Genomic DNA, 203,546 nt, shown 5'->3' on the forward strand with positions numbered 1-203,546 from the left:
AAGGCTGTGGCCCAAAGAAACCCTTCTGAGGAATGTGAAGTCGGAGGATTTCATGGCCAGCATCCGTAGTCTTATGTGGGTTTTTTGGGGCTCTGTGGCCATGTTCTAGAAGAGTTTCTTCCTGACGTTTCGCCAGCATCTGTGGATGGCAGCTTCAGAGAAGGCTGGCATGGAAGAGAGTAGGGTGTGTGTGTATATATATATATGTGTATATATATATAGAGAGAGAGAGAGAGAGAGAGAGAGAGAGAGAGAGAACATGGCCACAGAGCCCAAAACCCCCACAAAACCCCATATGAAGACGCCTGTGCCAAGAAAACATCCATGATAGGTTTGCCTTTTAGGTTGTTCATTGCTTGGAAAGGGCTTGGTGGCACTCTCTCAGCCTCAGGGGAAGGCCAGGGCAAACTCCCTTGTGAAGAGACTTGCGCCAAGCAAACATTTGTGTGAGGTTCACCATAGAGTTGGAAAGGGCTTGAAGGCAGCCACTTGGGCAAGTTGTGCTCTCTCAACCTCAGGGGAAGGCCAGGACAAAGCTCCCTGTTCCCCCTTTGAAGAAGGTTGTGCCAAAAAAAGCTTTGCCTTAAGGTAGTTAGAAGTCAGAAACGGTTTGAAGGAGAGTTCCTGCATGGCAGGATGGGGTTGGACTGGATGGCCCTTGGGGTCTCTTCCCACTCTAGGATTCTTTAACAATACAAAGCAATACAAGCAGCTTCAGGTGAGTCACACTCTCTCAGCCTCAGAGGACGGCCATGGCAAACCCCCCTCTGAAGAAACTTGTGCCAAGAAAAACGCCCAAGGTCTTAAAGTGGCCATAGAGTGGGAAGGACATGAAGGCGCACAACAGCCCAGCAGTATAAGCGAAAGCTTTCCATTGTGCTCTTTTCCCAGTGTCCGCAGCCCTCCCTCTCTCATGCACTTGGGACCCTTGTCGCAGCCTGGAAAGATTTTCACTGTGCCACTAGTTAGCTTCCAGGGAAAGAGCCAAAGCCATGTGCCTTGAAACAATTCAAGGACATGTTAGTCTGTGGTTGTAGAGAGAGCTTTTGTAGCACCTTTCAAGCCTAACTGAAAGAAAGAAGTTGGCAGCATGAGCTTTCTTAGGCTTAAGTCTGCTTCCTCGGATGTATTTGGGGAAGTAGACTTTAATCTATGAAAGGTCATGCTGCCAACTTCTTCCTTTGAGTTCGTCTCGAAGCTGCTACAAGATCTCACTGCAAACAAAGTGTGTTTCTAGTCCTCACAAAGATTGGTGTTAAAGCTTGATCATGGATGCGTCTTCGTTTGTATAAAAGCCTCCTGAGCAAAAAAGCAAAGAGTTAGAAAAAACCCCAAGTGAAAACACTTTCTTGTGGCTTTATTTGAATTCAGGCTCAGTCAAAAGAGAGGATGTGCTAGCCTTAACCTTCCCTAGTTTTTCTCCTTCCCTCTCCTCCTTTGGTATTCTTTCTTTTCTGGTTATCTACAAGCCGCAGCTCTGTTTGCTGAACTATGGCATTATCATGTCCAGCCAACATGGACAAGTTGGGGTTGGGCTGTTACTAAATGGCAAGGCGTTACTTCAAACTGCAGCCCTCCTTTGAAGGTCCACGTGTCCCTCTGGGTTGAAAGAAAAGTCCACATCCATTTCCAGGCTTAATTTGATATCAAATGGATGATTAAAAATGCAGATTGATCAAGTAAGCAGGGTTTGTGCGTCTCTTTAGAGCCTGGTGTGCTTGTGGTGAAGCAGACAAAGGGAGCTTCCGGGTTAGTAGTCCCTTTTCTCTCTTGAGCAATTTCCTTCTGGAAGCTTCAGGGCTCTTCTTTGTCTGCTGGAATGTCTTCCTGCTGCAATGCCTCCTCCAGCTCCTACTCCCCCTTTCATCCTGTTCCCAGTTTCAGTGGGCAGCCTCTGTTGGGAAAAGATTGCTAGGCAGCAGGTGATAGGAAAGGTCCTTCACCACTGGCAATAGAGAAAGGGCCTTCACTATTGGCGCTGTATTTGGATTTATTTGATTTATATCTGGTGGCCTTCCAAAAACGGGTTGAATGGAGCAGGCAAAAAGATTTTTAAAAAGCAGATGCAAATCAAAATGCAAAAATTACAATATTAAACACATATAACCAAATTCTAAAACAAATAAAAAAGGGTTTTAAAGTGTGGCTATTAAAAAAGTGCATCTGCCCACCTTTTTAAAGTTGGTTCCTGTTAAAGGTTCACTGTTAAAAGTCTTTTCAGAGACGAAAATATCCTTGCCTGCCAATAAAAGGCTGAGGGCTCCAGCCTAACCTTCCTTGGAAGGGGAAGCCCTTGGGAGTAGCTACACAAAGGCAGTCACTTGCATCACATGTGTCCCTGAAGATGGCAGGGTGGAAAACAAGGATCTCTAAGAGTCATATGGAGAGTATGGTTGTTTAGGGTAGAAAATGCTGAACTACATGGACAAATAATGTGGCCTCTTACAAGGCAACTTCTGACATTCCTAAAAGTAATGGGAAGGGCAATAAAGGGTAGTGGAGGGTTGGACGTGTGGTCACTCCCAACTCTTTGATTCTATGATACAGAACAACTCATGCAAGAGAGTATTTCCTCCCTTTAGTTACATTGACTTTCTGCTATTTCCCAGTGAGTTGAAGACTTGGTTCCTCTCCTCAGCAGAAAAAACTGGCCCCAGGTGACCATGTCTCAGTGAAAACCTGAACCTTGTATGTTGCAGTCCAACACTTGCATTGTCTATCTCCTTTTCAGAATTATTTCACTTCTTCCACAGCTGGGCTTCCTTGTGTCCACACTGCCATTTCCCAATTGCTCATGGCACTGAAGGCAGAAACTCCCCTCCTGGACTACATAGAGGTCTCGTCCTCTGTTTTACGTTACAAGGAGAAGGAGAAAGCGGACGCAGGTGCTGTGGTGCCTGACTGTACCCGGGTCAAACGTGATGGAGCCAGTTCAAACGCCACGGGCAAAGGTAGGGTGCACATCCCCAAATAATGGTGTAATAGCAAACTGAGACACTCATCAGAATGGATCCCATAGCCACATGCCTCCAGGCATCTTTCTTGATATTAACAAACAAGTTCTAGATTTTGAATCTGCCAGGAGCAGGTCTTTTAGAAATATGATGGGTCTTAACTGCTCATTCAAGCCAATCCTAAATACTCTGCATTACAACAAAGTTACTTCACTGAAATGCTGTTTTTGAGAAGCCTGCCTTCCCTCCCAGGAATAATGTGGGGATTGTGGCTAATTTCAAAGGGAGCAGGGAAGCCTTGGGGGGTTGACACGGCTTCATCCTTTTAAACCAAAAAAAAGATTCACTTTTACACTGCGAGCCTTCGTGCCACCGCATCATTGGCCACAGTGTTTTTGGAAGCTTTGGAAAGAGCATGATCAGTTCAATAGCAGATGATCAAAATTGCCCCTGAAATTAAATGTGGGCGGAAGTCTGCTCCTGATTTTGGAAAATGAGTAATTTTTGAATGCTGGAGGACTCTTTAAAAGGTGAGTTGACACTCTTGGCACTCTTAAGAAGAAATAGCTCATATCCCTCTTTTTGGACAGAAAAGGGGGAATTTGGAGAGGTCATGGGCCACAAATATAGCAGTGCTGCAGTTTACCTATCCTGGGTTAAATACTGAAGAGCATCAATGGGGAACCTAGATATCCACCCTCAGCACAAGCAGACACGGTGCCCTTATTACTGCAGGGGAGCAGCTGGTTCCAAGTGTGGTGCCAGGGAGTGGACAGGAAGAAGCGGGAAGCTCCTGGAGACAGGAGTACCTGATAGCCGAAAGCCATGGCCGGCCAGTTTGTATGGTGTGTGGTAGTGTCCTGAGCTCATCAGGCCCTGCAGCGGCCCGCAAGCACATCCTACAACAGCACGCCCACTCACTCGACTTCAACCTAGAAGAGAAGCACAACATCTTGGAGGCCTGGAGCGAGGGAGCTGTCCTGCCAACGGTAGAGCCCCAACCCTCGCTGGAAGGTAAAGTCCCCTTTCCCTGGGCTTGGCAAAGTTACTTTTTTTGGACTACATTTCTGCCCTTTACCCATACTGGCTGGGGGATGCTTTGAGCTGTCGTTCAAAAAATGTTTGTTTTCCAAGCCCCATTTTTAAAATTGCACACACTCTAGTGGTGTTTGCAGATGGCTTCCAAAGGAGCGTCTTTAGGAAAATATCTGCCAAGGGAATGCTTGAAGCCAGTCTGGCTATGCTGGCTTGAGGGGGTGATGGGTAATACATACAGAAAGTGACAGGTTGGGATGACTGGCTTAAAATGTCCTTTTGATAGAAACACCACATCTTCCATTGGTTATGCTTTCCTCTTCATCATATGTCTGCTTAAGCGTCTTTTGTGTGATGGGAAAGTTTCATTGTGACATAAAGAAGCTTGATGTGTTCAGGGCTGTGTTCAGACAAGGGCTCTGGATCAGAGCCACGCCGAAAGTGGATGAGGATCTAATGACAAATCTCATCCGTTATTAATAATTGATTGGTAAATTTTGCTATGGTTGACATTGTGTTAATTTAGCCATCTACAAACTGATGACCAGATGGGACTGCAGCCCGCATCATCCTGCACTGTTGCCCAAACATCTGGAGGGCATCAGATTGTGACTTAGACAGTAGCCTCAGTGTTAAATCACTTCTATCATATAAATAGGAATTGCTTATCTTTTAGGCTAGCGTTTAGAGGTTTGAGTTCTGAATTGTTGCAGCCTGTCTATGTGAGTCTTCCCAGTGTGTTACATGGAGTATATTCACACTGCCCTTTGAGCCACCATTTAGTTATGACCTTTCCCGCCCCTATTTCATACCTGGTTCAAGGGCTCAAATAGACCCTCCAAGTTCGAGGTGTGCCTGTCTTTGTCCTAGAGGCACAGAACAAACAGAAAACTAAAGGTTAAAATGAATGCGTTGAATATACTAACATAGGCTGAACTATACAGCCACGTGTATATGTTCATAGAAAAAGTCTGCAAGTCTGATAGTTATTGGGGAAGCAAACTGTTGGAAGGCTCTGGAGGATTGTCGCTGACGACTGCAAACTCTCTCTCAGCTCCAGCTTCCACAATTCTGCACATGCTTTGAATGTGAAGTTCCATCCATAAGGGCTAGAAACTTGCCTCTTATGTGGTGCGATCATAGAATAAACACAGGTGCAGGTTTTGATTCCATTTCTAAAACTTCCTACGCCAGGCAGTTTCGGTGGGAGCAAGCAGCAAGCTGAAATTGAAGTTCTCCTCGATTCAGAGGAGCAGCCATCGGGTCGGAAACGTGGGCACCTGAAAGCACGCTGTGGTGAGTGGTGGTAGCCGCTTCGGCTATCAGTCTCACCCCTAGAACTGTCTCTTAATCCCAGTTGACAGCTGAAACCGTTTCTACTGTTTTATCTATGTATGGTGGCCTGCCTTTGTCTTTCTCAGACCTAATGCTGAGAAGAACAACAGGAGATCTACACCTTGGCCTCCAGATGATTTGGCCTACAGCTCCCACAGTTGTTGGCCACAGCTCCCTCACTATGGGCTTTGCTGGCTAGGGCTTCTGGGAGTGTAGAAGGACTCTCTCTATACATATAGTTTGTCCAGTAGGGTTGAGAGAAGCCACCACTTGATGAATCTCATTCTTCACAGTTTTCAAAGCTCTCCAAGAGTCTCTCCCCTGTTCTTGTCCACATCTCACCACTCTGCTGTTGTCACTTTTCTTTCTCTTTTAACCTTCACATAAAAAACATTTTAGTTTGAGAGACAAAACTCCCAGCTGATCCACTAGTCTAACCCATGGGCTCCTGATCCTGTGGTCTTCTTTTTCTTTGGCAGAGTTGTTACACTTAGACCCTGAGCGACGAGCACAAGGTCGGCCGAGGCGGCACAACTCAGACAGTGCCAAAGACGTGAGGAGCAAACAATCCAGCAAGGTGGCAGGTAGTGCCAAGCTACATGGCACGTGTGCTCAGGGCCGATTCTTGATAGTGTTTCTCAGTCCATGGGAGCATCATCCCTTCAAGTCCCTTCTTTTCCCTCCTTCCCACCCAGCCTTGCAAGCCAGGCAGTCACTGTTTGTTTGCATGTGTGAATGCTGTGGTTCCATGGAAGCATCTGAAAGCTACTGAATTTAGACTTGAGTCATCCTGGTTCAGGTCCTCTCCGAACCATGAAACTCTCAAGTAACCATGGGTGAATTGCATACAATCTCAGGCTCTGGAGGCTGATATGAGGATAGGTGGATGAAAAGGGGACTCATATGATGCCTTGAACTTGTTGGAAGAAAAGTGAATTACCAGTGTGTAATGTATAATAAAATACCCTAAGTGTATATTACCTGTCTGCCTTGCACCCTTTCAAATCAAGTTTCTAGCACTTGCAATTGCCAAGAGAGACTTGAAGACATACAGTGAGAGTATGATGGCACTTCAAGCATAAACTGTTGCATAAGGGCTGCTATCACATAAGGGTGTTTTCAGTCATCAGGAGACCCTTCCGTAACTGGTTTGCTCCTTCCACATAACAGGCAGAAGAAGTCTTGCAGACTGGGTTGTGCAAAAGGAGGCGGTATGCAGATTGGTTTGATCTACATAACCCAAAGATCACAGAATGTAGCTTCGCTTGGTGTCTTGTTTTTCAGGCTGTTAATGTGTTTGTCTGTCTCATGTCCATTGGGCAGCTCTCGAATCCTTAAGGCTCTGGATGAAACCGAGAAAATATAAGGGCAAAATCTGACTGAGGTTCAGGAAAGTCCCCCTCCCTACCCCTGCCGACATCAGTTTTGCTGTTGCAGAGTTTTTTCCCATTGACACTTGTTATTTGGGTTGGTACTGAATTCTAGATTATTACATGAGTAGTCAAGGGATGCTATAGTTTTCTTGCATTGGGAGTTGGAGTAGATGACTATTGAGGTATCTTACAGTTTGTGACTTCTGGATTTGGGGGTTCAGCATTTTTATGCTTAGTTTCTTATGATTATTTTGCATTGCAGGGAAGGAGTGGCTCTCAGAGTGTGGTGTCCCAGGTTCGGCACCTGCTGAAATCCGGATCTTCACTGATGGCACCTTCCCGGCTGGATTCACCTTAAAACTGTATTGCCGGACTCAGCCAGGTGTGTAGTGATCTGGAGAAGTGGTAATGGTGGAAGGTGTGATGGTGTGTTGATTTTTTAAGATTTTGCATCTTTACCATTAAGTTTTCAAAGCCATGTACAACACTTCAAGATACAGAACTTTGTCTCAACCAGAACTGGGGATCTTATGACCATCAGGCCTGGCCACTGTTGACGAATCATAGCACTAGTTGTTCATCGGTGTTTGGAATTGAACAGCCAGTCTCATCTGTTCCTACCCACACCAATATGTTTAGCCCTCAGAATGGGATGTAATTCTGCTGTAGCTCACACCTCGCAACTTTTGTATAACCTGTTGTCATCTTGTCAATGGTTGCAAATGCCTGTCACTACACACTCAGCTGCAAAGCCACATGCCCAAATATACACTAATTGCATGTATCCAAAAAAATCAGTCTTTAGGTATTGCCTTTCAGGAGTTTTCTGGAAGCTGCCATTCCCCCAAAGGTAGGAGATTCATTAAGAGCTTGGAGCTTGGATTGAAGGCAAGGAATTGGAACATTTTGTCAATGCATTTTGTTCAGCGATGACCCAAAAATGGTTTTGTTTGTTGGTTTTAAATTACAGAACCACCTCAAGACTCTGGAGTTAAGACGGATACAAGGAAGAAGAAAACAGTGGGTAAGTCTACATTACAAATTCTCTCTCTCTCTCTCTCTCTCTCTCTCTCTGTCTATGTTAGAAAGAGGTTTATATCTTCTTAACAAGGTAGTTGATAGCTGGTAGGCAGTTGTTAGTCTCATAGAGACATCTTTCAGTACCCAAGAGAGAGCTGTGTTTCATTCCACAGCAAGATCATGCCACTGGCTTCTATTTTCCTCCCCATTCCAATAGTAATTTCATTTGTCTGTTGGGTTAAGGAGTCCTGGGACAAGGGGCTTTTCATACTACAGTGAAGGTTTGTATTCTGTGCATATGCTAGTCAAAGCAATATTTAAACATTGACACAAACACATAATGAGAATCTGTGGCTGCATTTTGTATAAAAAACACAGAATTTCTAGCCCTCCTTTTAAGAAAATATTTATACAGAAAGTGGGAGTGTTTGTATATAATGATAAAGCATGGTTTGCTGGTATGAGAAAAGAGAAAAGAGCCAAAGGAAAGTGCAGTTTTTTTGGTTTCCTCCCTTCCCTGCCTATACTGTGAGGAAAGAAATAAACCAGCACTCACTCGCACTTTGTCTGATTCCTAGCCAGTCATTCCATGTGAGCCAGGAATCGTGGATTAAAATGAACAGATTCCCATCTTGGCCATGAAACCCACTGGGTGACCTTGGGCAAGTCACATTTCCTCATCCTCAGGGGAAGGCAATGGCAAACCTCCTCTGAACAAATCTTGCCAAGATAAATTCACTTTAGGGGTGCCATAAGTCAGGAATGACTTAAAGGCCCATCACCACCACAATGAAAATATTTAATAATATATGCAGGGGTAGGCAACCTGCGGCCCGCGGGCCGGATGCGGCCCGGGAAGGTCTTGGGACCGGCCCCCAGCCTGGTCCTGCCACCGATTGCCGCTGGGGCCTTTGGGGGGCATTTGTCTATAGAAGCCTCAGAAACATGCATTTATATTAACATTTTTTTTAAATCAGCAATTTTTTTTTCGCGTGTCCTCCATTTTTTTAAAAAAAAGTGTCTTCCATTTGAAAAATTTGTCCTACATTTGTCCTGGTTTATTTATATATTTAATTTTTTTAAAAAATTATTTAATTATTTATTTTTTGGCTTCGGCCCCCCCAGTTGTCTGAAGGACAGCAACCCGGCCCCCAGCTCAAAAAGGTTGCCTACCCCTGATATATGTTTCCCTTAAGGTTGCCAGAAGGCACACAGTAGCAACAGTGACAAGGCAGGGGTCTTTCCACCACCATTTAACTGTAATACTTCTAAGGGACCTAGAGACTGCTACTGTGGAAAAGTGAATAGCAGATAGTCTGACCTGGGTTTCTTTCTTAAGGCAGTCATTCATAACCTTGAGACCTGAGATATCAGTGACTGCAACTCCCACTGTCTGTGGCCAGATGTTTTGGGGAATGCAGCCCAAAAAAAATATTATCTGGATACCAAGGGTGGAGAGCCGATATCCTAGCAGTTTTATTATCCACCAACTTTCCTGTTCTCTCTTCTGCACGTCATCTCCAGATCGAAACTGTTCTGTGTCTCTGCTGAGGCTTCACTCCACCGATTCTCCCCACCACCTCTGCTCAAGCCAAGGTGCCACCTCTCGCCCTCTGACCAGCTCTGCTGGTAGCAATGCCAAAGACTGTGGTACCAGAGCTGGCCAGCGAGAAGCCTCAGCGGGCAAGGAGGATGCTGCCCTCCTGGCCAAGGGCTTCAACCCCATCTGGCGAGCCCGCTTCCTCATGGACTTTGATACTGCCGCCGGTCACCTGGTGTGCATGGTTTGTGAGTACCCACTGAGGCGCGTGTGCCTGGCCACTGTCAAGCGGCATATCCTCCAGTGCCATGCCGAGACCCTCAACCTGCCCCGTGAGGTCCGCCGCACCATCCGTGAAGTCTGGGAGAGCCGGAACCAGTCTTCCCCTCCAGCCCCGAAGAAGTGAAGGGCTGGCTGGTCTCCGTCACACCACAGTACTCTTGGATCAGCCTCCTCCTGACCTAGTGCTCTCCACTTTGGTTGGACTAGAGCTCCTACAGTCCCCCAGCTGGGCATAGCTATGCTGGCTAGGGGTGTTGAGAGGTTCTAGTCCAGCCTATTGGGAGGGGTCACCAGTTTGGGGAAAGCTGCACTGTGAGAAATGAGGGAAAGTTAATCATTCCATGGATACCGTAGTTGTGGGGTGGGTGATTATGGCAGTCAGTGCCAAAGTGAATTCTCTGCCCCACAGGATGATACATTCTGTTGTTGATTTTGCTTCTAAAGAGTGATAGAAAGTAGCCAAGGCTTCTCCTTCTTCCATCTTCTCACCCCTTCTTTCCATGCCAGCTCCTGCTATTCACTGCAAGTGGAGAGAGGCAGACGGGGTGAAAGTGGGAGCAGGCACAGTAAAACCAGCAAGAGAAGTTATTGCTGCCTCTCCTCCCCCTTTATATGGATACTTTTTTGTTTAAAATAAGACTCAGGGCAGAACCTTCAAGCTGCCACCAGCTCCTTTCCCTTGTTCACAAAGCTTTGCTTCTCCATTGTCCCCAGAGATCCTGGGAAGGGGGCAGAAGCACTGCTCTGGATCAGCCTGTTGGATTGTTTGTTGTAATGAATCAGTTTCAACATTCCCAGAACAGTGAAAACAAAACAAAAAACAAGATGCTTCTGGTTGGTAAGAGTATACATCCTTTCCTCCTCTCCTGATACTAGAACAAGGAGCACACTCTACTTGTACCCATGGTAGGGTGCTGAGCATTTATGCCTGGCTGTGGTTTTCCCAGACACTCACCCAGAGAGGGAGAGAGTGGAGCTGTCATTAGGTAGGACATTCACATGGCAATTCATTATATGAAGAGACAATAAATTATTTTTTATGATATACCCCTACTTTCTGAGGGCTTTTTTAAGTTTGTGCTTACAGCACTATTCTTTCTCTTTCAAAAACAGCACTACCTTAGAATGGATCAGACGTTTGTCCACTTGGCCCAGAATAAGGGAACGAACGAGTGGTCTAGGACCCACAGATGGGCCTCAGCCTCATTTCAAAACTCTTATGCTTTGCAAATGGCCTGCTTTCAACAGCACCAATTTTCAACTGAGGTGACAGTGGATCTTAACAGGAAACATTTCCTACATCTGATGTCTAATCACACATGACCAACTGTCAGCAGCTCTCCAGCAGGGAAGAATTGTGTTGCTTGCTACCCAGTCCTTTTAACCAAGAGTGGTTTGAGTGTTGGGTTCAGTTCCCAGCTCAGGCCACTGGGTGACCTTGGAAAAGTCACATCCTCTCAGCCTCAGAGAAGGGCAATGGCAACCCCTCTCTGAACAAATCATAGAGTTGGAAGAGATCACAAGTGCCATCCAGTCCAATCCCCTGACATGCAGGAACTCACAATCAAAGCACCCCGACAGATGGCCATCCAGCCTCTGTTTAAAGAAATCCAAGAAGGGGACTCTACCACTCTCTGCAGGAGTGTGTTCCACTGTCGAACAGCTCTTAGTGTCAGGACGTTCCTCCTAATGAGGGTGCTGTAGCTTTCATCCATTGGTCTGAGTCTTAGTCTCTGGAGCAGCAGAAAACAAGCTTGCTCCATCTTGATCATGACACCCTTTCAAATATTTAAACAAGGCTATCATATCACCTCTTAACCTTCTCTAGGCTACCTAGCTCCCCAAGTCTCTCCTCATAGGGCATGGGTTCCAGACCCTTCACCGTTTTGGTGGTCCTTCTCTGGACACACCCCAGAGAAAACCCCATGATAGGGTTGCCATAAGTTGGAAATGACTTGAAGGCACACAACAACAAACCTGATGCATGGCTGCCAGATTTAGTTTTGTCTTTCACTAGACTTGTGTGGTCCACCAACTAGAACTCAGGTAGAAAACGGTGGCTTATAATAGCAGGAGAAAGTGGCAACTCGTCTTCTGTCTTGGTGTGTTCTGGAGAAGACCACTACTCCTTCATTGGTTTGGGAGGTGGAGGGAAATGATAAATGATAAATTGATGGGCAGGAGCGCTTGCTGTGGGGCAATGGTCCAAGTACAGACTTCCATTTATTGGACTACAACTCCTACCAGCTCTGAGCAGCATAGCCAGTGGTATTAGGAGATCTAGTCCAACATCTGGTTTCCCAACATTCACCATGTTGGGTGAACTTCTAGTACCTGTCTGAAAGTTACCCATTGTGCTGAAGCTAAATTACAGTACATTCTGATCTTAATGACAAGTACTCATGAGATAGCAACATGTATTATTTTACTTCCTTAAAAATGTGGTTTACAGTAGACCTGCTGCATTTGAGTAACTGCTCGTTCTGCTGAAAGGGCCCTGGACAGTACCTTGAAGTCCCACTCTCATGATGCCACAGGATGAGTACCTTTGAGTTTGGAGACTGAGTGTCTAGTTCTGCAGCCATGTCATTGTGTCCTTATTTATCACTGACAGATTTCTATCTTGCCCATCTGGGCCAGAAAGGGGAATGCCAGGAGTTGCAACCATTGGGCAAAACAGTAAAGGCTGCAGTAGAATTCTCACTGGCTGCCGCTAGAGAGCACCCTTTGCCCTCGGGTGTCTGAGCATGCCGGGATGTATGCAGAAATCGAAGGAAGTATAACATTTTAGCTTGAGGATGGGGCTGTTCCAGATCTACCCACCTGATGGAGCCCATGACGTTCTCCCTTCTGCCTCCAGGTTTCTTCTACTGTTACTTACATCAATAATTAGTGAAAAGGCTATTTCATGCCATTGTGGTGCTGCTGTGATTTTACTGAAAATACCAACCCTCATATTGGTTCAAGTACGGTGAATATAGTGGTGGTTGCTTCAGTGAAGCATCAGTAACTCCAAGTCAATACTATACTCTTTGGCAAATTGTTCCAGTCCTTGTAGTGCTACTATTCCACTGTGCAGCTTTGGTCCGCCTATGAAAAGTGGACATTTGTCTTGAAGGTTTGTGCAGATGTGGTTGGCTCTTTTGGCCACAGATAGGAACATGCCAATTACATCAGTGGTTCCCAATTTTGGATCTCCCACCATTGCCACTTCAAGGTTAGGAAGTCTGCTGCCCTCCAGATGTTAACTGCAACTCCCAGTATGCCAGTTGCTGGGAACTGGAGTCCTGTGATATCTGGAGGGCAACATAATCCCCATCTCTGGACTAAGGCCTTAATCCTGACAATTCCAACTAAAATAGACCTATATAATTGAAATTTGCTTAAATGTTGGCTTTTAACCAAATGCATCTTGACCAAATGCATCTGAGAAAGTCGTTTTAAGTCTAGGAAAGCTCATGCTGCCAACTTCTTTCTTTCAGTTAGTCTCAAGGGTACTACAAGATCCCTTTGCATACTGATTCAACAGACTAATATGGCTGTATCTTTGAATTCTGTTGGCTTATAAGTAAAGGACTACCAACCAGATTCAGAATCTAAAGACCCATTGTCTTCACCCAGCATGACCAATGGCAAGAAATTTTGGGAGCTGTATTCAAAAGTCAATGGAAACCACTAGAATGCACCAGATATATTTGTTAAGGGCTACAATGTTGGTGGTCTTCTGCAGAATCCTACTTCCATAAGGAATCCTTACAGCTCCAGGATTAGGTGTACTCTTGGTGAGTCAGTGTCTCCATTTCCCTCCCTCTCCTTCCCAAAGCCTAAAGAGAGAGGACTCTGGTTACAAAAGAGAAAGATCACGTTTAATAAATTACAGCAGGGGCCATTTGTTTGAGCCCAATAAATAACAAATACAAGATCCAAAGAGAAACAGCAGGGAAAAGAGGAAATTCTATTGCAGGCTCCCCTCGTGTCCTTCGGATGGGTTGGACTGCAACTCCAGTAACCCGCAGCCAGCAAAAGTGGGTGCTTATGGGCAGTGTAGTCCAACACATCTGGAGGGTGCCGGCTGGGAGGGAAGTTGCCTTATCAGATCTAACCATATCTGTTTCCTGCCTAGTTTTAGTGGGGGGGATCACTTTTTAAGTACAAAAATGTTCAAAGGGAGAGGAGACATTGCACTACTAGTCACCAGGAGATCAGGGCAGGCGGAAGAAGACAGTGCATCGTCGCAGCTAAAGCTGTTCAACTGTGGGACAATATCACTTCTCAGCAGAGGCCAAACAAGAGGTTGCAGAGATGCTGGAGCTGGGGAGATGTGTGGACACAGATCACCTGCCAATGTCAACCATCTTGAATTGGGGAGCTCCTTTTCTCAATGATGACAGAACTTCGTTTTTCATTTTTAGCGTGGTTTCTCCCTACAGCCTAAGTTCCAATAGTGAGAAATAAAACTGGCCTGGAACTGCAGTGTCCGATTTCAAGCCAGTTCGAAATGCTTGGAAGAACAACAATAGCATTTACATTTCTATACCGCTTAATAGTGAACTCAGCACACTCTAAACGGTTTACAAATGCTTGCAGGAAACAAGGCGTACCACCTTTTAGGGAGAAAGATTTTTTTAAAAAGGAAAACCCAACCTTTCTTTTTATGTCATTTAGAGTATGTGCATTTGTGTATGCTAAAAACACCTTACCTTAACCATTCTGTTGGGTTGTTGTGATTTCTAGCTGGCACTAAGTCATGCCAGTTAGAACCCGGGAGGCATTTGGAGATAGGAAGGATTTAGGAAATGACCCTCATGAAAACAATGCAGAGCTGATCCAACTCTACAATGTGAGGAAGGATCCTTGCCCACCATCATTTGTTTGGAGGGCTCCAATGACAACTTTTTGCATGTTCAGCAAGTTCATTGAGGAAGAGGAAAGAGAAAGCAGTGCCTGCTGACCATTCTCCATCATGTGCCTTCAAACCATCACTGAAGCCTCATTGATGCCTCTGTCAGCACTCCCGTGACAGACCTTGATGCAGATGAGCTCAAACTTTGGTTCTGCAGCTGTTTTGGACTTCCAACTCCCAGAAACCCAACAGTCAAGAATTCTGGGACCTGAAGTCCAGCACATCTGGAGGGTCAAAGTTTGGGAACCACTGCTCTAGAGGGGAAAACCATGACTGCCTTGGAAGACCATGGAACAAAGGAACCCACCAACATGTGGCACCTTGCCTCCCCTACACTTGGCAGAAGGGAAAACGGGGAGAGGAGAGGAAGGAGACACTTTAAAAGCAACCAACCACAACAAAAAATATGTGTATATATTGCATTTCAAGATAAATAAGCGGTGTGGAAGAGAAACCACACACCCCAGATTTCTATTGTCTCTGGGAAACCCCAAAGCAAACCTTAGGAGAGGTAGTGTTCCTGAACACAGCCTTTGAGTGTGTTGGACTATAATTCCCATGTCTCCCAGATTGTATAGACTGTGATACTTGCTGGGGCTCATGCAAACTGTGGTCCAACACAAGTTGGGGAAGGCTAACCTATAATTCTTTTCTGTTCCTTCCCCTTAAAAGGATTCACCACCACTCCTCCCCATCATCTTAAATATAACCTCCATCCTGGAAGACAATTCCAGTGGTATCTACCCTGAGAAGGGGAAATGCCTCAACTGTGTTTGATGGAGGAGTGTGAAAGAGACAGTCATTGTCTCCCTCCAAATCACACTTATCATTTTTAAGAGCCAGTCTTTGTAAAAAGAGAGAAGCCAAGCAGCAGTAGAGTTCAAATAAATAAATAGATAGTGGCACAGGTTGCCCGGTCTCCCCGCCAGCAGCAGCAAAAACAGGAAGGAATTGTAAATTGCCCTGGCCCTATCCTTCCATCCACCCCAAAAATGTCTACCGAGAAGAGATCTATAATCCTGAGCATTAAAATCTGATAACTGTGGAAGGAAGGTGTCTCACCCACAATGTCATCTCCTCCCACTATCACACGCATACCCTCACGCGTGTGTTAGTAAATGGTTGAAACACCCAACCCACCACTTCTAAAGATGCTCTCCATCCTGGTTGAAAGGGAAGCAAAGTCTGAACCAAGAAGAAGACAGACAGAGGGAAAGGGCGCCCTTTCCCTCCAAATTTTCACACCTACACGCTCCCCATCCCCAATAAATTAAGCCCAATGAGATCTCACACACACACCCATCCCAGATTCCTTTCAAATCTTACTGTGGCATTGATGCCAAAAGAAGAAAGTTCTACCTAGATGTAGAAATAAGATGTTCCCCAAATTTGGTTGGCAGCAGTGGCAGCTACAGTGCTGGAGGTTTCGTCAGTGCTTGCTGGTTGGCAAGAGTAGAAAAGCATTCCCCACCCCCACCCCAAAAAGATCCCCGATCCACCTGTTCTGTTGTTGCAGCAAGTGCTTTTACATGGCCAAGAAGCTGCCCAACCAATGCACACACACCACCCTGGCTCACGGCTTCAGTTGCCCAGTTGTCCAGTGCCACACAGTTTGTCGGTCCCTTATTGCACACACACACACACACACGCCCCACACACATCTTCCTAGCCCTGAGATTGCCAGAGGTCACCCTTGCCCACCCACCCACCCCCAAATCTTGCTCACACTTCAGTCTCCACTCCGGCCAGTTTGGGGGTGAGGATGCGGGGCGTGACGCCAGCATTGAGATCTGTTTCAAATTCCAGCAGTTGTCCCATGAAGTTGAGGTTGGGCGAGATGATGGGCCGCCGACCCTTAACATATTTGTAAGCGTCGCCCATGGTCATGAGCGTGTGCTTCATCAAGTAGGCGATGACAATGGTGGCGGAGCGTGAAACGCCTGCCTGGCAGTGGATGAGGACCCCTTTGCCGCTCTGGTGGGCCTCCTCTGGAACAGGGAGAAGGAGAAGCAGAACATGAACATGAGAGACACATGCGAGTGCTTCCAAGTCAGTGACTCATTCAGATTCATTTCTTTATTTAGAGTATTATACTCTGCTTTGCAGCCACAAAGGCTCTCAAAATTAAGAATTACTTCCATTCCATATACGCACATCTACTCGCACGTTTGCCTAGGAGGAGTCGAAACTTGGCTCCAAGTGAATGACTCCAAGTGAAGAGGGACTAATGCTTCAAAGAAGGTATTAGTTTATTCTTTTTAAAACTAAAGCTGTTCAAAACATGCCAGAGGCTGGACAGCTTTGGGTTCAGGACTATTTCCTTCGACATTGAATTATTTTGCACATCTGGACAAAAGCAGCAGGCAACTCATGGAATATAGCCATACTCTGCACATTCCCAAGCAGTCAACATCCTGAAAAATGGGAGGTTGACCCAAATACATATCTTTTAAAAGGAAGCCAATTCAGGAAGCACAGGATAAGGGCTGGATTAACAATAGCATTTATATTGCTATACCACTTATATGTGAACTCAGCACTCTCTAAGTGGTCTACAACTGTAAGCCAACAAACTGGGTACTCATTTTACCAACCTACCAAAGGACGGAAGGCTCACTCAACCTGGAGCCTTGTAGGAATCAAACTCACAATGTTGTGGCTGTAGTACTGGCATTTAACCACTGTGCCACCAGGGCTGGATTAGTTCCACTGGCGGCCAGTTAATATTATGTATACGTTAATATAAACAGAATTAATGCATGTGATTTCATGTTCTAATCTCAAACTGGGCAGCAGTGAGATGTATCACAGATAGTTCAATGAAGGGCCACATGCATTGCAAGCAAAGGCCCCAGGTTCAAACTCTGATTTCTCTAGCTGGAAGGCACGGGGGATAGAAAAGGCCCTTTTCTCCCTGAGACTGTGGAAGGCCACTGCCAGGCAATGAAAGCAGTATTTGGTCCCACAGACCAATGATATAGCATCCTACTCTTATACACTTCTGTTGGAAAGTCCCATCTTCCATATAGATATTTGGAGGGGGAAATCCAACACTCCCTCCAAAAGTATCCCTTCCAGATTGACTCTCTGAACATGTTGGATTACAGCTCCCATCGTTCCCCAAGATGGGGTGGTGGGAGTTGTAGTCCAACACAATTGGAAGGTAGCAAGTCCAGGGGAAGCAAGCCTGCAACTTCTTGTACCTGTACTTGCTTCTCCTGCCCACTTTTGTTCTTTTTCTTAAAACACACTGCGTGTCCGCTAGGGCACTTAAAATGGGCACCGTTTGGGCACCAATATTGGAATACAATATTCCAAGCAGTTCCCAGTTTTCTTCCCAGCAGTAATCCTTCTGGTCCTTGCCCCACAACCCCCCAAGCGAATGTCCCCTACCGATAAATTCAAAAGCCTCCTCGAAGTATTGCCGCAGGTCCTGGCGGTTGTTGTCGGTGGCAGGCAGGCGCTTGTAGCGGAGGCGCCCGCTGTCGGCATGGTAGAGAGGCAGGTGGGTGGTGACATTGAGGACGTGGCCCACGTTGAGGCTCAGCATCCGTTCAAGGTCCTGAGCATCTTTTTCGTTACCCAGAAAAAGGAAGGGGAGGATAGGACTCAATTCGGCATTCTCCAAATCGGGTGTCAGCGGAGCTCCCAAGTCGTCAGGGCTGTCTGCAACTTCTGACCCGGTCAAGCCTGTGATCCAAATGCAGAGCAAAAAGGGTCAATCTATGGGTCAGTGAATTATTCGCATGCCGTCATTCAAGCCAATGGTGCTTGAATATAGGAGAATTTCCATTTTTGCAGGGGGTCCAGAACGGATCCCCAGCGACAACGGAAGGGTGACTGTTTGTGTGTATGTACATATATATATTTATTCCAAAAATATGATGACTTCGTCCCAGTTGGGGGTGTGTGTGTATGTATATCTACCTACCTACCTACCTACCTACCTATATGGGCCAACTCTAATTGGGGAAGTTTTCTTTCCAGCCTTTATGTTTATACAGTAGTAAAGAAGAGGGAGGTGCAATGGTGTTGGCAGAGAGAGATTCCTGGTTTGGTTCTTTTTAAATCCTACTCTGAAACATCTGCTAAGTAAAATGACACCACCAACCCTCTGTGGGGAAGGGCAAGGGAGTTGGCGCATGGGACTATAAAGGTCAGAGACATGATGTCATGTTACCAGCTGGGCAGAGTTCATCCCAGTTTAATAGGCCGGGAGCAGGTGCAAAACAGAAGGGTGTGCTGGACTCTGAGCATAAAGGTAGACACCCTTCGTATGACTGTGCCATTGTCCTAAACCCTACCTTTGGCATCTTGCCATCTGGGTGCCCAACTGGGATAAATTCACCAAACGTTAGGGAGGGAAGTACTGTATATATGTATGTCTAGAAATTTTAGTCCAAAAAGTGACCAAAAATCCTGAGTTGACTTACCCATGGGACAATGTAAACACTGTATTTTAACTCTTAACAACAAAAAAAGGAACCTTCTCCTGGCAAGAGGCAAGAATGTAATCCGTCCAGAAATCACTGACACCTTCTACTCTCTCATTCCTCCAGCCTTTTGTGTGAACGCAAATAGTTATGACTGCTGGAATTTTGTATGTTCTTCAGCATTGTTTTCCTTTTCTTCATCCTTTAGATCCTTTGTTGCATACCCCTAGGTTTTACCCTTAACTTATATTGTACTTTGTATTTGTCATTGCAATTTTTTACTTGTACACCGCTATGATCAACGCGGAATAGCGGTCTATAAATAAAACTTATTATTATTATTATTACATGGGTCTTATCAAGATCCATAATTTTCCCTCCAAACTCTGTCCTCGGTTTATACATGAGGCGGACTTATAGTCGAGTATAAACAACATGTGCCCCCAATTTCCTCAGCCTTTAAAATTGCAAACCAGTATTGGCACTGAAGTAGAGATTGGAAATTAATACACACACATATGGAAACATTGCTGTATTGGGCTATATCTCCCAGAACTGCCCAGCTAACACAGCAACTGAAAAGGCTTTAAGAAGGCTGCATCCGCATTGCAGAATTAATGCAATTGGACATGACTCTAAGTGCCATGGCTCTATGCTATGCAGTTTGGGGAACTGTAGTTTGTTGTGGCACTGGAGCTCTCTGCCACAGAAGGTTAAATGTCTCAGAAAACTACAGTTCCCAGAATTAAATAGCATTGAAACATGGCAGAGCTGGGGCATCCTGGATATTGCATTCCCAAGGTGGCAGCGTTCCCAAGTGCCAACCACAACCGGGCACTCACCTCTCTTGCCCAGCCCTTCCGGCCCGTCTTTGTCGAGCAGATCCAGCATGAGATGCAGGCTTTGCGAAGGCTGGGTTTTGCGTGGCTGAGGAGGGCTGGCCAGTGGAGGCTCCTTGGACCAGAGGCGCTGGAGCGAAGAGTCCCTGCAGTCGCAGCTTCCTCCTCGAGAGGAAATGAAATCAAGGACGGCCAACTTGCCTTGCTGAAGCCGTCGCCGGCCTGCTGCCTCGGCCACCCCAAACCTCATAGCCCCTTGCAGCTGGCTCTTTGTGTATTCCACCAAGTTGCGACAGTCCAGGATCAAGGGGGACGTCTGGTGGTGCGAGGCCACCGGTTGGTGGTTCTGCTGTTGTTGTTGCACCCGGGACTTGGTCATCTTCTTGGCCAACTCGTCCGGCCAGATGGTACGGACACTGTAGTCGTCGTCGTCGTCTCCGCCATAGCAGCTGGGGGCCGGGGAAGAGCCCACCTGGGGGTCATAAGCCACAATGGGGTCGCTGCTGCAGAAGCTGCAGGAAGAACTGGCTGACTTGACCGAAGGGTTGCAAGCCAGGCAGGCCAAAGATCGGAGGGCGGCTGGTGCACAAGGCAAGCAGCCAAGCTTTTTAAGTGAAGGAGGGCTGCAGCTGGAGCAGGTCAGAGAACGGAGGCTGGATCGGCAGGAGAAGCAACCCAAGGAGCGCAATCCTGATTTAGGATTAGCCTCGTCGCAGCGCATGAGACGCCAGCAGCCTCGACAGCCGCATTTCAGAGGATGCATGGTGTTGACCGGGCTGGAAAGACAGGAGGAACTGGCTGACGGATCTGGCACTGGTTTGGAGTTCTCTTTGAAGCACCGCTTCTTGAGCTTGGCTTGGGGCAAGAAGACCTTCAGCTGGGGGCCCAGCCCTCCTTTCTTCTCGCCCTGCTTCAGGTCCAGCTGCAAGGAGAGGTTGCGTTCTTGTGGGATCCGGACCTGGGCACCCCCCACCGTTAGCTTGATGTCGATGGTGTGAGAATGGTTGGGCTGGAGGATGCCACTCCGGCGAGCTTCGTCGCCCGTGGGCTTTGTCACCTGGCTGGAGGCTTTGCAGATTGGGAAAGAAGAAGGAGGAGGAGGAGGAGGAAGAGATGGAGGCGGCTGCTTCTCGATGCCACCGTTCTGGGCAAAGCTGTGGTTGAGGCGCAAGGCCAATGTCTTGGGTCTCTGCAGCACGCCGATCCTTTCTTCCAGTGGCGAGGGAGGCATTGGGAAAGGTGAGCTGGAGGCCAAGGAAAGGACAGAGAGAAAGAGAAAATTCATAACAGGGTGACCAGACATCCTCCTATTCCAGGACATGTCCTACCTTTCAACCTTATGTCCAGGAGGAATTCCAGAATTCTCTCCCTTCGGAGCATGACTAAGAAACCTGGATTTATATTTATAGTAGCGTTTTGATCTTTAGTTTGGTCATGTCTTACATTTTTCTTGAATATAAAGAGGCCTTGTAGCACCTTTGAGACTGAATGAAAGAAGGTGGCAGCATGTGCTTTCCTAGACTTAAGTCTATGTCCTCAGATGCATCTACAAAGTCTACAAAAAAGACTACAAAAGTATCTGAGGAAGTAGACTTGAGTCTAGGAAAGCTCATGCTGCCCACTTCCTGTTACTTTCAAAGATGGTACCAGTTCTCTACATAGTGATTTTATGAACTAACATGGCTATACCTTTGAATTTTTCTTGAATTTCCTACATTTTTGCAGTGCCTTGTCCCTTTTTGCGGTTAGGACAGTCTACCATGTAGACAAGCAGATTTTTGCTCAGCTCCCAAACCCCTCAATTCCACCCCAATCCCAATTCGAGGGTCAAAGCCCATGTTTTAAAAAGATGGCTCGTCCTAAAAACAGTAAAATTGAAGGTTTTTTTTTTAATGCCTTAAAGTCTTGGCATCAGTATTTTCACTTCACAACAAGAGGAATGTATGGACTGTATGTTCCAAAAGGACTCAGATTTAGGAAAGGGTGCATTATTTGGCCCATGTAGATTCAGCTTTACTGTGTTTCTCCTCACCAAACAATAAAGTCAGGATGCTATTGCGACCCTGTTTTACAGATGGGGAAAACTGAGAAGTGGTCACTACTTAGTAGGACTTCAGCTCTTTAGGACTATGCTGGCACTTCTATAGGCCTTCTGTGTAAGTATGCATGTTGTTTTATATGCCACCCTCTGCTTAGAAAACATGGAATTTTCTCATGGCTCATTACAATGAAACGAAACGATGCCATCCAGTTTTGAGGGTGGTGCAAAAATACCCACAAAATGTTCAAATCCATAAGCGCTAAGTGATGACTACCCTCCCCGGTTTTTCATCTCCCTCTTCCTTTCAAAGACATCTTTCGGAAAAAAGATTCTGGGGAGAAATTGGGTCATGTTTTGCAAAAGAGCGTTTTACGACAGAAGACAAACGTATCGGGGTGTTTCCCCCCCCTTCCACCCTCAGATCCATTTGCAGCATAGTGTGCATCACCAGAGGAGGATGGGAAAGTTCGAGATTGGCCTACTGCTTCCCCGACCGCCCCCCTCCGTCGCTTCCGCCCCCAGTTTTCGGCTTTCTTGACGCATTTCTCCTCTGTCCCCATTAAATATGTGTTCTCAAGAAAAATGCAATCCCTCTCCCCATTTCCCTGCAGGGTCTTGGAGGAAGATTCAAAGGCATGCCTTTCTTATTCAGCTAGGTGCCAAGGAGAGATTAAAACAATCCTTTTCCAAAACTGCATCCCTCCCTCCCTCCCTCCCCAAAAGCAAAATGCACATGAGAAAGCCATCCTAATCTTTATCTTTTCTCCATTTTTGGCTCTGCTGGAGTAGAGGGCTTGAAAGGAGGCTCAGAAGGACAAGAAGCCAGTCAGAGGTTATGTGTGGCAGACACGCAGTCAAGCAACCCAGCAGGTTAAAAATACATCTGTGCGTCGGGGGGGGGGGGGATATGCTAAACGAAAGCATAAATACAAACATGGGGAATTCAATCCAGAGGCCTCAGATGTACACTAATTTTGGACAGACCACTTTGCTGAAAGAGTTTCCCTTCCCACCCTTGATCATCCTTTTGACCCAGTTCCTTAAAATCCAGACTGAAGAGGCCATCTGTCTAGCTCCATACGGTTTGCTCTGATAGACAGGACCTCTCCAGGTCCAAGGTATAGAAAGGTCTTTCCCATGACTTGCTATCCAACTACTATTCATTTCTATGTAGCCGGACGGTGAAGAAAGCTGGTAGGAAGAAAATCAACTCTTTTGCAATGTGGTGCTGGAGAAGAGTTCTGCGGAAACCGTGGAGTGTGGACAAGACAAATCAATGGGTCCTAGAGCAAATCAGGCCTGAACTTTCCCTAGAAGCAAAGATAACTAAATTGAGACTGTCGTACTTTGGCCACATCATGAGAAAAGTCAGTAATGCTTGACAAGGTAGAAGGCAATAGGAAAAGAGGAAGACTGCATTCCAGATGGATGGATTCAGTGCAGGAAGCAGCAGCCCTGAGTCTGCAAGACCTGAGCAGTTGACGATAAGGTGACTTGGAGATCTCTTATTCTTGGGGTCTAAATCAATGTGACAACAGTTAGCAACTACATCCTCTCTGAAGCATGAAAAACTTTAGCTGCTCCAAAGGGTTGCAGCCAGATTGTGAAATGGGGCTGACTAACAACTCCCTCACCCGCAAGAGATCCACTGGGCCCTTGGTATCCGCTGGAGTTTGGTTCCAGGACCCCTCATGGATACCACAATCCATGGATGCTCATTAAATGCAATGGTGTGGGGAAATTATGTCCCTCATATAAAATAGCAATATCTTTTTGGAATTTATATCTTTGTAGACTATGTTCCAGATGGATGGTTGAATCGGTGGATGTGGAGGGCTGACTGTACTTCCAAATGAAGGGCAGGGCTGCCCCAAACTGGAGATCTGGGTAACCTCAAGGAGATGCTGGACTCCAGTTCCCATCAGTCCTGTCCACTGGCATAGGTAGGAGTAGCCTTTCATTATCATGGATATCCCCCTCACAATTCTCTTTCTCATGGAACAGGAGACACTGTCTTTCCTCAGTTTCTTCACCTCTCTTTGCCAGCCCACCCTTCAACCCCGTTCCTCATGAACAGCTCTTTGCAACCAGGATTTCTCCATCCAATGCTCCACGTTGCTTGCCTTGATTCCTGATTCCCCTTTAATAATAATTCCAATCTTTTCTCCCCATCCCTACACACACAAATAAGGGGGAAAGAGCACCCACCTCCTTCCCGTTCTCCCCAGGGGGTTTTTCTGCTAAGGAACGACATTCAGCCCTGGCCCCCTGACACTAATGTGTAGCGACAGCACTGTTATTCCCATCAAGTGTGTGTACAGCAAGGAAGGGGGGATTGGGTGTGACAGCAACCACAGCACTTGGGAGGAGAGGACAGAAACACTCCCACCATCGCACACACATATAAAGGGCATTACATCAGTGCTGATCTCGACATCTCCTTGCCCCAGTTGTAGAGCCATAGCTGGCGGCCTGCAACTGGACTCTTTGGGGATGCGTCAGGCACTCTTTCTGGGATTTCAAGTCAAATGTGGTTCCTCTGGCCCTTGGATATATACACAATGTATGCAGGCAGGATCCATTCCAAGCACAATAGAAGTTAACCTGAAACACTTCACAACCTGAAACCTGCATCTGAAGAAGGTAGACCAAGTCCACGAAAGCTTGCATTACAACCTCTTCAGTATCTCACCTTGGAGATACTGGGGTTTAGGATTGGAATGGATCACTGAGATAACTGATTTGATCTCCATCATGTTTGCAAGGTTTCCCATGCTTAAGAATGAGATCTGAGTTTAGAATCATAGATTCTGACTCAGATCTCGTCCCTAAGCAACAGAAAACTTGCAAACATGATGGAGATCCAATCAATTGTCTCAGCGATCCATCAGTTCTGAACTCCGATCTCATCCCTAAGCATAAGAAACCTTGCAAACATAGTGGAGATTATTTCTCTCAGCGATCCATCGATTCTGAACTCAGTTCTCGTCCCTAAGCATAAGAAACCTTTCAAACACGATGGAGATCAAATCAATCATCTCAGCAATCCATCAATTCTGAACTCAGATCTTGTCCTTAAGCAATTCTCTCACTGATCCATTACAAACAATGGAAGCTAACAACCTGAAATACAGTACTAACAACCAGAAACCTGCATCTGAGGAAGTAGACCAAGGCTACGAAAGCTTGTGCTACAACGTCTTTTGCACAGTTAGTCTCAAAGGTCGCACCTGATCCCCTTGGAGACACGGATTTAGGACTGGAATGGATCATTGAGATAACTGATTTGATCTCCGTTATGTTTGCAAGGTTTCTCATGCTTAGGGGTGAGATCTGAGTTGGTTGCTGCAAAGATTTGCTTCCAACATGGAACTGACAGGCAAACGCCTTGGAATCAGTCTAGAGTCAGTCTGGATATTCAGTATGCAAAGGGAACTTGTAGCATTCCTTTGCATACTGAATTTCTAGACTAACTCAACTCTAACCTGAAATACGTTCCAGAGTACCAAAATGTTCTGCCATTGACCTATACCAGCAACTGAGATTCCTGGGATTCCTTAGCCAGGGCAGTTAAAGCAGTCTCAAACCAGATTATTTCTGCAGTTTGTTTTGGACCAGTAAATGCAGTCATGGTAAGATTAATATTAATAAATGCGTAAGTATGGTGCATGCAGAGCTATAAAAGATGGCACTCTCTTGTGTAAAGCAGTGCATGCCTGCATTTGTGCACACCTTCTTCTCCTTCCCTGTCTCACTAGCATTTGTTGAGTTATATATTTACATGAAGTGTGCTGGGTACATTTACACATTTGTGCCTTGCCTTTGCACAAACGTGCCTGATCTTTTTCCTCCTTAGACCTAGCTACACAAAACTACACTGATATCTGGTGGAGAAAACCTATGAGTCCATTAGATCTTTAAGATCTTCTGGATGGATAGCCCCTTCTCTATGGCCCACTACCTTCTCAAGGGAGACAGGGCCTTCTTGGTGGTTGCTCTCCCTTTTGTTTGCAATTGAAAACATTCTTGTGCCACCAAGCTTTTGGGAAACGAATGAAGTGGGCCTTGAAGGATGTGCTGTGATTTTAAAAAACATTTCATGGCCTATTTAATCTTTAATGTTTTTAATGTTTATAACCTGTTGTTGTTGTTGTTGTGTGCCTTCAAGCCACTTCCAGCTTATGGCAACTCCAAGGCGAACCGAACCTATCATGGGGTTCTCTTGGCTTGTTTCTTCAGAGGAGGGTTGCCATTGCCATCCTCTGAGGCTGAGAGAGTGTGACTTGCTCGAGCTCACCCATTGCATTTACATGGCCGAACGAGGAATCGAACCCTGGTCTCCGGAGCCACAGTCCAACACTCAAACCTCTACACCACACTGACTCTTTTGTAGCACTCTTATGCTTTGGGTTTACATGGCCAAGCCGGGATTTGAACCCTGGACTCTCAGTGTCCAATGCTCAAGCCACTACATCACACTGGCTCTCACAAACCTGACAATTTTGCATTTTATGTAACTTTATATTTCTGCATTTATCAAATGTTTTGTATGGTTTTTGATCTGCATTGTTTTAGCTCTGTTGTTACCCGCCTCGAGTCCAGCTGTTGCAAGGAAGGCAGGATATAAATGAATAAAATAAAGATAATAATAATACACAGACGAACCCTCATGTTTGCATACACGCAGCACTGCGTCGCTTGGAAAAGGTCTCCCCGTTCCCACACTTTTCCAAGCTGAAACCAGTGCCTAATTCTAAAATGCAAAAGGGATTTCGGAATAAGATTCCCACCCACCTTTTCCTCTCGAAGACTCACCCAGACACATGCTGCAGCCCACCTAGTTTCCCTTTGGGCTGCGGTTCTGCCGTTCCCTTCCCCAAGTGAAGTCATGCAGTGCCTCTAAAAATACCACCTTGAGCTCATAGCCTGGCAGTACCCAAGGAGGGCATCTGTCTCCTCGGGTTTCACCCCATCATGAGCTCACCACTTGGCCCTGGAAATGCTGTGCAGTTTGCTGATGGAGGTGGAGAGGAAGAATCAGAGAGGCCAGGGGAGTTGGGTTCCAAAGACCCAAGGCCTTAGGATTTGGAGGGTTTCTTTTTTGTGGGTTTTTGGACTATGTGTCCATATTCTGGAAGGGTTTATTCCTGACGTTTCGCCAGCATCTGTGGCTGGCATCAGAGAATGCTGGCATGGAAGAGAGTTGGGTGTGTGTGTGTGTGTGTATATACACACACACTGTGTGACCCTGGGTAGGGAAGAGTGATTTCCATGTTAATCTGTGTATTCTTCTGTTGTTGATGCCAAGGCCTATATACCCCACTGTCTTCCATGCCAGCATTCTCTGAAGATGCCAGCCACAGATGCTGGCGAAACGTCAGGAAGAAACTCTTCTAGAACATGGCCACAGAGCCCAAAAAACCCACAAAAAACTACAGATGCCGGCCGTGAAAGCCTTCGACTTCACAGCGGTGAGCATTTTTGTGGCTGCTATATATTTTTTTTTATCATCCAGATTAACAAATGTATTACTACGTTTTCATAGTGTGCAAAATCTTAGACTGAAAAAAGTAATACCGTGGTCCCTTGATATCCGCTGGGGGTTTGGTTCCAGGATCTCTTGTGGATACCAAAATGTGGATGCTCAAGCCCCATTATGTACAATGGATTAGTGAAATGGCATCCCTTCTATAAAATGGCAAAAGCAAAGTTTGCTTTTTGGAAAGGCTGCAAGCTTCATTCACTTCTGGTGTTCCATGTAAATTGTTCAATTCAGAAGTCTTTAAATTTGCCACGAAAACCTTTGCTTTAGGGTCCCCATAAGTCAGAAGCGACTTGAAGGCACACAATAACAACAACCAGAAGCAGGATGATGGGGCCCTTGCAGAGCTCCCATTTATAGGGTTGCCCTAAATCGAAGTCCGCTTGATGGCAAATAGGAACAACAACTATAAACAGAAGCAGGCGTAGAAAACAGAAAGCTGTGTTGTTTTCATGTGTATAGTTTTTAAGGGCTTTTGTCTTTTTAATTGTCTTCTATTTTTAAACAATGGATCCGTTTTAATTTGGCCGCAGTTTGATTCCGTTTTGACCGTCACTTTTGTAAGTTTTTAACTAAGTTTTTAGAGGGTAAGCCGCTTCGGGTCCCAATTTGGGGAGAAAAAGCGGGATGCAAATTAATAGAATAATAACGAATAAATAAGCATATCTATGTTTCCTGATATTGCATATATGTCTGACTTGGTGATGCCAGAATCTGTTTATACCACTCTTTTCTTCTGTATTCCTGTGCTACTGTATAGTACTGTTGCTGTTTGCAGGGCAGCTACAAGTCCCTCTGCAAAGTGCCACAGGATCCTGGTCTCCAGAATCTGAAAGCTTTTGTTTTGTTTGGGGGAGGATAGGAGGGCCCATGTCACACTCTCTCAGCCTCAGAGGATCGCAGTGGCAAAACACCTTCAAACAAATCTTGCCACACCGTAAGTTGGAAATGACTTAAAAGCACACAAAAAAGTATTATATTTTTAAAGGAAAGAAAAAAGATTCACCTTTCCTGACTCTGCGGCAAGGACATCTGCTCACTCCTTTTCCAGGACATGTCCTCCATCCCCACCTTCTGTCCGGGAGGCATTTCCAAAGTGTCCTCCATTATGACCCCAACTAAGACGCATGCACTTCTGTTTCTATTGCAGGTTGCATGTAAGGAACTTGTTACTGGCCCATTTCTAGGCCTCCCCGTGTTTGTTTTTGCACACATGTGTTTCGTAGAAAAGTGCGCCGGCTTTTGTGCGCACATGCAAGGAAGCCTTGGTGTGGGAGCCTTGGCACAGATGTGAATGCGTGGCGACATTTCGGCCACAGTTTACCTCCGTCGTCCCTATCTAAAACCCATCGGCTGGTGTCCCCGGCACTGCCATGGCATCACCGTCTTAAAAATAACCCCAAATGTCATCCTGCTATTCGGGACAAGTAAAGGTACCTGTAAGGGGAGAACGCCGGTGCTCTCCTCTTTCAGCCTCTGGCAGCGAAATGGGAGAAACAGATTCCCCAAATCCACCCCTTTGCACCCATCCTGCCCCCCCAAATCCTCTCCAAAGCCCTTGGCAAAAGCTCCTCCTCGCCTGGGTCCTCCTACGCACCCCGAAAAAGGATAACCTGTCACAACAAAGCCAGGCGACAGCCGACACAAACAAACACCCACACTTCAGGGAGACCTTCGGGGGAAGAAAGGAGGACGATTCCATCTCTCTCTTCCTCTCTTCCCTGCCCTCCTTTGGCAGATTCCCCCTAAACCCAAGCCACAGAATCGTAGGGCTTTATCACACGGGGAAAATTGGAAGGTTAATCCGGGGTAATCTAAGGTATTTCACGTAATTTTGCAAAAGATTTTCAAACGACGTCGCGCGCAAACGGAAGGCAGTCCAAACGCAATCGTGAGACACCCCAGGAATAGCTGAATGCGGAAAAATATCAAATTTATAAATCCCTTTCTACTGCGGATTCGCAGTCAATTTGCATTTGCGTTAGTATGAAATGCATCTCCAGTTGGGCCACGGGATTCCTGTCGGCCATGGGATCTGGTCCTTCCTGCGCATGTGCAAACATGCTCATTCGAAATCAAGAAGTCAATGGGTATGTACTCATGTGATGAGTTCATTCACATTCGCACGGCTTTCTCTTTCGGATGGACGCTGTGTTCATCTGAGCGTGTGAAAAGTCACTACGTAATTTCTTGCATTTTCGGATTGCCGCCCCTTTCTGCTTTTGGGACGGTGATACATTCCTCCGTATGAAAAAGTCTTATAGAGTTGCAAGAAACCTCAAGGGACATCCATTCCAACCCCTTGCTGCCATGCAGGAACTCTCTTTTAAAAACCTCCAAAGACTTCCTTTTGCAAGCCACCTTTGACGCTGTTGTTGTCGTTGTAGTTCCCTGCCCTAGTCGATCCGGACGCATGGCAACCCTGCGGATGAGACATCCTCCTTTTCCAAGGTGTGTCCTCCATTCCCACCTTCTGTCCAGGAGGGCATTCCCAAATGTCCTCCATTCCGACCCCAACTAAGAAGCATGGATTTATAACTATAGGAATGCTTCCAGGTTTTGTTTTGGTATGTCCTCCCTTTTCCTCCAACATCCTCCATTTGGTGGTGTCATGTCCTTCTTTGTGGCGAGGACATCTGCTCACCTTGGACGCCCTCCTTTTCCAGGATGTGTCCTCCATCCCCACTTTCTGTCCAGGAGGGCATTCCCAAATGTCCTCCATTCTGACCCCAACTACGAAGCATGCATTTCTATTTCTGTGAGTGTTTTCAGCTTTGGTTGTGTCATGTCCTCCCTTTTCCTTGGGCATCCTCCATTTGGCGGTGCCTTGTCCTCCTTTGCGGTGAAGCCATCAGGTCACCAGGGACATCCTCCTTTTCCAGGACAGGTCCTCCATTCCCTCCTTCGGTCCAGGAGGAGTTTCCAAAATGTCCTCCATTCTGTCCCCAACTACGAACCGTGCATTTCTATTTCTATGCATGTTTTCAGCTTCTGTTTAGGAATGTCCTCCATTTGGTGGTGTCCTTGTCCTCCATCCTGACCCAAACTAAGAAGCATGCATTCCTATTTCTATGAGTGCCTATAGCTTTTGTTTTGCAATGTCCTCCTTTTAACATCCAACTAAGAAGCATGCAATTCTAGTTCTGGGCATGCTTTCAGCTTTTGTTTTGCAATGTCCTCCCTTTTCCTTGAGCGTCCTCCATTTGCTGGTGCCCTTTGCCTCCTTTGTTTGAGGACAGCTGCTCACCCTGCCTTCCTAACAGGATCCATGCCTCTAGCATTGCTCTCTTTCAACATCCCTCTGCCTTTCCTAGCCTTATTGTCTATATACAGTACACACCATTATTGACTACATCGGATGCCCTTCAAATCCACATGGAGTGCTTTAAAAACACCTCCAAATGGGCCACTCTGACACACAAATGCACACAAATACACACACAGGCGTCTCTTTTTCTTCCCTCCCCAGACACCAAAATAAACAACACCATGCCCAGCAATGGGATCTCCTCTTTGGAAACCTCTCATCTCCCCTTTGAAACTGCAAAACCCTGCCAGGAAAGACCCACAACACAAAGTCACCTTTCCAAATGCACACGAGAGAATGAAAATGAAATAGATGCAAAGAGACCCCCCCCCTTTCAACTGGAAAGCCCCACTCACCTGCATCACACCCTCAAGCTGAAATCCATGGGTTTCTCCCCCTTTTTAGGGGTACCTTTGGGGTGAGATGGGGTTAAAAACCCAAGACCTGGTGCCTGCTGACACTTAGCTGGACTCCGGCTGTGGCTTCTTTCGCCCCTCCTTTCAAGCCCCCCGGGTCTTTGTCCGCTTAGCCCTCTTTGGGTCCGGTCCTGGGTTCGAGTGCTGCCCCGCAGCTGGGCTTCAGGGCTTTAGAAGCGCTTCGGAGCGGAGAGGGAGGGGGCCGCTGAGAGGAGGAGGCCAGGCTTGGAGGGTGACATCATCGCCAGCCAATCAGGAGCTGCCCGGCTTTCTCTTGGGGAAAGGTGACGTAATCGGGGAGCACGTGACCCCCAGCCCAGCTGCTCCCATTCATTGTCCACACTCTGCATCCATCCACACGCTGCAGGGAACAACCCGCATTCATACCGCTTTAACTGCCCTGGCTCAGTGCTGGGGAATCCTGGGAACTGTAGTTTGATCTGGAGACTATACTTGTATTGATGCAGCCAACTTTGGCCAGAGCTCACCTGGAAAACTGTGTCTGGCGCATAAATTTTCAAGCATTAAAACAGTTAAAAACAGTACAGTCAAACCATTACAAGATACAATATTCTGATCCTGATCTCATTGTATTTAATGGGACTTGAGCATCAGCGGATTTTGGGATCTGCAGAAGGGTCCTGGACCCAAACCGAACATACTGTATCTAAAAACTATTGTATATCTACCCGACTATAAGTTATATATGAGGTCAACTTATATACTGTAGAAGTCGAAGGCAGGTTTGGGGGCCAAAATAATGGGTTTTGATACGAATCATGGATAAGTCGAGGGTAAAACGTAAGGAGCATGTAATGAAGGATGTAAAGGATGGAGCAAAGGAAGACAGTGCCAAAGAGATTACAAAATCCCTTCAAACAACTACAGTATATATGTGCTCGGACTAAAGGCTGGATGGATCAGAAAGTGCTTCCAGGGCAGATTGCTTTTCACCATATATATGGGTTACGAAATTAATTCGTTCCGCGGCCGCTTTCGTAACCCGAAAAGCCTTCGTAAGCCGAAATGCCATAGGCGCTAATGGGGAAAAGCCGCGATTTCGTGCGAAAAAGCCGAAAAAAGCACCAAAATTTTTTTCGTAACCCGAAAAAACATTCGTAACCCGGAACAATTATTTCCTATGGGATTTTTTCGTATCCCGGAAATTTCGTAACGTGGGTATTTCGTATCCCGAGGTACCACTGTATATATGTAGAGTGTTGTCCCGTGCAGCATTTTGACAAACCCTTCTTTTGTCTGGGTGACTTTGACTTTGCTCATGCGCCAGACCTCCCTTGTGTGACTCAACAGGCCGGCGCCTCTGGAGCCACCCACAACAGGATGAGGGCATCCATGTTGGTCATCGGGTCATTTGTGTCATCCCAGGTGTGTGTCATTGTGTAACGGTTGTACTTCCCTTTCGGTCGGACTGGCACATGTCTGTTCATCCTGGACGGCTTCTAGCCAAGGCCCAGGAACAGGAGAGGATCTAGGTTACTTGCCATGGGCTCCGTGGAGTTATAGCTAGTTAAAAATGTACAGTATTTGCCATTTAAACAACCATTTCACATTGTTATTTTCATTGCGGAACATGGACAGTGTTACTTTCAACGATCAGCGGTTCTTGCTATTTTGATTTGTTGTTAGCCATTTTAGTAATTGTAAACTATTGCAATTAATTCATTTTAATAACGAATTAATGAATTCATTGTAATTACTTGTAGCACCTTTGAGACTAATTTCTCACATACCAATATATCTGTTTTCATGCCACTCTATGCATCTGAGGAAGTAGACTGAAATCTGTGAAAGCAAAGAGCTAGTCTCAAAGGCGCTGCAAGATCTCTCTCTATACTGATTCTACAGACTAACACGGCTATACCTTTGCATTGTAATTACTTGTAATTGTATTAAATATTTTACATGTTGTTGTTGTTGTGTGCCTTCAAGTCGATTCCGACTTATGGCGACCCTAAGGCAAACCTATCATAGGATTTTCTTGGCAAGATTTCTTCAGAGGAGGATTCCCATTGCCATCCTCTGAGGCTGAGAGAGTGTGACTTGCCCAAGGTCAGCCAGTGGGTTTCATGGCCAAACTGGGACTTGAACCCTGGTCTCCAGAGTCATAGTCTAACATTCAAACCACTACGTCACACTTGCTCAACATATTATTGCATTGTACGTTGTTATTATTATTATGCCTTAACATAATATTGTACATATTATTACAATGGATTATATTATATTCTTAAATTTCCACAGGATTGGATCGTTGGCAAATTATGTTTTCTTCGACAAGACTGCTAAGACTTTGGCACTATTACTAAACCTTTCCAGAGTTCTGACATCTCTTCCTTTGAAATATGGTAAGTCAGTCCTACTACTGTATTTGGGGTCCTGGGCATCTACTCCAAAGACCTCCTACTCTCATGGCACCGCTAGCTAGGAATAAACCCTTGCTTTTCCTTCCTCAAAGGGAGTCTGCTGGGTAAGGCTTAATGTCCATCCAATCTAGGAGCCACAAAGCAACAACTTGCTGCCATTTTGATACCCCTGGCGGGACATGACAAAAACAACAGTCCCCATCCATAGTAATTCCCCAGTAGATGTTACTTAGAGTTACAGTGGGCCCTTCTTATACACGGATCTTTTTATACACGGACTCAAGCATCCACGCTTTGAAAATGTTCAAAAAAAGTATAAATTTCAAATATCAAACCTTGATTTTGCCATTTTTATAAGGGACACCATTTTGCTATGTCATTGTATTTAATGGGACTTGAGCATACAGGGATTTTGTTATCCACGGAGGATCTTGGAACCAAACCCCAGTGGATAACAAGGGTCCATGTACAATACCTCCTGGCCTAGGTGTTTGTAGAATCATAGAATTATAGCGTTGGAAGAGACCTCAAAGGCCATCCAACCCAACCCAGCCCCATTCTGCCATGCAGGAAGAGACCATCAAAACATCCCCAATAGATGGCCATCCAACCTCTGTTTAAAACCTCCAAAGGAGTAGAGCCCACCGCTCTTCAAGGCAGTATGTTCCACTGTTGAACAGCTCTTACCATCAGGAGGTTCTTCCGAATATTTAAATGGAATCTCTTTTCCTGTAGCTTGCATCCATTGCTCCATGCCCTGTTCTCTGGAGCAGCAGAAAACAAGCTTGCTCCATCCTTAATATGACATGCCTTCAGATATTTAAACAGGGCTATCATATCACCTCTTAACTATCTCTTCTCCAGGCTAAACATCCCCGGTTCTTTAAGCCGCTCCTGAGGCTGAGAGATTGTGACTTGCCCAGGGTCATAGGTTTCATAGCCAAGTGGGGATTCAAACCCTGTTCTCCAGAGTTGTAGTCCAACGCTCAAACTGGTACACTGGCTTGGGTCACTATAAATTGGAAAGGCACACAACGAGGACAACAAAGCTACATCTCTCCATTCTCTCTCATACACTGAGCATCATTTAATCATTCTCTGTTGTGTCTATTGCCTTGTTCATTTTTCCTCTTTGCACAGAGTTGGCAGGGGATGGTTTTGCATGTTCTCTGCTCCTTCTCTTGCTCTGTTATCCCTTCAGATTCGCAGCAAGGAGAACTGCAGACTTCACTCCCAAATGTGGCGGCCCCATAGAATTGCATATGAGCATACTGATATTAGAAGTTTTCCTTTTGAAGACCTCTTGCCTAATAATCTCTGCTAGTGAAGTTTGCCTTGCAAGTACTCAGACACACATACAGATCACATATAGAAAAGAGAAAAATCCCCCTTTGCTCATTCTGGATTGTCCCAGGGATTTCCTGCTTCCAAGCTGAATGAGGAGGGTGAGTAAAGGGAAAATCCAGCTTCAGTCCCTTCCCAGCACTATTCCCAAATCTCTGCCAAATCCTAGCTCAGTCTCAACTTGCAGAAAATATGACTGTACCAAGTTTCAGCTTTTTATAGCAGCCAGACGTACAGGATGAAAGCGGGTGTTTTAAAACAATAATAGTGTATTTTGTATTCTTGGCCTTCTTTTAACCTTGATCTACAGTGAGCCTTTGGTATCCACTGGGATTTGGTTCCAGGAACTCTGTGGATACTGAAATCTATGGATGCTCAAGTCCCATTATAAGAATATTTTCCAGCCATGGGTGGTTGAATCTGTGGCTAAGAGATCGGTGGATACAGAGGCCTGACTCTATAAGCCTTACGGAAAATATCAATTGAGTGGTATGTATATTGAATAAATCACATTGAAACTCTTTCTTTCATTTGTACACAGAAACACACACTCACTCACTCACATTCCATCGCCATAAAATCAACTGCAGTTGTTTTTTCTCCATGAGGTATTTCCTAGGTCTGGATAAACTGGTTTAGCTAAAAATAAGGGTGTCAACCCAATGACTGTTGTCTGTGTGTCATACACACATCACTCTGAAACAGAATTTAGAAAATGCGCATGCTGGCGGAGAGATACTGGGATTTATAGTCCACAAAGGAACCTTTCCAGGTTCTTCTCTGTCAAATCCCAAGAAGAAGGCTTATTTGGCTGGATCCAGGAGGCAGATCTGAAAAGCAGGGGTGGTTCTAGCATTGGGCAGAGGGGGGCAATGGCCTCAGGCAGCAGCTGCTAAGGAGTGTCAGTGATGTCCTCCAAGACGTTGGGGCAGAACTGGGTGTGCCATGTGGCGTGCCATCTCCCTCATGCCCAGCTGCTAGCAATGCCAGATTAAGGAACAAACTAAGCAAAATACCATTTAGAGCCTCTGATTATGAGGACCTTTTAAAAAATGCCTGTTTTAAAGAGAGTGGGACCTTGGTATCCACTGGGACAGAGAGGCAGTACAAACTGACACTTTGTGCCAGCCTGAATGCATACTAGGGGTAAAGAAGGGCTGAGCATTTACACGCTCCAAGCCCTTCTTCCTCCACCGGGACGTCATCTTGGCACGCACCCATTTACACAAGGTGCACCATGATGATGTCCCTCATGCGCAGCACCCAAACAGCGCTGCTCACAAGGGGTTTATGGCACCCTTTCTATGATACAAAAAGAAGGTCCTTTTTGGGGCTTTTTTTGCTCCGTGCGCAGGTCGCAGCATCTGGTTGCTGTGCCTTGCTTTTGGGGCTAAAAGGAACAGCGTTGAGCCGCCCGTCTGTCGAGCCCCTTAATTCCAGGACTACCATCCCCTTGTGGATACCAAAATCCATGGATGCTCAAGTTCCGTTAAATACAATGGCGTAGTAAAATGGTGTTCCTCTACAAATGGCGTCCCTTATATAAAATGGCAAAATCACACCTTGCTTTTTGGAATGTATGTATTTTCAAATTATCTTCAAACCGTGGATATGTGAATCCATGGATATGTGAATCCATGGATATGCAGGGCTGACTCCATAATGGCTGCTTGACTTTCCCTTGTAGCATTGTGGGCAAACTAAATGCCCTAAAGCTTCCAGATCCTGCCTGATCTTGGAAGCTAAGCAGGGTCAGCCTACCAGGAGCTGTAGGCTATATTTCAGAGGAAGGAACTGGCAGAACCATCTCTAACTATCCCTTGCCTAAGAAACTCTGATGATAGTCACTCATGGGATCACCGTAAGTCAACATTTGACGTGAAGGCACACACACAGGAGAGTTTAAGATCTCAGATCACGAATGATCTCTCAGTTAAGGGAGGGAGGGATGCAAAAAATGTAGGATTTAAACAATAGAATAGGGCACTGCATGTCAACCTTTTTTCCTTCTGCATTTTTGGACTTCCAAAAACTCTAGCAAGCATGGCCAGTAGTTCAGGTTTGTGGAAGCTGTAGTTTAAAACACTTGGAAGACCAGAGACTGGGAACCACTGGTAGTGTGTGCGTGTTGTGTGCCTTCAAGTCATTTCCAACTTATGATGACCCTAAGGCCATGGGGTTTTCTCGGCAAGATTTGTTCAGAGGAGGTTTGCCATTGCCTTCTCCTGAGGCTGAGAGCATGTGACTTGCCCAAGCTCACCCAGTGGGTTCCATGGCAAAGAGAGGGCTTTCTAAATTGTTGACACACATCACTTCGGGGTTTGTCTTAATCCCAGCTTTCTGCCCTCAACTCCAGTGGATAGCACTGTTCCATCACCAGCATTGGAGAAAGGGTCAACTCCCAGTCCAGTTCACTTTGGAATCAAGTGGAAATGCCCTATCATCCTTTAATCCAAATTCAGAATGGTCTATGGCGCTGTATTTCCAGTTTCTATGAATGGTTGTGAAAGGTGGAAAGTGAAGAAAGTGGATAGGGAGAGAATCAATTGAGTTGAGATGTGGTGCTAGTGTGGTGCAGAGGTACGGGTGTTGGACTGTGACTCTGGAGACCAGGGTTTGATTCCCTGCTTGGCCATGAAACCAACTGTGTGAGCTTGGGCAAGTCACACTCTCTCAGCCTCAGGGGAAGGGCCATGGCCAACCTCCTTTGAACAAATCTGGCCAAGAAAACCCCAGGATAGTTTCGCCTTAGTGTAGCCATAAATCGGGAAACAACTTGAAGGTACACAACACACACAATGGTTTGAGATGCATTGTGAAGCAGTGGTTTGAGCGTGGGACTACGACTGGGGACCAGGGTTCAAATCCAAGTTCGGCCATGTAAAAACCCACTGGTTGACTTTGGGCAAGTCACACTCTCTCAGCCTCAGGGGAAGGACCATGGCCAACCTCCTCTGAACGAATCTTGCCAAGAAAATCCCAGGATAGGTTTGCTTTAGCATCGCCATAAGTCAGAAATTACTCAAAGGCATACAACAACAACACAACTTGCATCTGCTGACTTGCAATAACTAATGACATTAACAAATTATTATTATTATTATTATTATTATTATTATTATTGATTACAAATCCCCAAAAAGAGGGTTTTTTTCTAGCTGTCATTCATATTAAGGGTTGGCTTAATGCCATGCCCTAGCACTGGCCATTGTTATTATTATCGGTATTATTTATTATGCTCTCCGTATAATTTTTGTACTATAAAAACACCATCAGAGCAATGTGGACAATAAAAACTGTGTTACAATGATCTGACCATTGCAACTAGCAATTGTTTCCAACAGCGGCAAGGGTTGAATGCGACCGTTTCATGTGGTTTGCACATATTGCATTTGGTTGCGTTGTTTTAAAATTGCAATGATGGCAAATATATTTACATGGTTCCGGGTGCCCAGAGACTGCCACCTCAAAAACCAGAGAACAAAGACCCATGGGAGGGCTGTGTGTGTGTGTTTGTGTCTCCCTAGGTAATTCCATCTCTTGCTGGCCTTCTGTGCAAAGACACAATAAAGAGGGCCCCTTCTCTCCCAAGGACTTAAACCGTGATGTCATTGCCAGCCAATTGCAATGCGTCGCTCTTGCTCCAAGTTGTAAATCTTTGCATTTCATGTATTTATTCTGGTCCAAGAGTAGCGGAGGAGGAGTCTTGAGAGCAAACGCCGCGATCGAAAAATCGCATCGCCAATTTCAAGATAATAATAGATTTCGTTTCGGTGGAGTGCAAGGGGAGGATCAGGCCGTTGTGCACAAACGCATGTACTTTTGTTGCGAGGACTTTGGGCTCCTGGTCTTTCGTTGGCGGGGAGGGAGCACAAAAGAGTTATAGAAAAGAGGTTTAAAAATGAATGGCACATGGAACGAAGAAGCGTATGAAGGCAAACCCCAAATTCTAGAAAGCTAGGTGGAATAACAACAACAGTATTTACTTATAACACTCTGTCCACCAAAGGGCAACACATCAAACAATATATAATCAAAAACTGACACTAAAACACAGCACTAGAAAATGCTAGAATACTAAAATAATATGCTAACGGACTAAAACAAATCCCCTATCAAGCTGGAATAAGAGAAACTGGGAAGAATAAATCAGAACGATATTCCAGTCGATAATATCCTAATCGAACTGCTACAATCCACACCGCCAGAACCAACTCTGGTATGAACTAAAATACGACAGCAAATATGGAATACAAAATGCTGGCCAACAGACTGGAAACGTTCAATCGATATGGCCATCCACAAAGAAAGGAGGCACAAAAAACTGCAGCAACCATAGGACTGTAGCATTAATGTCCCATGTTCTGACCATATCATGAGAAGACATGACTCGCGAGAAAAGGCAATAATGCTTGGCGAGGAAGAAGGCAATAGGAACAGAGGAAAACCACATTCCAGATGGGTGGACTCCACCAAAGAAGCCACGGTTGTCCCGAGTCTGCAAGACCTGAACAGGGATATGGAGGATAAGATGGTTTGGAGGTCTCCATTCATGGGGTCACCATACGTTGAAGTCAACAATGCACTCCAGAGATCAACATTTTTCTCCCCAAAAATGAGCTCTAGAAGGTATGGAGGGCATTTCTCCCTGGTTTTGCCTCCAAATGCCCTCTGGGGATCTAGGAAAGTGCCAAAACATGCCCCCACATCCCCTAGAAGACATATGCAAGCAAAAAAAGTTTTGGGTTTTTCTTTTTTGTGGAGTAAGTCCACCAAGGTGTAGAGGCTTGAAAGGTGGATTAGGACCCTGGAAGACCAGAACTCGAATCCCCTCTCATCCATGGAAACTGACTAGGTGACATTGGACTAGTCACACTCGCTCAGATTTAGAGGAATGGAAGGGGAAAACCCCTCTGAAAAGATTCTGCCAAGAAAACCTCATGGGCCTTAGGGTCACCATAGATCAGAAATGACTTGAAGGCACTCAGCCACAGGTGTGGCCAGAGATGTGACCATCCAAGGTATCCTGGAGGGCTTGTCTTCCATTGTTGCCCAAACCTGATTTAAGATAGTGAACACTAGAATTTTACTTGAACTTTGTGGCTCAGCAGTTGACCATATGCTTTGGCGGGAGAAGGTCACAGGTTTAATCTTTGGTACGAACACGTTTGGCTGAGGAAGACCCTTCTTGAAGGCCATGGATATTTGCTGCCAGCCAGTGTTGACCAGGGACAACTCAAGACAATTTCCTACCTGAAGCAAAGGATAAAAGTAGCATCCCTTCAGTTCCATCTAAAGAAGTCCTACTCAGGTCTTGCAAATGCAGATCCTCATCGAGTCTAACCATCTGGCATGGGGTCTTCCTCTCTTTCTACTACAGTCTACCTTCCCTAGCATCATTGTCTTTTAGGATCATAGAATCATAGAGTTGGAGGAGACCACCAGGACCATCCATTCAAACCTTCTGCCATAAGAATATATCCAGCCTCTGCTTAAAAACCTCCAAAGAAGGAGACTCCATCATTCTCTGAGGCAACGTATCCCACTGTTGAACAGATCTTATCATCAGGAAGTTCTTCCTAATGTTTAGGTGGAATCTCTTCTCCTATCATCACAGAATAGTAGAGTTGGAAGAGATCTCATGGGCCACTCTGTAGTTTGAATCCATTGCTCCGTATCCTATTCTCTGGAGCAGCAGAAAACAAGCTTGCTCCGTCCTCAACATGACATCCCTTCCAATATTTGAACATGGCTATCATGTCATCTCTTAAGTTTCTCTTGCCCAGGCTAAACATACTCGGCTCCCTAATAGTTTCCCAGACATTTCAAAATTTTGGTCGCCCTCCTCTTGAGACAGAATTAGTTTGGTCTAGCACAGAGATCCCCAAACTTTGGTTCTCCAGGTATTTTGGACTTTGAGTCCCAGAAGCCCCAGCCACCATGGCTAATGTTGAGGAATCCTGGGAGCTGAAGTCCGAAACATCTGGAGGATAAGCGTTTGGGAATCACTGGTAGCAAATGGACTTAGGCCTTGCTGTACAAAATTGATTTGAACTATGCAGAACCATGGTGTCCTCCAGTCGTAGATGGATTGTAACTCTGGGCAGCATATCTCACAGGTGTGAAATGCTGGGAGTTGCAGTCCAACCACATCTGGAGGGCTGCATGATTTCAATCCCTTGCAAAGTGGGACACAGCATTCCTTGCTGTAAGAAGAGGGGTATCATTTTCACATACTCAGGTGCCCCAGTTTTTCACTTGCTAAATCCAGCCAGACACTGAGAACAGCAATACAGAAAACAAGCCGTGACAGTTTACCATTTGAAGAGCCTTCAGTGCCGCAGTGAGCTGCAGCAGAGTTGGTTTTGATATTTAAAAAATAGAATAAAATTAACTGTCCTTAAAAAACATAGGTCTCTGCCCTAAGCAGCTTACAGAAGACACTTACAGGACATGACCCAGGAGCAAATGGAGATATAGTATTTCCTTGGGCGTTGTTTTTGTTGGGGAAAGGGTTAAGCTTACGGATAAAGGAAAGTGCATTTGGCATGGATATTGCCACAGTTACTCATGCTCTGGTTTACATTCAGATTAGACTACTGCAGTGCGCTGTTTGTGGGACGGCTTTTGAAGATGACTTGAAGCTGCGGTTGATGGATAATGCAACATTCTGGATGTTTATTTGGACTATAAACGCCAGCTCTGCTTGGACTGGCACAAACCTTTATAGCCCTAAACATTTGGGACAAGTTACCCTTGGACAAGTCACTCTCTCTCAGCCCGAGGAGGAAGGCGATGACAACAAACCTCTTCTGAACAAATCTTGCTAAGAAAGCCCCACAATAGCTTGCCTTCCGCCATAAGTTGGAAACAATTTGAAGGCATGCAACAGCAGCAATAAAGGTGACAAAACGTGGCAACACCTCCATTTTCTGCTGATGCCATCCTCTCCCTGTCTCTTGTACAAAGACCATTGATGGGTTGGAGGTTTGCTGCATCAGAGAAAAGCACAAAAGGCTTGTCACAGAGCCGGCCACTCAGTCGATGTCTGACGCCACCGATCTTGGTGCAGCCGTGTCAGGCCTCAGAGGAAAATCTATACGGTGCCCCGGGATGTCCGCCCAAGCCGAGGCTGGATTCCCAGGGTGCTTATGGCAACACTGTGATTTTAATGAAATCCCTTCCATTTTGCTTTTTGCAGAGGGGCATTTGGGCAAGTCACACACCCTCGGCCTCCGAGGATGGCAACGTCAAACCCCTCCGAATAAATCTTGCTAGGAAAACCCTATGATAGTTTCGCCTTAGGGTCCCCATAAGTTGGAAATGACTTTGACACACAACATCAAGGCTCATATATACACTCTAGCTCTCCATCTGTATCTGTCTAGTCGTAGTTAGAGCCAGCACCAACTTTTAATATACTAATTATTGAATGCAAAGCTAATACTAAAGCTACCTTACTAACCAGACCTATTTTGATGGCCAAGTGGATATCTCAGTTTCTCTGGACGTTTCACTTTCTAACTTCATTTCCTAACTTGTTCATTTTGTGGTCAATGATATGAATTTGGCCTTTCCTTTTTGATATGCAGTCGTACACTGTGCACAGTTTAGTTACAATATGATGATGATGATGATGATGATGATATTTATTTATATCCTGCTTCTCCAAAAAGATCAACGAGGCTAACAATAAAACATCCATAAAATACATAAAATGCTCAACCATGTGGCACCATAACCCTTGTCAAGGAGGAAGAGAAAGTGTCTCATTTTGGGAGTATAAGTGTCTTTGGTTAATAAAATGGACAACTTTCCAAAGCTACTGTTGGGGAGATGCACTAAAGATTTCCATGCAATTTCTAAAGACATGTCAAGGATGCTATTGCTGAACCCCAAGAATAGCAAATTCTAGCATTGAACCAAAGTTCCTGAATTTCATTCTCTTGCACTCAGTTTTTCTTTCAAAGTTCAACTTTATTCCTCTCCAAACTTGGAGATATTTCTAAATGTTGGTCAATCTTTTTGAAATAAAAGAATATTAAATTCTCTCCTATTTGCATTGGCCACATTCAATATGAGCAGCTATTTCAAGCCTGGAAATCTTATACAGTCCCTGCCTACCTGCCCTATAAAGATGAGAGTTAAAGACGAGGAGCCTTTCAGGGGAGAAAGTTGGCAGCCTTAATACAACACTAAAAAGTCTGAGTATTCAGAGATTCAAAGCCAGACATTAACTTTAGCTCTCTAAGCCTTGGGTGGACAAAGCTATCCATTTCCATTCCTTCTGTATTTTTAAAAAATAAATCTATTTTATCCATTCAAAGCACTTCAAGCCTTGGGTAAATAAATCTATTATTATTATTATTATTATTATTATTAGTAACCTGCTCTTTTCCCAGAACTGGGACTCAGAGCGGCTATTTCCATTCCCATTTCTTCTGTATTTTTCTTTAAAATCTCACTTTTAGCCCCCTCCCAAGTATGAAAAAAAATGTGGTTTGGGGCAAATTCTTCTAAACAAACTGACACATAAAATTGTGCCCCATTGCCATGGTTCCTTATATCATTCCTGACCATCATCATCACCTTCACCACCAATTCTTGTTTCTCGAATCTTTGGCCCACTTCTTCCCGCTTCATCTCCTTATCCTTGCAGCAAGTGGCAAACGTACCCTACCTTGCATTCTTGCGTCGGAGGCACATGGATATATATTTTTTCACAAAAGGACTGGCAATGGTGCCCAGACTGGTGCCCAGCCGACGTGCCTGGAAGGCGGTTGTGTCTGTGCGCAGCCAAAATAGACCTCCTCCTGCTTCCCACGCCTGGCTTTGCTTCAGGTGGCCAACATGGACCGGCCAGAAGAAGTCCTGCTACGGCCAGCCGCCACTGTTGTCTTTGCCACCCTGTCCTCTAATGGGTATCGACAGGCCGAGAGAGAGGGAGCCCAGCCAAGCGAACGGCCACCTGACCCTGGCGGGGGGAGAGTCTCTCTCTGCCTGGCTTTCTGGCTCAGTCCATTAGCAAAAGGCTATTCTGGTTGCCAGAGAGAGCTGGGCGACATGGAGCAGGGCAGAGAGACCACCAAAGTACGACAGCCTTAGTTCAGGATTCAAAGATATAGCCGTGTTAGTCTGTAGAATCAGTACCTAGAGAGATCTTGCAGCACCTTTGAGACTCGCTGAAAGAAAGAAGTTGGCAGCAGGAGCTTTCCTAGACTTCACTCTACTTCCTAAATGCACCTGAGGGAATAGAGTGAAGTCTAGGAAAGCTCATGCTGCCAACTTCTTTACTTCATTTAGTCTCAAAAGTTATACAAGATCTGTCTACAGCCTTAGTTTAGTTCTCTTGGCTTCCAGAGAGATTTCTGGTTCAATCTGTATTAATCTGTTCTAGGACCTATTTGTTTGACTTCTTGCTTTCCATGGAATCCTCAGCACTTGAATCTTTGGCTCAATTCCTTCCCAGTTCTACTCCTTAGCCTTGCAGCAAGTGGCAACTATACCCTCCCTTGCATTCTTGCATCGGAGGCACATGGATTTTTTAGTGTTTCTTTTTAAATGAAAGGACCGGCAATGGTGCCCAGATTGATGCCCAGCCAATATGCCTGGAAGGTGGTTGTGTACATGTGCAGACTAAATTGACCTCCTTCTGTGCAAGAGGGCAGAGAGACCGCCAAAGTATGACAGTCTTATTTCAGTCATCTGGGTTTCCAGAGAGATTTCTGGCTTGATCTGTTTGAGGGCCCATTTCTTTGTCTTTTTGGCCGCCCGCCATATCTGAAGCACTTGTCTCCAGCACCACATCTCCAATGACTTGATTTTCTTCCTATCCGCTTTCTTCGTTGTCCAGCTCTCGCATCCGTACGTGGGAATACGATGGCTTGTATGAGTTTAACTTTCATGCTCAATTGTGTATCTTTACATTTTAGAAGGCACGACGCATTCGAAAAAACAATAATGCTAGAAAAAGTGAAGCGGAAAGAGAGGACGGCTGCATGCTAGATGGATGGATTATATAAAAGAGTATGAATTTGTGGGACCTGAGCAGAGCGGTGGAGGACGGGGAGTCTTGGAGATGTCTCATCCACAGGGTTGCCATGGGTTGAGATCAACAACAAAAGAGAGACAGTACTATCCTGTGCATGGGTAAGTAGCTTTGTGGGACAAGCACTGTCACTTGTTGTTTTTAGCTGCTTTCAAGTTGATCTCGACTCATGGTGACCCTATGAATGAGATGTCTCTAAGCCTCATTGTCCTCTAACTCTCTGCTCAGGTCTTGCAGGTCTAGACCCATGATCTCCCTGAGTAACTCTATCCATCTGGCATGCCATTTTCCTTCTACGTCCCTCTAATTTCTCCAACGTCCTTGTCTTTTCTAATGAGTCCTGCCTTTTCATGATGTGGCCAAAGTACGACAGACTCAGTTTGACCATCTTGGCTGCCAAGGAGACTTCAGGCTTGATCTGTTCAAGGGCCCATTTGTTTGTCTTCTTTGCTGTCCATGGTATCCTCAGCGCTCAGGGTCAAAAATCCTGGGTTTTGATATGACCCGTGGATAAGACGAGGGTAAAACTTAGGGGGCTATAAGGAAGGATGGAAAGGGGGAAAACACCACTTCTGTCCCTCCTCCTTCTCCGTCTCTGGACCTCTCCCGGCCGATTCTCAGGTGCTGGAGGAGAGGTTTTAACATCAGATTGAGAAGGGAAACAAGTGGATTTAAATGGAGAGGGTTTTCCCCCCATTGGAAGTAAGGTCTTGCAAAACGGACCAGAGAGAGAAGCGAGTGGATTTAAATGAAGAGTGGTTTCCATGGAAAGCCAGATTTTGCAAAACAGACTAGAGAGATGGTTTTAAATGGAGAGTTGTTTCCATAAAAAGCCAGGCCTTGCAAAACGGACTGGAGAGATGCTTTTAAATGGGAAGATTTTTCTAAAGGAAGCAGAGAGAAGGAAATGTTTTTAAATGGGGAGTTTGTCCAATAGGAAGCAAGGTCTTGCAAAACAGACTGAAAAGGGAAGGAATTGGTGTTAAATGGCGGTTGGGGCCTCAGTCTTGCTTGCTTTAGGACCTTTCTAAGGACTACTGGTGTATTGACCCATATATAAGTCTACCCAGAATTTTAGGGTCAACAGCGTTGATCGGTGCTCTTTTATAATCAGTCTGCCACCTGGTGGAGACAAAGTGGAGTTTCAGACCCATCACCATCATCATCATCATCTTGTGCTTGAAGAATGACAGTTTTATCACGGCCCAAGCTTTCACACCTCTCTGTTGGTTTTGCTGTAATGGTGCTAATATGGCTGCTCCTCGTGGAAATCCTATAGCCTTTTTGCCTGAGCGTTGATGAACGTACGACAATGTAAAACAGACATTTTAAAACATGCACACCAACACTCAGACCAACAACAAATGCGTGGAGATTACAAAGGAGTAGCCATGCTTTGATTGTGTATTCCTGCATGGCAGAATGGGGTTGGACCGGGTGGCCCTTGGGGGTCTCTTGAAGAGTAGGTTAGGAGGTCATATGATGGAGAAGAGAAGATTAAGGGGTGACATGATGGCCCCAAATGGAGAAGGGTCTGGAAACTGTGCCTTGTGAGGAGCGACTTAGGGAGCTGGGGATGTTTAGCCTGGAGAAGAGAAGGTTAAGAGGTGATATGATAGCCCTGTTTAAATACTTGAAGGGATGTCATATTGAGGATGGAGCAAGCTTGTTTTCTGCTGCTTCAGAGAATAGGACCCGGAACAATGGATGCAAGCTCCAGGAAAAGAGATTCCACCTCAACATTTGGAAGAATGTCCTGACAGTAAGGGCTGTTTGATAGTGGAATATTCTGCATTGGAGAGTGGTGGAATCTCCTTCTTTGAAGGTCTTTAAGCAGAGGCTGGATGGCCATCTGTCAGGGATGCTTTGATGGAGAGTTCCTGCATGGCAGAATGGAGTTAGACTGGATGGCCCTTGGGGTCTCTTCCAACTCTATGTTTCTATGATTCTATGGTTGAGAAATGATGATGATGATGTTTGCCATATTTTTAGACTCACATATTTGAAGGGATGTCATGGAGCAAGCTTGTTTTCTGCTGCTCCAGAGACTATGACCAGGAGCAATGGATGCAAGCTGCAGGAAAAAGGATCCCAGCTCAACATTCCTGAGAGTATTAAGAGCTGTTCGAGAGTAAAATACACTCCCTCTGAGGGTGGCGGAGTCTCCTTCTTTGGAGGTCTTTGAACAGAGGCTGGATGGCCATCTGCCCCAGGGGGTGCTTTGATGGTGAGTTCCTGCATGGCAGAATGGGGTTGAATTGGATGGCCTTTGGGTTCTCTATGATTCTATGAACTGCAGTGCCACTCATTTCCCACCAGGGGGCAGTGCATAGCTGACTATTTCGCCTATCCTCAGTTCATGCACCAGAATAAAGCCATTTTTAGGAGCAGAGGGAGCACCTTGTTCTAGTCTCTGGCACTTCCATTTTTCACTGCATTAATTTCCCAGGCACCTTGTTAGCAGCTTTGAGGTGAGAGTTCCTATCTGCAGGAACAGAGGAAACCTGTTCAGGTGTGTGGATCTCAGGGCCAGGAAAAGGCCAGGGAAGGGTTATCCAAGTGCGATTTCTGCATTTCAATCTCCCGGCCTCAGCTCCTTTGGTGGAATTTCTCACACCTTGATTTTCCTTGTTCCTCCCAGGTGAGAATGAATCAAAGGAGAGGAGCGCAAGGCACACAAGTCTGGATTGAAGCCTCCTGGGAAAGAAGACGGACCAGAGGCTGGATGGCCATCTGTCAAGGATGCTTTGATTGAGAGTTCCTGCATGGCAGAATGGGGTTGGATGGCCCTTGGGGTCTCTTCCAACTCTACGATTCTTTTGTGAATTGTTTGTTTTCATGGAATCGTAGGGTTGGAAGAGACCCCAAGGGCCATCCAGTCCAACCCCATTCTGCCATGCAGGAACTCACAGTCAAGGAACCCCTACAAACAGCCATCGAGCCTCTGTTTAAAGGCCTCCAAAGGAGGAGACTCCATGACACTCCAAGGGAGCGTCTTCCACTGTCAAACATCTCTTACTGTCAAGAATGTCCATCTAAAGTTTAGGTGGAATCTCTTTCCCTGTATCTTGCATGCACTAATTTGTGTCATATTCACTGGAGCAGCAGAAAACAAGCTTGCTCCCTCTTCAATGTGACCACCCTCCAAATACTTAAACAGGGCTGTCATATCACCTCTTAACCTTCTCTTCTCCAGGCTAAATATCCCCAGCTCCCTAGGTTGCTCCTCATAGGACTTGATGGTTTCCAGACCCTTCACCATTTTGGTTGCCCTCCTTTGGACGCAAACCCTGGTGTCTAAAGCCATAGTCTGACATTCAAACCATTAAGCAACACTGGCCCTTGTATACCAACTGTGTAAAGTAGGGACATTTCCTAGGGTCACAGCAGAAGGATACAAGTGAAGAGGGCATAAAGTTGCTTAAAGTCGGGAACCAGGGTGGTATAGCATTGGACCAGGACTCCGGAGACCAGGGTTCGAATCCTAGGTCGGCCATAGCGATGTGGTGGCTGAACACCTGTCCCCTTGTTGGGGGATAAAAGCTGACTAAAGGTCCCCAAAGTGGTAGAATGGAAAGATATAGCCATGTTAGTCTATAGACTCAATATACAGAGAGATCTTGTCCCACGGTTGAGACTCACTGAAAGAAAGAAGTTGGAAGCAGGAGCTTTCGTAGACGTCAGATGCATTTGAGACTAATAGAAAGAAAGAAAGAAAGAAAGAAAGAAAGAAAGAAAGAAAGAGAAGCTGGCAGCGTGATCTTTCCTAGACTACATCCTGAGACACATTCATGTTTAAGGCTAGTCCAAATGCATCTGTAAAAGTAGATTGAAGTCTAGGAAAGATGCTACAAAATCTCTCTATATAAAGGGCCCAAACGCACTGCAGAAACAATCCACTTTGAGACCGCTTTAACTGCCTTGGTTCAGTGCTAGGGAATTCTGGGAACTGTAGTTTTTGGTCAGTGCCACCATAAACTACAGTTCCCAGGATTCTCTAGCACTGAGCCTTGGAGGTTAAATGGGTCTCAAACTGGGTTATTTCTGCAATGTGGATGCAGCCTTAGAGGCAAATACTGTATGTTTTTTCTTATGCCTAGAAAACTCCTTTGGCTTTTTCCCTATATAGAAAGCCGAACGCGTTCGGCTGTTTCCGGCAATTTCCGGATTGTTGCCATTCTTCCATAGAAAGCATCAGCTCCGTCCGCCCCGCCCCTTTCCCCCCTTTCGACCAATCAAATTGCCCGTGGCCTCTTCTTGCCTTCCCGTCTTTCTGCCTTCGGCTATTTCCGGCAGTTTCCGGATTGTTCGGGTTTCCGGAAGTCGCCATCCTTCCACTTCTCTCTACCGCTAAAACCATAGAAAGCATTAGCTCCATCCGCTCCGCCCCCTTTTTTCCCCTGTCGACCAATCAAATCGTCTGTAGCCGCTTCGGCTGTTTCCGTACTCTCCTTCGTGTCTTTCCGCCTCCTTGGACAGTGCTGGAGGCCAGGAGGCGTTCGGGTGTTTCCGGAAACGCGGCGGAACTTACCGAAGCCCGGCGGCGGCGGCCATGTTGGGAGCCGCCGCTGCTGCTGCTGTGGAAAAGTGAGGGGAGGCGAAGGGAGTCCCGACGCCGGGAAAACGGGGTCCGAGGCGGGCCCTGGAGGCGAGGCGGAGGTCGGCGGCCCGACACTGAGTCCGGCTCCAAAGAATTTCCCCATTGGGCGCTTGGTGACCCGTGCGGCCTAGCTTTTGAGCCTCATCTCCGGCCTCGCGTGATCCTCAAGACGGGCCATCCTTCACCCTCGGCCGGGGAGGCGGTGGTGAAGGCACCACCTTCTACCTTCTTAGTTCTGGTCTCCACTGAAGCCCCTTCCCCCCCCCATGCTGGTGGCTTGGCCGCCCCCCTCGCCCTGAGGAGGAGGAGGAGGAGGAAGGGAAGAGGAAGAGGTCTCCTTCTTCTTCCAGCTGGGCAGGAAGCAGAGAAAGAGGAAGGCGGCAGAGAGAGAGAGAGAGAAAGGGAGAGAGAGAAGCAGCCGCAGCCGCAGCCATGTCCAACAGCGGACGCAGCCCCCTGCCCACCCTCAACGAAAACACCGAGCAGGTAGGAAGAATTGTATGTCTGTCTGTCTGTGTTATTATGGGAGGGCTCTCTGCTCCTTCAAAGGTGGTTGTGTGCTTTCAGGTCGTTTTGGATTCCTGGCGACCCTTCGGTGTGAAGCTGGGTAGAGGGTCCTCTTGGGGAAGCCCTGAAACCAATGCAGCAGCACTTGCCCAGAAGGATATTTGCCCATAGGAGTCATTGGGGAATGCTTGCCCTAGGGAAACAGCTCTGGGCAAGCCTTCCCCATGAATCTCAGGGCTAGAGATTTCTGGGAAATGTCACTTTCTGAGGCATTGAGTCCCTTCTCTGTCAGAGAGCTCTGGTGCCAGAGGAAACTACAGCTCCCAGGATTCCCTAGTCCTGAGCCAGGGCAGTTCAAGTGGTCCCAAACTGGATTATTTCTGCAGTGTGTTTTGGACCCAAGACGCAACAGCTTGGCAGCACGCTGGTCCAAAGGCCTATGGAAGAAGCAAGCCATCATTTGAATCCAAGACAGCTGAGTAAAGGCGAATACTGACCCAGATGTCAACAGGCTGCTCTTTCCCTCTTCAGTTGTTTCCGACTCAGAACAACCCTCAGTCGAATCTGTCATGGGGTTTTCTTGGCACGTTTCTTCAGAGGAGGTTTGCCATTGCCATCCCCAGAGGCTGAGAAAGTGTGACTTGACCAAGGTCACCCAGTGGGTTTCATGGTTGAACCAGGATTCGTACCTTGGTCTCCAGAGTTGTAGTCCAACACTCAAACCACACTGGCCCCTTATATAAAGGGGATTGTCATATAGGAATATCAAGGGAGAGCTGTATTTTCCTTGGCACCCATCTATGCATGTCTGCATGGGAGTTTTCCCTCCTGTGGTTTTTAAACAGCATCCCAACTCATGTAGAGCGTTAAGCAGAGGGAACCTCTTTCGCTTCTTCCTTCTCTTTCTTTCTTTCCCCTCCTGAAAAGGGATCTTGTAGCACTCTTGAGACTCATGTACAATGCTCATGCTGCCAATTTTCTTTCAGGGAATGGCCGGGAGAAATAAGGAGACAGAGCGGTAAGTCTGTAAAATCAATATGCAAAGATGTCTGTCTTGTAGCACCTTTGAGACTAACTGAAAGAAAGAAGTTGGCAGACTAGAGCCTCCTTCCTCAGATGCATGTTTGGAGTGGAGAGTCCAGAAACAGACCTGTATAAACCGATTGTGTGTGGCCTCATCTCCAGATCCACCAGGTTTTTAATTTGAATTGACATTCTTGTGCACAACCAGCTTATTATATGGGCCTTTCTCTGGCCTCTCTGTTCCAAATGTCCATCTGAGGAAGGAGGCTCAAGTCTATGGAAGCTCACGCAACCTGCTTCTTTCTTTCAGTTGGTCTCAAAGCTGCTGCCAGATCCCTTTGCATGCTGATTTTCCCAACTGACACGGCTATGCCTTTTTATTTTTTCCTGTCCTAGTGATAGAACGGAGTGGAAAATTGTTCCCACCGCGTCCTGCTGTTTAAAAGGCAGAGGCTGGAGTCGAGCCAAGTTTTGGTTTTTAAAAAAGAAAACGGCAACCCACAACAACACACAGGTGGCAACTGTGCCTGGCAAGGCAGCAGGATCCTGTCTCTTTAAGACTTGCCAGGAAAGGAGGCTCTAGCTAGGCAGATATGATTCTCTCCTCCCAGTTCTCTCCCCCCATCTCTGCAGCACTATGATGGGAGAAACACAGAATTGCAACCACTCTTTTTGTTAACTGTTTCTACTCCATTGCCTTCGGGCAAACAGATAGTGCTTGGCTTATTCTGCTACATTTGTACAGTATGTGATTTTTTTATTCAGGTACAGTGAAAGACACAACCTTTCCCATCAGAATGGTTCAAAGACTGGGAGGCAGGGAGGGAAAACAGTTTGCGGTGCCATTCTACAGCTGTTCCCATGAAATGTGGCTGTCCTCTGCTTCCCTTCCCTCCCTTGTCCTGCTCCTTTTACTGGCAAGCTGCTGGGTCACGAAAAAGAAAGCATTCCCTTCAAAAAATTCTGTTTGGATCACGTTCTTAATTTTAAAGGCATAGAATTGGGGCTGATAGAAGAATCAAAAGCGACATCCTGAATTGCATCTGAGGAAGTAGAGTTTAGTCTAGGAAAACTCATGCTGCCAATTTCTTTCTTTCCGTTAGTTTCAAAGGTGCTACAAGATCTGTCTGCAGCTGATTCTCCAGACTAGCATGGCTATATCTTTGAAACCTTAATTAGTAAGTAAGTAAGTATGTAAGTAATAACTTTATTTTTAAAAGCTAAAAGCCCTCACAGTTTAATACATGTCAAGCCACAGAATACAAGAACCTTAATTGTGAGTTTGTGACCAGGCTTCCACACATTGGGGAAGCCTGGCAGGGAATCCTTTTGAGCCACCTTTCTCCCTGAAAGGCAGATGCCTGGGCATTTGGATGGTAATACTGAACAAGTTGGAGTTTCAGGTAACAAGATGATGCTTGGAGGTGTGGAGGAAACACCAGAATTGGGAAAGAAGGTGCTGTTCGGGACATCTTCTTCAGTACTCGCCTTTTAGGATGGGACCTTGTTTGAACGGATGCTTGAGGAAGTTAACAACTAGGCCTAAGGTGAAGGAAGAAAATATACAAGGTAATATAAGATGCAGTTGAGAGCAGTAGGAAATCTCTCTTTCCTGTGCTTTCTTTCTCTAGAACCAAAACAAGTTGGAAGGGAAGACGTACTTGGAGAGCAGAGATTGAGCCAGATGTTTAGGCTAAAACTGCTGTAATCCCTTACTGTGGGTCATTCTGGTTGAGGTTTTTGATAGTTGAGGTTCACATCCTTTGGCGTGCCAAAGATTCTCTAAAAATGTGCTAAAGGATGGAGCAGGCACTGTAAGGAGCCTTATTCGTGTGAGAACTCTTTTGCTTCCCCTTCAAGGCATGTATTTTGAGGGCAGGAGAGGTGTTGCTGGATTGCTTACTGAAATGGAAAGAGTAGCTGGGGAACAAATGGACCAAAGAGGAGGGTAGGTAGTGAATTGAAGAATGGAGCCTGTATGTGTATCTTGTATTGTGTGCTGCAATTTAGTCTTTTCCATTTTTTGTGGTGGTGGGGAGTGATGCTCTGGGCCAAGAAGGTTTGTCAGTGGGGCTGTGGGCTTATCACTGGCACATTTTCTAGCAAGGAGATCAACTACATTTACTGAGCACTGAGTGTGTTCTCTCACGCAGTTACTACATCTTGGCTGGAAAACCCAATTGTGAGGGCTACACTCCGGGAGACCTTTTGGTATGTGCTTCTGTGGGGATTGTCTCCGAAAGTCTGGAAGACTGCATTGGCCAGATGTTGTGAATGAAGTGCAGTGAAAAGTGTCGTCATCTCTGTGGAAGTGTTCCTGTGCATATGTGGGGCATATCTTTTCACCAGGTTGTATGCGCTTAGGAAGCTTTGTCTTATAGTCAAAGGGTCATCCTCCTTCTGCTTAAGCTGATACTGTAGTTCCTTAGGGATTTCACTTGTTGAGGCAGCTCTTGTTTGGTTAACTTTTGAGTTCTGTCCTCATCCATTTGTAGTGATTATAAGGCCCACTTGTAAGAAATGCGTCTCTTCTTGAATGGACTTCACTTAAAATTACCTTGATCATTATTGACCCATTAGATAGTATCCTTACTGCTGTTTTGTAATTGTAGGACAGAGGCTGAGAAAGAGCTTGTGAATGAGATGTATTTTGATCCAAGGAATTTCAGTCAGTACACTCAGTGATGTGTGTGCACGCATGTGTGCATGCCTTCAGGTGGTCTGTTGTCTTATGGCAACTCCATGAATTTCATAGAGTTTCATAGAAACTGGTGGTTTGCCAGTTCCTCTCTCTGAAATACAGCTGACAGCAGCTGGTGTTTGTCGGTGGTCTTCCATCAAAGTCCTAACCAAGGCTGACCCTGAAAGATAAGACAGGATCTGGTGTCTTTAGGGTATTTAGGCACCATATGGTATACCTATAAAATATTGATTAAGTTCTGTATCCTGCTCTTATTTCAGAGTGGCCCTCGACACATTGTATTTCCATGGGGAAATCCAGTCTAGGTACTAACCAAATCTGGAGCTGCTTAACTTTAGGAAGATTGCTCTAAGACAGTGGTCCCCAAACTGTGCTGTTTAAGGGATTTTAGACTTCAGCTCCCAGAATCCCAGACTATTGGCCAATATGGCTGAGGCTTCTGGGAGGTGAAGTCCAACATCTCTTAAAAGGATCATGTTCTTAGACTTGGTATGACCCCTGTGTAAAAGTATATTTCTACATTCCTCCGAATCTGGATGCACCTTTATATCAACTGTGAATTGGCTGTATAAAAAAGAGTAACCATTTAGTTTAAGAGGGCCTGCATCTGCCATGCTCAGCATTATGCCCCTGCAGATAAGCATACTTATGTAATAGATGTGGAAGGATCTCTCCTTAGAAAGTCATTGCCAGACATTGTAGATAAGAGTTTGAAGGCTTTTCTGGGTTTTATATGTGGTTTGGGTGCTGTTCCAACCATTCCTAACCATTGGCTGTGCTGTCTAGGAGCTGAAGGAAGCTGTGATCCTACAAACTTACAAGAAGATTGTCTTTATGATGACTTCCTAGTACAGTTGGTTCTCCATATCCACAAATTCTACAGCCATGGATCCAGTCATCCATGGCTTGAATATATATCAACAACCGAAAAGCAAACCTTGATTCTGCCATTTTATGCTACTGTATATAATGGGACTTGAGCATCCATGGATTTTGGAATCGACAAGGACATCCTGTAACCAAACCCCAGTGGATACCAAAGACCACTTATCCAGTATAAGAAAAGCAATTGAAATGATCTTAAAATTGGATGTTGATTACTTAAATTGGAGTGTCATCCAGACTCGAAAAGCTATCATAGCTGGGCCCCTAGGCATTGTACTCCAGTCGATACTAAGGGCCAACTGTAGTCAAAAACACCTGGAGTGTTCCATGTTTGCTATGCCTTATTTCCCCCCCCTTGCCTCAACTCTCCCACACAGTGTATTCAATGTCTCTGTGCATGTAATGCCTTGAGTAAATCAAAAACGTTTGGAGTACGTCTGCATGGGACCCAAAGGTAGGCATAGGCTGCATTTGAACTACAGACACAATCTAATATATACCATAGAACTGCCATGGCTCAATGCTGTGGAATTCTGGGAATTGTAGTTTTGCAAGACATTTAGCCTTCTCTTCAAGAAGTGCGTTGTCACAACAAACTACATTTTTCAGAATTCTATAGCATTGAGCCATGGCAGTTAGAGTGGTATCAAACTGGATTATTTTTGCATGCGAATGCACCCGTAAGTGCATCAGATAATGGTCATAAATAAAGCTCAGATATAACTGGCTCTTCCCTAGGTATGCAGAACTACAGTTCACGAGGCCCTTGGCTGCTGGGGTGTGTGTGTGTGTGTAAAAATGATTTTTTTTGTTTTGTTCTGTGGTTTAATCTATTGCTTTTAGGCTGCCATCAGAACTGTTTAAAGGGTGTAGTACAGTATTAACATTTGTCATGTATATTGACTGTTTGCTTATGACGATGGTCTATAAATTGTTTCTTCCTAATGTTTTATTATAGATTGTGGTCCAGTTGCTGTGTGTGGAATTTTTGTGCATTATTCTGAGCAGCATGCTGAGGTGGTAAAGCTGAATATACAAGAGCCTATTAGATGGAGTGGATGAAATGTTGTACTGGAGCTCAGTGATGAGACATTGCAGTATCATGAGCTCCATGGGAGACATGGGACCAGTCAAATAAACAGAGCCTGCCTCATAGGGCTGTTGTGAGAATACATTTTGGGGGGAAACCATGTACAGTGATCCCTCCACATTCACTGAGGTTAAGGGTGAAGGACCCCCATGAATGTTTTCTCTAGGAACATCTAAGTCCTCCAGCCCAACTCTGTGGTCAATTTCTACCAGAGTTGCCCTGGAGAACCTTGAGATTCCTAGAGAGAACAAATCCACAAATAATCACATCTGCCAAAGTCAAAGCTGCAAATGTGGAGGGCCAACTGTATATCATTGCAAGCTTCTTGGAGGAAAGGTGAGTAGCAAATATGACAATATATATATACCTCCCATCACCTTACAAAGACCAACGGTGACTGGGGAGGATGTGGTTATATTCCAGCCCATTTGGAGGATGCCAGACTAGGGAAAGCTGGAATGATCAAACAGGTCTGAGAAAGAAAATGTGCTCCATTTTCAAAAAAGAAATCTTTATTGAGAGAGAGAGAGAAATTAGGAACTGGTATTTCTTTGCTTTCTGTAGCTTCCTCTCATTACTGTATATGGGGAAAGATCATATGTACGCACTCTCGCCTTCTTCGTACTTATGTGTTGCTTGACCACCCACGGAACCGGCACTCAGAACTAGGAAGACAAAACCCCTGCTTCCCACCCTTTTGTCTCATCCATCCCTGGTATGTCCCTCTCTTTCTCTCTTCAGCTTCATCAGCTTCCTGCTCTTGTGGGTTGCTCTTTGCAGCTTCCGCAGTCTCTTAATTGCGTTGGTGGGTAACTTATTCTTTGAGTGGATTTGGGGGGGGGGGGGGAGGGCAGAGATGGTGGGCTGTAGCCGGAAGCTAAAAATTACCTCTCTACTGAGAAAGCTGTATGGTATGCTTTGCTTATGGCCCAAGGCATAGGCCTGACAGGAGGCATGGCTTTTGTGCACTCTTAAGAGGGCAACCAGCTAGGAGACAGAGGTTGACTTTGGGGGCTCTCACACTTACTTTTTTGTCCCAAGGAGATCTGCAGTGATGCAATACTGGATTGGTGTTCCCACTACGTTTTCTACTAGGGCCTCCAGTGCCACTCTATGGTCAACGTCGGTCAGAAGTTGATCATAGAATCATGCTGGAGGACCTACAAATGCCTTTTCTCTAGGAACTTCTAGGTCCTCCAGCACAACTCTGTGGTCAGCTTCCAGTAAAACTGCGCTGGAGGACTTGGAGATTCCTAGAGAGAACATAGTAATCAAAACCTCAAATAATCAAATCTGGAAAAGATTTAATTGATGAAAGGAATAAAGGGCTCCTTTGGATCTTACACCTGGAGGAACAGGATTTTGACTGGAGGAGCTGCTGAGGGCAAACCTTTGCTGGGCTGAGCTTTACCTGACTCTCTGTCAGGGCTGGTTTTTTAAAAATGATTGAGAACGGGGGGGAGGCTCTTGCTTTTCGAGATGGTTGAAGGGTGGGGCAAGGCAGGGTGCAGGCGTTCCGGTTCTGCAAAGGCTCTTGTGACGTGCTTAAGAGATTACAGGGGAAAGGTAGCCGGGATAGAGAGGGTTGGTTCCTTGAAACAACAGCTGCTGGAGACAGGCCTGGCAGGCCCTGAATTCCCTCTTGATGAGCCTCCACCCTCTGGCTTTGCTGTCTTCTCCTTTGGTGAGTCTTCTCAGATCCTGCAGGTCAACAGCGTTGTCTGCTCCTTGGGGTTGCCTCCAGCCAGTGGCCATCTACACTTGTTTCCCCTTCTGTGGAAGAGAGGTCACCATCCCAAAGCACTCCAAAGCAGCAAAGCCACTACTAACGTGGGCTGCCTTCTTCCTTTCTGTGTGAGCTCATACATGTGTCTTAGCAACAAGGCCCAAAAAGGACAGCTAGCATGGAAATAACGGTGGACTAAATATATCTTGAGCACCCCTTATGCTAGGGTTGGGACAAGAAAGTGAGCAACACACACACACACACAGAGAGAGAGAGAGAGCTCTTTTTCTTCTGAACTCTCCTTTTTCCTTTTAAAGCATGTATAGGTTGAGCAAGGTATACTTCAGTTTGGTCTGTAAAGCAACATTACTGTGGGTCCTTGTTATTTGCTGGGGTTTGGTTCCAGGATACCTGTAGATAACAAAATGCACAGATGCTCTTTAAAAACAATGGCATAGCAAAATGGTGTCCCTTATCTAAAATAGAAAATCAAGGTTTGCTATTTGGAATTTATACTTTTTCTGAATATTTTCAAGCCGTGGATGCTTGAATCCGTAGATAAAAAAATCTGTGGATAAGAAGGGCTGACTGTACTGTTTTAATTTCATTCATTGGTCTTAATGGGTTCTTGTTTGGCAGACATTTAAGGTCCAAAGGCCTATGGAAGAAGCAAGCCATAATTTGAAGCTAGCGTCCAAAACACACTGCAGAAATAATCCACTATGGGACCGCTTGACCTGCCTTGACTCAGTGCTAGGGAATCCTGGGAATTGTATTTTATTGTGACACCAGAGATTTCTCACAGAGAAGGATACATGTCTCTCAAAACTACAGTTCCCAGAATTCCCTGGGATTCTGGGGCAGTTAAAGCAGTCTCAAACTGGATTATTAATGCAGTGTATTTGGGGCCTTAGCCATGACTGATACAGAATAGTTTTCCCCGCTTTGTCCTTCTCTAGTTTATATTAGTTGATGAGAATCACCTAGACTTAAGACGCAGATGTTCTAGGCATCGAAGTCAGCTAAAATTCTGATTTCCTTTTTGCTTTTTGTTGAGTGTGAGTCCCTACCAATCCATCATTGTGCACACAATAAGCTGTAACTTGCACTAGATGCATGTTGGTCTTTTCTCTAGTTTTATGCTTATTATACCTTGATATCACTGTTTTGTATTGAGAGCCAGCATGGAATAGTGGTTTGAGCGTTGGACGATGACTCTGGAGACCAGGGTTTGATTCCTGGCTCAGCCATGAAATCCACTGGGCAACCTTGGGTGAGTCGCATGCTCTCAGCCTCACGGGAAGGGAATGGCAAACTTCCTCTGAACAAACCTTGGCAAGAAAACCCTATGAAAGGTTTGCCTTAGGGTCGCCTTAAGTCAGAAGTGACTTGAAAGCACATAGCAGCACTGAGGAATAATGGTTTGGTCCAACACCCAGACCATTGAGGAGTCAGGTGCCAAGTGGGAGGGAAGACTTATTCCTTGGTTGTGCTTGAATAGCATGCTTGTGTACATGCAGCTTAAACCCTGTTATTATGTAATATAATCATACAAAATTCCTTTTTTATTGGAAACCCTGTCCCCAAGGGAGAATTGGCCCACTCATTCTGTTACTCTAATGCTTTTGATGTATCTGAAACAGTTTGAATAAGCAGGGCTGCATACTGCCTTGCTTGCCTTGTCAGTGAAACGTTGCAACGGTGGGGGGGGGGGGGGGGCTGCGCATGCTCCCTTTTTTCCTCTACTGACCCCCTGTTTTGGGGTTTGGGCCGGCAGTTTCTGGTGTCACACCTTGGTCCAGCAGTTTTGAAGCTGTGGAAAGGAGTATAGACGCACACATGTCTGGCATTTCCGTTCCATCTTTTGTTCCAGGGGTCAAAGCAAACGCAGAAAAGGGTTTCAATGGCCGTGCTTCTGTTTGGATCTGGGTTTCACAAGGGATTGTGCTGAGATAACCAGCTCAGGAGCTGAATGCCGAAATGATTGACAAGGCCAAAGGGGGTCATGAACTGCTTGGGGACAAAGGGGGGATTCGCAGCCTTCCATGTACATTGCAAAGTAGGATGTTGCGCTTCATATGTCTCCGGTTTCCATGGTTTGGGTTCTTGCTTCTCTTCCTCCTTTTGCAAGATATATATTTTTTGGAGAGGGGCTGGTCTTTTGCTCTCTCTTCCCTCTCTTCGCTCTCTTTCACCTGCTGTTCCTGACACTTCCTATGAGAGATGTGTGAGAGAAGATCCAAATGGGGCTGACTTATGAATTACAACTAGCTGTTCCTATGTCTCCCAGCAGCCCCCTCCGTCCAGTTTTTATTCCTGCGTATTGTGAAGGGTTGTGTAACTGTGGTCACTGAGCTGCAGCAGTTGAATATCACACACAATTTTTCCTTGCATGCCTTTTACTTGTATGAGGAGAGTGTTTAACCCACCCTTTGCTTTTCATCGGAGGGTGGAGAATGAGGAGAGTAAGATTTCTTCCTTGCTAAACTGGTTGGGCCAGTTCTGATAATGATTCCTGTTTGTTCCCCCCTTTTCTTGGGCCATAACACTGTGGAAAAGGGTGAGAATGTTGTTGTTGGCGGGGATGGTTAAGGAAACAACAACCCTGAAGGTCCAACTTGGAAGCTATTCTTGATAGATGGGGAACTTTCTGTAACAAGTGGCGAGTACAGTAAATACTCAGTGTTGGAAAGGTGAGTTGTGATTATATAGCAGATAAACCTTGTCTTTCTACCACCCAGTATTTCAGGAACGTGGTGCTTTGCAAATCTGAGAGCCCCGCCAATTTGGGAATCTGTTAGCCGGTAGAAGCATCTCTTGATCCATATCCATGGTGTGATATGTTCTGCACAATTTTTATCAGATTTATTTGTTGCTATTGATTTGTAGGTCCCAGAGTACCTTAAAGGCACCAGATCCCTTCTGATCTTGGAAGCTAAGTAGGGCCAGCTCTGGTTAGCACTTGGATTGGAGACAGCCAACGAATACCGGGTGCTGTATGCTGCGTGTATTTCAGAGGAGGCAAAACAACCTCTGAGGATTCCTTGCCTATGAAACCCCTATGAAAACCATGGGGTTGCCATAAATCAACAGGTGACTTGAAGGTGTACATGCGCGCGCGCGCACACACACACACACACACGATTCCCATAATCTCCAGACTGACAATTGTGATAGATTTAGAGAGTGGTTGTCCTGTAAAACAACTTGCCCATGCTTGGGGTGGTACTGTCTTTCTGCCCTATGGAATTTGAGGGGATCACTTTTTGGGAAGCAATTGTAGACTTCAACTCATGACGACCCTGTGAATGAGACACCTCCAAGACCCTTTATCCTCAACTGGTCTGTTCAGATCCTACAGTCCCAGGGTTGTGGCTTCCCTGACCTGAGTCAATCCATCTGGTGTGCAGTCTTCCTCTCCTTCTACTGCCTTCCACCTTTCCTAGCATTATTGTCCGTTCTAGTGAGCTATGCCTTCTCATAAAGTGTCCCAAGTACAACAGTTTATGTAGAGTGTTGTGCTGTTAGGTCTTAGCGTTCTTACTCTTACCTAGAATGCATTGTGATTTCCAACTAAGAATGGTTAATACATTTGTGATTTGCTATCAATAATGGGTTATCAGATAAGTAAACAATGCCAATATTGTTGCAGATAAACTAGAAATTATGGCCTAAAATAATGATGATTTTAAAAGTTTAAAGGGAGCTCCTCAAATCTATTACAGAGCAGTTATACAGCTTCAGTAAATAAATGGTTGGCTTTTGTAGCAGTCCCCTAGAATTAATTTTAAATCCTGACTCCTTGTGTGGACCTGTAAGCCAGGAATCTGGTAGAGTGAAACTGAGCCTTGGTTTAATCCTCTTACCTGTTACAGAGGCAGAGGAAGCATGTGACTCTGAGGCTTCATTGCGTTGCTCCTGCTAATGTTAAGCCATTGCTTTGTTTTACGTGTGAACCAGCATTCAGGGCCTGTCTTACCTCTACTCGTTTTTGGTGTCTTCAGAGACATTGGTTCTGAAGCACTCTAATAGCAAGAAGCTGCCAAAGAGACTGCTGAAGAGCACAGGTGGGCATTATGTGCCATAGCTTATATATGATCTCCCCATTTGTTTTTGTAACTCCTGGAGGCTTCCCCCCTTAATTAGAACAATCTAAAGGATGGATAGGAGCCAACGTAGTGTAGTACAGTGGTACCCCGGGATACGAAATACCCACGTTACGAAATTTCCGGGATACGAAAAAATCCCATAGGAAATAACTGTTCCGGGTTACGAACGTTTTTTCGGGTTACGAATAAAATTTTGGTGCTTTTCGGCGCTATTTCACACAAAATCGCGGCTTTTCCCCATTAGCGCCTATGGCATTTCGGCTTGCGAAGGCTTTTCGGGTTATGAAAGCGGTGGCGGAACGAATTAATTTCGTAACCCGAGGTACCACTGTAGTTTGAGTGTTGGACAAGAACTTGGGAGACATTGAATCACCCGCTTGGCCATGAAAACCACTGAATGATTTTGGACAAGTCATGCTCTCTCATCCTCAGAGGATGGCAGTGGCAAACCCCCTCTGAAGAAACTTGCCAAGCAAACCTGATGGTAGGTTTACTGCCTTTTGTTGTTGTTATTAGCTGCCATCAAGTTGACTCTGACTCATGGCGACCCTATGGATGAGACACCTCCAAGACTCTCTATCTTCCACTGCTCTGCTCAGGCCCTGCAAACCTATACTTGTGACCCTCCTGAGATGGGTCCATCCATCTGGCATGCACTTTTCCCTTCTTTCTTCTACCATCTACCTTTCCTAGCATTATTGTTTTCTCTAGTGATCCATGCCTTCTCATTATGTGGCAAAGTAGAAACGACTCGAAGGAAGGCTTCATTCTCCGATTGAAGGCACATAGCTGCACCTGCTTCATTTCAATCTAAGAAGATTCTCTAAATTGAAATCTTTTTGAAACTAGAAACAGTTTGTGGTTACTTCATCTGACTTCCTATTCCTATGTTGCCAGAGGGAGGGAATTGGCCCTTGACTCAAACAGAGCGGCCTGCCTCTGCTCTAGTGCATCCTTCTCAGTTTCTTGAGGTGAAAGCACGGTAGCATGTACTCCGCAACATCTGCAGGGTGCGTTGTTGTTGTTGTTGGGTGCCTTCAAGTCATTTCTGACTTGTGGCAACTCTAAGGTGAACCTATCATGGGGTTTTCTTGGCAAGTATTTTCAGAGAGGGTTTGCCTTGTGCCTTCCACTGTGGCTGAGAGAGTGTAGCTTGCCCAAGGTGGGTTTCGTGGCTGAGCAGGGAATCGAATCCTGAGTCACTGTCCAAAGTCATTGTCCAATGCTCAAACTACTACACCACGAGTGCCTTCAGCACATTTCTGACTCTCTTATCGATCCCTCCCTGACATTTTGATGTGCGTTCAGTGGGTAGAGCTACCACATCTGGCTCACATGTACCACCTGGTTCCCAGCTGGCATCTTTAAAGGTTGAAGTGCTGTTGGATTTGTAGGCTCTGGTTGTGCAGGGAATTTGTGATTTCCGTGTCACTACCCCTTTGATGTAACCTGTTGACTTCACAGCGTTCAGAAGATGGCTTTCAGTAGTAGTGTTTTCATAGCTAAGCTGCAGTAAATGGAGATGGAGGAGGGGGATTAGATCTGGAACCTTCAAATTCTTATACTTGCAGGTAAGTACCTTTACATTTACAGGAAGAACAGCACCCATTCTAGAGTACCGTTCTTACAGACACACGACCCAGAAACATAAAACGTCAGAGAAGATAGATTGAGCAGACTGGGACTTACGTTGGGGGAAAATGTACCCCCTGGGTATAAATCTGCTTTAATTAAACCTCTGAATGGGAGACTTGAATGTTCTCACTGTACTTTTTTCCCTACAAAATCTCCCCTGTACATTATCCATCTTAAGGTTCAGCCAAGGTACGCAGTGTGCCGTTACAGTTTCAGTTCAGCAAACCCATTTTGCCCAGATACCAGCTTTGTGCCGCGATCCATCTGTGTAGATTCAGGTGCCTTTCAGGTCGGAGGGAATTCTGTAGACTCAGTTGCTGTCTCGGACTGACAGGAAGAAATTGAAATTCAGTTCCTCTCTTTGCAATGTGAGAATTAATTCTTGCCCAGAGATATACTTTCCAGTTACAGGTTCTGCTTCATACTAATGGCCACGCCTAAAAGCTAAAGTGGGTTGGTGTCTTGTCAGCTAGACTGTTGAAGGAGCCAGAAACTGCAGTCGCCGGCATAATTTGGCCTGTTGTTCCACAATAAGATTTTAGTAATTATTAGAGATCTCTGTTAAGCCATGTTGATCCTACATAGCAGCTCCAGGTCAAATAAAATACAGTGCTCTTTCCACATTCATTGGGTTTACCGTGAATGTAGTAAAGAATTGGAAATTAAAAAAATACTGTTCTTATTACCTGAAAGGACACCTCTCTAGGAATCTTCTGGTCCTCCAGTGCAACTCTGTGGTCAACATCTTCCAGCGGTTGATCATGGAATCATTCTGGAGGACCTACAAATACCCAGGAAAGTGTTTTCTCTAGGAATTTTGGGGTTCTCCAGCACAACTCTATGGTCAGCATCCGGCAGAATTGTGCTGAAGGACCTAGAGATTCCTAGAGAGAATATATTAATCAAAACTAAATAATCAGATCCGCATAGCTTCAAAAAATGGAGGTTTTCCCTCCTTCGACCTAAACATTCAGACACCTGGAATGACTTCAGAGATGAATGAATTGGGAAGGAGTCTTCTGCACCTTATCGTTTCTTCTTGTTTACACCTGGAAAAGTAGAATCCAGGTGTATGTTGCATCTTTGTCTCCTTGTGGTGAGTAATTTAGCATTCACACAGTACCTTTTGAGTGCAGCTAGCATCAACCATGCATTCCTAGCTTGCTTAGGCAGTTGCTAGGGCACACCTGTGCTGGTGTTTGCTCAGGGGTTGGGCAACTACCATTTTTAAACTGACCACAGCACACAACAGTGGCATTGCGTCAGTTCCTCCAGGGCACTGTGGGAAATGTAAAGCTCTGAGCAAACGACTGTCATGATCCTTGTAAAGAGCATTGTGAGGTAGTACAATTTTATTAACGCGTTTTAATCATAGGAATGCATTTGAGATGCTTGGGGGAAAATAGATGGCCTAAGGCCACTGTTCCTGGTTTGAACTTTTAGCCACTTTGCTACTTTGGCTCTCAATGGTCATGTGAATTGTGGGTTACTGGTTCAGTTCTTCTTTCTTCTTTTTGTATCCATGGTATAGGGTTGTTGTTGTATGCTTTCAGATCATTTCTGACTTACAGCGACACTAAGGTAAGCCTTTCATTGTGTTTTCTTGGCAGAATTTGTTCAGAAAGGGCTTGCCGTTGCCTTCCTCTGCGGAAGAGAGAGTGTGACTTGCCCAAAACCCAGTGGGTTTTGAAGCCTGAGTCGGGATTTGAAGAATCCTGGTCTCTCGAGTCATAGTCTGGCACTCAGGTCATTACACCAGGCTAGCATATGTTTGAACAAGATTTATTCTAGGGTGAAACTGTGGCCTGTCAAGATCTATTCCTTGTCTCTTGTTTGATCTTTCCCTCACTTTGAAGCCCAGTGCTCACATCCAAAATGATGCAAAGTGGGTCTGACATCTACCCTATTTGCCAGATACTGGGCACAGCCTCTATTTTCATCTTGGTATATATTTTTATGTGAAGAATAAATTCTTTTCTCTTCCGGAAGGTGAGGAAGAATTAGAATTGTTTTGGAGGGTCTTGTTTGTTTGCTTTATTCATTCTTTCGTTATTTAAGGCCTTTATGTATCCTCTCTCTGTCCACAGCAGCTCCCAAGGCAATTCACAGCAGATACAAATCTAGATAAAAACTTTAAAAACAAACTCAGAAGTTTCGTTAAGTTTTAAAGCAGACATTTAAAACAGCAAAACAAACATCTTATATCCAGAATTTCCTTTTGACTATAAATTCTCGTAGCGTAATACCTCAGATCCCATCTGGATGTCAGGATCAAAGTTGGGACATGCCATGTTTAATTGCTATGTTTGGGCATCTGTGTGTTAATGGGGGACGATGGGTTATGCTGTCCTATTGGTGATGATGGGAAAGGAAAAAATCTGGGGTAACCTGGGAAAATGAGCAGATAGAGGTGCTTCACATTCTGTTGTCTAGCTTTTAACCATTTGGGTGACTAGCCAACTCTACATCCCCTCTCTTTCATTGAAACCTACTAGGTAACCTTCAGCAAGTCACGCTCTCTCAGCCTCAGAAGATGACAAAACAAACCACATCTGAACAAATCCTGGCAGGATAAGTCTTGATAGGTTTGCCTTCGGGTTGGCCATAAGTCGGAACCTAACTGAAGGCGCACCGCCATCATGAATGAGAGATCTCCAACTCACTTTATCATCAGCTGCTCTGCTCAGGTCTTGCAGACTCAGGGATATGGCCTGTCTAGTTCCTTGAAAGCTGTGCCCTTCCAAGTCCTTGTCTTCTTCTGATTTCTTGACTGCAGTCTCCATTCCAATTAGTGATAGGGAGAATTGTGAACTATTTCAAGGTCCTTGTTGCCTTTTTTAAAGTTACATAACCCATCTGTGGTCATTTTTTAAAATGTTCACCCTAAGCCTGCCTTTGTACTTTCCTCCCTGACTTTCTTCCGTAGTCGTTCCAAGTCTTTGCTGTTTTCTGCTAGTGGTATGGTGTCCTCTGCGTATCTTAAATATTTGATGTTCCTTCTTCTAATATTCATGCCTCCTTCTTCCAAGTCTAAACCTGCTTTAAGTGTCATATGTTCAGCATACAAGAGAAACAGGTGAGGTGATAAAGTGTGGCTTTGCTTGACACATGGGTCTGACATGGGAAGATCCTGCCGTCAGTATCATAGGAGTATGCAATCCCATCATACAGAAAGTTAGTGCTATTGTTGGGATTTATATCCTATGTTGTTTTAACTGTATTTATGTTTTAATTCTGAGCCTTAAACAGCCTCCAGTGGTATATATAAAACAAGCAAATAATTTGCATGAGCTATCTGGAGGATGTCAGATGTTTCCAGTGACTGTGTGTATTTCTTGGTCTCACCTGGAGCGTTAGTAAAGTTGTCCAAATCTGCAAGAATCGGATGCTTCTAGCTGGGGAGCAACAGTTCACACTGTTTTGTTCGTTCTTTTTTTATTGTTCCACTTAACCTCAGATTGGCAAATGCAAGCAGGGATGACTCAGTCTTTCTCATCCACTTTCCGTTTCCTCTTCTGGTCATCTCACACTACTTCATTTTTAAATATTTCTTTGCCCATTTAGGCTCGTGGTGCTCTTGGAAGCGCTAGTCATGCTCACAGTAATTTCAGATCCGTCGTAGAATTAAGTTGTAAACCGTCAAAGCTTTTTTTCTTAAGCTCTGGTTCTCTGGTAATGTGGAGCATCAAATCCACAGGGATTTGTAGTTTGGTGGGGAACTAGAGTCCTAAGGCTGAGAACTGTAAATACTGACTATAATGCAAGTTCTATAGGATATTGCCATGGCTGTTGCTTGTGCTATAACTGTATATAGCTTGAAAGAGCAGATAGTTCAAAAAAAGCAGTTGCTCCCCACTCTCTTCTACTCATGTGGCCTTAGCCCTAAATATAGAGGTCTTCCCAGCATAGGAAAAGGCTTGTAAATACGTGAAACCATAGAAGACCGCTCTTACATACAGACAAACCAGCAGGCGTATGTATTCTCCTTGTGAAGTGATATCAAAGCTTCATATGTCATCACACATGCAGAGCAGGGACTCATTTATGTCCGTATCTTCTAACATGAGATGAGCCAGCAGCGCCTTTCTGTCCTCCTGGGTTTCTCTTTTCATGTGTGCCAAATCCGTACTTTTTCTATGCAGAAGAAGAAAACCTGACACAAATCTAACTTTTAAACAAATGTGCGGAGGCCAGAAAGGGGGTTTCTCAAATCTCCTTGAACGTTTTCCACTGCGGAGTTGAAAGTCGCTGTCGACCAGCAAAGGTGTCTTCCGAAAGAAAGGCTCTGGTGCCAAACTGTTGCGCTGAAACTGATAAATGCTATTGCATTTGGGTTTACTGGAAAGTAAGTTTTCCATCTTTGATTACTGATGTAATCCAGCCTAGTGCTTCCAGATGTTTTGGGCTGCAGCACATATCAGCCAAAGACAATACTGCATCAAAGATGATCAGAATTGTGGTCTAGAACATCTAGAGCAGCCTTTTTCAGTCTTTTTACTCTGGAGGAACCCTTGAAATAATTTTCAGGTCTCAAGGGAGCCCAGCATAGAAATTATAGGTCTCGGGGAATCCCTATATAAAACAACGAGAAATCCCTGCGTAAAACTTAATATAGCCATAGCTAACATAAACGAACCATAATCTCTTGCAGAATCCTTACCTTACCCAGAATCATCCTGTTGACTAGGGGCTTCTGGGAGGCGCAGTCTAAAAGCATAACATTCCCAAGCTGTGAGCCAAAGTCATACAGTCATCTCCTCCTTGTGTCCCATGTGGAGACTGAAGTGGCTTAAGGAACCCTAGGGTTCCAGGAAACCTAGTACATAGAAAAAACTGATCTAGAAAGTGCAAGATTGGGGAGGTTTGGTGCACACTATTAAATTGTTATTTTTAGTATTGATCAGGGCTTTCACTGCTGAAATTCAAAACCAACAGCTCTTTGTGGATGCAGGAATTGGCTAGAGGACCCTCCTGAACCACAATTGGTGTCAGTTTCAACAGCAAGTGCAAGGTGGCAGAGTCTTTAAAAGAAAACACCACAGTTTCATATAGCAAGATGTAAGAACACCAAATATGGGTAACAATAGGCCAGAAGGAGAAGTTGTACACTGACAAAGGCATTGCACAAGACGGTTCAGGAACTTGCGCATGGTATTTTGATATTACTTTACCATTTGTTTGTTTTAGCCTGCATGCGTGGGAGCTTTTGATGTAATTTCTGTTTAAAAATTAGGTGAAATGCTATTTGTATTCTGTAGTTTCTACATATTCACCTGTTGTTACAGCGTTCATTCTTTTCATCAACTTGTTTGCACTAAATCCTTCTAGGTTATGCCTGGGTCACATCCTGAAATGAACTTCAATATGTTCTTCATCTCACTGATTCCTTTGTATGTTGGTTACTTCTTACTTCTGTAGGTCAGATGCCTCAGACAAATAACCGTGCATTGTTTTGGCTTTTGGGGCAACAGATTATGGCTGCAATTTTGTATGGCTATGTTACCTATGTTATATGTATACCTATGTTAGGCTGAGCCATATACAGTGGGTCTTTGGTATCTGCTGGGATTTGGTTCTAGGACCCTCCCCTTGGATTCCCAAATCCCATCCATCCATCCATCCATCCATCCATCCATCCATCCATTTATATTTGAATATTCTCAAATCGTGGATGGTTGAATTTGTGGATAAAGAATCCGTGGATACAGAGGCCCAACTGTACAGTACTAGCTTCCCAACTTAGTGTAAAGCCCTTCAAGCCATGATGTGTAGCACAGTATGGATGTGCAGGGTGGTTTCAGGGGCTTTTCAGAAAGTTGGCAGTGTGGGCTTTGGGCATTGCAAAGCCAAGGAGGGAATAGCAACAGCTGTAGTGCAAAAAATTACATCCACACATGTAAAGGAAATGTATGCATGCAGCTATCCCTAGAAAGATGCCAGTGGCTATGTTTCTAGCCAAGCTTTTGGGGCTTCCCTGACAAAACCAACTCTGACCCTAGAACTCTGTGTCTGTGTCTGTTTTAGCTGGGTACAGTCTAGTGCTGACAAGAACAGACCGTTCCATCTTTCACATGTAGAATAAGATGTAATGGACTTAAAACATTTGGTCCACTTCAGAGAAATGCAGGAACATGCAATGTGTCGGTCCATGCTACCCGATTGCTGCCACTTGTAGCTGGAGTGATTAAAGCACACTATTGATTCAGCCTTTGGTTTGTTGAGAGAGAAACAAACCAGAGAGAAAATTGCGCTCATGTTTGGACAATACACAAAATAAGACCATTGAGAAGAGGTACTGTTGCTCCCAGTGTAGGCGGGAGCGATTGGACACTGTGTACCAACTGGTAGTTACTGGTTGTAACTAATAATCCAGAATTCCCACACATCCTTGGCTCAGATGCTATCTGACCTAGCCTCCACACATTTGATGATAAAATCCTTTTTAGGTGGCTTTGAACATTTCATTGCCTTAATTATGTCTAGAACAAGTATAATGTAATAGACAGAGCATTGAACTATTACTTGGATGATCCAGGTACAAATCAGGACTAAGCCACAAAACGTAATGAGTGATCATGGACTAGTCCTTCTTTCAGTCTAACCAGCCTCCCAGTTTACTGAGGATAGACTGAGGACAAGAAGAACTGTGCATGATGCCTTGAGCTCACTGGAGGAAAAGTGAGATAGATAGAAATGTAGCAGATAAATAATTTTTTATATGAATGAAGAGTGGCTGGGATCTGAAGGGTGAATATGTTCTTAATAGTCATTGCAAACAGGTTAGTCTATAGCAGCAGAAGCATAGGTCCTTGGTGCCTTCAACTCTTCTAGAAGAGCTAGTTTCCCTTCCCTTTCACTCCGCATCTTTCTTTAGAAGCTGTAAGAAGAGTAGAACTGTTGTGAACTTCACTGGAAAATTGCTTGCACAAAGAATAATAGGCCTACAAGCACATATTTTGTCCTCATCTTAAGTACTATACTTAAGGGCTATACAGTGCAAAAAGTAGAACCTTGAACTAGCCCTAGAAGTGAGTTTGCAACCAGCTCAGTTCTGATCAGAGTCTGAAGACGTTCCTCTCTGCCAGCATTGAACAAGAGGTTGAGAATAGTGTGTAACCCTAGTTGAAGCCACATATTGTTAGGTTCACAAGTTGAGCCTTTCTCTCTCTCTTCATTGATGGAGAATCCTACTTGGGTATATTTCAGATATTTCCTGATATCTGAGCATTGTGGTATTAATTACCCAAACAAAACAGGTCTAACCCAAACCAGCCATTGCCAACAGAAATCTGCCGGGCTCCTCTTTCCTAGTTCTTCACTGTGATTCCTTGGGAACTCGCTGTTCTCCTTTCCTGCAGTTTTCTCTACCTTTGGTTCCTACGTCCTGCGTCACTCCTGGCCTGCCTTCCGCACCTTTTTCTTTTCTCTGCTTCCAATACCTAGCTCCACTTCCTGCCTCCTTCATTCCTTTTGTAACCTGTGCACAGCACTCTTGCCTTTCTTTTTCCAGTTGCCTGCTGGTTTTGGGAAGTGGGCCAAGACAGTTTCTGTGGATAGGGTCCCTTCCAGTTGCCTGTTTCCAATCCCTGGAACTTTCACTATTGCAAGTTGCTGGTTGAGAGGCAATATTTTGAAAAAGGAGGCAGGCTAGGCACTGCTGTGTAGCTTTGGAAAGTGCCGAGCATCAAATTGGGAGTGATGGTTAGCTCCAGTGACACAGCATGCTCCGTTACATAACCGTAATCGCTTCTTTGAACTTGCTGCCTGCTACTAGCACTATGCTTTTTTTCAACTGCTTGCTTGCTACTATTTGTTGTGTGTGTGTGTGCTTTCACATGCTCATTGTTGAGGATGACCCATTAAACGTTGCCGTATTCTGTCGGACACATAAGCCAGGTTGGTTCTCTGCACAGACGCTTTTACTCCATCGTAAAACCTGTGGAAAGGGAACATGTTGCTGAGCTATTTTTTGCTAACGCCTCCTTTAAGTGATTCTGTCTCTTCGTGTTTCAGTACAGCATGAATTCCCTGGGAGAAGGTGGAGGGAGGTTGGGGGAAATCTTTACCTTAATTACCCTGATCATGCCCTCCAAGAGAGATGGCTGCTAATTGATTTGGTGCTAGGCTGGCTGCTTTTCAGCAAATAGGCCAGGGAAACCCCTCGTGGTCCTTTGCTTCACTGGATGGCTCTTCTAATAATGCGTCCCCTGTCATTTCCCCCCCCCCCCCCCTCTGGTTACTGCAGAAAGCAGTTTTGCTTCACACTTGTTCCTGGGTAAGGTTGAAACCATCTGATGAGCTCTGTCTTTCCTTTGTTGCTACAGCAGTGTGTTGGAGCGGTGTGTGTGTGTGTGTTGGCATGGAGGTCTCTCTTGCTTGACAAGCAGGACTCCTTTTAAAAACTCAACCTGCTTCGAAACGGAATGGCTTTTCAGAAGCAGCAACACTGTGTTGCTTTCGTGTGAAGATATAGCAGTGCGTCCCATCATTTTAGACAATTACAGTGGTCCCTCCACATTCGCTGTGGTTAGGGGTGAAGGACCCCCCTGAATGTGGCAAAAAACCACACATAAAAAAACCCCAGCATTCTTTTTACCTAATACAAGACCTCTCTAGGAATCTCCAAGTCCTCCAGTGCAACTCTGTAGTTAATACAGTGGACCCTTGTTATATGCTGGGTTTGGTTCCAAGATCCCCCGTGGATAACAAAATCTGTGTATACTCAAGTCCCGTTAAATACAATGGCATAGCACAGTGGTGCCCCTTATATAAAATGGAAAAATCAAGGTTTGATACTTGGAATTTATACTGAATCCGTGTATAAAAAAATCTGTATATAAGAAGGGCCGACTTTATCTATCAGAAGTTGATCACTGAATCATGCTGGAGGACCTACAAATGCCTAGAGAAGTATTTTCTCTAAGAACTTCTAGGTTCTCCAGCACAACTCTGTGGTCAACTTCTGGCAAAGTTGTGCTGGAGGACCTAGAGATTCCTAGAGAGAAAATATTAATCGAAACCACAAATAATCAAATCCACAAAAGTCAAACCTGTAGATGTGGAGGGTCTGCTGTAGTCTGCCGTTTTCCTTGTTCTGGTGCCTGAAATGCTTTTTACTGAAGACTTTAGCAGTTGAACGTAGGCAACTCATGCACACTGACCATATGCTCTACAACTGAGTTTGGGATGCATTTTTTATGTGGAAAGGCTGTGATCTCTTTCCTGTTGTGATATTCCATACAGTACCAGCTGTTGGGCTCAAAATTGCTTCAATCTAAAGTATATGTCTTTTGCAGTAGATTCAGTTTGGCCTTAGATTCTTGTCCAAAACCCAAGTATTTCCTGCAAGTCCGGAATCACTGAGTTGGGTTTTGTTGCAACTGGAAGCTTGGACATGACTAAACAGTAGAGTCCTGGCCTCAGGGAAGCTGGTCAGTTACCTTATTATGTTCCACAATATTTGCAGCAGCGGTGGACAAAGTACAGTCCATGGGTTGCATGCATCCCCCTCCATTTTTATGCTCACACTCCAAACCTCCGGTGGGGTCCATCCATCCTCACTGCTGACTTTCCAGTAGTTGCAGCAAAGGTGAGTTCCTTTAGTGTGTTGGCTTATTACTTCAAAACAAGGCTTCTGTGGTGCACACCATGTTTTGGAGACAAAGAGCCCTCCTGGAAGCATTACAAGGTGAGTACTCCTTGAATGCGTTGCATCTGATCAAATTATAGTTTTTGGGATTGCTGTGAGCTTCAAGAACAAGCCACGCAAGCCCTGTTTTGAAGTATAAAGCAGATTAAAAAGGTTAGTTTTTGCAGCTGCCACCTTGAATTCAAGCAGTAATCAAAGAAGATTTGGCCATCCTGTCCACCAAAGTTGCTTAACCCATTTTTAAGGAGCATGATTTGGGTGTGTTGCATTCAATCCCCCTTGCACATTTTGCAGATCTTTTTGGACCTGCAAAGACTGCTTAGGATCAAAGTGTCCTGTTGCAGGAGCAACAGTAAATATTATAGATGGCTACTTTCTGGGAGAAGTACCCCTTCACCAAGGCTGTTCCCCCTCAAATCCATCCCATAGGAATCCTGCCACTCACCCTGTCCTTGTTCCCCAATTCTTTCCTTTCTGGATTGGGTTACTGGACCTCAGAGTACATATGTGGACTTGTGGTTGTGTTGTTGTGTGGCTCCTTTAGTTTGGTGTGCATGGCCTAACTCCAATTCAGGCTTGACAGCCAGCCAGAGACAGGTTTAAACCAACAAGAAGAATAGGTTTACTAACCATAGTGTAAGAATATTCTATTTCTTAGGTTCCCCAATATCATAGGCAGTTCCCTCTCCTTCCTCACATCCAAAACTGTGTCTGTCAGCTCAACACCTTGTCAGTGCCATCTTCAAACCCTGTCTCAGATCTAAGCCCTGCTTCAAATCCAACCCCTGTCTGCCTGAAATCCAAAACGTGTCTGAGTCTCCACCAGTCTGTCTTTTGATAGATTCTGTTCTCCTGGTGTTCCCCATCATTGCTCCAAAACACACTGGAGAAATAATCCAGTTTGAGACCACTTTAACTGCCCTGGCTCAATGCTAAGGAATTCTTGGAACTGTGGTTTTGTGAGATATTTAGCTTTCTCTGTCAGACAGTTCTGGTGCCACAATAAACTACGGCTCCAGGGATTCCCTAGCAGTGAGCCAGGGCAGCTAAAGCTTCTCAAACTGGACTATTTCTACAGTGTGTTTTGAATCATAGCCTCCCTGACCTTGGATTAGCTGCCTTGAAGCCATATTTGCTTAGCCCCTTCTTCACAGGTGCCCTCTGGAAGAGGTGTCGTGATATTTCTTGTTGAGGTTGGTGCACTTCTTTGGGGCAAGAACTTCATACCTTTTGTGCAGATGGCTTTGGCAATTGGGTGACACTGCTTCGGTCTGTGTTTACAGGTGGCAACCTCTTCATTGAAGGCTAGTAAAAGAGAGACTGGAATTAAAATCCTTTTAACTGTGTTCATGGAAGCTGAAGCATCTGGGTTGGATAACAGATGGGTTTTCAAAGTGTGTGTGGCTTCTTGGAGCTTAGCTGGAATAGTCCTTGGAGCTCAGGGTTAAAGCTGCAATGGGAGGACGAGAACGCTTGTGTTGTCTGCTTACCAGTGTCTGGCTCTGCTTCTTGCTGCAATTTTAGATCAGTCATGATGCAGCATATGCTCTGGAAGCAGGAGGTCCCAGGATCAATCTTTACCATCTCCACAAAGGGAGAGGGAAGAGCTCTTGTCAGAAGAACCCTGCAGAAATATTGCCGACTCTGAACTGTCTGAATTGATATAACGCAACTTCATATGCTTTGAATTTTCCACAGAACAGCTGAGGGTCAGAGGACTACAACTCCCATGGCTGCAGTGGCTGGCAATTGTGGGAATTAGGGTCCACAACTAACTTTTCCAAGCTCAGCTTGAGTTTCCCGAAAGCTTTATGACCTAGGGTCTGTATGACTTTATACCTGTCTGGAGGAATAGCCATACAGTGAGTCTTGTTATCGGCTGGGGTTTAGTTCTAGGACCCCCATGGGTAACAAAATCTGTGGATGCCAAAATGGTGCCTCTTATATAAAATGGAAAATCAAATTTTGCTATTTGGAATTTATGCTTTTTCTGAATATTTTCAAGCCGTGGATGCTTGAATCCATGGGTAAAAATATCCAGGGATAAGAAGGACCAACTATTAGTTTTATGCTTCCAAACTTGTACTTTTAAGTGTTGATTTTAAAAAATAAATAAATGACAGTGCCAGAAAGTGCTATTTGTTAGTTTCTAAACCTCTCCTTCTCCTCTTCTTCCCTATGCATGCGCGCGCACACACATACGCACACACTATTATCGTATTATATGATATTATTACATTATTGAAAGATGCAAGGCCTATCTCTTCCTATTGTGTTTCTTTAGTATAGAGTGGCGAACAAAACCTGAAAATGAGTTTGTCTGATTCTCCTGGAATACTGCACTACACCCCCATTGAGCAGAATCATAGAATCATAGAATTGGAAGAGAACCCAAGGACCATCCAGTTCAATCCCCTGCCATGCAGGAAATCACAATCAAAGCATCCCTGACAGATAGCCATCCAGCCTCTGCTTAAAGACCTCCAGAGAAGGAGACTCTACCACACTCCAAGGCAGTGTCTTCCACTGTCAAACATCTCTTACCATCAGGAAGTTCTTTCTAATGCTGAGGTGGAATTTCTTGCATTTCTTGCATCCATGGCCCCAGGTCTTATTCTCTGGAGCAGCAGAAAATAAGCTTGCTCCATCCTCAGTATGACACTCCTTTAAACATTTAAACAGGGCCATCAGATCAATTCTCAACCTTCTTTTCTCCAGGCTAAACCTACCTAGCTCCTCAAGTCTCTCATCGTAGGGCATGGTTTCCAGATCCTTCACCATTTTGGTCACCTTCCTCTCGACACGCTCCAGCTCCTCAACATCCTTTTTGAATTGTGGTGCCCAGAACTGGAGACAATATTATTCCAAGTGAGGCCTGACCAAAGCAGAATAGAGTGGCACTATTACTTCCCTTGATCTAGACACTATACTTCTGTTTATGCAGCCTAGAATCCCATTGGCCTTTTTAGCTTACTTTCAGCTGTATAATCTGTGACTTAGCGGCATATAGTATATAACACAGGCATGTTTTAGCTTTTATACTTCTGTGCCTCCTGTATTTTCAGCAGCTTATATTTGGGTGGTCATAGTGTTTTGTTTTCATCCCGGTTATATTTTCACAGTATGCTGGAAACCAAAGCTCACGTCAAATAGAGCAGCAAACTCTTTCGGTCCTGCTTGGGCCGACTCCATTGTGCATCAGACAGTGGGACATTGTAGTGGAACTGACTAAGCAACAACAGAAAAGTGAGGGTGGGGGTAGAAAGAGATGCTTGAAAGAACTGCCAGTTCAGAGTGAGTATCTACAAAACAATCATTTTAGGTTTGACTCACTTGCCTGGTACAAAATAGGGTAAGGGCTTGACCAGCTGACTTGTTCAATATAGTAAACTCTTTAAATGATTAATTTTGCAGGACTGTAGTAGAGACTTGTGTGTGTTTCCATATGTGGTATAAACTATGAAATGAAGAAATTAAATCCTTCAAGCTAGAAATGGCCAATAATCCTGCTAATATCACAGAATCAGGTGAACATTTACCAAATGTAGCCCCCCAAAAATAAATAAAAATAGAAGGGAGAACCACAATGACGATTCAGTAATAATGGCAAAGGAATAATGAGTTCTAAAATATTAAGTATGACAATCAATCAAACTATAGTGCGCCCGCACCATGCGCAGATGCATTTTACACTGCTTTAAGCTTATGGGGAAGCCGCTTGGGAAGGGAAAACAATAGTGCGTGTGCCTGCGGCGCTCGCACGCTGCTCCACCACATGCACGAGCCCCATTATTTCCTATGGGGCTCGAGCATAGGCAGATTTTCTCTTATGCGGGGGGATTGAGTAAGGAGAGGGCCCATGTACTATTGTAACATGTAATATAATGTGAGGTTGAAGGCTTTCATGGCCGGCATCCATAGTTTTTTGTGGGTTTTTCAGGCTATGTGGCCATATTCTAGAAAAATTTATTCTTGGATATATTTTACATACCCTCATACAAATAATAGTAAAAACCATACACTATATGTGCATAGAATTGTGTTAAGCAGAGTATCTCAACTGAGTTCACTTATTATTTCAAGTCCATTTAACCTCTGTTGCAGTGACAAAGATGCTGTAAGTGAAGACTGATAAAATATTTCACTGTTGGTAGAATAATATTCTTTCTGGAACTTTTTTTGGAAAAACTGCAGATAGCAATTGTTATCTTAAAAGCATTCCTCATCTTTGCTCCCTGAGTGGAAGGAGACATCTGTTCTAAGGAAATGGACCTTGAGTCCATTCCCTTAAAACAGGGAAGACACGTTTTCCCTTTACAACCATTTCCCCTTCACATGAGGTGACTAATATTGTTGCCCTGCCTTTCTTCCAAGGATTTGAGAGTGACTTACCACCTGCCAAACCTCTGAAGTCGGTGAGATTGAGGGATACTCACTGGCCCAAGATGTCTCAGTGATCATGGCTGAGTGAGGATTTGAATTGGAAACCCCCTGCTCCAGATCCAGTGCATGACACTGCATGTTCTTTGCTTCAAACAAGATGAATTTGGGCCACTGCCTGTTTCCCCAGAAGTACCCAGATTGTTTAGCAGAGATGTACTCAGTGTTCTTAAGTTCTGAAGGTAATTTCTTGGCCTGTGGTTTGTTTGCTTATTTGAATGGGCAGATTAAAGTTTTCCTTTCAGTGACTGCTTGCTTGGTCTCTTTGGCAATACCTGCCTCCCATGAACATGAAACAACCCTGCTGATCGGACCAAAGGCCTGTCTAGGCAAGCATTATTTTCTCACAGTGGTCAGCTGGTTGCCCCATGGGATTCTCACAAGGAGGAAAAGGCTGTAACAGCATCCTTTCCTTTATGTTCCCTTGCAACATGGCTGCCTCCATTGCTGGAGATAATGCATGCCGTCATGACTATTCACCATTGATATCCTTGCCTTCTTCCATAAATTTGTCTGCCTTCCTTTAAAGCCATCCAGGCTGGTGGCCATCATTTATCCAGCGACAGATCCCACCGTTGGACTATACACTGTTGTGAAGGAGTGCTTTCTTTTCTCGAGTCTGTATTCCTTACCATTTAGTTTCATGGGATAAATCAATGTTCTGGTTTTGCAAGGAAGGATTCACATTCTCCACACCGTGCATAATTTTATGTACTTCCACAATATCCCTGTGTTGGAGCATGAGGTTAAAAGAATAGTGAGAGAGAGATGGCTGGGTGAGGTGCAAAATACCCCAGGCTTATTGTTCTCTGATACATGAAGGTGTCGTAGGATAGTATTTTTGAATTCTCTCATGATCCTTCCCATGCAAGTATCCCAAATACCTGGGCACCTTGTTTTTTTAAACCCACAGGTCCCAAAGCCTCAAGAAGTGAAAAACCCCAAAACCAAACCCTATATCTTTTACTTTGGTGTGTTTAAAGGAATAGAAAGCATTTTTCCAACCTTAATGTCCTATCTTGGGCCAGGGTGGCAGTACTGAACTTTCCTGTCTATCCTATCCCATCCTATCTTAGTTGTTGCTTTCCAATCCAGGAGGTTGTAATGCCTCATGGTTGTGTTCTTTTCCAAGCTGGATGTTGTTTTCCAAACTGGACTAAGCCTACCACTCCAGTCCATCTCTTCTTACCTTATATATTTTGTAGAAATCCTCAGGTTTGCTTGCAAGCTGACTTGCTGGCTTGAAAATAATAATCGCTCAGAAGCCCTTTAGCCGCTAGCCCTTAACCATTGCCCTTCTTATTGCTGTCCTCATGCTTAGGGACACCAGGAAGGAGAATGGAATGTGGAACATTCTTTCTGGGGGAGAAGCCTTCTGCTTCTTCTCCCTGCCCTTTTACATTTATATGTGCTTGGACGCAAGGACTGGAATGCTTCAGAAAAACTACATTTGTAACTGGTATGTAAAGGACTTCCCTGCCTTTCAGTTGGAGTCCAAACACATCTCAGAATGTTGGCACTTAGATTTTAAAGCCCTAGAACAGATAAGGGAATCCTGTGTCACCTTCAAGTCTTCTGTGTCCTTAAAAACATTTTTTGATTCAACGGTGCCAATGTGTATTCCTGAAAGCCTCCAGGAGCAACAACTGTGCATTAAGACAAGGCCTGTCCCTGATCACCCAACCTTCATTTGCTCCAATGTTCCCTTGGAGCTTTTACTACCATATATATATGTGTATAAGTTGACCTCGTGTATAAGTAGAGGGCATATTTTGGGCCCAAAATTATGGATTTTGCTGGGACTCATGGATGAGTTGAGGATAAAACTTTAGCCCATGTAACAAAGGATGTTAAGGATGGAACAAAGGAAAATTATGTCCAAGAACGTACAAAATTCCAGCAAGCATAAGCATTTGTGCTCACATAAAGGCTTGATGGATTTGGAGGGAGCTATGGTAGATGGTGGCTGTGTGTTGTGTCAAGGAGGCAACCAAGAATAGGTGGGTAGGAAAACCGCACATGTCAAAAAAGGATGTAAAGGCAAATATTAAGATACAGAATTAATGCTCATCAAAAAAAGAACCGTCCCCTTCCCTGAGTAGAGTGGCGAAAGGCGAGAACTTAGTCCAACTTGGTGGAGCCTAAAAGAAGCACCAACCTTCTCTACTCTCTCTGCACTCCTTTGAGGGGAAAGCGCTGCCACCATTTTCCTGCCAAGGCCTTCAAGAAGGCCAGAAGCAGAGCAGTGGCATTGAGAGTAGAAGGGGTTAGTGCTTCTTTTAGGTTCTCCTGGGAGCCTCTTGCCACTCTACTGAGAGAAGGGGATGCTTTCTTTTTTAAAGTAAGTTAAGGTACAGTAAGTTGAGGTATTGACATTGACCCCAGGATTTCTAGACTTAAACATGAGTATATACAAGGACTTAGTGGCCCTTGAGGTATTTTCCAACTTGATGATTCTGTGTTCCTATGATCCTAAGTACAGTAGATGTTTGATCAGTTCTGGTTTTGGGTAGCTGGTTTAGCCTATCATAGATCCTGGCCACCATAAATTGGCTCATGAAGTTTTCCCTGCCCTATCAAAGGTAGCTTAGAAACCAGCTGTTGGGAGGTGTCCATGCTGCCTTACCATCTGCCTTTCCACTGATGTCCCTTCAGACACTATTCCCAAACTCTCTGACCATCTCAGGTCAAGCAGTGACAAGCAGACAGAGATGCTTTTCAGTACTGGTACCCTATTTGTGGAATTGCCTCCCCTGGGACCCCGCTTTGTACCAACATAGTTAACCTTCCTGCAGAATGTAGAGATGCTTTTATTCTCTAAGGGTTTTTCTTGTTTTATTTTAGCATCTTGCACTTTTGTGCATGTTATTTAGGTCTTTGATACTTTCCCAGATGGTAGCATCTTTTCTTTTTAATTGGCCTGCCTTGATAGAAGCAGAGCATTCTGTATAGAACGTCACAGAGGTGGCTTCTCAAGATGGGGAGACCCAACTCAAATCATTTCAAACTGGCAGCAACGTTCAGAATTAAACTGGAGTCATGGTATGACTGCTCTCTCTCTACCATCCATTGCAAATGCTCTTATTCTTTTCTCTTCCTCTGTCACCAGCTGTTTAAGCTGATCTGTAAAGAATGTTCTTTCTCCTTCATGGATGTTTTAACTGACTGCCCAATTCAGCAAAAAGAATCAAAGAGAGAGGCAGCAGGGACTGTGTACAGTCTATTGGCTTATGGCAAGGCCTCTTTGGTTTCCCTCCCCCTTCCTAAATTTATTCACATTGCACTGTTGCAAAAGGAAAGATAGGAAATGGGCTGGGTACTGTACTGAAAGTGCCTGAAGGCAGTGGGTAGTAATGTACAGAATGACTTACAACAAAAGATCGTGGGATGGGTTTCATAAAGCGAAAGCATCCTTCCCTTTGGAGAGCCGAGAGCTCCTTAGTAGAAGGAGGAATCAGATTAAATTATCTGAAAATGTTACAAGGTATGTGAAATACTGTGCAAAGCATCAAGTCTTATGTGCAATTTACGCATGTTTTGATTTTGAATAAAATAATGGTTACTCTATTTGATATAATGATGCGTATTTATCAGTCTGCTTCAGGGTGTGAGGAATTCAACCTGGTGAACAAGTCCATAAATGCTATTAGCCAGCAGCGGGGTGGTTTGGGAGATAGCTCAGCTAATGGATGTATGAGACAGACCCCATTTTCATCCATCTTGCAAGACTGTCCAGTTCACCTGGCAGCCATTTTTGCTCACTGTAGGTGAATGGTTTTTGTTTGGATTAGAAAGTTTCTGGCCTTCCTTTTTAATCCTGGATTTTCTCGCCAACTGTGGTGAATGAAATATGAAAAACAGGAATTAAAATAACAGTACAAAATAATGGTGTTTTTTTTTTTTAATGTACGAGTTTATTTAGCATCAGAGCAAACTCACTTTTAAATACTTTCTGGAACACTATTAACAATGGAAGCAAGCTAGTTCCACATGGAAACTCTCTGTTTTAAAAATGCAGCTTTTTGGCTTAGGCTGCTTTTTATTCTAGGCCTCTGCAGCTCTCCAGTCAGCCTTGTCCCTGCTATCCGACAGTCAAACTGGGGGTCAAATGCTTCAAACGATGGGAGTGTGAGAAACCCAAGCCTCTGCTTCAATTGTGTTGTCTTATTCATGATAATAAGATGACATAAAAGAATCCAGTAACACCTTTGAGACTAACTAGACAGAAAAGGTTTCCAGCATAAGTTTTCATGGCCTGCAATAACATGGTTGTGTTAGTCTGTTTGTGTTAAAACTGGCTAACATGAATACAGTGGTCCCTCCACATTCAGGGTTAGGGGTGAAGGACCCCCATGAATGTGGAAAATCTGCCAATAAAAAATTACTATTCTTTTTAACCAGAACACCTCCCTAGGAATCTCTAGGTCCTCTAGTGCAACTGTCATCAACATCTGCCAGAAGTTGATCATAGACTCATGCTGGAGGACCTATAAATGCCTAGAGAAGTGTTTTCTGTAGGAACTTATAGCTTCTCCAGCACAACTCTGTGGTTAACTTCTGGTAGAGTTGCGCTAGAGGACCTGGCGATTCCTAGAGAGAACATATTAATCCAAACCACAAATAATCAAATACACAAAAGTGAAAGCTGCAAATGTGGCGGGTCAACTGTAGTCTGCCATTTTCCTAGTTCTGGTGCCTGAAATGCTTTTCATTGAAGATTTTGGCCCTTGCGGTCTCTTCCAATTCTATGATTCTATAATCTGCATATTGCAGAAGGGGAAATTGAGGCTGGGTCGCTGTGTCCACCTTGTGAATTCATAGCAGAGTTAAGAATCAAGCTGCAGCAGACATTCTGAATCATTGACAGATCCTTTAGCTACTGTGTCGTGACCTTACTGGAAGGGGTTTAATATATGGAGAAGCAGACATATAGACACGGACTGGGTTACCTTTGGACTCCTTATAGCACCAGAGAGTGGCCCAGTGCAGTTTTGCTGTGGCTGTTTACAACCTTGGAGTTTTCCCTGCTTGCTTTGCCTGCCTGAAAGACACAAATCTCCTGTGTGTCTGTCCACAATTGTGTGTCTGTTGCAAGCTCAGCCCCGCTCAACCTCTCCCGCATCCTCCCTTACCTCTGCAATATTGGCTTCTCGTGGTTTCCCCCCCAGCTGCGGCTGCCTCTCTCTGCATTATTTCTGACAAGGTATGTTAAGTTTCTGGGAGTATGCCAACACCCCCCCCCCCCCTTTCTGTCTCTCTCCTAGAGTACATTTGGGTCAGGTGGAAGGGACACAGAGGGTTATAGGGTTTTGGTTTTTCTCTGTATATCTTTGCTTGTCGTCCCAGCTCCTCCGCCCTGCTTCCTCACGGTGCATTTGAGCAGAGGACGGCTGCCAAAGAGCAGGAAGTTTTTCTCTAAAATGCAAACAGATCTCTCCTCCTTTCCTCTCCCCTCACCTCTACCCAGCCTGCGCCTCCTTCCAGCGACTGAGAGAGAGAGGCAGGAAGGGGTGGCGCTAGTATCATACACAGGGAAGTAACCTTTTGGTTCCCTCTCAAGGAATAGGACAAACAGGAATTGCTGGCTGGCGACAAGCGACAACTAGCCTGCCTGATCCCCGATGACTGCAGCGATATGGAAGAGAATTAATGGGCTAGTGAGTACTTTGGCAAAAGGGGAGGGAACCTGGGAGCAACTAAGACCCCGCTGTTATGAGTAGTGCTTTCTCCCCCTACCCACTTTATGGCATCTCAAGCTGCACTTGTCACCGTTCTTACTTCTCCTGGGAACCCAGAGAAAAAGCAGCAAGGTGCGTCTCTGTTCATTGGAACAGAGCCCGGCTGACAGTGTTTACCCTGCTTTGATGGGGTGTGTTTGCGTGCGACTGTCCCATGCTCTCTTTTTGGTGTTGTTTTAAATTATTTGCTTCCTGCGATTCTGTAGGACCGTACTTGTCCAAGGTGTCGCATTTGATATTTTTACCTGGACTCTTGGTAAAAACAAATTTCATTTCTGCTTTCTCCCATTATAAGGCAGGGCTGCAGAGGCAACAGCAATTCAGATTTGTTCATTGGAAAAAGTCATACAGTTCATATTAGTTGAGTAATCCCTGAGTAGCAGCAAACATGTATTCCAGATTTGTATTCTTTTCTCACTTTGTCGTAAATGTACTCACCTGTGTTTGTTTGGAGAGGGGCTTGGCAGGCTTGGAAATTGCTATGGTAGATCCCAGAAAGGGGTGTGTGGACAGTGCACTAACTGTGTACCAGTTTGAGAGGGGCATTGCTGAATGTCATAAGAGGTAAGCTAGGTGGGCACAAAAATTTTCTGCATCTCTGAGTCGTATAGAGAGGCATTGTGGTTTGAAAATATGGCACCTTCTCTGGACCTGTTCAAATTTTTCCACATTACCGAGGACGACGAACTTCCTGCTTCGTGCCATAAGGAATAAAATAACATTGACATGAGCATTGCGGATCTCAGTTTCCCGTTCCAAGCATCAAGACTCCTGAGTGGAACTCTAGATGACAGACCTGTGTGGAAAAAAGCTTGAATGAACCTTGGAATCTTGGATATGGATCTCTAAATCAAGTCACTGGAGCCGTCTGCTAGGCAGCCCTGCTGTTAACGGTCCCTTTTATACCTCAGCTATTTTTATGGATGGCATGCATGCTACAGCTCAGCCAGAAAAACAGAGGTGCTTGGGGTTTATTTTGGTGTCATTGAATAATCTAGAAACACGTCATTGCCTATGACAATAGCAGAAAACCAAGAACAAGGTTGCAACCACTTTGGTCTTAAGTGCTATGAACAGTTTGACATTTTTTAAAAATGAACAAGGCAGTCTTGGGATGTGCCCTTGGTAATTCCTGAAACGTCTGCCTTCATCATAGTTCACAGGAGGTCTTTCCTTTTCTCTCTTTAAATTGTGCCGCTAGTCCTTACAGTTGGAGAATTATATCAGAGTGCTAAAAGGCCACTGATTTCTGAGAAACCAAATGAAAAGAAACAGCCAATTCCTACAGGTTTCACTTGTGGCTTTTTTTAAATACACAGACAGTCTCTGTTGGCTTTGCTTTTCAATATCCCTATACAGTAGGTCACAATTTCCACTTCATGGATAACAGAACTGTGTTCTGTTCTAGAGCTGGCGAGTAAATGCGTGCTAGAGATTGGTTCCTATCAGTGGTTCGAGCTAGAGTTAGTAGACCCATTGAATAATGGGATTTACATAAGGGACACACTACTCAACCCTTAGTTCTATGGGTCTGCTGGAGATGAGATGGCCTTGTAGGATTCAGGTCCAAGTCATTGTCCTGTTTGGATGAGTGGGGATTGTTATATCTAGTTTTTTTTATTTTTTAAGAACTCATGTTTCCCTACCGCTTCGCAAAAGAGGCAGCAATTTCTTACCGCACTGAAAGTTAGTCAAATACATGTCAAGAAATCTACTGAGGTTAGTAGATTCAGACCTTAGTGAATATTAGCAGGGTCGCTGCCTGTCCAGCAGGTGGATAGATGAGCATTTTCTTCAGCTAGTTAAGCTTTCCCTATGGCTCTCCACATGAAACCAAAATTCTCCCAAACGTCTGAAATACACTGCTTATCCATTGGTCTGCAGGTGGCATCATGATATTATTATTATTATTATTATTATTATTATTATTATTAAGCTTTATTTATATAGCGCTGTAAATTTACACAGCACTGTACATAAAATCATTTAATTAGACGGTTCCCTGCCTTCAAGCTTAGAAGGGAATGGTTGAGGGGAAGGAGATCAGGTCCAGCATTCTTCTCTCCCTCTGAGGCCTGGACCACGGCAGATGGACAGATGGAGGGATCTGTATCTTAAGGATAGGCCTGATGGCAATGGCCCACCTTTCTCTCCCCCTCAGAGGCCAGGATGGAGTTGGATGCCTTTGGGAAGGGCACTACCTGGTTGATGCTTTCATTTTAGCATTTGCCCATTGAATCAGGAAATTTCACAGCTTCCTCTCTGATATCCAGTTTAAAAACAACAACAGTGTGTCACAGTGCTCCAGACATTGCATAAAACCAGGCCAGAGTGCTTACAAGTGTCTCTCAGGTACTCATTTGCATCTTTATATCATCTGCATCATTTGCTGTAGCCGAGAACAGACTGAGGCCCGAGAAAGGTTGCAGAGCTGTAGTTCATTGACAGAGTACCTGCTTTACATGTACAAGATGCCAGGTTCAGATCCTGGCATTTCCAGACAAGGGTGAGAGAGACCATTTCTGAACCTCCAGACAGCTGCTGCTGGCCAATGTAAACAGTGCTGTCCAGCAATCTGAATCTCTGTGAGACAGCTTTCTATGTCTTCCATCACATCTTGGTTTTTATTTGTGTTTTAATTCCATAGAGTATGCTGCTGTTTTTCTTTTCCTACAAGATGTATATACCCAACATTGAATATGGTTGAATGTGTCATTGTTCCCAAGTTGTGTTTCGGGAAATTAGTTATTCCCCCTGGGTCTCTTCCGACTGTATTCCAGAGCTTTAAAAAGTTACTTTTGGTGTACCACTCCCAAAAAAACCTTATCCCCACATATTGGCTGGGGATTTGGGGACTTGTAGTCAAAATGTCACTTTGGTAAGCTTCGTTGGATGAGTACAGGCATGTGTTAGATGTGATACAGCTGTGTGTTCTCTTGTGGCAAGGCCTCACATGCCTGTACAGAATTATTTGTGCTATTAGCTTCTGTTCTGAATTTTGCATATCAATGTTAATACAATTTCCTTGTACACCAACCAGAGAGCTTTGGCTACCGAACAGTCCGAAGCCATAACAATATAATAAATGGCTTGAAGTGAACAAAGATAGGGCATTTTGAGAAACAGCTGGAATAACAGTTACATATTGCAACAGCTTTTGCATTCTCCACCCTGAATATCGTGTCATGCAGTGACTTCCCATTGTCTCCTGTGACTTGCTGTCATACTTATCAGCGAGGAAGGAGCCCGTCTGTAGACCGTCCAGGGCCCTGGAGTGCTCTGTCTGCGTGTGAGTTAAACTGAAACTTAATCTGGCCTTGTTCATCACCAATATAAAGTTGGTGGGAGAGTCCCTTCCATTGATGCTTTTCCTTTCTGGCAGCCTTCCAGGGGTCAGCTTGAAATGGAGTTGAGGAGGACAATAGGGCTGCATCTAGAAGGAGGGGAGTATGCCATTCATTACCCAGGACAGAAAGGACAGTTGATGATGCTCTAGATAGGAGCGGAAGCATTAACTGTGGGAGAGGAGCAGTGAGCCATGTAAGGCTACCGTCGAGAGAGACCAGGCTTTGGAAACCTTCCAGAGTCATGATTGCCTGGGCACCTAAAAGGAAATTGGTGTTGGCACCTAGCAATTTGAAATATTCATGGAGGACTGAGACTGTCTCGGAGGCTTCGGAAAGCTTAGCCTGTAGGGTTTGAACATCTCTCCGTCCTCATGAGGGCCAGAGAGCGTTGTTTTTAAAAACGAAGCGACTGAATTGTGTGAGCTTCCTTTTGTACTGTTTACGGGGCATGAATAAATCACACGTGAAGGTTCTTATGTGTTCTCTGTTGCTTGGCTGCCGTCCCTTTCCCTGACCACATTATCTTCAGTGACTGTTTTGCTTCTCAAGAACTTTTTGCTGCTGCCCTTAGCACAAAGAGTGGCTCAGAGTTAGCAGGGCCTTGAAGGTCATTCCTTCATTTGGATTAGCCAGGAAAGCTTCCCAGCAGAGTTGCATCCTGTGAACATTGTAAAGAGGGGATAGATTTATTAGGAGGGATATGGTATTCACTTTATCCACCTGGATCTCTCCTTACTGAGTCGTGCACCCCCAGTTCCATTACCCTATAAGCAAGTTTCCCCATAATATGCTTGCTCTGGCTCACAAGTGGTTCTTATCTTTCAGTGTAGCACTGGTGTCAGGCTGCAAGATACAGCAATCTTTTGGCCTGGGAAAGGCGTCCTGGCGGAAGGCTGATGGTTTCTGATGAAATGTGACAGAACAACCTACAGATGGCTTGGTGGGCTTTGGAAGGTGTAGCTGAGGGGTGTAATCTAATGGTGTAAGTTCATCGTTTGGAAAAGTTATTTTTCCAAGCTCTGCATAAGTTGACACGTATTTGCTTTATCTTAATAATGACGTGTATCACTTACAGCAAGAACCAGTGTGGTGCAGTGGGTTAAGCATTGGACTACAACTCTGGAGACCAGGGTTGGAGACCAGACTCCCCACTCAGCTGTGTATGACTTTGGACAAGTCACATTCTCTCAGCCTCAGAGAATCACAGACTCACCAAGTTAGAAGAGACCCCAAGGGCCATCCAGTCCAACCTGCTGCCATATAGGAATACACAAACAAAACACTCCTGACAGATGACCACCCAGCCTCTGTTTAAAAACCTCCAAAGAAGGAGACTCCATCACAGTCCAAGTCACCATATTTCCACTGTTGAACAGCTCTTACCATCAGGAAAATTCTTTCTAATGTGGACTCTCTTTTCCAATAGTTTGAATCTATTGCTCCATGTTCTAGTCTCTAGAGCAGCAGAAAACATATGACATTCCTTCAAATATTTAAACAGAAGGTCATATCACCTCTTAACTTTCTCTTCTCCAGGCTAAACATACCTAGCTCCGTAGGTCTCTCCTCATAGGGCTTGGCTTCCAAACCTTTCACCATTTTGGTCACCCTCCTCCAGCTTCTCAACATCCCTTTTGAATTGTGGTGCTCAGAACTGGACACATGATTCCAGGTGAGGCCTGACCTAAACAGAGTAGAGTGGTACTACTCCTTCCCTCAATCTAGACACTATACTTCTGATGATGCAGCCTAGAATCACACTGGTGTTTTTAGCTGCTGCATCACACTGTTGACTCATATTCAACTTGTGGTCTACTGGGAAACCTAGATCTCTTTCACATGTACTGTTGTCAACCCATCCTATATCTGTTTATTTCATTTTTTTCACGCTTAAGTGTAGTACCTGACGTTTCTTGTGTTGAAATTCATTTTGTTAGTTTTGGCCCAGTTCTACAATCTGTTAAGGTCATTTTGAATTCTGATCTTGTCATCTGGGGTATTGGATACCCCTCCTCATTTAGTTTCATCTGCAGATTCCCTTCATTCCATCAGACAAGTCATTGATAAAGATCTTGAATTGCATTCGGCCCAGACAAAACCCTGTGGCAGCCTACTAGTCACTTCTCTCCAGGATGAGGAGGAGCCATTGTTGAGTATCCTATGGGTTCAGTCAGTCAACCAGTTACACATGCACTGAACAGTCACATTGTTTAGCCCACATTTTGCTAGCATGTTTTAAGTATATTATGGGGAACCTTGTCGAAGGCCTTACTGAAACCAAGATAAAGTATGTCCACAGCATTACCTTCCTCTACCAAGGTTGTAACCCTTATCAAAAAAAGAGATAAGATTAGTCTGGCATGACTTGTTTTTGAGAAACTCAGGCTGGCTTTTAGTGATCATGGCATTCCTTTCTGAGTGCTTACAGACTAGCCTTGTTTAATGATCCGCTCTAGAATCGAGGCAAAGGAACAGATCTTGCCAAGAAAACCTCATGATGGGGTTTCCTTAGGGTTGCCATACATTGGAAATTACTTGAAGGACACAACAGCAACAAGTCACTCACACCAGGGGTGATCAAACTTCATGCTTGCAGGACTAGAACCTAAATCCAATCAGGCAGAGCCTGGTGTAAACTGCATACACTAGTGTGGGTCTCAGTAGTACTTACAACAGTTCTGTGGGATGGACAGTTTCACTCATGAGTTGTAAGGGTCTAGGTTGAGGTAAAGATCTAGCAGTTTGCCCCCAGATGCCTAGAGAATTGTTGACAGAGGTAAGGTACAAACCAGCGATTTTCTCTGCTCAGTATTTTAGCTCCTACCCTATATTTGTAGTAGAAAAATGACCACTGGAAGCAGCTTGTATTACTTGCTTGATTTCCGTGGTGCTAATTGCAATGCACACACCTTCTAGTAGGGCACTTGGTTGTTCCTGTCCTCTGTAGTAAGCTTAAAACTGCTTGTTTCTATCTCAGATATGGTTGGATCTGTTTTTCGCCCGGAAGGCAGATGGTACCATGATGGTTCCATTCTGAGAGTGTTAACAGGAACTGTTGAGCCTGCTTTATTTCTGAGAGCTGTAAACAGCTGGACCCCAGTGAATCAGTCTCCTGGTCTAAGCTGCTGTGTGATTTTGTTGTTGTTGTTTTGGTCTTAGGTTTTTCTTCTTGGCCCGTTTTCTGGTTGCGCCTGGCTCTGTGGCAGGTCCTTGTATTTGTGCACATAAACCCCACTTGGCTTGATTTTGGGCAAGCAGGAAATGTTTTTTCAAATGAGCTCAAGGTTTCAGCATCTCTGCTGCACCAAAAGAAGCTTCTGCCTGCAGGATACATCTTAATAAAACTGGCCTAGTTGGGTGGGATAGAAGTGGACATGTACTTTGAGATTAACGCTGCATTTATGCAGGTAAATGTGTTATAGACTTGAAGGCACATATACAAACAAATGAACATGGCAATCTGACTTTATGATGCCATTTCAGACCAGCAGTCTCTTTAACCCAGCCTTCTCAGACAGCAGACAGATTGACAGCATCTCAGATCTTTCTCATCGCTGGCTGCCCAATTCCCTGAAGGGAAGATGCAAGGCACTGAACCTGGAACCTGTTAAATGTTAAGAACATGTGATGTGATGTGCCTTCAAGTTGTTTCTCACTTACGGCGACCCTAAGGCAAAATTATCACAGGGTTTTCTTAGCAAATCCTGTATTCTTTATCCAGAGGGGTTTGCATTTGGCTTCCTCTGAAGCTGAGAGACTTGCCCAAGTTTACCCAGTGGGTTTACGTGGCAGAGCGAGGATTTGAGTCCTGGTCTTCAGAGTCATGGTCCAGTACTCAAACCACTACACCTCACTGATCCTTTAAGAACATGAACTTTGCTATTATGCTGGAAACTTAGACTGTCAGTCATTTTAAGGTTTTGGTTCCTCAAAATTAAAGATATCTACTCCTGCCAGTTAAAAGGCAGATCAGACAGATTGCTAACTGGGACTGGCTACAGGGAATAAACAACTCCCTTGTTCTACCAGCCTCACTGGCTGATGGTCTGTTTCTGGGTACTGGTTTTGACTAATTAACTACATTTCTTATTTTTCAGCAATTGCACAGATAAATTGTAGAAGACGAAGTTAGCCATTCAGCTGAGTTTGGGTGTGAGTCAGAAGAACGTCGTCATTGGCCACCAGTAGTTAGACATTTTCTAGACCTGTTTGCAAGGCTGGCTAGCTTTATCAGGCGTTCTTGTTACAGCCTATGAATGTGGAAGCAGCATCCAGAGAGGGGCCAGAGACTGGGAATGAGCTTAGGGTCGCCGCTCTGTCTGTTTGCAACTCTCCAGAGGAGAACTGCAGAGCTGGCAAGCAGCCTAGTGTGCAGTTAATCTTGCCGCACATACAACATTGCCCATCTCTCCACCACCACCCTGGCAATTTCCACAGTACTGATGTCTTGCCAATTCGTATACAGCCTAACCCCAAAATAACAATGTACAAAACTATAATTATCATGATACCTTCAGCTGGTGCCTGATTGGGCTTTTCCCTCTTGAAACGAATTCACTACTTTGGGCTTCGTCTGAAAACACCGGACGTCTCTATGCCTGTTTCTCTCCTCCTTCATAATGGTTCAGACCTTGTAGGCAAATTACCTGGATGCTCTCAATCAAGGTCACAAAAAAGTCACCTGAATAACCACTTCGGGGTCAGAAAAGACCACAAGGCAGTGCTGAAGGACACCAGAGCATATGAATTAAAACTTTGGGGTCCATCCATAAAATGCCAGCAGTAATACTTTCAGCATTTATACAATATACAGTGGTACCTCGGGATACGAAATACCCAGGTTACGAAATTTTCGGGATACGAAAAAATCCCATAAGAAATAATTGTTCCGGGTTACGAATGTTTTTTTCGGGTTACGAAAAAACTTTTGGTGCTTTTCGGCGCTATTTTACACGGAACCGCGGCTTTTCCCCATTAGCGCCTATGGCATTTCGGCTTACGAAGGCTTTTCGGGTTACGAAAGCGGCCGCGGAACGAATTACTTTCGTAACCCGAGGCACCACTGTACATCAGGTACTCATAGCCCTTCATCACTACTTTTTAAGTACACTCATCCCTCCATATTTGCAGATTTGATTATTCACTGGTTTTATAATACATTCTGTCTAGGAATATCTAGGTCCTGCAGCTCAACTCTATGGTCAGATTTAACCAAAAGTTGCACTGAAGGACCTAGAGCTTCTTAGAGAAAATAATCCACTAGGCATTTGTAGCTCCTCCAGCACAATTCTATGGTCAGTGTCTAGTAGATGTTGACCACAGAGTTGCACTGGAGGACCTAGAGATTCCTAGAGATGTTCTCACAGGTAAAAACAGTATTTTTGTTATTTGTGATTTTTCCACATTCATGGGGGTCCTGTGCTCCTAACCCCAGTGAATGTGGAGGGATGAGTGTAATCTTTTCAATAGCAAGTCAATAATGTTGTTTGGGATGGGCAGTAGCTCACCTGTTCAACAACAGTTCAACCATGCATGACATGCAGAAGGTCCCAGATTACTGAGTAGTGTCTCCAGTCTCTAAGGTTGGCGGAGACTTCAGAGAGCTGCTGTCAGCCAGATTAGGCAGTGTTTGGATAGATGGATGACTCTGTGGCCTGATTTTATGTGAGACAGATTCAGGTATGTTGCTCATGTACAGTACATTGTCTCCATTTTGCCAACTGAGGCTGAGAGATCAGTTGTTTGTCTTCAACTTCACATCGTAGAATCATAGAGTTGGAAGAAACCTCAAGGGCCATCCAGTCCCTGCCATATAAGAATACACAAAGCACCCCCAAGACATGGCCATCCATCCTCTGTTTAAAGACCTCTAAAGATGGAGACTTCACCACTCTCCAAGGAAGTGTCCTCCACTGTCAAACAACTCTTACTGTCAGGAAGTTCTTCCTAATGTGAAGTCGCTTCCCTACCCCTTCATATCCTCAGGATATTTCATTTCATCTGGATGTTCTCAATCCACAGTTGGCCACTAAAGCCACATCTAACAACTTCTGGTCTGTATTCCCATTTCAGGTTGGGCTTTGATCTTGACTCACAAAATGCCGCTTCACCAAGCAAGTATCAAGCGTACTTTGCTATTACTGTTGTTTTCTGTCAGGCTCATACTTATAGCCCTTCTTGTTGAACAGACCAATAACTCTGAGGCCAAGGTGAGACTTTTAAACCAAAGCTTCTGGTTCTTCTTTTTAAGTTGTTATGCTATAGCCACAATTCTCCTCTGTGTGTGTGTGCATTTAAAAAGGCAGCTCCTATCATGAATGCTGTAGTGTTGTTTTACAGTTCATTTGAGGTCTTCTGTGTTGCTGTGGTGATGCTATGGACGTAGTTGAAGTCTTCAATATGTATGTGTGTCTTCACTGAGCACAGGACTGGGATCGGACACTGCAAATACAATCTTTTCCTTGCTAGGAGGGGGTGATTTCTTCCTTCCTTATCCCATGTTGGCATAGCCCTGGGCAAAGAGATACTGATTATGCAGGGTGAGTCAACAGAGATTCCAGACAGTCGTCTCTGCTTAATCCTCTCTCCCAAAGGTAAAATATCATAGCAGATTTTCTGTGTCCTGCAGCTGGATTTCAGAGGTGCAGTCTTGCCCTCAACTTTGGACCAGTTCTTTCTCCCTGTCAGCCCTACAGTGGGAGTACCCAATATCTCCAATCTTCATTTTGCCCTTCCTTCTGCCCTGTCCCAACACCTATGTGATTCACAATGAATCTACAGGTGTGTTAACTGTTCTGAACTACAAGGACCTCCTTGGTCTGTGGCAAAGACACTGCTTTGAAGGGGAGGGGAATCACACCCTTATTCCTGCTGTTAAAATAGCAGAGTGCTTGGAGAGTGTTAAGTAAAGGTTAACAAAGGCACTCCAAGTTATGCTAACCCTCGCACACTGCCACTGCCTTCCTTTGAAGCTGAGAAAGTGTGAATTGCCCAACGTCAGCCGGTGAATTTCTGTGGCTGTACAGTGCGCCCTTGGCTTATGCGGGGGATCTGTTCCGGATCCCATTGAATTTAACAAGTCGTCCCTCCGTGAATATTCAAGACTTCAGATCTCAAGTCCATGAGAACGGAAGTGCGACTGTACATTGTACATTAATGTACAGTGCATTGTACTGTTTTTTAATGTTGTGAGCCACCCTGAGTCCCAATTTTGGCAAAAAGGTGGTGGTGGTGGTGGTGATAATGATGATGATGATGATGATGATGATGATAAATAATACATTAAATGTCTCTGTTTTTTATACTTGCAAACTTCTCCTAGGATATGAGAGGTGCCATCTCTTGTTTCCCCCATTTCAATCCTCCTTGAAGCACTTAGATTTCTGCAAAAATGCTTTTTTAAAAAAAGATCTATGCTCCCTTCAGAAGATAGATTGAAGTGCATGTTACTGAACTGAAGACACGCTCTTATTCTACTATTTCTTGATGTTTAGTGTCTTTATCTCTTTCGCTGGGTCTTTTGAAATTTAGATTGTGAGTTCCTTGGGGAGACTCTGGCTTCTTGCTGGACCGTCGGTAAAGAAACGATGGTAAATGTAGCTCTGAAACAGGCATTCGGCTTTTCAAAGGCATCCCACTCAAAAGAGGAGAAAGAAAGTGCAGGTCCAATAGGATCCACACTTGCAACAGGCATTTCCAACAAGGTAAAGATGGAGTGGTCATTTCCCAGCCTGAACAAGGGCTGGTAGTGTTGCAGGGAGAGAAAGAAAAAGAGAAAGGATGCCTCTGATCCCACCAATTGCAAAGTTGCAGCCCCAGTTGACACTCTGTGCTATACTTGTCTTTCTATAGCAGGAGGGGAATGTAGACCACTCTTGTATAAGGCACCTTGTAAACTGGTGGTGGTCATGTTTTCCATGTTCACCTGAAATAAGAGGATGGAGCATAGCACAAAGCTGTGTCCCAGGCGATTCTAAAAAATGGCAGATGTCATTTGTTAGAACAGAGCCAGAAACACAACTACAGCTGGGTGTGTGTGATGCAGCTGCCTTTCTGCAGAGGCTCGAATCTGTACTATGTGTGAGTGAACACACCGCTAAACGGAAACTGAGCAAATAACTTGCCTCACCCCTGGGTCATCTCAATCTGAACCTGATTGTACTAGCATTTGGGAATGAGGGAGACTAGCCTATGATGCATTAGGCCTTGCGACAACTCAGGAAATCATATGCTGCGATCCAGAATCTTAACACTTTACTTACTTACCTACCTATCTACCTACATATATGCATATGAATGATGTATATATCCCGTCTTTCTCCCAACCTAGAGTTTAAGGCAGCAATAATCCTTTTCTTGTAGATCTTAGGTTCCTAGTGTGGTGTAGTAGTTTGAGAATTGGACTATGACTCTAGAGACCAGGGTTCGATTCCCTGCTCAGCCATGGAAACCCACTGGCTAACCTTGGGCAGGTCACACTCTCTCAACCTCAGAGGATGGCAATGGCAAACCCCTCAGAAGAAGCTTGTAAAGAACACCCTGTGATAGGTTCACCTTAAGATCACAATAGGTCAGAACGACTTGAAGGCACCCAACAACAACTATACCATGCTAGCTAAGCTGCCAAATACTGGGTGAGATTAAGGCGCAGGGCCTTAAACACCAGGACTAAAAGCTTGTAATGATCCCTGGCCTGAACTGGTAGATAGTGGAGGGAGCAGAAAGGCAAACCTGTCAGCAGGCTATTACAGTAGTTCAGGTGTGAAATAACCAAGACCTGGCCAAGCAAATGGGCAACCTCAAAGGTCAAAATGTTCACAACATGCCTTAGAATTTGCCCCGATAAAGGGGTTTAGAGACAAAGGCTAATCCACCAGGACACCAAGGTTTCTGGCAACTGAGTCAGGAACCAGTATGTAATCCTGTAAACACAGCAAAGGGCCTGAAAGTGGGGCTACGGGCTATTTTAAAGCTATCTTTTCATTAGTTAATTAATTTTTATAGCGAAATCTGCAGCACTTCCCCATTTTTATTTCACTAAAATACACACACACACAAATTGTAGTGTTTTTAGCCTTTATTGATGCTATTTTAAATTTCTTAGCTTGGTTTTACTTGTATGCCACCCTGAGATCTTCGGATAAAGGCTGGGATATAAGTATTTTAGGGCCCAAACACCCTAAAGGTATCAGATGCCAGCTGATCTTGGAAGTGAAGCAGGGTTAGTCCTTGGAAGTGCTGTAGGCTATGAGGGAAGAACTGGCAGAACCGCCTCTGAACGTTCCTTGCCTAAGAAAACCCTATGAAATTCATGGGATTGCCATTAAGTTGACAGGCGACAGACACAAACATACTGTACTTTAAATAAATAGTTTTGTTCAAACAAAAACACCTGCAAAGGAAATCAGCTGTGGATTTTCATGGGAAAGGATCTTTGCGCTCAGTTTTGATAGTGATTGTAAGTCTCTGGGTAAATCTTACTCTCAGAGGTAGCTTGATTCTTAGTATGCACCTGCCCTTCTGCCTCACTGCATCTCAGTCTTTCAGTAGTAGATCTACTAGGATCTACCTAGTAGATCCAGGATTTGGGTAGAATTCCAAGCAAGTTTGAAATTGCCAATCGATGATCTAATAATAATAATAATAATAATAATAATAATAATAATTTGTTTTATTTATATACCGCTATTCCAAAGATCATAGCGGTGAACAGCAAGTAAGCTAATTAGCAAGTAAGCTAATTTGCCCCCAACAGTCTGGGTACTCATTTTAGCTCCCTCCTCGGAAGGATGCACGCCTGAGTCGAGCTTGGGCCCTTTTGCTGGTCTTGAACTCACAACCTTGTGGTTTTGAGTGAATGGCTGCAGTACAGGCATTTAACCACTGCGCCACCAGGGCTCCGTACTAAACTAGGTGTAGGCATCATTTTCCACCTTGCACTCACCTGGTGAGCCATGCTGGTACGTTCGGCATGCCTGAAGTAATGCACTGTCACTTCTGGTGGCGTTTCGGCCAATTTTCAGCCAAGTTGAATTTTTTCTTTTATGTTTTGGGGAGCTTTGAGGGGCTTTGGAGAGTCAGGGGAAGCAAATTGCTATGTTTTGGGCATATTTGGGTCAAAGGAACTGGTGCAGTTTAAAAAAAACAGTCTGGCACATTGGGGGGACTTTTCAGGATCCCGAGAGCCACATGCAGCTGCAGGCCATCCTTTGCCCACCCTGATATAAGATGTGGTTTGTTGGAATGCAAGACGGGGCCTGCTTCATTTGTGAGAGATTCCGGAAAACATCCAAGGGTAGCCGTGTTGGCCATATAGCAAATCCAGCGATATCAAAAAACACCAAAGAGTGATACCTTTGTTTTTTGTGGGTTTTTTGGGCTCTGTGGCCATGTTCTAGAAGAGTTTATTCCTGACATTTTGCCAGCATCTGTGGCTGGCATCTTCAGAGAATGCATCCTCTGTCAGCCACAGATGCTGGCGAAACGTCAGGAATAAACTCTTCTAGAACATGGCCACAGAGCCCAAAAAACCCACAAAAACTATGGATGCCGGCCATGAAAGCCTTCGACTTCACAATGATACCTTTATGGGGAAAACCAAAATGCACAATATACTTGTGCACTATGCAAGCTTTCAAAGCTCTACTGGTTTCTTCATCAGGCAAGGTGTTCAAAACCATACAGGAGGGAAAAAAACTGAAGATCTTAATCATAGGCCTGCATTTTGTTGTTTTTGTTCTAAGTCCAGAAGGTATGGAGGGCTATATCTTGGAAGGTGGCACCTCCTCTTTGTGGCCATGTGGCTACTGGGAGATTCACATGTGGGAGATTATGTTGGCCAACCTCTCTTTGTTCCTTTAGCCACCATCTGAAAATGATTTTATCTAGAGCTGCCTTTTGGCAGAGCCTCCATATTGTTATTCATTTTGGGGGGTTTTTTGGATGGTAGTAGATCTGTTTGATTATCATTATCACGAGAACCCACTTTTACACCTCAAAAAGGAATGCCAATGTCACACACTAAGGCACCAGTGCAAACAAGGCATCCTCTACAGTAGCATGCAGTACAGTGTCACTGTCATATGTCACATTTGTTAAGTCTTTTGGGGAGGGGGAACTGTACAGCCTCAAAGTAATCTGTTACCCATCTGTTCTTTCTTGATTTATACACTTGGTTTTTAAAGGGAATAAATTGTTAAAACATGTATCAAGAGAGTTCAGATAACACAACTGTGTGTGTGGAGCATTGCAGGATACAAGTCCTATAAATAATAATAGAACTACCATAATGAACATAATGAATTCAGTGTAAATACTAACTTGTAATTAGCCTTAGCTCTTTTCCAGCACCAATTTCCCAATTACTATCACCTTGCCGACAAATGTCACCTTAACCTCTTGTAACTGATAGTAAATATGGTAATTTCAAACAATTAATGTCCAGCATTTTACTTCCGATGGTCGAATTAATGGTGGTTCGGCCTGTTTGGGGAGTTGAATAGTTACAGTTCTGGCATCCATAAGAAAATAGCTCTTGTTTGCTATTCATAAAGTTGGGGGAAGTGATCTGCCTTGTATGACTGTTGGAAATGAAAGCCAAGAAAAGCTGATCTACTTACATTATTTTGTTAGAAATGAAGGCAAACAATGAGATCGGAATTTTTTAGTGAGTATTAGTGTCTCCTCCCAAAGTCCTCCTCTGTTGCATCTGAGGAAGTAGACCAAAGTCTAGGAAAGCTTATGCTACAACCACTTTTGCGGTTAGTCTCAAAGGTGCGCTTTGACATCTGTTAGCATACTGATATTCCAGATTAACATGCCAATGTCTCTGGGTTCTGTCCTATCATGTAAAATTGACTGCAGACTCCAAAGCTTTTGCCTATGAAGCATAAACTCAGGCAGATTTTACCAGGCTAGCTAGGCTTTATGTCTGGACTGCACACCTCCCATGCAAGAACCAGCCTAGTTAAGTATGGGGAGATTCATCACTAAAAGAACAGCATCAGGTGACAAGTTGACCGTATCAGCTATGAACACATGGATGATTTGAAATAGCCTTGTCCCTCCATATTCACTAGGGTTAGGGGCACAAGACCCATGTGACTATGGAAAAACCGCAGATAACAAAAACACCATGTTTTTACCTGAGAGGACACCTTTCTAGGAATCTCTAACCCCACCTAGAAATAGTGAGAACAGAACCTAGGCCCATCTGCCTGCATGGCACATGCTGTAACACTGAGGGTCTGCTCTTACTCCCTGCAATATTCACCTGGAATATTATGTCTAGGTTTGGGCACCATAATTCAAAAAGGATGTTGAGAAGCTGAAGCGTGTCCACAGAGGAGAGGAACCAAAACGGTGAAGGGTCTGGAAACCATATGAGCAGGGTATGTTTAGCCTGGAGAAGAGACAGTTAAGAGGTGATAAGATAGCCCTGTTTAAGTATTTGGAGGGGTGTCACATTGCGGATGGAGCAAGCTTGTTTTCTGTTGCTCCAGAGAATAGGATCCGGAGCTACAGGAAAAGAGATTCCAGCTCAACATTAGAAGGAACTTCTTGACAGTAAGAGCTGTTCAACAGTGGCACACACTCCCTCAGAGAGTGATGGAGTCTCCTTCTTTGGAAGTTTTTAAACAGAGGCTGGATGGCCATTTGTCAGGGGTGCTTTGATTGTGAATTCCTGCATGTCAAGGGGGTTGGACAGGATGATCCTTGGGATATCTTCCAATTCCATGACTCTGTGATTCAAATGCCCTTGTGCAAGTGGCCGTCTCCTCCTCCTCCTCCAGTGGTATCAGCTGATAGCAAATGCATGAAACCCCATTTCTGCATGTGGCACGGTGCCTTGATGAAAAGTCTAAGCCCCATGGCGATCTTTCTTCAACAGTGGCCATTGCTAAACAGCCCTGGAGCAGAGAGTTTTAGAATGAAGCAAGGGGCAAACAACACAAACAGCCGTTTGATTAGAAGAGGATTAAGTTACTACAGCTTGGCAGATTTTTAACCTCTTGTCCAGTTGCCAAAACTGGAGGAGTAAGAGTCAAAACCAGAACAAGTTCCAGGGAGCAGGGTTTCTCCCTCCTCCCTTGCTTTTATATTTATGTGATTGTGTTGGATCACAATATGCATATGCAGCAAGGGTGACCTATGGGGTCCATGCATCCCCATGGTACAAACTGCTCTGAGATTTCTTTTAAATGAAAAGCTATTTTAAACGCCATTAAATAATAAAACATGGAAACATACGCACAGGCACTCAGATTCCTGACTAGTAACGTTAAATCTTTTAAGTTGCTCACAACAGAGGTCTAAGCATTCTCTCCTGACAAATCCCAAATAATGTAGACTGGAATCTCTTATGAGAGAGCCTAGTTCATTTGTGTGTGTGTGTGTGTGTGTGTTTAAATGACATAAAAATGGAGAAGTGCTACTGATTTCCCCATAAAAATGGGGAAATGGTTCCTACCCTAGAGAGGGCAAGATCTTCATAACCATTTGACAGTGAGGAAAACAGGGCATGTGTTGAGTTCAAGAGGGACAAGTAGCCTCCTTTAGTTAGTTTGAGGGCTTAGTGGATGGCAAGCAGGGGGCACAGTGACTTCAAAAACAGCTCCTATCTTGTGCTATTTGGAGATAACTCCCCTGACCAAGGGCAAATGCTAGCTCCTTTTGGAGTGCTTGTTTAGGAGTTGTGAGGTTTTCATTCTTATTTACTTGCTTAGTGTACAGATCTTCGTGGGGGGGGGGGGGAGTCACACTTTGTCAACCCCAGAGGACAGCAATGGCAAACCCCTCTCAAGAAATTTGCCAAGGAAATCCCGCAATACGTCAGAAACAACTTGAAGACACACAACAACCATGACAGCTCTCCAGAAGGTTGACCGTGTTTCAGTAACTTAATAAATTATTATTATTATTATTATTATTATTATTATTATTATTATTATATTTTTACCTGCCTCTCCTCACGGCTTGAGGCGGGTTACAGCATAGTTAAAACACAATCGTTACATAAAATACACATATTAAGCTGCATTTCTACGCAGTATTTATATTACAATGCATAGGGCAATAATTAAACATAAAATGCATGTTTAAAATTCACGATTAAAAACTGCCTGGATAGACCTGCCGGAAGAGATGGGTCTTCAGATGTCATTGGTGATTCCATATTTGTCACTTTGCCTCTGCCATCGCTAACTCCTTTTCATCTACCAGAATAGAGGTGAGCAATTGGCGACCCTTCCAAAGTGTATAGACCAGGGGTAGGCAACCTTTTTGAGTCGGGGGCCGGATTGCTGTCCCTCAGACAACTGGGGGGCCGAAGCCAAAAAATAAATAATTGTAAAAAATTAAATAAATAAATAAACCGGGACAAATGTAGGACAAAATTTTCAAATGGCGGACACTTTTTTTTTAAAAAAGTGGAGGACACGCGAAAAAAATTGCTGATTTTTAAAAAAATGTTAATATAAATGCATGTTTCTGAGGCTTCTATAGACAATTTTCCCCCTTGCCCCTGCGTGCGAGAGGCCAAAGGCCCCGGCGGCAATCGGCGGCAGGACCGGGCTGGGGCCGGTCCCAAGGCCTTGCCGGGCCGCATCCGGCCCGCGGGCTGCAGCTTGCGTACCCCTGGTATAGACTGCAGTTGCCATCTGCTTTAGCCAGCCCAGCAGATGGTGAGGAATGACAAGGAACTGCAGTTCAGCAGCGTTGGAAGAGCCACACATTCCCTCCATCCTGAACAAGAAGCATATACAATACATTCATCCTTAGAAGGAAAGATTTACACCATCTTTATAGCCGAAAGAAGATGAAAAAAGGCACCTTGGAAAAATGTCTTGACAGTGGTTTTCTGAGACGGATAGGAATATGCACCTCTGGGGCAGATTTCCACTGCAGTGTTGCACCTGGTACAGCTTCCACCCAAATCATCTTCAACTGTAGAAGATGCTGAGAATTCTGTTATGGGTCTTCAAACATCTCTGCAAGGAGAAAAAATCACTACAAATATCAGATTTCCTGCTACTGACTGTCAAACAGGTTTAAGCACTATAGACATTTCTGTGTCCCCCTCTGCTTTTCAATTTCTTTGAGTGAGAGCAAGCAGAGGTTCCTAGGGTTTCCTAAATAGCAAAGTAACTGTTTCTGAGGTCATGGCCAGGATCTCAACAGGGTTCTGGTTAACATGACTACATCCTAATTCAAGTTGAGCATCCCTTATTCCAGTGGTTCTCAAACTGTGGAGCAGGACCCTCAATGAGGGTGTTCAAGAGTTGCTCAAGGGGGGACGCAAGACATGGAAGACCCCCCTCTTTTTCCTCCTTCTTCCCTCTTTCCTCCTTCTGCTCCATTTCTTAAACTTGTTTTCTCCTGGAGGAGAAGAGAAAGGCAAGGCTTGGAGGAAAGGCTTGGAGCCTCTGCCTGTGGGAAGAGGAGGAGAGCTATTTCCTTCTAAAATGTTAAAATATGAATATGCATGAATGTGTGAATGTAAATATGCACACTAAACAAAGAAAATATTTTTATTCATATACTACATTGCATGGAGGGGGTGTGCAATGTCCGCATATAGATGTAAAGGGGGTCACGAGGATAAAAAGTTTGAGAGCCACTACTGCCTTATCTGAAACTCTGAAATCTGAAATATTCCAAAATAGGTAACTGGGATAGCAACACCTTTGCTTTCTGATGGCTCAGTGTACACAAACTTAGATTCATGCACAAAATTCTTTAAAAATGTTAATGTATAAAAATATCTTGAGGCTATATTTATAAGGTGTATACAAAACATAAATGAACTTCATGTTTAGACTTGGGTCCCATCTCAAAGATAATCTCATTATGTATATGCAAGTATTCCGGAATCTGGGGGGGGGGGGGGAATCCCATACCCATCCGAAATCCAGAACACTTCTGATCTCACGCATTTTGGATAAGAGAGACTCAACCTGTACCTATAGTTTACTTGGTCTTTGTGCCTCATTAGCATTGTGTGGCTCCAGTTCAGTTGCAGGCACCTTTGTTTCTGTGAGTATAGCGTGAGGAAAGATCACCAGTCCACATGAGTCATAGAAATTTTGCAAGTTTTTATCCTCCTCCGGAAATGGTAGTGAAAAATCAGCTTGTAGCTCTGTGTGTGTATGCGCACACACAGATGGTCCTCTAAATCAGGGGTGAGGAATGTGCAGCTCTGTTGAAAATGTTGGCCTCTTGCTCTCCTTGCTCTCCTGTGCTCCAATTCATATAGCCAACACTTGTGGTCTGACATGTACAAGGTCACATGTTCCCCATTCTTGTTCTGTACCTTTATGATTTGAAAGTTCACAAAGGCTGCAACACTCTCTCCTTTATTTTCTTATATTGCTTCTTTACCCCGTTCTCCCTATTTAATGTGGTCCATTATGTTATCATGGAGTTCTCATTGGCAAACTACTGGTGGAGGGACTGTTCAGTGGCTGAGTAGCTCCTTTGTTCATAGAGTTGTAGAGTTGGAAGAGACCCCAAGGGCCATCCAGTCCAACCCCTTGACATACAAGAATTGGCAATCAAAGCATTCCTGACAGATAGCCATCCAGCCTCTGTTTAAAGACCTCCAAAGAAGGAAACTATCGCTCTCTGGGTCAGGATTTTCTACTGTCGAACAACTCCTACTGTCAGGAGATTCCTTCTAATGTTGAGATGGAATCTATTTTCCTGCAGTTTACATCCTTTGCTCTGGGTCCTAGTCTCTGGAGTAGCAGAAAACGGTCTACCACCCAGCCCCATCTGAAGTTCACGGCCCAGATTTATCTATTGTTTCAGCTCACGGTGGGCAGATGCTCACTTCAAGGGACAAGCGATAAAAGCGGCGGCCAGTGAGATGTCAGCTGATGGGGGACTTGAGAAGACCGCCATAGTCCAATACTGTCTACAACTGTTTCCAGAAGCCATGTTCTGACTGCTCTTCCAGCTTGATGTTAGGAGAACTGACAAGTTGCCACATGTGCAACCAGAAGTCTCCTTGAGTTTGGTTGCCCTGAATGTGGGTGAACTTGCATGAGCTCATTTGTGAGTTTTTCCACCTGGTATTTAAGGAGGTTCTGTTTTCTAGTACACAAGGCTTTCTAAAAGAGTGTGATCATGTACAGTACATATAGATATACAGTCAGCCCTCCTTATCCACAGATTCTTTATCCATGGATTCAAACATCCACGGCTTCCAAATACTCCAAAAATATATAAATCCTAAGAAGCAAGCCTTGATTTTGTCATTTTATATAAGGGACACCATTTATTGTGCCATTGTATTTAATGGGACTTGAGCATCCATGGATGTTGAACCAAACTCCAGCTGATACCAAAGGTCCACTGTAAATGAATTGGGAAAAATAACAATTTTGGATTACAACTCTCAAGATCCCTCAGGAAGCATGCACAAAAAAAAAGAACTTTTCTAAATTCAGGGCTTATACACATGTATCTTTCTGCACCTCTCTCCTTCCTTCCCTGGAATGTGTTTCTTCGGAAGTGCTGTGCTATCACTAGACTGATATGCCGAACTCTAGACTGAGAAATGGAAACCAGAAGAAATACAAATGCATGTCCCTTTCCCCACTTTATCCCCTTCTGGCCTGTTGTGAATGGGGATGGAGACAGCAGTTTTTGCTGACACAAGCCTCTGGATTAGCCTGCAGATGGCTTTATCACAGTCATCTTTCTTCCCACCAGCCTTCAGATTTCTCCTCCAACCAACAAGAGGCCAGTAAGAAGGTATCAGTTTCTACTGTTTTCACTGCTTCAGAACCAAGTAACCTAGAGTGATAAACGGCTCTCACTATCTGTTCCCAATCACAACCATAGAGTTATAAGAGATGTCAAGGGCCATGCAGGAACTCTCAATGAAAGCATAGCTGACAGATGGCCATCCAGCCTCTGTTTAAAGACCTCCAAGGAAGGAGACTCCATCACTCCCCAAGGGAGTGTGTTCCACTGTCAAACAGCTTTTCCTGTCTGAAGTTCCTACTAATGTAATGTGGAATCTCTTTTCCTGTAGCTTGCATCCATTGCTCCATGCCCCATTCTCTGGAGCAGCAAAAAACAAGCTTGCTTCCTCCTCAATATGACACCCCTTCAAATACTTATGCAGGGCTATCATATTATCTCTTAAAGCATCTCTTCTCCGACTAAATATACCCAGCTCCCTAGGTCTCTCCTCATAAGGCATGGTTTCCAGACCCATCACCATCTTAGTTGTCATTTAATGTCCATTCCAGTGACAGGTCTATGATGGAGCAGCCAATTTACCCGTATGTCTCTCTAGCACAAGGGCACTTTGGCTTTTGTCACTTTCCATGTGGCCAGTGGTTTCTTCATTGTCCAGCTCTCATATCCATACGTGGTGATTGGGAAAACAGTGGCTTGGATGATTCTGACTTTAGTGCTCAGTTATATATCTTTACCTTTTAGGATCTTGTCTAGTTCTTTCATGGCTGACCTCTCCATTCCTAGCTTACTGTGTAGCTATGTTACTTAAACAAGGTTTTAGTTGTCCTTGGTGATCTTTCTGCAAAGGAAGGGGTATGATAGTGTGACTCTGTGCATGTGTGGGTCAGGCAGACATAGCTTCCATTTTCTTTAAAAGAAATCCCAAAAGATGCAGTCTAATATTTCTCAGGCCAGCATTAACAGAAGCTTGCAAAGGTGTGTAAATAGATCTATAGGCAGCAGAGGGAGCTAGCTTCTAAGCACAGAAGACAGACTCTTCAAGACAAGTGTGATCTTCTGAGTTGTATTTGGGGTTTGGGTTCAAATTCAATGCTGCTGCAGGTCTGTGAAATAGAAGTAGTCATACTTGTCTTTTATGTGGTCGTGTTGGTTTCTCAGTCTCTATCTTTCATGGTAGCTTATCTAAGTTGATGGTGGTTAAGGACAGTAAACAGGATTATTCTCATCAGAAATATGCCATATATTCCCAGACTGAATGTCATCTCTGTGGCTTTTGGGATGTACAGATCTGGCTAGACAAGGATTTCCGAAACTGCTACACCGCTGTTTTATGATGTGTTATTAAAAAATGTGAAAAGATTTAAGGATCTGTAGGTGAATTCCACAATAACCTTGTATGACAATTAAAATACACACAAGGTTTCAGGTTGGACTTTCTCACTCATATAACCCGAGAGTACCTAATTTGATTGAATTGCAGCTACATGTCATTACTTTCCTCATCTTAGGTGATTTAAATATATTTAAGGAAAGAAAAATCATTTGGGACTCAATTCAGGATATTCTGCTGCAGTTTAGAAGCTCTATTCTCATAACAAAAATGAGAACAGACTATGAATATCGTAAATTAGAATAAAGCTGGAGATGACTGCAAAATCAGTCATCTGGCCAAAATACTATCTGAAGAGCATCCCAATAGAATTTAAAGTGAAAAATAGATTTGCACTATTAAGCCTAACTGACCAGGAACCACATGAACGATGGACAAAAGCCAGGGACATAGTCAAGGAGGAAAGCAGAAGGACACTATCTGTAGCCAAAAAGAAAGAGAAGAATTAAAGGATGGATGACAGATGAAACATTTCAAGCAGTAAAGGTCAGACAAGAAGCAAAAGGAAGGAGAGATCGGAACAAAACCAGAACCATGAGCGCAACTGTTCAGTGATTAGCATGCAAGGATAAAGATAATCACTATAATAATAAATGCAGAGAAATAGAAGCTTACAAGAAAAAAAAGGAAGAACAAGAGACCTCTTCTACAAGATCCATGAACTCAAAGGACTAATAACCAAGGAGAGCTCCAGGTTTGGGATGAATTAATAAGGTTTTATTTAGAAAATGTGCAGAGTGCAGTCACACGCACACATACCAACAATTCACACAGATGCAGCACACAGAGCTAACCGATATGGAAACATGATTGTTGAGTTTAAGGGATTTGCAGGGGTGTGTGTGTGTGATAACTACCTGTCCAATAAATAGGCCATGGAAAGCTGGAGTGGTTCAGACCAGGAGGTCTGGGGATTGCAGTGAACATCCCCAGAGTGCGGAGGTGTGTGCTAGCTGTGTGAGTAGAGGTTAGGTTTCAGAACCATATTGATACCTAAAATATACCCCCAAGTGGCAGACTGTCTTGTCAGGTAACGGAGGCTGGGTGTCCTTTCCCAGGAATCGATAATGGGATTCCAGACTAGTTGATCACCTTCTTTGGAGGTCTTTAAACAGGGGCTGGGGGTGCTTTGATTATGAGTTCCTGATAGCAGGGGGTTGGACTGCATGGCCTTTTGGGGTCTCTTCCAACTCTATGAATTTATGATGACTTGCACTTTAGTGTGACAAAAACAGCAATTGGATCAGGAGACCCCCCCCCCCCCCCGATCGTTGGACAGGGATGTTTGTATGGGAACGTAAGCAGGAAGGGTTGGCTTACTACTTTGTGTGCAAGGAGATCTTTTGTCTCAGGTTACAAGAGGACTTGGGGGAAGGAAGGCACACTTAGCTTACCCATCTAGATTTACTTGTCCCAGTACCTGGATGTGCACATGCCTCAGGACACACTCCTTTTCTCCTGGGAACCTGACCTAGTGTACCTGCAGAGTCATCCGTCTCTCAAAAACATGCTGTTTCCAGTTATGAGATATGGAACATGGGGACCCCAAAATATAGCCCAGGTTATGCAAGGTGTGCTAACAGCACCCAAAAGAAACGTCTGGCTACTCTCAGAAATATGTGCAGTTGTGTATTGTAATTCTTAGCCATTAGTTAGTGAGGATCATAGGCAAATCTTTGAATGGATTTGCGGCATGTATCTCTCATCTCTTCTCTGTGGAACTAGAAGCAGTTCACATAGAATCATACATTTGGAAGGGATCTCAAAAGGTAATCTTATCCAACCTCTTGTTGATCGAGGAGATCAACGGTTAAAGCTCCCCCAAGTCATGCCACCTTTTCTTGGAAATCTGCAATGTTTCTCTCTCCTTCCCATGGTTTCTCTCTCCTTCCCTACCACTGGCCAGTTTATCCTCCTCTCAACCATATAAAGTAGGTAAGGCTTTATGGCTGGACTGGGAATAATCTTGAAAATCCTTAACTGGTTGGCTATCTTACTTAGTGAATGGTGAATGGTGGGTTAACTGGTGTGTCTCAGTTCCCCTGTCCCTTTTGTAAGGAGTGTCTTCAAGTGAAGCATAATCTCTTCCTCTGTGACCTGCTTTCCCCCCCCCCCAGAGGTAAATAGTTTTATCTCCTTTTGTTAACTCTTCAGTGGGTGTTTAGTGAGAACAAACAGGCTGCAGGGGAGATGCAAATATAACTGGAATTGTTCTGAAGAGTAACTGGACTAACAGGTTCTAGTACAAGACTGAAAGAGCTGCAGCAAAGGGGGGTGGAGGTGGAACTTTCCCTCGCTTAGGCAGCTCAAAATGAAAGGGCTGAGAAGGAATGTGTTCTCAAAGACAAATGCTAGAAAAGGCAACAGGGCCATCCCTCCTTTGCATGTGCAGAGCGAACAACCTGACTTATCTTTGGGGAGTTCATAGATGTAGCCGTGAATCTGTAGAATCAGAGATGTAGAGAGGTCTTGTAGCACCTTAAAATCCACCAAACAGTGATAACCTTTATTGGGAAAACCAAAATGCAGAGTTGCATGTTGCAAGCTTTTGGAGCTCCACTGGCTTCTTCATCAGGCAAGGTGTTGAAAACCATATAGGAGGCGGGGGGGGGGGGGGAATGGAAGATGTTAGTCATAGGCCTTCATGTTGCTGGTTTTTTTGTTCTCAATATAGATGGTATGGAGGGGTATTATTTGCAGTCTGGAACCTCCTACTTCTGGCCATGTGGTCACTGGGAGATTTCTCAAAGTCCAGGAAATTTAACATCCATTTGTAAAACAAAAAATATGCTTCTTTGCAGTCCGGCATCTTTGGAAAGTCATCCTTTATTTCTTTATTTATTTTAGATTCCTAGAGTTGGAAGAGACCCCAAGGGCCCTCCAGTCCAACCCCCTTCTGCCACTCAGGAACTCTCAATCAAAGCATCCCTATTGACAGATGGCCATCCAGCCTCTGTTTATATTTACCTTCTTGGGTTTGCTTCCTTCCTTCCATGGACTTTTAGCATTTCAACTCAGGAAGGTAAAAAGCAAAAGACAAAAAAAATGCCTCCAGAATTTAGAAAATTAGATAAGCATGGAGGGTAGATGGGGGGTCCCTTTTATTTCATTCAGATCTCTACTATGCAGCAAGTTCCTTGGGTGACTTTCGTCTAGTCACCACTCTGGAGCCTAACCAACCTACAAGATGTCTCCAAAGATAAACTGAAAGGAAGAAATTGGCAGCATGAGCTTTCATAGACATCTGAGGAAGTAGACTTGAATCTACAAAAGCTCATGCTGCCAATTTCTTCCTTTCAGTTAGTCTCAAAGGTGCTACAAGATCTCTCTACATACTGGTTCTACAGACTAACACGGCTATATATTTGAATTCCACCTCCAAAGATAAAGTGGGACTTTGATGGATGGCCCATATCTGCCACTATGTACAAAAAATGGAGATAAAAATGTATGAAAATGAATGAAAAACAAGATTTGTATAAGAATGAGATTGGAGAAAACTGTTCTGTATATGTGCGTAGGGGTTGTATGTGTTGTGCATTCATAAGAGAGTGTGGTATATATAACTGGGAGATTTATCAAGTTTTCAGGGAGAGAGTAAGTGGGTGAAGGAGTCCAGATTTGAATTGTATATTTTGATGAGGAGGTGGGAGTTCCAGTTGTGTCATAGGTGTGTAAACTCAGGATCTGCTCAGCACTAACCGTGGATGAATTCTGTAGCTGTATAGGCTTTGGCTGCAACGAATGAATGGCTTAGTAGACAGGCCTCAGAGATGCCTCCCAGGCATTTGATGCGCTAAAAATGTTCACCTCTTTTGAATTTAAATCCTGTTGACTTTTAAAAAAGGAACTCTCCTAGGTTCAGCTGACCCTCCACTGCTGCTGCCCCGAATCATAGATAAGAATATGAATTGGTTTTGTGGTCTGGCTCAAATGAAATGCAGAAAAGGGTCACTCCACAGTTTGGAATAATTGTGAGTGTCTCGCTTCTTCCATTCCCTCATCCAGATGTCTGCAGGCTGCTCTTAGCTTTTAACTGCTGAGTGAGGCAGATGACTCCCAGGACATCTTGCAGAGATTGCTATTTACCCAAAGGAGATTTTGTCCGGAGGAAACAAAAAAGTTTGCTTTGGTGTAGGCCTGAAGCTTGCAAAGACCCTCGTATGACCCAGCAAGAAAGGAGCTGATCATGCCTGGCCTCATCTACAGCAAAGAGGCGCATTGTCTGAAATGCAGCCATCTGGTGCAGGGTTTGCAGAACAGTGGCTGACAGCTTATGCTTTATTTGAGAAAGGAAGGGGAGGGAAGAAAGCCTGAAAGTCTGCTCCTTTGGGATGGAGGGGCATGGGCTTTAAAGGAAGGAATGTCATGGGAATAGAGGATACTCTTAAACTAGATTCCTCATTCAGGACCTTCACACTCAAACATTCTGCAATATTGATGCTGGCCTTTGACCATAATAAAGAATTTCATTTCATTCTGCAATATGTTTGAAGCAAGTAAGAGCTAAGACTCAGGACACATGCATCTGTCTATAGTTTTTTGTGGGTTTTTCGGACTGTGTGGCCATGTTCTAGAAGAGTTTATGCCTGACGTTTTGCCAATTGATATTCTTATCAGGAATATCAATTGGCAAAACGTCACAAAAATTATGGATGCTGGCCATGAACGCCTTTGACTTCATATCTCTCTGTCAGTAACTCCTTCTCCAACCTGGTACCCTCCAGTTGTATTGGATTACAATATCTGTCACACTCAGCTATGTTGTCCATTGAGTTATTAGCTTGGGGACCAGGTTGTGGAAGGCCACCATAGATTTCGACAAGGCTGCTGTGTGTTGAAGTCTCAGACACAACTGTTTAGTTCATTTCTTTTTCTCTTTTGTCGTTTTCCCTTCACCAATTTGGAGATTGCAACACGCTCAAGGTGGGATCCTGTCCTCTTATACTCTCTGTACACTGATATAAATAAAACTGCGCTTGTGTAGAATTTGACCACAAGGACAGCCACTTCCTCGCCCTACTTTGAGTCACTTACTCTTACTTTATGCGCATGTGAAATGAAACAACCAGGTCAGGTAAGCCTTGCATAAGGAAACAAAAACATTTTGCATCTTCTCGAAACCACCTGAAAACTTCTTCCAAAATTGACTCTGGGATGATTTATTTTTTCCTGCTTATATAGAAAAACCTGCTTTTCGGTACTCTTTCTATTTTTCTGAGCAAAAAAACAAATTTCAACACAGAAAAACCATGTATGTTTCTGTGCAGATGGATACTTCTCAAAGCGCAAAGAGTCTCACAGTAACCTATATTTTTCCAATGCAGTTTCCCAAGATTTGGAAAAGCTTTTTCTCACCTGAGAAGCAAATAGCCAACAAATATTCTTTCTGTCCCTATCTAGGATGGGTTGAGGGTAGGTGACATGAACTACTGTAGATAGTGTCCCAGACTTTCTTAGAGGTCAGCTGTTCCCTCCGGCTTTTAGTGGTTTGGGAGCCCTTTTAATAGCATTTACGGTCTTCTCTCTGCTTTTATTATTTTGGTTTTGTATAAGTTTTATTGATCTGTGTCTCTGCATTTGGAAGATCTTAATTATTTATTGTCCTCATTTCTGCTTGTTTTCTTTTACCCTTGCTGTGCTATTTAGACATTAGTTTTAATAGGAAAACAGGCTAGAAATAAGTTTCAATAAATAGACGTTGCAGGCGCTTCACGTCTGTTTTGCCTCAAAGTCTACAGGCAAACTCTGGGATTTTTCATGAGCTAGTGACAAAAAACCAATCCCACCCATGCAGGTACTTCATGAACTTGTCTATCTGCATGCGTTTGAGTCCTGACCTGAAAAAGTGGGAGAAGGTTAATTTTTGCTAGAAACAGAATACATTCACGGAATATTACTCTCCTTCACTGGCATTTCACAGGGAATGCTGTTGTGAATAAACTTTAAAAGCTGAATTGTTATACAAAGGGATGTGTCGGTATTTCTAGAGCTAAGAATACACTAGCTGCCCTCAAAAAAGTCTAAGAAGTGATGCATTTATTGTTATCAGGCTTGATTGTAAGTCCAATGGCCCAACAGAACAGGAGTGATACATATCAATGTCTACAGTACAACAGGTACTGTTTTCCTTATGGAATAGTGCTGATGGATAGATGTGCCCAAAAACACATGGCATGCATATTTGCTATATCTGAAATTCTTCTTGTTGAATGTCTATGGGTCTGCACATTAGATTGAAGCAGTTGGCATGGAACAGAGCACTTATAAGACTACAGCAAAGGATTATGGAAGTCTGTTTCCAGGGCTAACAGAGCAAACTGCCCACAGTGCTCCAGCTGTGATTATTACCTATGCCACCAATGTTGGTTGTGGTCATTGTGTGTCTTCAAGTCGTTCGCAACTTATACTCACCCCATCATGGGGTTTTCTTGGCAAAATTTGTTCAGAGGAAGTTTGCCAACCCGTGTACATGGGCCCTTGTTATCCACTGGGGTTTGGTTCCAGGACCCCCTATGGATAACAAAATTCATGGATGCTCAAGTCGCATTCAGTCGAATGACATAACAAAATGGTATCTCTTATATAAAATGGAAAGGCAACTCTGTGGTCAACATCTGCCAGACGCTGATCACAGAATCATGCTGGAGGACCTGCAAATGCCTAGAGAAGTGTTTTCTCTAGGAACTCCTAGGTTCCCCAGCACAACTCTATGGTTAACTTCTGGCAGAGCTACGCTGGAGGACCTAGTGATTCCTAGAGAGAACATATTAATCAAAACAGCAAATAAATCTGCCGAAGTCAAAGCCACAAATGTGGAAGACCAACTGTACTTCCAAAAAAGACAGTGCAAGGGACAAGGCCTCCATAGTCCCATCTGAGCGATGGTCCAGAGTTGTGCATTGCATGCTGTGCTGTGGAGAGGCTTGGAAATCATGAGTGTTTGGATGTAAGGAACTTATTTCCTACTTTGGATGAAATGGGAAACTGGATAGTTGGAGGCATCCTTGACATACATGCACCAACAAGTAAAAAGCTTATGGATGTCATGTCTCAGTAAACGCCTATGTGATTGTCCGAATGCAGACATTGAGTCAGAGCATTAGTATAAGTCAGCTCAATGTACAGAACCTTGGCTGCCTTCTTAGGTCTGGTTTCTAAGGCACACACCACTCCTAGATGTTGTAAATGCAGTTTGGGTGAACTGGAGCAACTCATGGCACTTATACTTGGCTGCTGAAGAGCTAGCACCTGAAAAGGTTTCTTCCAGGAGCAGAAAGTCAATCCCTGGGGCAGAGGGGTGGGGATATTGAATGACTTGGATGAAGTCTGGATCAGTTCTTCATTGCGTCCGGTCCTGCAATTACTACTATGAAGCAGCATGGCCTGTTATTAGGTTATCCCTCAGTATTGCAATGTGGGGTGGTGCATGAGGGATAACCCCATATGCTCATGGATTGCTCCTCCAGACCATCCAAGAACGAAACTTCACGGTAGGTGCCAATTCCTCAATACCTTGGGCTGTCTCTGAAGTGTGTATGTGGGGGGAGGCAGGAAAATGTAACCAGATTTGAGAATTTGTGCAAATTCACATCATTCGCGTAGGTTTCAAGAGTGTCACCTTTTCTTGGGGTAGAGTTCTCTCCGTTTCTCATCTCCTTGGAAAGCACACTCAGCTGTTCCTGAAAGCTTCTCCCTGAACCTTACCTCTCCAGACTTGCTCCTGGGCTTTCCCTCCCTTCAATTTGGCAGCCTCTGTAAAATTAAATCAGTCGTGTGAATTGAGCAGGCTCTGCAAAGTTAAGCCAACAGACATGCCCTTCAGAGTTCCCCAACTATCAGCTGATAGTGGGTCAAAGGAGTATAATGTCATCCTTCCCCCTCTTTCTGTCTGTCTGTCTGTCTTTCTTTCTTTTTCTCAGAAGTGTTTCTTTCTTCAAAGCCTTGCCTGATCGTTTGCATGGGTGGGGCAGACAGTTTCCTGTGAATGTGACGTAGCAACACTCGTTCTTTCTTTCTTTCTCCCCTCCCTCGGTGTGTGAACTACAGGTTTCCTCTTACCTTGTGCAAGAAGTGGAGGAGGCCATAGCAAGTTGGGCTTCCTCCCTGATTCTGGGTTTGACCTTAGGATCACCCAGTATTCTGCTTTACGTGTTCAGATTTGAATGGGGTGCGGGGAGGGGTTTGGTTTTTATCTCTGAAAAAAAGAGAGACTTCTCCTTCCCACACTCCCAACTGGCAAACAGGCTCTGAGGACTTGTCCGACAGCCCAGGTGTTTTCTGGCTCAGCGACTGGGAAAATTGCGAAAAAGGTGGTGCCTTTGCTCAGGTATCGGAGGTGGAGACGGGGCACCGGTTGGATGAGGAAGCTCTCCGCTTCCTCAGGGCTGTTGCTGTACTTTGTTCCTTCAGAAGGGTTTCGCTTTTGGGCTGGCAAACGGAGAGGTAATGTGCACCGGCTGCCGTGGTCAGTGAACAGAAAGGCTGCAGGTTCCTCTTCGATGCCGTGACTCAGACCTGTCTGCAGTCATCTTTGGATGTCAGCACTTCTAGGGGTTTCAAGAGCAAGGCACTGGGCAATTGGGTCTGGTTTGTGCGCTCTCCACCTCTCCCCGATTTTTGGAAAGAACGGTGGATCACTAAAGTACAGACCATCTCAGACTGGAGGCGTTCACCCTGGCACTGAAGACATTCTGGCTGGCAGCGGTATTGCTGTGTGAGGTGGCAAAGCTGGCGGCATTTAATGAGCGGAGGAAATAGATACGTCGTCCTGCCTGTGACCATGGGCGTAGTAAGTGTCTTGTTTGAAAGGGTTTGGTTCCTGGGATCCAAAGTACACTTGTCCCTCCACATTCTCTGGGATTAGGGGCACCGGACCCACGTGAATGTGGGAAAACTGCAAATAACAAAAACACTTATGTTTTTACCTGAGAGGACACCTCTCTAGAAATCTCTAGGTCTTCCAGTGCAGCTCTGTGGTCAGCATCTGCCAGACATTGACCATAGAGGAGCTACAAAGGCCTAGCAGAGTGTTCTCTCTAGGAATCTCTAGGTCCTTCGGTATGAGTTTTGGTTAAAATTGACCACAGATTTGTGCTTGGAGGACCTGGAAATTCCTAGAGAGAACATATTAATGAAATCCATGAATAATCAAAGCCGCAAATGTGGAGGGACACTGTGTAGAATCTTGATAGTCTTAAGAACTGGCATTTGGGGATAGTTTTCTGATGGAGGTAGAGAGCCGTATTACTGGAATAACAATCAAACCTAAGACATGGGATTATTATACTCAAGGAGAAGTTGAGAACAGGCCTCTGTCTATCGCATTGTCAGTTCTTGTTTCTCATTTGCTAAAAAGATAAAAGAGCAACAGAATGGAGGGTTTTCTTTTATCATGCTAAGTTAAGGTACAGTAAGTTTGAAGTATTTACATTGTCCTGAGGACCCAGCTTTTGGGGGCGATTTTTGACCAAAATTTCTAGACTTAAAAGGTGACTATTTACAAGGACTTCATGGCCCTTGAAGTCTCTTCCAGCTCCATGATTCTGTGATCCTATGCAAGAGAAAATGCACCAACCCCAAAAGCAGAATGTGGAAAGTTACCTTTTGAAAGTAATTTATTCCTCTCATTCATAGCCGCATGAATCCGTATGTATGGATACACTTACTGTCTATATACTGTTTTCCAGTTTGGAATGAAACGTCCAGCATTTAAGCAATAATGCATTACCTTGTGACTTAAGATTGTAACGAATGGCATTCTGTCCAGGTTGTCTTAAAACTTCCTGAACAGGAATGTTAAAAGTAACAAGAAGTGTGACTTATTATACTAATTAAAGTAACTTGGCTCCTGCTCAGTGTATTTACTTCTGAAATCTTAGAAAGAGCAGGATTTGTTTCAAAGCTTTTCATGTTCGTTCTTCACTTTTTCCCAATCTGAAGGGAGTGGTGGGAAGCATTGCCCAGGCCATGCCTGAGGCCTATGCCTCATCTCTGCTCTGCTATCCCAAATGAAGGAAGGAAAGAACCTTATCATATTCAGAGAACAAGAGCCTCTCTCATGAGCCAAGAATGCTCTTCTCAGAAACCTAATGGTCTTCCCTTCTCATTGTAAATGGAAGTATATAATGGCACATGCCTAACTCTGATGTGGTTTGTGTGGCCTTTCTTTACTTAATCCTTTCTGGCAATCTCCTGAGGGCTGGATTAAATCAAACTGTCACTGAATGTACAGGCCCAAGCTACCTTTTCTTTTAATTTAGATGGTTTAGCCCAGTGATTTCCAAACTTTAGTCCTCCAGGTGTTTTGGACTTCCACTCCCAGAAGACCTGGCCAACTTGGCCAACAGTCAGGAATTCTGCAGCTGGAGGCCAAAACACCTGGAAGTCCAAAGTTGGGGAACCATTGATTTAACCCATGTAACTTTAGATATACAGTACAGTCTGCCCTCAGTATCCACTGATTTTTAAAACCATGGAATCAAACATTACTGGATTGAAAATATTATATATATATATATTATATATATATATTTTCCAAGATGCAAACCTTGATTTTGCCATTTTATATAAGGGTCACCATTTTACTGTGGGAGGCTTGAACAGTCACGGATTTTGGGCCCAAACTATATGACCTCTGATTTTTAATTGACTAAGTCTGTTTTTTGATCGAAGAAGTGATTCAATTGCATATTATCCAAACCTGAACATGGGGGGGTCTATCAGAGGGCTTTTCTCCAGTAGCTATTTTATATGGTGCAGCCAACAGTTCCACTCCACTATATGCATCCGAGGAAGAAGACCAAAGTCTCAGAAAGCTCATGCTGCCAACTTCTTTCTTTCAGTTAGTCTCAAAGGTGCTGCAAGATCTCTCTACATATTGGCCCTATACAGATTGGCACTTTGTGCCAGACTGTGGGCAGAGTTAGGGCACAGCGTCCAACGCTGGATGCCCTAACTCCTCCCCCAGGGTACCATTTTTGCAAATCTCACTGGATATAAAGTGCTGTGACATAAGGTGCTGGGCTTCTTATTGAATTAAAATTACTGGGATGTTGACCCTATATTGACTGTCATGAAGTCACCAGAGTAAACAGAAGGATTGGTTATCTCAGCAAGGTGTTTTTTTGGTTGAGCTCTTTATTTACAATTGTTATTCTCCTATATCAATTTCATCATTTCATGTTTATTTAGAATCGTTCAATGGTTTAGAATTTTTGTAGCATTTCTTTATTCATTAACATTCATACCTCTTATATGTAGTATACCTATTTCTTGGCTTTTCTCCTATTTTTGACCAGTTACTGTGTAAGCTTCCTGTTCTGTTGGTTTCTGCATTATTGGCCAGTAGGTGCTTAACATGACTCTTGTTGATTTTTAGCTATGATACCTTGGGATATCAGATGCTTGGGATAGATAATAAAGGAAAACTGTTCTGCCTTCATGCCCTGGGTGCGGGGAAAGGCTTTGCAAGACCATCAGTCTTCCTGTGAAGGAGCAGGTTTGCTTTCTGTTCCACAGGATAGTACTGAACCAACAGGTTTGACTGGCAAGAAAGGAGTATTTGACTTCACATTAGGAGGAACCTTCTGGTCTTCAGAGTTGTTTGATATTGGAGGAAACTATGGCAATAGACAAATCTCCATTAGATGTTTTTGAGTAGAGGCCCATGACCATCTGTCTGAAATGTTGTAGCAGCACATTTCCTGTACTGTTGGAGGTTATTTTCAAGATATAGCCATGTTAGTCTGTAGAATCGGTGCGTAGAGAGATCTTGTACCACTTTTGAGACTCACTGAAAGAAAGAAGTTGGTTACATGAGCCTTCGTAGACTTAAGTCTACTTCTTCAGATGCATTTGGACCAAAAGCATTTGCAGAAGTAGACTCAAGTCTAGGAAAGCTCATGCTGCCAACTTCTTTCTTTCAGTGAATCTCAAAGGTGCTACAAGATCTCTCTACATGTTGGAGGTTAGACTACATGACCTTTGAGATCCCTTCCAACATTTGATAATAGACTCCAAGTCCTCATACAGCATGACTGCTCTCATAGGCAAAAAGGCTACAAACACTTTACCCATTGGAGGTTCCATTTGTCCGTGCGCATTTGTGGCTTTGACTTTTGCAGATTTGATTATTCATGGATTTGATTAATATGTTCTCTCTAGGAATATCTGGGTCCTCTGGCGCAACTCTTGATGGAAGTTAACCATGGAGTCACATTGCAGGAGACATAGAGGTTCCTAGAGAAAACACTTCTCCAGTGTAAGTCTGTGGTCCAATTCCAGCAGATGTTGACCACAGAGTTGTGCTGGAAGACCTAGAGGTTCCTAGAGAGGTGTTCTCTCAGCTTTAAAAATAGTGCTTTTTTAATTGTGGTTTTTCCACTTGTCCTGTGCCCCTAACCCCAGCGAATGTGAAGGGTCCACCGTATGTATATTCAAAACATTTTCAGCATCTGGGCTTCTCTTTGCAGGCTGCTCTCTTCACTCTTGACCCCACAGACTCTTCTTTTCATTTGCAAACTCACCAGATCCTCACCAGATCCTCCTCTCATGGGATCACTCAGTAGAAACAGGCTGCATTTGAATACTGTTAGAGCCTTCCCTGAAACTCCAGTCCAATGAGACAGTCAAGCAACGCTCTCAGGAGTGAAGGTTTGGTTGTTCCACCTTTTCGTCAGCGCTTAGTGTTCCCTTTCATCCTTTCCTACCCAGCCTGGGCATAAATGATAAATGAGTGGTGCAGAGTTTGATTCTGCTCCTCTTGGGTTCTTTTGGAAGAGTGGCTCAGCTGTTGCAGAGGACCCAGGAGAGCAAGCGCCCTTGAAGTGCCAGCTATGAGTGGGGCACAGATCCAGAACAGAAAAACAGAAGATTTCCATTCCTTCTCCCCACCCCAGATCTGTCTGTTTTCAGTACATCTGCAGGCTCTCTGCACAAGACTTTAAATCTATTCTGGGATGCAGGTGTTTGCTTCTTGTTCTTTCGGTGTGCATGATTTAATAGGGATTGAAAATCTGTCCAAGAGGAGAATTCAGGATGCGTCATCTGGAGACTGTCAAACAATTTTTAAGATGGATTACCCTACTATAAGGAGACAGGATAGTGCAGTGGTTTGAGTGTTGGACAGACCAGGCTTCGAATCCTGGCTTGGCCATGAAAACCCACTGGGTGACCATGGGCAAGTCACACACTCTCAGCCTCAGAGGAAGGCGAGAAAACCCCAAGATAGGTGTTTACATCTTATTGCTTTAATAGGAATGGAAATAGGGACTAGGAATTATGGCCTTAGGGTCGCCATAAGTTGGAAATGACTTGAAGGCACACAACAATGACAAACCAAATTATAACTACCCAGTTACCCTAATATAGTCATTAAAGGGTTATCCCAAAGCCAGGGATGTAGTGCAAAGAAGCTGCCCTCAACCTATATATATATATATATATATATATATATATTGTCACCTTTGAATGAGTTTTTGCACTACCTCTCTATGGTTTGCAGATAATGTGATCATCCTATTACTCAAATCACCATTAGCCAGGTTGGTGGGTGTGAGCCAAAACAACTGTGCTCACACAAAAGGTTGCTGCCCCGCAGTCCTGGAACTCTCTCCCTATCGAGCTCCGCTCAGCCCTCTCCCTTGAGTCCTTTAAGAAGAATTTGAAGACCCATTTGTTTCGGCAAGCTTTCCCTACCATGTCTTGAATTGTTATCTGCTCCTGTTATGATGTTTGATCGTGTTTTAGCTAGGGGATTTTATTGATGTTTTTATTGGTTTTAAGTTAGGAATGAATGATGGCTTTTATGATGTTGTATGGTTTTATCTTGGGGGGGTTCTTATGTTATATAATGTATTGTTATTGTTTTTGTTATTATTGTTAACCGCCGTGATCATTGGAACGGCGGTATATAAATAAACCTTCATTCATTCATTCATTTATGTTTGCACTAGTAAATAAATAGATTGCATTTCAAACTGGAAATATACTGGCTACTCACTGGCCAGTTTGAACGCACAGTTTCTGGTTAGTGCTATATATTTTTAAAAATTGTTCTTTCAAAAACGTAAATTCCTGGTGTTCGTAAGTGAAAATAGCTTGGAATTGTTTGGGCACGACTTTTCAAGAGGACTCCAAAACCTAAGATGCAGCTCCCTGGGGCTTGCAGTGTTTGGAGGATTGTGGCCTTGCATGTAGAAAGGCCTGTTTGGATTGTAAGCTCCTCCAGGTTTTCGCTTTATGTTTCTTTGCAAAATACAATAACAGAATGTACTATGTTGATAACTTCTAACTCTTGGACAGGAATGCTTAGTGCCTTGAAAGAAACTGTATGCTGTCTGCCTTAATTTCTCATGAAGGTTAATAATAATAATAACAACAACAACAACAATAATAATTTGGGAAGACTGATATGCCCTATAAGGCATGCGTTATGGCATTTCCTTAAAGCAGTGGTCCCCAAACTGTGACCATTAAGAGATTTTGGACTTCAGCTCCCAGAAGCCTCAGCCATGTTGGCCAATAGTCTGGGACTCTGGGAGCTAAAGTCCAAAATCTCTCAAAGGCCACAGTTTGGGGACCACTGCCTTAAAGGCTGTGGCTTGTGGTACAGATTGAAATAACAATTGTATCAGGCCTTCTTTCAATTTCTGTTCAGCTCTTGATTTTATGATAAGCTCTGTAGATAAGGTCCTTGGTCATTGACACCTTGCCCTCTCAAGCTAAACCTAACTGAGGAAGACCTGAAAAGAGCCTTTCTGAGCAGTAATCCAGAAATGGATTCTCATACTAGACTACTAAATGTTAGTGTATGCAACAGATTTACTCCCTCCTTTGAGCAGGTGGATCCTGGAATGGACTTTTTTTTACAGTTGGAGCTTGTGGTTGAGCTTTCCTCAATGGATGCAGCTGATTTCAGCTCTCTGGCTGGTTAACCATTGAAAGACATTTCAGGTAGTTCAGTTGAGTATTACTGTAAATAAGGGAAGACTGCAGAGTGATGACAGACAGTATTCTGTGTTTTTTAATTTTCACATCAGCCATCTCTGCCATTGACTGCAACATTATACAGTGCATCCTCACCTTACGCGGCGGATCCGTTCCGGATCCCTCCGCATAAGGCGAATTCTGCCTATGCTCGAGCCCCATTGGAAACAATGGGGTTCGTGTGCAGCGGCGTGGGTGCGCGTGGGGCGCAACGGGCGCGCGCGCCCATTCAGTTGAATGGGACGCGCCACCCCTTCCGCCCCGCGCGCGCGCCGCGGCTTAAGTGCATATGCTCAAGTCCGCGTATGGCGCGCCCGCGTATGGCACGGGCGCACTGTACAGACAAGGTAATTTTTGTACATGAAGGTGTTGGGACAGGTAACTTCTGTGGCCCAATGGAATGGCTGCTGGTTTGGTCATCTGCTGTTGGATAATGTGTCATCTCTCTTGCTTCCGATCAGCACCTGGAAAGGAGGGTTTTTGTTGTTTTTGTGGATGGTGATACTGTTACTGCGTGGGATTGCCAGGAATTTCCGCAAAACTGACCTGTGGCATATCTCTTTTTCCCTTAACGTCTTCACAGCCGGCCTTGGGACATCCAGAGTCCAAGCCCAGCACAAAGTCCAACATGCTACGAGGCCGCACCCCAGCTACCTCTGCCGACGAACAGCCGCATATCGGGAACTATCGCTTGTTGAAGACGATTGGCAAGGGCAACTTCGCCAAGGTCAAGTTGGCACGGCATGTCCTGACGGGGAAAGAGGTGAGAGAGTCCCAAAGGGCACAAAGTGCCATGGCGAAGAGGGAGGGCACTTCACCATACAGGTAGCCTCCAAAACAGGCTACAGGAGAGTCTTCACGCCACATGAAAACAGTCCAAATTATCTGTATCCATGATTTTGAAAACAAGACAATCCAATTCTGACACACACACAAACATTTTGTTTCCTGTGCCAATGTTGCAGAATCAAGCACAATTTTATACATATTCTTTTGAGTTCTTTTGAATTTTTAACCTCGGCAGGGGTGTAGTAACACAGAAGCTGGGTCAGTGAGCACCTTGACTAACTTGATGAGAAGTACAGCTTGAGGGGAAGAGAAGGGACAGGCAAGCAGGCACTCCTGAAAACATTGATTCACCAGATCTGCAGAACAATGAATGCAGTTTACTTGCTGTGATAAAGATATTTCTGGGATTGGCTATAACACAATAACAACAACAGAAACAAAGGAAGTACACATCTCCCTCAGCATTCACTGGGGTTAAGGGCACAGGACCTCAGTGAATGTGGAAAAACCCACAAATAGCCAAAACACCATGTTTTTACCTAAGAGAACACCTCTCTAGGAATCTCTAGATCCTCCAGTGCAACTCTGTGGTCAACATCTCCCAGACATTGACCACAGAATTGCGCTGAAGGAGCTGCAAATGCCTGGTGGAGTGTTATCTTTAGAAAACTCTAGGTCCTTCAGTGTGACTTTTGTTTAAAGTTCACCACAGAATCGGGCTGGAGGGCCTAGGAGGTATTCCTAGAGAGAACATATTAATAAAATCTGTGAATCATCAAATCTGCAAAAGTCAAAGTGGAGGGACGGGTGTACTTCTTGACACTGTGTATAGTTAAACTGTACAATTCACTGCTGCAGGATGATAAGGAAGGGTTAGTTCCTGTGTTGTTGTTGTTAACTGCCCTCCAGTTGACTTCTACTCATGGTGACCCTGTGGATGAGACATCTCCAAGACCCATATCCTCAACCACTCTGCTCAGGTCCTGCAGGTTTAAACCTGTGTCCTTCCTGATCAAGTCTTACCATCTGGCATGTGGTCTTCCTCTTTTTCTTCACCTTTCCCAGTATCACTGTCTTTTCCTGTGATTCATTTTTCTTCGGATGTGGCCAGAACACAATAGCCTCAGTTTAGTCAGCTTGACTTCCAGAGAGAGTTCAGTCCTGATCTTTTCTAGAATCCATTTGTTTGTCTCCATAGCCATCCATGGTATCCTCAGCACTTTTCTCCTGCACCACATCTCAAATAAGTTGATTTTCTTCCTATCAGCTTTTCTCATTGTCCATTTCTCACATACTGGACATGGTGGTAGGAAATATAATGGCTTGGATGATCCTAACTTTAGCGTTCAAACTTAAGTCTTATATACTTCATGATCTTGTCAATTTCTTTCATAGCTGCCTTTCCCATTCATAGTTGTCTTCTGATTTCAGTTTCTGTTCTGATCTGTATTTGATCCAAGGTATTGGAACTCTTTGTTTCAATTTCTCATCATCTAGGATGAATTCCTGTAGATCTTCCATGGCCATTATTTTTGTTCTCTTAATGTTCAGTATTAATCCTTGGCACTTTCTTCCTTGACCCTCTTCAGTGATTGTTCCAGGGCTTTGTTTGTTAATGTTCCTTCTTCCTATCTTTATTCCTCCTGCTACTCAGTCTAAGCCTGCTGTGTATATGATGTTTTCTGTATACAGCTGGAATCAATAGGGTGATAGTATGCAACCTTGCCTGACCCCTTTGCCAATTGGGAACCATTGTGTTTCACTATATTCAGTTCTGACAGTACCCTCTTGTCCTGAGTACAAGTGAAAGTGTGAGACAGTCAAGTCTAGTGGCACTCCCATTTCTTTGAGAGTGTTGCATAGCTTTTTGTGATCTGTGCAGACAAAGGTTTTGCTGTAGTCAATGAAGCATGTGCAGATTTTCTCTTGGAATTTCCTGCTGTGCTCCATTATCCAATATATGTATGTTAGTTCCTTTATCAGCAACTAATCGAGATTATTATGCTTTACTTCCCATTCTTGAGGAAGTATGGCTTTGTGTAGCACTCACTAAGGAACAGGAGGAAGAGGTTGCAGTTGGATTCACGCCCTGCGAGTGACGTACCACTGTTTGAATTCTGAACTAGGAAGGCCTTTGGTGGTTTGATCCAGGATAGACCGGGATAGCATATGTCTTAACAACAAAATAGAAGATTATCAAGGACTGCAAGTTTACGCTACTGTACTGTACTGGTAATATTTAGCCCATAAAACAAAGCTATGTGACCAGTATTATAAGCCCTGTACCCAGCCTGGAGAACTGGGAATGGGAAGAGGCTGAGAAGTGGTGGCAGGCCAAAGACCATCTTTTGACTTGGTGGCTGAAGTGAGGCTGAATTAGGATGTCTCATAGCCTTTGCCACTAGGCTACAGCAGCACCCTCTGTGTAGTGATACTCAGTTAATAAGTCATTGTAAGTTGATGTGTAACTTCACCACCCTGGAGGCTTGGATCACAAGACGTCCATCGGTTAACAGAGCCTGCTGTTCCTCAGGAAGTCAGGGCAGTTCTGCTCACCCACTCACCTTCCATCCTTCAAACCTCAAAAGTTCCCTGGTGCTTGAGGTGAGGAAGGGAGAATGAGGAGATAGTAAAGTCCTACTATGGGAATAAAAACCTCTCTGAAGTTTTCATCATTGAAGCCAGAATATTGCATAATTTCATTTGAAACCTGTCCTTTAAAAAAAAAAATGCCCACATTTTCAGGGTTGTAGCAGCATACTGCGGAAAAAAATCTTTATCTCTGACTACTTAAGTGTATAGAATTCAGAGACACCGGTGCGTTAGTCTGGAAAATCAGTATGCAAAGGGATCTTGTGGCACCTTTGAGACTAACTGAAAGAAAGAAGTTGGTAATATGAGCTTTTGTCGACTTGAGCCAACTTCCTCAGATGTGTGCTCAAGGGAGAATGTCTTGTATTACTCCCAAGATACAAGAAATATATTGCATTTAAACTACAGCAAAAACTATTGCAGCTGAGAGATATGTATTGATTTTAATTAGAGACCTTAGCATGCCATGTCCTCTGTGTTCCCCTCCTTTCTGTTAGTAAGGGGTTGAATTACATCATTGGTGACAGGTTTGGGAAAGATACCCTTCAGTGCTGTGATCAGAACATCTCTCTCCCAACACAATACAGGTTGATGCACTCTTCCCCCCACAAACCTAGTTAGGAAGGAGAATCTAAAAACATTTGCCTTAGGCAAAGGTGCTTCACTTCAACTCAATGCACCTCCCAAAAAATTCCTTTAAAAGGGATGTTGCAGCTATTTGTGGCTTTGGTATGCTCATGCCAGATCCTGATGCTGAGCTTGTTTGCCACTAGCACTGCCACAGTATGATCTGGTGTGTCACCAAAGTCATTTGGTATTTATCATGCTGCAGAGCCCTAGATATCTGCCCCCCAAAGTCCATCCTTGTTAGAACAGACACAAACATACAGTCATCTCTTCCTTTCCATTGGTTCTCCCCGCCCCCCGTCTTTTTAGCAGTCTACAGCATCCATACAACTCTTCTTCAGCACCACATTGACAAAGGCTTTCCATAGTCAATTTGTCTTTAATCCTGAAACTTTGGAAATCCTATGTGGAAAGCTGTTTCTGTTTTATTTTGACGCAAATGCAGCGTTTGTCAGACTCTTCAAGACTTCTTCTAGACCAGTGATTCCCAGACTTTGGCCAAAATGCCTGCGGCTTCTGGAAGTTGAAGTCCAAAGCACCTGGAAGAGCAAAGTTTGGGGACCACTGTTCTCGAACCTAGTGTTTATTCAGATGGTTGTTCAAGACATGGATGATATTATCTCCAAAAGACTTGTTTGGGTGTCTTGCATGGCACACACATCCTCCTATTTTCAATACAGCACTGCACTACATTTGGCACTTCCTTACATCTCTGCTTACCACCACACTGCTTTTTCCTGTGAAATCTGTAGGGGTCTTTTTTGAGATGATTTGTGCCCAGTCAACTAGTTTGACATATATGTTTTAAATGATTTTCAGGTTCTAAAAAAGGATTCCCTTTGGTTCAGGATTAGGATTTTATAGGACAGGATCAGCATTCCTCAGGTGAGATGTGAGCAGCTCCATCCTTATGCTGAGCAGAAGGAGATGGAACAGAGGTGCTGGCTCACTCCACTCATTACAATCATTCCCTGCCAATTGACAAGAGATGCAATTACTAGCTAGGTTCTGGTCCACTGGAGCTGCAACTGGCCTGCTTCCATTTCCCTCCCTCTCTTTTGCATTTTTCTTTCTTGAAAAGAAGAAAAGAAAATAAACCCAACTCATGGCTGGTACCTGGGACTTGGGCAGCTTGGATTGTCTATCTTGGTACAGTTTTTACGGTGCACTCGCCTTTTCTTCCTTGTGGTGGTACCACATCCTACAGATTATTCATCCCTTGTGGGTTGGATTAAAAGGCATGGGCACCCCGGTGGCACATTGGTTACATGCCAGTACGGCAGCCACAACATTGTGAGTTTGATCCTGAGGGGCTCCAGGGCCGACTCAGACTTCTGTCCTTTTGTAGGTCGGTAAAATGAGTATCCAGCTTATTGAGGCAATTGGTTTACAAGTTATAAACCTCTTAGAGACTACATTATTCGATATGAAGCGGTATAGAAAGTAAATGCTAATGCTATGGTCCCCTGCTTAGTACAGAGGCTTTTGAAGGGCACTGCTTTGGTGTCTCAGTTGTTTGTTGCCTTCCTTGATATGCAAGGTTCATTTGGTTCAGCTTTTTCGGGATCTAAGACCTGGTGGGTATTGAGATAGGAGCAGATCTTGTCAACACAGTAATATAATTTCTGAGCCTATGTAAATTCTGGAACCAAGACACCTTTACTAAACATGTGGTCTTGAAGCCACATGCTGCTGACCCCTGCAGGTACATTCAGGAGGCTGAGAAGTACTCCTGTCTCCATGTCTGCTAAATGCCTTTTCTTATGATGGCCTGGGAGCTGTGCAGGCAGCCAGCTAGTAAGTGGTTTGAAGGGGAGCTTTTGAACATCCTCCCACACAGATAATACATCTCCCGGAGTGTCTTATTAGCTGAGCATCTGGGGAAATGGCAACAAAACGCATTGCAAGCCTCCTTTCTCTGTCAGATTTCTTTCGCTTGGAAAGCAGGCACGTGGTGCAAGTGGTTTCCTTCAGAAATGGAAACATGCATGCAAGTGATGGTATGAAGTTAGGGCTGAGGAGGCAGAGCTGCGCATTACTGGCTCAGATCTTGACTCTGCCACTCAGATTTTTGTCTTAGGCCACTCTTCTCTGCAACATGGGGTCAGTTGTGCTGTAAGTCCGCTGTTGGGATTGTTTAGGACAGGGGTAGGCAACCTGCGGCCCGTGGGCCGGATGTGACCCGGCAAGGCCTTGGGACTGGCCCCAGCCTGGTCCTGCTGCCAATTGCCGCCAGAGCCTTTGGCCTCTTGCGTGAGGGCAAGGGGCCTTTGGCCTATCAGGAGGAGGCGGGCAAGGGGGGCAAGCGGCGGGCAAGGGGGGCAATTGTCTATAGAAGCCTCCGAAACATGCATTTATATCAACATTTTTTAAAAAATCAGTAAAGTTTTTTTGCGTGTCCTCCATTTAAAAAAAAGTTCCTCCATTTGAAATTGTTGTCCCACATTTGTCCCGGGTTATTTATTTATTTATTTATTAAAAATTAATTATTTATTTTTGGCTTCGGCCCCCCAGTTGTCTGAGGGACAGCAACCCGGCCCCTGGCTCAAAAAGGTTGCCTACCCCTGGTTTAGGGCATGATGTACACAGAAACACTTTGTACCTGAGGCAGTATGTTTTTAATGCCGATTGCTGGGGAAGGTGAGCAGAAGGGTACTGGTTGCACTTATGTCCTGCTTTTGAGCTTCCCAGAGGCATCTGTTGACCACTTTGAGAACAGAATGCTGTATTACAAGGGCTTCAAGCTGATCCAGCTACCCTTCTGTTCTTCATACGCTGAAAAAGTGCCATGTGAGCACCAGAAGGCACTGTGATATGATGGTTATGGTACTTAATTGGAACCTATGGGTCTGGAATCAAATTCCCTCCAATACAAAACTCCTTGAATGATCGTGGGCTCTTTTGAAAGAGTCAGGTTTTGAAATGAGCAACAGGTAGGAATAAACATGTTAGGTATTGTGTAGTGTCTGTTATCCAGGGTCTGCAACACTTGGCTATGCTCTCATGGCATCAAGGCTACGTGACTCTGAGGTTAGGTAGGCTCAAATGGAGTTGAAGCAGCCACTGACATACATACAACACCAAGATAAAAAAATAATAAACAGTGCACATTTTGCTCGAAGGTGGCTATTTGTACCCCCTTAATATTATTGCTGCATTTCACCTGTGTTCAGAAAAGGGATTCTAATGTTATTTTCTTTTTAGTATTTTTAAAAAAGAGATGCTTGTACATGTGACTGGGTTCGGAAAGCTTACCCAAACAAGTAAGTCTTTTTTCCCCCTCTTTGATAAGCAGGCAGCCCTAATGTTATCTTTCTGCATATATTTCCATTCAGGTTGCTGTGAAAATCATTGACAAGACGCAGCTGAACTCCTCCAGCTTACAGAAGGTAGGCCTTTGTGGGTTGTTTTGATTGTATACATTTATTTCAATAGTGCCATGTGAATCGTATGCAATGCTTTCATCATTTACTTGTGTTTTCCTTGCAAAAGGTTCCACATACAGTATTGGTAGACCACTGGCTTGACTTTGTAAATTCTTGGAGGCTTTTAATGCTGGCAGTGTTTGAGGTTTCTAACAGCAATCGGCTCAGTCCCTGTGCAACAGGACAGTTATGGCTGAGAAGCAGGGAAAGAAGGCCTAGGATGGGAGCTTGAATTGTCATAATCCAATAGGAATGGAATGGAGAGGATGATTATAGAGTCAAAGGAAAAGCTTTTCTTTCATTTGTGAAAATTTCCAAAGCTTGTGGGGAGGGCTGACTTTCAATAGACTGCAGCATAGGAACTGGTCAGCTATGTGTGAGCGCAAACAGTTATGCATGGTGGAATTTTGTAAGTTCTTTGGCATTGTTTTCCTTTGCTCCATTTGTTAAATGCCCTCAAGTTTTACCCTTGTCTTATCTACGGGTTATATCAAAATTCATAATTTTGGCTCCAAAAGCTGCCTCATCTTGCACACAGGGTCAACTTATAGTCCAGTATATGTGGTATTACTGTTACTGTATATACTTGACTATAAGTCGACCTCATATATATGTCAAGGGCAGGTTTTGGGGGCAAAATTATGGATTTTGATATGAGCCTTGAATAAGTCAAGGGTCAAACTTAGAGACATGCAACAAGGGACTTAGGTTTTTGGGGTCCATTTTTTGACTAAAATTTCTAGACTTATACATGGGTATTACAGTGTTTTGCCCTGTGGTTTCTTAACTGTAATAAAGGCTTGACTGACTGACTGAAAATATCTGGAGCCTGGAGTTCTACATAGTATGCTGCCTCTGGGAAATGCAGTCCTGGAATCATTGTCCTGCATATAGCCTGGAATTCCCTTACTCTCCTCCCAGTTCCACACGGTCCTACACAGCCTTGTAAGAGGCAAGGCCAGAAAGTAGGCCAGCATCAGCCAATCTATCTTCTCTTCCTGCATCTTCTGTTATCCCAGGAAAGCATTTTCCTCCTCCTGGTTGCCCTTAAATATAACCTCTCAGCTTCTCAGCAGAGCTGAGGTATATCTAGCCAAGACCTGAGTGCAGCCTGCCTCTCCCTGTTCCCACGATTGGGCACAACCTGCTGCCCAGTGTGCCCAGTGAAAGCAGCTGCTGCCAGTGCCAGAAACCTGACCGCAGAGCCAGCTGGGCTTGGATCCTGTTTGATTTTGAGCCCGAGACAACCAGCCAGCCCCACGCGGCTCTGTTTGGTGGGCAGCAACAGCAGCTGCTGCTGTGGCCTTATAAACAAAAGCCTAAGTGAGCCAGCTGGGTTTTCCGTTGCTGTGGCAGCTCTCCGAATCCCATGCAGACTCTTCTTTCTCTCTCAGTCCTCCCCCGGGCAGATCAGTTTGCATCCCTCCACTTGTCTGCTATTGCTGTCTGCTGTCTCTGTGGTACTTCACCTTTCTTTCCCTTTTACTTATCTGGCTCTGCTTTGGGGACTCATTGATAGCACGCAGGACTCCCTCAATTCATTCAGCAAAGGAGGCTCATCCAATCTAAGAGCGACCTGTTTTCGCAGGAGTTAAAAAGAGCCTTAGGGCACTCACCCATATGTTGGAATTGTAGCCAAAGTAGGTTGCAGAAAAAAGTAGGGAAAAATAAATCTGGAACTGTTCCTTTTCTCCCAACTCTTAATAAGAACAAAGTTGTAGATGTGAAGCCGAAGGCTTTCCTGGCCAGCTTCCATAGTTTTTTGTGGGTTTTTCAGGCTATGTGGCATGTTCTAGAAAGTTTATTCCTGACATTTGCCAGCAGCTGTGGCTGGCATCTCCAGAACCCACAAAAAGCTCCCTTTAGGGAGATCTTGTAGCACCTTTGAGACTAACTGAAAGAAAGAAGTTGGCAGCATGAGCTTTCATAGACTTAAGTGCATCATAGACTACAAATTTATGTGAGGAAGCAGACTGCCAACTTCTTTCTTTCAGTTACCCTCAAAGGTGCCACAAGATCTCTCTACATACTGATTCTACAGACTAACATGACTATATCTTTGAATCCCAACCCTTAGGATTGACTGGGTAGCTCTGGATCCTTTCCATTTGGCAGGGATTGGGCTTTTTCTGTGCAAAACATTCTGTCATCTCTCTCAGAAATCAGTTCCCTCTTCCTCCGCCTCAAGACGGTGCAAAGAGACGCTCAATGGAAAACTGGAGTCTTCAGCTTCCTACCCCCCTCCTTTCCCCTTTTGAGCTACGAAACATACTGCTCAGTCGATAGAAAAGTAGCCAGTCCCACATTGCTTCCCAAATGCTCCTTCTGTTGTTCCCAGCATAGGCACAGGGACTCTGTAGGCGTTGTGAGCACATGGCCTCCTCCACAAGTGCTTGGATTGTCACTGCAAGGAAGTGTTCCCTCCCAGTCAGATGCAGTGGCTTTCTCTCTCTCTATCCCCCATTACACCCCCCTCTCCAAAGCTTACACACTGCCTGCCTCTCTCTGCTTCCTCTGGATGATGGATGGGTAACTGGCATGCACTGGGGAGACAGTCATCCCTAGGGGCAACTCCTTCTAGTGGCAGGTGCTGGCATGCTCACAACAGTACAGTCCTTGCCATGGTTAACCTCTTGCTGGTTAGCAGTTACCTTGCAAATATTTCAGTCTTCTTACAGCAGCGCTCTGGAGATTAAAAAAGTCGTGTGAAAAGCAGTATCATCACTGTGAAGTCAAAGGCTTTTATGGCCAGCATCTATAGCTTTTTGTGGGTTTTTCGGACTATGTGGCCATGTTCTAGAAGGGTCAGAAACAATCTCTTCTAGAACATGGCCACATAGCCCGGAAAATCCACAGAAAGGTATCATCACTGTTTTTCCACTTACAGTAACATCCAAAATCCACCCAACAGTGATTGCTTTATTGAGCCAACCAAATGCCAAAAATGCATGTTGCAAACTGTCAAAGCTTCACTGGCTTCTTCATCAGACAAGGAAAGCACTTAGAGAAAACCCCAAAAGCAGAAAGGTTACTTACTTGGGTTACTGGTGCCCTGGAGCTGTGCTTGGACTGAGGTTGTGGCCTCTTAAGGCTGCAGAGGTAATGCAGTTTGATAGTGTTTTAACTGTCATGGAATCCTGGGATTTGGTTTTTCTACCAATCCCAGGGAATCCATGGCATTGAGCCATGGCAGTTGAAGTGGTATCAAACCGCATTACCATATTTCTGCAGTGCGGATGCAGCCTTAAAATGAACACTTGTCATCAGAAGGGTGGATTTTGCTGGCTGAGCCCATCTGCACCTTCCTTTTCTCTGCAACATTTACAAACCCAGGTTAGGAAAGCATGCAGCAGAAAGCTGCTATCTTTCTACCTTCAACCTATGTCCATCTACCTTCTGGTCTCCTAGGTAAGGCAGAATTTGGGCTATTGAGTAGCCTCCTTTCAAAGCCAAGGATTTGTTTGATCGGTCAGTGCTAGGCTTCAACATGAGCTGGCATAGCTTTCCTCTTCTGCATCAACTCAAGCATCTGTTTATTTCATTGAAGGGATGCAGCACCATCGGAGATGTCTTTTAGGGCCTGTGCAGCTCAGAGCTTGATGCTCGCCAGTCAGATCTTGAGCAAAACCACTTTTTCCTAAAGATTTCTGTGAGGAAGGTGACTGATAAAAATGTTGGGCTCATTGCCACCCTCTATATTTTCCATCTGATGCTGGTTTTGAACTTGGTTCCTCCTTCCAAGCCCAGACCAGGGAGGGAACAGAGGAGGAGAGAGCAAGCAGTGAATGTGCGCACACTTATATGTCCTTGTACCATTCCCACCTGGCTATCCCTTGGCTCACTTAATAAGCAGCTTATTATCCAGGCTCATTACAGGCAATCCGATTGCCTTTTTTTAATTAATGGATTGCTGTAACATATTATCCTTAAAAATGTCTAATCCATTGAAAACAAAGATCTGGGAGAAGGGGGGGGGGATGGGAGAGCAGATTCTGACCAGGAATGCAGTGCTGCAAGAAGTAATACTTGGCAGTTTGCATCTAGAATGTAGAATGGACCTCACGGTGGATCATCTCATCCAGCATCTTTCTGCACAGGTAGATCAGATAGCTGGTCAGCCAATGCTAGTAGGTACCAGAGGCCATGCCTGTGCCCTCTCACTCCTATCAGAGCCTATATAACTCTGTCCATGTTTGACGCTGCTCTTTTCTGTTCTTCTTTCCTCAGCTTTTCCGGGAAGTGCGAATAATGAAGGTTTTGAATCATCCCAATATAGGTGAGACCCCATCACAATCCCAGTTGTCTTTCCCCATTTGTTACCAAATGTGGATAATCAAGCTATTGAAGGAGGCCCCTTTCCTTCAAGTATTTGCTTAGCTCCTGTTCTGCCTTCATTTACTTATACCCTGCTTTCCTCCCAAAATTGGGATTCAAAGTGGCTTATAGTCTAAAAACACAGTACAGTCGCCCCTCCATTTTCACGGACTTGAGATCCATGGTCTTGAACATTCACGGAGGGGCGACCTCCGTTATTTTCAATGGGGTGTGTCCCCACAGGCACACGCTCCATTCAAGCCTATGGGGCTTGAATATCTGCAAGTCTCCATTTTCGCGGGGAGAGGTTCCGGAACAGATCCCTACAAAAATGGAGGGCCGACTGTACCGTTAAAAACTCATAAAAGTGATAAGCGAAGCCCTTGATTTCTAAGAGCCGCTCCAAATCCCTATAGCAGCCTTCCCACTACCTAGTGCTCTCCAGATAAGCTGGACAGCAACTTGCATCATCCCCAGACAGCCTAGGCATGGCTGGGGAAGATAGGCCTTACAGTGTAGCACCTCTGGAGGGCACCAGGCTAGAAAAGGCTGTCCTACAGCTTTAGCTGTTTTGTGGTTACTGTTCTTTAGGCCTTTAAGTTAGCAGCCATTATGTGGTGGTGAATTCCACAAGTTAATAACCCTCTAAATATGAAGGAGTGCTGTTTGTTGCTAACTACCGGTTAGTTTAGTGGAACGAGAGAGAGCTTTCTCTACACCTTTTGGTTTTTAAAAAGAATCCACTGTCACCTTTCTTGCTTTTAAGCCTTCCTCCTGTTTGTCTTGCAGTTAAATTATTTGAAGTCATAGAAACAGAGAAGACACTGTACCTCGTCATGGAGTATGCCAGTGGGGGTAAGTGTTTGCTTTCAAGGCTGTTGGCAGTCCTGTTGGAGAAGTAGTCTTTATCCTAGGAGCCAGTTTAGTGGATTTTATTAAGAGAAGAGTGAGTAACCTTCCTGATTGTGCTGGACTCCAGCTCCCATCAGCCCCAGCCAGCCTGATTTGTGGTTGGGGCCCCGGGGATTGTAGTCCAGTGTTTGAACGGCTGCAGGATTCTCTGTCCTGTGCTAGGACTAAGGAGACATAGGTTAATACACTCATTCAGTGATGAAATTTACTGAGTGATCCTGGGCCAGTCACACACACTGTCACCTACTCCTGCCTCACAGGGTTGTTGCATGTATAAAATGGCAAGGATGCCCTGGTATCTTTGGAGGGAGGATCCCACAGCTAGCTTCTACTTTTCTTTTGCTAATACTTTGGAAGAGAGAGAGGTGGGGGTGAGTCATACAGAGACAGCTGGGAAAGTTGATTTTTAGACTATAACTCACAGAATACATCACACTGGCTGATGAAATTTAGACTTTGTAGCCCAAAAAGTCTCTGTTTCAATCTTTGCATACACAGTAAACCAAATAAACTGTACTGGGATCAAATCAGTACCTTCAACTTTCTGCTTAAATGGCAGCTGTTCTCACCTTCTGTCCCAGACATCTATTGGCCATTAAGACATGCTGCCTAAGTGGCAGTATTACACTGTTTGCACAGAAAACCAGTACAGATTGCGTCTCTCTTATATAGAATTCCAAAATGCTCCAAAATTCAAAGATAGTGACGCTTTTTCTTTCTGATGGTTCAGTGTACACAAACTTTGTTTCATGTACAAAAACACAAAAAATGTTGTGTATAAAATTTCCTTCAGTCTATCTGCATAAGATGTATACAAAACATAAATGAATTTCATATTTAGACTCGGATCCCTTCTTCATGATATCTCAGAATGTATTATTAGCAAACATTCCAAAATCTGAAAACTCTGAAATCCAAAACACCTCTGATCCCAAGCATTTTGAATAAGGGAGACTCAACCTGTACTCGAAATATTTTAAAAAATGCCTAACTGGAGTCCTTTGTCTAACGTTGCCAATCCCATTTCTGTTCTTTGTCTGTTTTGAAAGATGTATACTTTTCTTTGAGATACTGAAAATAGGTCGAGAACAGGCAATGCAAATCAGTAATTTAAATCTGATATGCTATCACTTTTGTGCCTTTCTTTTCTGTTGGTTTCATTCGTTTTCGGTTTTTTCCCCTCTCAAGGTTTTTAATTTTTAGGGGCTTTTTGGTGTTAAACGAACTCTTGACTCTTGAGAGATTCTGTGTTCCCAGCTTCATCTGAATGTCACACGATCTGCCAAGAGTCAGAGAGAGCCTTCAAAACTATCTTGCTCTTACTGATGGCTCTGGGATGATGGCAACAGATGGATGAAATGCATTCTTTCCCAAACACTCCCAACTGGCTAGTGTCTGGAGATAGCAGTCCACATGGTGTTGCTTTCTTTTGCGATGCAGTTATAGAAACTGGTTGAGATGATCATTTAAACCAGTTTAGAAAAACTTTTTGTTTTTTTTTTTTGTTTTTGGACAACAGCTTCCCACAGATCTCCTTTATTTCTCTAAGCAGACATATACATGCCCTGGGCTGGAATATTTCTTCTCTGGGGTGGCAAAAGTGAGGAGGCATGGAGTGAAAGGCAGCATGTCCAAGCTCTCATTTTGTCTCATTTTGCTTTTAATCCCACAACAGTTCTTGGGATTTGGTACTCAAATTGGTAGCCTCAACTCCAAAGGCAGGAAGTTGGACTGGATGGCCCTTGTGGTCTCTTCCAACACCATGATTCTATAAGTAATGGTTTGCTTTTCATTTGTACCCACTGTCTTGCAGGTGAGGTGTTTGACTACTTAGTAGCCCATGGAAGAATGAAAGAGAAAGAAGCACGGGCAAAATTCCGACAGGTTGGTGGACCACAGTGTTACTGAACACACATACCCTCCCAGCTGTTCATCTGTGCATCAGACAGGAAAGTGGGACTCTTTATGGGAGGAGGATTCCAGATGGGGGAAATATAATGCTACTTTCTGGTAAGGCTTTCTCTGGTTTTAACATTGCGGCAGAGGTCCAGAGCTGGGAGAAAATGCCTCGGTTTTTTTGGACTACATGGCTGGCTGTGGGATTCTGGGAGTTGTAGTTCAAAAAAGAGGGTAAGATTGAGAGGAAAAAGAAGAAAAGCTGCTAGCTGATATGAATATGCAGATATCTGTATAATTGCATGCATGCCAGGAAGAAGATCCACCTTTCTGCGTTTGTGTGACCTAAAATAATCCAATATAGTGAACAAGTAAACATGTAGAAACACCCTTTTGTACCAGTGCAACTTTAGGTGTGGAAATGTGTTGCTTTCAAGACTAATTTTGGATTAAAATGAGCAAGTGTGACGTTAGCAGGGTCAAATGGAGGCAGAATACTGCACACTGGAGCTGGGATGTGCAGTTGCCTTGTTATGGAAAAGGTCTCCTGACTCTTCCTGTCCTGTTTTCCTTTCAGATAGTTTCTGCTGTGCAGTACTGTCACCAAAAATTCATTGTACATAGAGACTTGAAGGTGAGTAACAAACTTTAAACGCACTTATAGACAAGGGTGTCTAGGACCTTGCATTCCTGTGTGCCAGTGCTGTACAAAATGGAAATTGTGGAACTGAGAGGCAAAACCACATTGAGATGGTGGGGAGGCCTCATGATTTCGGATAAAAGCTTGGAGCGCTTTTGAACTGGGCTGCAGGTTTGATAAGCCATCTGGGATGGGCTTCACTGCTACTAAGGTGCTGGAGTGTCTTCAGCCAGAGTCCCCTGGCATTCAGGCTCTGGGTTTTTACTTCCTGCATGACTAGCATTCTGTTTGTTAGAAGTCTGGCAAAATGAGCTCTGTATATCAAGCACACCATCTAGGCTGCAGCTTCAACCCGTCTTGAAATCCAACTTCTCATTCCCAGCAACTCCTTGTCACTTGCCTCAGATTTTAGAATCTCCTTGACTTCTACTATGAACCTCTCTCTCTAGACTTTCTGATCCTGCTGCTCAAGAGTTTGACCCCTGCCTGTTTTGGACAAAACCCATGCTTTTGGAACATTTGGGCAGAACGGTGGCTTCTTGTTTTGCAGAAGCCAAGAGCTTGTAGCGAGAATAGGAAACGTGGTGCCCTCTAACATATGTATGTTTGGACTAGAGTTTCCAAAATCACTAGCCACCATAGGATTGTGGGAATTGCAGTCCAAAACAGAGGGCAGCAGGTTTCTTCCCCCATGGCTTCACAGCCTGATTCTGCTGAGATAGGCACTTTGTTCCTTCTGAACAAATTAGAAAACCGTTTTCTCAAAATGAATAATTGAGGAGCCCTTCTGTTTACTTATTATTGTTTAAATGTATGCCACGACTTTCAGAGGATTAAAGTTATAAGAGCCCAGTACCTCAAAGTGGAAAATATTAACAAAGCTTATATAATGAGAAACATCTTTTCTTAGCTAAATGTATGAGAGTCATTGGAGATGCCTGAGCCTTGATTGATCTTCTTTTTGCCACTTCTGAAGCAACTTTCCCCTCCTTTCCAGGCAGAGAATTTGCTTTTAGATGCCGATATGAACATTAAAATTGCAGACTTCGGTTTTAGCAATGAGTTCACCTTTGGCAACAAGCTTGACACGTTCTGCGGGAGCCCTCCATATGCTGCGCCCGAACTTTTCCAGGGCAAGAAGTATGATGGTCCCGAGGTGGATGTCTGGAGCCTTGGGGTCATTCTTTACACACTGGTCAGCGGCTCACTGCCCTTTGATGGGCAGAACCTCAAGGTAAGATGCTTTGCACCTTTAAAAGCTTGCGAGCACAATTGTGATTCAAGCATACAGTAGCTATTACAGAACTGAGAAAACAATTTCCTGAATCATTAATAAAGATTTCCCATTGTGCTTATGTAGAGTGTTGGCAGGGATGCTTACCATATATACTCAACTATAAGTCGACCTCACGTATAAGCCAAAATTAGGGCCAAAATTGTAGATTTTTAATATGACCCGTGTCTAAATTGAGGGTAAAACTTAGGAGCCACGTAACAAAGGAATTAAAGGATGAAGCAAAGGAAAGCAATGCCAAAGGACTTAACAAAATTCCAGCAGGCATAACTGCTCATCCTAAAGGCTGGATGGATAAGAAAATAGAGTCAGGATCAGTGCTTCCAGGACAGATTATACTCTTGCCTTTCACCCGGGGATGGCATCTTTTTTAAAATAAGAGTTAAAGTACAGTATACTAACATTGACCCATGGATAAGCAGACTCTTTTTTTGTGGTCAATTCTTTGACTTAAATTTCTAGACTTATACAAGAGTATATACAGTATTCCAATACAGTACCTCTGCAGTGCTTCTTTATTTACTCCCTACCCTGTCCTCTCCTTCTGCAGGAGCTGCGAGAACGGGTCTTAAGGGGGAAGTACCGGATCCCCTTCTACATGTCTACAGACTGTGAGAACCTGCTGAAAAAATTCCTCATCCTCAACCCTAGCAAGAGAGGCACTTTAGAGGTTTGCTGACAGGATTGAGAAGTGGTGGGATGGAGCGGAGATGGGTTGTGGTGGGGTGAGGTGGAAGTAGTAGAGGATATAGAGAGAGAATGTGTGAAATCTTTGGAGTGTTTTAACCCAACATCAAATTGGCCTCTATTACATTGGAACACAGTTGAGGCAACTTATGAATAAGTGAAATTGCTTCATCCCCAGTCAAACCATTTGTCTATCTAGTTGTCAATCTACAGCAGTGGTGGAAGAAAGTATGTCCCATCAGCCACGTGCATCTGGGGCCTTGTTTGCAGCCACTGCAGTCCCCAGATTTCTCCTAAAAATGTCATACTTGGACTGTCATACAGCCAAAGAAACCTGCTTAACAAAGTAATAGCTTGTAGCTCTCCAAATGTTTTTAGTATCCACTTCACTTCAGCCTCACCTGTGGGGGATGATGGGTCAGATAACATCTAGGAGGACTCCCTGCCACCACCTTAAATCTTCAATTAAATCCTAAGTCTTTTTTGTATGTCCTTCAATGTGGAACTCATTTCTGCCTTCCCAATCTTCTTAAGAGATTTGTGATAGCTTCCCTCTTTCTCAGCTGGTTTTTAGCTCTCTTTCACTCTTTCTCTCCCTCTTTAGAGACTTAGTTTGGTTGGCGACTCAAATTATTAGTTGGTTGCCTATAAATTTACCACCACCAGATACGCTTTTGATGCCAAAATTGGCCTTATGTAGGCAGTGGCCTGCTTTTGCTTTTGTATCACAGTGTCAACTGTAGAAAAGGGGCTCTTTGTTCACCAGAGTTATTTTCTCTTCCTTTTCTCTTGAACTATAATCATCACAATCAGCTTAGATGGCTTTGTAAAGCATGTATAGTTACTACATCTATATGTGTATGTGTAGGTATGTGTAGGTATGTAATTTCATATTTAACAGATCCATAATGATATGGGGTCCTGGGATGAAAGCTGGTAGCTGTTAAATCACTTGAAACCCTCCATGTTTCCTTTGCGTCATTTATATTTGCCTAAGTTGTCATAAATTACAATCTGTCACAACTCTATGTAACTTCAAAATTAACTTTTCAAAGTATTCTCTGTCCGTTGCAGTTGTAATAAATTAGTTCTCCAAACAGTGGGAGGGAAGAGAAAGATTTCTTCCTATGTTTAATAGCCAGCAAGCTTATTTTTTCAACTGAGCATACATTTGGACTCAAGCTGTAGCTGGTCCTCTTCCCCACACATAACTACAGTGTATTATTATTATTTTATTTATTTATATGCTGCCTTTCTCCTGATATAGGGACTCAGGGCAGTTAAAACAATGCAAAGCATTAAAAATTGCACTGTGTATTTTTTCAGTGTAGTCTAAAAATGCGTGTTTAGACCAGTCACATATCCAACCTTAGATCCACTGTTTGTCGTTCCAGTTGCATTTTTCCTTTTTAAAAATAGTCCTGCATCTAAGCTTGGAGGGAACATTGCGGGAGCATTGCCCAAATGAAAGGCTGTGCATGTGGTTTGGGTTTTTTTGTTTCTTTATTTTGTTTAAAGCACTATTCTTCGTGCTTCAGCTCTAGTGTGAATAGGGCCTGCTTCATTCCCAGTTGCTGGTTCGTGCCTTTGTCTGGTAGGGTTGCAGTGCCCCCTGCCATCTGAAATTGCCTTTCTGAGTAGGCAGATTATTAAGCAGCCCCTTCAGCCTTACTCCTGAATCAGAGAAGCTGTCTCTGATGTTGGCGTCTGATGTTGGATTACCGTGGCTTTTGCTGTTCCCTGCCTGTGAGAGCAATTTTAACTGTATTGGCTTTGAGGTCTGCTTGGGTAAGACAGGGAAAGAGCTGAAAAGAAAGCTGACCAAGCTGACAGCTCTGGAGTAGAGGCATTGCAAGAAACACACACACACACACACACACACACACACAGACCTTGCCTTTAAATGCTACAAGAAGATGCTGTGTGAGAGAGAGCAAAAGGTGAGGAATAACCTGCAGCAGCTCTCAGTTCACTGTCAGGGCAAGCTGGAGTTTGAAGTCAGCAGCAGTGCATATGTTTCCTTACATATTCTAATGCCTCTAATAGGTAAATGGCAGCAGAAACTGTGCCATTATAAGCGAGACTCTGCCTTATTTATCAAACACTAGCCTGCTGCATTATAGCCTGCAGCAACTGCCTTGCATTCCTCTAACATGCATTTGTACCTTTTATAAAAGGAGAGGAGAAGGAAGTCAATGCTTATTGTTTTTGCCCACTTTCTATTTTTTTCAGCAAGAGGAGGATGAAATTCTCTCCTCATTCTGACTCCTGATTAGTCTTTCTGAGAAGATAATTTGGACCGGGAGAATTCCTGCACCTTAGCTAGTGGCATAGCTTGTGTTTTGCATGCCAAAAGCTTCATGGTCAGTCCCTAGCATCTCTAGTTTTAAAAGGGTCTTCAGTCAGCAGGGCTTGGAAGGTTATGAGTCCTAGAGCATACAGATGAGCTGCTGCTAGTGAGGTGTACCCAATATTGGCAATGTGTGGTCTGTGCAAGGACTTGATATATGTTCATAGGCCCTTCTCCAAGTGCCCCTGCCGTTGGAAGTGGTGAGAGGATCTTTTTGATGGTGGCATTTCAATTACAGATTTCTCTGTCCAGGGACACTTGTCGCCTACACTGCAGTCTTTGCAGATCAAGACGAAAATCCTCTGTTTTTCAGGCATTTGATGGGATTTTAGAATCTAATCATTTTAATGCTACAGTACTTACTTTGTTGATTATTTTCTCGCTTTAAAACATGGTTGTATCATTCTTTGTGAACTCTCCTAGTAATAATGATTCGAGGGCATTAGACAAATTAATAAAATAAAGATATTAATGAGATGAATGGTACATTGATGTAACTCAGTATAAGGCCACAGGTTGAGTATTCTTTGTCCGAAATACTTGGGACCAGAAGGGTTTCAGAGTGGAGATTTTTTAATTATTGTTATTTTGGAATACAGTACAAGTAACGTAGTACATACCTGTAGTATATTGACGAGGCTGGAGAGAGACACGAGGATCTGTGACATAGCAAGAATTCAAGCATAGTGCTTGATGCGAATCCCTGTCTCCTGACATTTCACAGATCTTTGTTCTCTCTTCAGCCGCATCTCTCTCCAGCCTCACAAAAACAGTACTATGATACTTGTGTTCCAAAATCCAAATTCACAGTATTTCAAAATTGAAACCTCAAAATGTCAGTGCTCAAAATGTTTTGGGTTTGGAGGTTTTTGGATTTCAGATTTCCAAATTAGGAATGCTCAACCTGCGTTAATTTATGTGCCTGGACCTTAGTACATTTGGAGTTTTTTTGTAAATCAGAGTTTGGAAATATACTGATTTGTTGGACCACAGCTCTCACCATCTCTGAGAATGGGCTATGCTAGCTGGGGCTGATGGGAGTTGGTGTCCACTGCACCCCGTGCTCTGAGTTATAAGGATACGTATACGGAGGGCAGTTTAAATTGTGCAGGTTCTTCCAGTTTTAAAAGAGAAAACATTTCTGGCTGTTCAGCTTCAGATTACTGTAACTAAGTTGTTAAAAGGAGAAAAGTACTTGCCTGCCTTCCCTAACTTCACTGCATCCCACATTTAACATTTCCCCTTCTCCTCCCTGTAGCAAATCATGAAAGACCGCTGGATGAATGTGGGGCACGAAGATGATGAGTTAAAGCCTTATGTGGAGCCTTTACCTGACTACAAGGATCCCCGACGGACAGGTACAAGTACCAGGGCAGGATGGGTAACTGAGTAGTACAGTCACCCGTTTGTATCTGTGGGGGATCCGTTCTGGACCCCCCTGTGGAGAACAAAAAACATGGGACCTTAAGTCCCGTTGTTTTCTATGGCGGTGTGGTCTGTGCGTGGCCGCATGCATTTGCTTCCTTTACAAACAACGAGGGCTTGCCAGCCATAGAAGCTCAAATCTGCGGATGGCAAGTCCACAGATAAGAAGAGCGCACTGTACTGCCAAGTGTTCCAGAGGGACCTTCTGGGCAAATGTGTGGGTGTCTTTCTTGCCACATAGACTCACAGATTCCAGTTTGTGTCTTGGTGCTCCCTCCCTCTATGCAGCTTTCTCTTAATAAACTTGTTTTTATTTATTTATCCTTCACAGCTTCATGACCATCTTTCTCTCTTGTCTTGTCCTACAGAGCTCATGATCTCCATGGGATATAGCCGAGAGGAAATCCAAGACTCACTAGTCAGCCAGAAGTATAACGAAGTAATGGCTACATATCTGCTGCTAGGATACAAAAATTCAGAGGTGGGTGCTTTCACCATTGGACTGGTGGGTGGGTAGTTACTGAGCTGCAAATTCCATGGCAATTCATCTCCTTTGAATAGCAGGGGAACCTGTCAGTCCCTAGAAGTGACAGCCTGCATTCCCCAGAGGCCTGCTCATTGTCAGGGTTCATACTAGCTGTTGGGCTTGTTCTTGAAATTGGAAATGGTGGAGAATTTAGGAACAACCAAGCATAGCACATTGTCTGTGCCTAATACAGAAGTGCATTTCTGTGTTCACTAAGACATCTTCCCTCCCTCTTTGTAAGATTTACTTGTTTCAGTGTTGTTGGTGTTAGACCAGTGGTTCCCAAATGGTGGTCCTCCAGATGTTTTGGACTTCATCTCCCAGAATTCCTGACTGTTAACCAAAGTGGTTGTGGCTTTTGGGCATTGAAGTCCAAAGGACCTAGAAGACCAAAGTTTGAGAACCACTGATTTAGACCCATGCTCCTCGTTCTCACACAAATCCAAGGTATTTTACAGTTAAATGGAATAAATACAAGTACAGCATAAAACAAATGAATTTTAGATTGTTTGAATGGATTAGATTTATTGGTTGAGTCCTGCCCTCAGATTTGCTGGTGTAGAGTGAGTTAGAAATACTGTATTAACAGAATAAAAGGAAGTAAAATAAAACAGCCTTAAAACTTAAGGCACAATTTAAAGCTCACATTTTAAAAAGTATTTGTTGACTATTTGGTACAGTAATCCACCTCTAGTACATTGTTTCCTTTACATCCATTCCCATTTTATCTTCACAGTAACTTTGCAGATTCATGTGGGCTGAAAGATGATAACTAGCCCAAGAAAGTAACCCACATTTCTATATCTTGCTGCCAAGAGCTTGGCACAGCTCTTTTACATCTCTGCCTTCTACTGGAGAGCCTGTATGGTATAGTGATTTGAGTGCTGGACTATGCCTGAGACCAGGGTTTGAATCCTCATCCATGGAAACCCACTGGGTGACCTTGGTCAAGTCACATTCTCCCAGCCTCAGAGGAAGGCAAAGGTTTCTGAAGAATCTCGCCAAGAAAACCCCTTGATAGGTTTGTCTTAGGGTTGTCATAAATTGGAAGCGACTTGATGGTACACAACAACTACAATGGGTGAAGCAGTATTACTCATTTTACCACCTCAGTATTCAATCAGCTCATTCTGCTGGATGGATAGATTCAGGCTACTGTTAAACTGAAGGAGCAGCTACTTCTCTCCTCTCTCACTGTCTTTTCACACATACACAGCAGCAACAGATGGCAGTGTCCACTCTTCCTCATCTCCCAACTGAGAAGATGCGGGGAGCCACCTTTCCTCCCACTTTAGTTTCTTATGACAGGACCCGGCTGTACATTTGCATCCAGTTTGCAGGGATTTGCTAGAATTCTTGTTCCATCTCTGGATGTGCTTGTTCATTTGTGTTGACACATGCTCAAGTTGGTTTTGCATGCTTTTGGGTATTAACTTACCCTAATTTGTACTTCCCAAACTAATAAGTAAATGAGAACGCAGTTATCATGTATGTGAACTATTTTTGTGGACTCAGAAGAACAGTTGCTTACTAGCATACGAATGGGAGAGAATGAGCTTGTTCTTAAATCAGCGTGTAGGGGTCTAAAAAGCAAAACAGATTATTTGACCATACCCAACAGTGAGTCAGTGCTGTTCAAACCCTAAACTACTTTTGTCTCCACTCTCACCCTTCTCCCTCTTCTTCTTGCTTTCTTTCAGCTTGACAATGATAGCATTACCCTAAAGCCACGGCCCCAACCTGAACTCACCAACAGCACCGCTCCTTCCCCGTCACACAAGGTACAACGCAGTGTATCAGCCAACCCCAAGCAACGCCGTTTAAGTGACCAGGGTAAGCTTCCCAGTATCCAGCCTCTCATTGGATAGAAAGATACAGAGAAAAAAGGAGAGGGTTTATTTCTATGGAGGCTAGAAGTGCAACTTGTATGTGTATATTGGAACCAGCCATTTTGCACATTAACCAGCATCCACTGTCTAGTCATAAGCATTACAGACACTTGACCAGTGAAAGTGCAAGGTCTACCAAGGGAAGAATATGCATGGTGGTTGGACAGGGTGTGAAAGCCCAATATTTTGCTTATTCCACAACGTCATTTGACCACAAGAAGAACCACTACTGGGTCTTAGGCCCATCTAATCCAGAAATGGGCAGCCTGTAGTCCAAAGTTATTGTTCCACTTCAACTAGCCAGCATGGCCAGTGTTGTGAACTTGTGGTTTTCAGTTCCTTTTCCTGATCTAGTCCATGGTTCTCACAGTAGCTAGCCAAATGAATCAGAGAAGTCAATATGTGACACAACAGATATATTGTTGCACCTCAATGTATGTGGGTGTTAAGCACACTTTCTCTGAATATGGAGGTTCTGTTTAACTATCCTGGCCGATTGACACGAATGAATTAATTTTCCATGAATTCTTCAAATTCTCCTTCATACCTATGCAAGCCAGTTTCTAATTGTGTAATTTAGTGAGGTGAAGGAACTTCTATGGTCTGTCTAAAATCTACAACCCATCCATGGAATATTTTATAGTCCTCTATTCTGTCCCTCTTAATCTAGATAACCTCCTCCCCACCCCAAACAAAGAAGCCCAAGTGCTTTACTGTTTCATCATTGGGCAGGTGTTTCAAAGAGCTGCTCAGAGTTGAATTTGCAGAATTGAAGTCCGCCTGTTGACTGTGTTTTCTGTACATTGTACCTGATGTCCAGTGAATGCATTCAGTGGTCATTGTTTTAATATCTGCATCTGATTAGACATAACAGTAGGCCAGATTTACTGAAAATTCTGGCTGATGGTTCATGAGTTGTGTGCATCACCGTGAGGCTCATTTGTCCCCACTTGGTTTCTCCTTTCAGTTGAAGAGCTAACTAAGTGGAAATTAATGAGAAATAAACTGTCCCATTATGTCCAAACTTGGACAATGAGTCTTTGCTTCCTCAAGAAACCAGGAAAAAGAAACAAAATTCAGTCCTGACCTCAGACTATGGTTTCTTAAGGGAGCAACAGGACATTTTGCTTCGTTGTAAATTCTTATTGTGGCACTTCCGGTGGTGGAAGAAACCAAGCAGGAACAACTGGGTAGTATGAACAATAAACCAGAATTGGTTTCTCAGCAATTCTGCTTTATGTTTGTGTCCAGTTGAAGCCAGTGTACTATGTTGGGAACTGGCATCGAAGGCCTGAGACCATAGAAGGTTTCAGTGCACCCAGTAACTGGTGATGAGTAACATAAAACGTAAATAAAACGTCTTGGGATTTTAGGATAAAAAATGAAATTATGTTAGGTGGAAAATGCTGGAGAAAAATATTTGGTTTTAAAAGAAAACAGCTCTTCTGAATAGACCAGGGTCTAGAATTGTTTGCAGAATACTAGGTGGAGCAGAGCAAGAAGGCAAAGATAGGAGGTGTGATCTTGCAATACTGACTCCTTTTTCCCCTCTCTCTTCTTCTTTCTTATCTCTTTCCTGCCACAGTACCAACCATCCCAACGTCCACCTCATATTCAAAGAAAATGCAGGCAGCCAATGCAGAGAACAAGCGTCCTGAAGAGGAGCGGGAAGCTGGGCGTAACAAGGCTGGCAGCACTGTCAAAGTGCCAGCCAGCCCGCTGCCCGGCCTTGAAAGGAAAAAGAGCACCCCTACTCCTTCCACAGTTAGTTACTTTTTGATGTGGGAGGGCTGGCTGGGGGCAGGTTTATCATCCATCTCAGGTATCTAGGATAGCCATTTCTAGGATTTGGATCTGCCCTTCATATCAAGGCAGATTACAGCTAAAACATCCTCACCCTGCATCTTGGTAGGATGATAGGAGATGTAGTCCCTTGGAAGGTGTTGCTTTGGTGAAGGACATAGGATAACAGCAGCCAGTGTCCGAGAGAGAAAAGTCCAAAGAATTTATGGGTTTTGGAAGGGGTAGCCAGAGTCATGGTTTATTACTTGGAGGTATTTCAAGAGTTAGAAAAAGCACTTGATGAATGGAAAGTAGTGCCAGAAAAGGAACAGGGCCTTGAAAGTTGTGGGTAAGACTGAGATACCCACCCAGTCCATGCAGTTTCTTTGCAGAAGCAGCACCTTATTTCCCTATTTCCTTCTCTGGTAGTGGGGCAATGAAGGGCTCCCCCTGACATGACCTTCCCACTCTTTGCAGAACAGCGTCCTTTCGACCAGCACAAACAGAAGCCGCAACTCACCCATGCTGGACCGAGCCAGCTTGGGCCAAAACTCCATCCAGAATGGCAAAGATAGGTAAGGAGCAAGAAGTGGAATCTGGACGGCTTGATAATGTAACTCACAGAACTTGGAGATCCTTCTGAGAACAGAGGGAGAGTCTGATGTCAAGTTTCTCAGGACTGTCCTGCAAGTGTGGCAGAATGTAAATGACTGTGTGTCATCATCTGTGGGATAAAAAAACGCCCAAAATACTTTGATATAAAAATGGTCTTACATCGCCCCCAGAATACACAGATATTTTGGATGTAACAATTTAACCTTGCTTCTTGCACACAAAAAAGGAATGACGTTACCAGTTGTTACATTCTGACAGAGAGAAACATAGGTACATAAATACACACACTAACACACTATACTATACTATACTATACCTGTCTCTTGGTTCTTGAATTCCACTACAGTTAGACCTCCACATCCATGGATTCTTTATTCACAGATTCCACAATCCACAGCTGGAAAACATATTTAAAAACATAAAAATTCCCCAAAACAAACCTTGATTTTTCCACCTTATAAAGGGACACCATTTTGATTGATTGAAATTTTATTTATATACCGCCGTTCCTATGATCACGGCGGTTTACAAACAGAATAAGATACAATACGATACAGGTTACAAATATAATACAATACAAATCACAGTTTAAGAATCAAAATTAACAGCGAAACTCCTTCATAAAAAACCATATACTACTATACATCATTAAAATCCATCATTAATCAGTCAAGATAATAAAACAATCTAAAAATATAATAAATAGTATACAGGAGCAAAATAGTCAGGACATGTGAGGGAAGGCTTGACGAAATAAATGAGTCTTAAGGTTTTTCTTAAATGACTCCAGGGAGGGGGCTAAGCGGAGCTCCTCAGGGAGAGCGTTCCAAGACTGCGGGGCCACCACAGAAAAAGCCCTTTGCGCAGTCACTGCGTATCTTGTCTTGGGAACACTCAAAAGTTTTTTCCCACGAGACCTGAGAGTGCGGGGCTGATTGTATGGGGAGAGGCGGTCCTCCAAGTACTCTGGGCCCAAGCCATTTTACTATGCTATGGGATTTGAGCATCCACAGATTTTGGTATCCACAGGGGTCCATGAACCAACCTCAGTGGATACCAAGGGCCCACTGTATTCTCTTACATCCATGTAGATCTCAGAGTGTTAAGGCTCCCCTACATATTAAAAGTGATTTAACATTCATTCTAAAGGATTGGGGACAAGTGGGTCTCTTAATCAAGAGTGCTCAGTACCCTCCTCAAATTACAGTTGCCAGGATTTTGGTGGGGCAGCAATGACAGTCATGTTGGCTCAAGACCTAACAGGGCCAAGGTATCTCAGTTAATGGTGAGGTCAAAGAAGCCATCCGACATGCTTAAAATGTTACATACATAATTGCTTAAGAGTTGTTCTGCAGGTTGGTGAAGAAGGGAAAGGTTGGGCGGACTGTTTGTGTTCTACCTCTCTGACTGGTTTGTCATAGGTAGTCTGTATCATTCAATCTGGATCTGGAGCAACAGCATTCTCAACCTCCAGGCGCAAAGCTCTGCCAGGTGGCTCTCATGCCCAAACTCTACAATCCACTCTCTGCAGAGACCTCCTTCCCCAATCAGCTTTCATCCCATGGAGTACTCTTTCAGTTTTGTGCCTCTGTGGCTACTATGAAAGAGCTGTACCTACATCTTGAAATAATCAGTGGTTTGACAATTTCATTTGTCAATTAGTCCTCCCGCCTGCCCCAGTGCAGTTCTTTGAGCCAAGTGCGGCTTGGTTTTTTTGGGTCCTCTCCTTTATGGGCCAGTTGGGTGTCTCTCAGGATACCATGGACACACGCACAGCTTTTGGTCTTAATCCACCAATTGCTAGCCTTGCCATTTTTGTCTGACGAGTCTGTTGGCCGCAAACCACCCTCCTTTCTCGCCAGGGCAGGTTTAAAAAAATCCTTCTGCCAGGCTGGTGGAGGAAGGACAGACCTAAGAAGTGGCAGACTGGCAAGAGATTTCTGTCCCTCTTCCTCCAGGCCAGTAGGCAATTTTGTTGTGAAATAAAAGACTAGCCTTAGGCTCTCCTCAGTTTGCCTTTTTTCCCATTTCAGAAACAAAGGAGCAGCCCTTGGTAACCCACTTCATTTCTCATCCATCATATGCACAGATGTAAACCCAAAACACACACACACACACACATAACGCATTCTGTATTTTCTTTTTGCCTGCCCACATGTCCCTTTTCCAGGGCTTCCAATACTCATGCCCTCCAACTCCCACCCATCTGCCTCCATCCACATCCATTTCCCACCCTTGCATCAAGTTTCTTCCTGACCCATATACACATATACCAGGTTGTATATTGTATATTTAGCTTCCCTCAGGATGTCCATGTACCTATTGCCAGCTGTATCCGTGGCAGGGAGGGGAATTGGGGGGGGGGGGTCAAAATCGAAACTGGTTGCTTGAAGCTGGAGGGCAGATGCATTTTGTTTTGTTGAATTAAACCAAATAGTGTTGGTGTGAGCTGTCAAAAACTATTTGAAAGCTTATCCAAACTATTTGAAAGCTTCTGCCTCCCTCCAGATGTTGGCACTGATGTAGCCCTAACTATAAAGAGTTATCAAGATGATGTATGTTGTAATGAATTGAGCGTTTTCCATGCCAGAAGGCATGGTGGGAAATGGGGGTGAATAAGTGAGCGATAATGGATAGTCAGGAAAGCAGGGATGTGTGGAGTGAATGGAGAGGCTTTTACCAGGCAGAGGCAATTCTTGCCTAGAAGAAGAGGGTGAGGTAGCTGTTCCATTTTATGAAGTCTAAAAAGTGGGATATAAAGCTACTAAACTAGTACATTGGAGTAGGCAGGCTGTGACCCTCCACCCACTTGCTGGACAGCAACTTCCAGCATTATCACCATTAGCTGTGCTAGCTAGAGTGAATGGGAGTTGCAGTCAACCATGGTCTGAAAGGGCAAAATTGGCTGTTCCTGAAATACAAAAATAAATTCATGCAGATGAATTAGAGGACTAGCCTCTTCTGGAAGGTTATGCAGGACACAGGGGTTTCACTGCATCAGTGGCCAAGCATAGTGTATGTAGTACAGGCAGATCTGGACCTGCCTGTTGGTTTTATGTGGGTGAGCTCCCAAGAACTAGAGAAAAAGAACTTGGCATAGCAGACTCACCAGAAGGCTTCCCAAAATACAATAGAGCACTTGTAGCATTCAGGATGGCAAATTCAGGGTCAACAGTTTGGTAGACGGGAAGCTTCCAAAGGGCTTGACTGATGGTAATCTTTGGATCAGCTATGGATACAACCGGCCATCCTTCCCTGTTCTTCCATCCTCCTCTTTCCTTTTAAAACTTTTGCTTCTCCCTGCCTGTGTTTTTTTTCTCCCCCCTTAGCCTAACCACTCCGGGTTCCAGGGCTTCCACTGCTTCAGCTTCTGCCGCCGTGAGCTCCGCGCGCCCGCGCCAGCACCAGAAATCCATGTCCGCCTCGGTGCACCCTTCCAAGCCCACGCTGCCCCCCTCTGACAATAACTGTGAGGCACAGCGACCCAGGCAAGTGGGCAGCTGTGCGTGCCTTGTGTCATTCCCCTGCTCCACATCTGGAGCCCGATTGCCCCCTTACTTGTACCCTTTCCAGTGCGCTTGCTTGCTCAGATCATGGAGGTAAGTGGAAGGAAGCAGCCAGAGTTGTGGTGGCCTCTGAGCACAGGGCTGGGTTGCCTTGTGAAACTTGGAGAGAATCTTGCACATATGTGTGCACCCACATGCTTCCAAATTCATCTTGAGCTTCAGATTAATGCTAAAGAGAGAATGCAGAGGAGGGAGCTGTATTGTGGCTTCGGGTTAACGGTATGGTGGCTGCATTGAAAGGAACCACTGAACGAGTTCAGTCTCACATTGCTCTGACAAGGAGAGGCAATGGGTAGATTCCCCAGGCTTCTTACCAAACCACCTATTCCAAGGACGGCTACCTTTACTTAGGCAACCCAGTCTCACCTGTGGTACTCAATAACCTGTAGTCTTCACCTCCTGCAGAGAAGCTAAACAACAGATCCATTTTTTTAAAAATGGAGGCTGCATTTCCTCATTGCTTTACACCAGAAGTCCTACCTTAACAAACCACACTTTATGCAACAGTGGGATTTCTCTGGCTGAACTCACGTCACTTTAAGCCAGGAAGCCTGTACTAAATTGCATGCATCCATCCCATTCACCCCATCTCCAAGCAGGTAAATAAACCAAGGAGGAAAAACTTATTATGATGATGAACAAACCTGAGCTTAGTTTTTATTATGCCCAAATTGGGGAGGGGGGATTTGTAAGACAGCTTTAAACGGGGGTTTGCTTCTCTAATGTTTTAACATTGCTAAATCTCACTTTTCCTCCAGTGAGATAAAGGTAATATACAGAGTTCTTCTTCCCTCCTCTTTCTTGCAGTAATGCTGTGAAATAGGTCACACTGAGAGAGTGACTGGCCATGGTCACTTTTTGAGTTTCATGCCTGGATCTTCCAAATCCCATCCAACACTCTAGACCACTGTGCCACCCTGGCTGATTTACAAATTCCAATTTTAGGGGCAAAATAAATGAGTTCCTGGCTTGGATGTCACAGTAAGGTATTCCTTCCAGATGTGTCTTCGCTTTTTTCCACAAAATGAGAAGCAACGCAAACAAGCTGAATGCATATTTAATAAGCAAGGCTTCTTGGTTTAAAGCGATGTGTGAATCCAGTCAGATTCATAGACAAAGAAAGGCTTCTCTTCAGATCAGTGAGAAGCTCAAAGGAGTTTGTCACGATTCCATTTGGTCAGGTGAAAGTTGTGCGGTGGAGCTAAGGCCTTCTGGCTTTTCAGACGCTGCTTAGTTCAGATTGTGACCAGAGGTTTACAGAATGTCCTGGATTTGACAGGAGTTGGGAAATGTTTTTGCTCCCCCCTTCAATGCTGGGGTTTTCAATCAATTGCAAACTACGTAGAAGGTGTCAGCAACAGACTGCAGTGAAATTTTATTTTAATGGTCCTGTTTCCCCCTAAAATTAAAGAGTTTCTTTATAGCAGGAGCGGGAATCATGCAGATCTTCTAAAGTTGTTAGGCTTCATGTACCAGCATCCCTCTCCATTAGCTTCCTTGGGAGAGGCTGATGGGACTTGCAGTTCAACAATATCTGGCAAGCTTAATTATCCCCACCCTGCCTTATAGTCTACACTCTATTTGGCCTATATTGTAGAACACATCTCATTTAAAGACAGCTCTCAAGATCCTCTGGTTTAAAGGCCATAAGAATTGGGTGTTTTATACAGGGCAGGGTTGCCCATAAATCTTCCTGTCCTGGTTTGGGCAGTGACTAGCCTCTAACTGTCTTGCTCCTTGGCTGCCATGCAAGCACTTCCCTGACCTCTGCCTCTTCTTTCCCTTCTGCCCCACAGCACTGCTCCCCAGAGAGTCCCTGTTGCTTCTCCCTCAGCTCACAATATCAGCAGCGCTCTCCCAGAGCGCACCAACTTTCCGCGGGGAGTCTCCAGCCGCAGCACCTTCCACGCCGGGCAGCTCCGCCAGGTCCGGGACCCGCAGAATCTGCCCTACGGCCTCACACCTGCCTCACCCTCCGGGAACAGCCAAGGCAGGAGGGGTGCATCGGGGAGTCTCTTCAGCAAGTTCACTTCCAAGTTTGTACGCAGGTGAGCGGGGGTGTGGGAAGGAAGAGCACCCCTATACTTCCAGGCAGGGCTCTGAGAGTTGGGTGGAGCAGTGGAGAGGAATACCCCCCACCACAGAATTTGGAAATGGGACTTTCCTAGACTACAGAATACCATTTCCAAGCTCTGTCCTTCCAGCCTTTTCCACATTTGCAGCTGGTGGTTTTTGCTCATTGGCTTAAATTCCAAGGGTGCTTGCTATTTTGTTTGTGTGGTGCAGATTGAAGGGATGGGGGGGGGAGATGAATGCAGGCTATTTTCCTTTGAAAGGGACCCTGCATGCATGCTGACGATTGCACATGTGTGGTGCACAGCTGCTCTCCCCATAATGTCCTTGTAACCACAGTCCCCTGTCCTCTTGTCTCTTCCCCACCTTGCTTCTCCTCACTTCCTGCCATAAGGGCAGAGCATCCTGTGAGGTCAGGAGTGTATGCTGCCTCCTGGAATGGATCTCTTCCAAACTGTATTCAGAGGGAAAATCTGCATCATAATGATGCATGAGACAGCACTTTTGCTGCTGCAGCTTACAGGGAAAGAAAGGAGGGGATGTTATTTGTCATCACCCAGCATCTTTTTGGAAGTTATGGAGCAACAAGGGGCAAAAGATGGGATCCCCTCCAAGGAGGGATTTATCCCAAAGGCAAGCTAATGGTTCAGGCATGTGCGAGTGTGGTCAAGGCCGCCTGGAACAGTTTTCCTGACAGATCTGGTAGCTAAGGCTCACTGAACGGAGGGACTAAATTAAGAGACATGACTTGAGGATGGAGCCCTGCGGAGTGAGGTGGGATGGCCTTTTGCCAGTCAGAAGAGTTACAAACTGGAGTGGGAATAGTTTGGGCCTCCCAACTGTTGCTAGACTGAAGCCACCAGCTGCCAGCACTATTAGCTATGCTGGTTAGGACTGCTGGGAATTGCAGTCCAGCAACACCTGGAACACTGCACAATCCTCACCTTGGGTTTAGGAGCAGTTTCCAAATGCAAGATCCAACAGGGACCACTTTCTCCCTCTCCTCAGAGATGATACCCCTGCTGCAGACCTTTGCGTGCTCCTCTCAGAGCATCTTGGAGTTGTAGTTCCCTGAGATTCTCAGATGTAAAACGTAGTTCTGAAAGAGGTTCAGTACAGCTGAACCAAGGAGCAGCACTCCAGGTCTTCCTCTCACACCTCCATTGTTAGTGGCTCCCACCCTCCACTGCTGTGGTTCTTCCACATGTTCTATAAACTATGAAATTGTGAAAGCTGTGTTGTGGAGAAGGGCAGAAGAGAAGGGAAAGGTGGTTGCAGAGAGGACTGGAGATGAAAGATTGAGCAGACCACTCTTTTCCAGTAGGTTCCCAGTTACCCCTCTTCAGTGTCATTTCAAGCACCATGCCTCTCCCTCCCACCTCTTCTCCATACCCCCCACTTTTCCCCGCCTAGATGAAGGCTATATCCTCTAAATAATTTTTCTGAGGATCTAGCCAGGAGAATGTTAATAAGGAGGACTGGAAACGTATCTATACCTCAAGGCAGCTTTTTGTGTGTGTGCAATTCATGTGTGTCTTCCTTCTCCATCCCAAGGCCTTCTTGATGTATTAGATGACAACTCTCAGCATTCAAAGCTATAGCCATTTTAGTCTGTCGAATCAGTACGCAGATAGATCTTGTAGTATCTTTGAGACTAACTGAAAGAAAGAAGTTGGCCGAATGAGCCAATGATGGAAGTCTACGAAAGCTCATGATGCTAATTTCTTTCTTTCAGTTAAACTCAGCATTCTGAGAGCTTGTAGCCTAACATATTGGGAGGACCCTGGGTTGGAGAAGGCTGCTGTACTGGATCTCTCTTCAAAGGACTTCCCCCTTTTCCTTCCAGACCTTGAAAAGGGATGGCCTATGGACTCAGAGATCCTTTCCTGAAAGAGTCCTTTGTCTTTCATTTAAGAGCATGAGGGGGATTATGGAAGGGGAGCCATTCTGGGCAGCCCAGCACCTCCTGTCCCCACCCCACCCCTTCCTTCTTTGCTGTAAATGTGTTGCCTGCCTTCCTATCCCCATCCCCTCCCTTGCTGATCACACCTTTGTGAGAAGAGAGAGACCATAGTGAGATTTGGGGGGGGGGGGGGCGCTACTGTGCAACCTGAGCACTGGTTTTACTCTCCTCCATCTTGAAAGGCTCCCGGTGGAATTGCCTGGGGGAGGGAGGGTGAGCCCCTAGTAGCCTGTCTCCTTCCAGATGCAGAGAAGGAGCCTGCTCCTGTGCCCAGCTTTGGGAAAGGGGGAGTCAGGACTGGGGGAATTCCTCTGTGACCCCCCAACTTTGGGAAGGAGGTTGGGAAACTGGAGCACTCTTGTCACTCTTTTGTCATTTTCACCCACTCACACTAGTTCACCCACCCACCCACCATTTTTCCCCTTTTTTCCCCCCTTTAGAAATCTGTCTTTCAGGTTTGCCAGAAGGTAGGCGTTCATCACTCTGGTTTTGTTCTGTCCTCCTCTTTTTCCTCCTCCTCCTCCTGTGCAGTACTAACCCTCCTCCCAGCTGAGATGCCTTCCTCTCTTCTCCTCCTCCTCCTCCTCCTCCTCTTCTTCCTCTCTCTTCCCTCCTCCTGTGCCTTGTGGCTGCTAATGGTGTCTGTGTGTGAGCGCAAGGGCACACTTAAAGGGACAGCGAGGATCTTGTTAGCTCTCTGCCTGCTTTTCGGGGTGGGGGGAGGTAAGGCGAAGGGATTTCATGTGCTCATTGGCTGCCTGCAAATTGGCTGGCCTGGGATTTTTGTGGGGCAAGGGAAAACCACAAAGGGCTGAACCTCGTGCTGGGCCTCCTTGATTTGGGAACGCTGTCTCTTTAGGTGATCTCTGCCTTCCTTGATTCCCCAGACTGGGCCTCTGATCTTTAACCAGAACCCTTCCCCTCTTTCTCTCTCCTGCCCCCTTCCCATCCACCCGCAAGCCCAACTAATCTTTCTCCCGGCATGGTGGCGGTTAGGAGGAGCTGGCTCTCCCTGTGCTGTACTGCTTGCAGCTGCCTTGAGGGTGCAGGCTGGGGACGGAGGGCAGCCTCCAAATCTGCATGACCCCCAACAGAAACACTAGCCGATGTCTTGAGCAAAATCCAGAGGGAACTATTGTTCTTGCGGTGGTGTTTGGGTCTCTGTTTAACACGGCCCAAAAGGGGCTTTCTAATCCACATGGCAGTGAAGAATGGATGGTCACCTTTTTGCCTTTTCAAGGCTTTGTGCATGTATGTTCAGATGGATCTTCCCTCATCAGAGTGGCCAGAAGGCTATCTTATACCAAGTCAGACCATGATACACAGATGGCTCTGTTTTGTCTCTCCTGCCTGGCTGCAGAGCATCAGGCAGAGGAGAGAGTTCTCCAGTCCTTGAAGACAGACCCCTACACTTTGCCACTGAACCCTGTTTTACCCCATTCTTTGAAACTTAGACACCATTAAGAATCCCTGCTTTATCCATTCAGATTTCATTTTTAAATAATCAGCTTCTGAATTGCATTTCCCTTTTTGGGGGGGGAGGGATTTGGGAAGGAATTGGCACCCCCAGGTCAAATTGACTAGAGATGCTGGGAGGCTGGGGGAGGTTCTTGAGTAGCACCTGCCTTCCCTAAGAACTGCCTAGTGAAATTCTTTGCTATTTCAGGTAATGATGCTGTGGGGAGGGAGAGAGAAGAAGAGGAAGAAAGGGAGTGTGTGCACACTTGAAATGTCCCTGCAGCTCTTCCCCAAGCTAGTATCCTCCAGATGGGTTGGACTACAGCTTCCATTGTCCCCACCCAGCATGTCCCGTTCCCCAGCCTGCAAGCTTTACATCATCCCTCTCGATGTAGGTCTGTACATCCCAGCATGGCCAGTGATCGGGGTTGGTGGGAGTTGTAGTCCAATAAAATATTGAGGATTCTACATTTCCAATCCCTAATATAAACACACCAGTTGAAACTGGAGCCACATGCCTAGGTTCACACACACTTGGAATTCTGAAAGGCGCAGACAACTAGAAATGTCTCCACTTGGCATTAAAACCAGGGAGGGTTGTCAGGAGGTGTTCATTTTGACATCCAGAGACTCCCTTGACACCTAGAAAAAGCTTTTAATATTCAGAAGCTAAATTCCACACATCATGCTATTAAACATTCAGAACCTAAACCCGATAAAACAGCAGCATTCGTATACAAGATTCATATACGACCTGGATGCTGAGCATCACAAAACTGTTCTGTTGACACAATCCATTGGACACCTTGTCTAGCAAAGAGATTTTGAATTCACTCTTTAAAAACTAGCGTGAATCACTGGCTCAAGCAAGAAAAAGCAGTGGACACACCTCAGAAAAGGCCCTCCTCTTCCTCTCTTATGTGACACACTCAGCATTGCCTTATTTCCTGGTCTTAAGGAGCATGTCACTTTATGCATACAAGAAGTGCAAGAATTTGGGGTAGCATAATTGTAGGGGGAAGATACCAGAGCAGACCAGAAGAGTGGAAGGCTTTCCATCAGAGAGAATAATGACTGACTTTAAGACTGTATTATGAGTTCACTGCTGAGGTGAGATTCGAACCAAGAGTTCCTTGGTTTCTACCAGAGTCTATTCACACAGGTACATAGTAGCTCCATCTCCTCTTCCGCCTCCCTTCCTCCTCCTCCGCCTCCCTTCCCTTGCTTGGATGTGGCTTCTGCTTGTGGTGAGGGACTGGGGAGATGTGCCTTTTATCGCCAACCACAGCCCAAAGGCTGCCCATGTCTCCCTCATCCCCACCGCCATGTTGGCAAACAACTGCATGCCAAGCTGAATGGTTGCATGCCCAGGGCCTGTCGACTGGGGCCTTGAACCCAGCACCACCTCAGCCAGCTCTGTTGGGTTCCTCAAGCCCTTTCTTGCCCCATGGAAGATATACCCATATCCCTGCCCTTTTGGGAGAAAAGGAGAGCAGGTGTAGGAGCCGCTAACTGGAGGATGCCTGACTTCTTCTCTCCCACTCTGTTTTTTGAGGACCCTGCATGAGCCCGAAAGCAAAGACCGCGTGGAGACCCTCAGGTGAGATGCAGCCAGGGCCAATGGGGGGCTCTTCAGCCTCTGGGGAAGACTCTTCTCCCCTATGTCTGTTTCTCCCACAGGGCCAGGCTGCTCCCTGGCACCTACTCTCCATCATATCCATGTGCCTGTGTCTCTCCTGTTCATCTTTTAGTGACCCCTCTTCCTATTTTCTTCTTCCTCTTCTCTGTCTCTCCTCTTGTAGCTCTGTGTGCCCAGTTGGTCTGGGCAGGGCCTGGGTGCCAACTGGAGGGGTGGGATGGGTACTTCTCCTTCGCTCACTGCCCTCTTTTTCCGCCCTCCATCCTGCAGGCCCCACATGATGGGTGGCAGCGGGGACAAGGATCGGGACGAGAACCGGGACGCCAAGCCTCGCTCGCTGCGCTTCACCTGGAGCATGAAGACCACCAGCTCCATGGAGCCCAATGAGATGATGAAGGAGATCCGGAAAGTGCTGGACGCTAACAACTGCCAGTGTGAGCTGCAGGAGAAGTACATGCTCCTCTGCATGCACGGTGCCCCGGGTCACGAGGCCTTTGTCCAGTGGGAGATGGAAGTGTGCAAGCTCCCCCGGCTTTCCCTCAACGGCGTCCGCTTCAAGCGAATATCGGGCACCTCCATGGCCTTCAAGAACATTGCCTCCAAAATCGCCAACGAACTAAAGCTTTAACAGGCCTCCCCAGGGGGGCCTGGCCTGCACGCGCATGGGGTGGGGGTTAGGAGTAAAGCTGCAATTTAACTCTGGTAGGGTTTATTTTTGGATACCCTGGTGCAGGACTTTAAAAGAGATATTGGGGGGCTGAGAAGGGGGGGACGATCAGTCTTTTTGGGGGGAACCTCCCCCTCTCCATCTCTCCTCCCCCCCCCCCCACTGCCGGGTCTCCATGGAAATGGAGAGCGTGGGGTAGTGGTTGGCAGCCACCCAGCCGGTCTCCGTGGCAACAGTAGTGGGAGCGTACCAAGGGCTGTTGGTCTCTATAGTGACTGTGTTGGGGGGCATCCCTTTTGGTCTCCGTGGCGACCATGGTACTTTCCTCTTTCTTCCTCTTCTTTTAATATTTTTTTTTGTGCACATAAGACAGGGTTTTAAAATTTTACCAAACACAGCAAAAAGAGAGAGAAAATGTGTTCCCCTCCCTCTTCCCCCATAATGCCCCTTGCCTCTCCCCCACGAACCTCCGCCTTTCCACCTCCCTGGAGTGAGTTTGCCATCTGGTGGGGGACTAGAGCTGCAGGGGAGAAAGGGGAAGAGTCAAGCATCCTTTCACGATGGGCATTACCATAGCAGTGATCCCTCTCCTTTGGGTTCCCCAGTCAGGCCAGTGATGGAGGAAGGTGCAGGAGGCCTGGGGGGGGGGTGTTGGTTCTCTGCTCCCCACTTGGCTTTTTTCCATTTCCACACATCACCGTTGCGCTCAGGGCCTTAAAGCTGGGCTGTCCTAAGCCATCTCACTCCAGTGATGCCTGAGGCACTTGGCTTTCCTCCTCCTGGAAAGGTGGATTCTGGCCATTATCTTTCAGGGGAGCCTCCTAAAGCCACGTCGGTCCCATTTCTTCATTTTCTCCTTTGCATGAGATCAGGCAGGGTTAAAACGGAAGTGGCTTCTGGGAATAATTGAGCATTATTTTCTCTGCCCTCGAGCCACTCTCCTTGCTACAGGGTTGACGGCTAGTTCGGTGCCATGGTTCACCAATGGCTCTGCCAGCCTTGGCGGTGCCCACTTTGTATCTGTTGGGAATCCAAACCACCACCACCACCCCAGCATTTCTCTTCTTTGGGTCACTTCCAGCATGTTTCCTCCTCACTCAAAAACTCCCTCTTCTCATTTTCCTCCAAGCTTTGGCAGTTGCCCACCAACCTCTGCCTCGGATTGTGGAACAGGCTTTTTGTTCGAGGACCATCGCTAGAAGAGGTTAGGCCCGGAAACGTCCCTTATGAAAGGATAGACGCATGGACGCGATGCTGATGCTTAGGTACAAGTTGAAAAGGTCTGTCTGGGGGTAACGGTGGCACAAGGTACAGTGCTCACAGCTTTTGGCCCTGTGATAGAAGAGATGGGGAGCCCCCATGGCCTTCTTTCCTGCCTTCTTAAAATCCAGAGAGTGTGCTCTGACCCTTCCCTCCTCTTTCCAAAGCACAAGAGAAAAAAATGGGACCCTGGCACTGCAATTACCTCTCTTGAGTTCCCTGCCCTCCTCCCCTTCCTCAAGGCTGGATTTCTTTCATTGCCATATCGCCACTCGAGAATGTATTTTCAACCATTTTCTGGGTGATTGGGCCTCCCCCCTTCTCCCCACCTCTGCTGAGCTCCTTCCACCCTGACACCATTTTACACATACACACACACCTGGTTTGTATATAACTGTACTGATACCTCGGTTTTGTGAGTGGTTTAAATTTTTTTTGTTTAATTCTGATCACAAAATGCCTTTTTTAAAACAAAAATCATGTCCCCCCCCCTTTTTTTTTTTGTTCGTTCCCCTTCCCTTCCCTCTAGGGATGCTGCCGTTTGATGTAGTTTTACAGGTTCTAGATTAAAACTTTCCAGAAAGCACCTGGCTGACCTTTGGCTTCCTGTTTTTTTTTTAATCTTTTTTGCCTTAGCACTCCATCTGGGGATGTGGCCTTCCGTTCCCAGAGAGGCTGTCAACCATGGTTAGAAAGCCAACCGAGGTTAGAAAGACTGTACCTTGTTCTCAAGACAGTGGCTGTGAATGATTCCAAATCGTAGAGGTGAACAGTTAACATCTTTGTGGTGATAATGTTGAGCGAGGTGTAGATGTGGCAGTGCCAAGGCCTGTCTTCTGTACAGAGATATAATTCCGTTTGACCTTCGTTTTTTAAATTTTGTTTGGGACTCCACCCTGACCATGCAACAGTGGAGAAAGAACAACCGTAATGGAGAAACACACTGGGACCCATTGCAACATCCTAGACAGTTTGCATGTGGGAAGTTGTGAGGTGGTGCCATGAGGGACTCCCTCTGTCCCTTTAGGAATTGCCATAGGCTGGGCAGGGGCAGGCAGAGCATTGTGTGGGTACCAGGGAATGCTGCTGTGGGCACTGTTCCTTTCTGTTCTGGTTATCAGGATTTATCGTGGGCGAAAGCTGTCGCCACAACAAAAGGGATCTTGGCAGAATGCACCCAGGCCTGCGCACAAGGGGAAAGACCTTCCCCTTTCTGGTGTGAACAAGCAGCCTGCCTTACTCTCTTCTTCTATTCTTATTAAAGCCAAAGAAGTAAAAGTGTGAGCTCTGGACCTGTTTTTCAAACCTATTATCATTCAGAGGATACCTCTTTAGACAGGACAGTTCTCCATAATGCAAAATGTCTCTCTTTTTTTGCTCCATTTGACCATTCTGAATGTCACCCCCTCCCGTCCCAATTTGCTCAAAAGCCAGGCACAGGGTGGAAAGACCAGCCACTTGTAACAAAATACCTTTATTGAAAATGTTCCATGAACACCCCTATCCACCCACCCCACCCCCAAAATGTCTTGCAAACCCCTTTAAAAAAACAACCCTGCCAGACTCCCAGCAACAAGTGGGTTGTTTGAGGGAAGAGTAGATGTAGGATAGCCCTCTCCTTCCCCTCCGGTAGCCCAGTGACAGAGGATGACACAACCTGCAGTGCCACCAGACCTGCGCATGTGTGCCTCATTTCCCGCTCCAAGTCTCTTAGGCGCCTTCTCTTCCTGGATGGCTGGGACCTCTGCTACTCCAGGCCTCCTTTGCTTGGGAACATTCTGCCAGTCCAGTCTGATCAGGTGTAAATTCATCCCTTCTCCCCCTGCCGCCCCTCGCCCCAATTCTACCCACGGCCCAACTCAACCACCCTTGCCCCCCTCCCCTTTTCACACAGGCACTGATGCAATCCATTTCTGCAGAAGTGTAAACATAATTCATCCCCAGCCCCACACTACTAGTCCTAGTGCCTTCCTTCCACCCACCCACCCCCCAAAAAAACTTCACCCCAGTGTACATGGGGACTGGAATTCAGTGCCAGCTTTCCGAATGCTACATGAACTTGGGTCAGACCGCTGGGAGCATGAAGTCCCATCATCCCCCCCTCCCCACCACCCTCTTTCTGTCGCCACACAGAAGATCTCTGTGCTGGCAGGGGGCAGTCCTACTGATCCCAGCTGTAACAGATGTGTAGTGAGACTCACAGATGGCTGAGGAGCAGACTTGGGACCCTTTCTCAGAGGGAGCTGGTGGATGGCGGAGGAGGTGGTGGTGGTGGTGGTGGTGGTGCTTCTGCCGACCCACCCAGGAGCGATGGGGGCTGCTGGCCTCCGCGTGTCGCCTGTCGTGAGGTGGCTGGCCGAATGAGGGGGGGTGGCGGCTGGTTGAGCGACAGTCTGGGCTGGAGCAGGAAGCGCCCTTGCTGCAGGGGTGGGGGCTGGCGGTGCAGCGTGGGGGCCGTTGGGAGGGTAGGCCTCAGCAGGGGAGGGGGCTGGGAGAGTGCAGCCGCGGGGGGCCGAGGGGATGCTGGGAGGGGCAGCGGAGGGGGCGGTGGGGGTGGTGGGGGCTGCTGTTGCTGGGAGGAACAGGAGACTGAGGTGATCTGCACCTGCAACGACAGAAAAGCCGGCTGCTGTCAATGCTGCAGGAGCTCAGGTTGGGTTTGCGATGGGGCTGGGACAGGGGAGCAGACCCTCTCACCTCATCTTCTTCCTCGCTGCTCACTGGCGAAGAAGCATTGGGGCTCTTGTGGTCCTGGGGAGGGGAGCCCCCCCTGTAGCGGGGTTGGCCTCCCTCCCTCCTGCTCAGCCTCCCATTCCTGCAGCACCTCTTCCAGGTTGAAACGACGCCGGTAGCTGACAAAGAAAGTCTTCACCTGGGCCACGGTTTTGTTGCTGATCACCTCCGCAATGGCCTGGAAGTCTTTCCCGTACTTTCGGATGGCTGAACAGGGCAACAAAACAAAAGAATAAGAAGTGATTTTTGGGCCATCACCACCACTAACAACATGACACCCTGAGGCACATCCTCCATCTCAGGCGGCTGTAATGTTTGGAATGTGCCAGCAATATGAATGGCTTCCAGAGCGTATCCAGGCCCCAGCCTACTTGGCAGTGATGAAGCACAGGGACACAGTGTCCCTATGACAATTTGGTCCTGCTTGGAGGAGAGCCTACCTTGCTTCTTCCCCTGTGCGGTTTCACTTGCTCTACATCCTATCTCATGTCCCCACCAGGCTATCCCTCTTGCCATGCTTCGAAGGCTCACCTTGCACAGCTAGCAGCTGCTCATCTGTGGTCCAGCGTGAGTTAAACTTTATGTTGGTCTGCAAGAAAAAAAGGAGTGCATTTGAACCATGTATGCATCCCCTGCGAAATACAGAGGAATCTGGAAACCCTTACCAGGCCCCTGTACAGCCTCCTTCCTTCCTCCCTCCCTCCCCCCCCCCCCCCAAAACTCACACCTTGTGGTTGGTGGTGCAGTATTTGGTATAGACATGCACACTCACCTCAGGTGGCCTCAGTTTGTCTATCCCACCTTCTAGCACCTGTTTCATGCTGCTGTTGATCTGCTTGATGCTCTGTACCTAGCATAAACAAGAGGTGGAAATATCAGAAGCGGGTGGTATCTCCCCACCACCTCTTGCCTGGGACAGCAACTACTTGGAAGACGCAAAGGCCATTTCTCCCAAAGGACAGTTGCTTGTTTGCTGGGGTATGGAGAAGCAAGCAACAATTTGAGGTCAGGGACCAAGGAGACCAAGGGCTTAAGGTTCGCTAACCTGGCGCTTAAGGGAAACCAGCTGAGAGTCCAAGTGACGCAAGGTGAGGGCAGCCATGTCGGGGCTGGCGGATAGCCCAGCAATGTCTTCTTGGCTTAGGTACATGCCTTTGGGGGGTCGCCGGCGGGCACGCAGTGGGTGGTGTCGATACTGTGACAATTGTACTTCCTTCTTCACGGGTCCCGGTTTGCTGGTCAGTGGCTTCTGGTAAGTAGGCTGCAGGTAGAGAACAGAGCAAGTCACATCCAAGGGTCCCTCCTCGAATCACCATCACCCTTAATACATTAGTGTTGTATTCTCTTGCACCCTCCCTATTGTGAGATACTCGGATATTCCTTCCATGATGCTTCCCTAAAGAGTTGTATTGTTGCCTCGGTTATTACCAGGCTGATGAAGGCAGTCCCACCCAATCTCCTTGGCAGACAGTCATCCAAGGATAGTTTCTCTCAGTAGTTACCAGCCTCTTACAAGGGATAGAGCTTAAAGAGTGTTGTGGGCCTGCACTTAAAAATGTTCCACGGTTGCCTAATGGGGCAAGCGACAAACTGGATTCATTTTTAAGATGAAGGCTGAGATTTTTCAGAAGACTGAAATCGGAGACACCAGAATTCAGGATGGGACCAAACCGATTCCAACACCTTTTGTGACTTGAGCGTGGACTGCTTATTTCCACTCCTGGAAATAAGCTTCAGCTCTAGCCATCGGAAAAATTGGAACCATGTGTGTGTGTTCTAGCTCACCTGGCCTAGCCTCAGTTTGGGCTCCCTGGTGAACCATTCCCCCTTACCTCCTTCTTGGGATCCATGGCATCAAATTCCCCTTCACTAGTCTGCCGTCCTTCCTCCAGTTCATCATTACTGTAGGAGAAATGTAGCAGCTGTTACAAGTGCTTCTGCTCTAAGAGACATCTTTGTCCTGTTGCTTCGCCTGAATTGTTCCCCCTTTCTAGACTACAGGCTTACTTTCAGCATCTTTTAGGGTTCAGGGCTTTCTGCTTTCAGACCATCAATTCTTGTAATCTCACCATGAAAATAAGCTGGGCAGAAAATCCCATTTATTATTGCAAAATGCTGATCCTCAAAACCTCCACTGACACTGTTTTACACCCAAAGGTACCCTGGCTTCCAGTGCTGTTCTGCCACCTCTGCAACAAACACAAACCTCAAGCCCAGTTATCCCACATGCATCCATTTACGCTCAAGTCTGACCTGTCGTCCTTTTCTTTCTTGGTAAGCAGCTTGCGGGCTTGCCTATCCATCACGCTTGTCCTGCTCCGGGTTTTCTTCCAGGAGTAGTAATACTTCACCAAGCTTGGGATCAGTTTATCGGGGAGCTGCAGAGGTAACGTGGGAGAAATAGTGAATGGAAGAAGGTGACCAAAAGTTGAAGAAGAGGGCGACACATGGTAAGAAGACGATGTGGATTGTGACGGTGCTGAGTCTTCTTTGTATCCAGCGACAGGAGTTGCTGGACATGATGAATCAAAATAGGGGCCTGGTGCAAATCTCCCCATTCCCAGCGAAGGTAGCTCCCCATCCAAAGGAATGGGGGAAACTGATTTACAGAAAAATGACAAATGGTGGTGTAGCCAGCCCAAGACTTCTCGGAGTAGATATTTAAATTGGAGATGTGGGCTCTTCAATTTAGTTTCTGGGGTGGAGAGGAGGGCTTGAGCTAGTGATGAATTCCCCCTTCCCACCACTTTATTCTCACAAAAGATTTGGGGAGGAAAGATGTCATCTGTGGCTCATCTCTGTTCCTGTTTGTTTGAGAACAGGTCATAGTCGCAAGGAAGAGTGGGCCTAGGAAGCTCTACCTGTCAGCCAAGTACTGGGGCAAGGGATTTGTTAGGTACCAAAAGACACCAACCTGATACCAGTTCTGCATTAAAAGCACTCTTAAGGGGCAAATAGTCACCAGTGAAAAGGACGGTGCCAGGCCTTGGGCTCCATCAACTCATCAGGGAAAGTGATCCACGTACCATCTGCTGGATCCGAGCAAAGCTCTTGCCATGGAAGCTAAAGGCTTGCTCAAACAGGACCTTGTCCTCCACCGTCCATTCGTCAGGGAACGGGGTGAAGTTGGCCAAGTCAGCCAGGGACTTCTCCACGTCGTGTTTGTGCCATAGCAGCATCCCTAGAGCCTGTAGGGAAGAGAGAAAGGTGCAAACATGAGCAGGGCAAAGTCTGATGGGCCGATACTTTTAGAACTAAGAGCCAAGAATCTGCCAGGGTTGAAGCATGGTGAGCGAGTTTTTGTTTTTACCTGCTCTATGTTATAGCCGTGCTTCTCCTTGGCCATAGCAATGTATTTGTCCACTAGAGGGAAAAAGAGACAAACATCAGGTGCTGTGGGAGGGATAACAAGAGTTGAACAGGGATACTGCCATTCCTTCCCCTCGGTGGGTGGTTGGCTGCCTGGTTGTGGTCCATTGCTCTTCTGCAACATCCTGAAATATCCATGAGGCTCCTCCTGTGGTCAGGAGATGGGGAAATCCAAACCCTCCGCAGAAGCAGTGCCATCTTGGGAAGGATACAGACAGGCATAGCCTGGTTATCCAGTATACCAGATGTGGGAATGGTGCAACCCTCCCAATGTTGGTAGAATTTGAAAGGATGCCATATTGAGGATGAAGCAAGCTTGTTTTCTGCTGTTCCAGAGAATAGGACCTGGAACAATGGGTGCAAGCTACAAGAAAAGAAATTCCACCTCAACATTAGGAGGAACTTTGACAAAAAGCGCTGTTGGACAGTGGAAGATGCTCCTTTGGAGTCCTATTCTTTGAAGGTCTTTAAAGAGAGGCTGGAAGGCCATCTGTCTCCAGGGATGCTTTGATTGTGAGTTCCTGCATGGCAGAATGGGGCTGGACTGGATGGCCCTTGGGGTCTCCTCCAACTCTAAGATTTTATGATTCTGGTTCAAAGATACAGCTATATTAGTCTGTAGAATCAGTATGTATTGAGATCTTGTAGCTGCTTTGACACCAACTGAAATAAATAAGTTGGCATCAGGAGCTTTCGTAGACTTAAATCTAGTTCCTCAACAAATGCATCTTCTTTCATTTAGTCTCAAATCTGCTAGCAGCTCCCTCCTAATGTTCATTTGCAACTCCCAGGTTTCCCCACTGACAGCTGTGTTGGATACGGCTACTGGGTGTTGTAGTCCAACAACCTGTGGTATACATCAGGCTTATGCTTCGAGTAAACTATCTGAACACAAGGCCCTGAATAAATCCACATTTGGGAACAATGCCATGGGCGTGCCATATAAACATGACAAGTCTTTGGGCGCTAGCCCTGTGCCCTATGCTTCTTAATGACAGTGGGCCACGTTCTTTTCTCCTCCTTTCTCGAAAGTGACAGCTATCCCTTGGGGGAATGTGAGCCCTAACTTGGGGCCTTGCTTCATGAGCCCAGGAAGCGGCACTGTTCCCAGCCACCCTTTCCCCAGCCACCTCCACCAGCAGATTAATAACTTTGGAGCCAGAGGCAGCGCACTAGCCGCCCAGTAATTGCTTCTAGGAGTCCTGGGAGGGGGAAAGGGGGGAGCTGTCAGTCAGCTGAAGATGGAATGCATTTCCACACACACACCCCATCCCTCTTTTAGCAAGGCTGGTTCTTGGTTCCTTCTGGAACCAGTTTAGAAATTGGTCGGGAGGCCGAGAGGAGGCAGCTGGTGTACCCAAAGGGCAATATGGCTTGGAGGGAGAGAGCAATAGGGAGGGCAACCCAGAGCCCCTGCGCTGACCCTGGCTTTCTGCTCTTTCCACAGTCACAGGCCAGGGGAGAGAAGCGACTCACGTTTGGCATCAGAGACACAGTGATTTGGTGACCATACGAGCATCCCTTTCAGCTCCTTGTTGCTGTAGCGAGCCGGGCTCTCTGGATTGCAAAGAGGAGAAAAGAGGTTATCAGTACGCTCCCCTTAAGCACCCCTGCGTCACTCTTTGCTGCCCCCAAAAGCAAGAAGGTGAGGCAAGTGATTCAGAGGGGATACATGTCTGGGTTTGGTGCACATGCAAATGCTCCCCTTCCCAACTCATCCAAGTCAGCAGCCCTCTTCTGACAGCGGTGTCAGCCTTCACTCTTCCTTGCATCGCTGCTTTCCTGACTTGTGATGGTTCAGCCACCCCGGCTCTCACCTCGCCTGTGCCCTCCAATGTATCTCTGCACATTTATCTCCTTGAACAGACCTCCCCAAACACCATCGACCCCAAACCCAAAAGCAAATGGGTAGAGCCTCCAAGCCTTAACCTAGCAGCTGCCTTTTAGCAGAGGCTCCAAACAGGTAGAGGCTCCAAGTCTTAACCTAGCAGCTGCCTTTTAGTAGAGGAGATGGTGATAAGCATCAAAGACTCAGCAGGGGAAGGCAGCAACTCTGAGCATCAAGCTGCCGCTAGGTGGGAAAAGGAGGGTCAGAGAAGCCGCCTGACGCTCTGCTTGGGAAAACCCAGGGGTTGTATTTTTGGCAACCAATTCATTGGGCCTGTTCATTGTCGCTACATTGCTTAGCCCAGTCCATGCTTAGACTCATCTCCTCCCTTCCCTGCTGCCACCCTTCCCGACACACTCCCTTTACCTGGTTTGCACTCTGGGATCACAGCTTGATAATCCGCTCCCACACGGATCATGCTGTCTGCAAAGGAACAAAAAAGAAAAGAAAAAGAGGCTTGAAGGCCCTGATGCTCTGGGTGATGGATGCTCCAAAGCGCAAAGCCTGGCTTCCCAAGGGCTCTGGGTTGCAAGGAAAAAGAAGGAGAGTCTGCCACTCTGGACATCCCAGCCCTCCTCTGGTGCCTTAGGGAAATATAGTGGTGGCTCCTATGTATAGTGAAGGCCCAAAGAAATATATCATGGGCATGCAAGGAAGGGAACGAAGCACACCTCTATCTCTGAAATGGGGATGCCTCTATGTGAAGAAGGGAAAACATGTTTTGACCTGTATTTTTGAAATCAGCCCCAATTTTTGATGGTGTTTGCTCTACTTTGGAGTGCAGTTCATCTGTTTCTGGGTCCCCCTAATTCAACCCAAGGAAGAGCGAGATTTATTTGGCAAGGTCTCTCCCCTCCCCACAAAATATTAAGGGTATCAAATAAACTCTCAGTATGAACACAGTCTAGGGTGCCTGCCACCTTGAAGCAAAAGTCTCTTGGCGCTTGCCACTTGGGAACACTGCGAGAAGGAAGGAAGGAAACCTTCCCGAGTGGCACAGGCACCCTTTTTGCGGGAAGTTTGGCTAGCCTGACGCTCCCCCACACCCTGAGCTCCTGTTCCTAAAAAAGAAAGAAAGACAATCTACCCAACAGCTGCTGAGCGGCAGGCAAGCTCTGGAAACACTTAGCCAACGTCCTGCCAAGGAGCTCCTGAGCTTTCGCTTTCTGGCACAAGGGCCAAGAAACACATGCTGGGCTGGGGCTGAGTGTCTGCCGAAGGCTTCCATAACATCCATTTTGCTGGGATACACCCACACCAGGCTCTGCATGCGGAGGTGGAGGGGAGACAGAGGATGGAGGGTTGAGTGGTGATGGCCACCAAGGTTGGAAATTAGACCCAGAAAGAGGCTGCCGCTCTTTGGTTATCTCTAGTGGGTACCGCTTCTCCCCAGGGCTATATCTGACAGCAATAACCAAGGCAGTATCAAAGTGATGGTGAGATGCTGACAGAATCTTTTAAGAGTAGATGTCACTATCAATTGCCAAAGACCGCCCAGGTTGGAACCTAAATTTGGGAGGATGGGAGGCAAAATCAGGGAGCTCAGCAGGTCTATCTAGTATCCCAAATAGCTAGATATAGATAGCAGGTCTGTCTAGCATCACTCAATCCAGGTGCCCTGGCATTGTCTCATTGTTTTACGGAGTCAACTTTCTGGCAAAAACTCCTGCTAGCCAAATGGCCATGGTTCTTGCGCTCCAAGGGGAAAGACATGAAACGCATGGGGTACATTATCTTCTGTCCCAGTAGTACCTTTGGAGTGTGAGCGAATGGGCTGTGTTGGATACCTTTCCATAGTGGCTGATAGGTAGAAGAAATCTCCTGCCAGCCTAGGCGCCTAATGGCTGGCATTTCTAGACTCGAGAGCAGATGCTGAGCTGCAGGGTGCAGCCCATGGAAGTGTGGAGCCCTTTGGAGGGTTCTTTCCATGACTGCATCCTCAGGCAAACAAGGAAAAAAGGTGATCTCTTGTCTTAAAAGACAAGCCCAACAAAGCCAAGGTGAACAAAAAGCTTGAACAGAGTTCAGTGGAGAGAGAAGCAGAAAGGGGTGGAGGGGAAGACAATAAAACTGTGAGTTCAGACCAGAAAAAACAACTTCTTAGCTGTATGCTTGAATTGACTCCTTTGTTAACCTGGTGGAGAGGAGCAAAGGAAGGAGAAGGAAAGCTCATCACTTCATTATGGTCCTGCATCTGACTCCACAGGCCAAAGAGGTCAAGTGTGAGATGGAGACGGAAAGCATGAAGGCCACTTTCCCTAACTTGGCGGCCTCCAGGTGTGTCGGGCTGCGACTCCCCTCATTCCCAGATGGCATGGGCTTATTTGCCTGAGTAGTTAGGCCCCAAAATGGGACAATGCCAACAGTACTGCTGGCTGGAAAGCGATAGTCTACTGGAGGCCATTGAGGCAGGTGGCCTTAAGAGAAAGAAAAGACGCACTCAGCCAAGGTGCCCTGGTATTGTCTCATTGTTTTATCCAGAGATCCCGACCCATGGGCCATAAGCCTGGGCTGCTTTGGGAAGCCCAAGTTTTTAAATGTATTTTTTAAATAGCGACATCTCATTAAAGTGACCTTACAGAGCCAACTAACTCAATCTTTGGAAGCACTGTGTCACATCACTTGAGGGGGGTCCATATCACCTTTCTTGAACCACAGTGGCCTTTCTAAGCAGACCCTTAATGCTCTCCACTCTACCTCCAATGCTTTACAGACCCCATCCCCACTCCCATAAGTTACATGCTCTCCATAGATTGGGACTGGAGGCGCTCTAGAAAGATCATTTTTTGCTCAACTGCTTTTTCTCTCCATTGCATCCCAGTACAGGAGGAGACCCTTGTGGAGCCAGATCTCTTTTGCCGCCGCCACAACCATCCTGGGGCCCAGATCTCCCTCCTGCAACTCTTAGCCTGTGGCCAGCAGAGGGCAAGGTGAGTCCAAGCAAGGCCTTTCCCCTTCTTTGAGAAAGAGGCGAACTGGGGCCATTGGTGTCATGAGCCCAATGGCCTCATGTCCAGCCCAGAGAGGTCCCTTGTTGCCAAACTCTTTGTTCCATCACAATGCTGCACTGTGGACTCCCAACCTTCTTCTCAACTGGGGCTATCTGAGACCTTCAACCCAACATTCACTGGTTCACATCCTCCTAACCCCCTTTGAGCCCAATAAGGTCTCCCACTTCTCCAAACTCTTTATGGGCAGACGGCACAAAAGCCCTGCTTGGCTTACCATGGGAGTGTTCCTCTTCACTGCTGTCATCTTCTGAGGTCTGATGGGTCCCATTGCTGGTGGACTTGGACCTGCTTCTGGACAGGATCCCTGACTTTTCCATTACGGAAGGCATCTTCCAAGTCCCAGAAGGCCACCGGGATGATGGCTTTTCCTTCCCAGCTTTTGCACTTCTTTGAAGGAAGCTGGAAAGGCTTAGGTGGCTTTCACATGTATTCCACCCACACTCTTTCCTCTCACCTCCTGCCCCTCTAACCTCTCACCTTAAAATATTAAATGGAGGTAATTTGTAAAATCCATTTGGGGGAGGGAAGGTAAAGAGTTAAATGCAAATTGTCAGCAGAGGGGCAGAGGACCACAGTGCAGGTTTTCTCCTTTCCCATTCAGACATGTTCCCTCTCACTCCAAAGTTGCTGTAAAACTTCCTTGAAATGGGTCTGGGGAGGGAAGAGCAACTCTTGGGGCTGGAGTTAGGAAGGAGATGCACTCTGAGAGAATGAGAGAGCTCTTAGCACCTGGGAGGGAGAGGAAGAACCCATCAAGGGAACTTCTCAAGCCAGCTCCCAGATGTCTCTACTCTGCAAAGAGAAGGAAGGGCGAAGGGGAGGATAGCACCATAAGACCCTAGGAAGACTTCAAAGAGGCAGGAGTCCTTTTGATCCTTAAAAAAAGTCTGTGGTCCCCTAGCAAGGGCAGTCCTCTTCTCCAGAGATGCAGCAACTTGTGCAAAGGCTGTTTTTTTTCCTCTCCAGAACAGAGAAGAACCAGTGGGAGAGCCTCAGTCCATGCTTGCCAGGCAGTTGAAGGAAAAGTTGCAGAAGGAGGATTATTTGCAGGCGCTGCTGTCTCCTGCTGCCGCCGCCACCTCCACCACCACCATCCCTTTCTCCCTCCCTCTCACACAATGAGTCTGTAGCTGCTTTTGCTCCTGCTGCTGCTCCTGCTGCTGCTGTGAGAAAGTAGTTCCAGTCCTCTCTGCCTTAGCACCTCCCTTCAGACCCTTCCGCCCGCTTGCACATCTGGCCAGAGGAGGCACACAGGGGCAAGAGGCGTGCAAGAAAGGGGAGGGCGGAGGCCAGATGTGCTGGGCAGCAAGGGAAAGAAAGGTCAGGGGAAGGGGTGCCCTGGTCCTTTCTGGAAGCAGGACTTACCCCTCTCCTTTTAAGAAAGGGCTTCCCATCTCTTCCACAGAGCGAAGGATGGGGAAAGTCTGCTCCCCTTGTTGCAGCCGCTAAAAAGATGCTCATGTTCAATTCCCAGCAGGAGACGCGTGGGAAGGTCTCTCTTTCCACCCGCCATGGCTTCTGCTTCTAATCTGGTTTCTCTCACTTTCTCCCCGTCCAGAAGGAAGGCGCTGTTTGGAAGAAGCATAAAACAGTGAGATGTTAACCCAACTAGAAAAGCCACCCAAGGTTCCCCAAACGTCAGCAAGCTGTCCTTTCGGTTTGCCGTGCAGAACGTTCATTGTTAGGAATAGAGGAATGCTCCCTAAGTGAACTAGAAAGCAAGTGAACTAGAAAGCAATCCCACCACTGGACATAGTTGCTGGTGGGTTTTTCAGGCTATGCGGCTGTGTTCTGGAAGAGTTTTTTGCCGGGATCAGATACCAGTCACAGATGCTGTCAAAACGTCAGGAACAAACTCTTCCAGAACACGGCTACATAGCCCAAAAAACTATGGATCCCGGCCATAGTTCCACAGTGGACACAGTGAAAACTGTTATCAAGAAACATCTCTTAAAACCTATTCTGCAAAAAGGTACTCTGATAATATATCGTAAATATAAGTCAACCTCATGTATAAGTCGAGGGCAGGATTTGGGGGCAAAATGATGGATTTGGATATAACCCTTGGATAAGTCAAGGGTAAAATTTAGGGACATACAACAAAGGATCTAAAGGAGGAAGCAAAGGAAAACAATGCCAAAAAAACCTACAAAATTATGGTAGACATAAATGTTTTGGCTCAGACTAAAGGCTGGATGGAAGAGAGAGTAAAGGGAGGTCAGTGCTTCCAGGACAGATTGCACTCTTGCCTTTCACCAGGGGATGGTTCCCTTTTTAATACGAGTTAAAGTATAGTATTTACAGTGACCTGTGGATAAGTCGACCTAGGTTTTGGGGGCCAATTTTCTGACTAAGATTTCTAGACTTATACAGTACTCTGGTTTCTCTTCAGATCATATAAATCTTTCTTTGAATATTCTCAAACTGTGGGGGCTTGAATCCGTGGATAAAGAATCCATGGCTATGAAGGGTCGGCTGTATTTCAATATAAATCGAATAGCATTGTTCTTTTCAACACATGGCATTTTCTTCCATTCATCCTCCTATTCTGTCCATAGGCAATGACACTTCTTTGGAAGACACATCTACAAGAAGAGGCCCGTTTCATTGTTTGCACGGCCACAGTCCTTCCATGTGGCAAAACTTGGATTCAGAGATGTCCCTGAGGAACACAGACCAAAGGCTGGTGTGGGATCCTTTCCACCGTGGCACCTCACTTGGTAAGTCCTGGATTTATCTAGCTCTGCCGCCTCCCTTCATATTCTCTAACATGTAGAGCTCTGTTTTGTCCACCCAATTACCAGCCGCTAACCCAATAATTTGTACTGTATTTTCCCCAACACAACTCAGTCTGCCTCTTTCGGTCATCCAGAAGCTCCTCTCCATTTCCCAACCCTGCCTCAGACAACCCCAGTAGATTAGGACGCAAATTCACTTTGCTTTCCCCTCTGACTTTTCCCTTTTGGTGGTTTCTAGTGTCCCCTTATTCTGCTTCACAAATACCAGCCTCTCTGCTCCTTGTCATTTTACTCGCAATAGGGCTCGCCACGGGAATAGGCTACTAGCCCCCTTGGCAGCCAGAGGGATCGAATCAAAATAAATCTCGATTTGATACCGCATGGCTTGAGCCGAGGATGAGTTTTAAGCAGCCTTGTAAAACAATGGCTGGGTGAGGGTTGGCAGTGGGCAATGGTGAGCAAAACAAGGCCTGGGTGCAAAAGCCGGGGATAAGAGAGAGGTGGCAGGAGAAGAACAATAGCTTCTTGCCTGGCTCTCCTGTTTGGAGGGGGAGGAAGGAGAGGGCTGGGATTTCTTTGGGGAATTCTGTTCACAGAGTCTTTGTAGAAGCCTCTTTGATGTCAAAGATGAGGGTCTTAGGCTGCCTTCCAGCCATGTTGTCCAGTGGAGGTGATGGGGGGCCAGTGGGGGGGGGAGGGGTGGGGGGGGGGGAGAGGCTGATCCGGCCGGAAAGGGGGGGATTTTGGGCGCTGAGACCATCCGCCTTCTCTCACTTGGGAGTCTTGTTTGTTTCCTGGTCAATTAGCTGGAATGGAATGCAAGGGTCAGATGGTGTTATCCCAGGGCCCTTTCTGCCAATGAGGGCAGTTACTCTGGAACTGAGCCCTGGGTCAGGGGCTGGCACCTCTTCCAGCGCCATTGTGGCACTCGGTTTCCATTATTCATATTTCATGGAGGCCTTCTCCCTCGGCCACCACCACTGCCATCCCCCCCCCCGCTCCCTTGCGCCTGGAGGAATGGGCAGGAGTTCCTGCCTGATTGATCATCCTATAGGGAGCTGCAGTCCATCAGCCAGAGGAAGCATTGCAGGCTTCTCCTTCTCTCTCTTCCTTGCACAAAGGAGGGGGAAGTGAGCGGCATGACATGGGCGTGGAGGGGGGCTGATGGGGGAGCCATGGCGGAGGAGAGGTAGGAGCCAGCAACTTTGGTCTTCCACAGGGACATTGCTGTTACACCCTGATGGAGATCAGAGGCTCACATTTTCCCAAGTCCACCTGGAGGTGAAGTAAAAGGCTTTCGTGGCCAGCATCCATAGATTTTTGTGGGTTTTTCAGACTGTGTGTCCATGTTCCAGAAGAGTTTATTCAGAGAAGATGCCAGGTACAGACACTGGCAAAACGTCAGGAATAAACTCTTCTGGAACATGGACACTTAACCCAAAAAACCCACCTGGAGGGGTTGCTGGTCAACTCTGAGGAGGGTCTGTCTCCTTCTGAGCACAATAAAATGTTCCCAGAGTGCATCTGTGACATTGCCTAGAGACTGACCCAGTGGCTGCAAACGCTGAAATGTGAAAAAACTATGGAGCTTCCGTTGTATACACACTCAGGGCACTTGGGGAAAGTGATCTCTCTCGCAGCTTGGCAAACCTAACACCGCTGGTGCCTTCATCCTTCGTGGCAGCTTAGCTTTGCTAGCGTGAGCACAAGACAGGGGGAGAAAAGCATGATATTTCTGACTGAACTGTGCTGGGAGGAGGCATTTTGCAAGCTAAATCCTTTAGGGACAGGCAGCCATGGAAGGGAGTTTTTCTCCTGCACCATCTTAGAAAACAACATGATCCTGTGAGTGGAATGACATGCCACCGCAAAGGGCATGAGAAAGAAAGCTGGCCAAGAGGAGCAAACTGATCAACCAGGAAATTGAAATGGAGAAATAAAATTTCCAGGGGCCACTAACCAAACCCATGCTTTCTTTCTGTCATATATAAATACATAAGTCCATACATACATGCACACACACGCACACCAGACGCAGAGCTACCTGCTACACCTAGGTAGGCACATAACAAAGAAAGCAAGGCAATTCTCTACCCATACTTTCTCTCCAGATCGAGTTATTTTTCTGAAACACATCCTTCCCCTGTTCATTCATCTAACTGTCCCTCTCTCCTCCTTTCAGAGGCACATCCTTTAAAAAAAGCCCCTCCGCAAAATGAGCAGTGATACCTCTACCCCTGTCGGAGTTACTCATAGGATAACACTTGCATATGCAGACTGGGCTACTATTGCCCAAAGCTTGCTTGCCTGAGAGGGGACAGACTCTTTCCACCTTTATTCCTTCCCATTCCTTTCTGCTTTTCTATCCCTGCCCCCACCCTGCCTTCCCACTGGAGCTGGGCAAAGCCATGGCATTGTCTAACCAAGACACCTGCTTGCTTGCTTGCCTTCCCCCCCCTTCTGTGCGTGTCTGTGCATGTGGACATGTGCGTGTACACTGACACCCAACAGATATGTAAATGGAAACAGGCCTGTAAAAATGGATGCACGAAGGAGAACGGTTACAAGGCGAGGGAAGAAAAGCAGCCAGCTAGGGAGGTTTTCCTTCTGGCAAGTGTTCCTGTTCTCTTTGCAGAGGCAAGGGAGCCCAATGTTTGGATGTCAGGGTGAATAGCGATGGGGGCGGGGGGACAAGGGGTCCCCGCAGGACCTGCAACACAAAAGCAAAGGGTGAGTCGGGTCTGATTCCCACACACGCCACATCTTCTGATTCTCCCCTGGACTTCTGCCTCTCCCAGCCCTTTGCTTTATTTGAGTGACTTGCTGGGGGCAGGGTGGAGTGCCAGGCGGGACATCTGCCACGCTGCCAGGTGTGCCAGCCAAGCAGTATGTGTATCTTCTCTTTAGTTTTTATATCACAGACTCAAGATGGATGCAGATGGATGTCAAGACAAAAAAAAAAGCACCAGTATGCTGGGGTTGCTTTCGAAGGCTATCTGTATGCCCGAGAGCTCTGCAATATTTGTCTGCAGTTGTTTTGTTTAGACAGCGTATAAAGGCTTGTGTGGTTTAATGGTTTGAATATTGAAGGCCAGGGTTCAACTCACAGCTCAGCCATGGAAACCTAGAGCAAATCACACTCTCTCAGCCTCAGGGGAAGGCAATGGCAAACTTCCTCTGAAGAAATCTTGGCAAGAAAAGCCCAGGATAGGTTCACCTTAGGGTCGCCATAAGTCAGAAAGGACTTGAAGGCACACAACAACAGCAACAACAACAACAACATGATAAAGGTAACACAAACCCCTTGGCCTTTTGAGTTGGTCAAGACACAGCAGTAGTTCAAGGCTCTCATCACCTACTCTGCAATGGCGACAGGCCAGAAGATTTGGAGGGGAAGCAAAGAAAGCTAAAAAGAGACCCACAACCGCCAGCAGGATGGCTTGCACCGCCAGTAATGGGCAAAGACAGCCCAGCAGACCCTTCCTAGCTCAATGCCCTGCTCCTAGTTTGGCCTCCATGTTGGCACAAGTGCCAGAAATGCCAGCTCTCTTCTCAGAGCAGCATGGTTTGCAGCATGCTCCGTGAACTGTCTTTTGCCATGGCTCCTTTAAGACACTGTCCTTTCTTCTCGGCATCAACACCAGCCAGCTTTATTTGAGGCAAGCCAGGATGCTGCCCAGTTGCCACCACCATGATCAGAAAAGCAGACTGGCCTGGGTTTGCCCCTTGATTTGAAGTGGATGGATTATGATGCAAGATATGACAAACCTCTCCAACGGGAAAAGCAAAACAGAATTTTCTGTTCCAGAATGGGAGGCATTGTTTCAAAAGAGGCCTAAAAGAGAAGAGGCTTAATGTGTATTGCTGTGCAGACATACACGAAATACAAATTGGGTTACGATTGCACATCAGGCTGCAAACTTTGGAATTTTGAACAACTTTTAAATTGTTGTTGTTGTTGTTGTTATTATTATTATTATTAACATGGAATATCTTAATTCTGCCTGATAGCAGAACGCTGTGCAGCTCACAAGGCTTGCAAGCTCCTGATGGAAACCAAGAGGCATCCCTGCATGAAAGGGCATCATGTTGTCTTGCATTTTTCCTTTGGGTCAACACAGGAACAGCTGCCATTTTGAGCAACCAGTTGCCCAAGGGGGGGGGGAACCCGTGCGTGTGTATTTCTCTCCGTGAACCTGGGCAAGCCTGTGCCTTTTCTCTCCTCCTCCGAAGCTCCATTTCTGGGGATTTTCCTCTCTGCTTTCTTAAGCCTCAAACTATAATCAGGCTCCTAAATTTAGACCCAACAAGTGGCCTGCCCGGTCCTTTCACCGCATGGGAGGCCATTTAGGGCTACTGTGTGTCAGAGAGGCCTTCATCCCTCTATGAAGCCTGGAAAAGATGCTGTCCATGTGGCCCCCCCCCCCCCCCAGTCTTCTCAGTGTCTTTTCCCTGTGGCATTGTCGCATCCCCAGGATGTGCAGCAGGGAGAGTGTGCATGCGTTACACATGCATGCTTACATGCCAAATGGGCTCTGACTACTCAAGACTGCCTGCTTTCACCATGGAGAAGCTGAACATCAAAGGAAGGGGGAAGCTGATGCAAAGGCGAGTGCGAGCTCTGCACAGACCCAGCCGTTTTCCATCCTGCTGAAAATTAAAGGACCCGATTGCCCTTCAGGGAGAGCTCCTGGCCTATAGCTTTGCCCAAAGCAGAGGGGAGAGGAAGGGCCTGATTGGGGTCACGTACACACTCCCCTTGCCTCACTAGACACAGACACAGACATGCACAGAAGGGTACTGTCTTCCACCTCCATGCAGAAGCACAGCCATGCTCACTCAGGTCCAGTCACACTCCGCATCCTCTGTGCGCACAAAGAGCCTTCCCTGCACATTGTCATACACTCTCTCCATTATCCCAGCACCCTATCTGTCCACATTCTCTGCTGCCTGCTATCACATTCATCGTCCCTCATTCTGCTCACAGAATCATAAGAGTTGGAAGAGACCCCCCATCCCGTCCAACCCCCTGCCATGCGGGAAGACACTTATCCCCATTTTAGCTTCTGTGACTAGCTAGTAGTACAGGAATCCATCAGCGATACCTTTATTGGCCAACTGAAATGCATGATATACTTGTTGCAAGCTTTCAATGATGGTAGGATTGCATAATCCAGTGAATCAGGAGGATATGCTGCTGGTAGCATTGCTACTCATAGAGTTTCCCAAGTCAGCCAGCCTGTGGGGGCTGTATCGATAGAGGTATAGTGTCTAGATTGAGGGAAGTAATAGTGCCACTGTATTCTGCTCTGGTCAGGCCCCACCTGGAATACTGTGTCCAGTTCTGGGTGCCACAATTCAAAAAGGATGTGGAGAAACTGGAGTGTGTCCAATGGAGGGCAACTGAAATGGTGATGGGTCTGGAAACCATGTCCTATGAGGAACATCTTAGGGAGCTGGAGATGTTTAGCCTAGAGAAGAGAAGGTTAAGAGGTGATATGATAGCCCTGTTTAAGTATTTGAAGGGATGTCATATTGAGGCGGGAACAAGCTTGTTTTCTGCTGCTCCAGAGACTAAGATACAGAACAATGGAAGCTACAGGAAAAGAGATTCCAGCTCAACATTTCCTGACAGTAAGAGCTGTTCGACAGTGGAAAACGCTGCCATGGAGTGTGGTTGAGTCTCCATCATTGGAGCTTTTTAAACCGAGGCTGGATGGCCATCTGTTGGAGATGTTTTGATGGGTGAGTTGCTTCATGGCAGAATGGGGTTGGACTAGATGTCCCTTGGAGTCTCTTCCAACTCTAAGATTCTGTGTATCCCTGCATGGCAGAATGGGGTTGGACTGGATAGCCGTTGGGGGTCCCTTCCAACTCTATGATTCCACTCCCACTGTGTTTTTAATTTCACGCTGACCCTCTATGGCGTCCCAGGTGCCAGGGCAGCAGACCCTTCACTTCAGCACCTTCTCATCCTGGAGAGAGAATTCAAAGATATAGTTTGTCTGTATAATCAGTATATAGGGAGAGATCTTGTAGCAGCGCTGAGACTAACTGAAAGCAAGAAGGTGCCAGCATGAGCTTTCCTAGGCTAAAGTCTACTCCCTCCGATGCTTTTTTCATCATGGAGGCTCTGGGAAAGGGGAGCCTTTGGATGGCGGTTACATTCACAACAAAAGACGCCCCTGTCTCTGCCCTGCAACACCTGTCTCTGGTGGTGGACAAAGGCCTGGCAAACCCAAGTTTACTTTTGCACTCCTCTGCCTCTTCTCCACTGTGGTTCCTTCCCTTCCTCTTCCCTCCACTTCAGACCTCCCCCAGCTCCATTCTCCTTCCCTGCACCCAGCTCCACCCCAACACAAAGAGGGGGGTAAATTCAGGAGAGACAGGCTCACTCTTTTGTGCAGCCACACAAAGAACAAGGACTGGAAGCAGATGCCATCTGCTCCCTGCAACCTGACAGTCTTAAAGAGACAGACACTTTGCCCCTCCTTCCCCCTGCCCTGCTGCCAGAAGGAAAAAGGAGGAAAGGGAGAGAAGGAAGGAAGGAAGGAAGGCTAGTGCTGGGTGGCAACAGAGAAGAGGAAAATAACAAGTTCCCCCTTTGCACCCTCAAATCCTAAGACCACTAGGGAGACCGTCCAAGGTGTTTGCATTCATTAAGGAAAAGGGAAGACGCTCCTCAATTTGCCTGTCAGTTTGAACACCTAAAAACATATAGGGGTAGCCATGTTGGCCATATAGCAAATCCAATAACATCCAAACAATGATACCTTCAGTTTTTTGTGGGTTTGTTGGGCTATGTGGCCATGTTCTAGAAGAGTTTATTCCTGACGTTTTGCCGGCATCTCTAAATGCATTCTCTGAAAATGCCAACCACAGCTGCCAGCGAAACGTCAGGAATAAACTTTTCTAGAACATGGCCACATAGCCCAAAAAACCCAGACTATGGATGCCGGCCATGAAAGCCTTTGACTTCACATCTAGGGGTAGCTGTGTTGGCCATATAACAAATCCAGTAACATCCAAACAATGATCCCTTTGTTGGGCCAACCCAAATGCACCATTACATGTTTGAGCACCTGTCACTTTGGCCTCTGGCGTTTACCTGCCTGTGTCTCTGCCCTATTGGTGCCACGAAGAGAGGGCTAAATTTAAAGATATAGCCATGTTAGTCTGTAAAACCAGTATGCAGAGAGATCTTGTAGCACCTTTGAGATGAACTGAAAGAAAGAAGTTGGCAGCATAAGCTTTCATAGACTTCAGCCTACTTCCTCAGATGCTTTTGGTGGAGTGGAAGCCAGAGACAGTCATATATATGCCACTGGTATGTGAGAATGCCAATCCAAATTCAAAATCCTTCAAGGAGGGCAGCCAAAGATGACTCCCTGCCCAAGCAGCCATCCTTGCAACTGCGACGCATAATTTAGAAACCATGCTTTATGAGGAGAGATCTTGTAGCAACCTTTGAGACTAACTGAAAGAAAGAAATTGGCAGCATGGGCTTTCGGAGACTTTCGTCTACTTCCTCAGATGCATTTACTTACGTGCATTTGCTCATATGACTTATGAGGAGAGACTTGGAGAGCTGGTTGTGTTTAGCCTGGAGAAGAGACGGTTAAGAGGTGATATGAGAGTCCTGTTTAAGTATTTGAAGGGATGCCATGTTGGAGATGGAACAAGCTTGTTTTTCTGCTGCTCTAGAGAATAGGGCCCGGAGCAATGGATGCAAGCTACAGGAAAAGAGGTTCCATATCAACATTGGGAGAAACTTCCTGGCAATAAGAGCTGTTTGACAGTGGAAGATGCTGCCTTGGAATATAGTGGAGTCTCCTTCTTTGGAGGTCTTTAAGCAGAGGCTGGATGGCCATCTATCGGAGGTGCTTGGACTGTGAGTTCCTGCATGGCAGAATGGGGTTGGATTGGATGGCCCTTGGGTTCTCTTCCAACTCTATGATTCTATGAACTTTACTCGCTGCCAGGTTGGAGTGGAGGAGAGCCTCAGAGCTGTGCATGCATCCAAATTTCATTGTACACACCTTGAATGCAGGCTCGCTGCTGCACTATTTCATATGATTCTACGCATTCCCCATACTGTCTGCAGAGCCCAGTAGCTGGAGTGTTCATCCACTCACCCAACCACCCTTTGCAACGCAAACCTTGCCCTTGGGTTCCCTGAGGGTAGGAAGGCAGGCAAAGCCCTTTGCCCTGGTGCTTGAGGGGTTAAGCTTTCAGCAGTGGCAGCTGTGCCTTCAGTCAAGCTGTGCCAAGCCATCCTCTCTTGCTTGCTCTAGGCATGGCGGGAGTGACGGGGAAAAAGCTATGATCCAAGCTGCCATTCCCTCTGGCCATGTCCATTCAGGCTGGCCAAGGCTGGATGGAGCATCCAACTGGCACAAAACCCAAACCCAGAGCATCCTGGGAAGGAGAATCCCAGAGCAAGGATCTGAAAGCTGAAGTGCTTTGGGGGAGTGGAGCAACAGAGGCGGCACATTGTGCTCAGAGTAACCACCATCTCCCTATTCCTTCTTGTTTTTGCTAGGAGAAGGACACAGGAGCTTCTCTCTAGCAGGCTGGGAAAGGAGCCAAGGTGGTGAAATGCACCTCCTCTCCTCCTGCCTCCGTCACCTTGGCCTTTCCCCTGGAGACTGGATACATGAGCTGCTTGTGGAAGGAACCTCTTGTATTTGCAGCCTCTGCCACCGCCTCCACCTCTTGCCACCAGCAGCTAAGGAAGGGATACCTGCCTCTCCTGAGCTGATTTGTCATCCACAAAGCAGGAGCTGCAAACCAAAATAGTACCACTGCGACCTCCTGCAAAAGAACAAGCACAACAAAATAAAGGCAGGGATGCATTTGCAGCAATGTAAATGGTTGAAGAAGTGATAGTCACTATTTCTTTACACAGACATACCTCAACACACACAAAGGCTGAGACATTTTCTGTTAGCAAGAAGATACCATTTTGACTTCCTAAGGTGAGAGATACAATGTGAGTGGTGCAACTTTTGTGCATTCTGTGAAGATGCTAGGCACAGATGCTGGCGAAACGTCAGGAATAAACTCTTCTAGAACATGGCCACATAGCCTAAAAAACCCACAAAAAACTATGGATGCCGGCCATGAAAGCCTTCGACTTCACCTGTATTGGGCGCTTTGTGTCCATGCACATTTAATCTTAGCTTTCCCTTTTATTATTTATGTTTGCTCATATACCATCGTGACCTCCTGCAAAAAAACAACCACAAAATAAAGGCCACTGGAAAGGAGGGATGCGGGTTTTGAAAAAGAAGATGATGATGCTGCACTAACATCTAGGTGGTAGCATGGATCATCAGCCTTGCCTTTTCTTTTACTGTGTTGTTATCCACCCTCAAGAAGACCTCAGTCCATGGTGAAACATCTCCAAGTTAATATGGGCCTCGGTGGGAGAAAAAATGAGGGATTTGGGAGAGGAAAGCCCACCCATGAGATAAGATTGTGTTAGTTAGCGTGTGGCTTCAAGGGTGCATCTACACTCTGCAAATAATGCAGTTTGATGGCACTTCAATTGCCATGGCTCCACCCTATAGAATCCTGGGATTTTTTAGTTTTATGAGGCACCAGACTCCTCTCTGTTGTGTGCTTTCACGTTGTTTTCAACTTACGGTGACCTTTCATGGGGTTTTCTTGGCAAGATTTGTTCAGAGTAGGTTTGTCATTGCCTTCCCATGAGGCTGAGAGAGTGTGACTTGCCGAAAGTCACCCAATGGGTTTACATGCATGGCATAGCGATTTGAGCGTTGGACTGTGACTATGACTCTGAAGTTCTTTCTTGTTGTTAACTGCCCTCAAGTCGGTTTTGACTCCTGGCAACCCTGTGGCTGAGACATCTCCAAGACCCCCTTATCCTCCACTGCTCTGCTCAGGTCCTGCAAATTCATACCCATGACATCTTGAATAGAGTCCATCCATCTTACATGCAGCCTTCCTCTCTTTCTGCTTCCCTCCACCTTTCCTAGCATTAATGTTTTTTCCCAATTAGTTTTGCTGTCTCATGATGTGGGCAAAGTACAACAGCCTCAGTCTGGTCATCTTGGCTTCCAGGGAGATTTCTGGTTTGATCTCCTCTAGGACCCATTTGTTTGACTTCTTGGCTGTCCAGGACAGTACTCTTCTCCAGCACCACATTTTGAATAAATAGAATCCCTTCCTATCCGCTTTCTTAACTGTCCGGCTCTCGCATGACTGTTTGCTAGAGTTCAGAATATGATCCTATGATTTATATTCCACACTTTCTGTATCCCTCATACAGTTGGCCCTCTGTATCCACAGATTCCTTATCCACGGATTCAAGCATCCACGGCTTGAAAATATTTGAAAAATATATAAATTCCCAAACGCAAACCTTGATTTTCCCATTTTATATAAGGGGCACCGTTTTTACTATGTCATTGTATTTAATGGGACTTGTGCATCCATGGCTTTTGGTATCCACAGGGGTCTTGGAACCAAACCCATTGTGATAGTGATGTGCCATAAGGGGCTGTTATGAAGGTAAATAAGAAAAAGCCATGGCCCTTTGAACTGGCAAATGTGAGAAGGTGGATTTGTTCTCACTGGATCCCCAACACATTGCTTTTTCGATCCACTCAGACCCATTTAATCTGTAGAGATCCTCCCATCTCAAGGTGAACAGGCGTCTACCTTTTCCTGGACCTCTCCTACTTTTCAACCTTCTGTCCAGGAGGAATTCCAAAAATGTCCTCCATTTTGAGCATGACTATGAAGCGTGATTTTACATGTATATTTTATATTGGAACAAAATAATACCAAGGGCAGTGATTCACAACTGCCAAAGCGTGAAGAATCTGAGATCTGTAGCTCTTGACAGAGGAAGAGCTACAGCCATAAATGTAAAATGTGGCTCCAAGGTTTGGAGGGACAGAGCAAAGAGGAGCTGGAGCTCTGTTCACTCCTAGAAAAGAAGTGGGAGAGTCAAGGTTGTGACTTCCCAGCTGTGAAGGAAGGTTTAAGTGTATGGAATGGCACAAGAGCATTAAAACTAAAATGTTGTGTGTTGAGGTATTACCAGGATGAGGATGACACCCAGTTTATTCTCACTTCCATCATGCGCAGAGGGGGGTATAGATGTTCTGGTTCAGCACTTGGTCATGCCAGTGCAAGATTAAGAACAGATTCAGTTCAAACAAGATGAAGAGGTAACATTTATAGATGTTTTGTCCTCCTGAGTTAGTGGAATGGTTTGCACTTCCCTTAGAGAACAAATCTGCAGTTTGGAAGATGAGGGACGAGGAATTATCAAGTGTGTCCAGTACTCTATATACACATGTATAAGTCTAGAAATTTTATGAAAAAGAATTGACACAAAAAACTTGGGTTGACTTAGCCACGGGTCAATGAAAGTACTGCAGTTTAACTCCCCTGTGGAAGGTAAGAGCTTAATCCCTCCTTGGAGCACCTAAATCTCTCTACATACCAATTCTGCAGACTAACACGGCTATATCTTTGGATTCATCCATTTAGGGTTAGCACAGCTATGCCTGCTGGAATGTTGTCAGTTCTTTTGCTTCGTCCTTTACATTCTTTATTCCATGCCCCATTTACTCTGGACTTATCCACAGCTCATCTCAAAATCTATAATTCTGGCCCCAACACCTGCCTTCGACTTATACATGAGGTTGACTTATAGTCAGGTATATACAACCAATGGAAATAAATAAATGAGAGTGGACAGTGGAAGACACTCCCTCAGAGGGTGGCGGAGTCTCCTTCTTTGGAGGTTTTTAAACAGGGGCTGGATGGCCATCTGCCTGGGGTTATTATTATTGCTTTGGTTGCGTATTTCTGCAGGGCAGAATAGGGTTGTATCAGATGGCGCTTGAGTTCTCTTCCAACTCTGTGGTTCTAGAGGCTCAAGCAGTCTCTGGTTCAAAGTTGTGACTTTGCCTGAGTGGAGACAGCTTGGCCACAGATACCAACACTCTGGAAAACTTCATGTTGGACACCACACTGGGTTGTGTTGGTCCTGTATTTAGAAACATACAAGAAACTGGTGACTTAGGGGCTGTACAGACTGCTTCTAAGGGGTGGCTTGCAGCCAACTCTTTCTTTGCCAGATCAGGGCCACAGCAACCGCATGCCGCAGCCCCGCTCTGAGCTTTCCACAGCGCAAAAAGGAGCCACAAGAAATGCTCCTTTCTACATCATGGAAAGGGCACCATAGACACCAACAACTTCTTTGCATTCCTTTGGCATTGTGTCATCTGGATGCAGCGCCAGAGGAGCGCCGTGATGCCGCCTGTCGTGTGGTGGGGTGCGCAGTGATACACTGGCATAGGGCCGAGTCAGGGCATGCGTTGTGTGGATGCTACACCCCTATTCTGCTCCCATGCCAGCCTTTGATGCCGGTCTATACAGCCCCCAAGTCCACCTGGATTGAGCTTTTTACTGTATCATGACATTCCTTTGTTAGCAGGATTGGATCACGGTTAATTTCCAGGTTCCATTGAAAATATCAGTCTTAACCTTTAGAGCTCTTCAACCAGGTTCCCAGAAAGATGACCAGATTTTAAAACCTCTTCCCCCCAACTGTGAGGAAGATAGCTGTTAGAAAGAGGGACTTCTTGGCGGTTTCACCCTGGCTGCAGAATCGCTTCCCATTAATCAAGCTTTCTTTATAGCATTTTCTTGACTGGCAAAGAGCTTAAAAAGAACGTGGCATTAAAGCAAAAAGTCTCTCACAATAGTCTCAATGGCCAATTTGATTTGCCTTTCCTTTGTTAGGAAGAAAAGGGATTAAATGCTATATATATATATATATTTTGCTTTTATGTTGCATGCATGTTAACAGATTTTAAATGTGTTTTTAAGGTGTTATTTGGTTTGGCTTTGATTTTCCCTGTGAGTTGTGCGTAGAGCCCATGAGCAGCCGTACAAATTCAGGAAAGTCACAGACAAAGGAAAGGAAACAATAGCCTGAAGGCCTGAGGCATTTATCGGAGGTGTTCAGTCTGCTCCCTCCCATACATACATGAAGTAATAATGCTGAAGAAGGTTAGAATAGGACCTTAGAATGAAAAGGCTGCCGTTCTGGACCAAGAAGCAGACTATGGCTGTTCGTTTCAATCAATCAGAGAATAGTATGAAAGACTTGGGCAGGAATTCTTCAGAAGGGAAGCATTTTGATCACTTTCACATGTGCAGGTATACATACACACAGTTAGCAAAGAGATGCATTAGCATGGAAGTACTATTCCGTCTTTATAAAGAGGAATGCATCCCTTTCAGTGTGGATGCTAAAGTAAATCAGAGACGCTGCTAAGTCAGAATGGAGAAGCAAGGATGAATGATCAGGGTTGCATGAAGTTTAGCCTTCTCATCTCATTTCCTCGGAGGATGTTTTGAGCCTCTACCTCCCTCTCATGTTTCCTCTTTGAATAGGTTTGCTTCAGTACCAGCAGATGAATCTGAAGCCATGCTGCTGGCAGAACTACGGGGAGATCTCACAGATGCGCATGGGCTTTCTGATGTCCAGTCCTTTAGACAGGTAGGGTTGTTTCTTCCTTCTTAAATTACACTAGAAGGAGGACGGCAGAAAGACAGTGAATTCCATTTCGTGGCTCAGCACATGCTCAGAAACACCCTCTACCTTGATTCGAAATCCATTTTCGTTCCCATTGCTGCTCTATGACTTTGCTGGACCTTCAAGTTCTGGTTTTTAAAAACTCCAAAACAACGGAGCCCTACAACCTACAAGCAAGATTGTATGGAAGAGCATACCATGATTTTTGGGGGTTGCTGTTTTTTACAGGTCTTCTTAAGCCCTTTTTAACAATGCGCATCTCCAATAAAAAGAGTTGTTGGAAGAAGAACCCATGCATGGGTCTGTTTTTTCTGTAGGTCCTCAGCTACTAACTTCTATCATGATGACAGACATGTGAATGGAGAAGAAGGAGGCAGTCACTTTTAAGGCACTAGATATTTGGAACTTCAAAAAGTGCTTCAAACAGGGGTGTTTTTTTTTGGGGGGGGGGGGTGAATAAAATGTTGGCTGCTCCCCAATGTATTTTGCTTTGTTCCTCAGCTGAAACAGGGGAGCCAGTTTCAAGATGGGTGAAATGGCTGAGAAATATTACTTGTCAGATTCACATAATAGTACAAATACAGAAGATATCCTCAATATAGGTATCTCTGCATATTATAGAAAATGTTTGCTTTGAGGAATATGCTTTTGCTCAGAGAAATGTCCCTAAAATGAAACCTTTTCCTCCATCTTCCTCAGTGCTTAGCTGTGGGAAGCCCTGCGGTCGGAAGAAGAGCACATTTGGTGAGATAGTTCAAACAGGGACATCATGCATCTTATTCTAATCACAATTCTACATTAGCAGAGGAAGATGGCTTTGTTCTCATTTAGTTATTAGCATCCCAGTCGCCCCCATTGACTACCCTGTCTTGCCCTTTTTAATCATCTTATTGTTACAGGTTATCATTATAATTAATTGGCTATGGTGGGTGGGTGGGTGGGTTTCTGAGACACGGTATTTCATGGTATTTTAATGTTTTAATGTTGTTAGCTGCCTCGATCTTAATGGAGAAGCGGAGTATATAGAATAATAGACACCACATTAATGGCCATGGCTCAAGGATTTTTGGAATTTTAATAATATAATAATAATAATAACAATTCCCAGAATCACAGCCATGGCCATTAATGTGGGGTGCCAACTGATTATTTCTGGATGCGGATCATGGTGCAGTTGGGCAATTCTAGTTTGCCATATCCCGGCCTGGGGGGGGACTTTCCCAGTTTGGGGCGGGGCCAAACAGTCCCACCCCAGTGCCCCGCCCCCTGGACCCCCCCCCCCAGCGAGGCCCTGGAGAGCTCCACCCCTCCCTCCCTCCCCCTCCCTGTGGCTGTGTCACCTCTTGCTTCCCTGCCTGGCTCAGCCTAGAGAGCAGGTCTTCAGGACACCTGCCACTCAGAGCTATTGCCAGCCCACTTGGTAGATATGCCTTGCAAAAGGCATTACTACTTTCCAGGTTACAGTGAGGGGGGAAAAAAGGCCATCAATCGTTCCTGTTTCACTGGGAGTCTAAACGTCTCATCTTTTAAATGTCTAACGCGTCAGTATTCTTGTCATTCTTTATGGCGCTTTGAATGCTAACAAGTCTGCCTTTCTTGGACAATTATAGTGATGATGATGGTGGTGATATTGATATCAAGAAGCCTCTGAGGCACGGCCAATGTAACTTGCTATGATTTTTACAAACTCATGCGCAGAGAAGAAAAACCACAGTCCCTTGACCAAGTACACGCTTCTGAGAAGTAGAGTTGAACCCGAGGGCAAGTCCATTTCTGCCATCTGTCTAGGAATAATGCCAAAATGTCCTCCATTTTGATCATGCCTAAAAACATGCATTTATATTAAGATTTTTTAAAAAAAACCTCAATTTGTTCGCATGTCCTCCATTTGAGAATGTTGCCCTACATTTGTCCTACCTTTGTCCCGGTTTGGAGGTCTTGACTTATGGCAACCCTACATGATGGGAGTTGCAGTTCTGGGAGTGGGAAAGGATTTTTGTTTAGTGTCACGTGGGGGGCGCTTTTCCCTTTCCCCGCTTTGACATGCCTGGGAAAGCGCCCCCACGTGACAGAAAACAGGAGTCCTCTACAACCCCAAACTCCACTCCCAGCATGCAAGCGGGAAAAGCGCCCCCCACGGACACAAAATGGCATCCATTACCCCCACCCAGAACTCCAACCCCAGCATGCAAAGCGGGAAAAGCGCCCCCACGTACACTAACACTAAACGGGAGTCATTCCCACCCCAGAACTCCAACTCCCAGCATGCAAAGCGGAAAAGCGCCCCACACATGAACACTAAAACGGAGTTCTTTCCCCCTCCCAGAACTCCAAATCCCAGCCATGCAAAGCGGGAAAAGCGTCCCCAACGTGACACTAAACGGGAAGTCCATTCCCCCTCCCAAGAACTCCAACGCTCCAGCATGCAAACGGGAAAAGTGCCCCCACGTGACACTAAACGGAGTCCATTCCCCCTCCCAAACTCCAACTCCCAGCATGCAAAGCGGGAAAAGCGCCCCCACTGACACTAAACGGGAGTCCATTCCCCACTCCCAGACTCCAACTCCCAGCGGCAAAGCGGGAAAAGCGCCCCACGTGACACTAAACGGGAGTCCTTTCCCCCTCCCAGAAACTCCAACTCCCAGCATGCAAAGCGGGAAAAGGGCCCCCACGTGACACTAAACGGGAGTCCATTCCCACGTCCCAGAACTCCACTCCCAGCATGCAAAGCGGGAAAAGCGCCCCCCACATGACACTAACGGGAGTTCTTTCCCCCTCCCAGATCTCCAACTCCCCAGCATGCAAAGCGGGAAAAGCGCCCACGTGACACTAAACGGGAGTCCTTTCCCCTCCCAGAACTCCAACTCCCAGCATGCAAAGCGGGAAAAGCGCCCCACGTGACACTAAACGGGAGTCTTCCCCCTCCCAGAACTCCAACTCCCAGCATGCAAAGCGGGAAAAGCGCCCCCCAGTGACACAAACGGGAGTCCTTCCCCCTCCCAGAACTCCAACTCCAAGCGGCAAACGGGAAAAGCGCCCACACGTGACACTAACGGGAGTCCTTTCCCACTCCCAGAACTCCATCTCCCAGCATGCAAAGCGGGAAAAGCGCCCCACGTGACACTAAACGGGAGTCCTTTCCCCCTCCCAGAACTCCAACTCCCAGCATGGAAAGCGGGGAAAGCGCCCCCACGTGACACTAAACGGGAGTCCTTTCCCCCTCACCCAGAACCAACTCCCAGCATGCAAAGCGGAAAAGCGCCCCACGTGACACTAAACGGGATCCATTTCCCCTCCCAGAACCCAACTCCAGCAGGCAAAGCGGGAAAAGCGCCCCACGTGACACTAAACGGGAGTCCTTCCCACCCCAGAACTCCACTCCCAGCATGCAAAGCGGGAAAAGGCCCCCACGGGACACTAAACGGAGTCCATTCACCCCTAGAACTCCAACCCCAGCATGCAAAGCGGGAAAAGCGCCCCCCACATGACACGAAACGGATTCCTTCCCCTCCCAGAACTCCAAATCCCAGCATGCAAAGCGGGAAAAGCGTCCCCACGTGAACCTAAACGGGAGTCCATTCCCCCTCCCAGAACTCCAACTCCCAGCATGCAAAAGCGGGAAAAGGCCCCCAGTGACACTAAAAAACGGGAGTCCATGCCCACTCCCAGAACTCACACTCCCAGCATGCAAAGCGGGAAAAGCGCCCCCCACATGACACAAACCGGGAGTTCTTTCCTTCCCCCTCCCAGAACTCCAATCCCAGCATGCAAAGCGGGACAGCGTCCCCACGTGACACTAAACGGGAGTCCATTTCCCCTCCAGAACTCCAACTCCCAGCATGCAAAGCGGAAAAGTGCCCCCAGCGTGACATAAACGGGAGTCCTTTCCCCTCCAGAAAGACCACTCCCAGCATGCAAAGCGGGAAAAGCGCCCCACGTGACACTAAACGGGAGTCCTTTCCCCCTCCCAGAACTCCAACTCCCAGCATGCAAAGCGGGAAAAGCGCCCCCACGTGACACTAAACGGGAGTCCTTTCCCCCTCCCAGAACTCCACTCCCAGCAGGCAAAGCGGGAAAAGCGCCCCCACGTGACACTAAACGGAGTCCTTTCCCTCCCAGAACTCCAACTCCCAGCATGCAAAGCGGGAAAAGCTCCCCACGTGACACTAAACGGGAGTCCTTTCTCCCTCCCAGAACTCCAACTCCAGCATCAAAGCGGGAAAAGCGCCCCACGTGACACAAACGGAGTCCTTCCCCCTCCCAGAACTCCAACTCCCAGCATGCAAAGCGGGAAAAGCGCCCCCACGTGACACTAAACGGGAGTCCTTCCCTCCCAGAACTCCAACTCCAGCATGCAAAGCGGGAAAAGCGCCCCCACGTGACACTAACGGGAGTCCTCCCCCCCCAGAACTCCAACTCCCAGCATGCAAGCGGGAAAAGCGCCCCACGTGACACTAAACGGGAGTCCTTTCCCCCTCCCAGAACTCCAACTCCCAGCATGCAAAAGCGGAAAAGCGCCCCAACGGTGACACTAAACGGGAGTCCTTTCCCCCTCCCAGAACTCCAACCCACAGCATGCAAAGCGGGAAAAGCGCCCCACGTGACACTAAAACGGGAGTCCTTTCCCACTCCCCAGAACTCCATCTCCCATCACAAAGCGGGAAAAGCGCCCCCCGGGACACAACGGGAGTCCCTTTCCACTCCCCGAACTCCATCTCCCAGCATGCAAAGCGGGAAAAGCGCCCCCACGTGACACTAAACGGGAGTCCTTTCCCCCTCCCAGAACTCCAACTCCCAGCATGGAAAGCGGGAAAGCGCCCCCACGTGACACTAAACGGGAGTCCTTTCCCACTCCCAGAACTCCAACTCCCAGCAATGCAAAGCGGGAAAGCGCCCCCACGTGACACTAAACGGGAGTCCATTTCCCCCCAGAACTCCAACCTCCCAGCATGCAAAGCGGGAAAAGCGCCCCACGTGACACTAAACGGGAGTCCTTTCCCCCCCCTCCAGACTCCAACTCCCAGCATGCAAAGGGGAAAAGGCCCCACGTGACACTAAACGGGAGTCATTCCCTCCCCAGAACTCCAATCTCCCAGCATGCAAAGCGGGAAAAGCGCCCCCCACGTGACACTAAACGGGAGTCCTTTCCCCCTCCCAGCTCAGAACTCCATCCCCAGCAGAGCAAAGCGGGAAAAGCCGCCCCCCACGTGACACTAAACGGGAGTCCATTTCCCCTCCCAGAACTCCAACTCCCAGCATGCAAAGCGGGAAAGCGCCCCCCACGTGACAACTAACGGGAGTCCATTTCCCCTCCAGAACTCCAACTCCCAGCATGCAAAGCGGGAAAGCGCCCCACGTGACATAAACGGGAGTCCATTTCCCCATCCCCAGAACTCCAACTCCCAGCATGCAAAGCGGGAAAGGGCCCCCCCACGTGACACTAAACGGGAGTCCATTCCACTCCCCAGAACTCCACTCCCAGCATGCAAAGCGGGAAAAGCGCCCCACATGACACTAAACGGGAGTTCTTCCCCCCCGCCCAGAACTCCAAATCCCAGCATGGAAAGCAAGCGGAAAAGCGTCCCCACGTGACACTAAACGGGAGTCCATTCCCCCCCCAGAACTCCAATCTCCCAGCATGCAAAGCGGGAAAGGGCCCCCCACGTGACACTAAACGGGAGTCCATTCCCACTCCCAGAACTCCAACTCCCAGCATGCAAAGCGGGAAAAGCGCCCCCCCACATGACACTAAACGGGAGTCTTTCCCCTCCCAGAACACCAAATCCCAGCAGCAAAGCGGGAACAGCGCCCCCACGTGACAACAACGGGAGTCCATTCCCCTCCCAGAACTCCAACTCCCAGCATGCAAAGCGGGAAAAGTGCCCCCACGTGACACTAAACGGGAGTCCATTTCCCCTCCCAGAACTCCAACTCCCAGCATGCAAAGCGGAAAAGCGCCCCACTGACACTAAAACGGGAGTCCTTCCCCCTCCCAGAACTCCAACTCCCAGCATGCAAAGCGGGAAAAGCAACCCCCCCACTGGACACTAAACGGGAGTCCTTTCCCCCTCCCAGAACTCCAACTCCCAGCATGCAAAGCGGGAAAAGCGCCCACCGTGACACTAAACGGGAGTCCATTCCCCCTCCCAGAACTCCAACGCCCACGCAAAGCGGGAAAAAGCTCCCCACGTGACACTAAACGGGAGTCCTTTTCCCCTCCCAGAAACTCCTACTCCCAGACATGCAAAGCGGGAAAAGCGCCCCACGTGACACACTAAACGGGAGTCCCCTTCCCCCTCCCAGAACTCCAACTCCCAGCCATGCAAAGCGGAAAAGCGCCCCACCCACGTGACACAAACGGAGTCCTTTCCCCTCCCAGACTCCAACTCCACAGCATGCAACAGCGGGAAAAGCGCCCCCACGTGACACTAAACGGAGTCCTGTCCCCCTCCCAAACTCCAACTCCCCCAGCATGCAAAGCGGAAAAGCGCCCCCACGTGACACTAAACGGGAGTCCTTTCCCCCTCCCAAACTCCAACTCCCAGCATGCAAAGCAGGAAAAGCCCCCCCACGTGAACACTAAACGGGAGTCCTTTCCCCCACTCCCAGAACCTCTCCATCCCAGCATGCAAAGCGGGAAAAGCGCCCCCACGTGACACTAAACGGGAGTCCTTTCCCCCTCCCAGAACTCCCAACTCCCCAGCATGAAAGCGGGAAAGCGCCCCCACGTGACACTAAACGGAGTCCTTTCCCCCTCCCAGAACTCCAACCCCAGCATGCAAAGCGGGAAAAGCAACCCCCCCAACGTGACACTAAACGGGAGTCCTGTTCCCCCTCCCAGAACTCGCAACATCCCAGCAGGCAAAGCGGAAAGGGCCCCCACGTGACACTAAACGGAGTCCATTCCCACCCAGGACTCCAACTCCCAGCAAGCAAAGCGGGAAAAGCGCCCCCCACATGACACTAAACGGGAGTTCTTTCCCCATCCCAGATCGCCAACCCCAGCATGCAAAGCGGGAAAGCTCCCCACGTGACACTAAACGGGAGTCCTTCTCCCCCCAGAACTCCAACTCCCAGCATGCAAAGCGGGGAAAAGCGCCCCACGTGACACTAAACGGGAGTTCCTTCCCCCTCCCAGAACTCCAACTCCCAGCATGCAAAGCGGGAAAACGCCCCCCAACGTGACACTAAACGGGAGTCCTTTCCCCCTCCCAGAACTCCAACTCCCAGCATGGCAAAGCGGGAAAAGCCCCCGTGACACTAAAACGGGAGTCTTTCCCACTCCCAGAATTCCATCTCCCAGCATGCAAAGCGGAAAACGCCCCCCCACGTGACACTAAACGGAGTCCCGCCCCCCCCAGAACTCCAACTCCCCATGGAAAGCGGGGAAGCGCCCCCACGTGACACTAAACGGGAGTCCTTTCCCCCTCCCAGAACTCCAACTCCCAGCATGCAAAGCGGGAAAAGCGCCCCCACGTGACACTAAAACGGGAGTCCATTTCCCCTCCCAGAACTCCAACTCCCAGCATGCAAAGCGGGAAACAGCGCCCACGTGACCAACTAAACGGGAGTCCATTCCCACTCCCAGAACTCCAACTCCCAGCATGCAAAGCGGGGAAAAAGGGCCCCCACGTGACACTAAACGGGAGTCCATTCCCACTCCCAAGAACTCCAACTCCCAGCATGCAAAGCGGGAAAAGCGCCCCCCACATGACACTAAACGGGAGTCTTTCCCCCCCTCCAGAACTCCAAATCCCAGCATGCAAGCGGGAAAGCGCCCCACGTGACACTAAACGGGAGTCCATCCCCCTCCCAGAACTCCAACTCCCAGCATGCAAAGCGGGAAAAGGGCCCCCGTGACACTAAACGGGAGTCCCATTCCCACTCCCAGAACTCCAACTCCCAGCATGCAAAGCGGGAAAGCGCCCCCCACATGACACTAAACGGGTTCTTTCCCCCCCCCCACCAGAACCCAAACCCAGCACAAAGCGGAACAACCCCCACGTGACACAAACGGGAGTCCATTTCCCCTCCCAGAACTCCAAACCCCCAGCAATGCAAACGGAGAAAAGTGCCCCCACGGGACACTAAACGGGAGTCCATTTCCCCCTCCCGAACGCCAACTCCCAGCATGCAAGCGGAAAAGCGCCCCCACGTGTGACAACTTAAACGGGAGTCCTTTCCCCCTCCCAGAACTCTCCAACCCAGCATGCAAAGCGGGAAAAGCGCCCCCACGTGACCACTAAACGGGAGTCCTTTCCCCCCCCAGAACTCCACTCCCAGCAGCAAAGCGGGAAAAGCGCCCCCACGTGACACTAACGGGAGTCCTTTCCCACTCCCAGAAACGCCATCTCCAGCATCCAAAGCGGGAAAAGCCCCCCACGTGACACTAAACGGGAGTCCTTTCCCACTCCCAAACCATCCTCCCAGCATGCAAAGCGGGAAAAGCGCCCCCACGTGACACTAAACGGGAGTCCTTTCCCCCTCCCAGAACTCCAACTCCCAGCATGGAAAGCGGGGAAAGCGCCCCCACGTGACACTAAACGGGGAGTCCTTTCCCCCCCTCCCAGAACTCCCAACTCCCAGCATGCAAAGCGGGAAAACGCCCCACGTGACACTAACGGGAGTCCATTTCCCCTCCCAGAATCCAACTCCCAGCATGCAAAGCGGGAAAAGCGCCCCACGTGACACTAACGGGAGTCCTTTCCCCCTCCCAGAACTCCAACTCCAGCATGCAAAGTGGGAAAAGTGCCCCCACGTGACACTAAACGGGAGCAATCCCCCCTCCCAGAACTCCAACTCCCAGCATGCAAACGGGAAAGGCGCCCCACGTGACACTAAACGGGAGTCCATTTCCACTCCAGAACTCCAACTCCCAGCATGCAAGCGGGAAAAGCGCCCACGTGACACTAAACGGGAGTCAATCCCCCTCCCAGAACTCCATCTCCCAGCATGCAAAGCGGGAAAAGCGCCCCCACGTGACACTAAACGGGAGTCCTGTCCCCCTCCCAGAACTCCAACTCCCAGCATGCAAAGCGGGAAAAGCGCCCCACGTGACACTAAACGGGAGTCCTTCCCCCTCCCAGAACTCCAACTCCCAGCATGCAAAGCGGGAAAAGCGCCCCACGTGACCTAAACGGGAGTCCTTTCCCCTCCAGAACTCCAACTCCCAGCATGCAAAGCGGAAAGCGCCCCCACGTGACACTAAACGGGATCCATCCCCTCCCAGAACTCCAACTCCCAGCATGCAAAGCGGGAAAAGCGCCCCCCACGGGAACCTAAACGGGAGTCCATTTCCCCTCCCAGAACTCCAACTCCCAGCATGCAAGCGGGAAAAGCGCCCCCGTGACACTAAACGGGAGGTCCATTCCCACTCCCAGAACTCCAACTCCCAGCATGCAAAGCGGGAAAAGGCCCCCACGTGACACTAAACGGGAGTCATTCCCACCCCAGAACTCCAACTCCCAGCATGCAAAGCGGGAAAAGCGCCCCCCACATGACACTAAACGGGAGTCTTCCCCCTCCCAGAACTCCAATCCAGACATGCAAAGCGGGAAAAGCGCCCCCACGTGACACTAAACGGGAGTCCATCCCCCCCTACGAACTCCAACTCCCAGCATGCAAAGCGGAAAAGGGCCCCCACGTGACACTAAACGGGAGTCCATTCCCACTCCAGAACTCCAACTCCCAGCATGCAAAGGCGGGAAAAGCGCCCCCCAACTGACACTAAACGGGAGTTCTTTCCCCCTCCCAGAACTCCAAATCCCAGCATGCAAAGGGAACAGCGTCCCACGTGACACTAAACGGGAGTCCATTTCCCCTCCCAGAACTCCAACTCCCAGCATGCAAAGCGGGAAAAGTGCCCCCACGTGACCACTAAACGGGAGCCATTTCCCCCCCCAGAACTCCAATCCCAGCATGCAAAGGGGAAAAGCGCCCCACGTGACACTAAACGGGAGTCCTTTCCCCCCCAGAACTCCAACTCCCAGCATGCAAGCGGGAAAAGCGCCCCCACGTGACACTAAACGGGAGTCCTTTCCCCTCCCAGAACTCCAACCCAGCATGCAAGCGGGAAAAGCGCCCCCCACGACACTAAACGGGGAGCCATTTCCCCTCCAGAACTCCAACTCCCAGCATGCAAAGCGGGAAAAGCCCCCACGTGACACACTAAACGGGAGTCCTTTCCCCTCCCAGAAACTCCAACTCCCATGCAAAGCGGGAAAAGCGCCCCACGGACACTAAACGGGAGTCCTTTCCCCTCCCAGAACTCCAACTCCCACATGCAAAGCGGGAAAGCGCCCCCACGTGACACTAAAACGGAGTCCTTTCCCACTCCCAGAACCCATCTCCCAGCATGCAAAGCGGGAAAAGCGCCCCCCACGTGACACTAAACAGGAGTCCTTCCCCTCCCAGAACTCCAACTCCAGCATGGAAAGCGGGGAAAGCGCCCCACGTGACACTAAACGGGAGCCTTTCCCCTCCCAGAACTCCAACTCCCAGCATGCAAAGCGGGGAAAAGCGCCCCACGTGACACTAAACGGGAGTCCTTTCCCCTCCCGAACTCCAACTCCCAGCATGCAAAGCGGGGAAAAGCGCCCCACGTGACACTAAACGGGAGTCCTTCCCCTCCAGAACTCCAACTCCCAGCATGCAAAGTGGGAAAAGTGCCCCCACGTGACACGAAACGGGGCTATTCCCCTCCCAGAACTCCAACTCCCAGCATGCAAAGCGGGAAAAGCGCCCCCCCCACGTGACACTAAACGGGAGTCCTTTCCCCTCCCAACTCCAACTCCCCAGCATGCAAAGCGGGAAAAGCGCCCCCAACGTGACACTAAACGGGAGTCCATTTCCCCTCCCAGAACTCCAACTCCCAGCATGCAAAGCGGGAAAAAGCGCCCCCCACGTGACACTAAACGGGAGTCCATTTCCCCCTCCCAGAACTCCAAACTCCCAGCATGCAAAGCGGGAAAAGCGCCCCACGTGACACTAAACGGGAGTCCATTTCCCCCTCCCAGAACTCCAACTCCCAGGATGCAAAGCGGGAAAAGCGCCCCCACGTGACACTAAACGGGAGTCCCTTTCCACTCCAGAACTCCAACTCCCAGCATGCAAAGCGGGAAAAGCGCCCCACGGACAAAACGGGAGTCCTTCCCCCTCCCAGAACTCCCAACTCCAGCATGCAAAGCGGGAAAAGCGCCCCCACGTGACCTAAAACGGGAGTCCTTTCCCTCCCAGAACTCCAACTCCCAATGGAAAGCGGGAAAGCGCCCCCACGTGACACTAAACGGGAGTCCATTTCCCCTTCCCAGAACTCCAACTCCCAGCATGGAAAGCGGGGAAAGCGCCCCCCACGTGACACTAAACGGGAGTCCTTCCCCCTCCCAGAACTCCAACTCCCAGCATGCAAAGCGGGGAAAAGCGCCCCCACGTGACACTAAAAGGGAGTCCTTCCCCCTCCCAGAACTCCAACTCCCAGCATGCAAAGGGAAAAGTGCCCCCACGTGACACTAAACGGAGTCCTGTCCCCCTCCCAGAACTACATCTCCCAGCAGCAAAGCGGGAAAAGCCCCCCACTGACACTAAACGGGAGTCCTTTCACTCTCAGAACTCCAACCCAGCATGCAAAGCGGGGAAAACATCCCACGTCACACTAAACGGGAGTCCTTCCCCCTACCAGGACTCTCAACTCCCAGCATGCAAAGCGGGAAAAGCGCCCCACGTGACACTAACGGGAGTCCTGTCCCCCTCCCAGAACTCCATCTCCCAGCATGCAAACGGGAAAAGCGCCCCCCACGTGACGCAAAAAGGGAGTCCCCCCTTTCCCACCACAGAACTCCATCTCCTAGGCATGCAAAGCGCCCCCCACGTGACACTAAACGGGAGTCATTTCCCCTCCCAGAACTACAACTCCCAGCATGCAAAGCGGGAAAAGCGCCCCCACGTGACACTAAACGGGAGTCTTTCCCCCTCCAGAACTCCAACCCCAGCATGCAAAGCGGGAAAAGCGCCCCCACGTGACACTAACGGGAGTCCATTCCCACTCCCAGAAACTCCAACTCCCAGCATGCAAAGCGGGAAAAGTGCCCCACGTGACACTAAACGGGAGTCCTTTCCCCCTCCCAGAACTCCAACTCCCAGCATGCAAAGCGGGAAAAGCGCCCCCACGGTGACACTAAACGGGAGTCCTTCCCCCTCCCAGGAACTCCAACTCCCAGCATGCAAAGCGGGAAAGTGCCCCCCACGTGACACTAAACGGGAGTCCATCCCACTCCAGAACTCCACCCCAGCATGCAAAGCGGGAAAAGCGCCCCCACGTGACACTAAACGGGAGCCATTCCCCCTCCCAGAACTCCACTCCCAGCATGCAAAGCGGGAAAGCGCCCCCACGTGACACTAAAACGGGAGTCCATTTTCCCCTCACAGAACTCCAACTGCCAGCATGCAAAGCGGGAAAGGCGCCCCCCACGTGACACTAAACGGGAGTCCTTTCCCACTCCCAGAACTCCAACTCCCAGCATACAAAGCGGGGAAAAGCGCCCCCACGTGACACTAAATGGGGCGTCCATTCCCCCTCCCAGAACTCCAACTCCCAGCATGCAAAGCGGGAAAGAGCCCCTCACGTGACACTAAACGGGAGTCCATTCCCCCTCCCAGAACTCCCAACTCCAGCAGACAAAGCGGGAAAAAGCGCCCCCACGTGACACTAAACGAGAGTCCATTTTCCCCTCCCGAACCCAACCCAGCATGCCAAAGCGGGAAAGCGCCCCCCACGTGACAACTAAACGGGAGTCCTTTCCCCCTCCCAGAACTCAACTCCCAGCATGCAAGCGGAAAGCACCCCATGACACTAACGGGAGTCCATTCCCCCCCAAAACCCAACTCCCAGCATACAAAGCGGGAAAAGCGCCCCCCACGTGACACTAAAGGGAGTCCATTTCCCCTCCCAGACTCCATCTCCCAGCATGCAAAGCGGGAAAAGGCTTTGCATGCTTTGTATGCGGGAGTTGGAGTTCTGGGAGGGGAAATGACCCCGTTAGTGTCACGTGGGGGCACTTTTCCCGTTTGCATGCTGGAGTTGCAGTTCTGGGAGTGAGACAGAGACTCTCGTTAGTTCACGTGGGTCACTTTCCGCTTTGCATGCTGGGAGTTGGTCTGGAGGAAGGACTCTCGTTTAGTGTCACGGGGGGCGCTTTTCCCGCTTTGCAGGCGGAGTTGGAGTTCTGGGAGGGGAAGGACCCCGTTTATGTCACGTGGGGCGCTTTTTCCGCTTTGCAGCGGGGATTGGAGTTCTGAGAGGGGAAAGGACTCCCGTTTAGTGTCACGTGGGGGCGCTTTCCCCTTTGCATGCTGGAGATGGAGTTCGGGAGTGGAAAGGACTCCCGTTTAGTGTCACGGTGGGGCCTTTTCCCGCTTTGAATGCTGGGAGATGGAGTTCTGGGAGTGGGACAGGACTCCCGTTAGTGTCACGGGGGGCGCTTTCCCGCTTTGCATGCTGGGAGTTGGTTCTGAGAGTGGGAAAGGACTCCCGTTTAGTGTCACGTGGGGCGCTTTTCCCGCTTTGCATGCTGGGAGTTGGAGTTCGGGGAGTGGGAAAGGACTCCCGTTTTAGTGTCACGTGGGGCGCTTTTCCCGCTTTGCATGCTGGGAGATGGAGTTCTGGGAGGGGAAAGGACTCCCGTTTTAGTGTCAGTGGGGGGGCGCTTTTCCCGCTTTGCATGCTGGGAGTGAGTTCTGGGAGTGGGAGGACTCCCGTTTAGTGACCGTGGGGGCGCTTTTCCCGCTTTGCAGCTGGGGAGTGGAGTTCGGGGAGGGGAAGGACCCCGTTTCAGTGTCACGTGGGGGCGCTTTCCGCTTTGCATGCTGGGAGTTGGAGTTCTGGGAGTGGGAAGGACTCCCGTTTAGTGTCACGTGGGGCGCTTTTCCCGCTTTGCATGCTGGGAGATGGAGTTCTGGGAGGGAAAGGACTCCCGTTTAGTGTCACGTGGGGCCTTCCCGCTTTGCATGCTGGGAGTTGAGTTCTGGGAGTGGGAAAGGACTCCCGTTTAGTGTCACGTGGGGGCGCTTTTCCCGCTTTGCATGCTGGGAGTTGGAGTTCTGGGAGTGGGACATGACTCCCGTTTAGTGTCACGTGGGGGCGCTTTTCCCGCTTTGCATGCTGGAAGTTGGAGTTCTGGGAGTGGAGGACTCCCGTTAGTGTCACGTGGGGGCGCTTTTCCGCTTTGCATGCTGGGAGATGGAGTTCTGGGAGTGGGAAGGACCCCGTTTAGTGTCACGTGGGGGCGCTTTTCCCGCTTTGCATGCTGGGAGTTTGAGTTCTGGGAGTGGAAGGACTCCCGTTTAGTGTCACGTGGGCTTTTCCCGCTTTGTTGCTGGAGTTGGAGTTCTGGGAGGGGGAAGGACTCCCGTTTAGTGTCACGTGGCGCTTTCCCGCTTTGCATCCTGGGAGTTGGAGTTCTGGGAGTGGGAAGGACCCCGTTTAGTGTCACGTGGGGGCGCTTTTCCGCTTTGCATCTGGGAATGAGTCTGGGAGGGGAAAGGACCCCGTTAGTGCACGTGGGGGCGTTTTCCCGCTTTGAATGCTGGGAGTTGGAGTTCTGGGAGGGACAGGACTCCCGTTTATTGTCACGTGGGAGCGCTTTCCCGCTTTGTTGCTGGGAGTGGAGTTCTGGAGGGGGAATGGACTCGTTTAGTGTCACGTGGGAGCCTTTTCCCGCTTTGCATCCTGGAGTTGGAGTTCTGGGAGGGGAAGGACTCCCGTTTAGTGCACGTGGGGGCGCTTTTCCCGCTTTGCATCTGGGAGTTGGAGTTCTGGAGTGGAAGGACTCCCGTTAGTGTCCGTGGGGCGCTTTTCCCGCTTTGTATGGCTGGAGAGTGGGTTCTGGGAGTGAAAGGACTTTGTGTAGTGCACGTGGGGCGCTTTCCCCGCTGTAGTCACACTCTCTCTCAGCCTCGAGGGAGGCATGCTGGGGAAGACTGGGAAGGCACACACACAGAAGTGTTTTTTAATATGGTGTCTTTTATTTGCAACATAAAGCAGTGGGTGACTGCCCTTTATGAGGGGAAATTGCTGATAGGCTGAGGGCCTCTCCCAGACGCCACTGCGCATGCGCGCCCATTAGTTCCTCAGGAAAAGCCTTCTTATGATCGCTTTCCCGCTTTCTCCGGCGCTCTGTTGAATCAGCCCCTCTTTTTTCCCTTCTTTTTGCGCACCGCGCTCTGGAGCCGCGCTCCGGGCCCCTTTTTTCCCACTGCCAGCATTCAATATGCGACGAGCACCATCTTTGAAACCCTTTCCCGCCTTTTCCTCTCCTGCCCCGTTTCGTCAGCAAACACGCCACACCGGGCTCCCTTCATTCTGCGCAGGCGCCTTTTAAACCTTGGAGCCTTCTGTCTTCCGCCCTCTTCCTTGCCCATCGTTCTTAACTGCGCCATGCGCATTCCAAAGGCCGCGTGCGTCAGGTGGCTGTTTTTCTCCCCCCGCCCTAAAATGCGCTATGCGCAAGGCGCAGTAGCCACCTTGAGGCGCCCCAACACACACACCCACACACACACATATATATATGTAAATATGTATTAAAACTGGGCCATAAATTTCTGAGGAGGCGCCGCCATGGGAGTAAGTAAGGCCTGGAGAGGCTGGAGGAGGGAGTATTTGGGGAGGGAAGGATTTGTTTTGGGGGGGGGAGAGGAAGGTAAACATTGTCGTCGTTGTTGTTGTGTGCCTTCAGGTCGTTTCTGGGTCTGTCATGGCTTTAATGGCAAGGAGGGGCTGAGGAGTGCGGCTGGCTGCTGGACCAATGCTTACGTCATTCTCCTGTTTAAAAACGACCCTGAGGCAACTCTCTTGTGGGGTTTTAGCCCATGGCCAGGGGTTTGCCATGGCCTTCGAGGAAGAATGTGACACCCAACTTCACCAACCCTCAAATTCACCGAATGGCACCCTAGAGCCCCAGAGCCGAGGTTGCCAATACTCCCTGAGGCTGAGAGAGTCGACCTAGCCATCCTACTAGCGCCTAAGGAACCCTTCATGGATTCATGGCAAGTTGGCCAAGCAGGGGTCTGCCCTGGCCACCACGCCTTGGTCCCTAGCTACGGGCAGGCCGGGTTATAAAACAAACATCCATCCTCTGAGCTGAAGAGTGTGACTTCCTGGGAATTCATACTTATTGTGGGGTATAGAAAGAAGGCTCAATGTCTCAGAACTACAGTTCCCAGCATTCCTGCATTGAGCAGTTGAAGCTCTCAACTGGGCTGTTTCTGCAAGTGTGCTTTGGACCTGATTCCCAAGTTTACTCTTACTACTTACTTCAATCAACTTAAAGTGACAGTTTAATTGCTTCCAGTGTATTGCCACAGAAAAGTCCCTCAATAATTCCTTCATGAGTCAAACAAATTACACTCATCCCTCCATATGTTGCAGCCTTGACTTTTGCGGATCTGATTATTCAGGGGTCTGGTTCATGTGTTCCTCTCTAGAATCTCTAGGTCCCTCCAGGGAACTCTATGGTCACTTTAACAACGGTTGCCTGAAAGACCTAGAGGTTCCTAGAGAGGACACTCCACTAGGCCTTTGTAGCTCCTGTGCATCTATGGCCAGTGTCTGTCGGACGTTGACCACAGAGGTTTCCCTGGAGGACCGAGAGATTCCTAGAGAGGCATCCTCTCAGGTCAAAACGTGGTGGTTTTGTTATTTGGGGGTCCTGTGCCCCTGACCCCAAGCGAATGCGAGGATAAGTCTAGTCTCCAACTGGATATTCTCTGCAGTGTGCTTTGGACCTTTGGGCAACGCATGCCATCTCCTCCTTTTCTGGAGAACCTGCAAAGAATACTTGTTGTGCTGCTGTTGTGTACGCTGATGTGCAACAGCTACAAACAAGTTAGCGATAGTACGTATACACTTATTTATATGTCTAGAAAATTTAAGATCAAAATCTGACCCCCAAAATAGCTTTTTGTGGGTTGTGGGGGCTCTGGGCCATGTTCTAGGAGAGTTTATTCCTGATGTTTTGCCAGCATTGTGGCTGGCCCCCAAATAAACCTGACTGGACTCTCCATGGGTCAAGGTAAGTATGGACTTGGACTCCTCACTCCAAAACAGGAACTGCTTCCTTAGGAAAGGCAAGAGAGAGCGTTTTCTGCCTTGGAACACCAATGACCTCCCTCTGTTCTCTGATCCATCCAGCCTTAGTTAGGTCTGCTGGATTGTGGCAAGCCCTTTGGCATTGCTTTCCTTTGCTTCTCCTTGACACCCTTCATCACATCCCCCTAAGTTTAACCCTGATATCCAGGGGTTCATATCAAAAACCATCATTTGGGTCCCAAAACCTGCATGAGGTGGGCTTATAGTCAAATATATACGGTGCACAATCTACGTTGTCTCCTCCTCCCCCGCCTGAGGAGTGGCTTTGGGCCTTGTTTGTGCCTGCTTGTGCCAGGGAGATGGAGGAACATGTTCCTCTCCCGTCTGTTTGCGCATCTCTCCAACCGGCAGCCTTCCTGC

General features: G+C 46.1%; 5 protein-coding genes and 1 long non-coding RNA gene across 26 annotated transcripts in view; 4 read left to right on the forward strand and 2 right to left on the reverse strand.

Moving 5' to 3' along the window:
- Positions 1-10,586, forward strand: part of SPINDOC (spindlin interactor and repressor of chromatin binding) — an 11,885-nt gene extending 1,299 nt beyond the window's left edge. For 2 of the 4 annotated variants that reach the window (XM_042440457.1, XM_042440456.1), the window contains exons 2-8: positions 2,754-2,951; positions 3,690-3,968; positions 5,184-5,285; positions 5,804-5,908; positions 6,960-7,079; positions 7,668-7,721; positions 9,242-10,586. In XM_042440457.1, the coding sequence (XP_042296391.1) occupies positions 2,795-2,951; positions 3,690-3,968; positions 5,184-5,285; positions 5,804-5,908; positions 6,960-7,079; positions 7,668-7,721; positions 9,242-9,663 (1,239 nt within the window). In that variant the 5' untranslated portion in view covers positions 2,754-2,794 and the 3' untranslated portion in view covers positions 9,664-10,586. The remainder of the gene's footprint in view (positions 1-2,753; positions 2,952-3,689; positions 3,969-5,183; positions 5,286-5,803; positions 5,909-6,959; positions 7,080-7,667; positions 7,722-9,241) is intronic. The other 2 variants (XM_042440458.1, XM_042440459.1) reach the window with 2 other exon arrangements.
- Positions 10,587-13,383: 2,797 nt separating this feature from the next.
- LOC121915746 (dual specificity protein phosphatase 10-like) lies at positions 13,384-31,207 on the reverse strand. Of its 3 annotated transcripts, XM_042440241.1 has the most exons (4): positions 30,961-31,207; positions 19,718-20,958; positions 17,836-18,132; positions 13,384-16,430 (listed from the first exon to the last, which is right to left on the reverse strand). In XM_042440241.1, exons 2-4 carry the CDS (start codon positions 20,943-20,945, stop codon positions 16,165-16,167), a joined length of 1,791 nt encoding a protein of 596 aa, XP_042296175.1. In that variant the 5' UTR covers positions 20,946-20,958; positions 30,961-31,207; the 3' UTR covers positions 13,384-16,164. The 3 variants fall into 3 exon arrangements, with proteins under 3 accessions (XP_042296175.1, XP_042296173.1, XP_042296174.1); XM_042440239.1 differs by having other exon boundaries at positions 16,315-18,132; XM_042440240.1 differs by lacking the exon at positions 30,961-31,207 and adding an exon at positions 26,571-26,838 and having other exon boundaries at positions 16,315-18,132.
- A 2,082-nt stretch (positions 31,208-33,289) lies between these two features.
- MARK2 (microtubule affinity regulating kinase 2) lies at positions 33,290-160,000 on the forward strand. 13 transcript variants are annotated; one of them, XM_042439145.1, is made up of 19 exons: positions 33,290-33,386; positions 120,917-121,096; positions 127,677-127,730; positions 131,994-132,042; positions 132,870-132,935; positions 134,806-134,876; positions 135,466-135,522; positions 136,526-136,762; positions 137,373-137,492; positions 141,118-141,217; positions 141,653-141,765; positions 143,511-143,643; positions 145,285-145,463; positions 145,959-146,056; positions 149,426-149,584; positions 151,459-151,710; positions 154,139-154,165; positions 156,712-156,756; positions 157,066-160,000. In XM_042439145.1, exons 1-19 carry the CDS (start codon positions 33,384-33,386, stop codon positions 157,421-157,423), a joined length of 2,301 nt encoding a protein of 766 aa, XP_042295079.1. In that variant the 5' UTR covers positions 33,290-33,383; the 3' UTR covers positions 157,424-160,000. The 13 variants fall into 13 exon arrangements, with proteins under 13 accessions (XP_042295079.1, XP_042295082.1, XP_042295073.1 ...); XM_042439139.1 differs by lacking the exon at positions 33,290-33,386 and adding an exon at positions 49,303-49,882; XM_042439141.1 differs by lacking the exon at positions 33,290-33,386 and adding an exon at positions 82,692-82,818.
- Positions 160,001-160,933: 933 nt separating this feature from the next.
- RCOR2 (REST corepressor 2) lies at positions 160,934-170,295 on the reverse strand. The gene is given in 13 exon segments (XM_042439154.1): positions 160,934-161,327; positions 161,420-161,507; positions 161,509-161,662; positions 161,987-162,044; positions 162,228-162,305; positions 162,501-162,716; positions 163,288-163,357; positions 163,709-163,833; positions 164,482-164,643; positions 164,766-164,818; positions 166,301-166,381; positions 167,079-167,135; positions 169,938-170,295. Coding segments are annotated over 13 exon segments (1,629 nt in total). The 5' UTR covers positions 170,053-170,295; the 3' UTR covers positions 160,934-160,955.
- On the forward strand, positions 162,688-186,408 carry LOC121915184. Of its 3 annotated transcripts, XR_006100663.1 has the most exons (5): positions 162,688-163,905; positions 166,272-166,469; positions 169,539-169,642; positions 172,282-172,443; positions 185,905-186,408. It is a non-coding gene; the product is annotated as an uncharacterized LOC121915184 (long non-coding RNA). The 3 variants fall into 3 exon arrangements; XR_006100662.1 differs by lacking the exons at positions 162,688-163,905; positions 166,272-166,469 and having other exon boundaries at positions 166,485-169,642; XR_006100664.1 differs by lacking the exons at positions 162,688-163,905; positions 166,272-166,469; positions 185,905-186,408 and adding an exon at positions 181,004-182,036 and having other exon boundaries at positions 166,485-169,642.
- Positions 186,409-201,607: 15,199 nt separating this feature from the next.
- NAA40 (N-alpha-acetyltransferase 40, NatD catalytic subunit) overlaps positions 201,608-203,546 on the forward strand; it is a 20,969-nt gene continuing 19,030 nt past the window's right edge. For both annotated transcript variants that reach the window (XM_042439135.1, XM_042439137.1), the window contains exon 1: positions 201,608-201,662. In XM_042439135.1, the coding sequence (XP_042295069.1) occupies positions 201,657-201,662 (6 nt within the window). In that variant the 5' untranslated portion in view covers positions 201,608-201,656. The remainder of the gene's footprint in view (positions 201,663-203,546) is intronic.

The sequence above is a fragment of the Sceloporus undulatus genome, chromosome 9, assembly GCF_019175285.1.
Source record: "Sceloporus undulatus isolate JIND9_A2432 ecotype Alabama chromosome 9, SceUnd_v1.1, whole genome shotgun sequence".
NCBI lineage: Eukaryota > Metazoa > Chordata > Lepidosauria > Squamata > Phrynosomatidae > Sceloporus > Sceloporus undulatus.

What these genes read in the sequence shown, in the direction of transcription:
- LOC121915746 (XM_042440239.1), bottom strand. Translation starts at nt 20,945, where the DNA reads ATGCCTCCCTCGCCACTGGAAGAAAGGATCGGCGTGCTGCAGAGACCC. An exon ending in GGAAGGGCTGGGCAAGAGAG is followed by an intron (nt 18,133 to 19,717) that starts GTGAGTGCCCGG and finishes TTTGGATCACAG; the next exon opens with GCTTGACCGGGTCAGAAGTT.
- MARK2 (XM_042439139.1), top strand. Translation starts at nt 49,829, where the DNA reads ATGTCCAACAGCGGACGCAGCCCCCTGCCCACCCTCAACGAAAACACC. An exon ending in CACGGGCAAAATTCCGACAG is followed by an intron (nt 134,877 to 135,465) that starts GTTGGTGGACCA and finishes TTTTCCTTTCAG; the next exon opens with ATAGTTTCTGCTGTGCAGTA. An exon ending in TGTGAGGCACAGCGACCCAG is followed by an intron (nt 149,585 to 151,458) that starts GCAAGTGGGCAG and finishes TCTGCCCCACAG; the next exon opens with CACTGCTCCCCAGAGAGTCC.